Source organism: Gymnoscopelus braueri, assembly GCF_963280865.1.
Source record: "Gymnoscopelus braueri genome assembly, chromosome: 18".
NCBI classification, from domain to species: Eukaryota; Metazoa; Chordata; class Actinopteri; order Myctophiformes; family Myctophidae; genus Gymnoscopelus; species Gymnoscopelus braueri.
The window spans coordinates 44,493,439-44,781,796 of record NC_137618.1 but is presented as its reverse complement, the minus strand read 5'-3'; the positions used below and the strand labels follow the sequence as shown (position 1 = coordinate 44,781,796).

Genomic DNA, 288,358 nt, shown 5'->3' with positions numbered 1-288,358 from the left:
CATAAAGGGGGAATGGGAGAGTTGTGTGAGCACAGCGGCTACTCCTCGGTGTCACGGTTTCATGACAACTATGCACATTATGGAGCCACACACTATGCACATAAACCCCATGTAACCCTAATAAACCCATTCCCCACGCACATAATAACAAAATAATAAGTGCGGTAAAACATAAAAGACACACCCGCCCTGAGGTCTGTTGGGAAGTCTCCTCAGCCACTACCGCTACTGTATTATTATTAGTATTATTGTTATTATTATTATTTTTATTATTGATGGTAAGTCAAACAGCGCCACATATTGAGTACAAGAGCCAAGGCACAAAAGGGAAACTAATGAGACAGTTGTAGTGGCTAGTTGAGTTGTTGAGACTATTGTTAGACTCTCTTGTTTTGTTATTGCAGCTTTAAAGTTGAAAAGGGGTTTGCTGGTGTAATTTGAAAGAAAGTTACTGCAGTTGGTTGACCCCTGAAGTATGCTGTATTGACACAGTACTTTCCAATTATCTTTGGACCAGGGCTCCAGTGGTGAGCGTTGTGAGTGTTGTCAGCTTGTATATCAGCTATTTTGGCCAAATGTCCCCCCAAATATGACATGCCCAGAATAGGGACGCTATAGGTTAATTTGCCAATAGGCTCCATTCACAGCAGCCATATTGGAAAGAAATTGGGCCTCTTCTTACTTCCTTCACAGGTGTTACCAATGATACTAATGAAGGCTCTGTTCCATTCTGGTCAGGGTGCTGATATTGTGCACGTTGGCTCACTAGAAACACTCCATTTTGGTTCCCAAATGGCCCCTTATTGTGCGTGTGTAACTCTGAGAGTTATGGGGGTCCTTGAAAATAAGACAACCACTATGCCACACTAAATTGAACAGAGCCTTATAATTAGTATTATTGGTAACACCTGTGAAGGAAGTAAGGGAGGGGCCCAATTAATTCCCAATATGGCTGCTGTGCATAGAGCCAATTGGGCTTGCGGTTCTCAAGCAGTGACACCACTGCCCCTAGTGGCAGAGGCAAGAATGGCTGTAGTTCTGTACCGTCCCACGTGACCTATACGTCAAGTTATCTGTGAAATAAACAGCCTTTCCTGGGACTCTGACAGTGACCCCTTTCTGCCCCCATTTCATGGCTCCTTTTTCCCCCCTGCATGCTCTCGCGGCGGTGCCTTTACCCCGACCACTGTGACCTTGAGGAATATTACAGCCCCAGGTATCAAACATGGAAACATCCAGACATTATGTAGCAACACGAGTCTGGGGACAGAGTGAAAGTTCCCCGAGATCAAAATCTTCGCCCATGGCCAGTAGAGCAGGGGTCTTCAACGTTTTTTTCCAGGCCAAGGACCCCTTAGCTGAGAGAGAGATGGAGCAGACCCCCCCCCCCCCCACCCCTCCCCACTACCTACTGTGTACAATTGTGTTGCTTGATGAAACTTTTTCATACTGTAGATTTCGACTTGTGTAGTGTTGTGTTTGATTCATGTCAATGTGTATGTTTTTCAGTTAACTACTTAAACCCTCAATTCTTAGACAACTTGTACTTGGTCTGCTCTTTCCCCCCATTTTTTCACCAAACCTCACAAAGCTCACAACGCCTCGCAGCGCGAGGCGTTGTGAGCTTGTAGAAAGGCTATTTTCGACTAAAGTTCCCCTCAGAAAAAAGGGTTCAAGTGGTTTGTGTAAAATAAAAAAAACATTCCTATCACACAAAGATTTGATGGTCCCCTTGTAGTAACTCTGAGGACCCCCAAGGGTTCACGGACCCCCTGCAGCAGAGTAAACCAGGTCTGAACTGTTGGGTAAAAACAGGAAAACGATGTCTTCATCTACACATCCTCCTATAGGTGATCACTGTGTGAAGGATGCTCCTCTACAACCACAGTTCGATTTTTTTTTTTTTAAAGGATATACGTTGTAGTAAGACAAACAGCGAAAATAGCCATAAATAAAATGACCATCTACAAGAGGTAGCGGTGGCCTAAAAAGGTTAGATGAGCGCACTTGTTGCTGGAAGGTTGCTAGTTTGATTCCCCGGATAGGTGGGGAAGTGAATGGTCACCATCCATCCCTCCGCCTACACCGTTGAAGTGCCCTTGAGCAACGCGCTGAACCGGCAAATGTTCCAGTGGAGCTTCGCAGTGGCCATTAGTACAAGACTGTGGTTGTACATACTGTGTGTGTGTGTGTGTGTGTGTGTGTGTGTGTGTGTGTGTGTGTGTGTGTGTGTGTGTGTGTGTGTGTGTGTGTGTGTGTGTGTGTGTGTGTGTAGGGCGTTGTTACTACCCTGGGTAAATCAAGAACTATACATACATCAGTGTGACCAGAAGCTGGGATAAAACATATCCCTACTTTAGAAATTAATTATCAGGGGGGGGGGGGTATCAAAAGCAATTAAACCAACTCTGTGGTCATCTAGCTCTGGTCCATAGCGCTAGAAGGACTTCTCCTTAACGCTATGGTAGCCTACTTTTGATTCTTTCCCCTCGCACCGCGGTAGCGCAGCCTCTCGTCTATAGTAAAAATAAAAAGTACACTTTTGCAACTCACCAAAACAAAGACGGTTTTATGGTTTTATGAGTTGAAAGCATACTCTACTAAGTGGGAACACTCTGAGCCCCCCACCTCACTTCTAAAATACACTTTTTGGCCAGAAAATAAAATATTTCATCGGAAGAAAACATGTTTTTTGGTTACTCCACTGCGCCCTCTACAGATCTGGTCACTGGAATTTTCCTATTAACCAGATTCTTCCTTCCGGTGAAATATTCTCTTTTCTGGCCAAAAAGTGTACTATAGACGTGGGCTGGGGGGCTCCGAGTGTTCTCACTTAGTAAAGTAGGCTTTCAACTCCATAAAACCGTCTTTGTTTTGAGTAACAAAAGTGTATTTTTATTTTTTACTACAGACGAGAGGCTGCGCTACCGCGGTGTGCGAGGGGAAAGAATGGAAAGTACCATAGCGTTAAGGAGAACTCGTTCTAACGCTATAGACCAGAGCTAGTGGTCATCTACACATCACAAGCCATTGGCACAGCTCTTGTGGGAAAAAAACAAACTGTGGAACGACTCTTAAAATCAAAATGACACTCAGTATGTAGGGAGGAAGCCTCAGATATGGAAGGAAAGGAAATGGCTTGGGCAGGAACTGGTAGAACGCCAGGCAGCAGAAAGGATGCTAAAGCAGATATGGACAGAATTCAAAATAAGTGCATAAGTGGTTGAGAATGTGATTTCCAATGTGTTTATCTTACTTCGTGGAACTTAGGCGGTCCTGCGTGCTGTGTGCAGTTCTTCTGGGTAGGGTTTACTGTGTGTGGTCAACATAGTAGATATGGTTTAAGTGGTTAACGTGCCAGTTTTTTTTATTAATGTACTTACTATTTGCATGCATTTATTAAAGAACCACCATCTTCATAAAAGTGGTCCTCACTAATGCTGATTACAATATACTACCAGTTTTGTCTACTTGCTCTGTGTCTCAGAGGAAGGCTGTTGACAGTTCGGAAGCCTGCCTATGTCAGTGAAATCATCGGTAGGCAGGTTTGGTCATTTCAAACTACATTTCAAACATTATTTAGCATTCTAACTTTCTAGGAAGAGAAAGGCTGTAGTTTTTATTTAGCTTGAAATCCCAATTGATTGATGTCACTGCAGGCAGGTTTCATCGTGATATAAGATACATATCGTCTCTGTTGGGTTGTGGATCTGCTACTTTTGATGCTTTTGTGTGACGCTGCAGTATGATCAAGTAGGGCACTAATCTATGAAAAAAACACAAGTTAACATTTGGAGATAAGAGGTTTCTGCCCGACAACAACGATATGATGTAGTGATGCACGATATTATCGATATCAGACGATATTTCAGTAAAAATGCAATATCGGTATTGAACCGATATCCAAATAATTCCGATATTTCACAGATATTGATGCAATAATAATGAGAATAATTTGAAAATGAAAACAAAAAAAACTAAACTAAACTAAACTAAACTAAACTAAACTAATTATCGGATATCGATATCGGCCAAAATGTCAATATCGTGCATCTCTGATGTGATGGTATACCATTACTGTGAGGTACCTGGAGTTGGACACTTTATAGAAAAAGTAATCCTAAGGATTCTGATGCGTGCATCATGTCATGCCAAAGAAATAAGGCCTCTTCTTGTGTATGAAAACATGCACTTTGGTGTAGAACTGTGTTTGTATTACGGTTGGTTGCATTGGGAGACTCGTGCAGCAGTATACCACATCAATGTGAGATAAAGTCTGTTTCATCAGAGTCAGGAAAGGTTGTGCTTTCATCCTCAGCAGAGCCCTGTTGGTCATGATACCCTGACATGTTGAGTTATAAGTCCTTTCTCCGCAGGCCTGCTAGGCAGGGTTGCCAGGTCTGCTTATTATAATATCCCCACAACACAAGATTGTATTTGAAAATAGCAGATCTACAAGCTCACAACGCGTCACGATGCGACGCGTTGTGAGCTTGTAGATCTGCTATTTTCAAATAGCTGATTATGTTAAAGTGCTCATGTGGCCCATTGTCGCTTCTTTTGGGCTGGTTTTCCTAGACCTGGTTGCTTGTTTCTCTCACATAATCTGGCATCGCTGCTGCTAGGCTTTGCTCCATTTATTATATATCTCTTTGATAACTTCCAGCGTTGCCCGGAGGGCATTGTGTGCATATTTCTTTTCCACATCCTTCCTCACCTGAAATATTGAGATCACGGTTGAGGAGGAGAGGAGCCCGGGGTCCGCTAATGGTTTGTCACAAATCCGTCTGCATATATATTTAGACAATGACCTCTAAGAGACTCCAGGAAAACCATTGTCTGCTCCCTAAGCTTCACTGCACTTACATCGTTTCTCTATTTCACTAATGGGTATAGAAGCAACATTGCCAAACTAGTCCAGATTTGTAAAAGAAAAGAACGTGATAATCTTGGTGGTAGCAGTAGTGCACATTAAACAAAAATGGTTCCAAATATCACAAAAAAGCGGTTCTTTGGCTCATACTAATAGGGGAACCTCTTTTGGCCTTCTTTGTCAAATGTTACTATATTGCAGTGGTTCTCAAAGTGGGGTCCAGGGACCCCCCATGGGGTGGGGGGTGAATATCAGCTATTTTAGAAAAGCTGAAGTATAAAATAGGGTATACTTGATTAATAAACAATAATTATAGTCCAATGACATGATGTACTTAAATGGCCATTCTGCCTAATGAGTACTTTCCTTTAGCTAGTTTAAGTACATTTTAATGCTGTTTCTTTTATACATCTTCAAACACTGCTAATAGTCTGCAGAAATAAATAAATGGAAGTAGTGATTGTGAAATTTACATTATTTACAAGTGCTGTTATAGTAATATGAGTGATAAATAAGGCTGTTGTGTGTTGAGTAGCCAGATTTAGTAGTTATGACACCAGACATCATCTTTCTTTCCCGCTGCTTCTGGGTTGTCCCACCCAGATGTTGCAGCGAGAGGGCCAGATGTTGACCCAGCCCTCCTCATCCTGATTTCGCAGGATAAATTTGCATGTTGGCGTCGGCGTTACTTGACACTTACATTTTGAGCACATTTTGAGCAACAGCTTGAGATGAAATAAAGTCCATTCTTGCATCACCACTTTGGACATGCAGGTGCTCTCAGCTTTCTCTCTCCAAGCCTAATTAACCATTTAAGCCATGTTTAAAAAAAGGTTATAGTCCGACGTCTCAATAGTCAGACAAATGTTAGATTAGTGTGAGGTTAAAAAGGCACAAACCTTTTGTGCCTTTTATGCCACGAAGGCACAAAAGGCAGAGTAGATGTTAAAATGACCCACTTTTTTTTAAAGTGTAATATCCCTTTAAGTTTAGGCATAGTTTGTGTGAGGTTAGGGTTAGGCTTATAATGCGTGCCGTCGGACCAATGGCACTTCGGAACAAAGTCTCATAACGTGTCACATTGCAACGCATTGGTAGCTTTTTTTCACTATTCTTTTTGAAATGTCTTCACATGCTTTTTACATAAAAAAGTAGGCTACGTTAAAAGTGTGTGTGTGTGTGTGTGTGTGTGTGTGTGTGTGTGTGTGTGTGTGTGTGTGTGTGTGTGTGTGTGTGTGTGTGTGTGTGTGTGTGTGTGTGTGTGTGTGTGTGTGTGTGTGTGTGTGTGTGTGTGTGTGTGTGCGTGCGTGCGTGCGTGCGTGCGTGCGTGCGTGCGCAACTTGTTTTCATAGACCTGGTTCCTGATTTGTCTCGCAGAATCTGGCAACACTGCTTGTGATGGCTGACTCAGCAGCCACACATAGAGACTATAATGTATGGTAACTCTTCCTTTTGCTTTATATATTTAGTGTTTATTTTCAGTTGTTCATCATTAACCAGTTGAAATGACATAATTTATTGTTTAGTAGTTTTCCATGAGTGCATTTATGAGTTTTCTTTGAGATACCAGTTCTGTGGGAGGCTGCTGACATAAATGGACATTATGGGCTGGCCAAAGGAATTGGGATCAGCTGCTCCAGATCTGCAGCTAATCTGGACAATTGGACTGCACCACAGTCCCTCTGCACTATGGGGTGGGGCAGGGGTTCTTAGAGTGTGTGTCAATGGTAGTCTTTGTCTTTTCCCCCTTTTGTATTAACAGTGGTCTGACCCGTCCCTATATATGTCCACCTCCTGTGTCATTCTGGTTAGTTCAGTTTTCAGTTGTGTTGTTCAGTCCTGTTTTTCCTGTTTAGTTATTTTGTTTTGATTTGTTTATTTTGAGCACCTTTATTCTTTGTTAAATCATTATTTTGAAATGAAACACAAAAAGAAAAGAAAAATCACACCCTGTGTGAAGTGGGCGGTGTCTTCCTAGCTAACCACAATACTGAATGGAGTCAACCAATATATATGCTTTGATCTGAAAGAGCCACTTAGTGTCAGCATGTGTCTTGCTAGCTAATCACAATAGTGAATGGAGTCGATCAATCATGTACAAAAGATAAATACATTTATCTTTTGTAAAACACACTTTATGATGGACAAAACCATAACTTAAAAAAAACAATAATTTGGTTTTTTTTAAGTTATGGTTGCTTATATAGGGCTATGCACATGTGTCATGTGACACTGGCCAATCACATAGGGCTATGCACATGTGTCATGTGACACTGGCCAATCACAGTCCTGAATAGATTGTGATTGGCCAATCACAGCGCAGGATAATTCTACAAACTTTTAGGGCCGGTTTCACTGCCCAAGATATTTGTACATTTTTCCAAATCTCACTTATAGGGGCGGTTTCACCGCCCAAAAATAAATACAAAAAAATGAATATTATTTTAAACCAACAACCCAGTTTCCCTGTGTCTCTCCTTCCGACCAACTCGGTCCCTGACACTGCTAGTGGCTCCCCATTGGCTTAGACCTGTTGCTTATTTCTCTCGCAGAATCTGGCAACACTTGGGAGGACGAGACCGCCCGTTCAGAGTATGGGAAATTATCCCCATTGGCTTAAAAGACAGCCAATGATCAAAAACATGTCGAGAATCTGTTGAGAATCTTTTGACTAGTGGTCAGTCTCTTCTTAGACCAGCTCGCAAGCTGGTAAAAAAACATGTTTTTGCTCTGAAGCACTGATTAGCCGTTACTCTTTCTGATCTCTTTACTGCATCATTTCAAAGATCCCCTCAGCTCATCAGCAACAAATGGAACATTACGCTAATGGAAGTGATCAGACAAAGCACATGTTCAGCTCTCATGCTACTAGCTAACACGTGGGAGAGAGGACACCAATCACTGCATAACAGCCCCATCATGCTACGAGCAACACATGGGAGTAGAGGGCACCAATCACCGCATAACAGCCCCATCATGCTACGAGCAACACATGGGAGTAGAGGGCACCAATCACTGCATAACAGCCCCATCATGCTACGAGCAACACATGCGAGTAGAGGACACCAATCACTGCATAACAGCCCCATCATTGATGTCATTTTGATATTTTGTGAAAAAGTCAATACAAATTGAATGAGAAAAACAAAAGTACTGGGATTGAGTATGTTGTCCATGTCCACCATTGGCCGGTACAGTGCAGTGAAAAAGCTCCACTAGTCTTGTTTCTTCAAGGCTGTCATTCACATTTCATTGTGAATGGCAGCTCGACACCTCTAATCATAAGACCAAGCCACCCTCTTCTGCAGCCAGACCCATGTTGTCTAGGCCAGTGGTTCTCAACCTGTGGGTCAGGACCGCCAGGGGGGTCCCCACATGATTTTTGAGGGGGGGGGGGGGGAGATGACGGTAAAGTGACAATTTAAGGACCTTTAAAGATGCAGTGCAGTGACATTTTTGGTCATTTTATTTTGAAGATTCAGTCTGAAACGTTGTCTCAACCGACTCTCAACCAATCAGAAGGTCCCATCCCTTCAGGCTATGGGACGTTGGAATCTGAATGACTTCAGCCGTGCGCAACACGGTTAGTGTTTGTTTACAAGTGAGAGAGAGATGACCAGTTAAGCACGTTTGCTACTACATGGCTTATTTCTAACCTATAATGTTTTCAGATCAATATCTTAGTGTGCAGATTAAGTTTAAAATGAGTAATACATATCTGGATGTCATCTTGAATGAGATTCAAAACGGAGTAGCTCTGTAATTAAAATCAGCTGTGTTTGAAGAACGTGTAGCTATGGGAATCAAACAGAAGCATGTACTCAAGATTCATTTATATTCATGAAAGCTGCGTTATGTCATCACGCAGCATGTTTTCGTTTACAGGAAGTAATTAAGATTGGCTTTTTAGGGACTTTTGATGTAAAAATTCACAAAACATTTTTATTTTATTTTTATTATTTTGGCATCTATTGTTAGGTATGCCCATATGATGACCAAGGATATGCTCTAAAAGTGTGAAAAACATATTTTTCATTTCACTACACCTTTAACACCTTTTTAATAGGTCCCTGGGGCAAAAAAATGAATGAAATTAAAAAAGACCATTACTGCATCAAAAGTAATCAACAAGTTATACTATAAAAACCCACTGGTTCTAGGCCAGTGTTTCCCACCCTCCTTTTGCATCTTTCGCTCTCTGGGACTATGAATGCAGCGATGAGGACTGCTGGGTAAATTGAAATGTTTAGGGGCTGGTTGGGAGTTTGTGCTGATCTCAGCAGGCCTCGTGTTGGTCCGGGTACAGAGTAGCATAACAATCAGTGGTGGAAAGTAACTAAGTACATTTACTTAAGTACTGTACTTAAGTCCAATTTTGAGGTATTTGTACTTGAGTATTTCCAATTTCCAATACTTTTACTTCCACTCCACTACATCTCAGAGGCAAATATTGTACTTTTACTCCACTACAATGCTTTGAAAACTTTAGTTACTAGTTACTTTTCAGATATAAATTATTATATTATTAAACATACATTAACAACTTTAGCCCTATTTTATCTAGGCTATTTGAAAATAGCCGATCTACAAGCTCACAACGCGTCGCGATACGACGTGTTGTGAGCTTGTAGATCTGCTATTTTCAAACATTTTAGTACTTTTACTTTTGGTACTTTAAGTACATTTTGATGCCAATACTTTTGTACTTTTACTCAAGTAAAATTGTAATTCTGGATTTTTACTTGTAACAGAGTATTTCTATATTGCAGTATTTATACTTATAAGTAAAGAATTTGAGTACCTTTTCCACCACTGATAACAATCCTTATGTCGTCGCTGTCGGGTGGTCAGAAAAAAAAAGAAACCTGCTTGTCCAAAAAAAAAATACTTTTATGGACATAAAAAAAAAGAACCTGTGTTCCAATGGAATGTTATTATTAATTGAATAAAAAGCTCACGTTCATACTTTTCATTGATTAATTATGTATAAAACCCACAGACAGACTTAAATTTTGACTTCCCCCCCCCCCCCCCCCCCCAAAAAATCTGATCTTCAATCTCACAACTTTGTTGCTTTGACACGTTGTGAGCTTATAGTTGGCTACTTTTGCGTGACACCGTCATATTATGAAAAAGTAAGACCATTAAGACCTGAGGCCTTCTAAATCCTAACAGTTTTCTGATAAATCTATGTTGCTATATATCAGTGGAGCTCAAACTTTGTCATGTCAAGGACCCCCAAAAATTATTTTTATGTATTTGGCTGCCGACACCCATCTCAAAATATTTTGTTCCAGGGACCCCCCCAGAAGCAAAGATTTTAGTTTTTTTTTAAATATATTAATGAATATATTCAACGATTTGCACACATTTTCACGATTTCTCAAAAATAGCAGATCTACAAGCTCATAGCGCGGCACGTAGTGACGCGCTATGAGCTTGTAGATCTGCTATTTTTGAATAGCCAAAGTATAAATAATGATAAAAAATACAAATAAATAAAAAATGTGTAACAGAATATATAGCTAAAATCTAAAATGACAGAGAATACTTTCCCCGGTTTTAACAAAAACATCAAAAGTTCAAATATTGAGACAGCAACAGCATCCCCCCACCCACACTACAACACATCAAAGCCCCAACAACCCCCCCGAAGTGGAGCGGCGTGTACTGCATGCGTCACAACAAAGGTTGAAGCGTTGCAACTATCCATCACAGCGGGGCAGGATTACTGTATTCTGATCAGCTACATGCTGGAGGAGTGTAGAATTTCAGAGAGTGTGCGACGCGGCGTGCCGGCGTACCGCTCCATATAAAATGTATTGCCAGACATAAAAACAACATTTCGAGCTGGACATGTTTTTTTTTTTTTTTTACCAGGTGTGTGCTGTGTGTGTGTGTGTGTGTGTGTGTGTGAGGAATGGAGGACTCACCTCAACATGCATCTCGGTTGAAGTGTAGGCACATATAAAAGCTCTAAATAAGAAAAATAGCTCCCATTACGAGACGGGTGTGGTATTATATACTGTACAGTAATGCTACTGTACTGTATATGTGTATATGGCCAGGTTAGAGGCCCAGGTTAAGAACATTTCAATCTTTTTAAGTTGTAATCGGGCAATTTTTTTTCTCTGAACCAGTGGTGGACAAAGTACTCAACCCCAGTACTTGAGTCAAAGTATAGGTACTCCTCGTGAAATATTAGATATATACTGTATGCGTAGATACTCCTCTTCAAATTTGACTGCCAAATTATCACTTGATTTAAAGTACTGGAATACAAAGTACATTTTCTTTTTTAATATCAATGCATGTCTTTATAAAAAATATATATGTTTAAAAATATATATATATTTCCCTGGAAATTCTTAAAATAATATCAATAATAGTGAAAATAGAAGATTGACAAGCTCACATGACGCACGCGCACACACACACACACACACACACACACACACACACACACACACACACACACACACACAAACAAACAAACAAACAAACAAACAAACAAACAAACAAACACACAAACACACAAACACACACACACACATTAAATAGGGGTTAATTCCAGCGTGATATAATTATGAGAGTGACTCCCATTGTAAGAATGGAATGCGGAATGAGGAAGTTCCAATGTTTGGAACTACAGGAGGCAACATCCCGCTCTGCGGTGAGATCAAATTAAGCGTGACGTAACTCTCTCTTTCAATGGGTCTGGTTAATTCATACTGTAATGTTTCCCTTCCAAGAAAGGCAGTGGAGTCAAAAGTACAAGATTTGACTTTTAAATGTAATCGAGTGAAAGTGATAAGTATCCAAAAATACTAAAACTCAAGTAAAGTACGGTACTCAGGTAAATGCACTTTGCTACTGTGTCCACCACTGGCAATAGCAAACAACCCAGTCATTTGTACATGCATGACAGACGCGTAATTCAAACGTACATAATTATCAACAGTATTTTGGTTCAGCAGTGAAAACCCTAGTATTGGTTATTCTTCTTATCATGTCTTATTTTGAATTGACAACAACTGTCCATCTTGTGAATTTTACATTTGCTTTTGTGCAAAGCAAAAATAATTCTCATCTGTTTAACAGCCAAATTAACCTTTGTGTGATATCTGCATCGGCAATGTGAAAGACCGGCGCCTTTCAGAGACATTCAGAGGAGCTCCATGCAACGGCGTATTTAGTTAACACGACGGTGTCACGCGCGACTTATTGTGAGCTTGTAGATCGTCTATTTCCGGCGCACGGCACGACACGACACGACACGACACGACACGACACCCACGCGAAACTAAGTAAAACTCAGGCCTAATTATCCAGAGAAACCGGCGGCTCCTGAGCCCCTAGCTCAGGCCCACTTCTGTCTTCTGAGCAAATATGGGCACCAGATAAGCCATATGGTGTCCTTCAGATGCCAGGTTGAATGGAAACGGCACACAGCACAGACACGACTAAGATGGGGCTTGTATTTGGCATGTATTATTGTTCACATTTAAAAAATGCTATAAAAATCTATTTGGCAAAAAAAGAAGAAAGAATGCCCTGGCCGGCAACAAGCTGCGGACTTATTCTTTCGCGCGATCAAATGTTATGGTTTGATAAAGACTCTGAAAATGTGGTGACAATGGATTTCCACTGGCTCACTCCGAGGCACATGAAATAGTGAAGACACTGCATGGGCGCATGGGGAACAACGATGGCACACGAGCACTTTGGAAGCCAAGTTGGGGAGTGGGGGACTGCAGGGGGTGGGGGGGGGGGGGGGGGGGGGTTGGTGGTTAGCTTTAGTCATTAAAAAAAACCTAGAGGAAGTTGACTATATGCCCACACCTCCCTTAACCCTAGCCACCATGACTGCTATCTGTCTCTCCCCGCTCCACATGCAGAGCACTTCCTCACTGCTATCCAGACAGGCAGGCTGGCTAATTCCACTCAAGAGATCCAGCACTGCCAGTCTGCGACTTCATCAAATCCCTCCATAGTCCATTAAGAAATTGCCCATCCATGCCTACAATAGCGCTTCCTGGGGGCTAATAAGGATGATATCCGCTTTAGTGAACATTTAAATGTCGCCACGGTTACACTCGTGTATATGTTACAGGGAAAATGGCATTCCAGGGAAATTGAAAGGGGTACGCTTGTTTTCATGCCCCTCATGCAATTCTGTAGAATCAACGCTAGAGGGCAATGCAAGCCAGACATGAGCCCCACACCACACACGCACGCATGCACAAACCAGCACGCACACGCGCGCGTGTACACACACACACACACACACACACACACACACACACACACACACACACACACACACACACACACACACACACACACACACACACACACACACACACACACTCCAGGGGGCGGGCCTGGCGGGCTATGTTAGTGCAGTGAGTGGCACTTGGAGCAAACGCAGTCCCCACACAACATCATTTACGATTCTGTGCCTATCGGTACATAACTCGGACGGCGCTTAAGTCGACTAGCAGACCATCGGCAGGTCGTCGCGGGCACTCGCGCCTGGAGGCGCTCGGGCGCGACTCCTCTGCCTCAAGGTCTGCTAAGTCGGAGCGCCTTCCGTCATGGTCCAAAACTATACTTTATCAGCGAAAAAAAGTAGTCCGCGGTTGTTTGAAAAAGTAATGTCCCAAGCTGGAGTCAAACCCCGGCTCCCAGTGGTAGTGGGTGGGGAGTCCAATGATTATCGAAGTGCGCCACTGAGGCTTGTACTAGTGGTGCAAAGTAACAAAGTAGATTTACTCAAGTACAATTTTGAGGTATTCGTACTTTACTTGAGTATTTCTCTCATATTATCCATTTTATTTTCAGCGTTCCCCTAGCGTAGCTTCCTGGTTAGTATGTTGTTGTTGTGGTCGTCGTCCTCGCATCAAAGCCCCGCCTCGCAGCACCGCCCCGTGCCTATAAAACAAGCGCTCCCCTGTCAATTTCCCTGGAATGCCATTTTCCCTGTGACATATATACCTTGAATTGACCAAAGCGATTCGGTCCCTGAGAGTGGTTTTATTCATTCATTCAAAAAAAAAAAACGTATGTTTCTATATCAGTGGTTTTCAAACTTTTTCATGTCAAGGATCCCCAAAATTATATGAATTTGTCCGTGGACCCCCACCTCAAAATATTTTGTTCCAGGGACCCCCAGAAGCAAAGATTTGAGTTACTGTTTGCTTTAAAGCTTTAAAAGAAAATATATATTCAAAGATTTGCACACATTGTCACGATTTTTCAAAAATAGCAGATCTACAAGCTCGTAGCGCGGCACTCGGTGCCGCGCTATGAGCTTGTAGATCTGCTATTTTTGAATAGCCAAAGTGTAAAAGAATGCTTTTTAGCTCAACTCAAAAAGTGACACAGTTGCGTTCCTGGTCTTAATGGCTTAAAGTGCATTGTAATTCATTCCAGGTAAAGGCAGCGCTATATCCGAAGGCTGTTTTAACTAGCTCAGTGTTGGCCTTGGGGACCAATAATGGGATGTATTCCTGAGAACGTGTTTGGATGGATGGAAGTATTTGGTTTTAACAGTGATGAAATATATGTTGGTGATTTATTTAACAGAGCTTTATAAAAGTAGGTGTACTAATGATGGCCGCGTCTCGTGGAGAGAGAGGGCCAACCAACTTTAGTAGATAAAGTGCAATGGTGGGTATTATATGGGTCCCCTGTGATGAACCTTAGAGCAGATAGTGGTAGATGGCTTCTTATGCCATGGTGAAGTGGGTCGCTGCAACACCTTTTTATTACAATTTTTATCCCACAATGTTGTAACCCATTTTTCACCCATGCAGTGCCAATTGCCTGAGTTTGTAATCCTGGTCGCTACTCTCCCTCTGCCAGCCTGGGGAGAGCCCCGAACTGAGCTCATGCGTCCTTCAATGCATGCAGGAGTGAGCAGGCCGCTTCCTATCACCTGACAGGGGGGAGTTTCCCCGGTAGGACGTGGCGCGTGGAAGGAACACGTTATTCCTACCAGTTCCTTTCCCCTCCAGCAGGCTCCCTGCCTGACCAGGGGGAGGCAGTATAGAGAACAGGATTACTGCATGTTTTTTCTGTGAGGGTCCCTAGGAGACACGGGAGAACATACAAACTCCACACAGAGAGGCCCTTTCGCCGCGAGGAGAGAACACACCCCCAGCGCCCACAGTGTCCCCGGCGGGAATCGAACCCAGGACCTTCTAGCCGTGAGACGACAGCGCTATACCGACTGCGCCACCGTGCTCTGCTGCAACACCTTTAACCACATGCACCCCATAGCGTCCCCTTTTCTCGGCATGTCGTGACAGGCAAAAACAGGCAAACCTTCAGAGAGAATTGCTGATCTACAAGCTCACTATCTCACTCATGTAAAGTTGTGAGCTTGTGTGGGATAGGCTATTTTCGCTTATTTGACGTGCAAACAGAGTAGGGTTTAAGTGGTTGTTGCTGTCACGTTGTTTATACCTCATCTTGTGACGGAGCCTCCCGTTGCTCCTAGTTAAGTCGTTTTTCCTTGAAGCGATATGCCACTTTTGAAGGGCTATTTCACGTCGTCAGTTCCGTAGCACGTATCTAATGTCATTACAGCTGCACTGGGTTCAGGCTTTTTCCAAGCTGGTATCAGCTAGGAGGGGGAAAAAAAGCTGCTACTTTTACAATTATGTAGGAACTTGGAAAGTATAGATATACCTTTAAAATATCTTCAGCTGCATTTAGTTTTCTTTGCCTTATGTGTATGCAGCAAGCGTTTTGCGGGGGGTCGAGGGGCTTGAGCCCTATAGCTGCCCTTTTTGTTTCCGTGGACAAAAGTGCCCTTGCCGTGTTGCCCTGGGCCAGGTGGCATTGTGTGCCCTCAGCCAACCCCTGACACAATGCATACTGTAGTGTTTTATTTATTTTACTAAATAAACCCTGTTTTTGTCTAATATTTGTATTTCCCTGTAACCTTGGTGCACATCCTACACCTCAGAGGGGACACGCATACGGTATGCACACACACACACGCACGCACGCTAACACACACACACACACACACACACACACACACACACACACACACGCCATGTGCACACACGCTGACAGGAAATCTCAAAGGAGAGAGGAGTCAGGTTAGCTATCAACCAGAGTTTTGTTACTAAACTCAAGTCACGTTGAACAAAAGACAATAGTAGTTTCCAACAGAAACAACTGCACCATGCATTAGTAGACCACTGATTAAAAAGGCTGTATCGCGGCTCCTGTGTACTTTTTTTTTACTATGTATTTTTGGCCCAGACATGTTATTTTCAAAGGCAGACAATTGATGTCAACGAGGTCGCGATGACCTCGTTGACATTTGTGAAACCACACAGTGCAACCCTCAGTGATTGGCACACATCAGGGGATCGATCATACCGGGGAAAAATATTCTGTGACTACTTGAAAATCTAAGATAAATTGAAAAATATCTGGCACTGGGACAACACAGCCAGAAATAAGTCTGACACTGAATTGTCTCCTCAAAGTGGAGGGCGCACGCACGCACGCGCACGCACACGCGCACGCGCACGCACGCACACACACACACACACACACACACACACACACACACACACACACACACACACACACACACACACACTTGTGCCAGTTTAACCACTTGCATTCATATTTTGGGCCTGTCATTATTGAAGGATCCCTGGCTAATAAGCAAAATATGCCTTAATATATTATAATTGGCCTCTATAACAAATAAAAATCACACCCAGTGTGAAGTGGCGGTGTGGTCATCATAGTGATGGAAGCTCACTTCCAAAAAAAAATGATTTTTGGAAGTGCATAATCCTATTTATAGGTTATTAATGTCATCATGTGTCTCGCTAGCCAATCACAGTGCTGAATGAATAGAGTCAGCCAATAGAGTCAGCCAATCACAGTACAGGAAAGTGGGCCAAGTGGGCCAATCACAGTGCAGGAAACTAATACTAATGAGGTGTCCCAACCCCACTTATAGGGGTGGCTACACCGCCCAATAAAACATTAAAACACCTTAAATATTGTATTTATTTTAGAAACAGTTAATCTTTTACTCATTAGGGACAAGTAACTAGAAACTTTTCAAATAATTGTAGTGGAATAAAAGTATAATATTTGCCTCTGAGAGTGGGGTAGAAGTGAAAGTACTGAAAATTGGAAATACTCCAGTCAAGTAAAAATACCTCAACATTGTACTTAAGTACAGTACTTGAGTACATCTACTTTGTTCCTTTACACCAGGGGTCTTCAACAGGGGGTCCGGGACCCCTAGGGGTCCTCAGAAGTACTACAGGGGTCCGCCAAAATCTTTGGTGTGATGGGGAACATTAGCCGAAAATAGCCGATCTACAAGCTCACAACGCCTCGCGCTGTGAGGCGTTGTGAGCTTGTAGATCGGCTTTTTCGGAGAGTTGGTGTAAAGGGAAAAAGAGCAGACCAAGTACAGAGCCAACGTCAGGTTGACTAAATATTGAGAGTTTAAAAGGTTAACTGTCTGAAAATACACATTAACACTATGAAATCTATCAAAAAGTTTAATTTGCAACACAATTTTATACAATTGGTAGTGGGGGTCCCTGCTTCATCTTTCTCTTAGCTAAGGGGTCCTTGGGCTGAAAACATTTGAAGACCCTTGCTTTACACCACTGTCGTCAAGTAAAATGTCATAATCTTGACAGCCCTAACCATGGACTCTATCTGACCGTCAAACCCTCTCATGTGTGAAATTGCTAGTTTGCGTCGGCTATTTTTAATTAGCATGTCAAAACTGTTAATTGGCTGTAAACTGCCATAACTAATGCTACATCATGAACCATCCAGATGCATCAGGTCATCTGTGAGACATCTGCTTCCTGAACCCACAATCACATGCAGTTGTGTAAAGTAACTAAGTGCATTTACTCAAGTACTGTACTTAAGTACAATGTGTAGGTACTTTTACTTTACTGGAGTATTTCCAATTGTCAGTACTTCTACTCCACTACATCTCAGAGGCAAATATTGTACTTTTACTTCACTACAATTATTTGAAACTTTAGTTACTGTTACTTTGTAGATTTTGAATATTATTAGAAAACATACATTTCTACAAGCTCACAGTGCGTCGCGATGCAACGCATTGTGAGCTTGTAGATCTGCTATTTTCAAGATTTTTTTAAGACAATTTCCACATTCCACAAAACTTGAACGTGAAATGGGACATTCTCTATAATGAGTAGGCCTACCTTCTACTTTTGGTACTTTAAGTACATTTTTATACCAATACTTTGGTACTTTTACTCAAGTACATTTTGAGTTCCGTAGTATTTCTACATTGCAGTATTGATACTTTTACTTAGGTAAAAAAAATGTAGTATTTTTCCACCACTAATCACAACTAAACATGGAGAAGCAGCGTTCAGTTTATTAATTTTTTTGCACCACATATCTGGAACTAAAATAAATAAATACTCTTTTAAGACTTTTTTGTTTTCCGCTGCCTTGTAATTGAGTTTTTTGATTAATTTATTGGGCTGAACTTTAATTGTATTCTCTTTAAGACTAGCATCATTTTTTTCTAATCTCTTAGCTCTTCAATAAACATTTTTTCATTGTATTCAAATGTCCTTCTATGATGTTTTTATTTTAGACTTCATATTAATGCTGTTAATATTTTGTTGAAAACACTTGGGATTGTTTAAAAGTGCTAGCAGGTATACAAATATAGTTTAGTAATACAAGCATAGTTACTGCCCTTTGTGCATGTTTATTTAATGTTAGATTTATCTCTCCCTGCTCTCCCTGTCCCCATTTGCAATAATGATGTGTGTTTTTGACAAAATACTAAGGCACCAGTGTTGCCAAGTCTGTTTATATAAGCGACTTGGGGCTTGTTTTTCGGTAAATTTAAGGGTTTTAGTTTTTGGTGCTTGTTTCTAAGAGAAGTTTGCTTATTTTGGGCTTGCTTCCTAATGTTGTTTTAACTAGTGATTCTCAAACATTTTCATATCAAGGACCCCCAAATTAATATGGATTTATCCTGTGCGTGGACCCCCATCTAAAGATTGATGTAGACCCACACGATTGTTGCAGTTCATTGTTGATGGGCGTTTCCCATGAACCTGCTGTAGAGACACTGATTTCAGAGTTTTTAAGACTTAAGGCATAATTAATTAAATTTTCTCCATAAACAGGTTGTATCAAATATGAATGAATATCATAAACGATGCAGAGCCCCCCCCCCCCCCTAGATCTAGAGGCAGTGACGTCAGACTTCGGTGCTCTATAATAATAATAATAATAATAATAAAAGTATTTTAGTTAAGTATTGAAATATTGCTAGATTTTAGCTGGCTAATGGAAATCTTCCTCACAACTATTGTTAAATCAAATGAGTTGATCGTGTAAAGTCTGTCTTTCATGCAGCAGTGCAGTAATATTACAACCACAATCCTTCGATTAATTATTTGTTTCATTGACAAGTCTGTTTTCAAATAAACGGGTTACGGGTCGGCCCACTCATCACTAGTGCCTAGCATGGTTTCTTTCGCCGTCGGTGTGTGAATGAATGTGTGCATGGGTGAATGTAATGCACATTGTAAAGTGCATTTGCACTCTCTTTCTTTAAATCTGTTTACGTTTTCTATCATTATTCTATTGTTATTACCTATGCTGCTGCATTGTCTGAAGGAAGCCAAACCAAAATAAGTTTTACTCTTATGTACCTGTACACAAGATACAATAAAGTACTACCTTGAACCTTGAGCCTTGGATAAAGGCGCTATATAAATGCACCATTTACAAGCAACATTTTGAGACACATTTTTTTAACTACATAAACGTTTGTGTGCACAGGGAGACGTAGCGTGTACCAGCACATTGAACAACACACAAGCGCCACACAATGGACAACATTGCCGACATTATGTTGCGAGTGCATTTCAATCACAAATCAATCAATCAATTGTTTTTGTTATATAACTCTCAACGTTTTGTATGGAGAAGCACTAGCATAATAGAGGCACGACAATGGTCTACGTCCCGTTGTCACATGGCTGCCTCTCTCCACACATAATACGGAGATGTTTCTTCTCCTCAGAGCTACAGCTATTCACATTCTTCCGGGATACATAAAGCAACAGCTGGGGCAGAACAAAAGACCCCCCCCCCCAAAAAAACAAAACAAATAATAATTTGGGGACCACCCTGGGGGTCCCAACCCACAGTTTGGGAACCCCTGATATAACCAACATCATTGGGTCTCAAAGTGGGGTCCGGGGACCCCCAGGGGTCCTTGAGGGAGTTCCAGGGGGTCCCCAGCTAAATGATAGATAGTTAGGAACCAAATGGACCCTTATGGGTCTGTAACTCAGAGAGTTTACACATTTGTACACTCTCAGAGTTAAATTAACATAGATTTTTCAATATAAATTGGGGTCCAAGAGATGGAAATGCCATTAAATGGGGGTCCGTAGCCTACTGCATGTCATACTGGGGGTCCTTGAAATTAAAATGGTTGAAGTTCACTGCTGGAGCTGTAAAAAAAATCTTCTCTTATGGGGGTCCCTGGCATATCTTTTCAAATGGGGGTCCGCGGGCTATTAAATTTCAATTTGGGGGTCCTTGACATGAACAAGTTTGAGAACCACTGACCTACATGCTTCAAATACACAGAAAGAAGAATAAGAAGTAGAAATTGTTTTGGAAAAAAAAAACACAAAAATGAAAGCCTTTCACAGGCAGCATGCAGGGCTGTATTTAACAATGAGCGACAGGTTGATTACAGCCAGGTAATATGTATAATATATAGAAAAGTCAACAGCTCCAGCAGTAAATGACAGGTATGCATCCATGGCCATTACCACTGACTGCCCGGTGAGTCATTTCAATGGAGAGCTTTTAATACGTCCATTGATGAGAGGCGATGAGATTGGTTTCCTCCTGTGATCAACACAGCATGTGGCCAGCAGTACATTTTTAGAAAAGAAACAAATAAATGCAACAGCTAACTTCAAAGCTTTTCTGGGGAAAAAACAGTAATGGCAATATTCATAGAAATGTAGTGGAGTCAAAAATACAATATTTATCTTTGATACGTAGTGGAGTAAAAGTCATAAGTAAAAACTAAAAAGGTAAGTATGACTCCTTAAGTAAATCTACGTTGTTACTGTCCACCACTGGTCAATGGGATATTTTATGTAAAGGAATGACATTACTGGAGTTACAGGCAGAACCTGTTTAATACTTCCTATGAAAACCATATCTATAATGCACTGTAAACATACTTATGATGCATTGTAATCTACTTATAACACCGTATAATTTACTAACTGAAATATTCACAATGCTTTTTAACATTCCCTGCCGACGACGTAGATCTACGTTATCTCAGATCCAACCGTTGACCGCCAACCGTTGACCGCCAGTCTCGTAGTTTGGAAAATGCCACAAGAGGGCGCTCTAACGCAACTTAGGAATGATCCCGCGACTCTCCTAGAAGGAATCAACGGATGTGATTCATCCCAAAAAAAATTCACTTCTGTCCGCTCCAATGATGGGATTTGGAGAAAAACACTTCTAGCTCTGATTATAAATGTTTTGTTGGTGAAAACCAGCCATTTTCGACGCGCGATCGTTCTAAAATGGCCGATCGCGGTAAAAATGTTGTTCCAGTGGATAGACGGGACCCTCCACCATCCCACGGACACTTTTTGGTTACATCCGCGTGCACGTCGTGGCTTCTGCGTCGCTCAATAGATCGTCAAAACAAGTAAAAAAAAAAGCTAGCAGCAGCAAGATAAAGGGGATGCATAGCACCTGGCGGTGAATGTGTTAGCGATACAGACTTTTTGAAAATTTTGGTCAGGATCTTAATGTGTTGTAATTTCCACATTTGTAAATATATTTTCATAATTGTGAAACCACTTTTATAATGTATTCTAGTTAAATGTTATATCACTGTATAGGTGGTGATTGTGTGCTTTAGGTAAAGTGAGACATAGCCTTCAGGAATGTCATTACTTAAACCACCAGCTTGTATATCGGCTATTTTCGCTCTTTCAATACCACTTAATCACTAAGGATTAAGTGGTTAATGATACACAAAATTGTTTTCACAATAGTGTGGATTCCGTGGGTGTAAATACCATGTAGCCTAATGGTAAAAAAAAAGAAAGAAGAAAAAGGTGGTTTTGTTTTGTTATATATTGTGTTTGCTTTGGTAGGAAGAATGCAATTTGCTGTGTGTTACAGCTCTGTGTCACGGCTGTGGACATGCATTTTCTGGCAATCGTGTTTTCCCTGAATGGTTCTGAAACCCGACGTATACGTTGGAGACGGGAATCGAGACAAAGGGCCATGACAGCGGGCGGAATAGATCTGGCTGCGGGTAGGTATTATGACAAATCTCCTTCAGAATGAGAGCTTACCGTTCAATGCATCAGAGAGAGAGATTACACAGCCACTTCAAGTCTGTGTTTGATTCAAGCTGTGGAGGTTTTTGCAACACACACACACACACACACACACACACACACACACACACACACACGCGCACACACGCACAAACACACTCACGCGCGTGCAAACTTTCTCAGAAGATGAAATGCCAAACACTCGCGAGGAGAATGCAAACAGCCTTGTCTTGTTAAAAGTGTTATCATGAGTGAAAAGCGTGGCATCACAACGGTAACTAGAAGCCTATTTGGACACCTAGAGTGTTTCATCAAACTATATCTGAGTGGAGCTGTAACATTTATTTGTGTGTGTCTGTACACAGCGGTATAAACATTGTGGGCTTATGCAGACTACACCGGCACATTTGCATGTGTTCCTCCCTTCGACGAGGAGGCCTTTGTTTATTGTCGTCGGTGCCAGCTATTGCCAGAAGCTACAACACACACAAAAAAATGTGTCACAGATTGACACATTTTTATTAAAATGACGCAGTGACTATGGCTAGTTCTGTGCTGTTCTATTATATTCCAATATGTTGGGCTTTTTTTTCCCCCCTCGTGGGACCTCATTGAGTTCATTGTTTTTCTCCCAACAACAAAAATACAGGACAACACACAGGGCTCATTGTATAGTAGTTAGTGGGACAGATCTGGGTCAGTAAAAAAATATAAACTAATTCTTATAGTTGTATTATAATGAGAACAGATCAGGACGTTTTCTTCTAAAATCTCATACCAAAATCCCCTATTGCATTATGTTATACTGGCTAGAGAGTTAACTGGCCAATATATCATGAAATAATATACTATAACAAGATGTAAACTACATTAAGTACAACTATGCACAAACTGAGAGTAGAACCTAATACATAATACATTATAATAGAGAATAGGCTTAAATAGCCTAAACCTTAATATTTTTATTGCAACCACATTAAATGTAAAACCTAAATATATACTCAACAAAGCCTGTTGAAACACAGGCTCAAACATAATGCCATTATGCCTAAACATTCTAAAAGATTTGAACTCCAAAACAAGGGTTTAACCAAACAAACAACAAATATCTCTCTTACTTGAGTCACATTTCAGAATTTTAACATTGACACTGACAGCAAGTTCCATTTCCAACTTAAAGGGATTTTTCACCAAAAAAATACTTTTTTTCTCTATCGATTAGTCACCCAATGGAGAAAAAAGCAAAAACATCCAATTCAAGTCTCCATGGGGTGACTAATCGATAGGAAAAAAGTCATTTTGGAGGTGAACAATCCCTTTAACCTCACAAAGCGTATAGATACCTATACTGTAGTGCATTGGTTCTCAAAGAGTGGTCCGGGGACCCCCAGGGGTCCTTGGGGGGATACCAGGGGGTCCCCATGCAGCAAAATTTGTTAATAAAGGGTCGCAGTCATTTTAACCCCTGTATCCATATTTTATACTTTGGCTATTCAAAAATAGCAGATATACAGATATACAATGAGCTTGTAGATCGTTTGTAGATCGTTTGTAGATCGTAGATCGTGAAAAAATCGTGAACATTTTTGCTAATCTTTGAATAATGTATTTTTTAAAGTGAACATTTGTAACCCAAATATTTGCTTCTGGGGGTCCGTGGAACAAAATATTTTGAGATGGGGGTCCACGGCCAAATACATTTGGGGGTCCTTGACATCATTGCTGTATAGTGAATGAAGAAGGAATTGAATGATCATGTTTGTGAGCTCACAGTGACCGTGACCATTGACCGCCTACTTCTAATCCGTTCACCCTTGAGCCGAAGTGGACAATTGTGTCAAATATCATGAAATAGCATGACATTCCCACAAGGGGTCCCTGAGATATTCAGTGTTCTCAAGTTTGGGACGTACGTACCCGGACACGTAATGACTCTGTCCATGGCTGTCGCTAGCCTTGGGCAAAACACAAGGCAACTCAATCCAAAGTAATGTTCAGTATACAGTAACACATCAGATAAGCTTAAGTCCTCTTGCATAGGTTTCTTGTGTAAGCCACAGCAAGCTACAGGCAAAACAACACATTTAACTGGCTCTAGAGCAGGAGGGGATCAGAACAGTACAGCCACACAACAGAAAAACAAATAGCGTTATTATGCACTTGAACCCCAGCATTCCTATTCTGGGGGGGAACATTAGCCGAAAATAGCAGATCTACAAGCTCATAATGTGTTGCAACGCGGCACGTTGCGGGCTTAGATCATTTTCGATGAAAATATTTGGTTTAGAGGGAAGGATGAAGCGGATCAAGTATAGAGCCCTGCAATAGCAGACTTGTAGATCTGCTATTTTTGAGGAAAAAAAAGTTGTGAAAATATATATGGTTCTTCTATGGCAACACTCTGAAGAACAGTGCTGTAAAGTAACTAAGTACATTTACTTAAGTGCTGTACTTCAGTACAATATTGAGGTATTTTTTACTTTTGTGGAGTATTTTCAATACTTTTACTTCTACTCCACTACATCTCTGAGGAAAATGTTGTACTTTCACTCCACTACAATTATTTGAACATTTTAGTTACTAGTTACTTTGTAGATATAAATGATTACATTATAAAGCATACATTAACCACTTAACACCCTATTTTATACCTTGTAGTGAGTCAACCCGCGGCGCGGGTGGTCGAGTCAGGATTTCAGAGGCAATTATGCAGGCTGTGGGTGAGCAGGTGCGGGTCGCGGGGCGGGTGAGCCATAGATTTATATATGGGTTCGCGGGGCGGGTTGAGGCGGGTTGGGTTCCGTGGCGGGGCGGGGCGGGTCATGAAAAAACCCGACCCGCACATCACTAATACCTAGGCTATTTGAAAATAGCCGATCTACAAGCTCACAACGCGTCGCATCGCGACGCGTTGCTTGTAGATCTGCTATTTTCAAACATTTTAGTATTTTTAGTACTTTTGGTACTTTAAGTATATTTTGATGCCAATACTTTTGTACTTTTACTCAAGAAACATTTTGAACACAGGCCTTTTACTTGTAACAGAGTATTTTTATATTGTGGTGTTGCTACGTTGCTGAAAAAACAGTTCAAGAACCAAGAATCAACTTTATTGTCACATCTCAGGTTCACATGTGTAAATTAGTGGGTGAAATTAGTGCAAGCTCCATTTATTTTTCAGAGTGCTAACCGTATAGCGCTGCAATTTATTTAAATGTTGACGGTATTCATCGACCATCGCCATGATTGTTTTAATATTTTTTACCATTTCACTGTGTCTGCATGATAGATGATATTATGCTGGGTGAGGCTCACATAACATAAGGTACAGCTGGTAAAAAAAATAAAAATAAGACAAAAAAAAAAGAAGCTGAGCCAAGATGCAGGCGTAATAAGAAAACTATTGTGTTGAAATAGCCGTGCACTGAAACAAGATATATGGCTGTAACTCTAGATTCGTCCCCATGCTGGATTCTGAGTTATTCGTCTTTGTGTATTTTGTATAAAATATACATGACTTGAATCGATATGAAGTTGAAATAAAACCATACCACAAGAGCAGGAGAGAATAACCTGCCAAACGAAAGGTAAAACAACATGGCTCTATATACACACACAGGGACTGCAATCCATTCTCAGGGAGTCTATGGATGGAGTTTTTCCAGTAAGATGCAGTGAAGACATTACAATCTAGCCCTAAGGGCCTGCCCTGGACTGAATGAAGTCTGTCAGCTCTGCATGACTTGGACATCGCTTCCACAAAACTCACGTTGTTAACTTGTTAAATATTGATGCCGTTTTGCTTGCCTCTTGCCTGCGATGATAAAGGAATTCTGTCACAACAGCAATACAGATGCATGCGATGCAGGAGACACACACACACACACACACACACACACACACACACAAACTTCACATTCAGACAATAGCTTACTGTTGTGTAATATCTTCTTGCAGTTTCGTCAAAACGGCAGTATACGGGTCTTTTTAGATGGATTAATTCTGCGAAGTAATGTGAAATTACCACGGCTTTAGATTAAATTATTGCCCTGGAATGGAAGTGTTTTCCTTTCGTGGCGTTTCGGATGTGTCATCACATTTCAGAGCATAATATCCCAGACACAGCATCTCTTATAGCTGCTTTGGGGCGCCGTCCTGTGCTCTGCAATATGGTGCTCCTACATCCCAACCATCCCCATTAATCCCTGTGAGGATCAGTTTACATTAGCAGGGTATGAAAATCACTACCGAGGGGGTATATACGTGTGAAAGCTATAAAAGAAAAAAAACTGTGTTGTTGTAATCACGGAAGACCATGTGTGAAACCGGCTTTATACTTTGTTAATTGTTAGGCGCGCCAAAAATAGCAGATCGACAAGCTCACAGCTTGAGCTTGTACTGTAGATGGGCCTGTGACAATTACTACATAATTGCCTGATCGCAATTATTTGAGATAATCGTAATATCATTTTTTTGTTTAATTGTCATAATCATATACATTTTTCATATATGTTCAAACATTTTCGAAAATAATGGAAATATCAGATCAGATATCAGAAGCTCAAAATGCATCACGAGTAGCCTATACAGTAAATTGGGCATTATCCTCTGAATGTTTAAACATACTGTAAAGGCACTGGTTTTCCCGACAGTGTTGCATGATGTCCAATAATTATCGTATTTTGTATTTTTTTTCGTAATTTTTGGGATGCGCGGGTCAAAGACAACACAGGGTAAGTAAACGATAGAAATAAATTCATTTTTGGGGTGATCGAACTACGCCTTTAAGTACAGTACTTGAGTACACATACTTATTTACTCCCCACCACTGCGGATGGATATGACAATTTTACAACGTACAGTAAGTCTTGCTAATCTATGCAGAAAATGTCCCCCCCCCCCCAGCCCATCAAACCTCTGATAAGCCTGTGATAGACAGCAACTCTGAGGTTTGAGTTGAACTCACAGACCACGGCAGTGCTTTCACAAGTACAAACTATTGATCTAGGTCTACAGCAGTGGTTCTCAAACTTTGTGATTATGTATTTTGGCCACGAACCCCCATCTGAAAATATTTTGTGCCAGGGACCCCCAGAAAAGAAGATGTAGAAGAGTCAAAATTATTCAACATATTTCCATACATGTTCAAGATTAAAAAAAAAATTAAAAAAATAGCAGATGTACAAGCTCTCAGCTTGTAGATCTGCTATTTTTGACAATAGTAGACAATGTAGACAATAGACAATGTAAATAAATAAAGTGGTTAAAATGATTGTGATGCTATTGTGTTAACTACTTTTGCTGGGGACCCCCTGGTACCCCCCCCCCCCCCCCTTAAATACACTGACGTAGCATAATGTTATAATTATACACACTGATGATTTATACAACTGTTGTTTCCATGTTAATGAATTGTAACGTTACAGCTGGGCCTCGTTTATAATGATTACATGTTAGAGTCGCTCTGCTTCCACGCCGCATAATGTGCAGTGGTGTAAAGTAACTAAGTACATTTACTCAAGTACTGTACTTAAGTATAATTTTGAGGTACTTTTACTTTACCGGAGTATTTACAAATGTCCACACTTTTACTTTTTACTCCACTACATCTCAAGAGGCAAATATTGTTATACTTTTACTCCACTACACTTATTTGAAAACTTTAGTTACTAGTTACTTTGCAGATATAGATATATTACATTAGAAAACATACATTAACCACTTTAGCCCTGTTTTATACCTAGGCTATTGAAAATTAGCCTGAAAATTGCCGATCTACAAGCTCACAACGCGTCGCATCGCGACGCGTTGTGAGCGTGTAGATCTGCTATTTTCAAACATGTTTGTACTTTTACTTTTGGTACTTTAAGTATATTTTGATGCGAATACTTTGGTACTTACAAGTCAATTTTGAATTCCAGACTTTTACTTGTAACAGAGTACTTCTACATTGCAGTATTGATACTTTTACTTAAGTAAAACATTACTTTTTTCCACCACTGCAAAATGTGGTGCGTTTTCCCTCAAGTTGGTTTCTTCCAATATATATATATATATTTTTGTGAAATTACATATTTACACCTGTAATTCATTATTTTGTCTTTTGGCTGTGTATGATCGTTTTCTTTAAATAAATATGATGATTTTAAGACCCCGGTACAATGTCCCATCTGTCAACACTGATGCTCACATTCAGATAATAGTTGTTAACCTCATGCCAATTATTTTTCTTCGCACGTCTCAACCAAAGCACGTCACCGCTGTCGGGCAGAAACCTCATATCTCCATATTTCAACTTGCTGTGTTAGTTTTCTTTTTGTAAATGAATGCCCTACTTTGTCATACAACAGTGTCACACAGAATACGATCGGGACATACAAGGTTTCTGCCCGACAGCGATGATTATGAAAATTCATGAGATGGACATTTGTTGTCATTTCCAATTAAGACATGATAGAGGAATAACCAACACTTGTTTTCACTTGACTGTTGGTAATGATGTGCTTTTGGTGCATTATGTGTGGGGTCATGCATGTAGAAATGAAAGGGTCGTTGCAAAAATAGCACAATCACAACTTCTAAAATGTTAACTCTTTCACTGCCAAATATAAATAAATAAATCACCCACTGCCAGCGATTTTTGGTTTTCCTTACCTTTTCAATTAGTCACATAATGTATTTCCAGTATGACCGATCCCCCGACGGTTGCTAAACACGGAGGGTTTCACTGTGCTTCCACGAGAAAAAAAAAGTCACACAACCCCCCGTTTGCTTGTTATATATCGTTGAATATAGCATGTATCGTCATAAATGCAGGGAGAAAAAAAAGATACAGCCGTTTCCCCAAATACGCTAAGCAGGACGTTAATGGTGGTGGAGATCTTTTGATCACGTGATCTCCTGGATCTGTGTGACTTGAGGATGAAAATGGTCACTTTGTGTGTTAGAGAACAACGCCAACTGGTGGGAAATCCACTGAAAACGAAAAAAGTCGTAAAAGTCGTCTTTGGCAGTCTGGAACTTTGGAAAAAAGTTGTAAAAGTCGTCCTTGAGAGTGAATGAGTTAAAGGGCAAGACCACTTTTGTAGAGGTTTGGGTTGTGTAGTTACCTTGCCATGATGTAACTCGAAAGGTGGACAAGAAATCACAAATAATTGCTCCTTTGATTCGAAATTGATAACCCTAAATATGCTCGATGGAGCAATTATTTTTGATTTCTTGTCCACCTTTGGAGTTACATCATGGCAAGGTAACTACGCAACCCAAACCTCTGCCAAAGTGGTCTTGCCCTCTAACCTGGTCACATAGACATTACACATACTGTACAGTAGTATTACTGTATATATATATATATATATATATATATATATATATATATACAGAGCATGTAGTTCTGAGGTTGTGCGGTGTGCAGCACCACCATAGCCTGGTAAACCCTCCCTCCGGAAATCTCAATTCCATTTCATTTCAGGAGTGAGTCTGGCCTGATGCAATATTGGCTGTGCTGGAGTTGGGCGGGAGTAATACCGTTGACTGACAACCCCTTCAGCCAATGATAATTTTTCCCCTTCAGCCAATCAGCAGTTCACCAGTCTTAATGTGACGCGACGGGACTTTTGAGACAGCCATACCCAAAATGGGTTGCCTTTTTCGGGTACAATGGTGTCACTGCCCGCCCCTACCGGTTCTCTAATTATTTTTTTTTAAATAGGCTTTGTCATGATTAATTGACCACATATATGAAGTTAAACAACTAAATTCTATCCAAACGATATCTTATAAGTAAATTCCGTGCCTCAAAATAGAAGTTAGAGAGCTTTTTGAAGTAAAAAAATAGCGGAGAATTGGCCGCACAAGAAAAAGATGGCTGCCGTTCGTGTTTTGGGCTCACTCGAACTCGCCACCTGATTGGCCAACGTAAGCTGTCAATCACAGAACAATGAGCGACGACGCTGATAGGCCCGGCCGTTTGGCATACAGAGCCAATATTGCAGAAAGGCGGATCATGCCAGACTCACTCCTGAAATGAAATGGAATTGAGATTTCCGGAGGGAGGGTTTACCAGGCTAGCACCACCATGCAACAAAGTCTAAATCAAGTATAGAGAGTGTTTTCTGGTGTGTCTGCAAAAACGTGCATGCATGTGTGTTATCTAAACATATACCTGAATAGGTGGTGCGTGGGTGCATGCACATGTGCGTGTGCGTGTGTGTGTGTGTGTGTGTGTGTGTGTGTGTGTGTGTGTGTGTGCGTGCGTGCATGCGTGTCGATCGGATCTGCCTGTGCAGAACCGGATCTCCCTCGAGGAGGAAGAGGGCCGGGGGCCATGCAGGGTAGGGTACCCAGGGTTCATGCGGCAAGGCTCGGGCCATGTACTGGCCCCCCTCCCTGCTGCTGTGTCGTGGATGAATATTCATCATATTTACCCTGTGGAAGACGGAGGGTGAAATGTGATCCCCAGTCGCCTCAGCTCGGCTCCTTTCCTCCCCCCCATCCATCATGTTAGACTGCAGTCCTTCCCCCCAGGGCTGCTAACCCATTACGACCGGAAACAGGGAACGCGTCTTGTGTGTCATTTTTAGATTTCTTTGGGCTATTCAAAAATAGCAGATCTACAAGCTTGTAGCGTGGCACCGAGTGCCGCGCTACGAGCTTGTAGATCTGCTATTTTAGAAAAATCGTGAAAATTGCGTGCAAATCTTTGAATATATATATTTTTTAAAGCGAACATTTGTGTAACTCAAATCTTTGCTTTTGGGGGATTCTACAAATGTCTTCTAAATCCCAACAGTTTTTTTAAAACGTATGTTGTTATATAATCAGTGGTTCTCAAACTTTTTCATGTCAAGGACCCCCAAAATGATATGTATTTGGCGGACCCCTCCATCAAAAAATATTTTGTTCCAGGGACCCCCCACCTGAAGCAAAGATTTGAGGTTTTTTTTTTTATCAAAAAATATATATACTCAAAGATTTGCACCAATGTTCACGATTTTTCAAAAAAAGAGCAGATCTACAAGCTCATAGCGCGGCACTCGGTGCCGCGCTATGAGCTTGTATATCTTCTATTTTTTGACTAGCCCAAAGAAATCTATAAAATGAACGGTTCCCGGTCTAAGTGGGCTAAATGCAGTGAAGTGCCCTCTCAGTCCAGTCGCAGCGCCATTCAGACGGCCTCCCGCTCGCGAAATCAGCCACAAACCGCCACGAGGTTTTAGCCCCCGTGCGCTCCGAGCCTTTCACTACTTATCACTCCTTGCGAAAAATTCTGCCAAACGTTTCTTTTTTTTTTTTCGTGCGTGGGCCCAGTAGAATTCAAGGACCCGGTCTTTTTTTTGGTTAGGGGAAAGAATGAAAAAAAAAGATGAAAAAATTATCTGCAGAAGGCTCACTACCTGCTGTGGAGAGAGTCGAGTGCAAACCTCTCTATTTTTACTATAGGACCAATCTGTTCCCGCTTTGGGGACTCTATGAATTTCACAGCGAAACCCATTTCTTAGTTTCTAATCAAAAGCTTCTTCCGCGGCTGGGAGTATATGATTGCTATCGGGGTGGAAAACCACATGTGCAAAAACTGTTTTCAGAATTCAAATAGAAAAAATTTGCAGATCTACAAGAACAAAATGCGTCGCGATGCGACTCATTTTGAACTCGTAGATCTGCTATTTTTGCTACTTGTGTGTGACGTGAAGGGCATTAATTTACACAAAAAAACGTTAAAATATGGAGATAAGAGCAACAGTGTCGTCACGCTTCATGGACATCGTGGTGGCTTTGGAAGGAGCACAAATATGAAGCAGTCCTTTCTGCTTCAGATTGGTAATTAACCCATTAAGACCGGGATCACATCTGTGTCATTTTAAGATTTATTTGGCTATTAAAAAATAGCAGATATGAAGTGATATAGTAACTGATTTGAAGTATCCTCAATAAAAACAGAGTTATACATTATTTTTTTTAAATAGCAGATATACAAACTCTGATCGCCACGTTTGGTGCGTTATGAGCTTGTAGATCTGCTATTTTTGAAAAATCGTGAAAATGTGTGCAAATCTTTGAATATATAGTTTTTAAGTGAACATTTGTAACTCAAATCTTTGCTTCTGGGGATTCTACGAATGTCTTCTAAATCCTAACTGTTTTAAAAAAATAGCAGATATACAAGCTCGTAGCGTGGCACTGGGTGCTGCAGAATCCAGTCACCCTCTCTGTCCCCTCTTCAGGTAATGAGAAGACCATTGTGGAAACGGAGTCAGCAGCAGGAAATAACAAGACGGACGGAGATGCAGATCAACCATTTTCAACCTGCTGTCCCTATTTCGGGCACGTCATAGACACATAAGTGAAGATAGTAGATATACACAACGCTTTGTGATATGATACCCTGTCGGCTGTGAGCTTGTAGATCTGGTAGTCAAGTTGACTTATGTTTAATGCCATATTGGGTTTTGTAATGTAACATATGGGCAGAATCTGCGTTATTTGTGTTTGTTTATGTGCTGAAAGAGTGACAATGTAAGTCAAGTTTATTATCAATTTCTAATCAAGCGAGCAACTATTGAATAATTATAATACATCCAATTTATATAGAGCTTTTCTTTTCACTCAAAGTCGCTTTATACAAGACAAACAACACAAAAAAAAAAAAACTTTATTAATGAGAATAACTCGTTAAAAGGCTTCAAACTAAGCAAAGAAAACATTCAAATTTAAATGCTAAAAAGGGCGATTGGAAAAGGTGGGGAAATCGAATCCGAAAATGTGGGTTCGGAGGGAGGTTTTGAACAGGGCAAGGTTGGGGGCGGCTTTGATGTAAGCTAGGAGTGAGTTCCAAAGGAAGTGGGGGTCGGCAACTGAGAAAGCCCCGTCACCCCCCAGGCTTATTTCTTTGTCTTGGAGATGTCCAGAAGGTTGGCAAGGTTGGTATTGAAGACAGGTGTCTGGCCATTTGGAAGTTAACGATTGTAGCGCAATTTCTCACCGATTGAGAAAAAGCCCTCATCTCGCTCCCTATATGTGCACCCGTGCTATCATATTGGTGTGGGAGTCCTGTTAATATTGTATTTGTAAAGTATAGAACTTCAAACCTACCCACCCATTGTAAGGATGGCATTAGTAAGGATGGCAAAAAAAATGTGATTCATGATATCGCGAAAATCAAAATATGCTTAAAACTTTAAAATGCCACTTTTGTTAACCACTTGAACCCAGCGTCCCTATTCTGGGGGGAACTTTAGCCAAAAATAGCCCATCTACAAGTGAAGAGCGTACCAAATGCACTCTTTACAGGTCTGTTTTTATAGAGTATAGAGTTTAAGTGGCACTGAATTTTCAGCTTAACAAAAGCTAATTCATTGTGTATGACGGACGACAATTTCAAGATACATTTAAATTATTGTTAGCAGGTTTGTTTATCACAATAAACGATAATGACGATTACCGTCCCGTCCCTATACCACCCCAGTCCAGGCATCCGTCTTCCCTCCCAGGCATCGCCGTAGTAGTGTGACTCAGAATACATCAACCATTACATTCATCCCCCTTGTTGTAATCCTGGGTGTGATGACTCTGCTGCTCCGTCAGGCTGCCGGGGCAAAACGGGAGCTCTCTGCTCCCCAGTCCGCTGCGGTTAGTGCCTCCAATGTCAAAACACCATAATGGCACCTACACCCCATCCACTCCCGGAGGGATGCGGTGTCAGGATTTATTGGTGCTTCTGTCACCGTGGCGCCGTGTAGTCCTCCTGCTGCCATGCGAGGGTTTTAACATCAACCTGTTAGGGGTGAGCCCCCCCATCCCACGCCCACACACACCCCCACCCGTCACCAGTGGTGTAAAGTAACTAGTACATTTACTCGAGTACTGTACTTAACTACAATGTTGAGGTACTTTTACTTTACTGGAGTATTTCCAATTGTCTGTGCTTTTACTTCTACTCCATTACATCTTGGAGGCAAATATTGTACTTTTACTCCACTACAATTATTTGAAAACTTTAGTTAGTGGTTACTTTGCAGATATAAATAATTACATCATAAAACATACATTAACCACTTTAGCCCTATTTTATACCGAGGCAAGCTCACAACGCGACGCAATGCGACGCGTTGTGAGCTTGTAGATCTGCTATTTTCAAACATTTTAGTACTTTTACTTTTGGTACTTTAAGTACATACAGTACCAACACTTTTGTACTTTTATTCAGGTGAATTTTGAATTCCGGACTTTTGCTTGAGTACCAGAGTAGGACTTCTAGCCTGGTTCCAGACGAATCTGCCATTGCAAAAAATAAAATGCCCTTGGCAGATTAGGTCTGGCCCCTCTCAATAAAGATTGTATTTCTCTCCCTCCGAAGTTGTGAGGAACCAATCAGGGCCCAGAATGCAAATGTTATCACCAGAGCCATTTTTTTTATTTGCCCCTCGGAAATGCAGGTTCCACACAGAGATTCCAGACTAATATCTACGCAGTGATATTAGTCTGGCCATGCCAGGCTAGAGTACTTCTACATTGCAGTATTGATACTTTTACTTAAGTAAAACATTTGAGTACTTTTTCCACCACTGGCTAGGCACCACTTTTAAGTATTTTTTTATGCTAATACGTCTGCACTTTGACTTAAGTATGCAGGTATTGCTAGTTTTACGTAAAGCTGCACTATGTAACTTTCCTCTTCTACCCCGGATTTGAACCTGGTTTCCTGCACAAGTGCTGAATTCTTTACCCTTGAACTAATAGAGCCTGCCTGCTTGCTCAGGGGATAAATAGAATCTTGACCATCCGGTCAAACATTCGTGTCAGATCCTGTGTGTAGGTGAGACATGACCTTTGACACAACCTAAATGTCTCAATAGAAGAGCAGAGAGACAAAACACAACCACCCCAATTATATAAGTTATATTGTATTAACATGCTCTACCATACAGATTGGACAAAATGACATTTTATTCATTAAAAAGAAAGTTACATAGTGCCGCTCCATGTCGAACATCTGAGGACTTCTTCCACAACTGGTTGATGTCCATGGCAGCTGTTAACATGGTTTGGCTGTGTGGCAGTGTTGATTTTGCAGCACATTTTGATTTAGTTTTAGTCAGTCTTTTGAATGAAATTCTGTTTAGTTTTAGTCATATTTTAGTCATCTGAAATGTTTTAGTTTTAGTTGACTAAATATCCTAAGATTTTAGTCGACTAAATCTACAGTTGTTAGTCGACTAAAATGTATCTTTGGTGGCTGTGATGCCATTGAAATGGCAGATTTTCACTTGGCTGCATGCCGAAAATAGCTGATCTACAAGCTCACAACGCGTCGCGCTGCGACGCCTTGTGAGCTTGTAGATCGGCTATTTTCACTCTGTGACACCCGTGCGCACCCATGGTGACTTGCCTTAGTTCTGAATCTCTTCTCCACTAGTTCCCTCCCAAACATTTTAGTCTAGTTTTTATTTGTTGACGAAATTGTCAACATATTTAGTCTTAGTTTTTGTCATCATAGCTTAGTTTTTATTTAGTTTTTATTCAGTTTTCGTCAGTGTAAAAAGGTAGTCGATAGACATTTTTCGTCATAGTTTTAGTCGACGAAATCAACACTGCTGTGCGGTAGGCTGTGCTGTGCGGTAGGTTAGCCAATCCACCAATCCCCCCCCCCCCCCCCCCCCCCCCGCATGCAACACCACTGGGTTTTGAGGGGAGGAAAGCAGCTTTGAGCTGCAGCCTCTTTCGTGGTGTTTTATGGGAGCTCAGGCACCTGCTTCTGGGCTGTCAGAGAGAGAGAGAGAGAGAGAGAGAGAGATCATCCCTTCTGCTCTCGGTGGGGAAAGTAGACAGAGACGGAACAAATCATCTTTTTGAATTAACAACACGCTTAGAAAAACAACTTTTTTTACGGCGTGTTGGAAGTGTCGTCCTCCGCCCTGCCAAGCCCCCCCCCCCACCCATAGTGCAGGCTATTGCCAAATTTATGCACTGAAAGTAGCCGATCTATACAAGCTTGTAGCTTTGCTATTTTTGGCGTCACATACGACAAAGTATAAAACGTGCTTATCGTTCCTCCCAACCGTGGATGTTTTTTTTACACGCATGCAGCCGGCGGCCACGGTCTGATTCCCACTTTCTAATCTAGAGCAACCACACAGACCGAGCAAATGAGGGGATGCCCCGTCTGGGAGGTGACCCAGTGATCGCCCCCGCCCCGCCCCCATGCATCACTCCTGCAGAGACTGAGTGGGTGGTGGTTCAATACCCGTCAAGCGTCTGTCTGCCTCCTCTCTGCCTTGCATTGGCCTGGCCCCCTTCCAGAGCGTAGTGACGTGACGTGACGTGACAGGCCGATGGGGAGACGAGAGGAATAACTACACACACTAAAGCTCTGGCTAATGCCCCCCCGAAGCTCAACAAACAAAAAAAAAAACACTGGAGCTGCCTGTGGTGGTGAGGGGGTCCTGTGGTGAGGAGGGGGTCCTCGGCTGCTGCCTGCACAGCGTGAAAAACATCTTAGGGCAGATGAAAGAAAACACGGTTTGCAAAAATGTACATTTACAGTGTGTTTCTTTAATTTGTTTTCCTCTGGGTGTTTTTTTTTTGTTTTTGTTTTTTCTCAGTTATACAGTGGTGGAAAAAGTACTCAAATGTTTTACTTAAGTATAAGTATCAGTACTGCAGTGTAGAAGTACTCTGTTACAAGTAAAAGTCCGGAATTCAAAATTTACTTGAGTAAAAGTACGAAAGTATTGGTATCAAAATGTACTTAAAGTACCAAAAGTAAAAGTACTAAAATGTTTGAAAATAGCAGATCTACAAGCGTGTGAGCTTGTAGATCTGCTATTTTCAAACAGCCTAGGTATAAAATAGGGCTATGGTGGTTCATGTATGTTTTATAATGTATTAGTAACTAGTACTAGTAACTAAAGTTTCCGCATAATTGTAGTGTAGTAAAAAATACAATATTTGCCTCTGAGATGTAGTGGAGTAGAAGTAAAAGTATAGACAATTGGAAATACTCCAGTAAAGTAAAAGTACCTCAAAATTGTACTTAAGTACAGTACTTGAGTAAATGTACTTAGTTACTTTACACCACTGTATATATCATACAATTTCATATATGACTGGACTGATTGAATGACGGCCAATAAAACTGACAAACAGACGGATAGTGAGCAGTGGAGAAGGATAGAGCGTCTCTGTCGCGGTGGAAACCTCATATTATGTCCGAAAACTGTTACTTTTCAGGGTTCAAATTCAAAAGCAGCAAAAAAAAATTGCAGATCTACAAGCTCAAAAGCTTGTAGATGAAGTAGGGCGTTCATTTACGAGACAAAAAAAACGTAAAAAGTTAAAATACGGAGATAAGAGGTTTCTGCCGGACAGCGACGGATAGAGAGAGTAGAGGCTCATTGTCTCAATATAGGCTTCAGGCACAGCCAGTGAAGGACACTATCACACATACACACACACACACACACTCACACACACACCAGATCCCCGTGGACCCAAGGTGATACATCAGAGGAGATGAGGCGTGCCATTAAACCTGCAATAAAACCTCCTCCCCCCTTATTCAATAAGATAACCCATTCATTCTCTCCACTCGTGCCCTTCAGCGGAGTAGGGATATCAGCATGGTTCACAATGAGGGAGATCTGGCAAGGACTTCCTTTGATCAATTCCACCGGAGATAGTCGTGAAGGTTAGCCGGATTAATTAGTTGACAGCATTATGCCCGGACACACACACACACACACACACACACACACACACACACACACACACACACACACACACACACACACACACACACACACACACACACACACACACACACACACACACACACGCCACACCACGCCTGGGCCGCTCCATTCATTGAGCCAGTCATCAAGTCCAGGATCATTCTGTAATAAAACTATGATGTTGTAATAAGAGAGAGAGAGGTGTTCGTAGTGAACTCATCAGACTTCGCCATGGCCCGGTTAATTCCTTCCATTGCAGGGGACGTGTGTGTGTGTGTGTGTGTGTGTGTGTGTGTGTGTGTGTGTGTGTGTGTGTGTGTGTGTGTGTGTGTGTGTGTGTGTGTGTGTGTGTGTGTGTGTGTGTGTGTGTGTGTGTGTGTGTGTGTGTCGGAGGTGGAAAAAAGTATTCACATTTTTTACTCAAGTAAAAGTATCAATACCGCGCAATGTGAATGGGTGAAAGTACAAAAGTATTGATATCAAAATGCACTTAACGTACCAAAAGTAGAAAGTACTCATTATGCAGAACGTCCCATTTCACTGTATAAAACTAGAGGTCCTCCCGTCTAGTAGCCTGGCCCGCACATCGGAGACAGCAATCTGGGAACACATCATCAATTTTTTTATAAAATAGCCCCCCGGTGTTTTTCACTTTTGCATTTGACTCGGGGGGGGGGGGAATTAACCAGACCTATGCTCACTGAAAACCGGGGTTTGGACATGCCCTCAGCCCTCCACTTCCGGTGGTGCGCCTATGTTTTCATTCCGACTAGAAGATAACATTTCTTCCACCACGGAACACTATAGGCCGCACAGTGGCAACCAAAAAATATGACTCTTTTATGCTGAGGCTGACAAAAACTGATTTAGCTCTGTTTATAAACAATTTACTTAGGAATTATGTTCAATATGAGCGGGTGGCTTAAAAGAGCCATTTTGGCAGTCCGAGAGAGAGAGTGTCCACGGATCCATTTGGTTCCATCTGTACCCTCGTGGAGTTAAATTTAGATCGCGATGTAACGCTACCGTGCAGAGACAGACGCCGGGGAGATCATTCTCACAGACAGACAACCACAGAGACAGCAGAGCGTGTAGATGTTCATTGCAACAGCGGTGCTTGTTTCTCGCACATGATTTGGCAACACCAGAGCCCATGATGGTCCGCTGGTTTTTAACGTATGTGGCAACACCTGGAGGTGAAAACGAAGCCGAAACTCAACTTCGTATTGACAGAGAGAGCATGGTCGAGTGACCATAGTGCAGAGGCTTTCGAGCTTGTAGATCTGCTACTTTTGCTATGTTTGAATTTGAATCCTGAAAAGAAACTCTTTTAGACATATATGAGGTTTCTACTCGACAGAGACGACGTGTAACTTAGATGTACACCCGAAGAGTCCGACTAATTTATGGGTAGATATTGGCACAAAATCACAAATATAACGCATTTATACCTTATTTTTTTACAGAACATACTGTGATAAAAACGTGCTTACACACACACAAACAGTATTGTAGGCCCTAAAAGAAATCGAGTATCGGTCAGGGCTCTATTAGTCCGTTGAAGAGCCCAAACGATTTGCTGGTCTGCTGATATTGGCCTATATCCCCAAAGGTGGACTTTAACCCATCAGACGTAACCATTAGGTATAGCCTCATTTAATTGCCTGGGGCCCCCACAGCCAGGGGGTCCATGTGATGTGCCTTTTATTGCTACCTTTTTTTGGAAACAAGAGATGAGAGCCGGTTAAGCAAAGATGTCCACAACAATTCTAAACAAGTATATATATTTATACCGATTAACCCACAGCACATCTGTGTCATTTTAAGATTTCTTTGGCTATTCAAAAATAGCAGATCTACAAGCTCATAGCGCGGCACTCGGTGCCGCGCTATGAGCTTGTAGATATGCTATTTTTTCAATATTTTTTTTTAGATCGTTTTTTTTTTTAGATATAGAATATTTTTGAAAAATCTAAAACGTTCCCGGTCTTAATGGATTAAAGGGGTAGTTCACCCCCAAAATAACTTTTTTTCTATTGATACTGACCATCTGGAGCCTTGAATTCATAGATATTTTTTTGTTTTTGTCACATTCCTAAGCCAATAATTTGATTATAATAAATGTGTCCCCATTGATTCCGGTAGGAGACACAAATGCATGTGTGTCTCCTACCGGAATCAATGGGGCTAAATTTATTATAATCAAATAATAAAGGAAGGAATGCGACAAAAACAAATAAATATCCATGAATTCAAGGCTCCATGGGGTGAGTAATCAATAGAAAAAATTTCACCCCCCAAAATATTTGGGGGGTGAACTACTCCTTTAAGAGAGCATGGAAGATCTACCGAACACATCACAGGCTTGTAGCTTAGCTCGATCTGTCTGAGAACTACAAATAAACACAGCTATAGATCAAGTCAAGCAAGTTCTAATGAATCCTGAAGTAAAACACACTGGGGAAGAGGTTTAGAGGAGAAGAATAGCAATAGGTGAACCATTTGGCGTGCCATCTGGCTTTTCTTGGCCCACTCGGACGGATTGTTTGAGTCTAGAAATGGAAATTGTCTTGAGCAATTTGACCCAGTCATAGCAGAGCATCTGAGGAGTGCAGAGGCTCAGCAAGCAATTCTAAAATGAGCTCATAGTAATGCCTTTTGATGAAGTTTGCGATTGATTGATTGATTGATTGATTGATTGAATACTACGTTAGTCAGAAATGTAAACAGCACGTGGTGCAGTGAGACATTAAAGGGATAATTCACTCCTAAAATGCCTTTTTTCCCCATGGATATTATTTAGTTTTGGTCACATTCCTAAGCCAATAATTTGATGACCGGCAGCGGTTCCGGTAGGAGACACAAAGAGTCTCCTTTGTGTCTCCTACCGGAACCGCTGCCTACCGGTCCGCTGGTCATCAAATTATTGGCTTAGGAATGCGACAAAAACAAAGAAAATATCCATGAATTCAAATATCCATGGGGTGACTAATCGATAGAAAAAAAAGTCATTTTGGGGGTGAACTATCCCTTTAAGGCTAAAAGGATAACACAAAAAAGTCCAGAGGACTCGTTTCCATTGTGGTCCTATGTATTCAATTCATCAACATAGCATAAAATATTTACACAATAATACAATACAAAATAATCCAGTCTACTGACTGGACTGATATAGACATGTCACTAGTTAAAAATATAATAATACATATAGTAAAACCATTGACCCACTATGTAATCAATCTTTTCAAACCGGTATCTTTCCAAACAAAATGAAAACTGCAAAAGTAATTCCCATTTTCAAAAACGGAGATAGACATCAATTCAACAACTACAGACCAATTTCTCTACTGTCACAATTTTCGAAAATTATAGAAAAACTATTTGTTAAAAAATTAGATCAGTTTCTAGAAAAACAACCTTTTGAGCAATCATCAATATGGATTTAGAGCAAATAGGTCCACTACAATGGCGGTAATGGAACTAGTGGAGGGAATCTCAACTGCCATTGAAAATGGGGAATATACGGTGGGAGTATTCATTGATTTAAAACAAGCTTTTGACACCATAGACCACAGCCTATTATTAAATAAACTTGAGAGATACGGTGTAAGAGGGATAGCTAATTCATGGATAAAAAGTTACCTAGAGGATAGATACCAATATGTTCAAATAAATAATGAAAAATCTGGACTAGAAAAAGTCACCTTCGGCGTCCCGCAAGGTTCGGTTCTAGGTCCGAAATTATTTATACTATATATAAATGAGATTTGTAAAGTGTCACCAACATTAAATTATGTCTTGTTTGCTGATGATACAAACCTTTATTGTTCTGGGAAGAATTTGGAGCAGCTTCTGAATGCAGTGGAAGGGGAATTGAAGAAAATAAAGACATGGTTTGACATTAACAAGCTATCATTGAATTTAACTAAAACAAAGTATATAATATTTGGCACCAGGAAAATAAAAAATCAAGCTACAATTAAAATCAGTGGTATGGAAATAGAAAGAGTATTATGAAAATACGTTTTTGGGAGTAATAATAGATGATAAACTATGCTGGAAATCACATATAAATAATGTAAAAATAAAAATGTCTAAAACTATTGCAATATTACATAAAACTAAATATATCCTCTGTCAGAAATCACTGTACTTAATATATTGTTCACTCATAGTTCCATACATTACTTATTGTGTGGAGATATGGGGAAATGCATACAAAACGAATACCAACCCTATTTTTTTATTACAGAAGAGAGCCATAAGGATAATAAATAGATCAGGATATTATGAACCGACTAATAAACTCTTTATTAAGTATAATACCTTAAAATTCTATGATATAGTAGCACAGAAAACAGTTTTATTAGCATTCAAAGCACAAAAGAAACTGCTTCCAAGATGCATTCAGAATCTGTTTCAAATTAAAGAAAATCAGTACGAGTTGAGGGGTATACTTATGTTTGGAATTATTACAGCTAGAACAAATATTAAAAAGAGATGTACATCGGTTATGGCAAGAGAAATATGGAATAGTTGTGAAAATGACCTAAAGAAATGCAGTTCTATCCATAAATTCAAGAAAATGTTTAAAGATAATATAGTAGATAAATATTAAAAAAATATTATAAACCATTACATGTTATTTTTTGTAGATGAAAAGACAAATGTTGTCTTTGTCTTTGTTTTGTTTTGAGTATTGATTGATGTCTTGTTGTCTGTACAAAAAGCGGTGCGTGGTCAAAGCCAAGCGCATCATCAAGGACAAGCACCACCCAAGTCACAGACTGTTCAACCCCCTACAACGACCGCGACCGGGCAAGGGGCTCTACCGCAGTATCAAGAGTTCCACCACCAGGTTCTGGTGTAGTTTCAATCCGGCTGCTGTCAGAATGCTGAATGGGGCATAAGCCTGAATGAGGCATAGGTTCAGCAGCCTGACAACAGGCGGCGCAGACTTTTCTGGCTCTTCCTGAACACACCTGTGGATTATACCAGGGACAATGACTTGGACTTTAGCCCCCCCTCGGACACACCTGTGGACTACAACAGGTACAAATGACTTTTTGTTGCACTCCCTCATGGAGCTACTTGCGGATTATACTAGGGTCAGTCCACTCTAGGTGGACACGCACTGACCTTTTGCACCTTAATCCCTTGTATAACGCACTGACTTTTTTTTCTGTCTTTCTTTATTGTGCTCCTTTTCCTCTAAGCACCTTAACGTCCATTGTCTATCATGCACAGTATAAGTATAACATGCACAGTATACAATACATTGCTGCTATGCTCAGGCACCTTAGTTTAGTTTTTAGTTTTTTATTATCTCAGGTAATTTGTAAATATGTAGATAACTTGTCTGGCCTTCTGTTGCTCTCTTGTTTTGATCTCCTTCCCACTTTCCCCCCACCCCTCTTCTTCTCCCCCCCCCCTCTTCTTTCTATGGAAACTAACGTTGCGATGGGAACGATGTACAAAAAAGAATTTCACCAACTTTTTTACCTTGTAAACCTGTGATGTGACAATAAAACTGATTCTGATTCTGATTCTGATTCTGTTATTGTTTGTTTTATAATATCATAAGGGTAGGCATTATAAGCTACGGCTTCAGCCTACACCTTTTCGGTCCATGAATTTTATAAATTTTCTTCCTTGGAAATGTCAAATGACAAACTCTGTACATGGCTTAATGACCGAAATAAACTAATTCATTCATTCATTCATTCACATGTCATCAACAAGTACAAATGTACAAAAGAGATGGGAAAATGACATTACCTCCCCTTGTGGTCTCCTGATAGATGTTTTTTCAGTCCAATTTTGAAAGAAACCAGTGTTACACATCCTTTAATGGATGGTGTCAGGGCCTTCCACATTTTGGTGGCAGAGTAGTAGAATGAGAATTTTCCCCATGCTATTGTGGGGTGAGTAAAGAAAGGCAAATACTACTCTTGTATCATGGACTGCACTCCAGATATGAGCAAACAGTAGCAGCTGTCAGTGGTGTTAAGAGTTGCCAATGAGATCTGATAAAAAGGTGTCTCTCCATTCACAAGTACTTTGCTGGTTTCATAATGTACTCGCTGACACCACAGGGAAGGGCTTGTGTGAGTCATTGTTAGGTCAACCTACACATACAGCACATAGGTTTGGATCTTAACCCATTTACACCGGGAACGCATCTGTGTCATTTAAAATTTATTTGGCTATTCAAAAATAGCAGATCTACAAGCTCATAATGCGGCACAGAGTGAGCTTGTCGCGCTATGAACTTGTAGATCTGCTATTTTTGAAAATAAATTGTGAAAATGTGGGGGGGGTCCGTAGACGAATACAAGAAAAAAGTTTGAGAACCACATATATTATAGCGACATACGTTTTTTTGTTTTTTTTTACAGTGTGTGAGACATTTGTAGAATCCCCAGAAGCAAAGATTGAATTGCCCAAATTCTAAAATAATGGTTATAGCTAAAAATCTCAAATGACACATACAGTATATGCGTTCCCAGATTGAATGGGTTAATAACCTCGTAGGTGGTCAATCATATGACAATGTGTACACTGTATGCCTTCTACCTTCTTCACATTCCCCAAAGGTACAGTATATGCCGGCTGCCTTATGAGGTTATCATACCTGCCGTTCTACCTGTGTACTCTTTTTACTTTATATTTTTGCTCTTATCTATGATTTTCTTACTTCTATGTATTTTTACTTTGTTATATCCGGTCTAATTACGATGTATTATTATCTGTTATTGAGTATTTTATTGCCGTGTTTAACACTGTCTTTGTGGAACATGTTCCACAAACCATTTAGCTGCTTGTACCTGTATGAGTGAGTATCACATTAAACCCCATTCTCTTGATTCTCTGGTAATATCGCAGGGCATTATGTGTTCCGCTTAACCTTGTTGTTGGTATCAGTTATGACATTTCAGAAAGTACTAGGGGGTGGCAAACACATTACTGTACCACTTAAACCCTATTTGAATCTGTTTGAAAAATGTTTATTGGCCTGTATTCACATGCTCAAAAATAGGGACGCAAGGTTGATAGTGCCTAATGAATGTACTGTTGCAGACAAGAAAACACATGTCTGTAATGTGTGTCACATGTCACATGTACAGTAGATAGACAGGTGTGGCTTGATTGATCGATTGATTGACAAAAAAAAACAAGTTTGAATATGGAGATAAGAGGTTTCTGCCCGACGGCGACAATATACGTTTATCTCTCTTTAAGCACGGTACTTGAGTAAATGCTACTTTCCAACTGCCACCGCTTGCAACTTTCCACTCGGTTTAGCCTCTCAGTAACACCGCTGGGCCGTTCTTATACCGAACAACGTGAAGCTCCTGACAGTGAAAGCACCGTCAACAAGCAGATGGGAGTTTAGGGTTGACAGTGCTGAAGCAGTGTGCTAACAGCTGCCTTCAATGGGAGAAAGGCTTCCACTGCCCTGGAGGAGAGGCAGATGTTGTCTCAACAGCTGGAAGCATATTATACCAGGGAGATGCAGACGCGTGGCCTTTTCTGATTAGCGCTGTTCCAGATCAACAAAGTAAGCGAGATCCTGCAAAGTACCAAAAGTTTCAATCGAGAGACACTGAGAAAAGTATAACCGCGCGGGGGAGTCGGTAGAGTTCGATTTGCTTGGGGGGGGGGGGGTGATTGGAGACGGGGGGATCCATAATGACCACTGAGCTCAATAACAGACCGCTGTCTAATCAAAATGCTCAGAGAACCTGCTCATGTCAATCTACGGTACGCTGCTTGATTTTGTGCTCTATCCAACATGGAAGCCGTGTAAACAAACATAGCCTACAATGTCATTTACAAAACATTTGAAGCGAGAAATAGGCAATGCAGTAACCGAAAATCAATTATATTCGAACAACACTTCCTGTTGTTTTCCGAGGCGACACGTTGCACTGGACGCACTGTGACCTGGCATGAATTAAAGGAAGAGTTCACCCAAAAAATGACTTATTTTCTATCAATTACACACCCCATGAAGCCTTGATTTCATGGATTGATTTTTGTTTTTGTGGCATTCCTAAGACAATAATTTGATGACCGTGTGTATTTCCGGTAGGAGACACAAATAATCTACTTCGTGTCTCCTACCGGATACATTAGCCGGTAGGAGACGGGAATCAAATTATTAGCTTAGGAATGCGACAAAAACAAAAAATAATCCATGGATTCAAGGCTTCATAGGGTGTGCAATTGATAGAAAATAAGTCATTTTTTGGGTGAACTCCTCCTTTAATGGAATATCCTACTTTCATTACCATAAGCAAGGAAATCCTTTGTTTTGTTACTTTTGGGTCAATTTATTAATTTCTTTATTAAGTAGCCATGTTATAAGCGGGACAATTGACGGCGAGCCGGTCATTGTTCAGAAATAAGCCCCTTCAGCATGATAAAGACCCTCCGCTTCGCTTCAGGATCTAATCATCCTGTTAACCTTGCATGTTAACCACATTAACGCTGCTGCTAATACTACTTTGGGAAAATCTGTCAAAGCATTTTAAAACGTGTCTGCGATGGAACACGTGTGAGCTTGTACATGTAGATCTCCTATTTTCGCTGTTTCTCATTCAACAAAGTATATATAATATATATATATATATATATATATATAGGGCTTAGGTGGTTACAAGAAACCCTCTGCTTTTCCTTTCACAAATCGAATGCCAGGGAGATTGCAGAAAATCATTTTCAGAGCATGTTTGTTTTAATGATCAATCAATCGATTGTGTTCCGGGCTTGGATCAATGGAACTAACATAGCATACTCTTAAGATCCTATTTAGCCTTATTACAATGAAGCTTTTAAAGAAAAAATACCACAACATTCTGTAAATATATATATATATATATATATATTCATGTCATGTTATCATAAAAATCTTAGTGTTTTGCCAATTATTTGCGGGCCCACTTGCATTATCCTCACAACCCAACCTGTGGGCCCGGGTCTACATGTTGGCAATCGCTGTTAAAGGCTTTAATGCACAGCAGCCATATTGGAAAGAAATTGGGCCTTTTCTTACTTCATTCACAGGTGTTACCAATGATACTAATGAAGGCTCTGTTCCATTCTGCTCAAACAGAGTCAGGGTGCTGATATTGTTGCATGTTGGCTCACTGGAAACACTCTGCTACACCAGTGGGTCACAAAGTGTGGACCAGGGACCCTCATGGTTCCTCGAGGGGGTTCCAAATGGCCCCATTGTGGGGTGTGTAACTCTAGGAGATGTACAAATGGAACCAAATGGACCCATAAGGGTCCATTTGGTTCCATTTGTACATCTCCCAGTGTTATGGGGGTCCTTGAAATTAAAGAGGTTTGAGAACCACTGTGCTCCACTAAATGGAACAGAGCCTTCATTATAATCATTGGTAACACCTGTGAAGGAAGTATAAGGAAGAGGCCCAATTTCTTTCCAATATGGCTGCTGTGCATAGAGCCTATTAGCTGCATGTATTTCTCGCTCTACTCTCTGGACATGATGAGAGGCATGTGAGAGCAGCAGCCATGGGGGAAACCAGGATGAATGGTGCCGTCAGAGATTGGAGCCAAACAATGGGTGACAGCTAAGTGATGCAGAGGAGCTGGGTGCTGTGGGAGGTAAAGGGTGCTGCTGTCAGAGCCTTTTCGCCACACACACACACACACACACACACACACACACACACACACACACACACACACACACACGTCTCTCACCATCTGAGATGCTTCATTAATTACATATATAACAAACATGTGCTTGACATCTAGTCCAATTTGAGCGTATAGCTCTGGCTTTCTCTTTCTCTCTCTCCCAGGCTGCCTCTCACTCTCTCGGTGACAGTAGTGGCTTCAGGTGAGATATTCCTTTTTTCCATCAGTGGAGCCTCATTAAAACTTACCACAGATCAGCCAGGCTTACAGGACGGCCTGTCCGCCCCCGGTGTTGTTGTCTCTCCATTGAGCGTGTGACATCAATACGTCATTGGATACGGAGAGGGTGTGATAACATGAGTCGCTGAGGCCAAATAAGCTCACCAAGGTCAATCTTTAGTGCGCGGCCGTCGCTATTAGCCGACTCTATCGACAACCAACGCGACTGCGGGAGAGTTCACACAAGAGATCCACTGCTGTTCAGATAGAACCCTAAAGACGGCAACATGGTTGTATAACGACAGCAAAGAGGCCTAAATTTAAAAAAAATAGTGACGTAAAGTAACTAAGTGCATTTACTCGAGTACTGTACTTAAGTACAATTTTCCCGGCGGGAATCGAACCCAGGACCTTCTAGCTGTGAACTACCGACTGCGCCACCGTGCCCTTACTTTTTTCAATTATTTTACTTCTACTGAACTACATCTCAGAGGCAAATATTGTGCTTTTAATCCACTACAATGATTTGAAAACTTTAGTCACTAGTTACTTTGCAGATATAAATTATTATATTATAAAACATGCATTAACCACTTCAGCCCTATTTTATACCTAGGCTGTTTGAAAATAGCCGATCTACAAGCTCACAACGCGACACGTTGTGAGCTTGTAGATCGGCTATTTTCAAACATTTTAGTACTTTTACTTTTGGTACTTTAAGTATATTTTGATGTCAATTATTTTGTACTTTTACTCAAGTAACATTTTGAACACGGGCCTTTTACTTGTACCAGAGTATTTTTATATTGTGGTATTGCCGCTTTTACTTAAGTCAAATATCTGAGTACTTCTTCCACCACTGGCAAATAGGCCTACATAAATACATACATATAATAAAAGATTGTCCAGAAACATCACTTGTTGGAGCAAACACGTCCAGTTCAGCAGCCGGATTTTAGAATCCAGGAAATACTCAGGTTCAGCCAGTATAGCTCCTATCACAGAACCAAGGTAAATGCTGGCATCCGTTAAGGCGATCACAGCCACATCAAACTCTTTATTCATTGACTTGAATCAGAAAAGTGTGCACTGATGTCATCTCAGACAATAACAAACACTAAAACATCCCTCCTCCATTACACATATCAGGTGTTTGATAACCACATTGCAAAAAGATTTGTGTGCGTGCTTGCGTGCGTGTGTTCATGTCCGTGCGTGCACTCTCTACAGTATCTACTGTATCTGCCAATGTAAAAATCATTAAAATGCCATGCTACACTATGGCATCCACTGTAAAAAATAACATACAAAATGACATGCTATACTCTGTCGTCCATTGTAAAAAAAAAAAAAACATAAAAAAATGACATGCTATACTATGTTGTCCAAAGTAAAAACCATTAAAAAAAAATGCAATGCCACACTAATGTCAAAACAATCAAAAGAAAATGCCATGCTACACTACAGTATGTCGTCCAATGTAAAAGACATAAAAGATTGTTATGGTGACCCTAGGGTTATGTGTAGTTCCTTGTGTGTTGTCTTCCCTGTGCATGTCTCTCACCTGTGTGTGTGTGTGTGTGTGTGTGTGTGTGTGTGTGTGTGTGTGTGTTTGTGTGATTGAGTAGTGATGAGTGGCTGATTGACTAGCAGCTGGTGTGAGTGGTGCAGATGTCTCTGTGTTTGTCAGCATTTTAGATTTTTTTGGGGGCAGTGTAGGCTATAGCCTTGGTACGGCAGGGGTGGGTGGCCTATCTTTTTTCTGTCACTGGGTTGTTCATGTTTTTATTTAGTTGACTACCATCTAAATCAGTGGTTCTCAAACTTTTTCATGTCAAGGACCCCCAAAATGATATGTATGTGGCCACGGACCCCCATCTCAAAATATTTTGTTCCAGGGACCCCCCAGAAGCAAAGATTTGAGTTACAAATGTTGACTTTAAAAAATATATATTCAAAAGGTTTGCACACTTTCAAGATTAAAAAAAAAATGCAGATCTACAAGCTCATAGCGCGGCACTCGGTGCCGTGCTATGAGCTTGTATATCTGCTATTTTTGAATAGCCAAAGTATAGAAAGAAATCATTAAGTCAGACTACTATCGCCTCAAAAAATATAGCATGGGTTTAAGGACTCTAGAAAGATGTGTCCATGCGTTCGTCTTCAGTAGACTTGACTACTGTAACAGTGTCTTTACGGGTCTGTGTAAAAAATCAGACAACTGCAGTTGATTAAGATTGATTAAGAGCTCCTGCTCGACTCCTCACTAATACCAAGAAAGTGGAGCAATATCACTCCAGTTCTTAAATCCTTGCACTGCCTCCCTGTGTGTCATAGAATTGATTTCAAAATACTACTGTTGGTCTATAAAGCTTTGAGTGGTTTAGGGCCAAAATAAAAAATTGAAATCATGAACCATCCAGATCTCTCAGGTCATCTGGGAAAGGTTTGCTTTCTGTCCCTAAAACACAAAATAACCATGGGGAAGCAGCATTTAGTTTTTATGCACCACATATCTTAAACAAACTCCCGGAAAACTGCAGGTCTGCTGCCACTCGTATTTCTTATAAAACAACTAAAGACCTTTCTGTTTGCCAGTGCCTTTGATTGAGGTTATTTTGATTTTTTGTTTCCTTTGCTTGTTTTTTCTGCGTGAATCACATTGAATTGCTTTGTTGTTGAAACAAATAAAACTGCCTTGCCTTGCCTAGTTATAATTAGAAAATATTTTAGGGCCCATCCTGAGGTAATTTATCCTTGTTTGTCAATTTGATAATAAATCAAACTTTCTTTTAGATTTTAAACTGGTGTTGGTTGGCTGTGTGGGTCCATTTTGGTTCCTTTTATACACTCTCAGAGTTAAATGAACACTGAGGATTTTACTTGTGTAAATGGAACATCAGGCTTTATGCACAGCAGCCATTTTGGAGAGTAATTGGGCTCTTTTCTTGAGTTCCTTCACAGGTGCTACCAATGATACTAATGAAGGCTCTGTTCCTTTCTGGTCAAACAGAGTGCTGATATTGTGCATTTTGGCTCCCTGGAAACACTGCTACACCAGTGGGTCTCAAAGTGTGGTCCAGGGACCCTCGTGGTTCCTTGAGGGGGTTCCAAATGGCCCTTTTGAAGGTGTGTACAAATTTGTACACTCTCAGAGTTATGGGGGTCCTTGAAATGAAAAGGTTTGAGAACCACTGTGCTGCATGAAATGGAACAGAGCCTTCATTAGTATCATTTGTAGAACCTGTGAAGGAAGAAAGGAAGAGGCCCAATTTCTTTATGGCTGCTGTGCATAGAGCCTTGGAGTGCGAAAAACAAACAAACGAAAAAGGGCATCGCCATGGAAACCCTACAGTGTGTCCACCTTGAGCTCGGCCCTGGCTTATTGCCTCAGTAACAATATTACTTTTGCAAAGGGAGGAGGAGTGAAGCTAATATGAAGAGGCTAATGCGTCCATGATTAAATGACAAATCTGCCCTCCCGTCTCTGGATAATACAAAAGCAGATATCTCATATTGCCTTCATATCACCGCAAACACATCTAAGCGGCCTAAAAAGAAATGTTATTGCCTGAGACTCCCCTTTCCCTTCCCTCCCCTCCTTTCTTTTTAGTCACACAGTTCAGCTAATATAGGATTCTTTGAGAAGAAGGGCTACAGCTCAGATTGCTCATTCAGGCTCCGTTTTGAAGGAGCTCAGCAATAAAAAGAATAATTGAGATCAAAGGGGACGAACGCAGACCTTAAAAACAAACAAAATGAAAGACAGACAGACAGACAGGTGTGTGTGTGTGTGTGTGTATGTGTGTGTGTGTGTGTGTGTGTGTGTGTGTGTGTGTGTCAACATTTTGAGGTATTTTTGCTTTACTCCAGTAAAGCAAAAAGTAGTTACTAGTTACTTTCAAGATTTTGATTATTATTACAAAACATACATTAACCGCTTCAGCCCTTTGCACATTTCAGCCATTTGAAAATAGCCGATCTACAAGCTCACAATGCGTCACGATGTGATACATTGTGAGCTTGTAGATCTGCTATTTTCAAAAGATTGTTATACATTTGGAAAACTTGAAATTGAACATTCTGCATAATGAGTACTTTTACTTTTGGTACTTTTAGTACATTCTGATGCCAATACTTTTGTACTTTTACTCAAGTTACAATTTGAAATCCAGACTTTTACTTGTAACAGAGTATTTCTACAGTATATTGCAGTATTGATACTTTTACTTAAGTAATAAATGTGAGTACTTTTTCCACCACTGTGTGTGAGTGTGAGTGTGCGGTCCAAAGAGTTACCGGATCCTTGGGAAGCTGCGTTCAATATCAAAACAGCTGGCTCCGCCGCTCACGCTTTTCAATAATGATGGAGACTCTCAGACGACAACAGAGAAGGCTCAAGGGCAACATCATCAGAGGTATATTTCTTTTTTCTTTCTTTTTTTATGCATCTGCGAACTCTGAGGGTCATCCATCATCCATGGAAAAGTGAAACCCTCAGCAGCCTCTCTTGTTTCCCCCAAATGAAAAAAATAAAAATCACCACAGTGGCTGCTTATTCTCGTTGCTGTCCGGCAGAAACCTTGTATCTCCGTATTATTTCAATGTTTTTTTTATTTTTGAATTTTTGTTTCACAAATCAATCAATGACCTACTTCATCAGACAAGAGTGTCGTGCAAAAGTAGGAAAAATAATAGTACACTTTGTTGGGTTTTATAAACATGTAACCACTGAAGTATTAACAAAAGCTTGTGTGACGAAATAACTACATTGGATCAATTTTTAACCCATTAAGACCGGGGACGCATCTGTGTCATTTATTTGGCTATTCAAAAAATAGCAGATCTACAAGCTCATAGCGCGGCACCGAGTGCCGCGCTACGAGCTTGTAGATCTGCTATTTTAGAAAAATCGTGAAAATGGTGCAAATCTTTGAATATATATATTTTTAAAGCGAAGATTTGAAATTCAAATCTTTGCTTCTGGGGATCCCTGGAACAATATAATTTGAGATGGGGGTTCGCGGGCAAATACATTATCATTTTGGGGGTCCTTGTCATGAAAAAGTTTGAGCACCACTGATATAGAAACATAAGTATTTTCAGTAAACTGATTTAGAAGACATTTGTAGAATCGGTCTCAGGTGTTAATTGGTTAAACAGTTTATTTTGTTCTTTCTTTCTTTCTGAAAAGTAACGTTTTTAGACATGTACAAGGTTTTGTGCCACCAGTTACGTGCCTGTTAGGAGATCCTGAGAAAGTGTGTAATCAGAGCGGTATCACCGACTCAGGTGATCTCTGAGCCCCAAAAGGATCATTCTTTTGGAAGGCAATTTGTCCCACTGATTATTATTCTACCTTCTCATGCAAGTGTGGTAAAAGGCAGTGTTGCGTTAGAATGGATTTTTCAAATAAATGTAGAGGAGTAAAAGTACAATATTCGGATCCGAGATGTAGTGGAGTAGAAGTAAAAGTATTGGAAGCTGGAAATACTCAAGTAAAGTACAAATACCTCAAACTTGTACTTAAGTACAGTACTTGAGTAAATGTACTTAGTTACTTTACGCCACTTGGTAAAAGGACCTGATATACTTCGACGACGATAGCAGGTCGGCTATTTTCGGTGCACGACCAACTGGCACGCGACTAAGTATACAAAAGGGCTTAATACTCTGTACTGTCTATTTCAGTGTCTCTCCGAGTCCTGAGATGAGACAGAAAATCTATAACATAGCCATACCACAATACCCTGAGAGATTGTGGATGACAGTGACAATGCTTAGTAACCTGGTGGGCGATCAGATTTGTTGTGGACATTCCGGTGAACGGCTCCGCTGTTCTGCAGTGGTGGAAGAGGTACTCAGACTTTTTACTTAAGTAAAAGTAGAAACACTGCAATGTAGAAATACTGTTACAATTAAAAGACCCGTATTCAAAATGTTGAGTAAAAGTACAAGACTGAAAGAATTAATCTGTGCTGAAATGAAATATACAGAGCACAAGAGATGAAAAAGAATGTTTGGTGTGTCACTTGTGTTTTTTACACATCACGATAGATAGATGGATAGATAGATAGATCGATCCAGTATCACAGTAAAAAGACAATATCTACAGTATAGTATATTGTATATACCTAATAGTATAATAATTAGCTGACTAAAATGTGCAAAGTAACTAAAGTTGGAATGTAATTGTAGTGGAGTAAAAACAAAAGCCTCTGAGATGTAAGGAGTAGAAGTATAAAAAGATTAAAAAGTGTAAACAGTAAACACAGTAAAGTTAAAGTACCTCAAAATTGTACTTAAATATAGGGTAGGGTAAAAGAGTATTTTTTTGGTTAAAACAAAAATGTTTTTGTTGAAAGGTTAAATCACTATATTCTGAATTGCTATAGTGTTTGTCCAGTGACAGGAGTCTCCCGGTCTCTCCAGCATTTTAGTAAACAGAAAATACATTTTCAGGTAGGTGACAAAATGTCAGCCAATCAGGAGAGTATATACCACTTATCAGCTTCATTTTGATAGTGTTCCTGTTCCAATTGTGTCTGCTCATTTCTTTGTGTCATCACTTCCAATTGCACTTGTTTGATCTGTTCTCTATCCTGATTGGACAAAATTGGTATCCTGACCTGAAAATACATGTTCTGTTTAATAAAGAGCTGGAGAGGAGTCTCCTGTTACTGAACAGACACAATGGCTGCGGGTACATGGACCATCATGTATTAATTCAGAATGAATTCATTCCGAATGAACTCATTCCGAATAGAGGAATCTGATCCACTCACCTGTTTACATGGGACCTGAATAAAAGTATTCCTCGTTTACATGACCCAAAGCATTCATTCGGAATATAACTTTTGACATGCGCAAAGTGGTTCCCGCCTACGCCCGGGCATGGACCAGGGGCCACTACCCAGAGCAGAGCTTCCCCTGGTGGGCATGGGAGGAGGCAATAGCCCCCTTGTGCCTCCGCGGCGGAGGTCTGTTGGTCGTAGGCAGGCCGGGAAGCAACGCACCGACTCCTGGCCAGGCAGCGTTGTATGCGGTACAAGCCTGTGTTCCTTTGTTATCGCCGTTTTAATGCAAAATTAGCAGATCTACAAGTTCAGACCAGTTTCTTTTTTTGTATTGGTACCAGACACGGTAAAACTTAGGCTAGCCTATACTATTTGTCACATTTCTCATGTAGGTACGATGACGTCATAATGGTCATTATAATAATAAATAATAATAGGCCTACATAAACACCCGACCGCTCATGGTCATTATAATAATAAATGAGAGAGAGAGAGAGAGAGCAACACTTAGGCTACAGTCTATGAAACAAGGCACGCTCATTTATGGCTAAAGTACAAAAGTATTGGCATCAAAATACACTTAAAGTAGAAAGTATAGGCTACTCATTATGCCGAATGTCACGTTTTTCTTGTATTATTATGAAAAGGCTTTGAAACATGCTGTAACTCATTCACTGTGACGAAACCCCTCTTTCTGCGCTGAGTAGCGCACACGGGTGAATGCGGGGTCTGTCGTCCTAAAACACAATCGCCCCGGGTGAAAATCCAGCGACCATGGAGCGGCCGCGTATGGCCCGCTCAAAAGGTGCATGGGGTGGGGTGTTTTTGGACGACCGTTCCAGCTGCCCATGGAATGAATTGATGAAGTAAAACTCAAATGTTTTCGCTGCAGCTGCGCCCTAATAATGTTGTTTTCATTTATTTTTGTTCACGTATGCTATTAAAATAATGCAGCTATTGCAGTGTTGGGCCTTAACATGTGATTAAAAATGTATATGTATTTGGCCCCTCATATATAAAATAAATGTAAAATCTGATTTCAAATTGAAGCTTGCAGCTGATCAATGCGTTTCTGCGTTTACGTGTGGACAGGGATTTTTTTAAAATCTTTGTCATGTGGCCAGGGATTCTTTTTATAAACTGAGGACTAAAATACCTGTTTATAAAAAATAATATCCATATAGTGTAGCCGGCCAGCAATCCTCGGAGCGTCCGTTCTCCTGGACAAGTCTGGGCTTAACCATGACAGGCTTATTAAATGACGCTATAGAATAGAATCATTCATTTTATCCCGCAGGAGTGAGCGCTTCTCAGCACCAACCGTGGCCGAATTAGAGATTTAATAGGTCATTTTTGGACAATTCTGACAGCACTACTAAGCACGGACATGCGCAAAGGAATGCATGTATTCCAAACAGAGAGGAGCGTTCGGAATAAGGTGTTTACATGGTCAATTCCGGTTGGTATATACCGATTCAAACGGTCTATACCACCCCTCCTAACCCGAATGAAAATTCATTCGGGTCAGACTGGAATGGAATATTCTATTCCAATTGAGGTGTTTACATGAGCAAATCTATTCTGAATGAATTCATCCATTCATTCATTCCGAATAGAAGTGTATTCATTCCGAATGAAACTGTCCATGTACCCGCAGAATGAGTACTATCAGAATATAGAGCTATTTAACACTTATTTTAACCAAAGAACATCACTTACTCTACCTTTAAGTATGGTACGAGTAAATGCACAGCTACTTTCCAACCACTGCTGCTTGTTCTGTGATATTATTTGATAAAAGTAGGCAGAGAGCTACAGGACCTCAGACTATATATGATAACTGCTAGTTTGTCCGTCTGGGGAGCTTATATCCATCTAAAAATCAATGGGTTTTTGAACTAATGTGGCCATGTCTTTACGGATAACTTGCTCGTGTAAAACAATACACCAGTGAGAACATTTTAGAAGATATACTCCTCTTGGAAATACGAGGAAAATCCATTATCAAACAACAATAAATGCTCAATTATTGATCCGGAGTAATATTTCACCAGTTTTCTGTTTTTGTTTTATCTGCAATTTTTCTCTTTATCTTTCCGCTCATAAAAAATTCAGCAGGTCAATCTTTGTAATCCAACGTTTTCATTATGTGCAGATTTCATCAAGTGAATCCATTAGTGCAGTTTAACGTTACACCTGGACAAAATTACATGCTTCATGACCACAATGTTGGCTTTACATCAAGGGTTACCAAACGTTTCAGGCCCCCCAGCACCCCCCAAAATAATCAGATTTGAACTGGGGACACCCCCCACCCTGACAAGCACTTGGAATTGTAGCCATTGCATCATTGTAGCCATTGCAACCGAGTCAGTTTGACTCGGTTCCACAGATAAAAAAGCGGATCTACAAGCTCACAACGCTTGTAGATCAGGCTATTTTCACAATGTTTGCTTCTTTCTTGCATAATATTTGACAATTTGGCCAATTTTGTATTAAAAAGGTCTTAGAATCATTACATTGTCACTTTAGAAATGTGGCGATACCCTGTATACACTTCTACTGTATGTTGGTTTGTTTACTGTTGAGTGAGAAAACAATGTTGCACATTAAGCTACTCATCTGGGGAGTGGGGACCGCCCCAAAATAATGTGGGGACCCCCCTGGGGGTCCTGACCCCAAGTTTGGGAACCACTGCTTTACATCGCGTTAAAACCTGATTTATACTTTGTTGAAGCATGGCGAGCTTGTAGATCTGCTATTTTTGAAAACCGTGTAATATATATTTTTTTGCCTCTGCAATGCACTGGAAGTATGAAGTATCAATAAATGGAAATACTCCAGTAAAGTAAAAGTGCCTTGACATTGTACTTGAGTACAGTACTTGAGTAAATGTAGGCCTACTTAGTTACTTTACACCACTGCAAATGATCAAAGACGTAATTCACTTTCTGTGAAGGAAAGAGAAGGATATTTTGCCAATGTTTGGCAGCATGGGCTTTCAAAATGTTGAGTCCTCTATAATTTATCATCTAACTGTCACCGCACACCAAAAGGTTTGGAAGTGTAACGACAATTTAGGCTTTGAAGGAGTATTTGGAACCTCATGGATCAATCTTTACACATTCAGAGTTGAATTAACACTCTGGATTTGGACTGTATATCAACACATTGGCCAGAGTTCTTCCCTGGCTCAGAGTGTGTATACTGGCAGTGAGCACAAGACATTTGGCACTGAGCGGTCCAGTGGTTTGCGAGATTAGCTCCGGACACACACACACGCACACACGCACGCACGCACGCACGCACGCACGCACGCACGCACGCACACACACACACACACACACAGACTGACTGACAAACTAAATACAAATAAAAACTAATGAGAAATGCTAAAGTAATGTATAATAACCTTGAGGGGACCACAGACAGACAGACAGACAGACAGACAGACAGACAGACAGACAGACAGACAGACAGACAGATGTCGAGCCACGCCGTAAAATATGTATTTAGAACATTGGAAGAGGGGAGGGGAGAGAGTTTGAGGGAGAGGGGAGTGGATTGCCATGCCACCATTCGAAGGGGCAACCATATAGTGATGAATTTGGTGGTGGAAAAAGTACTACAATTTGTTACTTAAGTAAAATAATCAATACTGCAATGTAGAAATACTCTGTTGCAAGTAACAGTCTCGAATTAAGATATTACTTGAATAACAGTACAACAGTATTCGTATCAAAATGTACTTAAAGTACCAAAAGTTAAAATAACTCATTATGCAGAATGTCCCATTTCACAAGTTTTCAAATGTATAAAAATCTTTTGAAAATAGCAGATCTACAAGCTCACATTGTGAGCCTGTAGATCTGCTATTTTCAAATGGCTGAAATGTATATGGCTGAAGTGGTTAATGTATATTTTTGATAATAATAAAAACAATACAAAGTAACTAGTAAGTTTTCAAATAATTGTAGTAGAGTAAAAATATTGTTTTGCCTCTGAGATAGTAAAAATATTGAACATTGGAAATACTCCAGTTGAGTAAAAGTACCTCAAAATTTTACTCAAGTACAGCACTTGAGTAAATGTACTTAGTTACTTTACACCCTGGAATTTGTTGATAGGCAAATAACAGCTTCACGGGTGCATTTCGGTTGCATGCGTGTGTGTGCACTCTCCGGGTGAAATTAGCACTCGATATTTCACCGCGTATACTTGGCTGATGGACAATGCGGCCTCTGTAAGTAATGTAAGCCTGAGAATGGGCTGCAAAGGACAGGTGGGGGAGCAGCTGTTCCCACCAGGTACAGCCATCACCAAAAGCAGGCCAGATGGAGGCTCTCAACACCTTGAATAACTCTGTCTGCTGCTGCAAACCAAGAGGCCAGGGATGACAAACAATGTTATTACGCTGCGACTGTTGTGAAGATCAAATTAAATCACAGTCCCCGGCCTATCCGTGGGATTCGAGGTTGTCTCGGTGCATCATATTGCAGTTGTTATACACCTGCCTGGGTCATGGCGACGCAACGGCAGAGAAAGCACACAGGAGCATGCCATTGTCCACCATTTTGTACTAAAATACATTTAGTAAAAAATAGTCTACCTAAAAGTTCACAATGCGTCGTGAAGTGACGCATTGTGAGCTTGCAGATTCATCATCACCTTTATTTACACTTTTAATAGTTGAGGGACAAGCCTTCATTTCCAATGTAGCCGAGGTTACAAAATAGACACAATCCAAATCCATTACATCCATTACATTACATGTTACAATCAGAGTAAAACGAATTACAATTACAGAACACAAAACAAGTCAACCAAAACAAAGCAGCTCAATTAAAACAAGTGCAATCACGGTTAAAAGTGTTAAGGACCATTGCTCTGAACTGACCAAATGATGGCAAGGAGCTCAGTTCTAAAGACGAAGAGAGAGAGAGAGAGAGAGAGAGAGCGAGAGTGAGAGCGAGAGCGAGAGCGAGAGAGAGAGAGAGAGAGAGAGAGAGAGAGAGAGAGAGAGAGAGAGAGAGAGAGAGGACCAGCGGTGGACTGTTCAGGAGTATACAGGGATAATTCCCAGGTGGGCTGGTCTGTCATGGAGTTTTTTGTTTTGTTTTTGTCAGCTGTCCAGCATACAGAGTGGAGAGAGATCGGCCTATACTGTTTTGTCCATCATACTCAACAACAACAAGTACATTGATTGATTTATAGTTGCTTTTGTAAAAAATGTTGCCTGTTTCACAGCGGAAAAACCCCACTCCTGTCATTTAGCTAAAAATGGACAGTGTCTCTCATACACCTGTTGTTACCATAGACTGTATAAAAGAGATGGACAAAGTGACGCCCTGAATGAATGCTATTGGTTGTGTGGCTTGACAATCAAATCATCCCGCCCCTCCTAGAGCATACCCTACTTTATCATCAATTTAAAAATATTTTGGAGTATAATTTAGCAAAACGCATATCATTGAAAGAAGACTTTAAAGCAGCGACTGGAAGCATAATAGTCTTCAAAACCCACCCAGTTGAATGGAGATTTTTTTTCCCCTGACACCAGTAGTGGTTAAATCAGCGAACCTACAGGCCATTCATATGAACTTTTACTTCCTATATAGACTCAATTTCAAAGCAGGAAGCTGGGCCCTTATTTGTTACCCATCATTTTCTGTGACCCAGAATAGAATCTGACTGGCTGGTAGCCGTGGGTTTTGGGTTGAAGTTACTTTGTACTTACTTGATTTCAGAGGCACGTTGTGACAACAACCATGCAAGCTATATGAGGGGGGCTGTGTGAGCACATTCTGCACAATTATGCATTCAGACGCCTGCTAACCCTGTTAATGAAAGCATTCATGCTGAAATGAAACACCCTGAGCACAAGGGATGAAAATAACATAAGGTGAGCCGCTTATTATTATTTATTTTTTCCACATCAGAAGTGGGCCAGTCAAGGCATTAACCAATTAAGACCGGAACGCATCTGTGTAACCACTTTAACCATTATCTTATACTTTGGCTATTCAAAAATATCAGATATACAAGCTCACAGCGCGGCACAGAGTGCCGCGCTACGAGCTTGTAGATCTGCTATTTTAGAAAAATGGTGAACATTAACATTGTGCACATGAACATTTGTGCAAATCTTTGAATATATATATTTTTTAAAGATAACATTTTTATTCAAATCTTTGCTTCTGGGGGGTCCCTGGAACAAAATATTTTCAGATGGGGGTCCGCGGCCAAATACATATAATTTTGGGGGTCCTTGACATGAAAAAGTTTGAGAACCACTGATATTATAGCAATGTTTTAAATAAAACAACTGTTAGGATTTAGAAGATATTTGTAGAATCCCCAGAAGCAAAGATTTAAAATAATATATATTCAAAGATTTGCACAAATGTTCACAATTTTTCTAAAATCGTTGATCTACAAGCTCAGAGCTTGTATATCTGCTATTTTTGAATTGCCAAAGAAATCTGAAAATGACACACAGATACTTTTCCGGTCTTAACGTGTTAAATACCAGGGCCGGATTTCTGTTCAAAGTCCGGCCTTGACAAGGAACAACACAAGCAAAGGTACATCAGGACTAGAATCTCTTATTTCATATTTCTTTGCTTCCTCGGAGTCATTCTGGTCCTGCATTCTGAAGCACACCGAAGCTCTGATTTGTGCTCCAAGGATGCTCCGAGGGATCTCTGAGGAGCTATGAGCAAGGATATCCGAACGCCGTGCTTTCCTGGCGCTAACGCCTCGATGTTAATTACTCCGCCCCTACATCTGGTAAACTTGAACGACATGGCAGAGAAACGGTGTACAGTTAAATCCCATTTTTAATGCTTTTTGATGTAGCCCAACATTTATTTTCATCCACAGCCCGTTTTGTTACAATTTATCATTAATAAACAGCACCCTCCTAACGTGTGTAACATAGGCGCCGATAGAGTGGGGCTTCGGGACCAAAGCCCCCACGCTCAACTGGTCAGCCCCCTCATGAATGTCAAATAGCAGCTCTGAAGGTGCAAATATGTGCCCACGAGAGAGCCGCAACGTGCCGTTAACACCTATAGAACAATAGCGCAGACAAGAGTGCTAAAGGAGATTGCCAGAGGAATTTTACAACCCCCACCCTTGCAACAGTGACCCACCAGTGGTCCGGGGAGCACATGGGGCTCCCCAGCAAAGTTGTTAACATAGCATCACAATCATTGCGAACGCGGAAGTGGCCCAAGTGGAGCTTACTATGAAACCGTGCTCGGGTTGTGTGTGTCTCCGTCTGTCTGTGGCGCTGCCTGTGTGCAGCCGCGCCCCCATGTCACTCACGCTCTCATTGGCTGCTGACAGATCTCAGAGTGGAGCTTACTATGAAACCAACCCGATCGCCCCCCAAACACGGTGAAATAGCACGGATTGACAAACGGCAATTCCGTGCATAGATGACTAGGAACTCCGAAACTCTCTGCATAGGAGAACCATACCGCCCCCCCCCCCCCCCCCATTAACTTCAATACGAGGCGGAGGCAGTGACTTTCTCTCTACGCTCTCCCCATCACGGTGAAATAACACAGATTACAAGTCCGTAAATTACCAACATAACAATTTTAAAAAGACAAAAACAAAAATAGGGCTGCGTTGATACTTGTTGTATCCACTTAGCTTTGGATGGGTAGAGTATGTTGTTAATGTTGTCTTATGGTCATTTAATCAATTAATTAATTAAGTAGAATGACGCATGCTTCGCTTGGCCCGCTATGGGGTGGGGGGGCTTGTGGAGATATGTGTGTGTGTGTGTGTGTGTGTGTGCATGGCAGAGACGCTGTTACTAATACCCACAGAGTAGCCTACTGAGTGACATGCTTATTGTATCATGAAGAAGACATAAGCCATGATTTTGTGAATTTAACCTTATTGCACCTATAATAAATATGTGTGTCCTTGTATGCTCTCTGTGTGTGTGTGTGTGTGTGTGTGTGTGTGTGTGTGTGTGTGTGTGTGTGTGTGTGTGTGTGTGTGTGTGTGCGTGCGTGCGTGCGTGCGTGCGTGCGTGCGTGCGTGCGTGCGTGCGTGCGTGCGTGCGTGCGTGTGTCTAGTTTCACAATTGACAGCTACGTGGGGGGACGTAGAAGTGAAACTTTGGCAGGGCAAATTAAACTGTAACAGGACGAACAGAATATAATGACAGCTACGCTGGCAGCAGATCCAGCTGAAATCAGTAATGGACATTGCTTGACATGCTTCACATGCCTCCTTCCTCGCATGGTTTCCTGCATCTCTCCATGCGTCCCTCAGTGGGAGGGATTAAGATCTAAGGAAAAAGACCGAAGTGAGGGATTTACGGGTGGTCCACCGCCACACTGCTGGAACCCTGCTTTTTCTCTATCTCCTCATCCCACCATCACACTCTCAACTCTCACAGCTATTCCTGGTACCTGTAAAGCTCTTTTAACCCGTTCAGTCCGGGAACGCATCTGTGTGTCATTTTAAGATTTATTTGGCTATTCAAAAATAGCAGATCTACAAGCTCGTAACATGGCACCGAGTACTGCGCTATGAGCTTGTAGGCCTAGTTGTGCTATTTAAAAATACATTTTGATGTGATGAAAAAGAAATGTCTTGATGAAATGTTTAACAAATCTTTGAATATGTATTTTTTTAAAACATTTTTAACTCAAATCTTTGCTTCTGGGGGTCCCTGGAACAAAATATTTTGAGATGGGGGTAGGCGGCCAAACACATATAATTGTGGGGGTCCTTGACATGGAAAAGTTGGAGCACCAGAGGGAGAGAGGGAGAGGGAATGACTCAGGCCGACAGCGTATAGCCTCGCCCACGCCCCCCAGAGTGCAAGACAATGCATCTGTGATTACATTATGCACACCCTGAATGTGGCTGAACCTCCGAGAAACAGCGTCCATCTCATCCATCAGGTGTTGGCTTGGACTCTGCAGGGAATGCGGAGAAAAAAAAGGTCGGGATGTTAAAGAATGAACACCCACTGGGTTTGCTCAACACACTCACGCATATTGTGACTTGTTGGGGGACAAAGTGTGAACAAACCGTCAAACGTTTGATCACATCTGGTGCCGTCCCCGAGCGAGCCGTCAGGCGAGCGAGTCGCCCCAACCGACGAAAATAAAGGACCAGTCTGATCAAGCTGCAACATGACCAGTCTCCTCCTTCAACTGATCTAAGCTGTGATCAACAGGATTTTCACATTTTTAAAAAGATGCTGGCAACCTTGTCTCAAGCCTGGTTTTTAACTTCAGCAGCACAGTCAAAGGGGTGACCAACCATAGAGAATGGGAAAGAAATGTACGCTAGTAACCCACCATCCTCAATAAGTGCCTGAGCCCTATGAATCTTCATGGTGGGTTGAGGATCAATAGCCAGAACCTTAGCACGCACCGGTCGTACCTGCTGTTGCCCTTCCACCTTTCCCAGCAATGTTACAAATGCCCTCGCAAACTCACACTTGTTAATAGATAAGACGAGGATATCTGAGTCATACCAACAGTGAATGGATGCCATCCATTATGCTGCTCTCATGTGTCACTGTACGCCAGTGGTGGAAAAAGTATCAATACTGCAATGTAGAAATACTATGTTACAAGTAAAAGTCCGGAATTCTAAAATTACTTGAGGAAAAGTACAAAAGTATTGGTATCAAAATATACTTAAAGTACAAAAAGTAAAAGTACTAAAATGTTTGAAAATAGCAGATCTACAAGCTCAAAACCTGTCGCGATGCGACACGTAGCCTAGGTATAAAATAGTGCTAAAGTGGTTAATATCTGTTTTATAATGTAATAATTTATATCTGCAAAGTAACTAGTAACTAAAGTTTTCAAATAATTGTAGTGGAGTAAAAGTACAATATTTGCCTCTGAGATGTAGTGGAGTAGAAATAGAAAAAGTAAAAATACTGAAAATTGGAAATACTCAATAAAAGTAAAAATACCTCAAAATTGTACTTAAGTACAGTACTTGAGTAAATGTACTTCGTTACTTTGCACCACTGCTGTACACCGCCATTTTATCCAGACAGACAGCACATGCAGCCCTCCAAAAATCTGCAGTCACCCGGTTCATTAAGTGCTGTAAAGTTGCTGGAGCGTTATGCAGACAAAAAAACTTACGACATTGTGAGAAAAACAACCCAAGTGTGAAGAAGGCAGAGATCTCTTTGGTGTGTGTGTCGTGTCGGTGGGACCTGCCAATATATCCCCTAAGCAAACCGCACGTGCTAATGCATTTGGCAGAACCCACCTGATCCACACAACCCTCCATCCTAGGCAGTGGGAATGAGTCTTGTCACGACAAATGTGAGTTTTGTCACATGATTAACCTTTCAATAATGTGTGCAGAACATAATGCGATGTGTCTGGAGGGATTGCAAGCCCCTTATCTTATTAAACCATTAAGACCGGGAGAGCATCTGTGTCATTTTAGATTTGAGCTAAAAAAGCATTATTTTATACTTTGGCTATTCAAACATAGCAGATATACAAACAAGCTCGTAGCGCGTCACTTTGTATCGTGCTACGAGCTTGTAGATCTGCTATTTTTGAAAAATCGTGAACATTTTGTGCAAATCTTTCAATAAATATATTTAAAGCGAAAGATTTTAACTCAAATATTCGCTTCTGGGGGTCCCTGGAACAAAATATTTTGAGATGGGGGTCAGCGGCCAAATACATATCATTTTGGGGGTCCTTGACATGAAAAAGTTTGAGAGCCACTGATATTATAGCAACATACGTTTTTTCAGAAAACTGTTGATTTAGAGGACATCTAGAATCTGCCTCAGCTCTTAATGGGTTAAGTACTGAACATCAGCATGCGGCAGCGGAACGTGATAAAACTGTTGGCGGGTGGGCTGCACCTCCACAGAATCAATGTTGTGCCGCAATAAATGAGCAAAGTTTTTTTTTTTGGAAAACAAAGAAGGAACATCCAGCAAACCCTCCAACTCTGCACCATAACAGTTCTCAAATCAAATCCGCATTTCAGAATTATTAAGGCACGGTTGTAAAGACACAATCAGTCATATCTCCCTCAGAACCAGGTGCCGTCACAGGATCAGATGAGGAAAGAAGCAACATCTTGACTGTGGCCAACAGTTACCTCCATGACTGCATCTCCACTGGCCCTTGTCAAATGAGATTCAGAACCTTTCAATAAGTTTACATGACAAAGTTGTATAAACCATTGGTTCTCAAAGTAGGGTTCGGGTGATCCCCAGTTAGTTAGTTAATAAAGCGTCACAATACCTTCAACCACTTTATCCATATGTTATACTTTGGCTATTCAAAAATAGCAGATATACAAGCTCATAGCGCGGCACCGAGTGCCGCGCTATAAGCTTGTAGATCTGCTATTTTTGAAAAATCTCGAAAATGTGGACAAATCTTTTATTTTTTAAAGGCGAACATTTTGAACTAAAATCTTTGCTTCTGGGTGTCCCTGGCACGACACATTTTCAGGTGGGGGTCCGCGGCCAAATACATTGGGGGGGGTCCTTGGCACGAAAACAGTTTGAGAACCACTGGTATAAACCCAAGGGTATCAGTTCAAAAGAAAAGAGTGGGTTCAATGAGCTTGGCCAGAATGCACATTCTGTACAGTTGGGGTCAGACCGGTCAGTATCTCAGTGAAAACAGTCGGAAAAACAAAAACATCTGGATCCTTTTAATTGAACTTGGGCAACAATCCATCCATGCCAGATGTAGAAGGCCCTGTGCACTTCCTAGCAGAGCTATAGCTATCCAAGTCTGCATCTCTGGCTTCAGATAGCTTGCCCTCTGCAGTCAACCCTCACGTGTTCATCATGTCCATGCGCCAACTTTGCTTCCTGTAATTTCTGAGAAAGATTACACTATTGAGTCTGAAACGCCACAAACTCCCTCCACTGTCTCTGCTGCAGTTCTATCCTTTCTGTTGATCAAAGGTTAAACCAGGGATACTATATAAGACCCAGAGGGTACCCTATATGGAGCTGCAACCTGACTGTTCTTCTTGCTTGAAGAAATTTACTACGATGTATGGCCTTCCCGATCAACTCAACCTGTCAAGCATCTCTAACGTCCTGTTTCTTGCTCTGGACTTCATCAACTCCGGCTCAATATCACGATGCTCAACAACTTTCCACTCAAGTCAATTGTATTTATATGGCCTACTGTAGTGCCTAATCACAACTAAAGTTACCTCATGATGACACTTAACATATTGAGCCGGTCAAGACTCTACTCTTTCATTTACAGAGACCCAACTTGATTTGATTTTTGATTGGATTATATTAAGGATCCCCATTAGCTGGTGCCATAGCAACCAGTAGTCTTCCTGGGGTCCACACAAGAAATACATACAAAAACAATTAGTACAGTTCCAAATACAAAATTATTAAATGTCAGTACTCAACACACAATACATAATGAAACTAACACATATGATAGCTGAAATTACATGTGAGCAAAGAAACAGGAAAAAAAAGAACAAACAAAAATACTTAAAAGTGTTACAATTTAAGATTATTTTTAAAAGTATATTTACTGTAAATGCAGCAGAGGTTTCGAGGTTATTCCAAAGAGTCAATGATCTATAAATAAAAGATCTCCTCAAAGCGTCAAACTGTTCCCCTATGACCAAGCACTTGGTGACGGCGGCAAGGAAAACTAATTCTGTCTCAGCCGGGGAGTCTTTAGAGACTTATTGGGGCAGCTGATAAGGAATTGCAATAATCCAGCCTGGAGGTAACAAACGTGTGGACAGTTTTTTTCCTGCATCTTTTTTTTAGATAGGATGCTCTTGATTTTTTAAATGTTAGGTGAAAAACGTCCTTGATATTAGTTTTATATGAGAGTTAAAGGACAGCCCTGCATCAAACTCAAGTTTCCCCCTGACTAGCATTACATTACTAGTCTTCAGTGAGCCCACATGCAACTCTCCCACCAAGCAACTACAGATTCTGTGAGAGAAATAAGCAACATGTCTATGAACACAAGCCCAAAACAAGCCGCATGAGCACTCTAACCCTACAGTATATGCATTAGCTATTTGAAAATAGACGATCATCTACAAGCTCACAACTCATTGTGATGCGACGTGTTGTGAGCTTATAGATCTGCTATTTTCAATGAAACATTTTTTAAAGATTAGGAATATTTTTTAATCCAAAGCTTGTAGATCGGCTATTTTCAAAGAGCCGACGGTTTAAAGTGCTTGTGTGGCCTAGTAGCTTCTTTTGGGCTTGTTTTCCTAGACCTGGTTGCTTATTTCTCTCGCAAAAACTGGCAACGCTGAGTGGTGCCCCCACGTTCAATGCACCAAAAGTAACAACCAACAAGATGGAGTCTAATGACGCCATGGCTCCTATGGGGATCTCAGGCTTCATCAGTCAACTATGATGGTTCTCAAACTAATTTCAAAGACCCCCCATAACTCTGAGAGCGTACAAATGCATCCAAATGGATCAGCAAGGGTCCTTTGGAACCCCACCAAGGAACCCTGAAGGTCCCTGGACCCCACTTTGAGAACCACTGTATCTGACTCCAGTGGTGTAAAGTAACTAAGTACATTTACTCAAGTACTGTACTTAATTAAGTACAATGTTGAGGTATTTTGACTTTACTGGAGTATTTCCAATTTTCAGTGCTTTTACTTACTACTACTCCACTACATCTCAGAGGCAAATAGTGTACCTTTACTCCACTGCAATTATTTGAAAACTTTAGTTACTGGTTACTTTGTAGATGTCAGGAATCCTCTCTACACCTGCCCTGTTCACTCCCCCTTGCATTCCTAGTAATCAGTTATTAGCCTATCCTTTGCTAATTGTCTACTCCTCACAGGTTGCTACTCACCTGCTGTCTGTTTCTCTAATTAGTTTGAGGGTATATATTTCAGTGAGCTTCGACATTATCATTTGTCAGATTGTCTTAGTAATGCCTGTTTTCTGTTCCAGCCTGAACCACTGACCTTTTACCCGTTTGCTCCTGGACTGAGAAATTGAGCGCCTGTTTTTGGATTTAATCTTTTGCCTTGCCCGTGCCTGCCTTGTTTGCTGTTTTGATGACATACCTCTGGTATTGACTTTTGTTATGTTTTATGGGAATTTAAGTAAAGACTGAGTTAACTTCATTCTGCCTCTTGCCTGCTGTTTTCTGAATTTGAGTCCTTCTGAATACTCTGACAGTAGATTTGGATTATTATTACAAAACCTACATTACCCACTTCAGCCCTATCTATATATATTTTGGCCATTTGAAAATGGCTGATCTACAAGCTCACAATGCGTCGCGATGATGCAGCATGGAGACCAAAAAGACCAGAAAGTAACTAAGTATATTTACCCGGACTTTCACTTGTAACAGAGTATTTCTACATTGCAGTATTGATACTTTTTTACTTAAGTAAAACATCTGAGTACTTTTTCCACCACTGTTTGACTCCTTATGTGGGCAAGATTTCAGCCCGATCTGACTGCCATTCACTTCCATTATACAATTACAGATTGTATAATAAATTACATATTTCTTAAACATTTTCCTTTTTTCTAAATGTGAAACATGTACTTCCTTGGCCTACTGGCACAAGAAATGTGACACTGAACGGCCCAGCAGTTTGCGAGATTAGCCCCGGACAAACAAACAGCAAAACAAGCAAACAGACAGCCAGACGGACAGACCCATTTGTAGACATCTTGCTGAACAAAGTCCCATTTGTTACACTTGCCTGGCTCATGGCAATGCAACAAAAGGCAGACCACACATAACATGGCATACATTAAAGAAAGGTATGTATTATAGGAAAAATAATGAGTTAGCAGAAAATAATAGGTTTCAGTGTAATTGTCCTCCTAAAGTAAAATGTAGAGCATTATGGAACATGTAATGGAAAAGCTACTGAAAACAAAACAAACACGGCAGCTGCAGACCAAGGTAGAGAGAGCCCCGAATGCATACATGGGCAACTGGCGGCCCCCACCTTCACTTAATGCGGCCCGAAGGTTAATATCGGAATACTGATTATTATTGATTTCAGCTGTTACAGTTCCAAACATGCAAACATGACCTGCTTTAATTACTTAAGTCTATATTTGTAGCTTAAACATTCTATTGTCTTTTTAATGTCCAATGAAATTGTATTTAACCCTTGCATTATGTTAGAAATTTGCATCCACTTGTGGTGTTAGCGGGTCAAATTTGACCCGTGATTTAAATCAGCCCAAAATACTCAACAAATATGTGTTTTGTTTTTTTTTTCCTCCCACCTCATAGCTGACTTGTAATGCATTCATATCCATGTAAACACGTTTTAAAATATTATTTTGGGTTAGGGCGAGGGTTTCATCTTTCAATATATCTTGTTTTCTATTATAAAAATTTTAAAATTAACTTATTACATTTCCTATAATGAAGGCAATGGATAATGATCTTATCTAGCTATAATAGAATAATTAAGAATAATAATTAGAACACACTTCCAAAAAAAAAATACACTAGTGGTGTTAGGGTCCGAAATGACCCGTATACCATTTATTTTTCATAAACTTTATTTTACTCCTGATAGCAAATGCTAATTGGGGACAAGTCTCTCTCACTCTCAAACACGTAAACATTGAATATTGACAATTTGGGGGGAATTGAGCCAAACTTCTCTGCCGGGTAATTTCGGACCCTAACACCACAAGTGTCACTTTTTTTATAGAGACCATCAGAATTAATTAAAATTATGATGAATAATTTTGTTGCGTTAAAATGGCTATTTCTGAGGATATCATGAAGCCTCGTTCCAATAAAGAAATGTAAAGGGTACTTTTTACCTATTTAAACTTGAAAACGGGTCAAAAATGACCCGAACACAATGGAAGGGTTAACTTCATAAAGTTAACATAAGTATAACTAAATGCATTTGAAATTAAATAAAAATGTAACTTTTCAGGATTCCATTTAAAAAATAACAAAGAAATGATCAGGATTCCAATTAAAAAATGGCAAAAATAGCAGATCTACAAGCTCAAAACGCGTCGCGCTGCGAAGCGCTTTGGGCTTGTAGATCGTCTATTTTTGCTACTTTTGTGTGGCAAAGAATGGCAAAGAACAAAAAGAGTTGAAATACAGAGATAAGAGGTATCTGCCCGACAATATGCAGTGTGGCCCTCTGGAGTGAGTGTGGAAATATAGTGGCCCTCTCCATCATCAAAGTTGCATCACCCCTGCCCTAATGTATGCTTCATGAGAGAGAGAGAGAGAGAGAGAGAGAGAGAGAGAGAGAGAGAGAGAGAGAGAGAGAGAGAGAGAGAGAGAGAGAGAGAGAGAGAGAGAGAGAGAGAGAGAGAGAGAGAGAGAGAGAGAGAGAGAGAGAGAGAGAGAGAGAGAGAGGACCAGGGGTGGACTGTTTTACCACGGTTCTCCGTTTACTACTCACTATGGGATATCAGCGCGATGAGACAGAGCAACACACACGCTCCCGACGCCAATACTGATTGGCTAAGGGTATGTCACGAGTCCGGAAGACCCGGGAGTATAAAGCTCCCTCGTGACGTAGGCTCTTCCTCTTTTCTCCACTCTGCATGCGAATGCGCAGAAATTCACACACAAGAAAGCAAGGAAATTTCAACTATAACCCAAAGCGGGAATAAGGATTATATCCCCACGGGAAAATCCTTGCAAATAAGTTTTCTCCCGGAACTTATTATTAAGTATTTATTTATTTACCTATCCTCTCAGTTTTCCTTATTTCTTGGTCTGTTCTGGAAAAGCCGGTTAGCTGAAAAAGCTGGTTAGCTGCTAACACCGGTTAGCAGCTACTAGCTCATTCATTCATTCAGTGGCTAGGCTAATACTAGCAGCTACTAGGCTACGCTACTGGCTAGGCCTTAGCCTGTTGTTTTCCCAGACCAAGGACCAAGATGGAACCACCGAGGAGTTGCGGGTTCGCGGAATGCGACCCCCTCATCGCCGCAGACGACCCCCACCGCGTCTTCATCCACTGCTTGGGGGTCGATCACGCGTTCTGCGCCAGGACCCACCCGGGTGAGACAGATGCGTGCCCTAACTGCACGAGGTTAACCGTTTCTCAACTTGACGCTCGGCTCGTCAGGGCTAGGACCCTGGTCGGCTGGACTAGACGAGATAACGGTGAGACCTCCACCGCCACCGGACCGGGGACCCCAGTCGGGCAGCACGAGCGGCCCCCCGGCTCATGGGACCCCCACCGGTGCCGATGCCAAGACTAGAGCGTCAAGCGTCCACGACGCTGACGCCACCTCCCACCGCTGCTGCTGCGATGGGGGCTTGTCCCCACCGCAGCATGCTAGCAGCGGCCCTCCCTCCCCCCCTGCCAGCGAGGAGTCGATGGCTCTTCACAATGACGACATGGCGGAGGACGGGGAAGATTTCCTGGAGCTCCCGTCGTACCGGGACACCCAGGAGGTGTCCACGACGAGCCCCGGACGGGGAGAACCTCCCGCAGCCACCGAGGAAGAGATCCTCGAACCTGTGGCGGCTGGTTTCAACGAATGGCTAGCCTCACGAAGCAACAGGTTGTTAGCAGCGCTGTTTCTAGCTTAGCTTGCTAGGACAACACCAGCTCGTTAGCCTCTTCAGAGCCGGCGTCTGTACCACGAAGAACGAGGCTACAATCGGGTGCTTTGAGACACATAAAGGGTTTTCATAAGAGTATGTTGAACTGTTTATGCTGTTTCCGTGTTTTATTCTGTTCCATTAAAATTTCCCAAAATACACAAGCACACTTCCAGCCCCGGTCAGGAGGTCACGACGCTAGGGGTCCCTGGGGGTCCCCGGGCGTCGATGCCCTCCTCTATAAGCCCATTGTGCCTATCAGGCCTGCTTTCACAGCATGATAGACAGTAATGGGATACTTCTCTGCCTGTTTTCAACAACTGTCGGGGTGCATCGATGCATAGGGATCACTAGGTGGTCCCCGTGTTGATAACCACCCCTTATAAGCCCAAAGCGCTTGGAAAGTCCCTTGGTGACTTTCCAAACGCTGCTGGGATGAATACTGTGCATGCTATGAACAAGACAAAGGTAATAAACCCATTGCTAATTCTATACGCCAGTGTACATGGGTCACGCCAGAATTTTCCAATTCTACCATCCATCCGGCAGAGGGCGCCAGAGGCCCACTGTGGGAAGGAAGGTTTGCAAGATGGCGGCGCGGGTCGAAGGTCACCCCAATATTTACAACCTGCCAAGCACCGTGTCACGCCAGCCTCTGGAGGGCGACAGAGTGCTTCCTTCGGTGGAGGTGGCTCCGTCGCTTCCTTTAGCCAGGCCAAGAAGCCTAGACAAGATGGCGACGGACTTTGTAAACACCAAGGGAGCAGCGTGGAATGCTTCCGTACTCAGTCACGTGACCCCCACGCTTGCACGGGCCCTGTGGGTTAGGTGCCGACGTCACCTGTTTCCATGGAAACGGATGTCAACGTCTCTTCACTCCTGGTGAGTTAACCGTGACTATTACTAGCTATGGTATGCTAGGTTAGCATAGCCTCCAGTCAGACTGCTGTTGTTTCACTTAGTGGCTGACTAGCCTCACTAACATCGACACAGTTAAAGAGCAGTGTTGTTTTGGTGCAGTGCTTAGACAGTCCCCTAAAACAACACGTGGTGACCATAGCTCTCCTTCGTTCTTGGTTAGCCAAACAACTAACTAGGCTAAGCTTACAGGCTAAGCTAGTTAGCCCTTTGTCTACACTACCACGATGGAGGCTCAGGTTCACTGGGTGCCTTGAGACAAACATAAAGGGTTTTCATAAGAGTATGTTAAACTGTTTATGTTGTTTTACACTGTCTTTGTGCTTTATTTTGTTGCATTAAAAATGTACTAAAATACACAAGCACATTATCCAGCCCCGGCCAGGAGGTCACGAAGCTAGGGGTCCCAGGGGGTCCCTGGGCGTCGAAGGCCTCCTCTATGAGCCCATAGAGTCAGGCTGATGTTGTTTCACTTAGCGGCTGACTAGCCTCACTAACATCGACACAGTTAAAGAGCAGTGTTGTTTTGGTGCAGCGCTTAGCCAGTCCCCTAAAACAACGCTGCGGTGGGCATAGCTCTCCTTCGTTCTTGGTTAGCCAAACAACTACAGGTAGCAGCTAAAGGCTAAAAGCGTCCTGTAGCTAGGCTAGACTAGACCAGGCTAAGCTTACAAACTAAGCTAGTTAGCCCTTTGTCTACACTACCACGATGGAGGCTCAGGTTCATTGAGTGCTTTGAGACACACATAAAGGGTTTTCATAAGAGTATGTTAAACTTTTTATGTTGTTTTACACTGTCTCTGTGCTTTATTTTGTTCCTTTGAAAATGTCTTAAAATACACAAGCACGTAATCCAGCCCCGGTCAGGAGGTCATGACGCTAGGGGTCCCAGGGGGTCCCTGGGCGTCGATGGCCTCCTCTATGAGCCCTTTGTGCCTGACAGGCCTGTTTCACAGCATGGCAGACACTAACGGTCTCTAATGGACGCCACAGTACGAGTCCGCTGGACCGCGTGGCGACGTCATCGGTCCCCGTGGAAATGTGCACGTTGCCCACGGGACTGATAACAGCAGCGCCTCCTCCCGACTCGCTCGCTCGGTGAGCAGCTTTTGGGAGGGTTGCAATCCGAATCTGTTTTTATCCCAGTACATCAGCGTTGCACTGTGTTTTACTGGTTAAGCTCAGTACGGCAGTGACACACTGTGGTTGTACTGGCCAGGCTCCCCTGAACAACAACAACACATTGTGGTTGAACTGGTGTGTTTTCCACATGCCTTGTGTTACTTCCTATGTCAGACGAGTGTGTCTCTCTCAGGCGGAAGATAAAAGCAGCCATGACTCTAAGAGAGAAGGTTCTCTCTCTCTCTCTTGAGCATGAGCGTTACCAGAGAAATATCTACGAATCAGAACCGACTGGGTTTCTGTTCAAAGCTTTTTCTGGTGAGAAAAAGGGGGGGGGGGGGGGGGGCGTACGGCCCTTTCTGAATCTGAAGGGCCTCAACAAGTATCCATTTCTTTGTTGACGACCGTAAAAGCTGTTGCAAAACGGTACATCAGGGGCACTGATGGGCGGGCATCAACCTCTAGGTTGCTTGCCTCCACGTTCCAGTCTGGCCTCCACACAGAGAATTCCTGCACTTCGGCTACAAAGGGGAGTGTACACGGTTTTTCCCTTTGGTATGTCATTGAGCCTGTGAGTGCTCGTGCAGTGTACCAATGCGGCCATAGCTCCACTGCGGCGACAGGGGATCGGTCTGTCGACTTAACTTCGACGACTGGTTAATTGCTGGCTCAGAGGAGGAGGTGGCACGGCCGTGGCCCTCTCCCACCTGACGTCGCTATGTTCACAATCAACGTCCAGAAGAGCGTTCTGGTTCCATCTCAGCGGACCACCTTCTGGGGGATCTCGCTGGACTCGAACACGCTCAGAACGCGGCTGTCCAAGGGCAGGTTAGACAGCGTCTTAGCTTGTGTGAGGTCTTTTCGCGTAGGGCGTCAAGTCACTTACAAACTAGGCATGCAGGCGGTGAGTCTCATGGCTTCAGTCATTCACTTAATCCGCTTGGGCAGGTTCTACATGAGACCTGTATAGAGGTGGCAGCGGGCTCTTCGGATCCCACTCACCTCAGGCTTTCAGCTAGTGGTGGTGTTTCCAGGATGTCGTGGAGACACTCGGATCGTGGTCGCAGGTGGCTTTTCTGTCCCAAGGGGTCAGTATAGGCGCTGTGATATCACAGAAGGTCATCACCACGGACGCCAGCCTCACGGGGTTTTTCCTCGCTCTCAAACAGTTCGGTGCTCGGTTTCCGGGTTGTTCTGTCTCGATCAGAACATACAACACCGCGACCATGTGCTATGTCAACAAGCAGGAAGGTTTGGCCTCCCTGGTGTTGGACGGATTGGCGTGCGAGATGGCGCTGTGATGCGACTCACGTCTCGCGTCCATTCAGGCGTTCCAGGTGCCGAGCCTCCTGAACGAACTGCTTTATGCTTTCCCACCAATAGAGCTGATCCTCCCCATGTGGGGGAGGGTCAGGCTCCGAGGGTTGTTGATGTTGCTGGTGGCCCCAGCATGGGACACGTAGAGGTCAGGAGATAACTCCTCTCCTTCACGACGTGCCTTGGGCCCTCCTTGTCGGCAGGGACTTGCTGCGGCAGGGAGGGGGGACGCCCTCAGGACCTAGACCTATGGGTCTGGCCCGTGAGAGGGTGAATTTGAGCTCGTGTGGCCTTCCCCCTGACGTGATGGCTACCATCCAGGGCGCAAGGGCCGTGTCCACGAGGAATGCTTACGAGGTCAGATGGGGGTTGGAACAGTCACCAGTGGTGGTGGCTTTCCAGGCCTCGATGTGTAGCATTCTTACTTTCTGCAGAGAAGGCTAGATCGGGATTTATCCTTCTCAACAGTGAAGGTGTTTTGGGGCGGCCATTTCGCTTGCCACGAAGTTTCGATGGCAAGACGGTGGGCCAGCACCCCTTGGTGCGCCGGTTTTGTGCGGCGCCAGGAGAGCCAGGCCGGGTAACAGGCCACTGTTCCCAGCCTGGGATCTGACGGTTGTGCTGGAGGCACTATGCTGTCCATCGTTCGAGCCTTTTGAGTCTGTGGATCTGAGGATCTTTAGTCTCAAAACGGTCCTCTTGGTGGCCCTGTCTACGGCTAAACGGGTCAGTGACATGCATGCACTCTTGATGAGTCCGGAGTGCATGAATTGTTTTAACAATGACAGGAGGGTTTTGCTTAAACCTAACCTGACGTTCGTTACCAGGACCGGGGTGGCCCCGGATCCGGGTGAGTTGGTAGCCTTCCATCCGCCTCCCTTCGTTTCGGCGGAGGATAGGCGGTTGCATTGTTCTGTCCAGTGAGAGTTGAAGCTCTATTGTCAGAAGACAGCGGCCAATCGCTCATCGACGTAGCTCTTTGTCTCTTTTGGGCCTTGGGGTTCAGAGGAAGGCGGTCAATAAGGCAACGTTTTCTAGATGGATCCGAGATGCCATTAGGTTGGCTTATGTGAGTAGTGGTGCCCCTGTCGGAGGGTCTGAGGGCTCACTCTACTAGAGGCATGGCTACATCCTGGGCTCTCTACAGGGGAGCTTCGATCCAGGAGATCTGTGCAGCCGCAAAATGGGTCGTCCCAATCGACTTTTGCGGTTTTCTACAGCCTGGACGTGGCGGCGTCATCCTTGGCGCGCGCGGTCCTAGGCGTAGCGGCTGCCTCCAGACCAGTGGAGGGAGGGGAGTAGGCTTGGGGCTTTCTCCCTATTTCTCGACTTCCTCTGGGGTTTCCGTGGGACCAGCTGGGCTGGCTCCCAGGAGATGGGGCCCTGTTCCTCATATTGAGTTATGAGGCAGGCTTGTGTCTGCCTGTTAGTAAATAGGCGGACTCTGGAGTCTGTCAGGGCCTAGCTTGATTATCTATCCCGCATCCCAGCCCGGTGGGTTGGGGGCGCCCATGGGGCCATAGGTCACGTCCAGGGGGGACGTGACCTAGGAGCTGAGGGACGTGCGGGGTTGTCAGGGTTGTGTGGCTCATTACCTCAAGGGGGGTTTATGAATCCCATAGTGAGTAGTAAACGGAGAACCGTGGTAAAACTAGAGGTTACGAATGTAACCCCGGTTTTAGTAGGTTCGGAGTTTACTACTCACCAGACACCCCTTTCTGTGCGCATTTGGCATGCAGAGAGGAGAATGTTAAGAGGAAGAGCCTACGTCACGAGGGAGCTTTATACTCCCGGGTCTTCCGGACTCGTGACATACCCTTAGCCAATCAGTATTGGCGTCGGGAGTGTGTGTGTTGCTCTGTCTCATCGCCTGAGGGCGCTGATATCCCATAGTGAGTAGTAAACTCCGAACCTACTAAAACCGGGGTTACATTCGTAACCTCTAGTTCAGGAGTATACAGTGATAATTCCCGGTGGACTGGTCTGTCATAGAGGTTTTTCTTTTGTTTTTGTCAGCTGTCCAGCGTACAGAGTGGAGAGAGATCGGCCAACTGTTCTGTCTATCATACTCAACAAGTAAATTGATTTATTGTTGCTTTTGTAAAATCTCTTGGTAAAACGGTATGAGTCATTTAGCTACAGATGGACAGTCTCTCTCTTTGTGGCAGTGGTGGAAAAAGTACTCACATCTTACTTAAGTAAAAGTATCAATACTGCAATGTAGAAATACTCTGTTACGAGTAAAAGTAAAAGTCAAGAATTTAAAAAAAAAAATAGTAAAAGTACAAAAGTATTGGTATCTAAATGTGCTTAAAATACCAAAAGTAGAAGTACTCATTATGCAGAATGGTATACAAATCTTTTGAAAATAGCAGATCTACAAGCTATTTAGCTATTTTTTTATATGTAAATAAAGTTTTCAAATGGATGTAGTGGAGTAGAAGTACAATATTTGCCTCTGAGATGTAGTGGAGTACAAGTAAAAGTACAGAAAATTGGAAATACTCCAGTGAAATAAAAAATACCTCAACATTGTACTTAAGTACAGTACTTGAGTAATTGTACTTAGTTTCTTTATACCACTGGAAAATGGTATGAGTCATTCAGCTAAAAAGTCTCTCTCTTTGTGGAACATATCGTTCATAGCATAATTGCCTTAAAGTAATTTTTGGGTCAAATTGACATTTCTGCACAACTCTACTATCCTAACAACAGAGAGGGGAGAGAGGACCAACAAGGACCAAGCACCAGCAGAACCAAGTGAGGGGTTAGTGAGCGTGACACTATCACAGTGTTGGTCTTTCACAGTGGTGGAAAAAGTACTCAAATGTTTTACTTAAGTAAAAGTATCAATACTGCAATTTAGAAGTACTCTGTTACAAGTAAAAGTCCGGAATTAAACATTTACTTGAGTAAAAGTACAAAAGTATTGGTATCACAATGTACTTAAAGTACCAAAACTAAAAGTACTCACATGTTTGAAAACAGCAGATCTGCAAGCTCACAACGCGCCGCGATGCGACACGTTGTGAGCTTGTAGATCTGCTATTTTCAAATAGTAGGTATACAATAGGGCTGAAGTGGTTAATGTATGTTTTATAATGTAATATATTTATATCTGCAAAGTAACTAGTAACTAAAGTTTTCAAATATTTGTAGTGGAGTAAAAGTACAATATTTGCCTCTGAGATGTAGTGGAGTAGAAGTAAAAGTATAGAAAATCGGAGATATTTAAAGTAAAGTAAAAGTACCTCAAAATTGTACATAAGTACAGTAGGCTACTTGAGTAAATGTACTTAGTTACTTTCCACCACTGGTCTTTCATTACCATGGTGGAGTAATATACAATCTGTTATTATCATGGACGCAGAGCAAATACTTCACACATAATGTGACAGTATCTGTATTTCTGTTTTTTGACACACTTCAAGTTTCAAGGTGTTTTAGTATCGTGCTCATACTGCAGGCAACAGGTGCAGAAGACTGAATTATTGTAGGCTGCTTTGAGCTTTCTCAACAGTATATGGATGAAAATCTACAGTACGTATAAGTAAAATAAGTCAAATAAAAGCAAAACAGCAGTGAAAATAACATATACTGTAGCAGCGAATGGAATTAAAATAGCGCGCACACACACACACACACACACACACACACACACACACACACACACACACACACACACACACACACACACACACACACACACATACACACTCACATACACACTCACACACGCACGTATATACAAACTGTCTCCGCTCTATCTATAAAATATCTCGAGACAGCGTTGTGATATTCGGCACTATAATAAAATTGAATTGAACCGAATTGAATTGGTTGTCTTGGATGAGATTCACTTTTTATTTGTAAAACACTCAATTTCCCCACTATACCCTCTCAACGCTGTGAGAAAATTATTTCACATTTGTCATTGGCCTGCTGGGGAATAATATGGTGGTGAATGTATAGGCATATCGGTGTCAAACATGGCCCTGTAATTTAATAGGTCTTTGGTGTTAGGCCTCATATCTTGACATATGTAATCTATGTGTAATTCATGTTCCTTAACCCATTCATTCCAGGAACGCATCTTTGTCATTTTTGAAAAATGTATTGTAAAAATGTGTTCAAATCTTTGAATATATATACACTTTTAAAATAAAAAAATTATAGGATTTAGAAGACATTGTAGAATCCCCAGAAGCAAAGATTTGAGTTAAAAATGTTCGCTTTAAAAAAATATATATATATTCAAAGATTTGCACACATTTTCACGAAAAATAAATAGCAGATCTAGCTTGTAGCACGGCACTCGGTGCCACGCTACAAGCTTGTATATCTGCTATTTTTTTAATAGCCAAAGTATAAAAGAATGCTTAAAGTGGTTACACAGATGTGTTCCCGGTTCTAATGGCTTAAGATTGTATTGCTGTAACTGTTCCTTGTGTATACCGGGGTTCCATTGCCGGGGAGACCTTGGTCTCAATGGCTTTCCCTGTAACACAAAGGTTTCAATCAATCAAGAGCGGAACCCTGCAGGGCAATACATCACCATCTCATATATACCTCCACGTTCCACATATTATTATTAGAAAGATGAATGCTGTATATATGTATGTACTATGCTAATAGCATCTTCGGGCTGATCCAGGAATGGGCCATAGAGAGGGCTGCGCGTGTGGACGGTTTGTCCATGTCTATGTGCTGTGCTGTAAATCACTTACAGTGTCATGAATTAAATCAAATCAAATGGGTCATTCAAGTCAAACAGGTCTTCACCGGGGCTCTTCAGAGAAACTGCAGGTGGGCCGCCAAAGCTTTGTGTGATAGGGACTATATGTTTATATTTTTACATTAATCACTTGAACCCTCGCATCCCTATATTCTGGGGGGAACATTAGCCGAAATAGCAGATCTACAACTGTCAAACAGAGTCAGGGGGCTGATATTGTGCATGTTGGCTCACTGGAAACACTCTGCTACACCAGTGGGTCTCAAAGTGTGGTCCAGGGACCCTCATGGTTCCTTGAGGGTGTTCCAAATGGCCCCTTATGGGTGTGTAACTCTGAGAGTGTACAAATGGATTCAACTTTTCAGGATTCAAATTCAAAAGCATCAAAAGAAGCAGATTTACAAGCTCAAAACAAGCGTTTCGAGCTTGTAGATCTGCTACTTTTGATACTTTTGTGTAACGCTGTAGTATGATCAAGTAGGGCGTTAATTTACCAAAAAAAAACACAACGTTTAAATTATGGAGATGAGCAGTTTCTCCCTGACAGCAGCGATATATAATATTGTTGCTGTCAGGCAGAAACCAGCTATCTCCATTTTGATGTTTTTGCATTTTATTTTCCATAAATCAGTGCTATTGATCACCTTTTACGTCTGTGTGTTGGTAAAACAAATATTGAACCAATGAAAAGTATTAAAAACCGCTTCTGACAAAACCAGCTAACTCCATTGGATCCTCAAACTTTCTCCAAAACCAGCTAACTCCACCAAAGGGGGGTGGAGTTAGCTGGTTTTGCTGACTCCAGGCTGGGTCCTTTTGACCTCCAACCTCATTGTTAGCTGGTTTCTGCCCGACAGCAGAGAAGCTTATCCAACTGAGGGACAATGAAGCAGTACTGTGCCTGAAGCTGGATAATGAGGGCAGTGATGAATGCCGGGGTATAATTTGTTCATCATGTATGAACCCTTAAAGACGAGCTGAAATGCCATGGTATTCTGAAAGTATTTAATTTCCATATCTGGATTTATTTCCTCGTGAAGCAGGATATGGAGGCGGGGTCAAAGCGTTGAGCGGTCACAGCAATAGAGGAACCGAAGTCCTGACGTCACTCGCTCGTCCCTTGGGTCGCGGAAGTTTTTCTCTATGGAGAATAACATTGGGTCACCTTAGAATCGTCTCATATAAGAATTGTGGTCCAAAAATAAACAAATTGTCCCGGCGCTATTGTCAGGGAGGTGGCTCTGTATCGTCGGTCGCTCGTATTTGATACGGTCTGTTTTTGGCGAAAGTTGTATTATTTCGGCGGCGGTAACATTAGCGATTTATCACCGCCAGTTGATGCTTCATGTCCATATGAGTCAAACGGGTTATTTGTTTATTTTTTAAACACAGTTCTTATATGACGTGATATTAGAATACACCTGGTAGAACTAGTAGAAACCCTGGAAGCATACCCAGCTTTTTTATGAATTGAATAAATGATGGGACCATAATGTATTGAACGCATATCATGATAAATGAAAAAAAAAAAAACGTTAAACTAGTGATTGAAAATGTATTCATGTATTTATTTTTAAGTATTTATGAAAATGTTTAGCACAGTAATAAAATGAAGTGTAAAGTCCGGCCAAAACCTCATTCACTTGAATGGAGTGTAAATGCTTCTGCAGCCTGTAGGAGGGGAAATAGCGACATCTGCTGGGCCATTAATGGGAACTCCACTCCTTGCCGCCTGGTTGAACTGCGTGTCCAACCTCCAGAGACAGACATGCATTATCTGCACATCTTTTAGCCACCTCTAGTTAACATGAATTGTCATACAAATAACTGCGAAACACGTATGAACATTTTCCAACATGGGACACATTTATGATGATTATGCAAAATCATTTTGATTATCTCTAATTGCGATCAGGCAAGTAATAATTGTGACAGCCCTACCTATAAGCAGGGCTCAGCCTCAGGCATGGAAGCTACTGGCCTGGAGGTCACCTTAAAATATGAAACCTGGCAGTGCTGCTGAATCAAGATTCTGTTTATGAGTTGCCTATTTTTTCCACCTCAAATGTGTACAGAAACATAATTTTAGTGCACTGATTGCTTTAAAATGAGATTGGCTGTGATGCTGCCGGTCACCATGTTTGTTTACTGCATACAGCATACAGCAATGCCCTCTGGTGTCTCGTCTGTCGCTAAATTAATCTTAGCTCTCTCTGTTTGGAACTCTGACTGACAGGAGGTGGATTTATAGGTTGACTGATGTATGGGATGCGTCATATTTTGTTTCACAGGACAAGATTGCATTTTTTTATATAGAAATTCAAGAGAAATTGAATTTTTAAATCACACTTTTTTAATAGGTCCCCAAAATCACCATGGATGCTGTATTCTCTAAAAAGTCTATCTAAACACAGTTTTAATTTTTTTTTTTTTATTTGATTTTTTTATGTTTTTCAGCGAGACTTTAACAAATGATTAAATATCCTATGATCAACAACATTACTGTGAGTGCTATGCCCTGGTGAAAAAAAATAACAAAGATCATCAACAACAACAACAGTTAAAACAGTATAGGATTTCCTGACAGTGTGGGGAGGGAGTTGGCTGAAAAGATGCAGGTGCTGCTGGCGGCCAGCCTCGCCATTACGCATATCTCTGCTGTTCGGCCGGAACCAGCTAAATCCAAAATGGTAATTGTTCAGGAAATGAAAAACAAAATATCAATTTTTCAGAAAATGAAGAAAACCTTATATTTTTAAAACAAAGCAATACTGCCTCATCAAACTTGGTATTGTGACTTTATATATTATCAGATACTTGCATGTGTCATTATATTATCACCACTTTACCCAAATCCAGTGCAAGTGGAGTTAGGAGGTTTTGTCCATCATTGATAAGAACAGCTGGCAATGGATCTCAAAGCTCACAACACATCACAACGCATTGTGAGCTTGGAGATCAGCTATTTATGGTGAGCGCCATCCTCATATACTATAGATCAAGCTGAATTCTGTACTTAAACAACTTTTATTTTAACATGCATTGTAAACAACCATGGATCTAACTGTTACCACTGTTGTTCTTCTACAGTTGAGTGCAACAAACAATTCTGCCTCAATACTCAATCATGTATTTAACAAAAGCGATCATGGCACACCAACAATAAATAAATGGCATATAAATACAAAATACATTCATGAAAAATAGAATCTGTCAAATCTGTAGCCTACTGCACTAACAATAACAACCACAGTTGAATTTACCTATCATATACCTATCAACATTTTATTATCACACTGTTGTGTGTTGCGTGTGTGTGGTGGGTGTTTCTTAGTGCTTTAGATTGTCATAAAAGCTGTGAAAGTCTTTTGGCATGATCTCCTTGAGCTCTTGGAGATGTTTGAAACAAACTCCTGCACACACTCATTCTCTGTCCATTAACATTTAAAAAGAAAACACGAGCAGATGACCTTTGTGAAGACACCCTTCTCCTCTTTACTGGGGTGACATCTATCAAACCTTGCACATACATTCTCTTCTCTTCCCAGTTTATGTTCTCCCAAAAGCATTGAAAAATCTTCTCCCTGTCTGCCTCATACAGAGCAGAGCTTCTCGAGAGCCTGAGAGGAGGGGGGAGTTGTTTGTTTTTGACGGACAGTTTGAGGGTCCAATGGAGTTAGGAGTTTTCGTCAGAGGCGCTTTTTAATACTTTTCATATGTTATTATTAAAAAAAAAATTACACAGATGTAGAGGGGGTTCAATAGCGTTGATTTATGAAAAAAAAAAAATATGGAGTTAGCTGGTCCCGGCTGGACACTGACGATATGTTCTGTGAGCAGAAGGTCAGTGTTTTCCGCTCTGCATGGTAAATGGGACTTGCCTATATGGCTTGGACTGGTACCTTGGTTTATGAGCTCTTGCAGTGATGAATGCCACATAATATACCTTATTATAAACATTATACCTTATAAAGTAAATGACCTACCTTACTTATAACACTCCATAACAATGGGTCGGGACCATGGGTCACGAGTCAATATCCCTTTTTTCCGTTTCCTACAATGTTCTAATTATTTCAAAAGATTTTCAAAAACAAAAAAAGATCTATCAAAAATGTTCAGATTTTTTTTTTAATTTCTAAAATATTTCAAAGGAAATTCATATCAAAGAAATTGCAGATTTTCTTTTCTAAATTAGTGAAAATAGCCGATCTACAAACTCACAATGTGTGGTAATGTGACACATTGTGAGCTTGCCGATCAGCTATTTTCACTAGTTTGGTTCCCGAGAAGATATCACATTTCTCTTTTGGGTCTCGAGCTAAAAACAACAGAGCTCAGCCTCCGTATGCCAGCCTGCATCTAATACAAATTAGCCTACACAGGAGACTGCGGTGCTCCGCTGCCTATAGTCCGGTCGCCTGCAGGCAATGCACATGGACTGAAGCAAATGGAAGGCAGCTAAATGTGTAAAAACACAACACAATCTCCACACACCTTCTGTCTTGTTCCAAATGATGCAAAAATAATATTCAGCTCCTAGTGGGACAGCATGCATGCAACAGTGGTCTAAAAAGCCCAGCAAAAAAAAAATCATAATTGAAAAGTTGGAAATTGACAAAAAATAGCAGATCGACAACTCACAAGGTGACACAACGCATCACATTGTGAGCTTGTCGATCAGCTATTTTCAGCATAAGATTTCCCCACAATAATAGAAAACAGAAAACACACAAGTATAGAGCCTTGGGGGGACTCTGCTCGACCATAATTATGGGGCATAAGTGGTTATAAGACTCCTCCGACTCATCATGCCACAGATTCAGAGTGGCTAATATAGTGTTGCACACAGGCAGGCAGACCGGGGAGCTGTCCACTGTCTCGGTACTGAAACAGGCAGCCCCCTGTCTGTTTCAGTACCGAGACAGTGGACAGTGCCCACTGTCTCGGTTCTGAAACAGACCGGGGAGCTGTCCACTTTCTCGGTCCTGAAACACACCTGGGAGCTGTCCACTGTCTCGGTGCTGAAACACACCGGGGAGCTGTCCACTGCCTCGGTGCTGAAATTGCGGTGCTGCTGCAACGATTCTGTTAAAACGTCTTCTTTCGTCTTGTCAGTCGACCCGCGCGTGCTTTGTAGCCTAATGCACAACTTAGATTAGATGCCACCTAGGAGAAGACAAAAACACACACCAACAGGATGTGTGAATGGAAAGTATAGGAGGACTGAGCAGGCAGAGAGAGAGAGAAAGAAAGAGAGAGAGAGAGAGAGAGAGAGAGAGAGAGAGAGAGAGAGAGAGAGAGAGAGAGAGAGAGAGAGAGAGAGAGAGAGAGCGAGAGAGAGAGAGAGAGAGAGAGAGAGAGAGAGGAGAGAGAGAGAGAGAGAGAGAGAGAAAGAGAGAGAGAGAGAGAGAGAGAGAGAGAGAGAGAGAGAGAGAGAGAGAGAGAGAACAGAAACAGACTGCTGAGAGCGCAGTGACAAGCAGCCGTGCCTCTTATGCTTGTTTAGAGGTGAGTGTAGATCTAGTGGATCCAGGTGGAATACGTTTTTCTCCGCACAAAGACCATAAGGATCTATAGAGATCACCCTGGATCTCCTGGTCAGTGGCGGACCAGCACCAAGGTGGAAATGTCATCTTTTGTCATCTGGCTCTTCATCCTGCACGGTGTCTTAAGGACTGCGTTATCAGCCAGTCACTGTAAGTAGAAGAATACTTTATCCTCATCAATATATCTATATAATATATATAATATAATATATATATTATATATATATATACACACACATAATATCAATAGTTTATCCTCATCCTGCACGGTGTCTTAGTTAAGGACTGCGCTACCAGCCAGTCAGTGTGTAAGTAGAGGAATACTTTATCTCTGCATTCACATTTTTGTTATGTCTCGGCATTCCGTGTAGCCTACAAGCAGGCCTATAGCCGTGATCGACTTACATCTGTATGAACGCACGTCTCCGTATGGGGTGGAGAAATGTGATCCACGAAATACTAAACATTAAGGTGGAGGGATTTATTTAAGCGATGTTATAGACACATGTCAGGTGGTGGTGAAGCATAACGCATGGCGCACAGGCAGACACATAATGTGCCATTGTGTGTGTCCGCTGGTCAGTTTCTTTATTCAACCCTATCGCAATACATGTGGGTGATTTTTTTTACGTGATACTTGAGATTCTTATCGAAATGTCGTTGGATGAACTGTATATAGGCTAATGTCTATAACCTCAAAATATACCCAAAAAAAGGAAAAACATCGGGTCTGAAAGCTGCTGGATTCAACATACATTCAACACATTTTAAATATATTAAAAATGTATACAAAGATTATTGCTTATTGATATCATCGTAAGGCATTAAGATTGACATCACGTTGTGCAAAGTGAAGTTGAAGTGGCCACCTTGTAAGCTATGGTTATTTACAGTCTGCATACATAGGATATTAGGCTATAGCCTATTATGTGCGATGCTTCGGGTTTTGGGGTGTGTGTGTGTGTGTGTGTGTGTGTGTGTGTGTGTGTGTGTGTGTGTGTGTGTGTGTGTGTGTGTGTGTGTGTGTGTGTGTGTGTGTGTGTGTGTGTGTGTGTGTGTGTGTGTGTGTGTGTGTGTCATCGGGGTGCTTTCAAGCGCGTCATGGACGGAAAAATGCAACGGATCATTAAATACAGTCGCAATAAGGTTCCATAATACGCAATGTGCCATGTTCATGCAACATAACAATCTGCCCTTGATTATATCGTTGTTCTTTCTCATAGGAAGACATAAACATTACATTTTTGCATTAATTTCAGTTTAGTGATGGCATGAAGGAATTCTGGCGTAACTTAAAGTAGCGGCGTTTCTTTACGAGCAATCTACTGTGTTTTATATGCTATTTGCTGCTACCTCCCTTAAGGTAATAGCCCTCTGACCGCTGCCTCTGCCATATAGTGCGTAATTGCAAAGAATTACTTTTTCAGCCCGGCGCTTTGGTGTCTGTTTAAGTAGTGACTTGTTACACTTTTCCTTGGCAACACCTAATGTCGTAATTCGGTCCGTGGCAGCCGAATGTCTCCCTTTGGAGAGAGTACAGTAATTGTTTTTGCGTGTGCTGGCCAGCCGAGTGGTGGAAAAAGCACTCAATGTGTTTACTCGCGTAAAAGTAGCCTATCAATACTGAAATATAGAAATTATCTTTGAAGTAAAAATCCGGAATTCAAAATGTACTTGAGTATTACGTACAAAAGTATTGGCATCGACATAGGCCACTTAAAGTACCAAAAGTAAAAGTACTCATTATGCATAATGTACCATTTCAAGTTTTTATATGTAGGCCATTAATATTTTGAAAATAGCATATCTACAATAAGCTCACAATGCATCACGATGCCAGCATTGTGAGCTTGTAGATCGACTATATCAAATGGCCGAAATGTATAGGGCTGAAGTGGGTAATGTATGTTTTGTAATAATAATCAAAATCTACAAAGTAACTACTGTAGTAACTAACGTTTTGAAATAATTGTAGTGGAGTAAAAGTACAATATCTGCCTCTGAGATGTAGTGGAGTAGAAGTAAAAGTTTTGAAAATTATACTCAAGTAAAGTAAAGTGTTGCCAGATTTTGCGAGAGAAATAAGCAACCAGGTCTAGGAAAACAAGCCCAAAAGAAGCTACTAGGCCACATGATCACTTTAAACCGTCTGCTCTTTGAAAATAGCCGATCTACAAGCTCACAAGATTTCGTGGATTCAAAAATATTCCTAAATTTTAACTTTTTTTCAAGATTTGTCTTTGAAAATAGCAGATCTACAAGCTCACAACACGTCGCATCGCGATCTACACGCGTTGTGTAGATCGGCTATTTTCAAATAGCTAATGTATGGGGTTAGAGTGCTCATGTGGCTTCTCTTGGGCTTGTTTTCATAGACTGGTTGCTTATTTCTCTCGCAGAATCTGGCAACGCTGGGGGGTGGAGGGGGGGCTAGCAGGGTGAGAAACACAAAGTGTGTTTGTGCAGCACAGTCAGAAGCCATGCTCGCTGCTTAGATCACACTAGTCTAGCCAAATCAAGCGACTTCTAGCTTTTCTCTCAAACCACAGCACAGGCAGCCACAGTATAATCCACTCAACAAATTCAGTTTGATTCAATGGCGGGGGGGAGGGGGGTGGGGGGGCTACTCGTGGGAGTATATAGGCTTCTTCTGAGCGAGGATTCCTTCAAGCTGCAACCTTTCCATCTCTTTTTTTCATTTTTTTGTATCTGTCACTGATAAAAGATTATTCTTTGAACAGGGGGAATATTTTCCATCATCACAAATGTGGGTGTAACCTCCCTGTGCTGTAGAGTAGGCTATAGAAGACAGCAGGGGGTGCCTGGGCATTGGCTATGATCTTTTCCCCCAGTTTTCTTTTTGTTCAGAAGGTTCAAGACCTTCGAGAGCAGGCATTCTTCCAATAGCGTTTTTTTCTTTATCTGATTCCTTAGCAGTGTCATCTGAGAGGCCTCAGTTATGTGAAAAGGTCTAGACTTTGGTACACAGATAGAGCCCACACAGGCATAGGGCTGCATTGATACCACTTTTTTCGATGCTTGGATATCGATTCTAAGCACTGCGATATTTTTTTATGGGGTGGGCAGACTATTCCCCTTAGCAATTCTTTTTATTTTAATGTTTTTTTTCTCCCTTTCTGAAACAGTAGATGGCAAGGAGACAGAATGACGGCGACATTGCAGGGCGAGTGCTCGGTGGGATTGGATCGCTGACTCGCTGTCCAGTATAGGAACACGTGGGGGTGCAGGGGTGTGGGACCCCTGGTGGTCCCCCCCCCTGAAGGGTCCCTGAGGGGGTTCCAGGGTCCTAGCTAAATGAGGAATAGTTGAAACACTCAAGCCCTATTTATCTTTTTTCAAAAATAGACGATCTTTAAGTAGTAGGGGTGTAACAATACATTTTAACAGCGATACGATACGCATCACGATACATGGTTGACGATACATGGAACATATTGGTTCATTCGTGGAGATACGATACGATTCAATGATTTAAAGTCGATACAGTAACAATTTAGCAAAACTAATTAATCTGTGTGAAACGTGTGGATAGTGCAGGTTTTCTAAGGGAAATTAATTATTATGGATATAAATAAGTAAACACAGTGATTCTCTGGCAAATATATGGACATTGTATTTGAACACATATGGACAAACCCGCACCTTGACATGAACATAGAGATTACACACATTTATCCATAAACCAAGTGTAGTGATATGGAATGGAAAAGTAATTAAACCCCTCTTTCTCTTTTTTCTTCTTAAAATTGCTAAATACAACACACAAGTACTTAGTATCGATAAAATCGATTATTTGCTTTGCAGAACGATTCGATACGATTATTTGCATTGCAAAACGATTCGATATGATACAAAGTCAAACGATATACGATATTTTGCTGTTTGCATATCGATATAGAAGATCGTTGAAAATTCAAAACGATTTTTCGATGCAGTTACACCTCTATTAAAGAGGTGGTGCCATGGTTTTGCACTTTTTCAGTTTTTCATGTGTCTATGAGGTTGATAGAACTTCATTAAGCCCCCTGGTGGTGTTTTTATGGTGATTTATGTCTTCTCTGACTATTTTGAGTTTCTTCCTGGAGGCTGAAACCTTGAGGGTCAAACGTGCCAATAGAAAAACAGCCATTTAATGACACAGTAAAATTATACCCTCCCCCTCATTATCATAACACAACAGGTGTGGGCATGAGGAGGAGGAGGGACTAGGACAGGTGGGTGGTGCTAAGGTGGTGGAGGAGGTGCTAAGGTGAGAACCAGGTAAACATAAAAACATAATTTTAACACTTTCTGTACACTTTTTGGAAAAAATCTTCCTCCTAGTATAACCATAATACCTGATGATTATGTTTTAGGGGGGGGGGGGGGGGGGATCACTGAAAATCACTGCACCCCGTCTTTAAGTAGCCTATTTTCAAATGAGTGACCAATCTTCTCACATCTTCTGTTATGGGGGTGCCTCTGACAAATTATTAGTTAACCACTTAACCACATCGACCCCAGCATCCCTATTCTGGGAGCGAACATTTGGGGGAAATAGCAGAACTTGTAGATCGGCTATTTTTGGTAAGGACATTAAGGTCTAGAGTGAAAATAGGAGCGGACCTAGACGTAAGTCCTATATATATACTGACATTTGTGAGTGTGTAGATCTGCTTTTTGCTCTGCTTCACCTACAATGATAAACGCCCAAAATAGGGACGGACGGCAGGTTGAAAGTGGTTAAACCCCATATGGTTGTCCCTCAGGGCTCTGTACTAGTTTCTTTTCAGTTATTGTGGGGAAGGCTTTCGCTGAAAATATCAGATCGACAAGCTCACAGCGCGTCGCGCTGCGACGCGTTGTGAGCTTGTCGATCTACTATTTCCAGCGAAAGCTTTCCCTACAACATTGATGCTTTGTTTTAAGAGGTTTAATATTACACCATCACTGGAGACTGCCCTTTAAGCATTGCATTGATACACAGTAAAGAGTCGATCCGTGATGTTGGGCCATTGGTTTTGGGGTTCCTGGATGAAAATAATCCAGATAAAATATACAGTAAATTGTCTTGTGACTATGCATGGCTGTTGCCATGTAATTCCTGTATATTGTGTGAATCTGATCTAGTTCTGTATAAATGCATGCCTATTTTGGGCATGTCATTATTGCGTAGGTTATGTAGGTGGCAATTGTCCCAAAAAAAACAACAACCCCATCAAAAAGCAAAAAAGCAGATTTACAACGTCACAAAAGACATCACATCGCAAGCGTTCAGCTATTTTTGCCATTGTTTTTGAATATACGGTTCATAATATAAAGCCTAGAAACAGCTATTTGCATTCAGCTTATTCATTATATCATTCAGATTATGTCCAATTTCAAGACGGGGCTAATCATAGATTTACAAGATCACAAGACATCACATCGCAAGCTTGTAGATCGGATATTTCTCGCCATTTTTTAAAATTGGGTTTATATAATATGAAGCCTAGAAACAGCTATTGGCATTCAAGCGTATTCATTATATTATTCAGATTATGTCAAAATGTCAAGACAGGGCTAATCATAGCCCATCACTCCACTTCTAGCGGCATCAAATGATCACGGCGGACACACACACACACACAATCCAAACAATGATACAGCAGGATCAGTGGTGGAAAAAGTACTCAAATGTTTTACTTAAGTAAAAGTATCAATACCGCAAGATCGTAGATCTTGTAGATCGTCTATTTTCAAATAGCCTAGGTATGAAATAGGGCTAAAGTGGTTAATGCATGTTTTATAATATAATAATGTATATCTGCAAAGTAACTAGTAACTAAAGTTTTCAAATAATTGTAGTGGAGTAAAAGTGCAATATTTGCCTCTGAGATGTAGTGGAGTACAAGTAAAAGTACTGAAAATTGGAAATACTCCGGTAAAGTAGTACTTAAAACTCAAAAATTGTACTTAAAGGGATACTTCACTCTCGGGCCGGGGACACATTTAAAAAAAATATTAAAAATAAATGAAAAAAGTTATGGAAAATTCATGGCCCCCTCACGACACGCAGTGTCCTACTAATGTGTGAGGGGGCCATGAATTTTCCATAACTTTTTTCATTTATTTTTAATATTTTTTTTAAATGTGTCCCCGGCCCGAGAGTGAAGTATCCCTTTAAGTACCGTACTTGAGTAAATGCACTTAGTTACTTTACACCACTGAGCAGGATGCTCCTAGAGGTCAAGCAGCACACACCAGCTCCTGGTACCTTAGAGACACAGGAGGAGGCGCAGGGAGCATACTGTACATCTGTCATGGCCAGTGTTTTTTGGCCCGTGTGTCAGGTGACACAGATAATGGCAGCCCGTACCCTCCCCAATGGAGGACACTGTCCTTGTGTGCTGCTCTCTTAAGAAAGAGAGGCAGGAGGAAATGGCTGGGAATGTTAAAGAGGTCGTGCCATGGTTTTGCACTTTTTCTGTTTTTCATGTGTCTATGAGGTTGATAGAACTTCATTAAGCCCCCTGGTAGTGTTTTTATGGTATTTTTATGTCATCTCTGACTATTTTGAGTTTCTTCTTGGAAGCTGAAACCTTGAGGGTCAAACGTGCCAATCGAAAAACAGCACTTTAATGACACAGTAAAATTATACCCTCCCCCTCATTATCATAACACAACAGGTTTGGGCATGAGGAGGAGGAGGGACTAGGACAGGTGGGTGGCACTAAGGTGGTGGAGGAGGTGCTAAGGTGAGAACCAGGTATACTTAATGAACTGGAGGCGTGTCCACATAAAAACATAATTTTAACACTTTCTGTACACTTTTTTGAAAAAAATCTTCATCCTAGTATGACCATAATACCTGATGATTATGTTTTACGGGTGGGGGGAATCACTGAAAATCACGGCACCCCGTCTTTAACTCACATCGCATCACAGTGTCAGTGGTGGAAGAAGTACTCAAGATGTTTTACTTAAGTGAAAGTAGCAATACCACAGTGTAGAAATGCTCTGTTACAAGTAAAAGGCCTGTGTTCAAAATGTTACTTGAGTAAAAGTACAAAAGTATTGGCATCAAAATATCCTTAAAGTACCAAAAGTAAAAGTACAAAATGTTTGAAAATAGCAGATCTACAAGCTCACAACGCGTCGTAGATCTGCTATTTTCAAATAGCCTATGTATAAAATAGGGTGACTAATGTATGTTTTATAATATAATGATGTATATCTGCAAAGTAACTAGTAATTAAAGTTTTCACATAATTGTAGCGGATTAAAAGTACAATATTTGCCTCTGAGATGTAATGGAGTAGAAGTAAAAGTATTGAACATTGAAAATACCCCAGTAAAGAAAAAACAACTCAAAATTGTACTTAAGTACTGTACTTGAGAAAATGTACTTAGTTACTTTACACCATTGCTAACTGTAACTAGACTTTGTGTTGTAAATCAGCAGTGCCATACTTGTTCAGCTACAAAATGTGATTACTTTGGGTTCCCTCGCAAAATGGAGAAGACATTGTGTTTAGACACTATTATATAATGGTTACAGGCTACGTTTAAATGTGGAGTCGTTATTTCCATCTCCAGCGCCTTTGTTTTAAGATGTGTTCCTGTGTGTGTGTGTGTGTGTGTGTGTGCGTGTGCGTGTGCGTGTGCGTGTGCGTGTGCGTGCGCGCGTGTAATGCAATCATACACATTGTGCAATCAAGCAACGCCAGTGTGCTTATTTCGCTTTATAAATAGAAAATATAATCTTTAAAAATCGTGTGGAACATTAAGAAATAGGACTCTATCTACGTCAGGAGGAGCACAATGTGTGCCTGTCTGAATGAGGCCAGTCGGATTAAAAGAACTATAGCCTTGTTTTATGGATCATTTATTTCACAAGTTTGGGGGCTGTTGTCGCGGCGCGCTGCACACCCAACTTTGCATATTACATCTCCTGAGCCAGTAGGCCCTGGTATTGTGTGAAATCACTTCCAGTGCTCACAGATTAGACAAGTTAGTTAAATCGATATGGTCGTCTTGGTAGTAGGCCAGGGAGTGGTTTCAGGCTTTTTTTCACAGCGATTATCACCGGGGATGATAAGAAGTTGAAGTACTACTGAGTAAAAGGGATTATTTATTGGAGCCTACTTTAATCCATTAAGACCGGGAACGCATCTGTGTGTCACTTTTAGATTTATTTGGCTCTTCAAAAATAGCAGATCTGCAAGCTCATAGCGTGGCTCTATGCCACGCTATGAGCTTGTAGATCTGCTTTTTTTTCGGGAAAATGTGTGCAAATAATTTGAATACATATATTTAACGAACATTTTGTAACTCAAATCTTTGTTTTTGGGGGTCCCTGGAACAAAATATTTTACAAATGTTCGGTTTAAAAATATATATATATTCAAAGATTTGCACAAATGTTCACGATTCTTCAAAAAATTGCAGATCTACAAGATCTACGAGCTTGTTGATCTGCTATTTTTCAATAGCCCAAAGAAATCTGAAAACGACACACAGATGCGTTCCCGGTCCCAATGGGTTAAGATACCGTGCAACATCATGTACTCGGAACCCGGGTGACAAGCGGATCTGCATAAATCAAAGTCACACACATTTGCATCTTGGTGAATTCTCCGTGGCTTTCACATAAGCGTGGCGACACATTTAACAGACGGGGCCCCCGGTACACGGGGCCAACCTCATTTCATATTCTAAATACATCCCCCCTCCCTTAAACTCTGTAGGGGATTGGGAACTTTTGACCGGAGCATTAGTGTGATAAAGTCTTTACTTCAACTTTTTTTTATGAGGTCAAGCATCTGAGGCGTTTAAAATGAAGAACCCCCGCCGAGCAGCCGGGGCCAGTGAATGTGAAGGTTGCCTTAGGCAGAGCCACAGCATGGGGGCCTTCCATTATAAAACCTCATCCACAACCGCCGCACCTTTGACACGCCATCGTCTCCCCCCAGAGTCGCACTCATGCCGTATTGCTCCACATCCCTGTCAATTCTGAGGGGGGGGGGGGGGAACGAGGGGGCCTTGACAACCCACACAATGTCAAAAGGGATTTCCGATTGCACTCGCACGTCGCCCCGTCTGCAACAAACACCAAAGGAATACACGCTCAAACGCACACGCATAGACTCACAAGAGCAGGTGCACGCAAGCACGTGCGCGTACACGCATGCACGTGTGCGCACACGCACACGCACACGCACACGCACGCACGCACGCACGCACACACACACACACACACACACACACACACACACACACACACACACACACACACACACACACACACACACACACACACACACACACCAGTGTTGCCAGACTTTGCGAGAGAAATAAGCAACCAGGTCTATGAAAACGAGCCCAAAAGAAGCGACTAGGCCACATGAGCACTTTAAATATATATACATTGGCTATTAGATCAGATATGTAGATCTGCTATCTTCAACATGACAACGTGACAAATGTGGAATATTTCTGAAAACATTTTAACAACACAAATCTAGTACAAAAATATTTTCAGATGGGGATCTGCGGACAAATACATATTAATTTGGGGGGTGGGGGGGGTCCTTGAAATGAAAATAATTGAGAACCACTGGTTTAAACAAAATTTAGGAAGCAAGCCCAAATAAGCAACTACACGTTAGAAACAAGCCCCAAAAAACACAACCCGCAATTAACCAATATTTACAAGCAACTTTACAGAAAAACAAGGCCAAAGTCGCTTATAATAATCAGACATGGCAACACTGACACACACACACACACATACACACACACACACACACACACACACACACACACACACACACACACACACACACACACACACGCACACGCACACGCACACGCACACACACACGCACGTGCACACGTCAAAAAAGCCTGTCAGATATGGCCGGCCAACCTTTGAAGTCCTATAAAATGTAAATGAACATGTCTTTAGAGAGAGAGGGGCCGGACATTGAGCAGCTTGGACACATTTTTGACGACGTGCTGCCGCTGCCGCTGCCGCTGGCAGTTAAAGTGACCTTGAGAGGTGAGAGGAGAGGAGACAATGCCGCGGGGCATGTGACTATAATTCTCTTCGACCCCCCCCCCCCCCCCCCCCCCCCGCCCCCTCCCCATGCTGAAATATATTCCAAAGTGTCTCCGCAGGAGTAATTCAGACCAACCGAATTGACAGGCTCAGCCAGGAGGGATAAATTAAGTAAGTTTAGAGAGGGAGAGAGATACTTTGAGTTGGCCCGTGGCTGCATGGACCCCATCTCCTGGACTGATGAGATCAATTAAGTCGCGAAGGGGTTGTCTAGGAGGACAGAGTGTCAGCGTTAATTTATTTATAGAGACATGCTGTGGAGGTATTTGTTAATTACAAATGCTATAGCTCCTTATCAGGCCAACCTTTAAAAAAAAAACTCATCTTTTGACCCCGATGCTGAGGAGGACAATGTGATAGCGGGGGCTTATCGGCGATCTGCATCACGATGGTGTGCATGGCCCGCGGCAAGGCCCCGCCGCGCTGTGCCAGGAGCTAGAGATAATGCAGATTATGATATGCCCCCGGTGAGACTCAGGGGGCACCCAAATGTTTGCTTTGGCAAGAAGAGAAGCTTATAGGACAGGGCAGCGATTATAGTTGGCAAATGAAGAGCGAGAGCTGGCTTTTATACTTTTATCTAAATCCCATTCAAACAAAAAGTGTTCTGGACTTAAATCCTGCCTTCACGGTCCTCCTATCCACGCTCCATTCACTCCAGACTGTGCAAGATTAGTTTTTATTTGTTTAGTTTTTTTAATATATTTGAGTCAATGGGCGTTGGAACCAAATCTTATAGTGTGTATAGTTTCAATGTAGGCTGATGATAGGTTCTTGGTTTACGTATGTATTAGTTATTATTAGATTATTGGTTTACTTATGTATTACTTTATTATTAGATTACTATTTTTATGCATTTGATGTATTATTGATGTATTATGATGTATTATCTTGTGTCCTTGCTTACTGTAAATCGTTCTGGATTAAGAGCGTCTGCTAAATGCCTAAACTGTAAACTGTAAACTGTAAAACATAGTGGGCCCTATTTTCACCAGTGCCTTACCCATTATCCCTAAACGTCTTTGCCATTTAAAAAAAATAGTTAAATTAGCCGATCTACATCGACACGTTGTGAGCTTGTAGATTGGCTATTTGAACTATTTGAAAATGTTTTTAAAAATAGTTTTTTAAAAAATGGCAAAGACGTTTAGGGATAATGGTTATGGCTCTGGGGAAAATAGGGCCCAGATTGTCGGGCAGAAAACGTGTGTAAAAAAAAAAAAAAAAACAGAACCTCTGATCCAATGTAGTTATTACTTGGTCACAAGCTCCCATTAATACTTTTGGTTAAATATTTATAAAAATCAAAAAAAATTCCAGCAAAAATTGCTTCACCACGTGTCACTATGCGCTATATAGATCGTCTGTTTTTTTCTACTTTTGCACGACACTCTTGAACGGCAAAGTAGGGCATTAATTTACGAAGAAAACAATAAAGTTGAAATATGGAGGTACGAGGTTCCCGAAGTATGTTTTACAGAACTTGGTACAGTATAGTGCAGACAGCCCACTTTCATTTGTCAACAGTGGCTCTTTTAAATAAATGTATAGTCATTGTAGCCTGGTTCCAAATCATAGACCCCGCCCACTCTCTGAGTGGACTGCCCCTCTGGTGTTGAAATGTGAACCTAGGATATATTCTGTACAAAAAGTACCGTCCAATGAGAGTCGGAGGTGGGGGTGTGTCTAACGACAAGCCAATCAGCGAATATCTGTTGAAGCAAGCTGTGCGACGACGTCAGATGTAGGCGGATCCATGGATCTCTTGTGATTGGTTTAGGGATATTCGAATCCCCTCCCCCTTGTAAACGCTGACACTGGAGCCCAGTTCAGACTGAAGCTCCACGCAGCTTCAGGCTGATAATCAGGCTATAACCGCGAGGTTCCCAGTTATATCCCAGGCTCCCTCAGAGTTGGTGTCGAAGTGTCCTTGAGCAAGACGCTGAACCCCTAATTGCTCCCGATGAGCAGGTTGGTGCCTAGCATGGTTTCCTCCGCCATCGTTGTATGAATGTGTGAGTGAATGGGTGAATGTAATGCACAATCTATGTAAAGCGCTTTGAGAAAAAAGTGCTATATAAATGCACCATTTACCATATAATCACTGCCTTTGGCTCTGGGGGGGTTAAACCGTATCTTCCTACAATTTACAATTCAGGCGTTTGGCAGACACTCATATCTGTCGGGTGGAAACCTCATTATGTCCAAACTGTTACTTTTCAGTATTCAAATTCCAAAACAGAAAAAGTAGCAGATCTACAAGCTCAAACCGCGCCGCTTCGAGCTTGTAGATCTGCTACTTTTGATGCTTTTGTGTGACACTGTAGTATGATCAAGTAGGGCGTTAATACATTTAACTATGGAAAATGTGGCACTGTTGTATGATGACATTTACAGGAAAAAAAATGTACAGGAAACATTTACAGGGGGAAAAAACACAAAACAACAAAGAAAAAATCACAACAAAAGTTGAAATATGGAGATACAAGGTTTCTGCCCGACAGATACGAAGTGTGAGATCAGAGTAAATGGGACGAACCTTCGTCAACAAACAACTGGCTAAACGTTCACAGAAATAGAGAGAGCAAAGAAAAACCATTTAGCGCTTCAAAGAAAGCAGGATACCAGGAAAAACAAGAAACATCAAACTAGCATCTGTCTTGAAACGACATGCTATGTAAATATAATTGTAAACAACAAAACATGTGTTTAACATGATTGTGTATGCGTTGCATGAAAAGACCTTTGAGGCTGGAGCACGCGTTGTTAGCGTTGATTTAACTCTGAGAGGGTACAAACGTAACCAGATGAGGGTCCATGTGGTATTTACATTGCAGTCGTTTGAGAGTTACGTAAGTTAAGTGTTTGTACCAGTGGTGGAAAAAGTACTCACATTTTTTAGTTAAGTAAAAGTATCAATACTGCAATGTAGAAATACTCTGTTACAAGTAAAAGTCCGGTAATCATGTGACACTGCCACATAAATCTGTGAAATAATGTATTTCCTGTCCAGGTATGATGAGTATTGAAAGAAAACGATTCACAAGAAACTTAACATACTTGGTGATAATCTGGGAATATATTGGTTAAAATATGGTCGAATATTTAACACCTAAATGTAGTGTACGGAATTTTGTTTTTGTTTTGTGTAAGTTGATTATGGCCATTATGATTCACTTTCTGTTGACATGGTTCCCTCATAGGGGGAGCTGTGGGGAAAAAGCAGCACATGTAGCAAAAGTTCCACAGGAAGTGAGGTATCAGGAACAGCTATAAAAGTACATGAAGTGAGGCGGCCGAGGGTTCCATTTTAGGTATTAAAAAAGAGGGTTTGGTGGTGTTTGAGAAAGCGACTCTTGTAAGCCTAAACTAAACCAAAATCAGGAATTGATAGACCACTGTAGTGTAGTGGTGCCAGAGAACTTTGGGATCTGGATGGAGAGAAGTTCGGTCGAGGAACATTTCTGAGGGTTTATCTTTGAAGCCAGTCAGAGCTTTTGGACAAAGGAACCCATGTGGCCTCCTGACTTAAGGTTGGTTGAGGAATATACTGTTCTATGCAATGCATTGCCTTTTTATTTGATGACTTTGAGGATTACTTGATTTTCGTAAAATAGAAGATCGACAATATATGTTGGATTACTTATGGATTACTATACTCATACTATATACACTATCACAATTGTTGGAGGAATTTTTTGCCATAACGACAAAAATTGGGGTGAAAAAAACACAAAAAGTTAGAATATGGAGATTTTTCTGCCCGACAGCAACGAAAGAATATCAGATATGCGTTAATATGAGCCTGTTCAGGGGCAATTGATGGAGTCCTGCAGGAACTAAACAGGAACATGATAATTAGTAGTAGTAACAGTAGTGGGGTGATGTTGGGTGTATGAACATTGTATTGTGTGTGTTAGTTGTGTTCTAGTCTGGATGTGTGCTCCAGTGCTTGCACTCTTCTGGGGAGGGTTTCATCATCGCACGTGATGAAATATGATCCTGACAGAGACACTGGTACTTATAAATAAATACATAAATTAATATTTAAATAAATAAATAAATATATAAGTATAGATACATAGATAGATAAATAGATAGATAAACAGATAGATAAACAGATAGATAAACAGATAGATAAATAGGTAAACAAATAGATAAATAGCTAGATAAATAGATAAACAAATGGACACATAGATAAATAAATAAATAGGAAATTAGAAAAATAGATAGATAAATTGATAAATAGAAAAAGGCAGTTCCTGGAATGTTAATAGGTGGTTTGAGGTTGCTATGGTGTTGGTGGGGCAAAACAGGTGGTAGATGCAATATCTGGTTACTAGGGCAATGTCAGTAAAGGGCTCTCTAATTCACTACTTTTTTTCAAAGTGGGGGTCCGGATCCTTGAGGGGGGCCCCCGTCAAAATGTGTTGATAGAGCATCAAAATCAGTTTAGTCTCTTTAAGCCTACTGTACATTCATTTTCAAATAACCGATCTTCAAGCTCACATCGCGACACGTTTGTGAGCTTGGAACACTTTTTTTTTCACACTGTCTGTGTCTCATAGAAGGGCGGTGAACACTTCAGAAACCAGCCTACCAGTGACATCATCGCTAGGGAGGTTTTCTTTTTCAAACAGTATTTCACATACATTTACATTTTTACACGCTAACTTTCTAGGAATAAAAAGCCTGCAGTTTCTATTAGCTTGTATTCCCCATCGATGATGTCACTGGTAGGCAGGTTTCTGAACTGTCCACAGCCCTCCTCTGAGACACAGACTGAGTAGACAAAAATGGCACCATATTATAATGAGCATTAGCGAGGAGCAATTATATGAAGACGGGTTGAAAATGGGTGAAGTCGTCCTTTAAGTGAACTATGTCAGAGACGGTGGTGTGCTTTAGATTCATTTCCTGTGTGTGTGTGTGTGTGTGTGTGTGTGTGTGTGTGAGAGACATGGGTGCCCACCATTGGAGGACAGTAACACATTGCATTTAGGCCTATACTTGAGTAGTACTTTAGTAAAAATGTTTGTGTATCTGTAATTTCCTGGAGTATTTGTATTTTTGGAATGCGTTTGACTTTCACTCCACGTAAAGGGGTGACTTTCCTGCATAATGGGTGTATACAGTTACTGAAGCTCACACCCCCGCATGGCAGCATCTTCATCTGATGGAGTATCGCTGAAATGTTCATCTATTTATCTCAACTGTGCAGCAGAACGCTAGCGTGCATTAAATGGTTCATTTCTTTTTTACTTCTGTCGGAAAAGAGAGAGAGAGAGAGAGTGAGAGAAAAAAACGTAGGGTTGGGTATTTCCTGTCTTTAACCCATTAAGACCGGGAACGCGTTTGTGTAATTTTTGGATAAAAAATAGCAGATATACAAGCTCTGCTGCTATTTTTGGAAACATCGTGAACATTTGTGCAAAATTTTGGATATGATTTTTTAAAGCGAACATTTGTCACTCAAATCTTTGCTTCTCAGGATTTATACAAATGTCTTCTAAATCCTAACAGTTTTTTTAGTTTTTCGCTATAATATCAGTGGTTCTCAAACTTCTTTCATGTCAAGGACCCCCAAAATGATATGTATTTGGCCGCGGACCCCCATCTCAAAATATTTTGTTCCAGGGACCCCCAGAAGCAAAGATTTGAGGTGGAAATGTGAGGTGAAAAAAATAATATATATGGTCAAAGATTTGCACACATTTTCACGATTTTTCAAAAAATAGCAGATCTACAAGTTCGTAGCGCGGCACTCGGTGCCACGCTACGAGCTTGTAGATCTGCTATTTTTGAATAGCCCAAGACATCTAAAAATGACACAGATGCGTTCCTGGTCTTAATGACTTAATCTTGGAGGTAAAACCTGAGCACTCCTAAGATTGATGTTGATGTGTGGTGGAATGGTTCTCTCTTTTACACCCGCCGCCCGCGCATGGTGTGAATTAATGTGCTTGTTCCGCTTTCCTTTCGTCTGTGTAAGACTAGGGGCGGGAGAGCCGAGCTCTATCCTCGTTTTCCTCCGTCCCTCATGAAATTAGAGAGCCGAGCAAAGCGAGCGTGTAACCCTAGAACTGCTTTCTAGGGTGTGAAAATACATGCTAGATTGTTCAAGGCTGAAGCTATCAAATCAGCCGCCGCGCTAACTGGTAGCGCATGAAGCCCGATACATCCTGTGGAAAACCCAACAAGCGCTCTGTACTCGCCGTTTGTCTGCCTCTAGCATCTGCTGTCTATTACATGAAAATTAGAAATTAGTGCAAATATAAAGCTTTAAAAAATTGCCTGACGAATGGCCCTGGATCAGTTGAAATAAACATGGTGAAAATAAATAAAAATAAGAATTATGTAAGATCAACAAAACACGAAAGTAATACTTTCGTGTTTTGTTGATCTTACATAATTCTTATTTTTATTTATTTTCACCATGTTTATTAAAGTATTAATAATTATTGAACAACACGCGATACAAAGACCATTGGTTCTCAAAGTGGGGTCCGGGGACCCCCAGGGGTCCTTGGGGGGATTCCAGGGGGTCCCCAGCAAAATGTGTTAATATCGCGTCACAATATTTTTAACCACTTTAACCTTTTATACTTTGGCTCTTCAAAAATAGCAGATCTACAAGCTCATAGCGTGGCACCGAGTGCAGCGCTACGAGCTTGTAGATCTGCTATTTTTGAATAGCCAAAGTATAAAATAATGGTTAAAGAATAAGTGGTTAGTAAAATAAGTAAAAATTCAGAGTGCCACTGAATATAGGAGTGTCTGTGTTCATCCAGTCAGATCAGGACGTTATGCTGAAACGTAGTCTCATTATTCTGTGATTAATGACTGCGTGGGTCAGCTCAGGTCGCGGCGGCGAGGCTTGTTTTCGTCTTATTTTGTAAAAACTTGCAGCTTTCGTGTCACGACCTTTTGGGGATTTTAAATTGGGGTAATTAAGGGGGAAGAAAATAGTCCCTTTTTATTCAAACCGCAGCAGTGTGTGATTAGTTGTTGGACTTTATACTTTAAACTGGGTTAAAGAAGAGGGCTTGCCAGAATATTAATCCCATTATTTGACGATGGAGGACACACACACGCATGCACGCACCTGTAGAGCAGTGGTTTCTCAAAGTGGGGTCTGGGGGCCCCCTGGGGTCTTTGAGAGGGTTCCAGCGGGTCCCCAAATTAGCTACTATAGCATAAAAAGATATACTTCTTTGCTATACTTGTAGATCTGATATTTTTGAAGATTTTTGTTTTAAACTCTTGCCAAATTATGAAAATCTTGGAATAGTTTTCAAAACCAAAATCTTCTCTTAATGGTGAAGATCAACAAGCTCACAATGAGTCACGTTGCATCGCGTTGCATTGTGATTGTGTTGCCTTAAAATTGTCTGTATATTTTTCACTTGAAGTAATTTGATGCTACAAGTTTCTATTTCTGTTTATAGCAGAAAAGCTTGCAACTATTTTATTGTGAAGGTGTGTACCAGTGAATTTTATTTTGAAAACTCTTTGTCTATATTGAGAGTCACTTCCTGTCAGTATCATCTGATGCAGCAATGCACAGAGAAGACAGACCCATTCAGAGCTGTGAGCCTTAAAACCAAGCCCCCAGAGTTGCTGAGAAACATTGAAGCTGCCACCCCAGTGGCCAAAGCTGGAACTGCAGGCGGGTAGAAATACATGCACGCGCAAAACATACTGAGAGATATTTATATTTATACATATAAATATGTAAACATATTATACATACATACATATGCATTTACATATAAATATGCATCTCGAGTGTATTTAATAAATATCTCGCGTTCAATCCTTGACACACGGGCTGCCCGTAGAACGCAAAAAGGACACTAGTGCGCATGCTCATAACTCTTTGTGTGATCAAAAACGACTCAATAATTCTACTTCCGGCAGGTGCTTCAAAACGCCACTGAGCACATTCATTGAAATGATAGCTGGGGGCGGGGCAATCCGCCCTCTAGTTATATTATACCTCTATGCTTAAAACCCATCTAACCCACCTGGAAGCATTTTAGACGCAATATCGTAAATTGTGTTACTGATTTTATGATGATAACTTTCTGTGACCACTTTGTGACGTTTTTGTACTTGTTTATTTGGAATTTGGGAAAGTTAATTCTTGAACCATGTTTACTGCTGTCTGCAGAGCATAGTAAGTAGCCTAGTGCACAGGTGTATGTCATCTTGCTAATGACGTGTGTCTGTGATCTTGCTACTCACCTGGTTTCTTCTTACTCTGATTGTAGTTGACAATGCTGTCAATTAAGAACTCAGACACTGAACGTTTGTATTGTTTTATTATTTTACAGTTTTCACCATCATGTCTTTGAAGAAGTGCAACAGCAAATGGTCAAATCTTGCTTTGACTTTCTTCATTGGCTGCGGTTTAACTTTGTGTTAAGTGACGGTTCCATACACTGCATGAGAACACTACAGTGATATTTTCTATCTACACTAGTGATAAGATTTTGAAAAAGTGTGTGTGTGTGTGTGTGTGTGTGTGTGTGTGTGTGTGTGTGTGTGTGTGTGTGTGTGTGTGTGTGTGTGTGTGTGTGTGTGTGTGTGTGTGTGTGTGTGTGTGTGTGTGTGTGTGTGTGTGAATTTTGGTTCATGGCATCATCATGGCTATTCATATCGTCTCTGTCAGGTGGCAACCTCATCCAAAACCTCTGTCCAAAACTTTTCAGGATTCAAATTCAAAAATATAGGTTTCTGCCCGACAGCAACGATTTGCTTTCCCTCCCTAACCGTTGACCACAACTCTGACCACTACGTGTCTGTTGTCTGACCGTAACCCATATTCAACTGTGACCTTAGCCTTAAATACATTTAACTAGTGATGAGACACACTTTCTCCTTATTTTGTAGGACATCACAACATAGTAAACACACACACACACACACACACACACACACACACACACACACACACACACACACACACACACACACACACACACACGCGCATACACAACACAACACACGCATACACACACACACAAACGCACTTTAGAAATATGATCTGGGGCAGATCATCGGTAGGAATGATTTCCCCTTGGTCTCTGTGGTATAAATGAAAATCTATCTGACAAATGTGGCGCCAAAGGAGACTTCAGCGTTTACAGTGCAGGATAATAGATGACATGCTGATGGTGACCGTATAGGGTGGCGCTCTCGTTTATTTCTGCTTCTAGCCCAGTGTTTCTGGGGTTACGTGTACCCCTAGAGGTACGCAGAGGTACTACATGGGGTACTCGAGAGAAACTGTAAAATACCAAAAGTAAAGGTACTAAAATGTTTGAAAATAGCAGATCTACAAGCTTACAACGCATCGCGATGCCAGCTTGTAGATCGGCTATTTTCAAATAGCCTAGGTATGAAATAGGGCTAAAGTGGTTAATGTATGTTTTATAATAAGATAATTTATATCTGAAAAGTAACTAGTAACTAAAGTTTTCAAATAATTGTAGTGGAGTAAAAGTACAATATTTGGATCCAAGATGTAGTTAAAAAAAATATGATTATTTTTGGGGGTCGCGGCCTTGCTGCTTTATGCGTTGTTCGTCACAAACTACCTCCACGGGGCCAGCCCGTGCATCCAGCTCATGTTGGTCGGTCCAAACGTAATTGTTTATAGTGGGACCGCCGCGTTTTTGGAAACACCAGCAGCTTAGGCGTTTCACTGGGCATTTTTGCCTTGCGCTCGCGCGCCGTGCACGCAAGGTGCTTTTCCCTAACTGCCGAAAGCTAAAATGTTTTCAACTCGGACGCCTGTAAGCACTTTTAGGCGAGCTCCGTTTTCAGCCGAGAAACAATGCCCAGTGTATTACAGGGCAACAGTATACCAGAGTTGGCCACGTGCAGTATGGTGGACAAAGTAGGCCTATTCACATTTGTTACTTAAGTAAAAGTATCAATACTGCAATGTAGAAATACTCTGTTACAAGTAAAAGTCCGGGAATTCAAAATGTACTTGAGTAAAAGGACAAAAGTATTGGTATCAAAATGTACTTAAAGTACCAAAAGTAAAAGTACTCATTATGTAGAATGTCCCATTTCAAGTTTTCAAATGTATAACAATCTTTTGAAAATAGCAGCTCTACAAGCTCACAATGTGTCGCGATGCGACGCATTGTGAGCTTGTAGATCTGCTATTTTCAAATGGCCGAAATGTTTATAGGGTTGAAGTGGTTAATGTGTTTTGTAATAATAATCAAAATCTACAAAGTAACTAGTAACTAAAGTTTTCAAATAATTGTAGTGGAGTAAAAGTACAATATTTGCCTCTGAGATGTAGTGGAGTAGAAGTAAAAGTGTTGGAAATTGGAAATACTCTAGTAAAGTACAATTACCCCTAAATTGTACTCAAGTACAGCACTTGAGTAAATGTACTTAGTTACTTTACACCACTACCCCTCTCAACACTTGCCTGTGTTGAAATAGCGTCCAGCTGAACAGTGCTCTACAATCACAAGAAATCTACAGCATGTATCCGCAAACACGTTGCAATTCTGCAACTTTTTCTTCCCCTCCCGCCTGAATACAGAAACGTACCCTCGCTTATGTGTTATTATGAGTTTCATGACTCTTGGGCTCCTAAACCTCATCCAACGAATTACGAGAGTAAGCAATATGTTATTGATTCCTGAAAAACATAAATTTTTCGGATACTTTTCTTTCTTCTCCTCCTCCTGTGCAGTGACAGAGATGGATCGTTGTAGGTACGGTATAGAATTCTACGACGGTAGCCTATTGTTATTGCTCTGCTCAGTTTAACCCAGACGGGAACACTTAGATTTTAGTCATATTTTATTCTTTGGCTATTCAAAAATAGCAGATATACAAGCTCATAGCGCGGCACTCGGATCTGCTATTTTTGAAAAGAATCGTGAAAATGTGTGCAACTCTTTGAATATAGGCTATATAAAAAAATGTAAGCAAACATTTTTAACTAACATTTTTGCTCCTTGGGGTCCCCATGGAACAAAACATTTTGAGATGGGGGGGGGGGGACCAAATACATATCATTTTGGGGGTCCTTGACATGAAACATTTTTGTTCCAGGGACCCCCAGAAGCAAGGATTTGAGTTAAAAATGTTGTTTAAAAAACATATATTCAAAGATTCAAAAATGTTCACCCAAAAAAAAAACTGATCTACAAGCTTGTAGCGCGGCACTCGGTGCCGCGCTAGGAGCTTGTAGATCAGATTTTTTTTTTAATAGCCAAAGTATAAAATAATGGTTATAGGCTATGGCTAAAAAAAAAAATGACACAGATGCGTTCCCGGTCTGAATGGGTTAAAATAATCTGGAACAAAGCTATAGCTTACTGTATGCTGAGATGATTCACTTAGTATGATTGATAATGCTCTATATATAAATCCTAACCACTTGAACCCCAGTATCCCTATTCTGGGGGGCATTCGCCAAAGATATCGGATCTACATGCTCCCACAAAATCGCAAAATGCAACGCGTTGTGTGAGCTTGCAGATCGGCTATTTTTGGCAAAGAGATTTGGTGTAGATGGAAAAAGATCTGCTATTTTCAAACATTTTAGTACTTTTACTTTTGGTACTTTAAGTGCATTTTGATGCCAATACTTTTGTACTTTTACTCAAGTACATTTTGAATTCTGGACTTTTACTTGTAACAGAGTATTTCTATATGGCAGTATTGGTACTTTTACTTAAGTAAAGAATTTGAGTACTTTTTCCACCACTGATGGAGATACAAGGGTTCTGCCCGACAGCAACGATATGTTTTGTCAACATATATACTCGTGCAGTTAATAGAACGTATTCAAGTCCTTTTCACTCTGAGAGTATAGAGGCCACAGTACTACACCTTTTACAGTACATAATACTTGATAGGTTTCATCAGTCCTAAAGGACAAAAGTCACTGCGTCGTACATGGGATTAAGGTGTAAAATGTCAGCGCGCATCGATCGCATAATCCACATAAGGTAGACTGACACTGGTATAATCCGCAAGTAGGTCCATGAAAGGGAAAAAGTTCAAGTCACTTGTCCCTGGTGTAATCCACAGGCTAGGTCCAAGGAAGAGCAAAGGTCTGAGACCAGCCTGACGACACCGCCTGTCACCAGGCTGTCACAAGTACATTTACTTAAGTACTGTACTTAAGTACAATTTTGAGGTACTTTTACTTTACTGGAGTATTTCCAATTTTCTGTACTTTTACTTCTACTCCACTACATCTCAGAGGCAAACATTGTACTTTTTTTTTTGTACTACAATTATTTGAAAACTTTAGTTACTTTGCAATTATCAATTATTATATTATAAAACATACATTAACCACTTTAGCCCTGTTTTATACATAGGCTATTTGAAAATAGCCGATCTACAAGCTCACAACGCGTCGCAACGCGTTGTGAGCTTGTAGATCTGCTATTTTCACACATTTTTGTACTTTTACTTTTGGTACTTTATGTACATTTTGATACCAATACTTTTGTACTTTTACCCGAGTACATTTTTAATTCCGGACTTTTACTTGTAACAGAGTACTTCTACATTGCAGTATTTATACTTTTACTTAAGTGCCTTTTTTTTACTTAAGTGCCTTTTATTTAAGTGCCTTGCCTGACGGCAGCCAGGTGGAAGCTGTTCATGAACCTGGTAGTGCTGCTCTTGATACCGCGGAGGGCACCCCTTGCCCGGCCGCGGTCGTTGTAGGGGGTTGAAGAGTTGTGAGATGTGAGCTTGTAGATCGATTATTTGTATTTATTTTGTGTGACACTGTAGTATGACAAAGTAAGGTATGAATTTACGAACAAAGACAAAACAAAACAAAAACATACAAAGTTGGAATATGGAGATGCAAGGTGTCTGCCTGACAGATGTGTATTTTAAAGTGAGATTGCCGTGCTCCTCTCAAAGCCTCACATTCTGTTTGAAACTCCATCAAACACACTCCAGCAGAAGATGACACACATCCACATTTATCTGAAGATCAAAAAATAATAATCATAGAGCTGGAGTTTATTTAGAGCTTTGTTCATTTAGTGAAAACCTTTAATTTTGTCTCGCATTCCGGATTCTATATTATTATTATTTTTTATTATTTGATGAATTGAAGTAAAGGAGGTCAATCTTATCAAGAGCAAAACTATATTTAAAGTATACACTCTGCAGTACTTAGGCCTCCCAGTTGATTTGGAGTCCATACATGTTTTGATTATAGTTTTGCCCTGGCCTCCTAGTCCTATTTAGTTCAATTAATCAAACAAACATTTGAATATTGGATACTGATCCGGCTACTCCTCGGATTGGGGCCCATGACCCACCTTTCTCCCACCCATTTTGCCAGCCTAGGCTGGCTCAGGGTGGAAGACAGGGTTAAACAACTAAAAATGGGACTGGCCTTCAAAATTGTAAATGCAAATTTGCCCGATATGCCCCCTATTCCCGCATATCTGAGTAAATACCTCCAAAAGGTTAGCGACACCCACAGTCATAATACCAGAGGGAGCGTTAACAACAATTTGGTACCACCCACCCATAAATCAAACATGGGCAAATTCTCCTTCTACAGCACTGCCACCCAGGATTGGAATAGTCTAACTCCATCCCTCAAAAAATGCAGTTCGCTGGGCTCATTTAAAAGAGCCTTAAAAAAATCACCTTTCAGGAGGCCAAAAGAGGAGGTAGTACCATTTTCCCGTTAGATAGCAGACCCTCCCCCCCCCTGTTCTTGTACATATATATATATATTTGTTTTTTCCCCCCTCTTTTTTATTTTTTTGTTGTTGTACATAGTGTTTTTATTTTTATTATTATTTTTGCTGTTTATTTTGTTATGATATTTGAACTGTGGTGCCACTATATATGCCTATGAATTGAATACCAAGGCCCTCATTGGAAACACGTCCGCAAGGACTTTTATGAACGGACCTGTTAGACAAAGTATTTTAAATGTAACTGTGCTGTTTTACATTTTTGCCTAATAAAATATTCAATCAATCAATTCAATCAATCAAAGGATCAGGAATGCTACAAAAGACAACAACAACAACAAATATATCTCCATGAATCAAGGCTTCATGGGGTGAGTAATTGATAGAAAGAAAAGTATTTTGGGGGGTGAACTCCCCCTTTTAATAACTGCCAGCCACTCGGCCAGATTCCTTGGGGATAAAAAAAAATAATAATGTTTCATTGTTAGCATGAAATTATACCTGAAAGTTATTAACTGTCTACTGTACTGTATGTATTTGATGACAATTTAATCAGACATCAAAAAGTGACTCCTTTACCCTCCTTCAAACTGTTAATATTAAGTATTCAATCAATCAAAAACAAAATCACATTTTTTGATTCAATCGAATGAGAGGGACCTTGCTCCAAATGTTGACAACAACAATAATGCAAAGTGACAAAATAAATGATCTGTGGTTTTGACCTTTTAAAGATTGTTTTTGTGTGTTTAGTCAGTCAGTGGATACATAAATCAAGCAAGCAATGACTCAATCAATCATTCAGCAGTGAGTCTGTCACTAATTCATTGAATTCATCATGAATCTAATCAAATCCTCCAAAGATGTGAGCTTGTAGATCTGCTATCTTCACTACTTTTGTGCGACAAAACATACAAATGTAACTACATTTACTCAAGTACACAGTACTTACGTAGAGTTTTGAGGTATTTTGGGGCGGTGAAACCGCCCCTATAAGTGAGGTTTGGATATTTGTACAACAAATCCTGCGCTGTGATTGGCCAAAAATGTACAAAAATGTACCCCGCCTAACCCTGCACCATGATTGGCCAATCACAGTCTATTCAGGACTGTGATTGGCCAGTGTCACATGACACATGTGCATAGCCCTATATAAGAAACCATAACTTAAAAAAAACATACATTTGTTTTTTTTAAGTTATGGTTTCTTCCATCATAAAGAGTGTTTCAATAAATGTATTTATCTTTTGTACATGATTGGTTGACTCCATTCAGTATTGTGATTAGCTAGCAAGACACCGCCCACTTCACACAGGGTGTGATTTTTTACTTTACTGGAGTATTAACAATTTTCAGTACTTTTACTTCTACTCCACTACATCTCTGAGGCAAATATTGTACTTTTACTCCATTACAATAATTTGAAAACTTAAGTTACTAGTTACTTTGTAGATTTAGATTATTATTACAAAACATACATTAACCACTTCATATACATTTTGGCTATTTGAAAATAGCCAATCTACAAGCTCGCAATGCGTCGCAATGCGACACATTGTGAGCTTGTAGATCTGCTATTTTCAAAAGATCTTTATACATTTGAAAACTTGTGAAACAGGACATTCTGTATAATTAATATTTTATACTTTTGGTACTTTAAGTACATTTTGATACCAATACTTTTGTACTTTTACTCAAGTACATTTTGAATTCCTGACTTTCACTTCTAACAGGGTATTTCTACATTGCAGTATTGATACTTTTACTTGAGTACAACATTTGAGTACTTTTTCCACCACTGATGGAGATGCAAGGTTTCTGCCCGACAACGATATGTGTCAACATACATGCTTGTGCAGTTAATAGAACGTATTCAAGTCCTTTTCACTCTGAGAGTATAGAGGCCACAGTACTACACCTTTTACAGTACATACTTGATAGGTTTCATCAGTCCTAAAGGTCTTTGAATCAACATCCTTCATCCTCGGAGACATCGCCTAATGTATTTCAAAGAGATTTTTTTCCCCCCGTTGCCCTTTGAGAAGGAAAAAACGAGTGTTGTTGACTTACAGTCTCATTGACTTTTCCTTTTATTTTTTTTATTTTTTGTCGCTTATAGATGTGGAAGTAACAAACAAAGTAAAATAAAAAGGTTTTTCAAAAGGCCACAGATACAAACAAAAAAAGAAAAAAGTCCCAGATGGAAGCCCTTTCCAATCCACTGCAGACTACAATAGTTTAGCACCGTGGTTCCCAACTCCTGTCCTCAGATACAGTCCTCCTGGTTTTCTGTCCCACTACTAGATCTAAGTAAAAAAAGGACACCAGGTCAATCCAATTAAATTGGTTTGTAGGATGTAAAAAAAACTGTACAGTCGGTATAGTTTTACTGCATTCAACATACTGTATTTACTGTGGCATTATAACCACTGGCTCACAAAGTAGCAAAACAGCAGCAATGCATTTACAGATGCTCTTCTTAAAGGAGCACATCACCCATTTTCAACCTTTATCCTCATTTAACTGGTCCTCACTAATGCTCATCATGAGATGGCACTAGCTGTAGTATACAACCCTCGTAGACGTATTTATGATTCTGACGTCTTCAATCTACGAGAGTTGTAGGGTTCACGCCCCATGGAGACCTGGACTTTCTGCACTATGCCCCGTAGACACTCCAAACATGTACAAATGTGAAAATAAAGGTGCTTACCCCCAAGCCCCAAATGTTAACCTTTCAATAAATAAGTGTTTTAATGCCGTCTGTGGCCGAACGCCATTTTTTCACCCTCGTTTACTTCCTGTTTACATGTAGTGTAATTCCGGGTTCCACCGGATGCGCCCCGTCACTACCCGTCACTACCGCCCATTGGGAACTTCCGACAGAATCGGCCACAGACGGCATTAAAACACTTATTTATTGAAAGATATGGATTATTACATTAAACTACTACCCCGTAGAACCCCATAGAGCCAAATGGACCCTAACGGGTCCATTTGGTTCCATTTGTACACTCTCAGAGTTAAATGAACACTAATGATGATGATACAGTGTAGATTAAGACCAGTTATATGACGATAGGTTGAAAAAAAATGGGTGAAGTGCTCCTCATCATTTGAGTGATCATCATCAAAACAAACATTCTCTGAAAATGAATGCGGCCCACCCATTTGACCACTTGGATCAGATGGGTGGGCCGGGCGCATTTTCAAGTGGGCCAGAAAAGGCCAGAAAAGGTTGAGTAACCACTGCACAACTGGCTGTTATTCAGCACCACGGAGAGAGCGACACAAAAACACATTCAGCTTCTCTCAAAGTGTCAACCAGTGTTCTTCACACTTGTTGACACTTGAATATGCTCTCTGCACAGCAGCCATATTGGAAATAAATTGGGCCTCTTCCTTACTTCCTTCACAAGTTTTACCAATGATACTAATGAAGGCTTTGTTCCATTTAGTGTAGCACAGTGGTTCTCAAACCTCTTAATTTCAAGGACCCCCGTAACTCTGAAAGTGTACAAATGGAACCCATTTGGTTCCATTTGTACACTTTCAGAGTTACACACCTTTTTAAAGTGCCATTTGGAACCCCCTCAAGGAACCATGAGAGTCCCTGGACCACACTTTGAGACCCACATGTAGCAGAGTGTTTCCAGTGAGCCAACATGCATAATATCAGCACCCTGACTCTGTTTGACCAGAATGGAACAGAGCCTTCATTAGTATCATTGGTAACACCTGTGAAGGAAGTAAGAAAAGGCCCAATTTCTCTGCAAAATGGCTGCTATGCATAGAGCCTATTGCTGTTGTGTCTAATGACTCTGCTTTGCTGTCCTCTATGCTGTTGTCTTTAATGACTCTGCTTTGCTGTCCTCTATGCTGTTGTCTTTAATGACTCTGCTTTGCTGTCTTCTATGCATCGATCGTTATTGAGTTGCAGTCAGACCGTAAAACAACCATGAACCATGTTTTCTTTATCCTTCTTTCCCATATTTTTCAGAGGAGAATGGCGACATAATTTCAGTGGGTTGTTCATCATGCATGCCTGCCAGCTTTTAAAGTCATTGTTTGATCTTGTATACATTTTGATTAAATAATTGCTTTACTGCATGTAGATTTGATGAGAGCATAATTAAAAGACCTACTAAAATGACTACTAAATAGTGCTACTACTATTCAGTGGTGGAAAAAGTACTCAAATGTTCTACTTAAGTAAAAGTATCAATACTGCAATGTAGAAGTACTCTGTTACAAGTAAAAGTCTGCAATTCAAAATTTACTTCGGTAAAAGTACAAAAGTATTGGTATCAAAATGTACTTAAAGTGCAACGCGTTGTGATCTTGTAGATCGGCTATTTTCAAATAGCCGAGGTATAAAATAGGGCTAAAGTGGTTAATGTATGTTTTATAATGTAATAATTAATACCTGCAAAGTAACTAGTACAGTAACTAAAGTTTTCAAATAATTGTAGTGGAGTAAAAGTACAATATTTGCCTCTGAGATGTAGTGGAGTAGAAGTAAAAGTACTGAGAATTGGAAATACTCCAGTAAAGTAAAAAATACCAAAAAATTGTACTTAAGTACAGTACTTGAGTAAAAGTACTTAGCGTATACCGGTAGAACACACCACTGGACTAGGCTATTAAACAGCCAATACCGTAAGAATACACTACACCTGCAGTATTGTGTTAGATTAGATAGCGTACCGTACTGTAAAATGTCATACATGCCTATACTTATGACAACATCCTTTCACCTTGCTGGAGCACATTTACATGCTGCTTGCGGCACCGTGGCAGCTCAGACAGTTAGTGCACGGACCGATAGCTCCGTGCGAGCCCTGAGGGCCCAGAGAGTTCGAATCCAACTCCTGTCTTAAATTCGCACGTCTCTCTCCTCTCCCTGCCCTTGGTTGTCTCTCTCTCTTACATTGTCCTGTCTGAAGAATAAACTCATTACGTGTCAAACAGTAAGTAACAAAAACTAAAACGTGGCTTGCAGTAAGTATATCGTCTCTGTCGGGTGGAAACCTCATATGTCCAAAACTGTGATTTTTCAGGATTCAAACCCATTTCATTTCATGATTCATTAAAAAACAGAAAAAGCAGCAGATCTACAAGCTCAAACCCCATTGTTTTGCAGAGTTCGCACCTTATTTCGAGCTTGTAGATCTGCTACTTTTGCTTCTTTTGTCTGAAGTAGGGCGTTAATTTCCGAAAAAAAAACATAACGAGTTATAATATGGAGATAAGAGGTTTCTGCCTGAGGTTTCTGCAACGATATCCGGGAGGCCATCGTGCCAATGCTAATGTTTCGGCTGATTAAGTGCGATTAGAAAGAAAATGACTTCATTTTCTCCGCGTTCCTCTTAATTGTGTTGTTACATGTGAGGGGGATTAGGGAGGGCACCTAGTTTCACTCTTAACGGTTTAAGCGTGGCCAATTTGGCTGGTTTTATTTGGGTGATTTACGGAGACGTTTGTGGCCCGCATGTCCATTAGACATTCTGCCCAGCGCCTAGCCTGCCTGCAGCCTCTCTGTGCCCTCCAGTCAGGGTTTGGTTCATTAACAGAGTCCATATTGAGCGTAGTATCCCAGGGAAACCCTGCTGGTATCTTCCAAAGAGCAGACAGTCTCAGGAAACTGAAGAAAAACTGCTTGATTTCCCCTGTGTTGACTGTGCATTTCTCCACATTTGGCATTTGTCATTTGTCATTTTCAGTTGGGTGGACAAAAGCTCCAGGGCTCGCGAAGAAAGTTACCAACAAAAAAGGGGGGAACGATGTGAATGGTTAAACGCACTTTAAACATAGAAACACATCGGGGAGAGCTAGATTCAGGGCAGATGAATTGCATTTTTTTAGATCACATCGGCTTGCATCTACAGTAGCTATTTGTAAATTGAGTGTTGGGATATATAGGGCAGTTGTTTTTGTAGATTGTTTTCTTTCAAAAATAGAATGGGGAAAAAGCCTTGGAATTGTAAATACTTTCTCTTGACTTGAGGCTACAGCTGTACAAGCTACTGAAACTATACCACACACACCATGTAAAATTACAATTTTATTTTAGTGCTAACAAACCTTGACTATTGTGGAATTGGAAAACAGTGCTCAGATAAATAAAAAATAGATAAATAAGAATGCTAAAATGCAAAAATGTATACCAATAAATTCAAATTGGCAATTGGTCTAAATCTTTTACAAATCTAGCCTGCACTAAGTCTACAAATTCATATTTCCATATTTCGTCTCTGCAATTTCATCAGAAACGTCATCCGGGTCAATATCTTTTGATGAATTATCTGATGAAAAGGAGAGCAAGCAGGGACCCTGCTACATGTTGTATAACGTTTTGTTGCAGAGTAAACTTTTTCATAATATTTCTTAGCTTCATAGACTTGTTTGACACACAATCTTTTCTATTAATATTTTGGATTTATGTTGATGTGTATTTTCAGAAATTCAACCTTTCAAATCCTCAATATTTAGTCAACTTGACCGCTGGCTCTGTAGGTCTGCTCTTTTTCCCTCTACACCAACTCTCCAAAAATAGCAGATCTACAAGCTCACTCCGCCTTGCAGCACGAGGCGTTGTGGAGCTTGTAGATCTGCTATTTCCGGCTAATGTCCTCCATCACACAAATATTTGGCGGACCGCCTGTAGTTACTCCGAGGACCCCCTAAAGGGTTAGGGTTCTTGGACCCCCCATTAAAGACCCCTGAGTTAATGTATAAGAGTGCATACCGAGTTAAAGTAATCCTCCTGAAACAGTATTTGGCTAAACATGATGTTCCACTAATGCTCACTTTGAATCCACTGTGAGAATCCACCTGCTAATCTGCCTGGCTGTCATGGCGGTTCTAAGGTATTAGGAATAGGATGTATAGGATTTGAACCTTTCTCCAGCATTCGTTGCTCCCCCCCTTAAAGGGGAATACCACTCATTTTCAACATTGAACTATGTCTTTAATACACCTTAGAGCTGTTGTGTGGAAATAAGAAAAAAGCCCCCCGCCCCCTCAGCCAAAAGTACACCTTGCCTATGCCATAGACGGAGATCTCCGTCATTTCCGCCATTGACGGAGATCTCCGTCAAATTCGGTTTTCTTTTTTATTCCACAAGAGGGCGCTCTAACACAACTTAGGAATGATCCCAAAAACCCCCCCCGTCAATTCCGTCCACTCTGTTGTTTTATTTGTAGAAAAACACACCTAGTTCGGATTTCGACTTTATTCGGTGAAAACAAGCCTTATTCAACGGGCGATAGCAACAAAATGGCCGATCGCGGTAAAAAAAAAAATGTTCCGGGGGATGGAGGATACCCTCCCCCACACCCCAGACACTCTTTGTTTACATCTGCGTGCACAACGTGACTCCCACGGCACTCCAAAGATCGTCAATATAAAGGTAAAAAGAAAAAACGCTGGCAGCAGCGGAGAATTAATGAAATAATACCTGGCAGTGAATGTGTTAATGCAGTGTTTTCAAATTGGTATCCCAGTAAAATTCATTTTCTGTTTTCTGAAGACCTGTAGAGACAGGGAGAGACCCCTGTTACCGAACAAACACTCGATAGCAACCATTGCCAACAGAATATAGAGCTATTTAACACTTATTTAAAAAGAAAAAATCACTTACACCACCTTATAAGTGGTGAAAATTACAGTTGACTCACACAGCCAAACTGTTTACTAACTACAGTTTATGCTAATAGCGGGGAAAAGGTCAAAATGCACACATTTTGCAAGTCATTTTGAAACGGAGAGTGCAGCCTTTGATTGGTGAACTCTCTTGTTATTATGAAGCCCCTTTCGGGGCGGGCACGGCACGGCACGGTGAAAGCACTCCATTACATGGCCGTGGTTGTCGTGTGCAGCGTGCACTATACAGCAGCGGCAGCCTTTAAAGCGCTGACTGCAGGGAAATGTAATTATGCGACCACCGACCATTAGGGCTGACTCACTGGCTGCCGCTGCAGTGGGGGCCTAATCTCCCCCCCCCCCCAGTAAGACCTGAGTCTTACTTGTGTACACACTGTAAGGCCCACTGATCACTCGCACCGTCGCACGCATGCACACACATATTGTTGCTATCTCCATAATATATACATATTTGTGTGTTTTTTTTGTAAATTAATGCCGTACAGCCCCACACAAAAGTAGCAAAAGAAGCAGATCTGTAAGCTCGAAACGTGACGCGAAGCGACGTGTTTTGAGCTTGTAGATCTGCTACTTTTGCTATTGTTTTATTTGCATCCTGAAAAGTCACAGTTATGGACATATGAGGTTTCCACCCAACAGAGACGATATGTACGTCAAATTTTTTTTTGGGGGGCGGGGGGGCATTTTAACCATTTTCTCCCCAATGTAGTGGTTATGCCAATTAATTTCCGACCCAGTATGTCGTCACTGTCTGCTGTTGTATCCTACTGACTCACCTGTCAGTGAGGAGCCCCCACCGGGAGGACGTAGAGCCTTCGTCCTACTCCTTCCGCCCAACACTCACCTGCTAACAGCCCGTTTAGGAGTATGTGCAGTGACTAATATCACCCTCCTCCCCGCCCGGCTTCCCTCCCCCGAACACGGGCCAATTGTGTTCGTGTAGAAACTCGACAAAGCTGGCTGCACCACGGTGGATTCGAACCCACAACCTCTTTTTAACCCTTTAATTAAAGCCAAAAATGTCAACGCTTGAAGATCGGCTATGTTTTAATTAACCCTATAACGCCTAAAACTAACCTCTAAACCTAACCCTGTCCTGGAGTTGGGCTAGCCTGGGACCACACGAATCTGCCTGTGCAAAAAAAAAGTGCCCTCTGTGATTTGGGTCTGGCACCGCTCCATCGTGAATCCATTTCCTGCTCCAGAAGTCTGGGGTGACCAATCAGGGCCCAGTATTCATATATGGGAGACTGTAATTGGTAGTTAGTTGTAGGTCTAACCAATTGCGTCCAGAGCCATTGTTTTGATACCGCCCCCTTGGAAAAAAACGTCCTCATAGAGGCACCAGACTCATATCCACGCAGTGATATAGTATGGCTACGTGATGCCTAACTCTGTTTTGTTTGTTTTTCGACCATAAAACTACCATTTCCCTTCCAGGAAACCATTACCTAGCACGAAAATGGTCCTCAAAATGTATTTTTTCCTCAAATTCTATTATACTTGCAGGCACATTTGTCCGACTGTAAAAGCACACACACACACACACACACACACACACACACACACACACACACACACACACACACACACACACACACACACACACACACACACACACACACACACACACACAAGAGAGAAGAGAAAGATGTGGAATAAAATGAGAATGGTGAGTTTATAAAGGGTGAAGATGCTGCCTGTTCTGTATGCTCACAACAATGAAGAAGCCCCGGCTCTAGATCAGAATCCCTTCAGAGCACGATGCCAGCATTGGTTGCAGCTTGCGTAATGTTTCATTGGCAGATATTTCACTTCCACTCTCTATTTCGGTCTTCGGAAAGAAACATTAGAACAAGAAAAAAATTAGAAGAAAAAGGTTCTGGGCTCAAATCCACCGTTTTGCATCCGGCTTTGTCGAGCGTCTATGCGAACACAATTGGCCCGTGTTCGGGGGAGGGAAGCCGGGCGGGGAAGGAGGGTGATTTTGCACGTACTCCTACAGGCTGGGTCGGCACCTGTCAGCAGGGAGTGTTGGGCGGGAGGAGTAGTCCTCCTGGTGGGGGCTCCTCACTGGCAGGTGAGTCAGTTGGATGCAACAGCAGTGACAACACAGAAATGTGTGTGGGGAGGAATCAATTGGCATAACGAGTCAACAACGGAAAAAAAGGGGAAACAATTCTTTTCATGTCATAGAGCCCCAAATTGATATGAATTTGGCCACAGATCCCTTTCGAAAAGATTTTGTGCCAAAGACCCCATAAAAGATGTATGTTGTTAAAATGTTAGATTGTAGACATTTAGATTGTGTCAAAGGTCATGTCTCACCCAGACACAGGATCTGACACATATTTGTACCCGATGGTACAAGATTCAATTTATCCCCTGAGCAAGCAGGCAGGCACTAATGGCTCAATGGTAAAACATTAAAAAAGTAGCACTTGCACAGGAAACCGGGTAGCAAGCAAACCAACCAGGCATTCTATCTTGCTATCGTTTTATACTTTTGTTTACGAGTGGATGTCAGTGGCAGACAGACGACTATTAAACATTCTAGATGAAAGTTTTAGACCAGAGTGACGCAAATGACTTGGGAGTGGACGCCGTCCAAAACAAAATGCCTCTCTCTCTCGCACTGAGAGGAATTAATTAAACGCTGATTGACAGAGCAGAGCGATAATTGTAATTAATCCGGTGCCAGTTACCATTATGTGACTCACATCCACACGCTTCAGAGTGGCTCCTCTAAATGCCCATCGAATAATCCTCTAATACCCACTATTCTATCTGTTATCATGTGCAATGATATCTACCGTATACCTGTAGCGAAACCTGTGCAATATTAACACTATATCTTTGTGCTTTCTCAACCTTCTTGCCCGTTAAGGAAACCCAATCTCAAGGCACACAGTGTTGTCATCATATTGCTGTCGGGTAGAAACCTCTTATCTCCATATTTTAACCTTTTGTGTAAATGAATTACTTGATCATACTACAGTGTCACACGAAAGCATCAAAAGTATAGCAGATCTGCAAGCTTGAAACGCAACGCGATTCACGCAAAGCAACGCATTTTGAGCTTGTCGATCTGCTCCTTTTGCTATTTTTTTAATTAGAATCCTGAAAAGTGACAACAAGTTTCCCCCTGGTAGAGACAATATGTATTTTTGGAATACATCTTACCACATTATATTCAGAGATACTTACAACAAACACGCATGCGCTCGTACACACACACACACACACACACACACACGCACGCACGCATGCGGCATGCACACACGCACGCACGCACGCACGCACATGCACACTTCTGAGGGGCCAATAAGCAGGATTAGCCAAATCAAATCTTATTGATGTGAATTCAAAAATAATTATAAATTACATAACGTGCGATAACAGTTAGGCCTCCTAATACCAATATGAAAGATATGCAATGTCATTAACGGCTGTATTCATTACATTACTTTTTCATTAATATTGGATACTGACAGAGACCTCATTTCTATTTTATATTTCAGTGAGTTAAAATGTTTTTTTTCCCAATTCTAAGTTTGTGTTATGTTGTTAGTTTTGGTTAGCGGTGCAATGACATGATTGGTTTCCAAAGCAGTAAGCGTGAGTTAGTTGCAGCTGTTGTTGTTCTAGCTAAAACCTTGCATGATACTGGCCATGATACTGACATGATACTTGCCATGATACTGACATGATACTGACATGATACTGACCATGATACTGACATGATACTGACCATGATACTGACATGATACTGACATGATACTGACATGATACTGACATGATACTGACCATGATACTGACATGATACTGACCATGATACTGACCATGATACTGACATGATACTGACATGATACTGACCATGATACTGGCCATGATACTGACATGATACTGGCCATGATACTGGCCATGATACTGACATGATACTGACATGATACTGGCCATGATACTGACCATGATACTGACCATGATACTGACATGATACTGACCATGATACTGACATGATACTGACCATGATACTGACATGATACTGACCATGATACTGACATGATACTGACATGATACCGACCATGTTAACGACCATGATACCGACCATGATACTGACATGATACTGACCATGATACTGACATGATACTGACATGATACTGACCAGATACTGACCATGATACTGACATGATACTGACCAGATACTGACCATGATACTGACATGATACTGACATGATACTGACATGATACTGACCATGATACTGACCATGACAATGACCAGATACTGACCAGATACTGACCATGATACTGACCATGATACTGACCATGATACTGACATGATACTGACCATGATACTGACCATGATACTGACCATGATACTGACCATGATACTGACATGATGCTGATCGATAGAATAATTGCTAAGAAGATAATTAATAGTTTTAGCCATGCATGACCTTTCTCATTATATACCGCATCGTGTCTAGTAGTGCTCACATTACTCATGCTGCTCACCTGGTGTGACCCAGTACTAATATATTCCTACTTTTACCTTTATACTGTTTTTTTATATCATACTGCGCAGGATGGAAGTGAGGGAGGTTCCAGCCACACTCAGTACTCTCATTGTCCCCGGCAGGCAGGATGAGACACACGGGCTTACATCTCACTGACCTGTTAATCTGCTCCTGTATGTTGGAAGCGCCGTAATCTCACACGGATGGGTTGTTTTGAAGTGTAAGTGTGTGTGTGTGTGTGTGTGTGTGTGTGTGTGTGTGTGTGTGTGTGTGTGTGTGTGTGTGTGTGTGTGTGTGTGTGTGTGTGTGTGTGTGTGTGTGTGTGTGTGTGTGTGTGTGTGTGTGTGTGTGTGTGTGTGTGTGTGTGTGTGTGTGTGTGTGTGTGTTAGGGCATTAACGAATAGTGATTTATGGTATTCGAATTATTTTTTTTAATTATTATTATTATTTTTTTCAATGGCATTGATGACTCGACTCAAGGAATGCGAGTTGACGTCACACCAGAGCTCACAGCTGCGTGTCTGCTCTTTTTTTTTCTTTTTCGAATAATCGAATAGTGGTTTGATAGTCGAATAGTCGGTTTGATATTCGAATATTCGAATATTCGACTATTCTGTGAATGCCCTAGTGTGTGTGTGTGTGTGTGTGTGTGTGTGTGTGTGTGTGTGTGTGTGTGTGTGTGTGTGTGTGTGTGTGTTGTATTACTATGCTTATGACTGCAGATGTGCCCACAAGTATAGTAGAATTTGAGAAATAGTCATTGTGAGGACCATTTTCCTGGTCCTCACAAGACAAATGGTTGATTTATTGTTTAAAAAAAAGATTGTTTTACAATCAGCAAAAGATTCAGGTTGTTGTTGGTTAGGATTAGACAGGTAGAGGTTAGAGGTTACGTTTCATTCAATTTCTAATTAGAACATAATGTAGGGATAATTGAGTATAATTAGGGTATAACTGTGTTTGTTTCTGTCTAATAAAAACATGTTATTTCTAATAACAAACACATTATTTGTAATTACGCCTTATTAGGTCTAATTAGGTGTATCGTCAATGGTGCTGCGACCGAAAATATTTAGGCGATAATTAAAAACCTTCTATTCCAGTAATTCAAACTTGTATATTAGTCAATGTCAGTTGCACATAGAGTTGATTTTTTTTACCTTCAAAATGAGACCATGCCCATGCATTTATTCCAAAATGGTTCAAGAACAACAATCAATTTACTTTGGGTATGCTGTGTATAGGCGTTTTCAGCAAATTATACAGGATTGTTAATACACACCGGTGTTGTGCACCGGAAATAGCTGATCTACAAGCTCACCTATTTTTGTCTTTAGAGTTAGGGTTAGAAATTGTATTCTAAAAAGCTCCATCCTAAAAATGACGATGTCCTTACAAGCACAGTAATACAAACGTGCGTGTGTGTTTACACGGTATGCTTCCGCGCATGCGTGTCCACGCGTACTTCTGGCGTAGTCGATGTACCGTGTGGCATCCCGTCTGTGTCTACAGCAGGGGTCTTCAACGTCTTTCAGACCAAGGACCCCTTAGCTGAGAGAAAGATGAAGCAGGGACCCCCCACTACATTATTGTATAGCAGTGGTTCTCAAACTTTTTCATGAGAAGGACCCCCAACTTCACACTTATTAGCCCGCGGACCCCCATTTCAAAAGATATGCCAGGGACCCCATAAGAGAAGATTTCTACGGCTCTAGCAGTGATTCTCAACCATTTTAATTTCAAGGACCCCCAGTTTGACATGCATTAGGCTACGGACCCCCATTTAATGGCATGTCCATCTGAGAGTTTACGAATGGAACCAAATGGACCCGTTCCATTCGTACACTCTCAGAGTTACAGACCCATAAGGGTCCATTTGGTTCCTATATCCATCATTTAGATGGGGACCCCCTGGAACTCCCTCAAGGACCCCTGGGGGTCCCCGGATCCTACTTTGAGAACCAACGTTGTGTTGCAGAATTGCAAATATAGCCGCAACGCCTATTTGAGCTTGTAGATCGTCTATTTTGGGCTAAAATCCTCCTAAGAAGAGGGATGCTATACAAAGATTCAACGGCCCACCTGTAGTAACTCTGAGGACCACCTAGGGGTCCCGTGTGGTGAAATGTGTCGTACTTGGGTTTTTGCAGAATGGGAAAAAAATTTAGACTCAGGTCGTAACTTTGTTAGAGTAATAGAATAGTTTATTGTAAAAAGTTACAGGTCAATCTGGCTTGCTGTTACATGGTGTGACCGGTGCGAGGGACAGGGGTTACAGGGCGGGGGTCTATTGTTCTACATAGATTTTATATGCAGACTAAACATGTGTTTCTATGTACTTGCATTTATTGTATTCATGTTGGTACAGATGTGTGTGCGTGATATAGGCGTATGCGTATGTGAGTGAGTGTGTGGGTAGTACTGTATGTTGAAACCTATCCATATATGGAAATGGAACTGAACTGCATGTGCGTGCGTGGACAGTGCAAGTCTGTGCGTGTACTGTATGTGCGTGTAGGATGAGCATGTGGGTGTGTGTATGTTCGCACTGTATGTGGGGGTGTACATGTTGGATAAAGTGTGTGTGTGTGTGTGTGTGTGTGTGTGTGTGTGTGTGTGTGTGTGTGTGTGATATACAACACCCGCACCCCCTGTTGAAGACCCCTGGTCTACAGCAGTGGTTCCCAACCAGTGGTCCGGGGACCACCGGTGGTCCTTGAGGAGTTTCCAGGTGGTCCCCAGCTAAATGATGGTTTGTAATGAGTTTGTAACCAAATGGACCCTTATAGATCTCTTGAGAGTGTAAAATGAAACCACATTTGGTTTAATTTTACGCTCTCAAGAGTTAAATTATTGTTAAACATCTGCCTTTATAATAATGGACCTTGATATGAAAAAGGTTGAAAACCACTGGTCTACAGCATACAATGATTTAACCATTTGAGGCCAGGGAACTGGTACGTCACTGAAAAAAGGATTTCTATCGTTCCACTCATTTCAATCATTCCACTATCTTTCAGGTGTGCATCATCTTGAGCTGTGTTTCACGCTTGAGAAAGCAGGTAACAGGCTAATGAAAGCCCTGGAGCAACGTGTTCATATAGCAGAGAAAATCTATCTCCGTATATGATGGATGTAATTATAGTTTGATTGCATTTATCAGTGTAAAAATGATAATAAACGTCCCACTGATATGGTTAACGGATCTGCAAATCATCACCTTTCTACCGTTCAGTGGTGGAAAGTAAATTTACTCTGTACTTAAGTACCGTACTTAAAGTACATTTCAGAGGTACTGTGTGTGTGTGTGTGTGTGTGTGTGTGTGTGTGTGTGTGTGTGTGTGTGTGTGTGTGTGTGTGTGTGTGTGTGTGTGTGTGTGTGTGTGTGTGTGTGTGTGTGTGTGTGTGTGTGTGTGTGTGTGTATTGTTTTTTAACTCCATTAAGTTATTTTAATTTCTTTGCAGATTTAGAATATTATTACTAAACATACTGTACATCACCCAATTAAGCTATTTTCTACTTTGGATATTCAAAAATAACTGATCCAGTGAGCTGGTAGATCTGCTATCAATCAGCAAGCTCAAAAACGTTTCTTGCTCATAGATCTATTCCTTTGATTTTTTTGTGATCAAGTAGAGCGTTAATTAACGAAAAAACACACACAGTTAAAGTATGGAAATAGGAGGTTTCTGCCTTTTAGCGACAATATATATTTTCTCTCCTGGTTGTTGTGTAAAGAAAGTATGTTGACTGATTGACACGAGAACAAGACAACTGCTCTTTGAAACTGATGGAAACAAATCATCTACAGCAGGCAACAAGCAGTGTAGGAAAAAGTACTCAAATGTTTTACTTAAGTAAAAGTACCAATGCTGTAATATAGAAGTACTCTGTTACAAGTGAAAGTCCATCATTCAACATTTACTTGAGTAAAAGTACAAAAGTATTGGCATCAAAATATACCAAAAGTAAAGTACAAAAATATTTGAAAATAGCAGATCTACAAGCTCACAACACGTCGCGATGTGATGCGTTGTGAGCTTGTAGATCTGCTATTTTCAAATAGCCTACTGTATGTATAAAATAGGGCTAAAGTGGTTAATGTATGTTTTATAATATAATAATTTATATCTGAAAAGTAACACGTGACTAAAGCTTTATAAATAATTGTAGTGGAGTAAAAGTACAATATTTGCCTCTGAGATGTAGTGGAGTAGAAGTAAAAGTATTGGAAATACTCAAGTAAAGTACAAATACCTCACAATTTTACTCAAGTACAGTGCTTACAGTAAGTAAATGTACTCAGTTACTTTCCACCACTGGCAACAAGTCCCTGAAACCTGATGCTGCGGTCGTTTCATTCCAGTCACTGACAGATTGATGAAAGAACTATCCAGGCTTTTCTTCTTTCTTTCTTTCTTCTCTCTCTTTGCTGATGGTATCAAAGCGTCAACATAAAGACACAGATGTAAATGATAGCTCACAATGGACGGGATGTCAGTCAGAGGACGGCGCGCTGCAGGCAGCTGAGGGACAGTTCATAGAGTCCCTGTCAGCGAGGAACGTCAATAAATATGTTATGTAATGTATGTGAATTACACTTTATTTGATCAAAGAATTGTATCAGTTTACAGAAACTGACATGTGTTGTCCTGTATCGGTGTTGCATTTATTATACATAATATTGTTGCTGTCGGGCAGAAACCTCTCATCTCCATATTTTAACATTTTGTGTTTCTTTTGTAAATTAACACCCTACCTGATCATTCAGAGTCACAAAAAAGCATCAAAACAAGCTCAAACCGCACCGCAGCTCTTGGACATAATGAGGTTTGCACCCGACAGAGACGATATATATAATAATTACAACATACCAATTACTTTTCTACTTTGTAATCATCAGATAAAGTATTTACCACCCACAAATACTGCTCTTACTGTGCCTGGCAGGGCTAATACAGTGGAAGAAGAGACCGACAGTCGTAGATCACTGAACTCTTAAAAATCATCTCATTTTCACGTCGCTGTAGCCTACGATGAATTGGGAGTTTGTTAGCCTCGCGTAGCCAGACTTTTTTCCAAGGGGGCGGGATCAAAACAATGGCTCTCGACGCAATTGGATAGACCAACATCCAACTACCAATTACAGTCTCCCATATATGAATACTGGGCCCTGATTGGTCACCCCAGACTTCGGGAGCAGGAAATGGATTCAGAACGGAGCGGTGGCCAGACCCAAATCGCCGAGGGCAATTTTTTTCTGCACTGGCAGATTCGTCTGGTCTCAGGCTAGGAGTTTGTAGATGTTCAATAATTTTTATCATTCTTTTGAATTCTCTTCCGCCTACATATGCATATATTTAAGTTTTTGTGTTTTTTTTGTGTAAATTAACGCCATACTTGATCATACTAAAGCGTCACACAAAAGTATCAAAAGCAGCAGATCCACAAGCTCGAAACGCGGCTTGATCTTGCAGATTTGCCACTTGTGCTCAGTGGTGGAAAGTGACTACGTAAATGTACTCAAGTACTGTACTGAAGTAAAATTTTGAGGTATTTGTACTTTACTTGAGTATTTTCAATTTCCAATACTTTTACGTCTACTCCACTACATCTCAGAGGCAAATATTGCACTTTTACTCCACTACAATTATTTGAAAACTTTAGTTACTTGTTACTTTGCAGATATAAATCATTATATTATAAAACATACGTTAACCACTTTAGCCCTATTTTATACTTAGGCTATTTGAAAATAGCCGATCTACAAGCTCACAACGCGTCGCCATGCGACACGTTGTGAGCTTGTAGATCTGCTATTTTCAAACATTTTGGTACTTTTACTTTTGGTACTTTAAGTATATTTTGAAACCAATACCTTTGTACTTCTACTCAAGTACATTTTGAATTCCGGACTTTCACTTTTCACAACAGAGTATTTCTGCATTGCAGTTAATTAATGCTTATACTTAAGTAAAACATTTGAGTACTTTTTCCACCACTGCTTGCATGTGCTGTTTTTGAATTTGAATCCTGAAAAGTAACAGTGTTGGACACGGTTTCCAACCGACAGAGACTATTATACAGTATAAGTGGATAGCTTGTCAGCTGCAGGCTGATGAGCGGTGCGTGTCAGTTTATCACTGTTCATCATTGTGTGTGGATTTTCTTTGTAAATGCCAGCCAGGTCTCGCTGACACAGTGAATCATTCATCCAAATGTCATCAAAGCAGTGTCTGTGTTTTCATCCAAACACAGTCACATGTCACGCACGCACGCACGCACGCACGCACGCACGCACGCACGCACGCACGCACGCACGCACGCACGCACACACGCATGCACGCACGCACGCACGCAGGCAGGCAGGCAGGCAGGCAGGCGCACACACACACACACACACACACACACACACACACACACACACACACACAGAGCTTGGGAGTGATCCACATGCCCATGATAGAACACAGACCATCCTAAACCCCCATGACGGTCAATTATGTTCTCTGAGGAAAGCTGACAACACTTCAAACAGCACTATCACAAGTCCCTATGACTCCTATTTGTTTTATTTCTTTCCCCACTGGTAAGGTGCACTTGCTCAAAATAGAGTTGCCATAATTGTCCCTTGAAATAAGTTGGGGAATCGTCCCTTATTTGCAAACTAAAATGTGTGTCCCTTATTATCAGTGGTGGAAAGTAACTAAGCACATTTACTTAAGTATTTCAAATTTCCAATATTTTTTACTTCTACTCCACTACATCTCGGATCCAAATATTGTACTTTTACTCGACTACAATTATTTGAAAACTTTAGTTACTAGTTACTTTGTAGATTATTATTATTATTACAAAACATACATTAACCACTTCAGGCCTACTGTACATACATTTTGGCCTTTTGAAAATGTTGGTCATTTGCAGTTCAATTTTTCCAATGGCTACCACTGTAAAATTAGAAGTCAAAAATTCACTGAAGGCGAACCCTTTTCAAATATGAGGTTCATTTTTTGACGCCTCCGAGACCAGACTTGCGTATCATCCAAAGGTGAAACATGTATTTCATACTATACACTACACTGGGTTACTGCATCTCTGGTCTATTATAATAATATCTTGAATTCATATAGCACCTTTCATGAATAAAGCAAGTGGTTCATAACCTTTTTTCCTCAGAGCCCCTCCTTCTTACATCTGACACAACCGAGGCCCCCCACACGTGCACACAAGTGCACATACACACATGCGCACGCGCACACACACACACACACACACACACACACACACACACACACACACACACACACAACAACAAGGTATTATGTTCAAACAAGGTAGGAGGAAGAAAGAACAGCATAAAGAGGCATCAATAACATACTGTAGGTACTGTAATATATATATATGCTCACCCTAACATCTTCCAATTAGCAGGTATACTGTATTGTGTGTGTGTGTGTGTGTGTGTGTGCGTGTGCGTGTGTGTGCGTGTGCGTGTGCGCGTGTGTGCGCGCACGCACGCACGCACGCACGTCCAGATTGATGACCGATCATCAGTAGAAATGTTCTGGGACTTACATTTAGTCATATTGTCTCAAGGTCATCATTTTCAGTCGAGCAATGTGGAGAAAATGATACAAAAATGCAATATTCTACAGCATTTCAATGAAGCAGAGTAATTTAAACTAAGCTTGACATTTGGCCTGCCTGAACAATGACTCATCCATTTAATTGTACCAAACACTTTACAGTACCTAGAGTCTAGACGCATATTTGCCTCTCAGGAGGAGCAAAAGTAAAGTAAACTAAACGAAATCATATTTCACTCGATACAAAATGGAAGGCTTTACGTTAAACAAGCATATAGTGCTTGTTTAACTACTACTAAGCTTATAGTTGCGTCACAGACGCGAAAATAAGCTTTTAGATTTGTAGCTTGTAGCCTATTTTCGGTGAGTGACACGCTTCCATAGAATCCAAATGACTGAAATCTCTCTCTCTCTCTCTCTCTCGCACATGCACGCACACACACACACACACACACACACACACACACACACACACACACACACACACACACACACACACACACACACACACACAGTGCTGACGTCAGGCATATCCATATTTGGCCATTATTAAAGGGACACTTCTCCCCCAAAACATTTTTTTTCAATGGATTAGTCACCCCATGGAGACTTGAATTCATGGATATATTTTTTGTTTTTTGTCTCATTCCTAAGACAATAATTTGATGACCGGCAGCGGTTCCGGTAGGAGACACAACGACTCGTTGTGTCTCCTACCGGAACCGCTGCCTACCGGTCCGCTGGTCATCAAATTATTGTCTTAGAAATTAGACAAAAACTAAAAAATATCCATGAATTCAAGTCTCCATGGGGTGACTAATCCATTGAAACAAAGTTTTTTTTGGGTGAAGTGTCCCTTTAAGGAACACATGCTTCCTCATTCACTTGAACACTGCTTCTCAATGCTGCTACCAGTAGGCTACACACACATACAGTATAATGCTGTTTCTGCTGCAAAGCTTATAGTCTCCAACACCCCAGCCTCCATCTTTCTAGTTAAAGAGTCTTGCCTGCGGCTCAACAGTTGAAAATAAATGAAATGTTGAGCTCTCAAGCTCTGTGGCTCCTCAAGTTGAACTGAGTTCAATGTGTGACGCATTGTGAGCTTGTAGGTCTACTATTTTCAAAAGAGAGTACTTTCTACTTTAGGTACTTCAAGTACATTTTTTGATACCAATGCTTTGGTACTTTTACTCAAGTAAATTTAGAATTCCGGACTTTTACTTGTAACAGAGTATTTCTACATTGCAGTATTGATACTTTTACTAAAGTAAACAAAACTTGAGTACTTTTTCCACCACTGCTTATTATTATTGAACTGACTAAGGGACACAGTTTGTTCCTTATTTAGCCAAGCAGCGAGGTAAATCAGGGAACGCAATGCAGAAACACCCATGGGTGCACGAGCGGGACTAAGCAACACATTGAACTCAGTTGAACTTGAGGAGCCACAGAGCTTGAGAGCTCAACATTTCATTTATTTTCAACTGTTGAGCCGCAGGCAAGACTCTTTAACTAGAAAGATGGAGGCTGGGGTGTTGGAGACTATAAGCTTTGCAGCAGAAACAGCATTATACTGTATGTGTGTGTAGCCTACTGGTAGCAGAGAAGCAGTGTTCAAGCAATCTGGGAACCCATCGCCAACTGAAAATGAAAAACAGCGCCCTCTGCTGTTTGTTCTATGTCTGTTGGCTCTGGGCGGAAGAAAACGTAGAGCCAGAGCGCAAAGGAAACCGGTGTTTTGTATGCCTTCAACGCGTCACTTCCGGTTGGTGCGACTATGTTTTCATTCCCACTAACAATATTTCTACACGGAACACTAACACCACTTCTCCCAGAGAACATCGATCGTTTTGGTTATAAGCCCACTTGTTTCTATGATGAAAGAGTTAAAATGTGAATATCTTTCCGTGGTTTTGTCTGCTCCGCGGACGTTATTGTTAAATTAGTTTCGGTTTGTTTCGAGGGGGAAAGATCGACGGACACGTGAATCCCGCCCACTACATTTGATTGGGTAAAGCGCGGCCCGCTTCCTGATCTGAAGGCACGCCCATGCGCACTTGTTATGACGAACCTCCCCGACAGATTCCAACGCAGTGCAGAATCTGTTCTTGAGAGATTAGTGTTCAAGTGAATGAGGAAGCATGTGTTCCTTCATTTTGTGCGTGCGTGTGTGTGTGTGTGTGTGTGTGTGTGTGTGTGTGTGTGTGTGTGTGTGTGTGTGTGTGTGTGTGTGTGTGTGTGTGTGTGTGTGTGTGTGTGTGTGTGTGTGTGTGTGTGTGTGTGTGTGTGTGTGTGTGTGTGTGTGTGTGTGTGTGTGTGTGTGTGTGTGTGTGTGTGTGTGTGTTTTCAGTCATTTGGATTCTACGGAAGCGTGTCACTCACCGAAAATAGGCTACAAGCTACAAATCTAAAAGCTTATTTTCGCGTATGTGACGCAACGATAAGCTTGTAGTTAAACAAGCACTGGTAAACGTAAAGCCTTCCATTTTGTATCGAGTGAAATATGATTTAGTTTACTTTACTTTTGCTCCTCTCGTAAAATCTCCTGAGAGGCAAATATGCGTCTAGACTCTAGGTGTAAAGTGTTTGGTACAATTAAATGGATGAGTCATTGTTCAGGCAGGCCAAATGTCAAGCTTAGTTTAAAGTACTCTGCTTCATTGAAATGCTGTAGAATATTGAATTTTGGTATAATTTTTTCCACATTGCTCGACTGAAAATGATGACCTTGAGACAATATGACTAAATGTAAGTCTGTTTTTGTCCCAGAACATTTCTACTGATGATCGGTCATCAATCTGGACATGCGTGTGCACTCGCGCACACACACACACACACACACACACACACACATACACACATACACACACACACACACACACACACACACACACACACACACACACACACACACACACACACACACACACACACACACACACACACACTCTGTACATGAACTATACAGTATACCTGCTAATTGGAAGATGTTAGGGTGAGCGTATATATATATATATATATATATATATATATATTACAGTACCTACAGTATGTTATTGATGCCTCTTTATGCAACTTCCTCCTACCATGTTTGAACATTATACCTTGTTGTTGTGTGTGTGTGTGCGTGCGTGCGTGCGCATGCGTGTGTATGTGCGCTTGTGTGCACGTGTGGGGGGCCTCGGTTTTGTCAGATGTAAGAAGGAGGGGCTCAGAGGAAAAAAGGTTATGAACCACTTGCTTTATTCATGAAAGGTGCTATATGAATTCAAGATATTATTATAATAGACCAGAGATGCAGTAACCCAGTGTAGTGTATAGTATGAAATACATGTTTCACCTTTGGATGATACGCAAGTCTGGTCTCGGAGGCGTCAAAAAATGAACCTCATATTTGAAAAGGGTTCGCCTTCAGTGAATTTTTGACTTCTAATTTTACAGTGGTAGCCATTGGAAAAATAGAACTGCAAGAGTTCAGGGAAAGGTGCTGCACCATTTCTGCCTCCACCACGCAAGTGGAATTCTGTGGTATAAGGATAAGGATAATTCCTTTTAACAGTTCGTTCATGAAAGTCCTTGCGGTCTTGTTTCCAATGAGAACCTGTGAGCAATTAGGGGTTAAGAGTCTTGCTCAGGGACAAATTTCATTTCATCGACACATATGCTGGCCTGGCCTGGAATCGAACCTGGGGCAACCAGGGCCTCTGGCTCCCTCGGTGGGCTCACTAACCACTCAGCTATGGCCTCCCCATGGTACAATGAAAAGTGAAAATAGCTGATCTATAAGCTCACAAGACGTGATGCAATGCATTGTAAATCTACTATTTTTGCTTTGACATTTTTGTCATGGGCCAATGCTTTATTTCTTTGGTTGATTTTATTTGGCCTATTTAGGGCTAGTTACCATTGACAGTAGAGCAGTGGTTCTCAAACTTTTTCATGTCAAGGACCCCCAAAATTATATGTATTTGGCCGCGGACCCCCATCTCAAAATATTTTGTTCCAGGGACCCCTAGAAGCAAAGATTTGAGTTACAAATGTTTGCTTTAAAACTATAAAGATTTGTACAAATGTTCAAGATTTTTCAAAAAAAGCAGATCTACAAGCTCATAGCGCGGCACTCTGCACTATAAATGGCCATACATAGAAGTGGATGTGATCAATAAATATTGCAGTATAGCTGTATAACCACGCTGCTGTTCAAGACCCATACAGAAGGACGACAGCAGACAGCTCATTATGATTAGAGTTTCTAAGCAAGTGTCACTTTGCTGAAAGAGTCGGTGTGACAAAGTGTAACAGTGACCTTACGTCCAGTCAATGCCTCAGAGGTACAGTACTAGGGCAGAAAGGGCTGGCAGCTTCATTACTGACAATGACGCTGCCAGCTCACTGGAGCTTTTCCAAAATCACTTTGTCCAAAACTCTGACTGACAAGTGCAGGCACTGGTCCATATGGTGCTGGAGCCTCTCCACGGCTATAGTCCCGGAAGACCTACACGATTTACTGTAACATACGAGGGCATTGGTTCTCAAAGTGGGTTCCGGGGACCCCCAGGGGTCCTTGAGGGAGTTCCATGGGGTCCCCAGCTAAATTATGGATAGTTAGGAACCAAATGGACCCTTATGGGTTTGTAACTCTGAGTGTACAAATGGACTCTAACGGGTCCATTTGGTTCCATTTGTACACTCTCAGAGTTACATTAACATTCATTGTACAATACAAAATGGGGTCCCAGAGATAGAAATGCCATTAAATGGGGGTCCTTAGCCTCTAATGCGTGTCAAACTGGGGGTCCTTGAAATTAAAATGGTTGAGAATCACTGCTAGAGTCGTAAAAATCTTCTCTTATTATGGGGGTCCCTGGCATATGTTTTCAAATGGGGGTCCGCGGGGTAAAACAAATGGAATTATGGGTAACAGAGGAATAAACGAATGGCCTGCAGTGACGGTAATGACCAGCAGAGGCTGCTAAAAATCGTTATTTGTGGACCTGCATTGTATAACTTTAAAGTCCTCATCATCATCATAATTTTCCAATGAGAATCGATTTTTGAAACAAAAATCGGTTTGAATCGTGACCCAGATAATCTGATTTGAATTGAATCGTGAGATGGCAGAAGACACACAGCCCTAGTACATACTGTACGTTTCCAGTTCCAGGCCCCCATTATTCAGACTGGCAGCGCTTTGGTTACTGGAGCAGGTAGAAGCTATGAATATTTAAATGAGATTTCAAGGTGAAAGTTATCAGGAATGTCTGTATTGAACATTGAATATACTGTACATTGGATGCTCATGAATGAAATTGTATGCCTATGCTATCTTGAAGATGGCTAACTACTTTAGCTATCATCAACCATATGGCATCATGGCTTAAAAATTACTTTTTGGTCGCAGTGGTGTTCCCAACATCAAAAACATATAGGAGCACCATACTGTACGTAATTTACTGTGTGTGTGTGTGTGTGTGTGTGTGTGTGTGTGTGTGTGTGTGTGTATGCGTGTACATAAATATATAATATTAATACTTGAATAACACCAAATGAATAGGCTCTATGCACAGCAGCCATATTATCACTTCCTTACTTAGGTGTTACCAATGATACTAATGAAGGCTCTGTTCCATTTAGTGTAGCACACTGTATTTCTCAGACCTTTTAATTTCCACGACCCCCATAACGCCGAGAGTATACAAATGGAACCAAAATTTGTACACTCTCAGAGTTACACACCCGTAAGGGGACATTTGGAACCCCCTCAAGGAACCATGAGGGTCCCTGGACCCCAATTTTAGACCCACTGGTGTAGCAGAGTGTTTCCAGTGAGCCAACATGCACAATATCAGCACCCTGACTCTGTTTGACCAGAATGGAACAGAGCCTTCATTAGTATCATTGGCAACACCCGTGAATTTCTTCACAATATGGCTGCTGTGCATAGATAGATAGAGTCTATTCCCACATTTCCTCGCTAAAGTCAATTATACAGTACGGTACATGAAAGGACCTTGTGAATGTATGAAATATAATGAAACAGAGAATGTGTGAATAGAGAAACATATAGAGTTAGTGCACGCATGTCTGTCAGAAAGAAAGAGTCAGAAATATAAAAACGTGACTGTGTGATGAAGTGCCGTGATGAAGCATGAATAAAACATGCAGATGAACAGAAGTTCTGTGGAAGCTTCAGAAGGCGATCACCTCACTTGTGAGAGTGTCAAGTCCATTACACCTGGCAGCAGCCTTGAAGCGTATTACACAAACAACTGACACAATGGATCAGTGCCTGAAGGATGGAGCACTGTGTGTACAGAAAACGTTCAGATGCTCGAAGAGACAGAAGTTTTAGTAAAGGCTAGAGCCTGACGACACTCAGCCTGAATTTCCATTTCACTTCGTTCATTCATCATTCAGTCTGAAAGTGCTCACACACTGCAGCCGGTTTCTGGAGATGAGCCGTGCCGGGGAGGGAGCTCATGACCAGCATTGCCAAATTTTACGAGAGAAATAAGCAACCCAGGTCTATGAAAACATAGACCTGGTTGCTTATTTCTTATTTTGTCGTTGGACAAATACATATTAATTTGGGTGGTCCTTGATATGAAAATGTTTGAGAACCACTGGTTTAAACGACATTTAGGAAGCAAGACCAAATAAGCAAACTACACTTTAGAAACAAGCCCAAACAAACTAATACGCAGATCAGGGAACACTGGCGGTGCCGAGGAGGGAGTCCTCACGACTCTTAATCGATTAGTTAATCCCCTGTTTTCTTTCAAATGTTTTTGAACATTTTCTCCTATAATGACATTTGGATGCCAGGTTGATAGGGGTTAAAGCTGCCATGCAGCTTTTCTTGTCAGGCACAACATTTACCAAAATCTATAGTTTTATTAAAGGTAGGCTAAGTGATTTACTTTGGTTGAAATAAGTGTTAAATAGCTCTATTTTCTGGTAGTACTCATTGCTATAGAGAGTTTTTTTCAGTAAAAGGAGTCTCCCATGTCTCTCCAGCTCTTTATTAAACAGAAAATGCATTTTCAGTGCTCTCTCCTGATTGGCTTAAATTGTGTGACCTACCTGAAAATGTACATAATATTCTGTTTACTAAAGAGCTGGAGAGACCCCTGTGACCGAACAAACGCTCTGTAGCAATGATTACTATCAGAATATTGTCTGTAGCAATGATTACTATCAGCATATAGTACTTTAACCTTTAAAAAAATGTGTGTGTGTGTGTGTGTGTGTGTGTGTGTGTGTGTGTGTGTGTGTGTGTGTGTGTGTGTGTGTGTGTGTGTGTGTGTGTGTGTGTGTGTGTGTGTGTGTGTGTGTGTGTGTGTGTGTGTGTGTGTGTGTGTGTGTGTATTTACAGTATATCACTTACTTTAATTATTTTTAATTCACAGGGGTTATAAACCAGTTGATCCAACACCCCTGTCTAAGGCAGTCTTGTATAGGATTTAATAATAATTCCCCGACCACTGCTTCGCTCGAGTCTAAGCACCTTTTTTTTAACCTGTTGCCTGACGTTTGGTGTTTCGTTTTGATTTGTTTTCACTTGAACACAGCAATAACACTGAGATTTGTGCTCATAAATCTGCCCGGCCTGTGAAGTATTTTCTCTCTAATATTTGGAGGAAACACACACACACTATGAGATAGCTTATCCCATTCAATCCGGGAACACTCTGTTATTTTAGATTTCTTTGGCTATTCAAAAATAGCCAAAGAAATAGCATGGCACTTGGTGCCGCGCTATGAGCTTGTAGATCTGCTATTTTTGAAAAATCATGAACATTTGTGCAAATCTTTGAATATATTTTCTACAAAATTTGTAGAAAATATATTCAAAGATTTGCACAAATTGTCATGATTTTTCAAAAATAGCATGTCTTCTAAATCTTAACAGTTTTTTGAAAAAAACTTGTATCGCTATATCAGTGGTTCTCAAACGTTTTCATGTCAAGGACCCCCAAAATATGTATTTGGCCACGGACCCCCATCTCAAAATATTTTGTTCCAGTGACCCCCCAGAAGCAAAGATTTGAGTTAAAACTTTTTGCTTTAGAACATATATATTCAAAGATTTGCACAAATGTTCACGATGAAAACAAAAAAAAAGCAGATCTACAAGTTCTTGTAGCTTGTATATCTGCTATTTTTGAATAGCCAAATAACTCTTAAAATGACAGAGATGCTTCCCCGGATTGAATGGGTTATTTCTGTCTTATACCGCAAGCAGCAGGAATCCTTTCACCTTCTGCAAGCTCTCTTTCATCATCTGCCTCTTCTCTCAGCTGTCACTCTTGACAGGGTCTGTGTGGAAATCGATTCATAAAACCCCCAGCCATCTTCTTTTCCTTTTTTTTATGTTAGGCTCATTGAGAAGATTCTGAAAGGTTAATTAGCTGAATAATCCGCTTAGGGCTTGGAAACGTAACCAGGGGCCCCTCTGGGGAGAGCGCCAGTAAGACCACCACGCAGGGGCCATGCAGGGGCCCCGTCTTCTTCTATGTGGTATTTAGCCCTATAGTTGCAACCGGTGAAGGCATGGCCCACGTGGGAGGACGATGAACACGGGAGGATTTCCGCCCTGAGAGTGGCTGCTGCCACATGCTGTTTGCACATAGCGATTAATCCATTAAGACCGGGAACGTGGTCTGTGTCATTATAAGATTTCTTTGGCTATTAAAAAAATAGCAGATATACAAGCTCATAGCGCGGCACTCGGTGCCACGCTATGAGCTTGTAGATCTGCTATTTTTGAAAAATCCTGAAAATGTGTGCAAATCATTGAATATATATATTTTTTTAAAGTGAACATTTTTAACTCAACTCTTTGCTTCTGGGGGGTCCCTGGAACAAAACATTTTGAGATGGGGGTCCGCGGCCAAATGCATTATAATTTTGATGGTCCTTGACATGAAAAAGTTTGAGAACCACTGATATAGAAACATATAATATATTAGTTTTTAACTGTTAGGATTTAGAAGACATTTGTTGAATCCCCAGAAGCAAAGATTTGAGTACAAATGTTCGCTTTAAAAACATGTATATATTCAAAGATTTCCACACATTTTCCTGATTAAAAAAAAAATAGCCGATCTACAAGCTCGGCTATGAGCTTGAAGATCTACTATTTTTTAATAGCCTAAAATCTAAAATGACACAGATGCATTCCCGGTCTTAATGGGTTAATCCATGCGCATATTAATGCGTGCACACGGGTGAAAGTAGATGCCAGGGCCTCTGCTTTTCACCTGCTGGTTGGCCCCATGGGGGAGTGAGGGAGAGAGGAAGAGGGGAAGGGAACCAGGTCAGTGACAGGTCCCAGACAGAGTGCAGTCTGGGGCCATCGTCTTATCCAGCTGACGAGGGGAGAAAGTGTCGCCCAGCAAATCCCTGTGTAGTGGAGATGAGACGAAAGCTCCACTAATGAGGGAAAGGGAGAGACAGGGGAGGCACAAACAGCCAAGCGGGAGAGGTAGAGAGAGAGAGCTAGAAAAAAACAAAATGAAGCACGGCAGGCACAAGAAATGCACAGTGAGCGGGTGCCAAGACAGGAGGCAGGCTAATGTTGTTCAGTTTGATTTAATCAAAATGTTCCATTCGGGGTCACTTGGAATGTAATAGTGAATCATTTTTATGCCAGTTCAAACACAGTCTAAGCCATGTAAATGAGCATCTTGAGGAATTGTTGTTCGTTAGCCGAGCAGAGGCTGACTAGGCTTAAGAGTTGATATTGCTGCTAGCTTGTTACCTGTAAGAGGGAAAGGGAATACGCACATTTTGACAAAAGTTTGCAAAGCACACACAATCGAAAGATGAAATCCCAGGTAGAAGAACACATTAAAATAGAAACGTACAGTCCTCACGTTGGATCGTACCCCCACAGTTATTTAATTTATTGGATTAGCACCCGAGGTGACGTTTTGAGCGTCTTAGCTCTGTCTGAGGAAGAGCTAAGACGCCACCACCTTGGTGCTAATCCAATAAATTAACCATGGGAGCACGATCCAGTGTACAAGCTCTATAGTTCTATAATAAGCACATTTTGTACGTACAGTACCTAGAATTAATCCTCTTCATTTACCACGTCCTTTAAGTATTAGGAGCATTAGCAGCTACTGGACAGTTAAAGGACCACTTCACCCATTTTCAACCTTATCTTCATATAATTGGTCCTCACTAATGCTCATTATAATAATGGAACCATTTTTGTCTACTCGCTCTGTGTCTCATAGGAGGTCTGTGGACAGTTGAGAAACCTACCAGTGACATCATCGTTAGGCAGGTTAGGCCTATATATGTTTTATTTATATTTTAGTTAACGCAAGAACAATGGCTTCCATTATAGTATGCTACCCATGCTTCCAGGAATAGAAAGCCTGCAGTTTCTATATTAGCTTGGGTTCCCCATCGATGGTGTCACTGGTCTGAGACACAGACGGGGTAGGATTTTTTTCTTTTTTTTACCATATATGAGCATTAGTGAGGACCAATTATATGAAGATAGGTTGAAAATCGCAGCAATTATTAGGGGCTGCTAACACCAACCTTCCAATTGACCACTCTACCCTTGCAAGCACCAATGTACACTTTAATAATAATAATAATAATACATTATAGAGCGCTTTTATGGTACTCAAAATCCTTCACTCAAATGAAACAAAGAAATCTTTCTTTCCTGTATTCATGTACCCAAGAATTATTCTTGTGAGCTGGTAGATTGTCTATTTTTGCTATTAATTTTTACAGCAAAGTACAATGAATAGCAAAGTCTCTGTCGGGTGGATATATGTCCAAAACTGTTACTTTTCAGGATTCACATTCAAAAGTAGCAGATCTACAAGCTCAAAACGTGTCGCGTCGCGATTCAAGCTTGCATTATCTGCTCCTTTTTTAAAGATTTTGGGGCTTTTATGCCTTTATTTGAAAGGACAGTAGGCTGACAGGAAATGGGGAGAGAGATGGACAGTATGGGACTTAAGTGGTTAATGGATCTGTCATCATCATTAAGCTGCATTTTCACAGCAGACCTGTCTGGAGCTTATTTTTTTTTCACATTTAGTTCAGAATGATAATCTGTAAACATTTATTCTGTGTGAAGGCTTAATGAATTGTTGATGGATCTCATTATTATTATTATTTTTTATACCAGCTTCACGTGGCATCTCAAACTCTTTAGTTTATACAGCACTAGTAATCACATCCATGTTTGCAGGATCCACTCTGGGGAAGCTGTAGGAGTCAAGCTTAGATGCGGCAAAAACAAAAACAAATAAAAAAAAAACCTGTCAAATGCAAAAACAAAAAAAAAACATGTTGCTAGGAGACAAGACAAAATATCCCCTGGAGCATAGCATAGCTGTAATGGAGCGTTCCTTCATGGATGTTCCCCACAGCCTATTGTCATTGGTTCATAGTTTTGGTATTTGTAGTGTGCCCCCCCCCCCTGCCCCCATCCAGTTATTATTACACTGGCCCAGGGCGCAGTCCTAAGAAAGAGAAAAGAAATATATAGGACAAGACAAAGAAAACTAGACTAGGACAACAAGAACCCAGTCAGACTGTCAGTCAGTCAATCAGTCACAACAGGAGGGAGTAGAGGCTAAACCATAGACTGTATAAAAGAGATGGACAAAGTCACACCCACAGACTCTACAGACCGTAAATGAAGCCTATTTTTCAACGATTTCAAATCCGCCATATTTAATATATACAAAAAAGCAACCGGAAATCAATCGCTAAATGAATGCTATTGGTTGTGTAGCTTGTCAATCAAAACATCCCGTCCCTCCTAGAGCATACCCTACTTTATCATCAATTTTTAAATAAATTGGACCATTATTTACCAAAACGCATATCATGATGATTGAAAGAATACTTTAAACTAGCGACTGGAAGCATATAGTATTTATGACAATGTTTATTAAGGTAAGAAAATCAAGTCTAAAGTTCGTCAAAAACCCACCCACTTGCATTGAGAGAAATTATTTCTGACACCAGCAGGGGTAAAACAGCGAAACTACAGGACATTCATTTGAACTGTCACTTGAACTCACTTCCTACAGTATATAGACTCAATTTCAGAACAGGAAGCTGCACCCTTGGGCTAAATACACACACACACACACACACACACACACACACACACACACCCCCACACACACACACCCCCACACACACACACACACACACACACACACACACACACACACACACACACACACACACACACACACACACACACACACACACACACACACACACACACACACACACACAGGGGGTCCGGGACCCGTAGGCGGTCCTCAGTGTTGCTACAGGGGGTCTGCCAAATATTTTTGTGAACATTGGCCGAAAATTGAAGACCCCTGATCTACAGTGAAAAGGAGGGTCTTAAGCATGTTTTTAAAAGCCCCTAGGGTCCTCAAAGGGATTTTGTTCCACAACTTTGGTGCCAACACAGCAAAGGCACGGCCACCTGTCCTTACTTTGCTGACCCAGGGTCCTGTATGTTCCCAGAGATCTATCATAATGTTCCCCAGTTAATTTGCCAGTTTGTTTACTTTACATTGTAGGCCACTAACATTAGCTAGCCTAGATAAATGTTCCCCAAACAATGTGTCTGGACCCATTTTCGCATCGTGCCGCGTTGTGAGCTTGCAGTTCGGCCTTTGTCGCTATTTTATAATGCTTAAGTGGTAGCCTGTATTTTTGTACGTTTGGGAGACGGACTGTACACCAAATGTATCTTTTGGGTCTCAAGCTGAAAAGTTTGGGAATCCCTGGCCTAGTTGCACATGTCGTTGTCAAGCACTGTACAAAAGGTCAGTGAATATTGCCCTCAAACTATATTTGTTCATTAATTTATGTTGCATATCATATTTTCAGTATGCTTGGTTCATGTCAGTAGCATTTTGCAGTCAGGCAACTTCATTGGCTGCCTAATTTATGTAACACTTCGTGGTAAGACCCACAAGCCAGGTGTGGCCAATTAGTGCCTGCTGCTGGCATAATGTTGCATCATTCTTCTAAGGGCTCGTACACACTGCAGGAGATTTGGTCCGAGATTGCTGTCGCCGACATTTTTTGGCGCTCGCCGACAAAACCTCCCGATCTGACGCAGATCGGCCTTTGATCTGCGAGATAATGCTCGCTCTGTGTGAAAGGTTCCGCGAGACGATGTGGCCGCGATTATCCGCTCTGCGACGGCTTTCCGACCGTTTTCAGATAACTACCATGTTAGATATTCAGCTCTGTCCCAGACAGGAGATCGGACAGTATCATACATTATGAAAGGGTCTGCGAGGAGATCCACGCTACAGCCAATGAGAGCACATTACAGCCACCGTGGCCAGGGGAGCGTCGCTGGATCTGACCACAACAAACAGTCCCTACCGCAATATTACCGTCCAGACCTGTATTAAGTTAACATTATAAAACAAAATGAGAGAATGAGCGGTGGGCTGTTTATTTTAGAGGAATTGTACAGAGAGAGAGAGAGAGAGAGAGAGAGAGAGAGAGAGAGAGAGAGAGAGAGACAGACAGACAGACAGACAGACAGACAGACAGACAGACAGACAGACAGACAGAGAGTGAGAGCAAGAGCGAGCTCTGTGTGTGTGTGTGTGTGTGTGTGTGTGTGTGCGCAGCATGTGCTCGCTGTTATGAACAGCGTTGCCAGATGTTGCGAGAGAAATAAGCAACCAGGTCTATGAAAACATGCCCAAGAAAAGGCCACTTGAGCACTTTAAACCTATTTACAAATACATTGGATATTTGAAAATAGCCGATCTACAAGCTCACAACGCGTCGCAGCTATTTTCAAATAAAAATCTTGAGAACATTTTGGAATATTTTCCAAATCCACACAAATCTTGTATATATTAAACAACATTAGGAAACAAGGCCAAATAAGCAACTACACAAATAAGCCCAAAAAATGCACCCCGCAACAACCAATATTTACAAGCAACTCTACAGAAAAACAAGCCCAAAGTCGCTTATAATAAGCGGACATGGCAACGCTGTCACTGACGGCTTCTGCGCACTTGAGTGCGAGAGAGAGAGAGAGATAGAGAGGGAGAGAGAGAGAGAGAGAGAGAGAGAAAGAGCGAGAGAGGGGGGAGAGGGAGAGAGGCATATCACGGGATACGTCGATTAAAATGAATTGGAATAAACTCAAATGTATGTATTGGGTCTGACTCTGGAGATAGCATTCTAGTGAACTATCCTACAGTGTGTCAGCCCTTGTCGGGGATCAATCCTGTTGTGAAGACCACAACGATATTATGACAGCCGATTTCAAGAAATAAACTCCTGCAGTGTGTAATGCTTAACGATCAGATAACCCCCCGAGCACTTTAAGGTCCTGCAATGTGTACCTGCCTTTAGTCCACTGTGAGAGAAGCTGAACATCTGATCTTATTGTCAGAGGAGTTTGTGTTTGTTTTTCCCCATAAACGTTCTGTTTTTTTAGTGTGCGTACAACTAAATGTGAGTACCTTTGTTTGTAATGCTGTATTATTTGTACTGTTAATTGAATTTGCTGCTAACAGACTTTTTGTCTGTAGCCTATATAGACAATTAATTCGCCTTTGATATGTGCTACAAATGTTTGTTGTATTTAATCACTTTGCTATTTTGATTGTCCTATGCAAATGTTGTTTGAATGTTGCCTTATATTAATATTTCATGTAGGTGTCTGATCATTCAAACCTGTTAATTAATTAGTCATATTTGTGAATGCCCTTTATTTCCTTTGACATTTTAGAACTTTGTTCTGACTGGACATTTTGTGGAGGTTGCCAAGGGTTGTGCAATCAGCTCTTCAGTATAATGAATATTCAGTACAATTCTTGTCTAGCACTATGTGCCATTTGGAAACGGATGATAACCTATTCCGTCCACCAACTCAGACAGCTCGCTTGTTGACACGTCAGCAGGCCATCAACTGCAGGGTTCAGAGACTCACTCATTTGCCGAGTGGCTCCTGCTCTTCTCAGGCAAGCTGTCGGCGCGCCTGCCTTGTGTGATACAGTGAGCTTAAAGCTTGGAGGGTTGTTTCCGACCCAAAAATCACCCCGATTATCTTGTAGTGTGAGTCCAGCTTAAGTCCTGGTTTGGCCGGGATTATGCCGGTTTCAAGCTGGGTGTGCAAACTGCCAAGTCCCGACAAATATCTGTAGAACACTCAAATGTCGGTTTTCAAAATGTACTACCAAATTGTCCCGTTTTTGGAGTCTTTGTGCAATATCCTGGGTCCAGGATTTCAAATTTGAATAAGGAGCGTTAGTGAGGACGAATTATATGACGATAAACTTGAAAATGGGTGTATGGTCCTTTAAGTAAAAATCAGAGACAGAGTAGATTACCTCTCCCACCACTGGCACAGTGCATGATACTGTGTTGAACTGCACAATAAAGACCTTATTGCTTCAAGAACCACATGCACCTTCAACTGTGCACCACCATTGAGCCTGTGACAGACCGCCATAATTTCATGTCCATAACACAAAGTAGGCAATGCATTTCTATTTCTAATTCCACGCTACATAGCACCTACTTTCCTTCATACAGAGTGCCTTCTGTCAGCTCGCGCAAGGCACATACCGAGTGTATAGAATACCCAGAGAAAGGGAAGTAAAAAAGGTCACACCTAAGCAATTATTTGCTCTCACAAATGCTTCCAATTAAATATTGAGGTCACACAGATTACATTTCGGGGAGCATAATTACAGTATGTGGCCAAAACTGTCGCAATGTTGAGTTCTGCCAGTTTAGTTATACATTAGCTAATGGCCAGGGTCAGGGAGAGAGAAACCCCCGACATAATTTCTCCAGGTACAGTATATGTCGGGCAGAAAACCTTGTATCTCCATCTTTCAACTATTTTTTTGTATTTTTTATTAATGCCCTACTTCAGCATACAAGAGTGTTGCACAAAACTAGTGACAATAGCCGATCTGTAAGCTCGCAACACGTCGTGATGTGTAACCACTTTACAGTAAGCCCTATTTGTATGGGTGCAACGATCATTCATCTGTTGCGTCGATGCATCAATGTCAATTCTAACGATCCAACTGTGAGCGTCATTATGTAAACAGCAACTTGTTCTTCTAGTGTGTGAATTGTATCAATCTGAAATGAATCGTTTTGCAGTGCGAAGAATCAGTTGCATAGATACTGAGAGCTTGTACCATTTATTCAGCATGACAAATGCTGGTTATGTGGGTGTATTTTTCACACTTATAAATGGTAAAATTCCAACTTTACTCCCTTTTATTCTCCCAGCATGTCTGCCCACTTAGCCTTAAAGCACAAGGACAGAGATATTTACAAACCAGTTGTCATTATCTTTTCCATGGATCTGACGCCCCACATCTTCGTTCTCTATACAGTGCACTCCATAGGAGTAGCTAACGTTGTGAACGTGAGTTGTATTGTAATATTAAAGATAAGAATAACAATGTTAATACGCATGATGCTGTGTCGCACCCACACACAGATACCGACTTAAAAGGGAGCCGTTTTTGAATAGAGGATTCTGTTATTAAATTGATAATTTTAATGTTCCACCTTTGGCGTCTGGGTAAAACCAAGAATATTCAGAAATACAAGAGGTCACATTTGTCTTTCACCCTAAATGATTGTCCATGCTGCTGGTACTGATTTTATTGAGCTCCATGCTATGATGCAACTCCCTCCTTAAAGATGATAAGAGCTCATTTAGTCAAATAATGGTATTTTATTAAACTCTCAGTAAGAGAATCATAATCACCATTATTGTCACATCACAGGTTTACAGGTGTAAAACAGTTCTGGGTCAGGTTCTCATAGCTTCATTTGATTGGCTATTTCTATGTTGTTGCTTTCTGTGTAACGTACCAGCCTCACTGAGACAAATTCCTCATCGTCTCGGCGGGTGGAAACCTCATTATGTCCAAAACTGTTACTTTTCAGGATTCAAATGCGGCTTCGCGCCGCATTTTGAGCTGGCAGATCTGCTACTTTTTATGCTTTTGTGTGACGTTGTAGTATAATCAAGTAGGGCGTTAATTCCCGAAAAAACTGAAAGTTAGAATATGGAGTTAAGAGGTTTTTGCCCAACGGCAACGATTTGTTTAAACCTACCTGGCAATAAAATAAGTCAGATTATGAAGTCATGATTTGTCTGGTTAATTGTCATAAATGGGGAGGCGTTGAAATGGAGAAATGTGTTATGGATAGCGGCCGACTTTTCATATCAAGGTTCATTATTTATTCGGCTTTTGAGCCACAGACCACCATTTGATGAGATTTAGCCTCTCAGACCCACAAGACTTTGAATATTTTATTATCGTTGGATACGATTTTGTCCACAATTCCATGCTGTATTGATGCTGGTACCATTAGCAGAGATAACAGGGAAACGTTGATCAAAATAACAATTCTTTAATTAAGTCATGCAGATGTTTAACAATAATTTTACTCTTGAGAGCATAAAATGAAACCAAATGGACCCGTAAGGGTCCATTTGGTTACCAACTCTCCATCATTTAGCTGGGGACCACCTGGAACCCCCTCAAGGACCACTGGTGGTCCCCGGACCACTGGTTGAGAACCACTGGTCTAAAGAGCCAAATTGTTCCACGTTTACCCCCACTCTTTTGTAAACCACACATATACCAAGTCATTTGTTTTGATGTGTTCAATAGAACTACTCCCTCAGCAACATTAAAGTGTGATAAGTGATGCACTCACTGAATGTGCTGTGATTCAAAAGAATGAAAATATCAAATGCCATTCCTGACGTCTGTTCTCTTTCAGTTAAATTCTGGTGCGTGCGGTATGGTGTGCATGTGTGCCTGGTAAAGTTGGGCCTCTGTTTTATGAGGGCAGCATTCCAATGACTGGCTAAGTTCCAGTCAAATTCATTGTAGTTTCACACCTGAGGCTGAGCAGTTGGAATGACATTGTCATGCATCAGAATGATGAATAAATTCTTTAGTTTTTTCACCCGCTCTCATGTCCTTTTCACCCGCTCTCATGTCTTTGTGAGTTTGGCTGTGGGTGGGAACATCTGCATTCTTTGTTTGTTTTGTTTGTGTTGTCTGATCTTTTCTGTTAAAATGATAATAATTGAATGAACGCTGTGGCTTCTTGTGGATCTGGTGAGGATCCGGTGAGGCTTGAAAGGTCACTTCCATATTGGTGGACACCCAAAAAAATAGCAGATCTACAAGCTCACTTTTGAGCTTGTAGATCGGCTATTTTCATAATTGTATGCTTTATTTTACAATTTGGCCAATATTCGACCTGTATTTAGGGTATACACGAATCCACGGAGCGCTGCCCTGGGCGCAGCCATTGCTGCGGTGTCAACGCTCCGCGGACGCGACACCGCAGCAATGGCCGCCTACAGGCAGCGCGTCTGTGGATTCGTCTATAGTTTGTTGATTACTTTTGATGCAGAAATGTTTTTTTTTTTGTTTTTTTCTAAAAGTCCTTAAATTGTCACTTTACTCTCATCTGGGGACCCCCAAAAATATTCTGTGTCAAAAAATATTTTGAAAACCGCCAAAAAAAATATATAAAAAATTTAAAATATATTATATTTATTAAAACAATATGTATTAAATATAGTATGGCATAATTATTATTATTATTATTTTTTTTTACACTGAATCAAATGTTTCATGGTCAGGATTCACCGGGAGCCTGGATGGCTTGGTTCCAGGCTTAAAATAATTCATATAAATATTTTCGGAAATCTATATGGGTTAGAAACGAGTCCACCCACATAGAACACAGTATGAGAGTACATACTGTACGTACTGCTAAATTCCTACTAGCTGCTAAAAAGGAAAAAATAACTAGAGCATGAACGGGAAATTAAATGTGTGTAATTAATGCCAAGTAAATTCATTTACACGTACCTGGGATTTGTCCTTTGCCACCCTGACCATTAGGAGCAGTGGGCACTGGGCAGCTATTTTCCAGGGACCAGTATAAGCTCTAAGGCCAGGCAGTGCCTTTTGGTCAAGGGCATTGGCTGGCTATAGGAGCGTACCAAACATGCATGTCTTTTGGTGGAAGCAAAACACAGGGTCCATTTCTTCCTCCAGCATGTGAACCGTGTGGTTTCAAAAGGGTCCCTGCAGAGTCAAACTTTCCCAACCCGGAAGAAGGGGTAAATAGGGAGTATGCGCTGGGTGAGCAACTCCAGTGAATCTCTTATGAGAACAGTGGTTCTCAGTGGTTTTCATAAGTGGGACCCCCAGGGGTCCTTGACGAGCTATACGGGTCTGTAACTCTTACAGTGTAACTGTAGATTGGGGTCCCAGAGGTGAAACTCTATAGGGGTCCTTGAAGTTAAAACGTCTGAGAATCACTGCTCCAGAACGCTGTTATCTATGCCGCTATTAAATTAGTCTGGCTTTCATATCTGTCACTACAATACATAAAACAAGTGAACAGATTATATAGAGGGTGTGTTGAGAGCCTATTATAACCACTTCAAGATGAGCCAAGATTAAAGACATTTATTGTTAGGCAGTGGTGGGAAAAAGTACTCAAATGTTTTACTTAAGTAAAAGTATCAATACTACAATGTAGAAGTAGGCTACTCTGTCACAAGAAAAAGTCTGGAATTCAATTAATGAGTAAATATACTTAGTTACTTTACACCACTGGTAACTACAATACATAAAACAATTGAACAGATTATATGGAGGGTGTGTTGAGAGCTTATTATAACCACTTCAAGATGATCCAAGATTAAAGACATTTATTGTTACAGAGTAAGTACACAAGTACAAGTAAAAGTCTTTGTTTTTGGTTCCATGATTGAAGCAGCAATAAAAACAATAAAAAAAGATGAAAATGTTCAACTATAGGTTGTTGGGAAAACAACTGCATCATGCGCCATGCTTCTCAAAGTGGGGTCCGGGGACCCCCAGGGGTCCTTGGAGGGGTCCCAGGGGGTCCCCAGCAAAAGTAGTTAATGTAGCATCACAATAATTTTTAACCACTTTATCCATTCATACATAAAGTTGGCTATTCAAAAATAGCAGATCTACAAGCTCACAACTGTGAGTTTGTATATCTGCTATTTTTGAAAATGTTTGGACATTTTTTAAACATAAATCTTCTCTTCTGGAGGGTCCTTGGCACAAAACATTTTCAGATGGGGGTCATCTGTGGCCAAATACATATCATTTTGGGGGTCCTTGACATGAAGAAGTTTTGAGAACTACTGCTGTAGTCTGTCCATTTAGATGTGTATACACATCTGATGGACATGATTACAAGGATGCATTCAAAAACGCATGAATGTGATATTCAGCCAGCTCAGCGGATTTACAGTACCTCTCATGTAGTGTCTACGTTCTGTTTGTGCGCTAGCCAATGGTGTAAAGTAACTAAGTACATTTACTCCAGTACTGTACTTATGTACAATTTTGAGGTATTTTTTTTTACTTTACTGGAGTATTTTCAATTTTCAATACTTTTACTTCTACTCCACTCTATCTCAGAGGCAAATATTGTACTTTTACTCCACTGCAATTATTTGAAAACTGCAGTTACTAGTTATTTTGTAGATATACATTATTATATTATAAAGCATACATTAACCACTTTAGCCCTATTTTATACATAGGCTATTTGAAAATAGCCGATCTACAAGCTCAGAACGCGTTGCTTCGCGACGCGTTGTGAGCTTGTAGATCTGCTTTTTTCAAACATTTTTGTACTTTTACTTTTGGTACTTTAAGTATTATTTTTATGCCAATACTTTTGCACATTTTACTCAAGTAACATTTTGAACACAGGCCTTTTACTTGTAACAGAGTATTTTTATATTGCGGTATTGCTACTTTTACATGAGTAAAAATATCAGAGTACTTTTTCCACAACTGGCCCTAGCAGAAGAGCTGCTGAACATCCCATAATAATAATAACGGACAAAAACAGCACATCCTGATCCTCCCCTATAGTTTCCTCCATACTTCCTCCATACTGTGACACAAGCTAAAAAAAAGTGAGTCGACTCTGTTCGATTGTCACTCGATGCCACCCTGATTTTGTTGTGCCAGCACCAACGTGGTGCGGTCGGGTGACAATGGAACGTTGGTGACATTGTAACGATTTCCGTCGGGCCATCATCAGATGGCCGGACTATACCACTATTTGGCCTTATCCAGTGGTGGAAAAAGTACTCAAATGTTTTACTTAAGTAAAAGTATCAATACTGCAATGTTGAAATACTCTGTTTCAAGTAAAAGTACGGAATTCTAAATTTACTTGAGTAAAAGTACAAAAGTATTGGTATCAAAATGTACTTAAAGTACCAAAAGTAAAAGTGCTCATTATGCAGAATGTCCCATTTCAAGTTTTCAAATGTATACAAATCTTTTTAAAATAGCAGCTCACAATGCATCGCGATGCGACGCATTGTGAGCTTGTAGATCTGCTATTTTAAAAAGGCAGAATTGTATATAGGGCTGAAGTGGTTAATGTATTTTTTTGTGATAATAATAAAAATCTACAAAGTACTAAAGATTTCAAATAAATGTAGTGAAGTAAAAGTACAACATTTGGATCTGAGATGTAGTGGAGTAGAAGTAAGTATTGGAAATTGGAAATACTCAAGTAAGTACAAATAACTCAGCATTGTACTTAAGTACAGTACTTAAGTAAATGTAGTTTCCACCACTGGCCTTATCACGCAATGAACGTACCAACGTTGTTGATCGATGAAACTCTATTCAAGTGAATATTGGACAGTCAGGAACATTCTTCATAGTTCATTAAGTCTTCTGTGTCAGCCTATAATTGTTTCTATCATTGTTTATTTATTGTTTGTTATACCATTTGCACTTTTCTGGCAGATTCATTAGTCTCAAATTAAATTATAATAAGTTGTTAGATTTTGTTTTTTACTGTACAGCATATAATATTACGTTGTTTATTGCTGTCATTTGCACTTTTACTGTATCTACTCGCTGGTGTCATTATTTATTCATTCTCTGTAATGGCCTAATTTATTTGATTCATTGCTTTTGTGGTGAAAAGGGATATCTGTATCTGTTATGTAGAATTTGCAATGTTTTGTCTTGATGTTGATTTCTTAACATCACAACGTTGTTCCCAACATTAAACTAAACATTTAGTGGATGAAGTTGATGTGGAATATCGTTTCTGTCGGGTAGAAACCTCATATGTCCAGAAATGTCACTTTTCAGGATTAAAATTCAAAAGTAGCAGCTAGAGAGACTTTTCTACACCAATGTGTCTGTCCAAGTACCACTGAGTGACTCTGAGTGTGTACAAATGGAACCAAATGGACCCTTACCCTACGGTTTGGAATTTGGTTCCATTTGTACACTCTCAGAGTTATAGGGTTCCTTGCAATTAAAAAAGGTTGAGAACCACTGTGCTACACTAAATGGAACAGAGCCTTAATCAGCACAATTGGTAAGACCTGTTAAGGAAGTAAGGAAACTAATATGGCTGCTGTGCATAGAGCCTGAGTAGCTGATTGACTACCAGCTGGTGTGAGTGGTGACTGAATGTGAGTGGTTGACTATTAGGTGGAATAAGGCTGGTGATTGGCTCGTGTGTTGGTGGACTCCACTATAAAGCTCCAGTTTCATAAAAATCATCACACCCGTCCTGTTTGCTAGTGTTTTAGCTCTGCCAGTGTTAACATGGGTTAGTTAGTGTACAGCCTTGGTAGTGTATAAGGGTAGGGGTGGGTGACCTTTATCTTTTTGTTTATTTTTTCATGTTTTTCTTTTGTTAGATTTGGTAAGATCCATGTAGGCTACTTTCATTTTTGTTATGTGGCCCTTAGGGCAGGAGGAGCCTATCTCCTGTTGCTGTAGCTTAGAGGCAGCTTGATGTACAAGTACCTCCCCTGGACGTCACGCTATATGTCGCAGGGACTTACCCCCCAATACAACCCTTGATGCTGATAGTGCCAAGGAGGGAAGCATTGGGTCCCATTTTTATAGTCTTTGGTTGATAAAGGTATGCATAGGCCTAAAGATAAAGTTTGCAGTTGACCGCTTTTTCCCCCCTCCCCATTGTAGTCGTTGTGCCAATTATTTCCTCCTCACTCACATTTCTGTGTGTTGCTGTCACTGCTGTGATCTAACCTGTCAGTGAGGAGCCCCCACCGGGAGGACGTAGAGCCTTCGTCCTTACTCCGCCTGCCCAACACTCCCTGCTGACGGGTGCCTCCCTATCCACACGTTTCCGAGGGCGTTGTGGGCATCACTTCCTGTCGATTTGATCAGGTATCAGCATATCAAATCGACAGGAAGTGATGCCCACAACGCCCTAGGAAACTTGTGGATAGCCTTTAGGATTACATGTCAGCAACACTTATCACCCGCCCTGCCTGGCTTCCCTCCCCTGAACACGGGCTAATTGTGTTCGTATAGACACACAACAATTCCAATGTTTTTTTTATTTTTATATTGGGATTTTATTATGTCCCTATACCATTGTTTTCAAACTATACAATAAATCACTGTCTTTTGGATTTTAAACTGGTGGCTGCGTTTGGGGACTGGGAAGGAGGAAGTCCATTCCTGTATGTTAACACCTGGTGACCCCTAAGCTGGGTTCGAACATAAGACACAAAGAACTAAACATGACCCTAGGGATCTTCAACGTTTTTTGGGCCAAGGACCCCTTAGCTGAGCGATGAAGCAAGGACCCCCCACACATATTGTATAAAATTGTGTTGCATAAATTAAACTTCTTTATAGATTTCTTAGACGGCTTCATAGACTTGCTTGACAGCACTGTCGTCAGTGTATTATCAGAAATGCTAAACTCTTTATAAACTTGACCTTAGGCTCTTTACTTGGTCTGCTCATTTTCTGCTCATTTTCCCCGAAAATAGCCGATCTACAAGTATTGTGAGCTTGTAGATCTGCTATTTTCGGTTAATTTTCCCCTCATAATATAGGGATGCTAGGGTTCAAGTGGTGAAAGTAAATCAAATAAAAAGTTCCTATCACAGAAATATTTGGAGACTTCCCTGTAGTAACTCTGAGGACCCCCTGTTGAAGACCCCTGAACAAGGGTCATAAAACCATGAAAAAACACTTTTTGTGTTTGTGGTGTTCATCTCCCTCTCCCTATACTGTGAATTGACAGTGTGTGTCTGAGAAAGGGCCAGAAACAATGAACTGAAAGAAGAAACAGCTAAATTCATCAGTTCAATTAGGAGCTGTGATGAAATTTAACACAGCCAGCTGTAATGGCTTTCCCTTGATTTGTTTTTTTGTATTTGTTTCACACCGTTCTAAATCAATTATCAATAGATTTACAGAACCAGAAAGGGCAAAAACAAAACCACAAAAAGAAGAAAATAAACAACTCTTTTATCTGGGCTAGCTGGCGATTGTTTGTTGATTTTCTCTAAACTGAAAATGACTCTGTCCCGAACAATGGTGGATTAAAGTGACAGCTTTCCTCCATCGGACCAAAGCGCTGTGTCTTCGTTCAAACCCTTCATACTCAGTTTGCAGTCGGTCATTTGAAGGGCTTCAATTGTGCATAAAGTGACTCCACAGCCCTTTAAGGACAGCTAGGCCCCCTAGAGAAATCTGCAGCATGGTGCAAAATGAGTTTAATTATATGAATGTGCCATTTGGCTCCACATGAAGAAAGCTCTCTATTGATATGCGCGAGCTGAGCTGCGATCTGTAGCATGTACAGTATGATAGATGGCTCGGGGTGAATAGCATTTTCAAAGGGCTATTCTTTTAACTTTTCCTCTTGGACAGAGAACAGAAGGGGCTTGAAGAACATGAATGTGACCGATTGTGAAGTCCTCGATTAGATACAGCCCACACTGCATGAAAGGCAACAGAGCTGGATAAAAGAAAAATAGAGAAAAGAATAGAAAAAAAAATGTGTATATACAGTATTTCATCCGCACAACTTTGATACCCCCCTTTCAGGTTTACCCATTCTTTCAGGCGTCTGTCTTCCCCCAGCTTGCCTTTTTATCTTAACCCTTTAAGACCGGGAACGCATCTGTGTGTCATTTTTAGATTTCTTTGGCTATTCAAAAATAGCAGATCTACAAGCTCATAGCGTGGCACCGAGTGCCGCGCTATGAGCTTGTAGATCTGCAATTTTATTTAAATCATGAAAAGATATTAGATTTTTTTTCTTTTTTTTTTGGCGGACATTTGTAACTCAAATATTTACTTCTGGGGGTTCCTGGAACAAAATATTTTACAAATGTTTGCTTAAAAAAATATATAATGCAAGATTTTGCCACGGAAGAAATCAAAAAATGACACACAGATGTGATCCCCGTCTTAATGGGTTAAGACTTTTTAATGAAGAAGCCCTTTCATATTTTTTTGCATGCTTTCCTATGCGGCGCCATTTATCAAGGTAACTGGGAAGTTGTTTATCTTTGTCGTAATAGCCGGGGCCGTCCGTCATTCTCCGGAGACAGCTGCGAGACACACTTGAGGAGTTCATTCGCGATGGTAGTCGAGTCGACCGAACCGAGCGGATGAATGAATAATGTGTTTAGATGTGCAATCATAATGGGCCTGTCACTTCTCCTGTCTCCCCAGATAACTGCGATGGCCCCTTGGCATCCGTGCTGCCCGAGGCCTCCTTCCAGAGCTCGTCTCAGTCCTCGGCCGGCAACGCCGCCCGATTCGCCAAGCTCAACAGGAGAGACGGTGAGCAGAGAGAACAAAGCCCTGATTTACATGTACACGGGGAAATGAAAGGTGCCAACTGGAACCGGAACTGGTTCTTCAGAGTGATGCCATAGAATCTTTTTTTTTTTCTTTAATCTTTAACCGCTTAAGCCCTCTAGTCTTAATGAAACGGACCGGAGTTTCAACCCTACTTGGATCGCTTTTTTCCCCCCGTCTACAGCAAATCGCTTTGCCTAAAATAGCAGATCTCGAAGCTGTAGTCAGCTGTTGTCAGCTTGTAGATCTGCTATTTTTGGTGAATGTTCACCCCAGAATAGGCATACTGGGTGTCAAGAGGTTAACTTAACCACTTAAACCCTACATACTTTATCGGGCCGTTTTCTTCCAGGGCTCTATACTCGATCCACTCCTTTTTCCCCTCTACACCAAATAACTTGCTCGAAAATAGCTGGTCTACAAGAGCTTGTAGATCTGCTGTTTTTCGACAAATGCTTATTAACTCATTCATGCGTGCCAACTAAATAAAAAAATCATTGCGTATTGTGCCAGCGATTTTTCGATTTTCCTACCTTTTTCAAGTAGTCACAGAATATTTATCTCCAGTATGATCGATCCCCTTATGGTTGCTAATCACTGAGGGCTTCACTGTGTGGTTTCACAAATGTCAACGAGGTCATCGTGACCTCGTTGACATTTCTGGTCTGCCTTTGAAAATAACATGTCTGGACCAAAAATACATAGTACAAAAAAAAGTACAGTACACAGGAGCCGAGCTACAGCCTTTTTAAGTAATAAGTTAACCAAGAAGTGAATGGAGCAGCACATCTTCGGATCACGATATCTTGGGTTCTTAACGTTTTTTTTTTTTTTTTTTAAAAGAGACATCAAAAGACATCATTGGCACAGAATGAGTTAAGACATGCCCAAAATAGGGACAATTGGGTTGTTAAAAGGTGCTTCAAAGAACAATTTAAGGTTCCTCAAAGAAACAAAAGGTGATCTGGAACAATATGAGGAACACGAAGAACCATCATTTGCCTGTGTGTAGATGTGTGTCAGGGTTGTGCGTAATTTAGTATGCATCAAGCATAGCTGTCATCCTTCCTGTCATCACTTGGTATCATTGCCCAAGGTCATAGTGGTTTATTCTGATGTACAAGCTGTAAAACACCAGGAGTTGGATACATGAGGGAATATTATTGCCACGCGGCTTTAGCGTTGACATTTAATCTTGGTTCACCGTTTTTTATTTTGAAATGCACGTACGGTAGCTGCCTTCTGGGGTGTGCATGTGTTCACTGCTCACCGACCACGCTGTCAAAATGGATCTTTATTGATAATTGCAAAGAGGCTAAAATTACCTTCTTTTTGGTTTTTTTTATAAAGGAACACGCACACACTCACGCATGCATGCATGAAGACACACACATACGCATGCACGCACAAACACACGCACACACAAACACCTATTATCATTATTGATCTCCTGGCAATTTAGAAGTAATATTTTCTGACTCCTGAAGGGAAAACTTTGCAAGAAGGATCATTACTGAATTCTAAACCACTTTGGGTGTGCAGGAGTCTATTTTCCTGTCAGGCCATGATTTATGTTATTATTGTTGTGAATTCCCTGTACTGCTATAGAATAAGTTTGTGTTTTTCTTTTATAGAATAATAATGATTGTATATGTATATGTATATGTATATGTATATGTATATGTACAGTATATATATATATATATATATATATATATATATATATATATATATATATATACACACACACACACATACTGTATCATTTTGAGTTTTGAGCTTGTGGATCTACTACTTTTGATGTAACGCTGTAGCATGATCAAGTAGGCTGTTAATTCACGAAAAAAACACAGTTTTGAGATAAGAGGTTCCTGTCCAACTGCGTGTGCGTGTGTGTGTGTGTATATGTGTGTGTGTGTATAAATATATATGCAATCAGACACACCCCATTAGCATTGGTTGGGTGAAGCCTCAACATTAGGACCTGTCACCATTTAAACGGGCCATTGACTTAGTCCCTATAGCTCATGTCCATCTGCATTAGCCCATGTCCATTATGAATTACTCTATATTTGCTATTGTCATATGAATAGCTGCCCTATTCCACCTACATTTTCCACTGAAATGAAATGACAAATAGTAGTGGGCATTTTGTGTGTATTCATGTATGCTTACTGTATGCTAAACCAAACTGTGGTCCCCATGTCACTAACAGTGGTGTGTCACTATCGTGTGTGTGTGTGTGTGTGTGTGCACACACACGGCCACATTTTCACGATTGATGTCTGTGTTAAGCTCGACCGATACCGTGAGACAAGAATACTGGTTTAAGGAGTTTATTCAATCCAAAAGGTTACGTTGGGGGAAGGGTCTGTCGAGAGCGTGAGGGGAGATCCTGGGGAAGGTGGGAGGGTTTGTAAATCCAGGACTGAGGAGTGTGGGTGAAGCTGGGCGACACTGGGTTTGTGGAGGAGGGAGCTTGCTGGAATAAAACAAGAGGAGAACAGGGCTATAGCTCCGAAAATTCTCCAAGGAACTCCAGAAATACTGTTTTAAACAGCCAGCTAAACTGACCACAGTAGTCAATGATCAATCATTTTTGGCATGGTGTTAGGTATGGGCATAAGGTTTTCAAAAACCATCGCAAACGAGTTGGGTTCGCCCCCTAGTGGTCTGTTTGCAATAACTTCAATATTAAATTAGGTATGGTTGAAATATGGTATGGTTGAACTATTTTGTTATTCTGTTACTATTGAGGATGCTAAATAGCATACTAAAGATTTAGGAACATCTGACTTCTGGAAAGGCATAATTTTCAAGATGGCGTCCGCGATGGTTGCTGGAAGCTTAAAATCTCATTCATTACTCAACCTAGAAAGGTGTTTTTTGTGTCTAACCCTAGGTTTCAGGGCCCAAGGACTGTGACTAAATGAGTACAATTCAAGCCAATTTGGAAAGAAACCAGTGACTCACATCCTGTAATGGATGTTGTCAGGACATTCCACATTTTGGTGGCAGAGTAACTCTGAGAATGTCCCCATGTTTGTTCTAAATGTGGGTGGTATACCAGATCATGGTCGCTCCCTCTAGTGTTGTGGCTGTGGGTGTCACTCACTTTGGAGGAGTAGTTAGACAGGTATGAGGTTGGCAATGTGGAACAGCTGTGTTGATTAGAATCATTCACACCTGAGATGGCTGCTGGCTAAGACAGATGCCCGGCCCTGGCTCCATGATGTGGTGCAGAGGAGGGACTATAGGAACGTGTGACACAACAGTCTGATTGGATTACTTTGGTCGAAGCATAGCCTCGCGTGGCCAGACTATATCACTGAAAAAAATCGCAGAGGGCAATTTTTTTTTGCACTGGCAGATTTGTCTGGTCCCAGGCTATATGTTGTCGGGCAGAAACCTCTTATCTCCATTTTTAACTTTTTGTGTTTTTTTCGTGAAATTAACTCCCTACTTGATCATACTGCAGCGTCACACACAAGCATTTTGTATTTGAATCCTGAAAAGTAACTGATAAGACCGGTTTATAACATCTGTGTACAGATATATATATATTATATAATGTGTGTATATAAGTTCTTTCTTTGATTGTATTCATTTAATTGATTTCCTGCAATGTATTAAATCAATGTGTAATATGCAACTGTCTAAAGGCAGCCTTATCTGTAAACGCACTCACATAGGACACTTAAACTGATCCAGTCAGTAATTTTCCACACCAAGCAGACCAATGTAAGAGACGCCCTTTTTCCTAATACAGTGCTTTGCGGAAGGAAGTAACGATCAGTGTGATCTTGGACCATGTGAAGTGAGGTACATGTGTCGTTACACTCCTCGCGAGTAAAAGAGATCTCACGTGTCATCTTTATTGGAGTGTGATCAACAGCAAGGGGGTTTATGGTTATTGATCGATAAACCTAACAGTAACAGTTCTCGATATAATGAGGTTTCCACTTTGACAGAGACGATATGTGAGAAGAAAAAAATGCTGGTATCCTTTACGCAATTTAGAATGACTTCAGTCTATAACTGAATCAATCACATGACATGATTTGATTGACGAAATTGAATTTCTCAGATCAATGATGTTACACGTTTTTTTTTTATGAACAGTTATTGATGAGTGATTATGAAACTGGATATTTACACACAATTGTAAGTCTTGTAAATTGGGGGCCTTGTGATTGCATTTGGCAGACTATAGAAAAACTGTTCAGTTTTCCCAGCCATTGCTCATTGTAGCTGGTGTTGAATGTAATACAGTGGCATGAGACTGAAAAGGTGATGCAAACAAAGGGGGAAAAATAAATACTGACTAGTGTTTATAAAGACTAAAGTGTTCAGGAGGAAATTGTTTCTCCAAAGAAATTACACCCCTGCCAAGTTCTCTGAGACAGCTGTGCCTGAAAGAACAAGAGCCAAAAAAAATTACCCAGAGAAAATCCACTTTGAGAACCTTTGGGTTAGGTCAGTGGTTCTCAACCAGTGGTCCGGGGACCACCAGAGGTCCTTGAGGGGGTTCCAGGTGATCCCCTGCTAAATGATGGAGAGTTGGTAGCCAAATGGACCCTTATAGATCTTTTACTCTTGAGTGTAAAATGAAACCTCTGACCCTGTAAGGGTCCATTTGGTTTAATTTTACGCTCAAGAGTAAAATTATTGTTAAACATCTGCAGTACTTAATTAAAGAATTGTTATTTTGATCGTTTGCCTGTTATCTCTCCTATGGTTCCAACATCAATACAGCATGGAATTGTGGACAAAATCTTATCCAACGATAACAAAATAAAATAATAAAGGTCTAAATCTCATCAAACCACGGTCTGTGACTCAAATGGCGAATAAATAATGGACCTTGATATGAAAAGCCCCCGCTACAAAGCAAGATTGGTGTTTAAGGATAAAAAGGAGTTAGAATAGAGCTCCGGAGGCAGGAGGCCTCCAGTTAAGTACCCACTCCAACAAAAATCATGTTTTTGTTTTGGTTAATGGGTTTTTGAAGCTTAACCATGAAATCCCTGGTTGTTCGTTGCACTCTGAATATCGCTAAAGCATTACTTTGTTGTGGTTGTTGTTGTTGTTTTTTAGTACCATAATCTGTTTTTTAGATGAGCACTCACCGAAAAAGAGGTTTCAGCTCCTAAAACACATTAACCACTCAAACAACTCTAAGAAAATATGCATGGTTTTGTAGTGTAGCTATAATGTAATGTTTTTCATTTTCTCTAATAGCAGCAATGAATGAGAGTGCTTGTTGGATGGACACCGTATCACATAGACGTTTAATATATGATTGTATGCCCCCACTGGTTTATAGCTGAAATAATAACACATAAAACATCTGGAGTGTCCCAGAAGACCTTGCCCCCTTCCATAACCTCCTTGACCACTAGTATTTACTCTCCCTGAATTACACTCATAAATATTGGATTGTTTGAAATGGAGCTCAGAATATTAACAAGTACCTGAGATTAGAGTCTCCACAATATAGCAGGCTGTCATTGGCATGTCTATTTTCGCAATGTCTCATTGCAAAACAATAACAACGGTATGTAAAGCTTTTTGGAAGAAAAGGCAAGAAATTACTAAAGTCTAATTCATAGTTTGTCAAATTACCGACATCGTTTGACAAAAACAATGTATTTCCAACTGAAACTCAATTTTCTGTCATACAACACGGTTGTTCAACAAGAATAAATGTTTCTTACAAGGTAGGGTAAGTGATTTTCTTTGGTTAAACAGCTCTATATTCTGATAGTACTCATTGCTATAGAGTGTTTGTTCAGTAACAGGAGTCTCCATGTCTCGCCAGCTCTTAATTATACAGAAAATGTATTTTCAGGTCGGAATACCAATGTTATCCAATCAGGATAGAGAACTCAGTCAGGATACAGCATAAACAAGTGAAATTGGAAGTTATGACACAAAGAAATGAGCAGAAAAAATTGGAACACAATAAACATTAAGCTGATGAATGGGAACCCTCTCCTGATTGGCTGACATTTTGCAACCCACCTGAAAATGTATGTTCTGTTTATTAAAGTACTGCAGTGTTACTGAACAAACACTCCATACAGTAGCAATGATTATTACCAGAATATGTGCTTTAACCGTTTAACAAAATCTGTCACCAAAACAAATATCACTTACCCTAATTAAGTAAGACAATGTTGATGATGCATTGTAGTAGTAGCAAAGAGTGAGGTCGCAATGCAGGTCACAATAGTAATAGTTGCAGTACTATTATTAAACTGTTGATAGTAGATGACTGGCACAAATCATCATATCGCTTCAAAAATGGAAATTCTTCTTAGCTTTCTGTCAATATTTCTTTTTTTTTCAGATAGTCATTTAAATACAGCTGCCATATGTTTTGGCACCGAACTCTCTCCTCCTTGCGCAACTCGATCATTCAACAAAACTTTTCTTAGATTCTTCTCACTGTTTTGTTCTTGAGGAAAAGAGCCGATGAAAAATAAATGTGGGCTTCATGAAAACATGCGGAGGCAACTTGACTTTGTAGCTCACAGAGGGAACCAGATGATGAAAGCCAGCTGTTCCTCAGTTAGCCCGTTAAAACCGGAAAAAGCACCTGTGTCGTTTTAGATAATGTCTGCGTCGGCAATTCAAAAAATAGCAGATACACAAGCTCACAGCACGTCACTTCGTGCCGCGCTGCAAGCTTGTACATCTGCTATTTTTAAAAAAAAATGAAAAAATCTTGAAAGTGTGAGAACTGCTGATTTATAGAAGGCATTTGTAGAATAGCTCCCTCAGGTGTTAATGGGTTAGATGCATGTTGTTGATGTTGATTTGCATAAGTAGACGCCCCTGTCAACACCTACGGCGTGCACACTTCGGGTTATGTGCTAATACAGTAAATGGCAAAGATCTGTTTCAAGCTCTGAAATGGAAGTTTTATTCCAGTGTCAGACTGAAGAAAAGTGTTAAGTACAGTTAGTGGAGGGGAAAATAAGAAATGGCAAGAACTTTTCTACTGTCAACACTGACAGCAGAAATACACACCCACCACTCATGAAAACGCATGTTGCAAGGTGTTATTGTGCAGCTTGTAGATCGGCTATTTTCACCAAACGTTCGCCCCGGAATAGGGAAGCCAGGGATCACATGTTATGTGGTTGGATTTGGTAATGGCGCATAGCAGTGGTGGCCATTTTGTGTTGGCACAGATAGAAAACCCATTCATTTTTTTACATTCTGTGTAAAAATACATATTTTTGGAAATCTCTATGGAAAAAAAAATGCTGGTTTTCTATCTGTGGCATAGCCTTCATCAAGGTAATTTATGATAAACATGGGGGTATATAGTGTTTTTTTGTTGATATCATGAGAGACTATTTTGCTTTGTGCACTTATTCCAGCCTACTGCATACAGTAGCTGTACTTCTGGACCAGAAGGTAAATAAGTAAGTAGCCTTGGGAACCAATGGTTCCAGAACCATGTGGCCCATAGGTCCAGGAGCCTATCTCCTGTTTCCGTAGCGTGAGGCAGCTTGATGTACAAGTACACCACCTGGATATGACGCTACTACTGTATGTCACATGATGTACAAGTGCACGCAATGGACATGACTCTAGTATGTCGCACGGACTTCTTCCCCTGATCCGACCCTTGATGCTGAGTGCCAATAATTTGTATAGTCTTTGGCAGTGCCAGTTTATTTTTATTTTTATATATATATATAAAAAAACAATTGCCAATATATGGCAAGTATATGCAGAATATATGCTGCATATATGCCATATTCAGGCTCATATATGTGCATGTATGTGGATTTATAGGAAATATAGTTATGTATCATATATATCTCTGCTATCCGGCAGCAACCAGCTAACTCCAAAATGTATTTTTTTCAGGAAATGACAAAAACTAAACAAAGTGGAGTTAGGAGGTTTTGTTCATCATTGATAAGAACAGCTAAATGAACCTCCAAGCTCACAATTAGGTTGCAGGTCAAAAGGGGGTGGAGCCTGGAGTCAGCAAAACCAGCTAACTCCACCCCCCTTTGATGGAGTCAGCTGGTTTAGCAGAAAGTTTGAGGATCCAATGGAGTAAGCTGGTTTTGTCAGAAGCACTTTATAGTACTTTTCATTGGTTCAATATTTTTGGGCGGTGAAACCGCCCCTATAAGTGAGATTTGGAAAAATGTACATTTTCCTGCGCTGTGATCTGGGCCCAGGAAATTAGTAGAATTATCCTGCGCTGTGATTGGCCAATCACAGTCTATTCAGGACTGTGATTGGCCAGTGTCACATGACACATGTGCATAGCCCTATATAAGCAACCATAACTTGAAAAAAACCAAAAATTTGTTTTTTTCAAGTTATGGTTTCGTCCATCATAAAGAGTGTTTCAATAAATGTATTTATCTTTTGTACATGATTGGTTGACTCCATTCAGTATTGTGATTAGCTAGCAAGACACCGCCCACTTCACACAGGGTGTGATTTTTTTAATACACACAGTTGTAAAGGGTGTTCAATAGCACTGATTTATGGAAAAAAAATGCAAAAGCGGAAACATTTAGTTAGCTGGTTTCTGCCGGACAGAAACGATATGTGCATGTATGTGGATATTGGAAATATAATTATGTATCATATATAGCTTATATATGTCCACCTTTATGCCACATATGTAGAGACATGTATGCAGGTAGCCAATTTCAAATATGTCACATATATGATAAACATATATGTTGTAAAACATGTTCATTTCCATCAGTACCTATTCTCTTAAGACAACCTTCGTATCACTAGCCTGGCGTAGACAGACTAAATCGCAGAGTGCAATTTTTTTTTTCACTCGCAGATTCGTCTGGTCCCAGGCTATCGTATCACCAGTGTTTGCCGTTGCCCTGTGGCCTTCTGAAATGTCAATGCAAAAGGCCTATCACACAAAGTACCGTATATACAGTAGGGTGTGGTGCAGTGGTGTAAAGTAACTAAGTACATTTACTCAAGTACTGTACTTAAGTACACTTTTGAGGATTTGTTTTACTATACTTGAGCATTTCCCATTTTCTGTACTTCTACTCCACTACATCTCAGAGGCAAATATTGTACTTTTAATCCACTACAATTATTCTAAAAGTTACTTTTCATATATAGATTATGATATTATGAAACATACATTAACCACTTTAGCCCTATTTTATACTGAGGCTCTTTGAAAATGCGTCGCATCGCGACGTGTTGTGAGCTTGTGGAGCTGCTGTTTTAAAAAATGTTAGTACTTTTACTTTTGGTACTTTAAGTACATTTTGATGCCAATACTTTAGCACATTTACTCAAGTACATTTTGAATTCTGGACTTTTATTTGTACTTAAGTAAAGTATTTGAGTACTTTTTCCACCACTGGTGTGGTGGCGGTGTTGGATTTGTATTAAAGATTTGGTGTAATTATTTTAGCTACAGTCACGCCCTTATACATGCAAAATAGGGGAAGGGAATCAACTTCACTTGAGTGTGTTAGGAGCAAACAAAGGCGTTTCTTGCTTGTATTTGGCTCCTTTCTCTCACTGGTGGGAACTTGAAAAACTAATATTTGAAGGTCCCGTCTTAATTTTTTCAAAAGATGGTCATTGTTGCCGGTCCCTACACTACAATAATGTAATCATAGTCTAGGACAGAAAAATACATTACACAATCCGTCTCACAGAGAGAATGCTGATACCTGTGTTGCACCTCCGAGACAATGGCGGACACTGTAGATTTACAAGTTCGCAATGCTGCCTCTTTTGGAATGACCTCGGCGATCATTTTCAATCACTGAAATTCCAGGGTCTTTGTTGACCGTTAATTTATGCCATGCATTATACATAATAATTAATAACAAGCAAAATGAAGCAGATTACAGTCGGCTCCCATCATCTCCTCATTATATTTGTTATAACTAATTTATGAATGTGCTTCCACCCAACATCCCTCTGGAGTCGTGGTCATGGACAAACCTACAGATACTGTGTGTGTGTGTGTGTGTGTGTGTGTGTGTGTGTGTGTGTGTGTGTGTGTGTGTGTGTGTGTGTGTGTGTGTGTGTGTGTGTGTGTGTGTGTGTGTGTGTGTGTGTGTGTGTGTGTGTGTGTGTGTGTGTGTGTGTGTGTGTGTTAGTCAAGGGCCTCTAAATGTCTCAACAGTGCCGGGTTTGGGTCCATGAGCTATAGTGGTGAAAGAAGTACTCTGCTTTTATTTTATTTTATATACAACTAGATAAAGTGCTCCTCGGAGCACAGGTCTCCGCCAGGTCAGGTACGTTATTCTGGCCTCCTGGTGGCGCTATAATAGGCCAATGTGAAAAGGGTGGCATTTCTTCCTCGGCCACGGCAATCGGACACTGCATTCATGCTTTGAGGCATTTTGTTCCGAAAATGTGTTTTGCTAAATTAGACCTGCTCGTGGCGATATAACAGGCCAATGTGAAAAGGGTGGCATTTCTTCCTCGGCCTAGAGGGAATGTGCGTGTGAAATTTCACAGAAATCGCAAGCTGCGTTCATGATTTGAGGCCTTTTGTTCAAAACGGACCAATCCTGCAATCCTGATCAACACGGACAGATCCGTGTTGATCACATGACTATAGAGATACTGTGTACCGATTTGCATTATGTTTAGATAAAATCTGTAGGAGTAATATAAAAAAATGGGTTTTGCACAAATTGGCCTCCTGGTGGCGCTATAACAGGCCAATATGAAATCTGAATTGGCATCCAGGGAGTGTGTGTGCACAGTTTCGCAGCGACCGGGCCAACGGTGCCGGAGATTAGCTGGTAACGGACGGACAGGACACACGGACGGACGGACAGACATGGTGCAAAACATACTCTCTCGCCATGCCTTTCGGCCTGGCGGAGACAATAAAAGTCTCAATACCACACTATAAAACATACTCTGTTACAAGAAAATTACCTGTTTTCAAAATGTTACTTAAAATTGCAAAAGTATTGGCATCAAAATATACTTACAGTGCCAGAGTAAAAGTACAGAAAGTTGTCATTTTGTCAAACGGCATACATAATAAAGCGGATAGGCTCACTGTACAATGCGATACATTTTGAGCTTGTAGATCGGCTAAATGTAGTCGACAAAAAATAAATACATTAAATACTCAAGTAAAGTAAAAAACACCTCAAAATACCTCAATAATATACATGGATATTTTCCTGTTTTTTTTTGTTTGTCTTACTGTCTTAAGGTGTTTCACTGTAAGTCTTGAACATTTTTAAAAGCTAGATAAGATATAAATCACAAAAAAAAACACCTAAATTGTACAGCGCTTGAGTAAACGTACTCATAGTTTCCTTCCACCACTGCCTGCTTGCTTATTAAAACGTCTCAACAGTGCAACAGTGCATCGGGGCCACGGCTCTTCTCAGGGGATCTCCAGTGGGAAATAATAATTCTTACTTTGGCCAATAAGCAGCCTCGCCAAGGACACAGGGTTATCCCGACTAGGTCAGGGGAAATCCAGCCTCGCGATTGGCCCAGGCAGTTCGTTCGTTCGTCGGCCCCGAGCGAGAAAAAAAAAGAAACGGGACGGGGAAAAATTGTGTATTCAGCAAATGCTATGCAAGTCATGTACGTGCCCTGTCACTCAAAACAAACGTCTGTAGTCTGTTTAATTTAACCCATTAAGACTGGGAACGCAGCTGTGTGGCATTTAAAAAAAAATTGTTGGCTATTCAAAAATGTCAGATACAAGCTCATAGCGCGGCACCGAGTGCCGCGCTATGAGCTTGTAGATCTGCTGTATTTTTTTTTCATCGTGAAAATATGTGCAAATCTTTGAATAATATACATTTTTCTAAGCGAACATTTTTAGCTCAAATCTTTGCTTATACAGTTTTTTGAAAAAACATATTTGCTATAATATCAGTGGTTCTCAAAAATGACATGGCCGTGGACCCCCATCTCAAAATATTTTGTTCCAGGGACCCCCAGAAGTTGTAACAGAGTAAAAAAAAATCTCTTTAAAAAATAGATTAAAAAAAAGATTTGCACACATTTTCACGATATTTAAAAAAAATTGCAGATCTACAAGCTTGTAGATCTGCTATTTTTGAATAGCCCAAAGAAATCTAAAAAATTACACACAGACGCGTTCCCGGTCTTAAAGGGTTAAACCGTGGTCAACCTTCACCGTGTGCGCTGGTTACAAACACTATTACCCCGGGCTCCCCAGGGGGGGAGATCCGTAAACGATGCTTCCTCTCTCGACACACACACACACACCGAGGAATCCTAAGGTTTGATATTCCACGCTCATCTTGCTCCCATGGTGTTGTTTCCCCCCCCCCCCCCAGTTCCTCCACACAGCCAGGCTGAGTAATGAACCTCTCTGCCAGAGCTGACCTGTTTCTTCTTAGCTTGATAGCTAGGGGGAGCCCAAGGGGTGGGGGAGGAAGGGGGGGGGGGCAACTTCAACTCATCTTATGGAGCTCACGACGTCTAACAGTATCTCCACACACGCTTTAATCCATTAAGACCGGGAACGCATCTGTGTCGTTTTAAGATTTATTTTGCTATTCAAAAATAGCAGATATACAAGCGCCGTGCTATGAGCTTGTAGATCTGCAATTGTTTTGAAAAATCGTGGGAAAATTGTGCAAATCTTTGAATATATAATGTGTTTTAAAGCGAACATTTTTAACTCGTGCTTCTGGGGGGTCCCTGGAAGAACATATTTTGAGATGGGGGGGTTCGCGGCCAAATACATATCATTTTGGGTGGTCCTTGACATGGAAAAGTTTGAGCACCACTGATATAGCAACATATACTGTTAGGATTTAGAAAACATTTTTAGATCTGTATTTGGCCGTGGACCCCCATCTCAACATGTTTTGTTCCAGGGACCCCCATGAAGCAAAGATTTAAGTTACAAATGTTAGCTTTAAAAATATAATATATATATATTCAAAGATTTGCACAAACTTTCACAATATTAAAAAAATAGCAGATCTACAAGCTCCGAGTGCCGCGCTATGATATGATAGCTTTGATATGATAGCTTTGATATGATAGCTTTGTATATCTGCTATTTTTTTAATAGCCAAATAAATCTAAAATGACGCAGATGCTTTTACGGATTGAATGGGTTAATCATGTCGCTGAATTCATAACAATGCCGCCGCCGCCGCACAAGTAGGCTGAGGACAAACTAGGCTGCGTCGTGCGCGCCGCGCATGGATGGCGAGGTGAGAAAAGTCTCCGCATCCGCTGGACATAAATTTAGAAAACCCAGACATACAGAATATGCGGGGGGACCCAGATAATTATTCCTGGCCTCTTCTATGAAATACCCACAGCTGCGGATGCATCATGCAACCTGTTTGCAACCGTTTCCTTTTGTTTTAAAGCCGTCGGGGTCTCGGAAACGAGCCCCGTAGCACGGCGGTTCCCAACCTTTGGGCCGAGACCCCATGTGGTGGGCCATGAGGATATTGCAAGTGGGCAACCCAAATAATTGACAAAACATTTAAAGGAGTAGTTCACACAAAATCAATTGCACACCCCATGAAGCCTTGAATTCATGGAGATGTTTTTTTTTTTTTTTTTTGCATATTCCTGAGCCAATAATTTGATGACCGGTGGCTGGTCAGTGGCTGGTCAGTAGGAGACTTTTTCAGCCAAGTCATTTTATATACAATCATCTAGATCAGTGGTTCTCAAACTTTTTCATGTCAAGGACCCCCAAATTGACACTTATTAGCCCGCGGACACCCATTTGAAAAGATAAGCCAGGAACCCCCATAAGAGAAGATGTTTACGGCGCTAGCAGTGATTCTCAACCATTTTAATTTCAAGGACCCCCAGTTTGACATTCATTAGGATACGGACCCCCATTTAATGGCATTTCTATCTCTGGGACCCCAATTCGTATTGTAAAATCAATGTTAATTTAACTCTGAGAGTGTACTAATGGAACCAAATGGACCCGTTAAGACACTCTCAGAGTTACAGACCCATAACGGTCCATTTGGTTCCTAGCCATCATTTAGCTGGGGACCCCCTGGAACCCCCTCAAGTACCCCTGGGGGTCCCCGGACCCCACTTTGAGAACCAATGGTCTAGATCCACAGTCATTGACTATATTCACACAGCGCCCATTTTGCTCTCACGTCATATTTGCGGGTGGGGAAGAAATCTCACCCGGGGTGCCATTATTTTCATTAACTTAATAGCAAAATGGCCGCCGTGTGAATATGGAGAATAGACCAGTGTATTCCAGTTGACATTTCCCATGCATGACACTTTTGCACAGAACAATATACTGTCAGGCTTATATTCGTTTTACATCTCGCTTGGCCTGGTCTTTAAAGTGAATGGAAAAAAGGGGGCATTTTCCACTCCATTTCTTTTTCGCTCTGCTTCAGAGATAAACCCCAAAAGTTTGAAATCCAGAGCAATAAATCAATAGATCATAGATGAAGCAATCTCCTCCCATGGGCTGATCATCACTGTAGCTACAGTGCGATGGGAGAGGGCATAGACTGTGCAGAACTAAATTACTTTTCACTGTCAGTTTTTTTGGTGGGGGATATAAGTCTCCGACGTGCTCTTGCTTGACTTTATTGAAGAAGAAAAAAGAAATCCTTGAAATTAGTCGAGTCTAAATGTGTCTGTGTGAAGACACTGGGGCCTGCCTCGTCCTCAGCAGTACTTTAATATGTCACGTTGCTGTAAAAGTGACTGCAATACCAAAGCCCGACCCATATGCCAGATTTTTGGGGGTTTCAATGTCAATCCTGATTTTGGAGAGTCCTAGACCACTGATTACCAATTGGTTTTTTTTACCGATATTTTGTGCTAATGTTGCTTAATGTTGTAATCAAATTGAATGTGATGTGATTAATGTTTCTATTTGAGAAAATGTTACATGTATTTATCTATCTGATTAAATACTCAATAAAAATGTACACACAAACTTTTTTTATTTAACCACTCAAGCCCTATTCAAACATCTTCAAAAATAGCCATTCTACAAGCTCACAACATGTCACAACGACACATGAGAGCTTGTAGATCTGTTCATTTATAAACTTTTTCAACTATAATGACCGAATGCCCGAAATGGGTATGCCAGGTTGAAAGTGGTAAAATATTGGGACAATGGGTCGATACCGACCGAAAATGTCAAAAATAATGGCAGATATATCGTCAAACCCGGGCTCCTATGCAGTACTACCTGTAATACATTATAATGCCTTTTTTATGTTTGAGCTTATTATGTAATGTCTATTGTCTAAACTAATTATCTGAGTCACAGTGCAGCTACAGTGCAAGTATATTAGAGAATACTACACACTTCTAGTGCACGCACGCACGCACGCACGCACGCACGCACGCCGCACGCACGCACGCTCGCACACGGCAAGAACAGTTGCCATTTACCATCTGTTCAGGGCTGCGTGTGTATTGTGTGTTCATGCTGAGTTTCCCGATACAGCAGGTATACGTGGTTCCTGGAGGAACCTCCTGAGTCATGTTGTTTCCAGGGTGGGAGTTGCTGGGGGGGCATTACAGGGATGTCATTTGAGGTTCCAGGCAAGTCCCCAGAACCACGGTAGAACAGTGAAGCTGCCGTCGCCTGGTGGTCAAATCTGGGATTGCAGTGCTTCCGCATTTAAAGCGCTGCTGCGCATGTTTCTATACCGTTTGAAACCCTAGTGTGCCTGCTCGGTGATTTGAGCACCACATTTTGGTGTTCTTCCGGGTGCCTCGTGTGCTGGTGAGCAACTTTCATTGAAATTAATAGCTGGGGGCGGGGCTGTCCGCTCTCTAGACATATAACTCTATGGTTCCAGGGGATGACAATTGCCACCCACCAACTTTCACATTTGACCTAAAAAAAACATATTTCATATTCATATTTCTTCCACCTGAATGTTTTTTCTTTTTCAGATGAATGTAATCTGATTTTAGATTGACACTTATAGACATTCTTTCTGTAACCATACATTCATTAATCACTTTTAAAATGGCCCTCCTATTTTGGGGATGCCATTACAAGGCAATTTAAATGTTGTTCTTTTTCTTTTTATAGCCGATTTACAAGCTTACAACACATCAGTTTGTGAGCTTATAGATCTGCCATGTCCTCTATTTGTCGTACTAGAAGTATAGGACATAGCCTAACCCAGTAGTATGCAGATCTGTAATGTGTAGGGCCATTATAATATGGAATATGTTACCAAGCACCCAGCCAAGGCTAGCTTTAGGAAAAACACAATCAATAACACTAACGTTAATGAATTGTGTTGACTGTGTTGGCTGTAGAGTGGAAAGAGGAAAGCCCTCTGGAGCTGGGGAAAACCCACCTTTTAAACCTCCCTCCAGAAGTTCTGGAACTAATCAGCTCCCTCCAACAACACTCACTCACTCACTCAAACAATCAAGCACACCTGCAGGCCCCCTTCACACACACACACACACACACACACACACACACACACACACACACACACACACACACACACACACACACACACACACACACACACACACACACACACAACAAACAAACCTACACAGAAGATTTAAAAGCACACACAAGCATAAAATGACCTTACGACCTCAGGGTCGTAACATGTTTGTTGTGTGTGGACTCTAGGGATAGTAGCTGCTATCAGAGGTGTAAAGTAACTAAGCACATTTACTCAAGTACTGTACTTAAGTACAATTTTGAGGTATATTTACTTTACTTTAGGATTTCCGATTTTAAGTAGCCTACTTTTATTCTACTCCACTACATCTTAGAGACAAATATTGCACTTTTATTCCACTACAATTATTTGACACTTCAGCCCTATATACATTTCGGCCATTTGAAAATAGCCGATCTACAAGCTCACAATGCGTCGCGATTGAGCTTGTAGATCGGCTATTTTCAAAAGATTTGAGAACTTGCGAAATGGGACATTCTTCATAATGAGTATTTTTACTTTTGTAGTTTAAGTATATTTTGATACCAACACTTTGTACTTTTACCCAAGTAAATTTTGAATTCCAGACTTTTACTTGTAACTGAGTATTTCTACATTACGGTATTGAATACTTTTTCCACCACTGGCTGCTATACGTTTTGGTGGCAGCTAATGGGGCTCCGAATAAAGAAATTAAAGTGGTTAAGAAAGAGCACCCCCCCCCCCCTCCCTCCTGTTGTTGTTGTTGTTGTCTCCGCCAGAGGTGGAGAGTATGTTTTCGTTCTTGTCCTTCCGTGTGTCCCCCCGTCTCAGCCAAGCTAACATTGGTCAAGCTTCGCGTGACACGTGACAATATTGTTGTCACCAATGCTCTGATTGGCTAGCGAGACACATGATGACATAGAAACCTATAAATAGGTGTGTCACTTCCAAAAATAGACCATATTTTTTGAAGTGAGCTTCCATCAGCCAAGCTAACATTGGTCAAGTGACACGTGACAATATGTAATATAAATAGGTAAGACAGGATTAATCAGGAACAGTACTGGCGGAGACCTGTGCTCCAAGGAGCACATTTTCTAGTTGTTATTGTTGTTGTTCAAAATCTAACCCTGGTTGTTTGCGTCTCTCTCCCATCAGGAGCGGGCGGCTGGTCTCCGATGCTGACCGACACACAGCCCTGGCTGCAACTGGACCTCAGGGACAGGGTGGAGGTGACGGCCGTGGCCACACAGGGGCGCTACGACAGCTCGGACTGGGTCAGCAGCTTCCGGCTGCTCTACAGCGACACGGGCCGGGCCTGGAAACAACACCGACAGGAGGACGGAGTAGGGGTGAGTCATCTGTTCTGTTTGACCGTTCCTGTCATACAGTCGCTGTCGGGACAGAAACCTCTTATCTCCACATTCAAACTTTTTGTGGTGTTGTTTTTTTAGCAGATCTACAAGATCGAAACGTGGCGCGAAGCGACGCGTTTCATTACATTACATTACAGTCATTTAGCAGACGCTTTATCCAAAGCGACTTACAATAAGTGCATTCAACATAGGTAGGGAACGAAACTACTAATCACCAGAAGTCTTAAGTGCATTTTCTGCAAAAACAAGCAACCAAGAGTATACCTAGCGCTCAGGTAAAAGTGCAATATATCAGCTACCTACTTTCTTATAAATACACTAACTATATACAGCACTGATACTCTGAAGCAAGCAAAGTACAGCTAAGCAACCTGATAATACAAGAAAATATATACTCAGACTATAGGTGAGTCAGGCAGTTACAGAGTTCCTCCAGGAGATTGAATAACACACTGAAGAAACTTTGGCTGAACAGACTTTAAATACACCTTGAGAATCTGGAGGCCCCTCCCCTACTATCAACAAGGCTATTGGGCTGGTTCAGGTGAAAGTCCCTCTGATAGGGCAATCAGATGACACCTCACAATATAGCTGTTATGCTTTTAAACACATTACTTTTAAACACACTAACTATATATACAGCACTGATACTCTGAAGCAAGCAAGGTACAGCTAAGCAACCTGATAATACAAGAAAATATATACTCAGACTATAGGTGAGTCAGGCAGTTACAGAGTTCCTCCAGGAGATTGAATAAAACACCGCGTTTCGAGCTTGTAGATCTGCTACTTTTGAGGCTTTGGTGCTCGAGCACTGAAGCCCTATTGAAATTGTAAAGATTCTTCTCCTTCTTCCCACAAATTAATCGTGTTTTTGAGGGCCTTAACATACTCAACAAGTTGCCTTTTTTTAAATCCTGAAAAGTAACAGTTTTGGACATATGAGGTTTGCACCCGACAGACGATATGGTTGATTTTTTTTACCCAATGCTCAAAAATGCTAGAACTTGCTGTTCAGGAGTTGTTTATCGGTTGTTCAGTGGCTCTCAAACATTTTTCATGTCAAGAACACGCTTATAGATAGGCTATTCAGCCTAAGTATAAAATATGGTTAAAGTGTTTAAACTGAGTTTGACCCCCTGGAACCCCTTCAAGGACGGAACCGGTTGTTTTATTTATATTTTTATTACAGTAGTTGCCTTTTCTTCAATAGATACTCTAAATCTGTATTGAAACCCACAAGGGAAATTCAGTTGTCATGGCAGCCGTGCACTGCAGTATGAAAACCTTGGACACAAATGTGCCCAAAACACGAACGCCTGGGTTGGTGCGGTTAACACACATTTTTAATCAAATTGGTAACATTGAGATATCATCAAACGAAAATATCAGACAGTCTTTCATTTAATCCCTAAAGGAAATGCATGCATTTAATTCAGTCTGATCCCTGCTGGATATGTTATACCAGAAGGGATAAAACATACCCCCACCAGCGATTTAAAAATAAAACGAAGCATAATGACCAGAGGGTGCAGTGGTGGAAGAAGTACTCAGATATTTTACTTAAGTAAAAGTAGCAATACCACAGTGTAGAAAAAAAATACTCTGTTACAAGTAAAAGGCCCGTGTTCAAAATGTTACTTGAGTAAAAGTACCAAGGTATTGGCATCAAAATATACTTAAAGTACCAAAAGTAAAATTGCTGAAATGTTTGAAAATAGCAGATCTACGAGCTTGTAGATCGTCTATTTTCAAATAGCCCATGTATAAAATATGGCTAAAGTGGTTAATGTATGTTTTATAATATAATTATTTGCCATAATCTGCAAAGTAACTAGTAACTAAAGTTTTCAAATAATTGTAGTGGAGTAAAAGTACAATATTTGTCTCTGAGATGTAGTGGAGTAGAAGTAAAAGTATTGAATATTGGAAATACTCCGGTAAAATAGAAAATACCAAAACATTGTACTTCAGTAACAGCACACTAATGTACTTAGTTACTTAAAGTTTATACCACTGAGCGGGGGATATCAAAAGCAAAAGCATGCCCACCCCCCCCCCCCCCCCCCAACTGTGCAATATGGCTAGCCTTCTCGTGTCAACTTCATCTTGCCTTTTTTTTCTCTTCCCTCATCTGTCATTTCCAAAATGGTATTACAGTTACTGCTGTGGTGGGCAGGATCGCCCTAATCCATGTCATGAGACATCCTGACGTTGGTTATGTTACATCATAACGTCGCTGTCGAGGGCAGAAACCTCTTATCTCCATATTTTAACTTTGTGTTTTTTTTTCATAAATCAACGCCCTACTTTGATCATAGTACAACATCACACAAAAGTATCAAAAGTAGCAGATCTACAAGCTCGAAACGCGGCGCGAAACGCGGCGCGAAGCGACGCGTTTCGAGCTGGTAGATCTGCTACTTTTGATGCTTTTGAATTTGAATCCTGAAAAGTAACAGTTTTTGCGCCTGGTTTCGACCCGACAGAGACTATAAAATAACCAATGTCAAAACGTCTTATGATAACGGACAGATGGTATTTAGGTGTGTATCCTTCAAGCTTCAGTGGGCTAAATCTTAGCTGTGAAGCGTTGGCCTAGCTGCGGAAGCAGATCTGAATCACTTTCACACACTCTCACACTATAGAATGACATTGGCTAAATAAGACCTCTGGCCAAAAATACCATGAGTCAGCGCCTGCGGGGCCTCGTGTTGGCTCAGCAGCCAGCCAGTGGTGGAAGAAGTACTCTGATTTCTTTTTTTACTTAAGTAAAAGTAGCAATATTAAAAAAGAAATGCTCTGTTACAAGTGAAAGGACTGTATTCAAAAAAGTTACTTGAGTAAAAGTACAAAAGTATCGGCATCAAAATATGCTTATAATACCGAAGTACACATTTCTCAAACTTTTTAGAAAATAGCCGATCCACAAGCTCATGAATTGTGAGCTTGTTTTTGAATAGTTAAGTATATAATAGGGCTTAATTGGTTAACTCTTTGACTGCCAGAAATAAAACTTTGCCAAGCCACTGCCAGCTGTTTTCACTAACCTTTGAAAAATCATGGAATATTTATATCCAGTATGATCGATCCCCCGATCGCTTTAAAAGGCGTATCTGAGTCTCGTAGAATGGGGGGGGGGGTGAGTGCGCGCCACGATCATCCGTTCCATAGCTGTGGGCAGTTGAATGTTGGTTGTTTTCGCCAAATCGAATAACAAGGAAGTGAACGGGCTGTTTTTTTGTGCAATCATGTGATTTGCTGCTGCTCTGCTCCTCTGGGAGTCAAATGGTGACTCCCAGGTTAGCGAACAGCGCCATCTAGTGGAAAACCACTGAAAACACGAAATCTCGTCATTGTCCTGCAGGCTGCACCGTTGCAAAATATGACGTGAAATCTCATCATAGGCAGTCAAAGAGTTTGATGTTTTTTATTAATATGGAAGGGCCGCGTGCATTTTCAGAGCCTGTTTGATTGAATGGTCAATAAATGAATTATGTAACTATGTGTCTTTATCACAGAGCAGAATGTTTGGGTGGGTCTGGCTTGGTTGTGGAGCTACAGTAGATGGCCACTGGCACAAAGGACTGTTGCTTTGTTTTGTGTCTGGGACATTGAGTCCAGATATGGATTAATAGTACATGTTTTATGCTATGTGAATTATATACATATTTCATTTTGACAGTATTCTGTTCATGAGCCTGTTGTCCTGTCCCCTGTCTCTTATTTGTTTGTGCATACTGAAGCAATATATGTACACTCTGCACAAAGCCCCTGCATATTAATACATATCTGCTGTGTATGTATAGCCTGCACTGTAAACCTACTGTATTCGGTATGGCTAATTTAACAATTTTTGCTTCTAAACCATGTCTTTATGTTTTATGTTTTCTTTCTCTGTACTTATTTCCCCCTTTGATTTTCTGCATCTGTAAAGTACAGGTCACTGAAATGATTACATGAAAAAAAAGAAAAAAAAAGCTCAAGTATAGTAAAGAGAAAAATTAAGTACATTACTCAAGTAAATGTACTTCATTTACCGCCCACCACTGGGAGTTGCTAATAATACAATACTGCAGAATGAATCAAGTGCTTCTTCAACTGCTTTGGCCACTGTTTTTCACAGATAGAGAGTGAATTTTATTTGAAGTGGGACACTTTAACTCTCGTCAAGTTGCTGACGCCGACATTCATTTCAGTAAAATGTGTGGTGTGAAGCATTACCCTTAGTTCTGGCTGTGTTTACATAATTAAAATACGAGCACATAAAACTCATTCATTGGCGCTAAATCATCCCTTTGTAATCCATGAATGTCATGGCTTTTGGATCCTATCTCCCGGACAAGTGTAGAGTTTACATTCCATAGCCTGAGGAGACCGTCAGTGGTGGAAAGTAACAAAGTACATTTAATTACTGTAAGTACTGTACTTAAGTACAATTTTGAGGAATTTGTACTTTACTTGATTATTTCCAATTTCCAGTACTTTTACTTCTACTCCATGCATCTCGGATCCAAATATTTTACTTTTACTCCACTACAATTATTTGAAAACTTTAGTTTCTAGTTTACTAGTTACTTTTCAGAAATAAATTATTATATTATGAAACATACATTAACCACTTCAGCCCTATTTTATACCTAGGCTATTTGAAAACAGCCGATATACAAGCTTGAGCTTGTAGATCTGCCATTTTCAAACATTTCAGTACTTTTACTTTTGGTACTTTAAGTACATTTTGATGCCAATACTTTTGTACTTTTACTCAAGTAAATTTTGAATTCTGGACTTTTATTTGTAAGGGCATGGTCCCAACGCACTTTTATTTTACCTCTGGGGCGGAATCTGCCAATGCTTTGTCAATGCGAATGCGTGGATTCTTGGAAAAAATCCGCAAGACCATGAATCCACACATTTGCATTGACAAAGCATTGGCAGATTCCGCCCCAGAGGTAAAATAAAAGAGCGGTGGGGCCGTGCCCTAAGGGCGCGCTCTCACCAAAAGTTGGCTGGCCGCTGTTAAACGCAGGTTGTGCGCGGCCACAGTTTTTTGCAGCCAGCGGATTCTAAAAAACGGGAGTGACGCGCCTGTCACTCACTTTCAGGACCCTCCCCATTGCCCGCACCGCCTGCTGCCTTGAGCACCATGGTGCTTCCTGAGTCTTGGGACGGTCCGCCTTCGACTCACCCGATTGGACAGAGGGAGAAAATCAGCTCCTGCCTCCAGCAGTTTTATGCTTCCAATGAACAAGTCGCGTAGAGCAGATAAACGCAAGGTCTGCGCGACAAGCGGAAAAATCCGCTCTTGCGTGAATCCACGCATTTACATTGACAAAGCATTGGCAGATTCTGCCCCAGAGGTAAAATAAAAGTGCGGTGAGAGCGCGCCCTAACAGAGTATTTCTATATTGTAGCATTGGTATTTTTTCTTAAGTAAAGAATTTGAGTACTTTATCCACCACTGGAGACCGTATCGGCTGCAGTATCCAATAACTTAAACCCATTTTATAGGGCTGTCACAATCATGACATTTTTCTTGATGATTAATTATCACACAAACAATTGCAATTAACAATTTAATTGATCGTTTGGCATTGAACATTGGTACGTAATACACATTCTGCAGTTTTTGGAAACATTTTCTAAAATGTATGATTTTATGATTTTTTTTTTTCAACGTGGAAATGATTGCGATTATCTCACTTATTTGGCAATTAGGTAATAATTGTGACAGGCATACACATTTCAATGTCACACAGAAAAAGAAAGCATCCGCAAAAGATCCACTTGATGCTCCAGGCACCCTGGGGAGTCTCTCCCCTCTCCCTCTCTCTCCCTTACGGGTATCAAACGTAATCAACAAACTATACTATAGAAACTGGTCAAACATTGGCCAAATTGTCAAATAATATAAGAAAGAGGGGGAAAAACATATTAATAGCCGAGCTTGTAGATCGCTATTTTCACAATGTTTATTGGTGGAACCGAAAATGTTAAATGCTTGTCAGGGTGTGTGTGGGGGGGGGGGGGGGGCGTTGCGGTCCCCTGTCCCCTGTTCAAATGTGATTATTTTGGGGGGTCCCCAGTTCAAATATGATTATTTGGGGGGGGGGGGGGGGGGGTCGTGGCCTGTAAAGGTTGAGAACCACTGATCTTAACCACATGAATCCCTATTGGCAGTTATTTGGCGAAGAGATTTGGAGGAGACGGGGAAAAAAGCGGTCGAAGTACAGAGCCAACTGTGTTTCAACTCAGGTCTACATGGTTTAAGTGGTAAAAAATATATCAAAAACAAATTCCTGCTTTGGTTTCCAGTACAGGAAGACTATTATCTTCCCAGGCCTTATCCCCAGCAAAAAATGCACTTAGGGACTTACAGCTCATTCAGAATGCTACTGTACTGCCAGAGTTCTAACAAACGGCAAGCAAGCTGAACATAATTACACCGTTTCTCCGGGTCTTTGCATAGGCTGCCAGCGTGTCATCGTACAATTGATTTAAAAATACAGTGTTTTTTGTTTTTGTTTTTGTCTACAAATCACTTAAACACAAAAATGTCTCTTGTGCATGCTGCTAGGCCAAGGAAATAAATCACTCAATATCCTTCACATAATGTGTGTGTGTGTGTGTGTGTGTGTGTGTGTGTGTGTGTGTGTGTGTGTGTGTGTGTGTGTGTGTGTGTGTGTGTGTGTGTGTGTGTGTGTGTGTGTGTGTGTGTGTGTGTGTGTGTGTGTGTGTGTGTGTGTGTGTGTGTGTGTGTGTGTGTGTGTGTGCGCCAATGGTTCCCAAACTGGGGGTCAGGATCATAGATATATATAAAGGCTAGATGACTCACCCGCGCTACTGGCCAATGGAGTGCGACGTTGCCACATGGCGGCTATCTTGAAACAGTCATTCATAACATTATGTCTATGGTGCATATACTTTAAAATAACCATAGCGTGCTCAATTTTCATCCGATTTTCAAACGGTTTGGTGTGTTGTAAACACCAAAGATGTAGTTATGATACTGCATACTTAAAATTATATATAAAAAAAAACATGATTATAATTATAAGAATGCAGTATCATAACTACATCTTTGGTGTTTACAACACACCAAACCGTTTGAAAATCGGATGAAAATTGAGCACGCTATGGTTATTTCAAAGTATATGCACCATAGACATAATGTTATGAATGACTGTTTCAAGATGGCCGCGGTTGAGCTACGCTTGCGCCGCCCCCTTGAGCCATCTAGCCTTTATATATATCTATGGTCAGGATCCCCAGAGGATTAGCTTAATGTGCAACATTGCCTTCTCACTCAACGGTAAACAAACCAACATACTGTATACAGGGTATCTGCACATTTCTAAAGTGACAATTTAAGGACTTTTAAGACATTTTTAATACCTCTATAATGACCATGACTACGTCAAAAGTAACCAACAACTTATACTACAAAAATGGTCAAGCATTGGCCAAAATTATGAAAATAGCTGATATACAAGCTCACAACGCCTCGCATCGCGAGGTGTTGTGAGCCACATAAACCCATTTTAAATTGTGCCAGGGTGGGACCCCATTCACGATTTGTCTTGTATGTTTGTCCTGATAAAACTGATTTTGATGCTATATTAACTCATTTTGCCCGGGACCCCCTGGAACCCCCTCAAGGACCCCTGAGACACCACTTTGAGAACCACTCGTGCAGAGAATGTACATACTGTACTGTACCTTGATAGACAGAGGAGAGAACACAGTTAATCAGGGTGGTGGTAATTTTGAATCAGAGTTTGACATTGCAGTGCAATTAAGGACATAGTTTTACAAGCATTGCATTGGTTTGAATGATGACTAGCAGAACATACAGCACATTCTGGGGCTTTCGCAGTGCAGACCACAGCAGTCACACATTACAATTAGCTGTACATGTGACGGTTGCATGGATGATAATTACAGTCATTTCCATTCCTCTGCAAAGGAACGCACAGCCACGGGCAACGGGTTTCAATAGGAGATACATACACACTATAGGAGTCTATGGAACCTAGCTATAATTGTAGAAAGAAATGATGAATGGTACATGTCCATGAAATAAATTAACTCCCATCTGCAAGAAAAGGCTATAAAAATTTCTGATTTAAAATTGTCTGGCGCAGGTGTTAAGACATCATGACTGGGCGAACAAAGCCATTGAAACCTGAACATTTCGAAGCGTTCGCTCGTCTAAGGCCCCCTAATTGCTTGTCCAGTTTTCAAAAGAAAAGAAAAAAAACATATCAAATGGCCGTTTTCAAGTGCTAATCAATAATACATATAATTCACGTTCAAAAATTAAAGCCTATCTCGCTCGGATGGCTCGTCTCTGGGACATATGAATTCAACCTCTCTCTCTATTAACCCATTAAGACCGGTAACGCATACTTCGATTTTTTGTTTTGCTATAACCATTATTTTTATACTTACAAAATACTTCAAAAATAGCAGATCTACAAACTCATAGCGCAGCATACGAGCTTGTAGATCTGCAATTGTTTTCCTTTTTTATCGTGAAAATGTGTGCAAATCTTTGAATAAATATATTTTTTAAAGCAAACATTTTTAACTCAAATCTTTGCTTCTGGGGATTCTACAAATGTCTTCTAAATACTAACAGGTTTTTTGTAACCTGCTATAATATCAGTGGTTCTCAAAAGAATGTCAATGACCAACCAAAATTTTTCCGCAGACCCCCCCCCATCTCAAAATGACCCCAGAAGCAAAGATTTGCGTTAAAAATGTATATATATATAATTCAAAGATGTGCTAAAATTTTCAAGATTTTTCAAAAATAGCAGATCTACAAGCTCATAGCATGGCACCGAGTGCCGCGCCATGAGCTTGTAGATCTGCTATTTGTGAATAGCCCAAATAAATCTTAAAATGAGACAGATGCGTTCCCGCGGGTCTTAATGGGTTAAACCTACTGTATCTGCTCGGCCTGCTCGAGGGGCTTTCACTCCTTTCACTGTGAGACTGTGTCCTTGATAAGGAGAAGAGAATGTCACCCATTCAAGCCATTGTGCTAAAAAAGGTTTCACAGGGTTCGCCCTCGTCGTAATTCTCCGTGAACGGTGTCACCGAGTCTTTTGATGTCGGCACAAAGGTACTTTTTCTGGGGGGGAATAAAAGAAAAGGAAAAATATGTCGTTCTCAAGCAGAAGTTCCTAGGGCGTTGTTTGCGTCACTTCCTGTCGATTTGATATGCTGATACCTGATCAAATCGACAGGAAGTGATGCCCACGACGCCCTAGGAAACTTGTGGATAGAAATACAAATACTTACAAGTACAAGTCCGGAGTTCAAAATGTTCTTGAGTAAAAGTATTGTCATGAACGTGTACTTAAAGTACCAAAAGTAAAAGTACTCATTACGCAGAATGTCCCATTTCAAGGTTTCAAATGTATAAACATCTTTTGAAAATAGCCGATCTACAAGCTCACAATGAGTCGCATCGCGACACATTGTGAGCTTGTAGATCGGCTATTTTCAATTGGCTGAAATATATATATAGGGCTAATGTGGTTTATGTATGTTTTATAATAATAATCAAAATCAACAAAGTAACTAGTAACTAAATATTTTAAATAATTGTATTGGAGTAAAAGTACAAAATTTGCCTCTGAGATGTAGTGGAGTAGCCTACAAGTAAAAGTACTGGAAATTGGAAATACTCAAGTAAAGTACAAATACCTCAACATTTTACTTAAGTACAGTACTTGAGTAAATGTACTTAAGTTACTTTCCACCACTGGCTGCAACGGCGGCAGTTGCCTTTCTGTGTGTGGGCCGCAGACAGTGCTGGGTGTTAAGCATTTTGTCTCGCTTCCAAAAGGAACAGAATGACTAATTCGATGTGGAGCGCTCGCCCAGCTATACGAGGCTCTCTCCTTACCTCTCGCTGACCTCGCCAAAAAACGTCCAGTCAGATAGTTTTCTCCCTCCGTCCACTACATTCGTCATTCATCCATCCCCCGGACCGGCTCCCTCGGCCTCCATTAAGCCCCGATTTATGCTTCGCTGTTGCGCGCCGGCGCGCCCGCCATCCTCGGCTCTCTCTCTCTCGGCCTTCCGTTCGGATCGAAAAAAAGCAGATCTATAAGCTCGCAACGTGTCGTATCCGCGACACGTTACAAGCTTAAAGATCGGCGATTTACGGTTCTGCGACACCGTCCGTACGACGGAGCATAAACAAAGGCATTACACGGAAGGAAGCGCAGCCAAGCCCCCAGAGGTGATCAATATATAGTCTATTACCCATTGCGAGATTGGGTGGCTTTAGAGCATCGTTCCCCGCTGGTCAATGGCGGACGTCCGCGGTGCAGGGTCTTAATTGATGAAGAAAACCCTGACTCATTTGGTTCGTTCAGGCAAATAACTTGAAGGTGTTGAATTTTTAATTGACCATGGATCTTCGGAGGGACTGAATCCATTCTATCCCCCCTTCTCGCCGTTCGCCGTTGGCCTTCGATGGGGGGCTTGTCTGATGCATGGTCGGATAAACCGATTGCATTCAGAAGCGGACACCTTATTTACGTTCCACTGCATCCACGGACTTGGAAGAGGGGGAGAGAAAAAAACAGCCAAGAAAGAAACAAACAGCCTATCAGCTTTGAAACCATGGCTCCACTGGTTCACTTAACCCATTAAGACCGGGAACGCGCTATGAGCTTGTAGATCATGCTATTTTCGAAAATTCGTGAAAATCCGTGGCAAAATCTTGGATTATATATTTTTTAAAGCGAACATTTGTAAAATATTTAGTTCCAGGAACATCCAGAAGCAAGTTACAAATGTCTGTCAAAAAAATAAACAAATTAAAATATTTGCACAACTTTTCATGATTTTTCAAAAATAGCAGATCTACATGCTCATAGTGCGGCACTCGGTGCCACGCTATGAGCTTGTATATCTGCTATGTTTGAATAGCCAAAGAAATCTTAGAATGACACAGATGCGTTCCCGGTCTTAAAGAGTTAATTGATTCAGTTAGAATAACCCTATATATATCGCATGATTGCGTTATGCCTGGCTGTCTCCTTACAGTATTGCATTAACATGAAATCATTTATGTTATATGCTATTGCCGTTGGGGGTTTCATTAAACATGAAACAAAATAATAATAAAACTAATAACACGGACGTTTGCTCTTTTAATTTCACAGAGCTCTCACTGTGGGTTCCGTTTTGTTGTGGTATAGGCCTATTTGTACAGTAGGCCTAACGGTGCGTTTTAACAGCGGGCGATTCAGGATAGTATTTTCCGGAAGTGCATTATATGTCTATGAGAGCCGGCAACTACTGGCGATAGGGCGAAGTGGGTGGGGGGGCGATGAAAAGATGGATTTTCTTTATCTTTTGGACGATGTCGCCGGCGATCGCCCGAGAGTCGCCCGCTGTTAACGTTTGTCTCCTGTGTTTTTAACCAGTGGTGGACGGTAACTAAGTACATTTACTTTAGTACTCGTATTAGTTTTTTCAGATGAGTTTCACTCCAACCCACAATTTTTATTTATTTGTACTTTACTGGAGCATTACCAATTTTCAGTACTTTTACTTCTACTCCACTAAATCTCAGAGGCAAATATTGTACTTTTACTCCACTACAATTATTTGAAAACTTTAGTTACTTTGCAGATATAAATTATTATATTATAAAACACCCATTTACCACTTAAGTCCTATTTTTTCCCTAGGCTATTTGAAAATAGCCGATCTACAAGCTTGCGACGCGTTGTGAGCTTGTAGATCTGCTATTTTCAAACATTTTAATACTTTTACTTTTGTTACTTTAAGTATATTTTGATAACAATACTTTTGTACTTTTACTCAAGTAAATTGAATTCTGGACTTTCACTTGCAAAAGAGTATTTCTACATTGCAGCATTGGTACTTTTACCTAGGTAAAGAATTTGAGTACTTTTTTCCACCACTGTGCATCTCTGGGTTGACATGATGGCACAGGACAGCTGATGGACTTGTTGGATGATGCGGGGGCAAAACTCTTATCATCTGGTCTGTCTCTCTCTCTCCTCACGACACTTCGTCTCTGAAAGTTATTGTCCCAGGTGCTCTGCCGTGTTTTCCCCCTCATTGAGCAGAGTAAATAATAGATCTCCCCCTCGCTCTGATGTTTGCCTATGAGCCGCTGTAGCGTAAAATCAGAGGCGGCGGAATAAAAGAAAGAAGCTCCGCCGCGTTTGCCCCGTGGGAGAGTTTTGCTTGTCTTATAGCCTCCGCCGTTAAGCCTCTATGGTGTTCAGGTGCACTCCCTTCTTTTCGTTGCCGTCGGAGCAAGAAACCTCCCATCTCCATTATTCTAACTTTTTGTGTGTTTCGTGTTTTTTCTCTGTCATTTTAGATTTCTTTGGCTATTCAAAAAATAGCAGATATTCAAGCTCATAGCGCGGCACAGAGTGCCACGCTACGAGCTTCTAGATCTGCTATTTTAGAACATTTGTGAAAATGTGTGCAAATCTTTGAATATATATTTTTTCAAGCAAACATTTGTAATTGTCAAATGTCTCAACAAATGTCTTCATTTTTCTGAAAGAACTATTGTTGCTATATCACTGGTGCTCAAACCTTAATTCTCTTGTCAAGGACCCCCCAAATTATATTTCTTTTTGGCCGCCTATACCCATCAAAATATGTTGTTCCAGGGACCCCCCCCCCCCCCCCCCCCCCAGAAGCAAAGATTTGAGTTAAAAATTATGTTAAAAAAAAATGTATGTATTCAAAGATTTGCAGAAATGTTCAAGATCTTTAAAAAAAATTGCAGATCTACAAGCTCGTAGCAACAAAAGCAGAAGTGCAAAGCTCTTGAATTTGAATCCTGAAAAGTAACAGTTTTGGACATATGAGGTTTCCCCCCGACAGAGACGTTTTGACACGTACCCAAGTCCGCCTTGGCTCCAGGGACCATGCAAAGTCCTCCTTCTGCTTCCAGAGAAGGCCTGGGGATGGGAAAATGTCTTTGCCAAACAAAGATTAGATTAGACCATTCTGTCTGTCCAAAATATACTGAAAGTACCAAAAGTAGAAGTACTCATTATGCGGAATATCCAATTTCAAGCTTTCAAAATGTATACAAATAGGGATGACGTGGTTAATGCATGTTTTGTAACAATAATCCAAATCTACCAGGTAACTAAAGTTTTCAAATAATTGTAGTAAGTATAACAGTATATAATTTGCCTCTTAGATGTAGTGGAGTTGAAGTAAAAGTATTGAAAATTGAAAATACTCAAGTAAAGTAAAAGTTCCTCAGATTTATACTCGAGTACATTACTTAACTAGACGCGTCGCAATTCTGGGAAATTGCAAAGTGTGGTTGTGCCGACGCCGGTCACGGGTCGCTGCCGCCGGGACTCGAGGGATACGCCCGGAGGAATACCGTCGGAGGCCGTGCGACGTGCCATTCGGTGCCAATCGGATCCCACTTTCGTGACACGTGCCGTTTTATTTGAGGAAATAGGCCCCTCCCACTAAAGAAATAGGCCCCTCCCATAAATGTAATGGGGCAATTACGTTGTCACTTCACTCCTGAGATCACTCGCGTTTCATTCTGAGAGGATTGATCCCCCCAAAAATCATGTTTTTGCATCGAATGGTTACGTTTTGCGCATTTGTGGCGCCCCCTATGGATCAAAGTGGAAATGCTTTTGGGGATTTGTTGAGTAAACAACCCTCGACATGTGATTCAAATTTGGGATCGATTGGTTCGTGATTTTTGACGTTTTTGGTAAAACGGGCCCCTCCCACTAACTTTGGAAGCCAATTACGGACAGGTTTATCGCATGGGTCCATAGATCACGTGTACCGATTTTTGTGAGATTTGGAAAAAATCTGTAGGAAAAGGTGCAAAAAGTGTGTTTTGAAGAAAATTCTAAAAACATTTATCCTGACGCAAATTGGCGTGGCTTTTATAGCGCCACCGTGTGGCCAAATGATATAATTATTTTTTTAATAATTTCGCACTAAATTATGAACCTCCCCTCCATTTCTTGTAACTAGCCCCAAAAAAATACTTGAATTTGAGTTTTTTCATTTTTCCATGAAAGTGGATGGAGAAATTTAATGCACTAATAAATCAATATCAATTAAACGTATCTCTTAGCAAAGTACAAGCCTGGGATTCCCGATGAAGCCGGTCAATTTGACATGGCACGAAATTGGGAGAAAAAAAAAATGTGGGAGGAGTAGCACGGCAAAATAAAGTTTATCTAGAATAAAGAATAAAGTAGGTAGAGTACTATAGTCTGGTTGCCCTATCAGGGCAACCACACTAATTACTTTCCACCACTGGAAGAGAGAGGGGTAGTCGGGTAGAATGAGAACAAAGGGAAAGAAAACGGGTTCAATATGAAGGATTTCCCTTTTCTTTTTTTTGCGACAGTGATCAGCCGTGTGCCTGGACCAGTCCCCTGTGTGCCTCGCAGTGGTGTAAAGTAACTAAGTACATTAACTTAAGTACTGTCCTTAAGTACAATTCTGAGGTACTTTTACATTACTGGAGTATCTCCAATTGTCAATACTTTTACTTCTACTCCACTACATCTCAGAGGCAAATATTGTACTTTTACTCCACTACAATGATTTGAAAACTTTAGTTACTAGTTACTTTGTAGATATAATCTTTTACATTATAAAACATACATTAACCACTTTAGCCCTATTTTATACCTAGGCTATTTGAAAATAGCGGATCTACAAGCTAACAACGCGTCGTGAGCTTGTAGATCTGCCATTTTCAAACTTATTTGTACTTTAACTTTTGGTACTTTAAGTACATTTTGATACCAATACTTTTTTTTACTTTTACTCAAGTACATTTTGAATTTCGGACTTTTACTTGTAACAGAGTACTTCGACATTGCAGTATTGATACTTTTACTTTAGTAAAAACCACTGGTGCCTCGCCGTGTGCATCGGAGCATCGGTGCCAAAGCGTTATAACTGTGAGTCATGTGAGAATCCACATGCTCTCAACCACGGGGATATAAATAGCGACAAGGCGCGCGATCAGCTGATGTAAGTGTTGATGAGGACACTGCTCACCATCACCAGAGAGGAAGGCGTAAAGGAAGCCTTAAAGGAGGAGTTCACCCAAAAAAAATTGTCTTAGGAATGCCACAAAAACAAAAATAAATCCATGAAATCAAGGCTTCATGGGGTGTGTAATTGATAGAAAATAAGTAATTTTTTGGGTGAACTCCTCCTTTAAAAGGGTCCCAAGCTAATATTAGCCTTATTTAGCCTTAACCCTTTAAGACCCTCAGAAAAGCAAAGACTTGAGTTACAAATGTACAAAAAAAAATACATAGACAAAGATTTGCCCACATTTTCACGATAAAAATAAATAAATAGCAGATCTACAAGCTCGTAGCGCGGTGCCGCGCTACGAGCTTGTAGATCTGCTATTTTTGAATAGCCAAAAGAAATCTAAAATGACACGGATGCGCTCCCGGTCTTACAGGGTTAATACATTATAATTGTGACATCATCAACGTGCGACGGGAGTGGTCCCTATTGAGTGAAACTATTTATAAAATACGGTGTTTTAATTTTTTAATTGTAGTTATAGAGGGCAATTATAATTATAAGGCTTATTAGCCAGGGATCTTTTTAATGAACGTGCAACGAAGGGGCCACTCAGCAGTCGATACAAGGATAAAAGAATAGTGTTTATCGTCTCTTTTGGGTGGAAATCTCATACATCCTCAAAACAGTTACTTTTCAGTATTCAAATTCAAAGATGGCAGATCCACAAGCTTGAAATGCATCGCTTTGCGCCACGTTTTGAGCTTGTGAATCTGTTACAATCTGTATATTGCTTAAATATTTAGCGTTTAATTAAATAATTACAGTCAATGAAAAGCTCTCCTGTAAAATTCTGAACACTTCACTCATACGCCCTTTGCGCTCCAGCCTCCAAGCCCTCGATAAGAGGTTTCCCACATAACAACAAGGATAACCGTTTTTTTAATAACAAGGGGCATCCCGGGACATGGCATCATGGCTGGGTTTGAGATGAAATAGACTGGGTAGTACTGTATAGGTCACATGAGATTATGGAATATGATGCCGTGTTATAAAAAGCCAGGAAGCTTCGGGGGCCATGATGTAACTGTTTCTCTTAGATTAAATGTTAATACAGTGTATGGATTTGTGATGTTTTTCAGTTGTAGCGCCAAGGGTCTTCTCATCTATAAGAAATTATGCTTGAGACCTGGTGGTATCATCTGGGTAAAAGGTTATGCTGTCGAACCATATTCATAATATGCATATTATATTATATTGTCGCTGTCGGGCAGAAACCGGTGTATCTCCATATTTCAACTTTTTCTGTTTGTTTTCGTATAGAATAAAATAAAATGACCAGTTTTTTGGTCATTAGACCTTCTTCAGTCAATTCTGTTTCTTAGTTTTTTGAAAATTAAACGTGTTTAACCCATTAAGACCTGGAACGCATCTGTGTCGCATCTTTTTTTGAGCTAAAAAGCTATTTTTGAAAAATCAAGAAAATGTGTGCAAATTAATATATTTATATTCTTTTCAAGCGTACATTTTTAACTCAAATCTTTGCTTCTGGGGGGTCCCTGGAACAGAATATTTTGAGATGGGGGTCTGTGGCCAAATACATATCATATCACCTTGACATTGAAGGTTTGAGAACCACTGATATAGAAACATATTTTTTTCAGAAAACTGTTAGCTAGGCTTTAGAAGACATAAGTAAGAATCGGCCTCAGTAATGGGTGTGGGTTTTACACCCAATGAACACTATCAACAAGAGCTTGTGACTAAACAATAACTACATTGGATTCATTGGAACACAGGTTTTATCTTTTTTTCTTCTTCTGAAAAGTAACAGTTTGGGATCTTCACTTTGTTTCACTCTGGTTTCCACCTGACTGTGACTGTGATATTCATTAGGTCCAGTTGATGTACACATTAAGTTTTACTTAAGTAAAAGTATCAATACCCTATTGTAGAAATAGTACAAGTTCGGTATTCAACATTTACTTGAGTAAAAGTACAAAGGTATTGGCATCACACTTAAAGTACCAAAAGTAAAAGTACTCATTATGCATAAGGTCTCATTTCGTTTTTTCAAATATATGAAATTCCTAGCAGATCTACAAGCTCACAACACGTTGCAGAGCGACACATTGTGAGATTGTGAGCTTGTAGATCGCCTATTTTCAAATTGCCAAAGTATATAAAATAAGTGGTTTTGTAATAATAATCAAAATATACAAAGTAACTAGTAACTAAAGTTTTCAGATAATTATATTGGAGTAAAAGTACAATATATTTACCTTTTGAGATGTAGTGGAGTAAAAGTATTCAATATTGGAAATACTCCAGTAAAGTAAAAAAAAAAAGACCTAAAAATTGTACAGTACTTGAGTACATGTACTTAGATACTTTCGCCCACTGATTAGGTCAGCTCTCTGTGGAGATATTTCGCTGAGGTTGCATCATAATCGGCGCTATACACTTAAATGGCCGTTCGTTCCAGAATTGAATAGACGAACAGATAAAAGGTTGAATTTGATTCAGTCTCATATCAGAGATTGTTTTAAAACCCTGCGTGTGTGTGTGTATGTGTGAGATGTGTGTCAGATTACATTGCAACAACAATGGAAAATCACGCTGTGCCATGTGCTGCAGTGAAGTCCTTTATCTACATCTTTAAGGCATTGCATTTCAAGCACCGCCGCTAATGACTTCAGGCCATAAATGAAACATATAATTTGTTTTGCCCGTGCGACTTGAGTGTATGCATGCTCCTATCAAAGCAAATTAATATAATGCAATAATATTATTATACAGCGAACCGTTCCACATTAGCTGGTCCACATTAAATGTTCTGCATTAACTTTGGGTGTGCATGTGTGTGTGTGCGTGCGTGTGTCCGTGCGCACACACCTGTATTACTATACTAGTGAGGGGCCAAAATGTCCCCACAAGTATAGTAGAATTTGATAAATGGACATTGTGAGGATCAGGGGGACCGCTGGACGCGTTGTGAGCTTGTAGATCGGCTATTTTCGGCTTTAGGGTTACAGGGTTAAAAACGTCGAAAACTACATTGAAAATGACATTCGTAATGTCGCCGTACTAAAACGGTGATGTCCTCACAAGTATACCGTAGTAATACAAACATGAGTGCGCGGCGTGCGTTCGTGCAATGCATGCGTGTGCGCGTGCACATACCGTACATAGATAGTTCATCACAGCAAAGGCACCACAGTCTTTTTTTTTTTTTACATTAACTCGAGCACTGCAATATAAATCACAATTTACTTTTTTTTTGCGATCCAAGGTCGTTGCAAACTTTTGGACAAAAAACCCTCTGTGTCCTTCAAGGCCGATTATCATCAGTAAAATGAGCCGACATTAAAGTTGCATTGCACTTTTACCTCCGTGCCTTTCGAGGTGCACTTAAGGTAACCGTAGCTAGTAGAATGCATTAGGCTTTACGCGTCTTATACCGAAGCTTTCCTCTCTCTCTCCTTGCTGGTTGTGTCAGCAGAAGTTTGCTGTGTGTGGGTGGGTGTGTGTGTGTGTGTGTGTGTGTGTGTGTGTGTGTGTGTGGGGCGCACGCACACTTGTGGGTGGGTGGGGGTGGGTTTGAATGGGGCGAGCGAACTGCCCAGAACAATGTCTCCATCTGTCAGTCTTCACTGCTTTTTTATGTGAAGGCTGCCATCATAACCGATGTTCCTTTTCTCGGGCTGTCTTTGTCTGTAACGCGTACCGACACGGACGTACATGCGTAAGTGTTATCGTCGCCGCCGGCTGGAAAGCTCGTATGTCCAGTACCGTTCCTTAAAAAAAAACAAAAAAATGGAAAATAGCCGGTCGACAAGCTCACAATGCCTCGTGAGCTTGTAGATCTGCTATTTTCACTACTTTTGTGCCGACGGTTCTTGTACGATGAAGTAGGGGTTGTCGTCTAACGCATTGGTTCTCTAAGTGGGGTCCGGGGACCCCCAGGGGTACTCGAGGGAGTTCCCGGGCCCCGGGGTAAATGATAGATAGTTAGGAACCAAATGGACCCTTATGGGTCTGTAACTCTGAGAGTGTACAAATGGAACCAGTTCCATTTCTACACTCTCAGAGTTAAATTAACATTGATTTTACAATATAAATTGGGGTCCCAGAGATAGAAATGCCATTACATGGGGGTCCGTAGCTCTAACGCATGTCAAACTGGGGGTCCTTGAAATTAAAACGGTCAAGAATCACTACTAGAGCCGTAAGAATCTTCTCTCATGGAGGTCCCTGCCTGGCATAATATCTTTTCAAATGAGGGGTCCGTGGGCTAATAAGTGTGAAGTTGGGGGTCCTTGACATGAAAAAGTTTGAGAACCACTGATGTAAACAATAAAAGAAACATAAAAAAGTTTTTAAAAAATTGAGATTCAGCAGCAACGATTATGCTCAAATGTATTTCTTTCTGTCTGTCTGTCTTTGTCAATGCAGAAGTTTGTGGGGAACATGAATTGGGAGGGCGTGGTCCAGAACAGACTGACCCCCTCGCTGAGGACCCGCTTCCTGCGCTTCGTTCCGCTGGACTGGAACCCCAGTGGCTGGCTGGGCCTCAGGGTGGAGGTGTACGGATGCTCCTACAGTGAGTCAAGCCTCCTCGCCGAGGAGGCCTACTTTGTGTTTTTAATGATTTGATTGACTTTATTAGCAGGTGTGCTAACAGTACAGGCAGTGGTGCAAAAAGTACTCGTACTACTAGTAGTACTAGTAGTTTAACTTAAGTAAAAGTATCAAAACCTATCGTCATATAATTCGTACTAATGCTCATTATAATATGGTACCATTTGAGTGAATAATAATAATAACTAGTCCATGCCCGGGGATGTGGGCACTGAAAGTATTTGCAGACTGAGTTATGTATGGAAGGCGCGTGTTCCTATGACTCGATCTCTGCCTAGCTCCGACAGTTACAACACACACACACGCACACGCACACGCACAAGCACACACACACACACACACACACACACACACACACACACACACACACACACACACACACGTGTGAGGTGCAGCTCCACTCGTTGTGATTCACAGAGAGACGTTTTTCTCTGACGCCCCGTAGCTAAATCTACCCAGGGACTGGCCAATGGTTTGGACCGAGAGTATATCCGGGGCTGCAGTGGTGGAAAAAGTACTCACATTTTTTACTTAAGTAAAAGTATCAATACTGCAAAATGGAAATACTCTGTTACAATTGAATGTCCGGAATTAAAAATGTGCTTGAGTAAAAGTACAAAAGTATTGGCATCAAAATGTACTAAAAGTACTCATTATGCAGAATGTCCCATTCAAATGTATAAAAATCTTTTGAAAATAGCTGATCTACAAGCTCACAATGCGTCTCATCGCGGCGCATTTTGAGCTTGTAGATCGGCTATTATCAAATGGCCGAAATGTAGGGCTGAAGTGGCTAATCTCTGTTTTGTAATAGGGGAGAACGGGGTAAGATGAACCTCTGGGTAAGTTGAACCACCCCCTGTATCTTTAAAACTATACACATGAGTTGTCATTATGACCTTAAAATCAGGACACACCCATCATTTCCACCTGGCTGTGAAGTTGAGAGACACATGGGCAAAGTGATAAGCATATTTCTAAACAAAAAAGTGTTTTTTGCTGGTCAAAGTTATTTTTTTTTACTTTTCTGGTATAAGGATTTTTATTTTTAAGCAAATATACCCAGGTCTAAACTTATATATCATGCATGTTGGTGATATTCCAATGTATAAAACCATGTGAATCATTTAGCTAAAGTTTAGCCTGAAGCATTAAGCTAGCCAGGTTAGGTCAAATGGTGGCCATGGGGCAAGATGAACCAAATGCCTTGGGGTAAATTGAGCCAATTTTCCTAATATTAATCACTATTCATATTTTGTATTATGCCTTTGCTTCTCAAATTATGCTGTATGACCTTTCATTTGGATGAATACACTCATTTAAGAGAAGTTTTCAATGTTGTATTAACAATTGCAAATATTAAAAGGTTCTGAATAACAAACTTTATTTAATTGGTTTTATATTGTTTAAATACCATTAAGAAAATAAATAAGACTATTTGCAAAAGGGAAATGTGTTATTAAATTATTGTTGATACGTGAATACATTATTTGTTCAAGTTTAAACTTGAAAATGCAAAATATCATATGGGTAATTTACCCCTTGACTAGGATCAACTTACCCCTTACCTGGGGCAAGTTGAACCACATTTTTTTTTTAGAACCCATATTTTTACAACCATTTTTCATAGATGCACACTCATTATTTCAATTGATAGAAGACTTCTTGAAGTTTTAGTAGATGTTTAGATTTTACTTCCATCTCATGTTTCCTTGCCTAGAGGTCAACATAAGTAAAAAGTGGTTCATCTTACCCCGTTCTCCCCTAATAATCAAAAATTTACAAATTAACTAGTAACTTAAGTTTTCAAATAAATGCAGTGGAGTAAAAGTACAATATTTGGATCCGAGATGTAGTGGAGTAGAAGTAAAGGTATTGGAAATTGGAAATACTTAAGTAAAGTACAAGTACCAACATTTTTTACTTAAGTACAGTACCTAAGTAAATGTATTTAGTTACTTTCCACCACTCGGGCTGTAACCATGACTACGCCAGATCCCATAGGCCGAACTCGGAATCTCTGGTGTTTACGCAAACAATGCTAATAAACAGCTTACATTTTGGGAACGAGAAAAACAAGGCGTCGCGGTTGTGTGCATACGCTAATGGTCAATGGCCGCAGGCAGTTTCAGATCAATTGCTCAAGCCACTGGAACAGACAGGTTATGAGTAACTGACTGAAAGAGGTTTCCTTATTATATTATAGGATAATAATGAAAAAGTACAGTACTCAAGTAAATGTACTTCATTACTGTCCACTACTGGTGTATATACTGTAGGGGTCGGGGCAGTGAGCACCATGGCAAGGCTTACCGGCAGTCTTAGTGCCCCAGAATGCACTTTTGTCATCATGTGGTTTTGGCCGTCTCCCAACAATGTTATCCGTCCCGGCAATGCGGGGCATTAGCGTTGTGCAGCTTCATCTACTAAAATCCTAATGCATAATTTAAATCACCGATTCTCAAAGTGGGGTCCGGGGGCCGCATAGGGGTCCGTGATGGGGTTCCAGGGGGTCCCCATGCTCTCTGCTTTTGATAAAACCTACCAAATAATACAGTAAAGCCTCTAGCCGTGAAACCCCTGAGTCTATGGAGCCAGGGAAGGCTGGCATTTGGTTGCTTATGAATGCTACTTTTGATGTGTATGGAACTTAAAGTGCTATATAGTTAAACTACTTAAACCATTGGTTCTCAAAGTGGAGTCCCGGGACCCCCAGGGGTCCTTGAGGGAGTTCCAGCGGGTCCCCACTCCCCAGATAAATGATAGATGGTTAGGAACCAAATTGACCCTTATGGGTCTGTAACTCAGAGAGTGTACAAATGGAACCAAATGGACCCTAACGGGTACATTTGGTTCCATTTGTACACTCTCAGAGTTGAATTAGCATTAATTTGACTATATAAATTGGCGTCCCAGAGATAGAAATGCCATTAAATGGGGGTCCGTAGCCTAATGCATGTCAAACTGGGGGTCCTTTAAATTAAAATGGTTGAGAATCACTGCTAGAGCCGAACAAATCTTTTCTTATCGGGGTCCCTGGCATATTTTTTCAAATGGGGGTCCGCAGGCTATAAGTGTCAATTTAGGGGTCCTCGACTTGAAAAAGTTTGAGAACCACTGACTTAAACCTTTTATATTTCGTTGACCAGGGTCCCCCAGGGGTCTGAACCTCTCCCCCTCCATCCACCCGGCCCCTCTACGCTAAAGCTCTTGGCCGAAAATAGGCAATCTACAAGCTCACGCAACACATCACAGGGCTTGTAGGTATCACATTTTCGGTTCACCCCAGAATAGTATAGGTTTTATACTTTAAAAAATATCCAAACAATAGGTGATCTACAAGCTCACAACGTGACACATTGTGAACTTATAAATCAGCTATTCTCCGAATGTCTCTTTTTTTTTTAACACTTTTTCGTTTATAAAGGAATGCCCAAAATAGGGTTGTTAAGTTAAATGTTCTGAACATGTTTACATTATTACAGCCATATACCGCGTACATGGCCAACAGTAGCTACTTACTGTAGAGATGGTAGAAAGTGGATCAGAGACACTGTATATCTTTTAATGACCTACTTTCATACATCTTCAGTCTTTAGTTTAGCTCCTCTCACAGTAACGGCGTAGCGGGCGCACAGTCGGTGCATTGTTCGAAATGTGCTAATTCGGGCTATAAAGCCAACAGTTATGCTAATTATATATAACCTCTCAATTTTTCATTGATCCTGCTTGGGTTATATGCATGCTTGTAAATCATTTAAAAGACGTATAAAACTCAACAGTTCCGCGCGCAACGATTATGACCCCATTAAGACTTTCCCGCCGTCTTTTTCTTTTTTTTTCTCTTTTACTTCTAAGTGCTCCTTTATCATTTTTTGACGTATCAAAATGGTAATGTGTGTGTGTGTGGGCCCCCCCGGGGTGAGGATGGTAGGGGGTTGGCGGGTGGCGGTGGGGGGGGGGGGGGCTTCCTCTTTTGCCTACTCTTTTTCTTTTTTTTTTGCACAGGAGGAAAAGACACTCAGGAGTTTCATTTTGTGCGGCGGGTTGAAAATAAGGGGCCAAATCATGCAGCATTTATTAGCAGAGCACACATTCATCCAACATTAATACAGGAGTAGGCATGCTGTGGAACGGCTTGGCGGTTATAAAACTGCTCGCTCAGGGATAATTATAACTGTCTTTCACAGCGCGGTAATTCACTGAGCTCATCCAGTTAGCGAGCGCTTCACAATGTGTGGCGGAGTGCGTCGTCCTGGCTGGCGTCAACTCAACCCCCCTCTCCTTTCCCCTCTCCCCATCCCGCCCACCCGCTCTTTATTTTATTTAGTAGCACCTAGGAGGGGAGCCTGCGTCCCTCTCAAGTCGCGGCAGGCTGTCATTGTCTGTCTCTATTAAGCTGCTGGCATTGTGTGTGCTCAGCAGTTGATGTTTTTTTTTTTTTTTCAAGCACAATAACCTCCGGAGCCTGCCCCAGTGATATTAACATCCCACCGCCATCGCTACCGTCCCGTTCTAGGTGCCAATCTCTACAGAGGTGGCCTCTAACATCCACTGCTTAATGAAAAGATAAAGGAATGAGGGGCGAGGAAATGCGCTGAGAAAGTGTTTGCCGTTAAAAAGGCGTGTCAGAAGGGCTGAGACTCGCTGTAGAGGGGTGCTGCGCCATAGGGAAATATATACGCCAACATCACACATCATGATCATAAAAACAATTATCCGTTAAGCTGTTAACACTATCCCATTACTGTAAAGGCTTCATTTCTACGCTTGTGAGCGTGGTGTTGTGCAGGTACAGCAGGGTTTGGTTTGTTTATTATGGTTTGTTTAAAGGAGCGCTCCACCCATGTTCTACCATATCTTCATATAATTGGTCCTTAGTAATGCTTACTATAAGATGGCACGGCACAACTTCTGTCTAATCACTCGTGCGTCTCATTGGTGGGTTGTGGACAGTTCAGGAACCTGCCTACCAATGACCTCATCGATGGGAATTCCAAGCTAATAGAAACGACAGCCTTTCCTGGGAAGTTAGCGCGCTGAAATATAAGCCGTTTGTTCTAACCTCGATACAGGAAAAAAATAAAACTATATTCAAACTGTGTGTGTGTGTGTGTGTGTGTGTGTGTGTGTGTGTGTGTGTGTGTGTGTGTGTGTGTGTGTGTGGTCCTTTAGAAAACTAAACAAAAACAAAAATTACGCTATGCCCGGCATACTTCTTCATACGATAAATAGCAAAAAACTAGCCGTTCTACAAGCTTGTATTGTGAGCTTGTGGATCTGGTAGTTTCGCTATTGTTGGACGAATAAATACAATGTTGAAATTCTGACAAAATATGGATACCGGCCATAAAATTCAATGACCAGAGGACGCGACATCAAAGGTAGAGGCATGGGGACCACCTGCAGTGGTGGAAAAAGTACTCAAATGTTTTACTTAAGTAAAAGTATCAATACTGCAATGTAGAAGTACTCTGTTACAAGTAAAAGTCCGGAATTAAACATTTACTTGAGTAAAAGTACAAAAGTATTGGCATCAAAATGTACTTAATGTACTAAAAGTACTAAATGTTTGAAAATAGCTTGTATATCGGCTATTTTCAAATAGCCTAGGTATAAAATAGCGCTAAAGTGGTTAATGTATGTTTTATAATGTAATAATTCATACTTGCAAAGTAACTATTAACTAAAGTTTTCAAATAACTATAGTGGAGTAAAAGTACTATATCTGCCTCTGAGACTGTGGAGTAGAAGTAAAAGTACTGAAAATTGGAAATACTCCAGTAAAGTAAATGTACCTCAAAATTGTACTTAAGTACAGTACTTAGTTACTTTACACCACTGCCTGGAACCTTGTAGATCTGCTATGTTTGAATAGCCAACATATAAATGGATAAAGTGGTTAAAATGATTGTGACGCTATGTTAACTCATTTTGCAAGGGGACCCCCTGGAGCCTTCGCAAGGACCCCTGGGGGTCCCCGGACCCCACTTTGCAAACCACTGCTATAAGCTATGTGCAAGGCAAGTGCATTGGTACAGCTCATTTCAACTCGAGGCAACTCAAAGAGCTTTTACACACAACATTAAAGGAGCATTTCACCCCTGGAAGAACTTGCAGTCACTCAATGTTAATAATATATATATTAATTATCTATTATAATATAGTAGATAACAGTAGCAAAATTTCAAATTTGCACCCTATGGCCAGAAAAATATAGAAGTCTTGACTTTGACTGGATGACTGGGGTTTGGCTGCATTACTACAATAACCACAATGCTTTGGGGCACTGCCCTTCCTTGAGGGGAGGAGGCTGCGTGGGGGCGTGGTCTACATTGTAACTTTCCCCTCCCAGTTCTCACTACAACAACATCAACAAACACATACAGCACATTGGCCAGCGTTGCCATGTCTGCTTATTATAAGCGGCTGGTTTCTAAAATGTAGTTGATATTTGGGCTCGTTTCCAAATGTTTTGATTGTTGTTTAAACCAGTGGTTCTCAAACATGTTCATGTACTTTTCCACGGACCCTCATCTGTGCACTGCGCGCCAACATATTTGCCAGGGAGACCCTACCAAAAATGTGTTGTTAAAATGTTTAAAAAATATTCCACATTTTGCACTTTTTTCCCCTCAAGATTTTTTGGAAAATAGCAGATCTATACAAGCTCACACTGCGTCACATCGTTACGTGTTGTGAGCTTGTAGATCGGCAATTTTCAAATAACCCATGTCTAGGTTTCAAGTGCTCTTGGCACAGGTATTTTCTTTTGGGCTTGTTTTCATATACCTGGTTGCTTATTTCTCTCACAAGATCTGGCAACACTGAATGCTTTAGAATGATGAATGTTACGTTCCAACTTTTCCGACTTTTTTGTCTACCTTTGGATCACAAAACAGACATCGAAGCCATGTTCTTTCTTGGACCACGTGAAATCTGCCTCTGTTGAACCAGTACAGTTGGACCAGTAGGCCTACCCATTGCAAGTTTGCTATATACCAGGATGTCAGTATCATCATCACCGTGTCTTTGTTGCGCCAGCAAGGTGAAACTATAGTCTTGGCTGCTGTTGTATTGTGTTCTGTATTGATTTGATTGTATCTTATAGTAAACTAAATATATCATTTATAAATTAGCATAGTAACACTAAACGTGTGTGTCTGTGTGCGCGCACGCGTGTGCATCAATTTTTTTTCCTACATTCCATCCCACCATGTAGACAGTCCGGTGCTGGTGACGTGACGTCCATCTTCTACTTGGGAGTCGGGACATCCATGGATATGCAGCATAGTCAACAATATAATAATAAAACAAAACGTTTCATACTCATGTCATGTGTGACTCCTTATCTCTGAGAGCATAATGTTTCACTGTCATTTCCAGGGTCTATTTCTTGGACTAAACTTATAGAAAACATGGGCATTACTTTAGAATGACATGCTAATGTTCAAATACTCTTGTCATACACAGCCTAATCGTTTTTTTTCTCTTTTTTCAAATGAGACCGTTTCATGCTTTCAATTGGTGTATAATGGATAATATTAGATTTTACTATAGCCTATTGTATCTAAGACTAGTAAAGTTGAATCCAATGTGCTGGGGTCCCCAGAAAAATTATGATTACATGTAGAAGTAAATACTAACAGAATGTACAAGAGTTTTTCACTATTATATCTGTAATGCTTACAGTCATGTAATTATGTACCATTCTGCCAAATGAAAGACCATCTCCTATCATGAAACAGTTCAAAAGAACCCAATATAGAATTGGGTGTAAATACATTTTGTCATTATAAATGCTTACACAATGTAGAATATACCAATGAGTAGAGCAAGCAGTGTGTAAATGTAACCGTTTTATTTAGAAGAAAAAAAATATGGCTGTAGTGTCCCAGGTCTTCATCTGCAGTTCCTTCATTTTTGCAGGCTGATGACAACTTTCTGTCCTGTCATTGGAAAGAACACATTAGATTAGATTTAGTTACATGGATATCATCCGACGTGATACCTAATTTATTCTTAGTTGCATGCGCACCAAAAATAGCATACCTACAAGCTCACAAAGTGTCGAGTCCGCGACGCGTTGTGAGCTTGTAGATCTGCTATTTTCGGGACCTGACGTCGTCATGTACTGAGTAGCTCTGAAACATATCAGTCATGGCGGAGCTTCAACCTGGTGTTTGCACTTTCTACATGTACAGACCTTACATCTACATAAACGTTCATATTTCAAATATAAAGTGCTGACCTCATGCCACGGATGTTACAATTTGAATCAGGTGGGTCTTAAGTACCAGTATCTTCCGTATTGTTTAATAAAAAGCATTTTAATCCAATCGGTGGCCATTTTCTCCTTATGCTTTCAATTACGCGACCCTATCGGTTGGGATGTATATTGCACTCTGATACATTATACATCTAAGAGAAAATGGCCACCATTCGGATTTAAATGTTTTTTTATTGAAAAATACGGAAGATACGGGTACTTAGACCCATCCGATTCCAATTGTAACATCTGTGGCCACGGGGTAAGAACTTTATATTTGAAATATGAACGTTTATGTAGATGAAAGGGTTGTGAATGGAGAAAGTGCCAAAACGAGGTTGAAGATCCGCCATGACAGTCATGTTCCCAAAAAAAAGACATGGGGTTCCGTGGCTACAGGCAACAAGTCAACAATAACAAACGTTCCGTTCACGCCACAGCTCCACAAGCTAGTTTAGTCTACCCGAGGGATACAACATGAGATTATAGTGATAGTGGCAACTTTACAGCATGTTTACTTACTCGAGAGACAAGCGTCCACCGTCCACGGTCCGTGTACATTCTGTCAGTTCCACTAGGAAACATCCCCGACGGTTGTTGCTCCTCACTGTCCGCATAGCTGCGTGTGGGTCCGGGTACTATAGTATAACTCTGATATGTTTGCAGACGCCATGATAGTACATGTTTCCTCCGAGGTGGAAAGACTGGTGATGCGAGGTTAGTACATGTGAGGTAGCTAATGGGAGTGGTCGAGTGGGGAAAGAAGGTTGAACAATGTTACGGTGACACCTTCGGGGCCGGTCCTTTGAGCTATGGGGGTTGGTTTGGATTTGAACTACACCTGTAGTCACCTGCAGTCATGTAGTGCGGACATAAGGTGAGAAGCTGCGGAAAACGTAATTTGACGCTATGGGCAGCAAAATCGGCGAAGTGTCCCTTTAAGCATTAAGACATCAAGACAGCCACATAAACAGATTTAAATATAATGGCTACAGTTAAAAAACAGTAAATATAAAACAGAAAAATAAGACGGTAAAAATTACAGTGCAGAAGAATGATGAAAACAAAGGTCAATAGCATCATCAGGTCCTCTGCTGTAAGTAGGCGGCTGTGAATACAGAAGTAGACATTATGTCCTCTCTATATTCTACTGTACATCCATGCATTGTACAGTATAGTGTCTATATTCTACTGTATATCCATGCATTGTACAGTTTAATGTCTATATTCTACTGTATATCATGCATTGTACAGTATAATGTCTATATTCTGCTGTACATCCATGCATTGTACAGAATAATGTCTATATTCTGCTGTATATCATGCATTGTACAGTATAATGTCTATATTCTACTGTATATCATGCATTGTACAGTATAATGTCTATATTCTGCTGTACATCCATGCATTGTACAGTATAATGTCTATATTCTGCTGTATATCATGCATTGTACAGTTTAATGTCTATATTCTACTGTATATCATGCATTGTACAGTATTGTGTCTATATTCTGCTGTATATCCATGCATTGTACAGTATAATGCCTATATGCTGCTGTATATCCATGCATTGTACAGTATGTTTATATTCTACTGTATAGCCATGTATTGTACAGTATAATGTCTATATTCTGCTGTATATCCATGCTTTTTACAGTATAATGTCTATATTATACTGTACATCCATGCATTGTACAGTAAAACGTCTATATTCTGCTGTATATTCATGTATTGTACAGTATAATGTCTATATTCTGCTGTATATCCATGCTTTTTACAGTATAATGTCTATTATTGTGTCCAAATAAAGAAGGGATATTTTGATGCTCATTCTTTGCTATATCCTTTGATACCGTTTCATATAAACACCAACAATTCCCTCAAACATGTCAGGTTTTTCCTCTTTTCTTGCTGTCTTCATAGTGTAGCGAGCCCCCCCCCCCCCTCTCTCTCTCTCTCTCTCTCTCTCTCTCTCTCTCTCTCTCTCCCCCCCCCACGTCACCGTCCCTCAACTCTGCACCGCTCTGCATTAAAATAGCAGGTGTAAGTTGGAGATTGCATTATTTATTCAGACAGTCCAACCTACACTGCTGAAACCCTTCAGAAAATATAATGTATTCAAGCTAGAGAAAAAAAATAAAGCAGAATTTCTACATTGCCTCTCTGGTGTAGCACACTACTGTGTCTAGGTTTTTTTTTTTCTTCTATTTTTTTCGTAGTTCGTATTTTTTTTATCCACCTCTGCCAATCAGAAGTTTGAGTTAACCCATTAAGACCGGGAACGCATTTGTGTCATTTTAAGATGTCTTTGGCTATACAAAAATAGCAGATCTACAAGTCTGCTACAAACTTGTAGATCTGCAATTTTTTTAAAGATTTGTGCAAATCTTTGAATATATTTATTTTTTAAAACGAACATTTTTAACTCCTGTTACAACTCCTGGGTCCCTGGAACAAAATATTTTGAGATGGGGGTCCACGGCCAAATAAATTTAATTTGAGAACCACTGATATTGTAGCAACATACGTTTTTTCAAAAAACTGTTAAGATTTAGAAGACATTTGTAGAATCCCCCAGAAGCAAAGATTTGAGTTACAAATGTTTGCTTTAGAAATATATTCAAAGGCCATGATTTTCCCCAAAAATAGCAATATACAAGCTCATGGCGCGGCACCGAGTGCCGCGCTATGAGCTTGTATATCTGCAATTTTTCAATAGCCCAAAGAAATCTAAGCATGACGGAGATGCGTTCCCGGCTTCAATGGGTTAAAAACTCATTTTGCCTCAGAGAAATTGGAGAGGGCACTTCATCTCCAGTCAGGGGATGTGACAAAAAGAAACAGAAAAAAAAAAACATTAAATGCCAGACTCCGTGATGGTTGAGCATCCGATGCGCACATTACCAAGGAGAGTCTTCGGGGAATAAAATGCATCCATTTTCTACGGTGGTGGAAGAAGTACTCAGATTTCGAAGTAAAAGTGTCAATACAGCAATATAAAAAAAAAATCCGTTACGAGTACAAGTAAAACAATTGACTTGAATAAAAATGCAAAAGTATTGGCATCACAATATACTTACAGTATAAAGTTTAAGTACTGAAATGTTTAAAATCTTGGCAATTTTTTTGTTGTTGAAAAAAGCAGATCTGCAAGCTTGTAGATCGGCTATTTTCAAATAGACAATGTATAAAATAGAGCTCAATCAGTTATTGTGTATGTTGTGTAATAATAATAATTGTAAATCTACAAAGTAACTAGTAAAGTAAAGTTGTCAAATAATTGTAGTGGAGTAAAAAGTACCTCTGTTGCTTCTGAGATGCACTGGAGCAGTGCACTGGAGCAGTTGCTTTCGGGGCAGAAACCTCTTATCTCCATATTTTAACTTTTTTGTGTTTTTTCGTAAATTAACGCCCTACTTGATCATACTACAGCGTCACGGATCTGCTACTTTTGATGCTTTTGAATTTGAATCCTGAAAAGTAACAGCTTTGGACATATGAGGTTTCCACCCGACAGAGACGATGTAGTATTAAAAAAATCTGAAACGCTTCCAGCAAACTAAAAGTGCTTTATCTCTCTCTCTCTCTTTCCCAGAGTCGTACGTGGCAGACTTTGACGGCAGGAGCTCTCTGCTGTACCGGTTCAACCAGAAGTCCATGTCCACGGTGAAGGACGTGATCTCTCTGCGCTTCAAGAGCCGCCAGGCCGAGGGGGTCCTGCTGCACGGGGAGGGGCAGAGGGGGGATTACATCACTCTGGAGCTGCACCGCGCCAAGCTGGCTCTCTACCTCAACCTGGGTGAGAGGCTGGGGGGGGGTTTCTACCTCAACCTGGGTGAGAGGCTGGGGGGGGGTTTCTACCTCAACCTGGGTGAGAGGCTGGGGGGGGGGTCTCTACCTCAACCTGGGTGAGAGGCTGGGGGGGGGTCTCTACCTCAACCTGGGTGAGAGGCTGGGGGGGGGGTCTACCTCAACCTGGGTGAGAGGCTGGGGGGGGGTCTACCTCAACCTGGGTGAGAGGCTGGGGGGGGGTCTCTACCTCAACCTGGGTGAGAGGCTGGGGGGGGGGGGGGGGGTCTACCTCAACCTGGGTGAGAGGCTGGGGGGGGTCTCTACCTCAACCTGGGTGAGAGGCTGGGGGGGGGGGGGGTCTACCTCAACCTGGGTGAGAGGCTGGGGGGGGTCTCTACCTCAACCTGGGTGAGAGGCTGGGGGGGGTCTCTACCTCAACCTGGGTGAGAGGCTGGGGGGGGGTCTCTACCTCAACCTGGGTGAGAGGCTGGGGGGGGGGTCTACCTCAACCTGGGTGAGAGGCTGGGGGGGGGTCTACCTCAACCTGGGTGAGAGGCTGGGGGGGGGTCTCTACCTCAACCTGGGTGAGAGGCTGGGGGGGGGCTCTACCTCAACCTGGGTGAGAGGCTGGGGGGGGGGTCTACCTCAACCTGGGTGAGAGACTGGGGGGGCTTTCAGTGTGTAGTGCAGACTCAGGTCTTGAGAGCTGCAGTGTCTGTGGATATCTTTAACTCTTTGACTGCCAGAAATAAAACATAATTTGCTAAACCACTGCCAGCGATTTTTGAGTGTTTTCACTAAAAAATCATAGAATATTCATCTCCAGAGTGATCGATCCCCCAATCGCTTCAAAATACATTATCCGAGTCTTGTAGAACCGGGCGCAGGGAAAGCGTGCTGCCGCGATCATCCGTTCCATAGTTGTGGGCAGTTGAATGTAGGCTGTTTTCACCAAAAAAGCATCAGAAACAGAGAAAAGGCCATTCTTCCAAATCCAATAACAAGTGAACGGGCTGTTTTTTTGTGATCATGTGACCAGTGTTGTGCCTGAACGCGTTCAATGAACGATCGTTCATGAACTCGTTCATATTTTGGGCGAACGTGAACTGAACGTACTGTATATCCGCTAGATGAACGTTATTGTGAACGCGTTCATTCTGGCGTTTGTGAACGGCGTTCTCTCACAGTATAACTTCGTTCAAGAGTGTCCCAAATGTCCATGGTTACATCTACAGCTACAAATGAATGGTGGTCTGTAGCTTTGTAGCTGAAAGTATGAAGGCAGCATTAGTTAAGTATCAATCTGGAAACACATTCGGTATTTTTTTCTTTTCAGTTTTTTGGCTCTGGGGGCACCACCTCCTTTTTTGTGTAGAAATAGGAACTTGGTTTGGCTCCTCCCCTTCCATAGTCCACTTCCTCCCGGGTGCTTCTGTGTTTATTCCTACTAAAAACAACTACAGTACATGTTTAGGGCAGTGGCGCTGACCAGTGGAAAAAGTACTTAAATGTTTTACAAAGTAAAAGTATCAATTGCGGTACAGAGGACACGGTTGTCACACTGGTCCACTTCATTACAAAACACCTAGATAAGTCTAATAAGAATCATGCAAGGGTGCTGTTCTTAGACTTCTCTTCAGCCTTCAATACAGTCTGATATTCTGGTGTCAAAGATGGTACAGTTGGAACTGAATCCATACTTAATTCACTGGTATGCTTCCTTCCTTACTAACAGAGTACAGAGGGTGAAAGTGAACAAAACCCTCTCCTCAGCATTAACTACTAATGTTGGTGCTCCCCAGTAGCCTCGCGTGGCCAGACAATATCACACGACACACTGCGTGGATATTAGTCTGGTCCCTATCAACGATAGATTTTTTTCCAAGGGGCGGTTACAAAAAGATCCAAACGGACTCTATTGGTTAGACCTAAACCAATCAGAGCAGTGCTTCCTTGTTCACAAACTAATCAGAGCAGTGCTTCCTTGTACGTCATTGCTCCAAATAAGGTGATAAGCCCGCCCACATTTGGATACTGGGCCCTGGTTGGCTCCACACCACTGCGGAGGGAGAGAAATGGAATCTCTATGGAGGGGGGCCAGACCTAATCTGCCGAGAGCTAAAGTGCGATGCGATTTTGCAAAGGCAGATTCGGCTGGAAACAGGCTAGCTCCCCAGGGTTGTGTAAGCTCAGCTGTACTTTTCACCCTTTATACTGACAGCTGTCGTACTGAGGAATGTCTGTCTGAATGTCGCACTGACAAACCAGACCAATACATTCTAAAGTACTCTGATGATACAGTCTTGATTTCTCTTTTGGATAGTTCCAGTGATCCTGGACTGCACCAACACTGAGTAAATAAGGTGGTGGAGTGGAGTGATAACAACGCTCTTATCATTAACACAAAAAAGACAGAAGAGATTGTTTTTGGTGCTCCACTAGAGATACACAGATCCCCCATTACTATTCATAGTGAACAGATCAACCAGGTATGTTCGTATACATACCTAGGAGTAGTAATAGACCACCTTTTGTCATGGAAAGACCAGATTGAATCAGTGGGTAAGAAAACAAAACAAAGAGTCTATTTCCTTCGCCGTCTGAGATCTTTTGGTGCTAGTAGACAGATTCTTCTTTTGTTTTTCACTTCTGTTATTATGAGTGTTCTGCAGTACTGTAGTACCACCTGGTATGGATGTCTGTCTGTAGCTTTAAAATCACAACTGCTGCAGCAAGTGAACATTTGTTCAAAGATTGTTGGACAACCACTTCAGAGGCTCTATACATCTACGACTAATAACAGTATGATAAGGTTGGCAAGGAATATCACTTCAAACACTAGCCATGCTTTGTATGGAGAATATAGGTTGCTGCCTTCAGGAAGGAGATACGGTGGTCCTACATACAATAAGGTCAAACTGAAGAGGTCCTTTGTCCATCAAACGACATTGAGGCTTAATCAGGAGTTATAGGCCAGGGGTAGGCTGAGTGGCGGACATTGCTCTTGTCTTTGCTTGTCTTTATGTATGTATTTTTGTTGTTTTCTTGTGTCATGTCAAATGTGTGTACTGTTATATGTTGCATACATGGCTGTTGGGTCGCAAGACAAATTTCAGTGCAAACTGACAATAAAGTATTATCGTATCGTATCGTATGAGGTTGGTCAGAGTGGTTACTGTGTTGTTGTTGTTGTTGTTGTTGTTGTTGTGTTGTGTTGCAGATGACACCAGGCTGAGGTTCAGCAGTGGCCGTGTGGCCGTCACACTGGGCAGTCTTCTAGATGACCAGCACTGGCACTCTGTCCTGGTGGAGCGCTTCAACAAGCAGGTCAACCTCACGGTGGACTCTCACACGCAGCACTTCCGCACCAAGGGAGAGGGAGACTCCCTGGATGTGGACTACGAGGTGGGTTCCATCACACACAACGACAAAAAGAACAAGACATGGAATAAAGAAGAGTCTTACCGACGGGGCTGGATATCGCCTCTGTCGGGTGGAAACCTCATATGTCCAAAACCAGGGGTGGAAAAAGTGCTTAAATGTTTTACTTAAGTAAAAGTATCAATACTGCAATGTAGAAGTTTACAAGTAAAAGTCCGGAATTCAAAATTTACTTGAGTTAAAGTACAAAAGTTAACTGGTTCATCTATGTCATTTTAAGTAGTACAAAAGTGTTGGATTTACAAGCTCCCAACGCATCGCAATGTGGCACGTTGTGAGCTTGTAGATCTGCTATTGTCAAATAGCCTAGGTATAAAAAAGGACTAAAGTGGTTAATGTTTTATAATGTAATCATTTATATCTGCAAAGTAACCAGTAACTAAAGTTTTCAAATAATTGTAGTGGAGTAAAAGTAAAAGTCGCTTGTAGATCTGCTACTTTTGATGCGTTTGTGTGACGCTGTAGTATGATCAAGTAGGGCGTTAAATAACGAAAAAAAAAACGCAAGAGGTTTCCACCCGACAGCAACGATATGCAGGATATGGATATATAGGGGATGGGGGGGTTCATGCCTACTGATTTTGATATCTCTCTCCCCTCTCGTCATTAATTTTTAATCATAAATATTTTATCCCTGCTGCTTCTTAGGCTGAATTAAATAGATACATCTCCTTTTAATACGATCAAGTCATAATCATTGCTTCAAGATTCAACGGGGTGCTTGCTGAAGTAAAATAACAAGCCAAAAGAACTTCAAATATGAATGTATTCCTCGCAGCAGTCTAACCGAGGGGAGCATAAATCATGTTTAAACAAAATTTGACCCGTCTGACACAACCGTATTTAGCCGTATATGGATGTAGTGTTGTTCAGTAATTGGGGAGGGGAGAAAAAAAAGGTTTTTGAAATGGAGGTTCAGTTGAAAATGTTACTTATTCCCTGGCATGCATTTCTTTATTCTCTGTGTTTCTTGGGGACAGGAAGGGGGGGTGGAGGGGTGACCTGGATTTTAAACATCAACAAAAGAAAGAGTTGATCATGAGAAAATACTACTGGGGAAAAAAAATATGTGTTTCATTAAAATGCATGTTGGGCCCGTTGTTCCCGCCGGCGCTTAGCGGCGAGTGCAATGAGCATTCGGTATCGTCCCCCCCGACGCAGCCGTTAAATTCATAGCTTGAGCACGGGTTGTCTAGATCAGTAGTTCTCTAACTTTGTCGTGCCAAGGACCCCCGAATTGATATTTGGCCGCAGACCCCCATCTGAAAATGTTTTGTGCCAGGGACCCCCAGAAGAGAAGATTTGTGTTAAAAAATAAATATATATATATATATATATATATATATATATATATATATATATATATATTACACACATTTCTTTTTTTTTACATATTTTTTTATCCCACAATTTTGTAACCCTTTTCCACCCGGTGCCAATTATCTAAGTGATCTTGGGCGCTACACTCCCCCCGCCAGCCTAGGGAGCCCAGAGCCGAGCTCATGTCTCCTTCAGTGCACGAGAGCCAATTGACCACCTTGTCACCTGACAAGGGGGAGTTTCCCCGGTAGGACGTAGAACGTGGAAGGAACACGTTATTCCAACCAGTTCCCCTCCCCTCCATCAGGCGCCCCGGCTGTCATGGGGGAGGCAATGTAGCAACCAGAATTACTACATGTTTTTGTGAGGGTATTAACTACCCTGAGAGACACAGGGAGAGCATGCAAACTCCACACAGAAAGGCCCTTTTGCCAACCACACCTAGGGTATGGGCACTGATGACGCAGAGGAGCCAGCGTCCCCGGCGGCAATCAAACCCAGGACCTTCTAGCTCTGAGGTGACAGCGCTACCGACTGCGCCACCGTGCCCCTCATTACACAAATTTCTAATGTTTCAATTTTTCTTTTTTTAAATAGCAGATGTACAAGCTCGCAGCGAGGCACAAAGTGACGAACCGCTGGTCCACGCCCGCATTTCTGTATTATAATTATGAAGTCATTCATACAGCCTTTTGTACCCTTTGTTCATTTCTTCAAAGCTGAGCTTCGGGGGCATCCCTCTGCCTGGCAAGCCTGGCACCTTCCTCAGGAAGAACTTCCACGGCTGCATCGAGAACCTCTACTACAACGGCATCAACATCATAGACCTGGCCAAGAGACGCAAGCCACAGATATACAGCGTGGTGAGGACTTGTTCTTGTCATTATAACTCGCTATATCTACCAGTGTTAATTTCGTCGCCTAAAAAAACTATGATGAAAAATGTTTGTCGACCACCTTTTTTCACTGATGAAAACGAAATAAAAACTAAGCTATGATGACTAGTGGAGAAGAGATCCAGTACAACTAAAAAGGCAAGTCATTTTATGTTTGGTTGCACTCGTTTACACAAGGTGTAAAATCAGCCATCAAGGCCTGACAAAATACGTTTTTTTCCGACAAAATCCACTGTAGATTTAGTCGACTAAAATCTTTTGATATTTAGTTGACTAAAAGTAGACTACAACTTTTCAAAATATGACAAAACCTTATTTTATTTTTTTTATGACTAAACTAAATCAAAATTTGCTGTAAAAAATTAACACTGCTATCTACTGTATGCGACGACTGCACCCTTTAGCTCCATCCCTGCTAACGATACAGTTGGCTTAGGCGGCGCATCCTGTAAAACTAGTGAAAAAAGTCTTAACAAGAGCTCATGACTAAATAATAACTACATCGGCTCCACCAGAACACAGGTTATTTTCTTTGTTTTTTTCCCCATTTCCTGAAAAGTAACTGTTTTGGACATTTACAAGGTTGCCTTCCGGCCGACAGTGCCATTATGCAAGAGAGGCTTTGTGCGAGCAAGCAATGGCGAGGGGGGGGGGGGGGGTGCGGGGCGTGTTAATGACACCTAACTTTTCTAAATCAAATCATCCACGAGAGTTGTTGCATAACAGCGTTGAAGGACCTCAAACAGAGAAAAGGGGGAGAGAGGTCCTTGGCTGAGAAGCACTTAAAGGGGGCTGAGAAAGTGCGGATTGTCTTTGTTCTTACTTTGGAAGGAGGTCAGCCCTTGGTTGAATGGGGGTGCGATGTACCCACTGATCCATTCAGTGCAGGTTATTATTACCTCCTGCCGCTATAGCCCGGAGGTAAATTTCATTATTGAAGGTAGAGAGGGGGCCCCCCTTCCGACCCGTTTGTCAAGGTCTTGTGCTGCTTTAAATGACACCATCCTCGCGAATACCCAACCCCGGGGAAAGGGCTTCCGGCTCGCTGGGCTCACGCCAAGCTAAAGAACACCAGCGGAGCCGAGCGCTTCACAAAACCGTTTCACACACACACACACCGCCTCCGTCCCGACAACGCTCTCTCTCTCTCTCCAACACACAAAGCTAGCATTAGCATGAATAAGTTACGCGAGTATAACGCGATAGGAGTGGATCGTAGCCAGCCACGTAGAATTCATCCCGAGTCACTGTTTCTCACAACATCTTGTCCAAGGGTCACGGGAGAGTGTATGAATGGATCCAAATGGACCCTTACTGATCTGTAACTCTTATAGTGTATACGAATGGAACCAAATTGACCCTTACAGGGTCTGTAACTCTAATAGTGGAACCAAAAGGATCCGTACATGTCTTTAACTCTCAGAGTTAAATTAACACGGAGGATTTTACAGTGACAGATTGGGGTCCCAAAGATGGTTTCGCGGCCTAATGCACCTTGTCTGTCGGGTGGAAACCTCATTATACATCCAAAACTGTTACTTCTCAGGATTCAAATTCAAAAATAGCAGATTGACAAGCTCAAAATATGTTGCTTCGCAACATTGTTTCGAGCTTGCAGATCTGCTACTTTTGGATACTTTTGTGTGACGCTGTAGTATGAAGGACCCCTAAATTGGTATGCATTTGGCCGCGGACCCCTATCGGAAAATGTTGTGCCAGGGACCCCCAGTCCAGAAGCAAAGATTTGAGTTAAAAATGCTATGTTAACTGATTTAGCTGGGGACCCCCTGGTACCCAGCCCTCAAAGGACCACTGGTGGTCCCCGGACCACTGGTTGAGAACCACTGACGTAGGCCGTTACATTACGAGTAAAAAAAAATACACAAAAAGTAAAAATATGGAGATAAGAGGTTTCTGCCCGACAGCAACGATATCAAACTGGGGTTTTCAGTATTTCACTGAAACTTGAAATCATGTATCAGTGCTCTAAGTCACATTGAGCTTTTTTACCCGAGGAGATTCCCCCATGGAGGGTTTTCTCCAAGGCCGCGATGCGTCTGGCTGTCTTTGCCACTCTTTTGTCTGGGTTTTTAGATCGATGGCATGATGTTCAATCCTCCGCACTGCGCTGACCTTTCCCTGTGTACAGGAACCCGTGTCCTCTGTACTCACTCTTCCTGTCCCTAGGAAGTCCACAGTGCCATGTGCCACTGACATTTAACCCACGATCCCCCTGTGGAGTGACAACCTTGCAACCCGCACACACATATACCCAGTGGTGGAAAGTAACTAAGTACATACTTAAGTACAGTACTTAAGTACAATTTTGAGGTATTTGTACTTTACTTGAGTATCTCCAATATCCAATACTTTTACTTCTACTCCACTACATCTCAGAGACAAATATTGTACTTTTACTCCACTACAATTATTTGGGACCTTTAGTTACTAGTTACTTTGTAGATTTGGATTATTATTACAAAACATACATTACCCACTTCAGCCCTATATACATTTAAGCCATTTGAAAATAGACGATCTACAAGCTCACAGTGCGTCGCGATGCGACGCATTGTGAGCTTGTAGATCCCCCCCCCCCCCCGACTGTGGAATGCCCTCTCTGCCCACCTGAGAGCACCACAGATTGTTTTAAGAGAGGACTAAAGACCTACCTTTTTAACAGAGCTTCTTCTTTTTTTGCTACACTGGTTTTACCTCTAGGCTTTATGCCCTCATGTTTTAAATGTTTTGTTTCTGTTTCTTAGATCTTGTATAGTGGTGTGATGGTTTTTCTGCCACTGCTTATTGTAGTACTTTGAGATTTACACAAATGCAAAGTGCATTATAAATAAAATACATTTGTATTATTATTATTACTTAATTGTAATTTCCTAGGTATTTTGTTTTTCTTTACTGGAGTATTTCCAATATTCAGTACTTTTACTTCTACTCCACCGCATCTCAGAGGCAAATATTGTACTTTTTATTCCACTATAATTATTTGACAGCTTTGTCGATTTAAATTAGTATTACAAAACATACATTAACCTCTTAAGCCTCATGTAAGTATAAATCAACCCTAACAACAACCCTAACCTCTAAACCTAATCTCTAAATGACAAATCCTAACCCCAACCCAAATCTTTTCCTAAGGGCCTAACCTCCCCAAATATATAATATACTCCCCGAATTCTACTATATACTTGTATAGGACATTTGGCCCGTACAAGAATAGTAATACAAGTACACACACACACACACACACACACACACACACACACACACACACACACACACACACACACACACACACACACACACACACACACACACACACACACACACACACACACACACATGTGCACGTGCACACGCACACATTTACTGTACTAGATACTCACACAGACACAAGCTTCCCTCGACTGGGCTTTTTGATACTAAATGCTCTCTCTCTCTCTCTCTCTCTCACTCTCTCTGTCTCTCTGTCTCTCTCTCTCTGCCTCTCTCTCTGCCTTTCCCTTACTCCCCCTGCTCCCCCCCCCTCCCCCCCTGCTCCCCCCCCCCCCCCCTGCTCCATCTCAGTCCTGAGGAAAAAAGGAGGCCAAGTTGAAGGGATTTTCAGTCAAGGGTAGCCATTTCAGATGTGACATCACATTCTTAATTAACCTCGTTGTAAATATTGTTGATCTTGATTGGGGCAAGGTGACCGTGTTCCCTCTCTCTCTCATTCTCTCTCTCTCTCTCTCTCTCTCTCTCTCTCTCTCTCTCTCTCTCTCTCTCTCTCTCTCTCTCTCTCTCTCTCTGTGTCTCCAGGGCAACGTGACCTTCTCGTGCTCGGACCCCCAGCTGGTGGCCTCCACCTTCCTGAGCTCCAGCAGCAGCTTCCTGTCGCTCCCGGCGACCACCACGACGACGGCCACGGCGACGGCAGCCGGCACGGCGGGCTTCTCCGTGCGTTTCCAGTTCCGTACGTGGAACCCAGACGGCCTGCTGCTCTCCGCCCGGCTGGCCCCGGAGCCCCAGAGACTGGAGCTGCAGATCAGCAGCAGCCGGATACGCCTGACCCTGCACACCTCCACCCAGCACAAGTCTGAGGTCTCCACCGGTGAGGGGCCAGGCCACACACACACACACACAGGGTACCGTGTTTAGTGGGGAATAAATGGCTGTACAAATGCAACGGCTAAGAATAGATGAGACCCTTTTTTTTTTTTTTAACCCATTCTATCCGGAAACGCATCTGTGTCATGTTATGATTTCTTTGGTTGTTCAAAAAAATTGCAGATTTACAAGCTCATAGAGCTTCTGCAAATGTTTTTTTTTTCGTGGAAAATGTGTGCAATTCTTTGAATGTATATATTTTTTCCTTTGTAACTCAAATCTTTGCTTCTTTTTTTTTTTTTTTTACTTATGTTGCTCTTAAATCAGTGGTTCTCAAGTCACGTCAAGGACCCCCAAAATTATATGTATTTGTCCACGGACCCCCCCCCCCCCCCCCCGCCTCCCCCATCTCAAAGATCTTGTTCCAGGGACCCCCAGAAGCAAAGATTAGAGTTAAAATGTAGATATATATATTCAAAGATTTGCACACATTTTCACATTTTATTTTACCCAAAAAATTGCAGATCTACAAGCTCGCCATGCCCCGCGTTGTTGTGGGCTATTTTATCTTCTTTTTTTCTTTGGGTTGAGATAGTGAAAATGGTTAAGTCTGTGGGTTTTTATAAATATTGAACCAATACAATATAAATCACAACTACATTGGATCCATTGGAACCCAGGTTATTTTTTTCCATTTCCTGAAAAGTAACGTTTTTTGGACGTTTTCAACCAGACAGCGAGGGTTTATCTCTGACTGTGATAACAGCTCTGTTAGCGTGCGTTCCTGTATCCCAGTATAACGGAGCTGACAGCTCATAATAAACAAGCACTAGAATACAAATAAAGAAATAATGAAAACGGGGATGCCTTGGCAGCTTAAAAAAAGGCAATTAATTTCTACATTACAGCGTTTGAATATCATGATCGAGTTTGCTCAAAGATTCAACTGCAGGAATTTATTTGATTATTCTTGTAGGTTTTGGACTGGGGTGTTTGGAGAAGGAAAATAACAAGCTAAAATAAAACTAAGATAGGCCTATAAATGTATTCCTTTAAGCAGTCTACTTAGGGGAGCATAAATCATGTTTAAACATCATTTGACCTGGCTGACACAGTGGTTTGGGTTGGATTAGGCTTATGGATGTACTGTGTTGCTCACATATAATTGGCACCAAAAATGTCGAAAATGGAACTTCTTTCCTGGCATGCATTTTTTGTCCGGGGTTTGTTTCTCAGGGACAGTGCATATTAATCCATTAAGACCATGCAGGGAAAGGCATCTGTGTCATTTTGAGATTTCTTTGGCTATTATATTATATTATATTATATATTATATTATTTTTTTGGATGTACAAGCTCATAGCGCGGCCGCGCTATGATCTGCATTGTTTTTGAAAAATCGTGAAAATGTTTTATATTTTTTCTCAAATCTCAAATCTTTGCTTCTGGGGGGTCCCTGGAACAAAAATATTTTCAGATGGGGGGTCCGCGGCCAAATACATATAATTTTGGGGGTCCTTGACATGAAAAAGTTTGAGCACCGCTGATATATAGCAACATACGTTTTTTTTTTTTTTTTTACTAATAGGATTTAGAAGACATTTGTAGAATCCCCAGAAGCAAAGATTTGAGTTACAAATGTTCACTTTAAAAATATATATAATAGCAGATCTGCAAGCTCATAGCGTGGCACAGAGTGCCGCGCTATGAGCTTGTATATCTGCTATTTTTTTAATAGCTAAAGCCATAGCCTGAAAATGACACAGATGTGTTCCCGGTCTTAATGGGTTAATAAACATTATTGTAAAATATGCCGGAATTAACCCAGAGGCTAGTCTTCATCCCTAGTCCCCGGCCAGGTGTACAGCTGGCCGGGGACTATGGATGAAGAATGGCCTGGGTTATTCACTGATAGTTACAGATCACTGGTGCCCAGTGGTGGAAAATGGACTCCAATTTGTGCACTTACAGTAAGTAAAAGTCACAATAATACCACAATCTAGAAATATGCTGTTACAAGTAAAAGTACTATGATGTACAAAGTATCGGTACCAAAATATTATTGCATTATTGAAAAAGTGAATGCAAATGTATTACATTATTCATGACCATTTTCCAAACGCGTTGTGAGCTTTTAGATCTGCTATTTTCAAACATTTTAGTACTTTTACTTTTGGTACTTTAATTATATTTTGATACCAATACTTTTGTACTTTTACTCAAGTAAATTTAGATTTCCGGACTTTTACTTGTAAAAGAGTACTTCTACACTGCAGTATTTATACTTTCACTTAAGTAAAACATTTGAGTATTTTTTCCACCACTGTATACCACTAGTGGTGCCCATTATCATCACCAGCACTTTGTGGCAAAGAGTAATGCTCACTGTACATGTCGACTCTGCCCACATTTCCCCATGAATAAATGGCGTCTAATCTCCCATTTAAGCGTTTGACAAACATTTTCTTTTTCTCCTGTTATTAACCCATTCAATCCGGGAACGCATCTATGTCATTTTGGATTTTTTTGCTATAACCATTATTTTTATACTTTGGCTATTCAAAAATAGCAGATCTACAAGCTCATAGCGCGGCACAGAGTGCCGCGCTATGAGCTTGTAGATCTGCTATTTTTGAAAAATCGTGAACATTAAATGTGCAAGTCTTTGAATAATTTTTAACTCAAATCTTTGCTTCTGGGGGGTCCCTGGAACAACATATTTTGATGGGGATCGGCGGCCAAAAACACATAATTTTGGGGGGTCCTTGACAAGAAAACGTTTGAGCACCACTGATATAGCAACAACAGTTATTCAGAAAATGTAAGACTTTTGACAGTTACAAATGTTTGCTTTAAAAATATAAACATTCAGATTTACCAAAAAAAAAATCTACAAGCTCATAACACGGCACTCAGTGCAGCGCAATGAGCTCGTATATCTGCTATTTTTTGAATAGCCAAATAAATCTAAAATGACAGAGATGTGTTCCCGGATTGAATGGGTTAATGGTACAACATGCTTATGTGTGTCCGCATTAGCAGCCGAGCAGTGTCACTCAACTGGGAATTTTAGCTACAGTTCCCCCCTAAAAAAAAAAGAAAAAGATACTACATTTCTTTTTTGGCTTTGTCCATTTTGGGCCTTTCATACACGGATGAATAATACATGCAGTATGGATTTAGTCAATTTCACCCCCCCTCCTCCTCGCTTAGCGAGCCTGTTGTTCTAGAGTGGAGTCAGTGAGATCCCGTGGGGGCTGATCATATCCTGCAACAAAGTCCAGATGTGATTTTTAGAACAAACGGAGGTCACCCTCCATCTGTTGCACACCACCGGAGCTTCTCTCTCTTTCCATCTCTCTCTCTCTCTCTCTCGCTCTCTCTCTCTGGCTCTCTGTTTAGCAGCAGGTGCTGCTTTTTGTCTGTTTGTTTCCACACACAATAAAACTGTCTGAATTCCAGCATCCGGTTTAACCCATTAAGACCGGGAACGCATTTTTGTAATTTTTACGATTTTTGGGGGCTAGATCTACAAGGGGCAGATCTACAAGTTCGTAGCGCGGCACTCTGTGCCGTGCTACGAGCTTGTATATCTGCTATTTTTGAAAAATCGTGAAAATGTGTGCAAATCTTTGAATATATATATTTTTAAAGTGAACATTTTTAACTAAAATCTTTGCTTCTGGGGGGGTCCCCGGAACAAAATATTTTGAGATGGGGGTCCGCGGCCAAATACATATAATTTTGGGTGGTTCTTGACATGAAAAAGTTTGAGAACCACTGATATTATGGCAACATAAGTAAAAAATAATTAAAAAATAAAAGATTTAGAAGACATTTGTAGAATCCCAAATAAGCAAAGATTTGAGTTACAAATGTACACTTTAAAAATATATATTCAAAGATTTGCACATAATTATTTTCACAGATTTTCAAAAATAGCAGATCTAAAAGCTCATAGCGCAGCACTCGGTACCAGCGCTATAAGCTTGTATATCTGTTATTTTTGAATAGCCCAAAGAAATCGAAAAAATTACAGAGATGCGTTCCCGGTCTTAATGGTTTAATTGTGCCGAATGGGTAATTCTCTCTCCCATGCTTGGAAAGATGCTTTCGTTCACCCCTCTAGCAGATGGTGCACGCGCTGGGGGTGAGTGGGGGGGGGGGGGGGGGGGCGGGGTGTAGACAAACTGCAGACAGGCACAGCTTGGATGACCTTGACTGTTAAGACCTGCTAGACAAAAAAAAAAAAGCGAGAGAGAGAGAGAGCTAAAACAAAGAATATACCTTGGAGGTTTCCTGTCAGGGTTTGGCTCAGGAAGAACAAACAGCATTTAGAGGGCTGATGGATTAGTTGCTTTTTTGTTTGATAATGGCACCGGAAAGGATATTAAATCTCTACGGTCAACGCGGTTTGACAACTGTAAATGCAGCTAAAGCCTTATAGCTCTCTAGTCTTACAAAGTGCAATACTCATTTTTAATATAACAGTTAATGGACAGAAGGAGTGTACAGAATGCAGTGGTGGAAAGTAACTAAGTACAATTACTTAAGTACTGTAGGCTACTTAAGTACAATTTTGAGGTATTTGTACTTCACTTGAGTATTTCCAATTTCCAATACTTTTACTTCTACTCCACTACATCTCAGAGGCAAATATTGTACTTTTACTCCACTACAATTATTTGAAAACTTTAGTTACTTGTTACTTTGCAGATATACTTTATTACATTATACAACATACATTAACCACTTTAAGCCCTATTTTATACATAGGCTATTTGAAAATAGCAGATCTACAATCTTGCAGATCGTCTATTTTCAAACATTTTAGTACTTTTGGTACTTTAAGTATATTTTGATGCCAATACTTTTGTACTTTTACTCAAGTAACATTTTGAACACATGCCTTTTACTTGTAACAGAGTACTTCTACATTGCAGTATTGATACTTTTAAAACATTTGAGTACTTTTCCCACCACTGGTCATTTTATACTTTGGCTAACGGAGGTATGGAGGTTTTGCCCTTTCTAGTGAATGGTCATGAGAGAGAGAGAGATGTTGAGAGTTGTTTGTTCCTCCTGGAATTAACTTTTCACTATAACTTCACTGCTGACAGAATGGACTTGAAGCTCTGCTGGGCTGAATGAGTGTGAAAACAATGCGTCTGTCCAATGGCTGACCAGCAATCACAGTAGCCGAACGAGTTTGGGTGTAGTCACAACATATTGTTGTCTGTAGCCAGCAGAACCGCACAAACGTCGGCTGTTCTGATATAGTATGCATTGGGCTTAACTGGTACAGTGGGGCCCTGACCAACTTTTGGTTATATTTAATTTAATTACATTTTTACACTTATTTTATAAGTTAGGCCCAAATACATATCGTTGATCTCCATATTTTAACTTTTTGTGTTTTTTCGTAAATGAATGCCATACTTTATCATACTACAGCATCACACAAAAGCATCAAAAGTAGCAGATCTACAAATGTGCCGCAATTCGACGCGCTTTGAGCTTGAGGATCTGCTAATTTTGCTATTTTTGGATATAATAGGTTTCCACCCGACAGAGACGATATAATATAATATGACATTCAACGTCTAATATTTCTACAATGTTTAGGTGCCCACTCGACCTGTATCCATGCTTCACTACATAACCTGAAAAATCTGTCCCCCACCAGGACACAGAGTAAACGATGGCCTCTGGCATTCAGTGAACCTTGACACGCGCAACTTTCAAATTACCTTGACCCTGGATAACGAGCCAGCATCCACCATTGAACTTGGACAGCGACTGGACACAGAGGACATCATCTACTTTGGAGGTCAGTATACACTACACTACACTACCACACAGTTACAACAGCCTCCATTCACTGGTTTTTACATGTAACCATATCGCGCTCCAGTGTGTCTTTTATGGCATTCACAACTAGTAACTGAATTTTAATAGTTATCGACAACTAACATCAGTGAAAGTAAGGGTATCAATACTGCATTGTAGAAATACGCTTTTACAAGTAAAGGTCTGGGGAAAAAAAAAACTTGCGTAAAAGTACAAAAGTATTGGCGTTAAAATGTACTTAAAGTGAATTTACTTTGAAGTGTCATGTCTGCTGTTTGAGCGCCCCACAGCCCACACTGAAGGTACAACATCACAACGCAAAGCGACGCGACGGAAAACAGAAATATATTACTATAGAGCCCTGAGGGACTCCACTCAACCATATGGGGTTTAAAGGGATAGTTCATCCCCAAAATGACTTTTTTTCCTATCGATTAGTCACCCCATGGAGACTTGTATTCATGGATATTTTTTTTGTTTTTGTCACATTCCTAAGCCAATAATTTGCCAAATGTTAAATAGAAGAAATTAGACGAGTGGTTTCTTCTGTGTGTTGACTTTTATTTGTGCCGCATCAGGTTCCGTTTGCTGTCTCATTGTGCGGCTGGGTTCTGTTCCGCCCAGCTATTGCCTCGCCTTCAGCAGTAGCAGGACAGCATAAGCTCATTACCGCTATGTTACGGCTACCTCACGCACAATGGATACAATAATTCAAGTTAATTGAATTGGAAGTGAACATAACGCAAATGCAAATGACATTGACTAGATAATTCTCTTCAATCAAGTGGCATTATCTTGAAACGCAGAGAGTGGGCTGTCTCGTTTCAATATGTTGTCATTTGTTTCAAGAATACTTTCGCTGCAAGTGAAACTCTCACGAACCAAATCAAATTATCGTGCCCTCTTATCGTGCCCCCGCTAGCAAAGTATTTTTTTAAAGTAAATAAGCCAAAAGGTTATCATGGTGCAGTAAATTAAGTGCAAATTCCAAGCAGAGATTTCACCGGAACATACTCACTTTATCTGCATCGTTGTGCGTTTAAATTTCCGAGTGCCGCCTAAGCAGAGATTTACTTAATATCTCTGTGCAAACGTTAGCATCCCTGAACTTGCAATGTAAATCTCACATCTTCTGATGGCTGGCATTTTACTAAGCTGCTTTTATAGACTTCAACCTGCATAATGGAGTCTTGGTAGTTTTTTTATTATGGTCTCACCGTATACGTATACGTCTGGTGGTGGCTGGTTAGGCAGTGCATGCTTGTCACACAGAAATGTTTTGCTTATACTGTTTAGATAATTGTCATATTCAAAGTGTAAAAAAGGCCTTGAGTGGTTAATGCATGTGTTGTAAATTGTATTACAAAACATATTACATGTTTACTACTTATAATTACATATGATCTAAATCAGCAAAATAACTAGTAACTGAAGTTTTCAAATAACTGTAGTGGAGTCAAAATTACAATATTTGCCTCTGACATGTAGTGGAGTAGAACTATATAGTATTGAAAAATTGACATACTCAAGTAAAGTAAAATATAACATCAAAGTGTAATTATAGTAAGTAATTACAGTAAGTACAGTGGGTTAATCCAGCCGAAGCTGTTATGGTTTACAATTTACAATTACAATTTAGCCATTTAGCAGACACTCTTAATCCAGAGTAACTTACAGTAAGCGAGGTAAACACGAGGCAATACATCAAATGCATAGACAAGACATAGTAATCAGTAATAAGTCTAAAAGATATAATATGGGGGAAAAAAACATCTTAGGATCCCAGGTCAACAAATGAATCAGGCATCTGTCTACATAACATGCTATCTAAATGACATTTAAACCATAGCAAAAGCCTGCAAGGTCGTCAAAAGGCTAGGTTTACAGATGTGTTTGTGTTTGACCAGGTTGTCCATCGTCCCCGGTCGTCTCTTACTGTAAGAACCCAACGATGGCCTTCCAGGGCTGCATGCGCCTCTTGTTCATCAACAGCCAGCCAATCAGCTTCAACCATGTGCAGCAAGGTCTGCTGGGAAACTACAACCAGCTCCAGTTTGACACGTGTGGCATCCATGACAGGTAGGACAACCGTGTCGGGTCTAGCAAAATTATGTGATATAACATCACAGTCAGTTTAACCACTTTGACACTATTTAAACTTAAGCTATTCACAAATGGCAGATACACAAGCGCACAACGCTTATATATATTTTTGGGGTCCCTGGCACAAAATCTTTTCAGATGGGGGTCCACGGCCAAATACATTTTGGGGTCTTTGACATGAAAAGGTTTGAGAACGACTGGATTAGAAAGACACACACACGCACGCGCATACACACACACACACACATACACACACACGCACGCACGCACGCACGCACGCACGCACGCACGCACGCACGCACGCACGCACGCACGCACGCACGCACGCACGCACGCACGCACGCACGCACGCACGCACGCACGCACGCACGCACGCACGCACGCACGCACACCCACATACACACACACTCCCACAGCATACAGCTCCCATCAAGAAGATTGCACTCAATGCAATGAAGTGACGCCTGCAGCAACACGCTCACAGCCTGACAGGGAGCTATAGTTGGCTGGAGGCGTCACGTTATTGCTCTGAGTGGGATGCTCTTGAAGGGAGACGTTTTGTGCGTGTGTGCGTGTGCGCGTGTGTGCGTGTGTGTGTGGTCTTCTTCTATTCAAATATGTCAAATTTGAGGAAGCCAGTTTTTGTCTAAAAACTTGTACAGCTTTTTCACCTTTCAAATTCTGGCCAGAGTGACTGGTCATCTTAACACATTCACTGCCAGAATTAATTAATTAAGTCAGCCAGTGCCATCGTTTTTACTAATCTTTCGAGACCCACAGGATATTTTTTTCTATGACGATATAAACACCAGATGTCTCGGGGGGGAAAGACGAGACATCCACGATCTTCCGTTCTTTAGTTATCGGCAGTTGAATATAGCTTGTTTACGCCAAAAACGCAATCTGGGAAAATCATTCTGAGATTTTTTCTTTTATATAAATCCTATAACATTAGACCGGACCGGCTAGTTTTTTTTTAAGATCACATGATATCCGGATGTACTCTTCTTCAGGAGTCCTAGGATCACTCACAGGTTGAGGAAGAGTGCCCTCTATCGTAATCACTGAAAACACCAAATGATGTCTATAGACGTCAATGGCTGTGAAGCGTTGAATTTTAAATGACATTGGCACGTAATGAGTTAATAAACTTGTTTGGACCCCCCCTCTCCCTCTCTCTCTCTCAGGACAATTATTTGTCGACTTGTTTTACACAGATGTTTTTAATCCAGTCCAAAAGACTGGATAAATATACCCCTGATTATATTTTAACCAGTTAATTCTTCCATTTGCTTGATTAACAATGAATCTAGTGCATGATTATTATCAATTCAGAGATACAGTAATCATCTGAAAGTATTACATACATTAAATTGTGTATACTGTATGCACGGCTAAATTTATCTCGGTGCAAAAATGTACTCTCAGAGTAAAGGTCCTTACACACCGGGGCGATTTTTTCATGCGAATAATACGTTTTTTTTAAAAACCTTATAAAGTCAATGCAAGCTTCCACACCAGTTTCGCGGAGCGAAAAAAGCGTCTTTTAATTATTCGGAACGAGTCCGAATTTTGCGTATATTCGCATATTCGCCGGTGTAACCGCCTTAACATTGACACTCAGGATAATACTGCGTGGTCTATTTGGGTACGAGCCACGGGAGAAATGAAAATGTCATATCATCATGGCACCTCACCTCGTCCCAATAAAAACGTCAGTTTCATGTGAGGACTTACCCTTTTCACCGACATGACATACACATTGAAAACAATAATCACAGACTGCTCATGCAATTTCAGAACACTCTTATAGAACACCGTTCATTTCCCATCCTTAGTGATGCTGAAGTGTTGGAAGCAAGGGGTATAGGTAATCACTCACGGTCACTCAAATGGATTGGCTCTGACCTTTTTCTATTTAACGTTATCTGATTATTTTGTTGAATGTGAAGCAGTAATCACTGAGATAAACACAGTGGTGGAAAAAGTTCTCAAATTATTTACTTAAGTAAAAGTACCAATACTGCAATATAGAAATACTCTGTTACAAGTAAAAGTCAAGAATTCAAAATGTACTTGAGTAAAAGTACAAAAGTATTGGCATCAAAACGTACTTAATGTACCAAAAGGAAAAGTACGGAAATGTTTGAAAATAGCAGATCTACAAGCTCACAACGCGTCGCGATGCGACGCGTTGTGAGCTTGTAGATCGGCTATTTTCAAATAGCCTAGGTATAAAATAAGGCTAAAGTGGTTAATGTATGTTTCATAATATCATAATTTATATCTGAAAAGTAACTAGTAACTAAAGTTTTCAAATAATTGTAGTGGAGTAAAAGTACAATATTTGCCTCTGAGATGTAGTGGAGTAGAAGCAAAAGTACAGAAAATTGGAAATACTCCAGTAAAGTGAAAAATCCTCAAAAGTGTACTCAAGTACAGTACTTGAGTAAATGTACTTAGTTACTTTACACCACTGTCTGCACTACATCATCTCCTGCGGCTCTCACCCCCATAGTGCAGTGTTTCCCAACCTGGGGTCCAGGTTGACCACCCCAAACAGGCCAAAAGACAATGTAACGCCCGGGATTCGAACCCTGATCTCCCACATTGAAAGCCAACATCTTTCATCTTGAGCTTCTGGATCTGTTTTGCTATTTTTGAATCCTGAAAAGTAACAGTTTTGGACTGGTTTCCACCCGACAGAGACGATTATGTATCTCCCTGCTCTTGATGGTTAATGATGGTTGTCTAAATGTGCTGAGCAGGGAGAAGAAATGCAGCAGAGCCTGCACGGCAAGATAAAATAGAGAAAAAATAGTTATCTGACTGATTTTTAAGTTTTGAAAGTAGCAAAAAAATTGCCAATCTAGGTTGGCTATTAATCTAGGTGATACAGGCTCACAGCTTATTGATAGGCTATTTTTTTGCTATTGGTCAATAAGAAGTGTGTGGGGTGGGGCAACGCTGTCTCACCAAAAAAAGTCATATTTTGACTTTTTGGGACAGCTTTGACCAAACGTCAACATGTGACGTGAAGAGGGGGCAAAAAAAAAGTCACATGACTTTTGGGGAATATATGATTTACAATTCTGTGCCTATCGTGATATAACTCGTAAGGCGCTGAGTCGGCTCAAAGTGGACTTCGCAACGCTCGGCGACTCGCGCGCTCTAGCTCGCTCGGCGGTGCCTCCCGTGGCCCAAGTCCGCTTGAGACGGCACGCGGTCGGATCGTCAAAAATGCTGAGAACTGGACTTCCGCGTTGCTATGTTGCTATAATGCGGGAAGTCGTGAAAAGTCAACATGTGCCTTTTTTGCCCCTCTTCAGGTCACATGTTGACGTTTGGTCACAAGCCTTTTGGGGAGTGTGCGGGGGGGGGGGGGGGGGGGGCAAGGAAAAAAAGCTTGAATGGGAACCCCTGCCAGTGTTGTACGCTTGGTAATCCTCATACTGCATGACTTGAGTCATGTATCGGGTGTTAGCCAATTCCACACTAAGCTTGAGGTCCCCCCACCTGGAGAATTACAACTCGGTGACTGCAGGGTCCCTTCTTTCACTGCTAAAATAAAGCAGCCAGCTCAAATAACCCATTAAGTCCTGTTTGCCAATTCTACAAATGTCTTTCTGAAAAACGAATGTTGCTATTCAGTGGTTCTCAAACTTTTTTCGTGTCAAGGACCCCCAAAATTGTATGTATTTGGCCGCAGACCCCCATCTCCTAACATTTTGTTCTGGGGAACCCCAGAAGCAAAGATTTGAGTAAAACAATGTTTGCTTAAAGACATCTATATTCAAAGATTTGTCAAACATTTTCACGATTTTTCAAAAATAGCAGATCGACAAGCTCATGGTGCGGGACGAAGTGAAGCGCTTTGAGCTTGTAGATCTGCTATTTTCTAATTGCCAACCAAAGTGCTATATACATATATATAGATATATATAGCAAAAATAAAAAATGACTTCCTAAGCTCTGCAATTCTTCTTTCTTTTTTTATTTGGGGAAAGACATTCCTCACACATTTTAAGTAGAGCCAGATTATCTTTGTCACATCTTTACCTTGGATCACAAACAAAAGGTAGAAATTAACTTGCCTATATGTTTGTTTAGTTGTATAGTTGCATTCACAGGTTGACTGTTCTGTTTGTAGCTGTTGTTGTGAAACAGCCAAATTGTGCTTTTGAATATCATGTCTCTCTTCCGTGCAAAATGCAACTGGCAGTAGATCTATGTGGCATTGTACTAGATTTCTGAAAATGACAAATTCCTGAGACATTTGTGAAGTTATCCCTAAACCTAGCTCTAATATAAATAAGTATATGAAAATATTGCTATAGACTCGCAATGGTTAAAAAAATATATATATATATTTTTTTGGTTTATTGAAAGCATGACTGTGTTCAGATACATTTATTGTGTTCTGGCTTTTAGCATATTTTTTTAGCTTAGGAAGTCAAAGATATGCTTTCCTGGTTTTAATGTGATAAAGCAGCTACCCACTTTACTGAATGTAGTCAATAGCAGCACTCAACCACTAAAGTTACTGAACAGCAGAACTTGGCACTTATTCTATAACTCCTAAAAACCAATGGCGGGGGAGGAGGAGGGAAGTGAAGGAAGGGCAGTAATTGTCTCATGCAAAAAGTCTTCTGAAATAATACCAATTTTTTTTTCCTGGAGGACTTATTTCCTTAACACACTGTTCAACCGTTGAAACTTCATTGGCCACTTTATTGGGAGTTGGCGGGTGGAACATTTTCCACAAAAAGCCCCATTTTCTCTGTGAATACGAATCGTGTAGGAATAATTAAATCACCGACTGAAATATTGCCTGTTGAACAGCTGAGTGCTGTCTTTTACTGAAGCGTTTAACCCATTACAACCGGGAACGCATCTGTGTAACCATTATTTTATACTTTGGCTATTCAAAAATAGCAGTTTTTTTTTATTGTGGAAATTTGTGTATTTTTAAAGCCAACATTTTTAACTAAAATATTTTACTTCTGGGGATTCTACGAATGTCTTTTAAATCCTAACAGTTTATTTATTTTGTTTAACTTATGTTGTTATAATATCAGTGGTTCTCAAACTTATTTCATGTCAAGGACCACCCAAAATTATATATTTTTGTCCACAGACCCCTATCTCAAAATATTTTGTTCCAGGGACCCCCAGAAGCATAGATTTGAGTTAAAAAATGCATGCATATATTCAAAGATTTGCACACATTGTCACGATTATTTTTCAAAAATAGCAGATCTACAAGCTCATATATCTGCTATTTTTGAATAGCCAAATAAATCTAAAAATGACACGGACGCGTTACCAGATTGAATGGGTTAACAGCTGAATCAGTGTCAGAATGACTTATGTTGTCGGTGCATTAGCGCCACTGAAAGATGCTCTGCCATCGTTGGGTCTGGGCCTGCAACAAAAGCACTTAAAATGAAGAACAATGGCGCTAGAGGTCTATGATTTGTGCAGGTCATCCAGAAACCTTTAAAGGTGGCACTCACACAGTCAAAGGTTCTTTTCAAAGTCAGTAAGGCGTTTTTTACTTCTGCTCTTTGTCTAAAGGTCAGTAAAAGGAACCTATGTAGACACATTTAGCTATAAATTCCATGTATATGGATACTATAAACCTTCTTAACCTGGGCTGATGAGCATGCACCTTGTGTCTAAAGCTCATATAATGTGTATGTCCTTATGTCTTGCTGACAATGGTGTAAAGTAACTAAGTACATTTACTCAAGTACTGTACTTAAGTACAATTTTGAGTTACTTTTACTTTACTGTAGTATTTCCAATTGTCAGTATACTTTTACTTCTACTCCACTACATCTCAGAGGCAAATATTGTAATTTTACTCCACTACAATTATTTGAAAACTTTAGTTACTAGTTACTTTTGTATATACATTTATAATGTAAATTATTATATTATAAAACATACTTTAGCCCTGTTTTATACCTAGGCTATTTGAAAATAGCCGATCTACAAGCTCACAAAGCTTGTAGATCTGCTATTTTCAAACATGTTAGTACTTTTACATTTGGTACTTTAAGTACATTTGTATACCAATACTTTGTACTTTTACTATTTTTGAGAACCACAGTTCTAAACCACTGTTTAGAACAATCCTAAGAGTTTTCTGAAAAGAACCTATGTCGCTATACGTATACATAATTTTATAGCTAAAATGTTTCCCCCGGTTTTAATGGGTCAAACATGTCCCGCTCTTGCAGATGTCTTCCTAACCTGTGTGAACACGGAGGCCAGTGTTCCCAGGCCTGGGCAACGTTCTACTGTGACTGCTCAGGGACGGGATACTCCGGAGCCACCTGTCACAACTGTGAGTTCATCATATCCCCTGCATTTCTTCGCTGTTCGGGCAGAAACCTCGTATCTCCATGTTTTTCCTAAAATAATTCCCTATACCGCATCATACAAGAGTGTAGCACGAAAGTAGGGAGCTTGTAGGTCGGCTACGTTCACTACATTTTAATATACAGTACATCCAAAATGTTCATTTTTCAGGAAATGAAAAAAACTAAACAGAAATGAAGTCAGGAGGTTTTGTTCATCGTTGATAAGAACAGCTGAATGGACCTCCAAGCTCACAATGAGGTTGGAGGTCAAAAGGGGGTGGAGCCTGGAGTCAGCAAAACCAGCTAACTCCACCCCCCTTTGCTGGACTTAGCTGGTTTAGCAGAAGGTTTGAGGATCCAATGGAGTTAGCTGGTTTTGTCAGAAGCGCTTTTTAATACTTTTCATTGGTTCAATATTTGTTTTACCAACACACAGACGTAAAGGGTGTTCAATGGCCCTGATTTGTGAAAAAAAATGCAAAAGCGGAAAAATTGAGTTAGCTGGTTCCTGCCGGACAGCAACGATATATTGTGTACAAAATGGATACAATTATTGTTTCTGAGTCAGTCCACCCTGAGTGTGCATAGAGGACATATGGACACTAATGATGACAAACAACAACTGTGCATGATTATTGTTGCTGTCGGGCAGAAACCTTCATATTCTAACGTTTTAATTAATCAACGCCCTACTTGATCATCCTACAGTGTCACACAAAAGCATCAAAAGTAGCAGATCCACAAGCTTGAAACTTTTGAGCTTGTAGATCTGCTACTTGCTATTTTTGAATTGTAATCCTGAAAAGTTTTTTGACATGAGGTTTCCATGCACCCGACAGCAGCCATATGTCATCGTCACTGTCGGAGCATAAAACATGTGTTCAGTGTTCACAAGTCAGTTCTCCAGTGTCATACCTGTCAATGGAACCAGCTGGATTCACTTATTGTTTAAAGGAATGGTTCATAATATCGCTCAAGCTCAGAAATGTATTTTGGCCCTCAACCATTCAAAGCTTTATTTTGTCAGTGGTGTAAAGTAACTAAGTACATTTACTCAAGTACTGTAACTTAAGTACAATTTTGAGGTACTTTTACTTTACTGGAGTATTTCCAATTGTCTATACTTTTACTTCTACTCCACTACATCTCAGAGACAAATATTGTGCTTTTACTCTACTGCAATTATTTGAAAACTTTAGTTACTTGCCGATCTACAAGCTCACAACGCGTCGCATCGCGACGCGTTGTGAACTTGTAGATCTGCTATTTTCAAGCGTTTTAGTACATTTACTTTAAGTGCATTTTGATACCAATACTTTTGTACTTTTACTCAAGTAAATTTAGAATTCCGGACTTTTACTTGTAACAGAGTACTTCTACACTGCAGTATAGATACTTTTACTTAAGTAAAACATTTGAGTACTTTTTCCACCACTGCCAACAGTAGTATTTTGAAATCAACTCTTTGACACACATTGTAAGGATTTAAGAACTGGAGTGATTTGCTCTGTTTTCCTGGTAAATTAGTAAGGACTCGAGCAGCAGCGTTGTGAATCAGCTGCAGTCATCTTAACCGTTGTTTCTCTCTCTGTGTGTGTGCAGCCATCTACGAGTCGTCCTGCGAGGCCTACCGGCTGACGGGCAGCTCCTCGGGCTACTTCTCCATTGACCCTGATGGGAGCGGCCCCCTGGGGCCCACGCGGGTGTACTGCAACATGACGGGTGAGATCAGCGCCCGTCCATCACCACCTGTCGTGCTCATATCCCATAATATTGTTTCCGTACTCTTTCTCATGGGGTTAATCGTGATCTATGAACTGGAGCTATGTTTCTGATTGCATTACGTTCTTCTGCTGTAGATAATCCCAATGCGCACGGTGTATTCGTAACAGATGTATAGCAAGTCTCTATGCACGCTCTCTACTTGTGCTCTGCACATGTCGGGGGGAATGCAGAGGCGTAATTTCAGAAAAAAACTCAAACAAAACAGAAACTAGAGGGTGGCTATAATGGCGACTTCAACTTAACCCCTTAAACCCCAGCATCCTTATTCTGCATGGGAAGACTTTCGCAGACAAGCTTACAACGTAGCTTGTCGATTGGCTATTTTCTGCAAATGCTTTCCCCACGATAACAGAAAACAGAAAAAAAGTATAGAGCCACTACAATTATTTGAAAACTTTAGTTACTAGTTACTTTGCAGATATAAGTTATTACATTATAATAAAACATACATGAACCACTTTATCCTAATTTTATACCTAGGCTATTTGAAAATAGCCGATCTATGACGCGTTGTGAGCTTTTAGATCTGCTATTTTCAAACATTTTAGTACTTTTACTGTTGGTGCTTAAATACATTTTGATACCAATACTTTTGTACTTTTACTCAAGTCAATTTTGAATTCCGGACATTTACTTGTAACTTTTTCCACCACTGTTGCAGACGATAAAACACATCTGTCTATATACAGTATTTGTGTCACATGCGACATGTAGATGGATTGAGATGCACTCAGTGCCGATCTAAAATCAGATTAATCAGGCATAATAACTGAATTAGAGAAATATGCTAGGGGGTGGCATTTGGCATTGATTGATTGAATGCTTTATTAACAGTTTGCAAAGACAAGCACATGGAGGGAAGTACAGTTCAATGCAAGGTTAAGATGATTTTAAACCCAAGAAAGCACTATGGCTTGTTTCCATTGGGGTCCTTTGTACTCAATTCACCGGAAAAATGGCATCTCCTGGGATCCCAAACAATGCCCCTGGGTAAATGTGCCAACCGGCAATCCCCCTCCTCATGTGGGAGGCAATGACATTAGAAAACTAGTTATATCGTCTCCGTCGGGTGGAAACCTCATATATCCAGAACTCTTACTTTTCAGGATTTAAATTCTAAAGAATCAAAAGTAGCAGATCTACAAGCTCGAAACGCGCCGCTTCGCACCGCGTTTCGAGCTTGTAGATCTGCTACTTTTGATGCTTTTGTGTGACACTGTAGTTGTAGTATGATCAAGTATGGCGTTAATTTACGAAAAAAAACACAAAAGGTTCATAATATGCAGATAAGAGGTTTCTGCCTGACAGCAGTGGTGGAATGTAACCAAGTACTGTACTTAAGTACAAGTTGAGGTATTTGTATTTTACTTGAGTATTTCCAATTTCCAATACTTTTACTTCTACTCCACTACATCTCAGAGGCAAATATTGTACCTGTACTCCACTACATTTATTTGAAAACTTTAGTTACTTTTCAGATATAAATGATTACATTATAAAACATACATTAACCACTTTAGCCCTATTTTATAAGCTTGTAGATGTGCTATTGTCAAACATTTTAGTACTTTTACTTTTGGTACTTGTACTTTTACTCAAGTACATTTTTAATTCCGGACTTTTACTTGTAACAGTACTTCTACATTGCAGTATCGATACTTTTAATTAAGTAAAACATTTGAGTACTTTTTCCACCACTGGGAAACGGCATCCTGATCACTGTTAACTTCTAATAGTGACACTGACAGAGTGGATAGCAATTAAGTGAGAATTTAGCACTAATACCTCCTGGGATTGATTATATGCCCCCTGTTCTAATCAACCCCCGGCCCACCCAACCCCACCCCCACCCCACCCCTCAGCCACAAGAAGAAGAAAAGAGATCTCATTTTGTTGAGCCTCGTCAGCCTGTGTCTGCTTATGCGAGCCTCTTATGAGCCTCATCAGTTTGCGGTGATAAATATCAGTAATAATGTCGGAGGAGTAAAGGAGGCAATCCAAAAGGCACAATGTGTCACAGCGCTGTGACCCTGCCAATGCTTCAGAGCTGTCTTTCATAAGGGATGGTGTGATGTAGATCAGTGGTTCTCAAACTTTTTTTTTTAATTTCAAGGACCTCCATAACTCTGAGGGGAAAATAGAACCACTCCCACTCACTTTGCCAGCCTAGGTTGGCTCAGGGTAGAAGACGGGGTTAAACAACTAAAATGGGATCGGTCTTCGAAATTGAAAATGCTAGCAAATGTTAGCAACGATCTGGTACCACCCACTCATAAAACAAACATGGGCAAATTCTCCTTCTACAGCACTGCCACCCAGGTTTGGAATAGTCTAACCCCATCCCTCAAAAAAATGCAGTTTGCTGGGCTCATTTAAATCAGCCCTGAAAATTCACCTTTCAGGAGGCCAAAAAAGAGGTAGTATCATTTTCCCGTTAGTTGATTTACATTTGTTGTTTTAAATGTTTTGCCTAATAAAATATTCAATCAATCAAAAACCAAATGGACCCATATTGTTGAAAAAGAGAGGAATAGATCCAAGCACTCAAAGAGAGATGCATCTCACACGTGTTCTGACATTATTTATAGTGTTTGTTTGTCAGTCTCATACTTGCCCCGATGAAGACCAGTTCTGGTCAAAACATGTTGGCCTTTTTTTTTTTTTGCGCTTGGATCTGTCTTCTTTTTCGTCGATCCTAGAAGCACCAATCTACAAGTTTATAACAACATTTTTATCTCCTTTTACCACCTGGTTGCTCTCTCTCTCTCTCTCTCTCTCTCTCTCTCTCTCTCTCTCTCTCTCTCTCTCTCTCTCTCATATTATTGTTGAGTGTGCATAGAGCAAGGACGTATAACTTCTAATACATGATTATCATTGGATTATTATTAGAAGCGGGTGAAATTAGTTTTTCTGTGCAACCTCCATCGTTCGTAGGGGTGGGGGGGGGGCAGAAGGGGGAGCGCAAGGACAAAACCTACTGTAGGAAAGAAACGGGTCAAAGATATGTACATTAAAAAAACTAGCAATTCAGGGAGATATCATTCACTAAAGAAAGTTATGGCATGCATCTTTAAAGTGTAATTTATGTGGTCGTGTGTGTGTTTGTGTGTAGATGACAAGGTGTGGACAGTGCTGACACACAACAGCACGGCTCCAGTGAAGGTCCATGGATCTTCTGTCCAGAAGCCCTACGTTATGAGGTTCAACTACAGTGCCTCGCCAGAGCAGCTGCGCGCCGTCGTCACCGGCTCCGAGCAGTGTCAACAGGAAGTGGTCTACAGCTGCAGGAAGTCCCGCCTCTTCAACACCTGGGGCGAGTGTTGACATAGGCTACCCTATAATTTCAATTATTATTATTATTTCAAAGACTGCCATTTTGATATGTATTAGGCCAGCGGTTCTCAAACGTTTTAAGGACCCCCATAACTCTTGAGTGTACAAATCCATTTGGTTTGGTTTTGCCTCTGTCGGGTGGAAATAGGCCTATGTCTAAAACTGTTACTTTTCTGGATTAAAATTTAGCAAATAGCAAGAGTAGCAGATCTACAAGCTCAAAAAGTCACTTTCGAGCTTGTAGATCTATTACTTTTTATACTTTTGTGTGATGCTGGTTTATGATCAAGTAGGGCGTTAATTTAGGAAGAAAAAAAAACTCTGAAAGTTCAAATATGGAGATACAAGGTTTCTGCCCGACAACAACGATTTGTACACTCTTAGAGTCACAGACCTTTATTACACGGCTTGGTTGAACGCTTGATTCTGATTGGTCAGTCATTGAATTCAGCGGTCTGTCATTCAATAATGACCGCCGCTATCAATAACAGACACACTGCAGACACAGTCGATCAATCTGCGGCGCTTGGTTGTCGTCGTATTCCCCGAGGCAGCCATGTAAACAAACATGTGCGTCATTTTACAGCAATAAACAGTCCATTCCAATGAGGTTTTTGAAAACATCTGAACACTCATCCACTTATGAAAAATAGATGTTTCCAAATCTCTTGGAGGGGGAACGCCATGTCACTGATGTGGATAATAATAAACATGTTGGTTATGACTAAGAGACAGGATCGTTAGAAGAAAAGAAAAGAGAAAAAAAAACATTCTTCTATTTTCGGCCTCACCAGATATGAAATATAATTGCTTTCATTGTTTACTTGACTGCTTTATTAACTGCCAGACAGCTCTGCCACAGACTTAAAGGGTTTACTTATTTATATTCTTTCTTCTTTAAACATAAATGGAGTTTCTTTTTCTGGCCAATATGGGGAAGACCCCCCCCCCCCCCCGCCCCCCACCAACAAACACACAGATTCATTGCACCCACAGACAGACTGATTTTTCAGTTCTGGACAAGCGCTGGTCTGACCAAAACACGCACGCACGCAAACAGTGGTATATGACAGTATCCAAAGTGTAGTTAGACACATTTCTCAGTAGATTTATTTCAACAGTAAATTCCCTCATTCAAAAACACCCAGTAAGACATGCTATTCACTGGGTAATGCATGTGCCCATAGTTACCCATGTATCCCTCATTTCACCCAGTGACGGAAGTCGGATTCAAACTCAGGTCCTTGCAACTCACAGGGGCATGTGTGGTCCGTGCACTAACTGGCTGAGCCAGCAGGCACCACCCTGAAACTTTCACATGGACAAAGAAAGTCCTTATAAGCTTCAGTCTCCATCCTTGTAAAGGTCTAGTCATTACTGAGTGTGGCATGCAGCGTTTACATGAAAGTTTGGACACGGAACGTATAGTGCCGTTTAACCACATGAACCCCTATTCTGTGGGCGAACATTCAGCGAAAATAGTAGATCAGCGACTGCTGAAGGAGCGCTAAAACAGTGAAACAGTGAAAGCCCCCGGTTGACAAAACGGTCCAGGGGGGCCCTTTTGATCTGAAAACCCATGCGGAAAAAGGTGTGTGTACGCCACTGAGTATGATGATCGGCTTATAACAGCTATTAGATTACTTCTTCCACCATTTCAAGCTGCCTTCTCTCATCACTGCACCCCTCCCCCCCCCCCCCCCCACACACACACACACACACACACACACACACACACACACACACACACACACACACACACACACAAATGACAAATATAAAATGCATCCCAATTCGTCATATAGACATCCGCCGAACAATAAGCCTTGTTGTGCTGGAAAACAAAGGCCAGTTTGTAATACGTGCAATAAACTGCTGCACACCGGATCGGGGAAGCTCTCTCTCCCTCCACTATAAATTGTCCTTCAAATGAAAGTAACAGCGACAATCACTGACAGAGCAATACATTTTTCCCGGAATATGAGAGGAATTGTCCTTTTTATGAATTATTATCCCCGACTCACATCCCAACAGCACGACCTTGATATTTTGAAATGTAGTGTACACTTTTGGGGATGCTTTCATTTAGTGTACACACTTTGTAATGAATGGCAATAAATCATTCACTTGCTCTTCATTAATGTCAGGATCGGTTGGAGACGGGAAATAATTATAGATTTGGGTTTCCTGGGAGGAAGGCCAGGTTAATAATTCAAGAACACGGAGGCCCCGTAAAGCGGCATAGATCTGCGTCTCAAATTGACAAGTAAGTGGTTGCTGCTGTCTTGTTTTTCCAGTGAAGTTAAAGTCATCTCGGGGAAATTGGCTATGCTACGTGCTTAAACACGGGGAAATTGGATTATGTGTTTACTGTAAGCGAGGGGGACGGCTAACATAACGCAAAGCCTTTGTGCCAGGAAGGGCTCATCTATGGATAATTATCTTTGCAAAACAAAACAAAATAGTTTGACCTCAAACATCGTAGGCAGGGGGAAAAAACTGCTTTCTACCGGAATATATTTGATACACACTTGGAGTCAGTGCTGCAGGTTTGCTATTCACAACTTTTGTTTTTGTTGTTTTGTAGCTTTTTACACCTTTTTCATGTTATGCCATTTAACCCCCCCCCCCCACCCCCCTCCCCACACACACACACACACACACACACACACACACACACACACACACATTTGTGCGTTGTCACTGCTGTTGCATCCTACAAAGTTACAGTAATGGAGTAAAACATCAAATATTTACGTCTGAGATGTAGTGGAGTAGAATAATGTAGTATAATGTATACAAAAAGAAGGACATAAGTACAGTACTTGAGTAAAATGTGCTAAGTTACTTACTTTGCACCACTGGGGGAGGAGCTTAGAGGCGTCTTGCTGCTGAGGTTCCTAAAAAAACACAGCTGTGAAACGAGGGCCACTTTACACCTGCTGAAGCTAATGAGGCCTGGCTGACTGACATGGCTAAGGGCCTCCCTGACAAACAACCCATGCCTCGGGAACGGCAGCGGACGCCTCACTACATTTCTTTGATCACACTATACCCATGGCACTGTTCTAGCGGTGACATCCCCTCTGACTCCACCTGCTGCTGGCTGTGGTGGGTTTGTGGTTTGTTTTGGTTGCTTCCTGGTTGCGTTTTGTCTAGCAGGTGTGGATCGTCAGCACTTTCACCTGGGCCCGCTGCACCCTATAGCAAAGATATTAAATTATTAAAGATACGCCATCCCAATTGGAGCTAACCTCACTCCGTCAAATGGAAGAAGCTTGCGACACACATTTTGTTTCACAGCGTACTTGCATCTGAGACTTCGGGCGCAGAATCGATGACAGACGGAGTTTCATTTTTTCAAGATACTAGGCAGGTGATTGGATGATCCCGCCCCTAGCAGCCGCTGATTGGTTCGTATGCGCAGCGGTTCGGGCAGCTTTACTCTGTGAGCAATCCCAGACCCTCCTTCCTGAAACCAAATGCAATGCAATGCATGAGATTTCCGGAGGGAGGGGGTGTTTACCAGGCTAAATTGGAGCCACTATAGAGGCAAACTGGTTCATAAATCCGACAAATGGTCTCCTAAGTGGGCGCCGGCTGATCTCGCGAACGTCCTATGTTTACTGGTGCTAGCGACCCGACACACTCTCCATCCCGGAGTAACCCTTCGTGGTGCCCGGTGGTACGACCCGTTTCACTTCCCGCCATTTGGTGCCCCCCTCCCAAGGTTGGTGTCCTGTGCTGCAGCACCTAAAGCCCTTGCATTAAGCCTGCTGATTTTGAGGTGGGGGGGGGGGGGGTCCGCGGGGGGGTCCGCAGACAAAAACATATCATTTTGGGGGTCCTTGACATGTTTGAGAACCACTGATATTATAGCAACATAAGTTGTAATGCGATTAACTGCTGTTAGAGACAGTACTCCTCTGTCCTTTTGGATGGACCAGGTTGTAATGTGGTGGGTGGACCAGGTTGTAATGTGATGGGTGGACCAGGTTGTACTGTGGTGGGTGGACCAGGTTGTAATGTGATGGGTGGACCAGGTTGTAATGTGATGGGTGGACCAGGTTGTACTGTGGTGGGTGGACCAGGTTGTAATGTGATGGGTGGACCAGGTTGTAATGTGATGGGTGGACCAGGTTGTAATGTGATGGGTGGACCAGGTTGTAATGTGATGGGTGGACCAGGTTGTAATGTGATGGGTGGACCAGGTTGTAATGTGATGGGTGGACCAGGTTGTAATGTGATGGGTGGAACAGGTTGTAATGTGGTGGTTGTAATGTGGTGGGTGGACCAGGTTGTAATGTGATGGGTGGACCATGTTATAATGTGGTGGGTGGACCAGGTTGTACTGTGGTGGGTGGACCAGGTTGTAATGTGATGGGTGGACCAGGTTGTAATGTTGTGGGTGGACCAGGTTGTAATGTGATTAACTGTTGTTACAGACGGTACTCCTCTGTCGTGGTGGGTGGACCAGGGAGGAGAGAGGAGGACTTACTGGGGAGGATTCCTGCCTGGAGTTCAGCAGTGCTCCTGCAGCCTGGAAGAGAACTGCATGGATATGAACTACTTCTGCAACTGTGACGCCGACACTAATACATGGTATGTATGATACATGGCACAGACATGACATTGACATGACATGACATTTGACCTCTTCACACTCTTCATTTTTTCCTGAAAAGCCTCCCCCTCCCCCTTTGTTGTGCCTGATTTGCCTAGTGTGAAAAGAGGCCAATTTGCACCTGTCACCATTTCACACTTGGCAAATCCCCCCCTTTCTCAGTGACAATGCTTGGGAAATTCACTGAAGTGCCAATGGCAGGGTCTCTGAAACTTTGGAATGTCACATCTGTATTTGTACACATAATATGTACATATGTATGTATATTATACATATGTATGTACACATATACATGGTATGTATCGCCTATTTCAGTACCTTTTGGGCTGAAGATATTCTTTCAGATCGCCTGTTATAGCGCCACCAGGAGGCCGATTTTTGCTAAAACATTTTGTTTTATATTACTCCTACAGATTGTGTCCAAACATCTCACAAATCGGTACACATTATCTCTATAGTCATGTGATTAAGGCGGATCTGTCCGATCTTTCATATTCCATTCTGATTGGCTAAGATTGGCTTCCAAAGTTTGCACGAGTGGCTCGTTTTGAACAAAATGCCTCAAATCTTGAACGCAGTGTGCGATTGCATGACAATTGCATGCACATTCCCACTAGGCCGAGGAATAAATGCCACACCTCTCACATTGCCCTGTGATAGTGCCAGCAGCAGGAACATTTTTGCAAAACTATTTCTTTTCGACACAATGCCTCAAATCGGTCCGATTGTTGTGAAAGGCTGGGGAAGAAATGGCACCCTTTTCACATTGGCCTATTATAGCGCCACCAGGAGGCCACAATAACCTCCGAGAAGCTTTTTATTGTTGTAAGTGTGGGTCTAGAGGAGACACCAAATATAGCTTTTGGGTCTCAAGTTGAAAAGGTTTTCAGGAACCCCTATAGAGGACATGCAGATTACTGACCATGTGACCTTTGTCCCGGGACCGCCAGTGGTCCTTGAGGGGGTTCCAAGTGGTCCCCAGCTAAATGATGGAGAGTTGGTAACCAAATGGACCCTTATAGATCTTTAACTCTTCAAAGCGTAAAATGAAACCAAATAAGAGTTACATTATTATCTGCATTACTCAATGAAATAATTGATATTTTGATAAATGTCTGCCTATTATCTCTCCTATGGTACCAACATCAATACAGCTGGAAGTGTGGACAAAATCTTATCCAACGATAACAAAATATTTTAAGTCTTGGGTCTGAGAGTCTAAATCTCATCAAACGGTGGTCCGTGGCTCAAATGCAGAATAAATAACCTTGATATGAAAAAGGTTGAAAACCACTATATTAGACGACAAAACTCCACTCCTTCTAGATTTGAGCACCATGCTGGCCAAAGCGTCAAATCCTGCCCAAGTCTATATTTTCTATTAAAGCTCCATTCCCCTGAATCACACACTGCTACTGCTTTCTGAGGTTAATACATCTATGATTAAGTTCTGATCTGCCTGAATGGAGTTATATTACAACATTGCTGCATTTAAAAGTGGTGTGGATCAAGGCTAGTACAATGACACTAGATAATACAAAATATGAAACTCACAACTCACCTTTAAAAGACCCGATCAAAGACAAGGCCACCTCATTTCTGCTCACCCAACCGGCAACGAGTCATTTTAGGCATTGATACTTTTAAACGCCTTTAGGGCATTCTGCCCCTGAACATTTTCATGTCAAGAACCCCAAATTAATATGTACCACATACCCCTGTTTGAAACAATGTTGTGCAAGCGATCGACCCCATATGGGACTGAGTTACTAGGGCCCCAGATAGGGGGGCCCTCAAATGTTTTTTGTGTGCATAAATACTCCAGTATGTATCTATGTTTTTGATACATACCCACTACAGATTCCTGCATTAACACAGCAACGATATTTATCATTTGGGTCTATGGCTGACTCTGTGGCTCTAGTCTTGCCACAGTGCCCAAAGTGGGCTCGCGGAAGGTGCCGCTGGGGCCGCGCATTGGCAACCAGAAAAAAAAGTATTTTATCAAGAAAAAAAAAGGGGGAAAAAAGTCTCAACCAACGTGAAGGGGACTGTGATGAATGCAATTAGTGTTCATTGAGTACACCCTTGCAGTAGCCTAGTCATGATTGGTATATTATCCATTCTTGACCAGCTGTACCTACTTTGTTGATTAACACAGTAAATGGCAGAAGCCAAAGAGAACTGTGTGTCTTGTGTGAGTTCATGACAGGGACAGCCACTCCAACACTGACAAAAATCCAACTGATTTTAGCTGTTCATCGAATAATCGAAAAGATATTCGCCAGGGCTGTCCGATTTTCGAATTTGATCATGGTCAGTTTCTGGCATCCCTACTATCCCTAGTCCAGATATTTCAGACATTGGGTCGTATATCGGCATAATCCTTAATGACCGAAGAGAATCGGATGATTCTTATCTCGGGTTCTTTGGGTTTGAAGTCGGTCCACAGATACTCCGGAGACAAAACCTTGGTGGGTTTCTGGATCGACCATACTGTAGGTACCTGTTGAAGTGGCTCTCTTCTTGCCACAGTGCCTCTATTCCCTGCTGGGCGTCCAGCTCAAAGTTGTGGCTGCACGTTGACACCAGATGATGGACGTAAGCCAGTTCCCCCCCAAATACCGCGGCCTGGTAGTAGTAGTCACCTTCGTAAGGGGCCATATACGCCTTTGAGGCTGGCCGATGTTCGTAAGTAAACACACTGCGCTCGGTGGTGTAGAGCCATGGGTGTATTGCGGCGACCAGTTGCCCCAGAGTCTCGCTTCCCCAGCGACCATGGAACTTTGAGTCAACGTCGAAACAGAAGATGTAGTCAGCGTGGTCACGTAGCTCCGTTTCTATTAAATCCTGGATATGTTTCATCCTGCCAGCTGAAATCTCTTGCCATCGGTTCGACGCCGGCACGGACCTGACGAACCGCTCTCGCCCGGCACCTATCTTGACGGAAGGGACCTCGTCCGTCCGTCCGTCCGTCCGGCCGGTCTGTATACACGTAGTAACAGACGTTGAAACCGACGAAGAAGTGGTGTTCCGCCGTCTCTAGAAAGTCCCTCAAGAACCGCGTGTACTTCCCGACGGCGAAGACGGTCATCAAGGTTGATGTTGCGGGGTTCGTAGATGGCGTCTAACAGCATGGGGTCGAAGGTCTGATCCCATACGATTGGAGCCATCCACGGAGTCACCGGTACGATGTCAGTACGCCGGTAGTCAGGATGTTGGGTTGATTGAATCGCCGGTTTGAATGATTCAAACCGGCGGTGTGCACGCCGGGGCACGCCAGATTGCATTTATATTCCATGGATAGCAGCACTGAAGCTAGACACATAATGAATACAGTACCACCAAGGGTCAGCACCACTTGCAAGGGCCAGCGTTTTTTACAAAATAGATTTCCCCCCTTGGTGTGGTTTGGTTAGCCCTTCCTTCCTTCCTTCCTTCCTTCTACCTACCTTTTGAGATATCTGGGTTGTTGTAAGACCAAATATCCTGACTCGTACGGAAGGTGGAGTCTCTCCAAGAGCTGGTCGGTTGAATGCGAAGTCGAATTGAAGTCGTATCTTGCCAAAGGACTGGAGTGAGGTAAATACTGCTTGCATCTGGTTGTGATAATAACAGCGAAGCCCGTTTTTCGATATCACCAAATCTCAGCTGTTTACTAGCGTTTTTGTGTTCGCTTGCTCCCAGGTTGCCAAATCATGTGCACATATCCCCCCACGGGTATGGTCTAGTAGTAATAAATCAATGAACAGGTGTTGATAGGTGCGCTGATTGCTGCTGAAGCTCTTAACACGAGCACACAGCAAACTAGACTGGACCACACTGGACACAGCACTGCTCAAGCAGCACGTGAATAAATTATAGGGTAGGCTAGGCTTTTATTGAACAACGCGGTCACAGATTTATTTTGTTGAGAGACAATGTTCAAAGGAAGCGCTGCAGCATCGTTGATCTAAACTAAAGCAAAATAGGAATAGTCTACTTCAGAATCAAGTTAGAACACACAGTTGTTTACAAAATTGTTTTAAAAGCAATGGTTCAAAATGAAACAATGTATTGTTGTATTTTGAACCTATCCTCCTAATAGTTGGCTTTCCACTTGTAAATCTCTCTCATTGTCTCTTTTCCTGCAATATATGTTTTTAAGCCTGTTTTAAATTTTGGACAAATTAGCTCATTTTACATTGAGGTGCCCACTCTTAATTGTATCCTTATATTGATGCTCAATTGTGAATAAGAGTGAAAAGTGTTCCAGGCACGCACGCACGCACGCACGCAACGCACGCACGCACGCACGCACAGTACAGTAAGTACATTTTTGAGGCATTTTTACTTTACTGGAGTATTTCCAATTTTCAATACTTTTACTTCTACTCCACTACATCTCAAATATTATACTTTTACTCCACTACATTTATTTGAAAACTTTAGTTACTAGTTACTTTGTAGATTTTGATTATTATTACAAAACATACATTACCCACTTCAGCCACTTCTTGCAACAGAGTACTTCTACATTGCAGTATTGACACTTTTACTTAAGTAGAAAATGTGAGTACTTTTTCCACCACTGACACACACACACACACACACACACACACACACAACACACACACACACACACACACACACACACACACACACACACACACACACACACACACACACACACACACACACACACACACACACACACACACACACACACACACCGACGCATGGCGCGGCCGACCGACCGACCTCTTATCTTACCGGCTCTTCCATCACTATCTCTGATGGGATCAAAATAGCATAGCAGCGCCGACATTGATATGTATTATTGTCCACTTCTTTTCCAATTTCCTCCCCAGATTGGATGCTGCAGCACTCCGTCACACGTCGCACTAGATTTCCAAAGTGCTGCGTCCAGACGAGAGAGAGAGAGAGAGAGAGTAGAGTAGAACGTTTCCTGATTGTTTCAATCTCCCATCAGTCTTCTACTTTCTCCTCCATCTTTTATTACAGGGCTAATGACACTGGAGTCCTGTCCTACAAGGATCACTTACCGGTGACTCAGATTGTGATTGGAGACACCAACCGAACGGGCTCCCAGGCCGTGTACCGCATCGGCCCGCTGCGTTGTTATGGAGACAGTAGGTGAACTGTTAAAAAAACGCTTTTCGCAGACACGCTCGCTGCATTAATGTGTTTTGCTGACAAAACTCCCTCGTTGAACCCTGTTTTCTGAAAAGTCTGAAAATTCGACTCCTCATCCTCCATGGCCATGGCCTATCACTTCTAGCTTGTTGCCCTCTTTTTTTCAAGCGGTGCTAGCCTGCTTCTACATCTGACTTTGTGTGTTTGTATTAGGGGTGGGACAATATATCGATATCGCGATATATCGCGATACTTTCTCCCGCGATAACTAATCGATATACTGCCGAAAAATATACTGTCGATTTTTTTTTTTAAGTTTGTGATACGTTGTTTTTCCTACTCTGTATTTGTGTAATGATGATTTTGAACTGTTTGGTGCTATTTTATGTGTTTATGAATTGAATACAAGGACTATTGTGATATATCGTTGGTGAAATTTCATGCAATATATCGTGATATCGCAATATATCGATATTTTCAGATATCGTGATTTATCGTTGGTGAAATTTCTTGCAATATATATTGAATATCGTGATATCGCAATATATCGAATATCGTCGAATATCGTGATATATATTGTTATCGTGGGCCTAATATCGTGATATATATCGTAACGTGAGGTACCCATATCGTCCCACCCCTAGTTTGTATGTCTGTCTGTTTGTGTACGCTGCAACTGATCACACCACAAAATTGCAACTTTGGGGAGGGGGGGGGTGCATTTTCAGAGCATGTTTACTCTAATAATCAATCAGTCGATTGTGTTACAATACAACTAACGTAGTATACTTCCTCTAGTCTCTTCCTAAGGCCAAAATATCAGCCTTTCACGTAAGATATAGTCTACGTTATCTAATTCTAATACATACTGTACCAGGATGAACCCTACTGATGTTGGTGACCCTCCATGGCTTTTCCTCTAGTGCCACCCTTCAGCCTTGTTCCTGCTGAGCGTAATTATACTCAAGCACCTAATTTATTCTCCATCTTAGAATGGCGTCGTGCACCACATATAGCAGATCTAATAAGCTCGTGAGATTGTAGCTCGGCTTTCAGCGCACGGCACTGTCATACGGAACAGTATAACTACAGCCTAATGGCCCTATTTTGAGGCAGGTAGATTGGCGTGCAGGTAGGTGCGTAGCCTGCATTGACAATTTCCGGAGTTGAATTGGTTTGTTTTTTTCGGTGCGTGTCTGCTGCCCGTCTGCTTGGACCAGGGCTACAGGCATCTAGCGAGGCGTATTGCTATTTTTGGCTCACTTTAGTTGGCAGAGATGCACACAGATAGACGTCTGCAAAATCACACCAGCCTGCTTCATGTTATGCTCGTCTGCAGGGTTGGATTTTTTAGGGCAGTGGTTCTCAATCTTTTTCATGTCAAGGACCCCCAAATTGATATATATATATTTGTCCGCGGACCCCCATCTGAAAATGTTTTGTGCCAGGGACCACCCAGAAGAGAAGATTTGTGTTAAAAAAAAACACTGAAAACACTATCAAGATTTTTCGCTTAAAGTTCCAAAAATAGCAGATGTACAAGCTTGCACCGCGGCACGAAGTGTTGTGCTTGTATATGGTTTCCGCCCGACAACAGTGATGTCTGCAAGTGTGTAGAAAGCTTTTAGATCTGTTATTTTCATTATTCATCGCCAGTGGTGGAAAAAGTACTCAAATTCAAAATGAAAAGTACCAATACTGCAATATAGAAATACTCTGTTACAAGTAAAAGTCCAGAATTCAAAATTTGCTTTAGTAAAAGTAAAAAAGTATTGGCATCAAAATGTACCAAAAGTAAGTACCAAAAGTAAATGTACAAAAATATTTGAAAATAGCAGATCTACAAGCTTGTAGATGCTTGTTGATGTGAGCTTGTAGATCGGCTATTTTCAAATAGCCTATGTATAAAATAGGGCTAAAGTGGTTAACACATTCACCGCCAAAGTTTTTTCATAATAAAATCACCCACTGCCAGGATTTAGATCATTTTTTTCTAGAAACAATGTGAATTAATTTTAATTTTATTTTTTAACATTGAAGTGAACGGATTTTTTTTTTTTTTTTTTTTTTTTATTAATTAATTTGTTAGGGTTAGGGTTATAAATGTATACTAAGAAATTAGAGATTTTTTTTAGGAATTCAAAAACAGAATAAAAAAAAAAAATTAAAAGGGGAGAAATCTCCCCTTTGGCGGTTGAGACCATTGACTGAAAAGGGGAGAATTCTCCCCTTTGGCGGTGAGTGTGTTGTTAATGTATGTTTTATAATGTAACTAGTAACTAAAGTTTTCAAATAATTGTAGTGGAGTAAAAGTACTGTCGTATATTTGAGGCATTATAGCCCTGAAAGTTGATATTATATATAAGATAGTATCATGTGCTCCTGTTTGGAATTTACCACAGTACAATATTTGAACCCGAGATGTAGTTGGAGTAGAAGTAAAAGTATTTGAAATTGGAAATACTCAAGTAAAGTACAAATACCTCAAAATTGTACTTAAACGGACTACACCATGAATTTTAACTTTTTCTACTTTTTTGTGTGTTTTTGGTCTCCCCTACCTCTCTTCTATCACCAAAAAATACCCCAGTTTGAACACTCAGGCTTTCACAGCAAATCTGGGGTTTTCTGTAAATTGGTCTCAAAACAGGCCACACTGATTTGCACCCTGACGTGACGTCACGTCAGGGTGCAATATCTCCCGTTTTTCAGTTGGTTCCAACAAAAAACTAATTGTATTTTTATTATTTTTTTTTTTTAAAAACTTTTTCCACACAGAACCAGGAGATAACATGCATACAAACTGTCTCAATAGCGCCCCGTGCCAAACAGAACAATGTGGTATTGCAGGTGAAAGTGCTTTATAAGCCAGAGAGAAGTTAGGTGGAATGAGTATATCTGAGGCTTGATTTAGGCTCAAACCTTTTGAAAAACGTTTGAGGGACATAAACAATATGATATTACTTTCTTTTTTTTTATTCATGGTGTAGATCCTTTAAGTACAGTACTTAAGTAAATGTACTTAGTTACTTTCCACCACTGTTCACCCGCACAACTAAGTGTATGGGGCTTGAGTTGATAATAACTTGCATCAATGGAAACAAGCGTAGTGATGCAAGGAAGGGCAGCAGAATACTCCCAGCCAAGTAGCGAAATGGGTTGGATTATAGGCTGAATATATTATCAGTGTAGCAGGAGGATTCAATCATGAGACCGATCTAATGATCACTTTTCATCACCTTTAAGAGCGGTGTGCTGTACTCAGCAGCCCTGGGCTATGCTGGTAATTTCCACAGTGTCATGAAAGAAAAGCCTTGGGAATTACATTTCTCCCAAAAGCAAAATGATGTCCTTGTGCGGGACATGCAGATTCATCAAACACCTCAAGCAGACCGCCAAGGGCAGATTATTAAAAAAATAATAATAATAAATGTAGTTACCGCAATACTTGTGACACCGGTCCTATATTATGTGAAGCGTTGCTCAGTGCAAAGCCCAGTTCATAATGACCTCCTATTATTTGACAACACAATGCGTTGTGAGCTTGTAGATCTGCTATCTTAGCTCTGCTAAATTTGCGAAGAGATTTGGTGTAGAGGGGGGGTAAAAGAGCAGTGCCAACTTATAGGTCTGTTTTACAAAGTATAGAGTGTCTTAACTCTTTGACTGCGGACGACGCGATAACGCGTCAAGTGCTACTTTGTCCAGTTGGCCGTCGACGCGCTCGACGCGCTGGACGCGCGTTCATTGTTTAATCTCTGATTGCGCTATGCTGCTTAATATTCAATGTTATTCTCGAGTTCCACTTACTTCACGGACATCTGCATCCGGTTTCATGACCTGGATTCCGTTTCCGGTTTTTGATTCTTTTCCCCAGTCATTTTCGTCCAAAATAGGTAAATAAACGGTCTTTCACACGGTATGACGGACAAACGGACAGTTTCTCTTCTATAATCTATGGTCTGGGTGACGATCAGTCATCGCCGTCGTATATCACAACGTAATTTTCGCCGATCAAAACAATGGGGGGGACGTCACATCCGTTTTCATGTTTTTCCTTGTCTAATCTATGAAGAAGGGTGAGAGAGACCCAACGACATGATCAAAGCTGTCATGTGCTGCGCTCTAGTGGCGGATTTGTGCTGGGTCTTTACATTATGTGTCCTTAAATTATTTTCATGAGAAAAATTCAAAATATAAAAATAAAAAAACACGAAAATTGCTGGCACTGGGGGAGTACTTTATGAAAATACTCTGGCAGTCAAAGAGTTAAGTGGTTAAGACACTATGAACTGTTTTACCTCCATCTTCCCCGTTCTGTCAATTTGTTCAAACACTCTGTATCCCATTTTACGACATTCCATTTTGTTCTCTCTCCATTGCTTTGTGGAATGTCTGCTTTGAGCCAAGAGACCTAGCTGTCACCTTGCTTATCCCATTCAATCCGGGAACGTGTCATTTTAGATTTTTAGCTTTAACCATTATTTTGTACTTTGGGATATTCGAAAATAGCAGATATACAAGCTTATAGCAGCACTATGAGCTTGTATATATGAAGAGAAAAAAATTAAAAAGCTTGAACATTTTTGCAAACTTTTTTTTTAAAGCGATCTTTGCTTCTGGGCGATAATATTCCTCTAAATCCTACAGTTTTTTTTTTAATGTCAAGGACCCCCACAATTATATGTATTTGTCCGTGGACCCCCCCATCTCAAAATATTTTATACAGAAGCAAAGATTTGAGTGAAAAAAAATATATATATTCAAAGATTTGCACACATTTTCACGATAAAAAAAAATGAGCAGATCTACAAGCTCATAGCGCGGCACTCGGTGCCGCACTATGAGCTTGTAGATCTGCTGTTTTTGAATAGCCAAAGACATCTAAAATGACACAGATGCGTTCCCGGATTGAATGGGTTATCAGGGGACCCATCTGAAACTGGCTTCCTTTTGACTTTGAAATGCACTTTATTGAGCCTGGCTTTAGACACAACACGCTATCACATTAAAAAAACCTTTTTTTAATGCTCAAAGTCCACTCTGATGTTTCACAGTCTGTCAGGCAGCTTCTGATGGACTTTGGATTTTTTTTTGCCTTTTGTTCTTTTTGCTCAGTTGTTCTTCTGTCGGTGTCAATATGCTTTGAGGGAAAATCCACACACAGACTGCTTTCATGCTTTCAACTTTTTCATACAGTCTACATGGAATGGATCCTCTCTTACCAATCCACACTCCATTTCCCCTTTAAAGGTTTCATGACATCATATTTCTATTGTTTTTATTTTTTAGGGGTTTTCTGACCTCAATTACACCCCAAAAAACTGAACTTTGAACATTCAGTGGATTTTCTGTGGTCTGGGTTTTTCCGAATAATTAGGCTCAGAAAAGTGCTGTGATTGGCCCGTGGACTTTGATGTCACAGTCCATTAATCCCGCCCCCTCTCCTCCCCGCCCCTCCCCTCCCCTATCCTTCTCCTTTGGGGGGGGCGGAGCAGAGGCGATGATTGACAGGCAAAATCCCTCAACAGTGACACTCTCAGGCAAATAGTATTTTTTTTTCATTACAGCTGAAAAGCCCTCAGAACACAGAGAGAAACAAACCTGCCATGGCTCACTGAAGTGGATTTTTCAGTTAAAACCTTTTATACACATTTGAAGGACCATGATAAAGACTTTGAATGTTTTGTAAACCAGCATGTCATGAAACCTTTAACCACTAAAAACCCTCTCTACTTAGTAAAATAATACTTGGCTTCTGCCATGAAGATCACAGGGCATGAGGTAGCACAACATTTTAAACATGTTGCACAAAAATCATAGCTAACTGCCACATGTAACATCATTGTGATTAACATTGTTTTTAAAATAAATACTAGATATACAAGCTTCCAAGAAAACAAGGTCGGGAACCACTGACTTAGTTGACCAGGGTTGGTTCTGGACTTGATCCACTCTTTTTTCCCCTCTCTACATGTCGTTGCTGTCGAGCAGAAACCTCTTATCTCCATATTCTCACTTTTAGTGTTTTTTCGTAAATTAACACTAAACTATCCTCGCGCCTCATTTTGAGCTTGTAGATCTGCTACTCTTGCTACTTTTGAATCCTGAAAAGTAACAGTTTTGAACATGAGGTTTCCACCCGACAGAGACTATAAGTAGCCGGTCTACTGCTTGTATATCAGGGTTTACATAGGGAATAAAAAATACACAGAACAACATACAATTACTAAAAACCAAGCTGACCTTATACACTTGTTTTCTTTGTACATTAAAACATGGTTATAATGTACCTGTCATAACCTGGTGTGTTTCAGAGTGGATCTGGAACGCTGCCTCCTTCTACCAGGAGTCGTCCTACCTGCACTTCCCCACCCTGCAGGCTGAGCTGGGCTCTGACATCTCCTTCTACTTCAAGACCAGCTCCCCCTCAGGAGTGTTCCTGGAGAACCTGGGCCTCAAGGACTTCATCAGAGTGGAGCTCAGCTGTGAGTGCATATGTTACAGGGAAAATGGCATTCCAGGGAAATTGAAAGGGGTACGCTTGTTTTCATGCCCCTCATGCAATTCTGTAGAATCAACGCTAGAGGGCAATGCAAGCCAGACATGAGCCCCACACCACACACGCACGCATGCATAAACCAGCACGCACACACGCATGCGCACACGCGCGCGTGTACACACACACACACACACACACACACACACACACACTCCAGGGGGCGGGCCTGGCGGGCTATGTTAGTGCAGTGAGTGGCACTTGGGGCAAACGCAGTCCCCACACAACATCATTTACGATTCTGTGCCTATCGGTACATAACTCGGACGGCGCTTAAGTCGACTAGCAGACCATCGGCAGGTCGTCGCGGGCACTCGCGCCTGGAGGCGCTCGGGCGCGACTCCTCTGCCTCAAGGTCTGCTAAGTCGGAGCGCCTACCGTCATGGTCCAAAACTATACTTTATCAGCGAAAAAAAAGTAGTCCGCGGTTGTTTGAAAAAGTAATGTCCCAAGCTGGAGTCAAACCCCGGCTCCCAGTGGTAGTGGGTGGGGAGTCCAATGATTATCGAAGTGCGCCACTGAGGCTTGTACTAGTGGTGCAAAGTAACAAAGTAGATTTACTCAAGTACAATTTTGAGGTATTCGTACTTTACTTGAGTATTTCTCTCATATTATCCATTTTATTTTCAGCGTTCGCCTAGCGTAGCTTCCTGGTTAGTATGTTGTTGTTGTGGTCGTCGTCCTCGCATCAAAGCCCCGCCTCGCAGCACCGCCCCGTGCCTATAAAACAAGCGCTCCCCTGTCAATTTCCCTGGAATGCCATTTTCCCTGTGACACATACACTAATCTGCAGGTGTACCAAGGGGCTAGCATCCGGCTTGTAAATTGAGGCTATATAGGAAGAGACAGTTTTATATGAATGGCCTGTAGTCTCTGTTTCACCGCTGTTTCACCCCTGCTGGTGTCGGAAGCAATTAGGCTCCATTCAAGCAGATGGGTTTTTGCCGATCTTTATACTTGTTTTTATTATAAACATTGTCATAAATACTATAGGCTTCCAGTCGCTAGTTTAAAGTCTTCTTTCAATCACCATGATATGCGTTTTGGTAAGTTATGGTCCCATTTATTTAAAAATGTATGATAAACGTAGGGTATGCTGTAGTAGTGGCTTCCTTGTGATGATTTTGATTGACAAGCTACACAACCAATTGCATTAATTCCCACCCCTCCACTCTGATCCCAACCAATAGCATAAATTTCCAAGATTTTTTTTTGGACCGAATATAGAAAGATGGCGGATTTGAAATCGCTGAAAAATAGGCTTCATTGACGGTCTGTAGAAACCAGGGAAGTGACGATTTCCGTATCTTTTTTTATAGTCTATGAGCCGTACGTACATGATTTTTGAGGAGAACCATGCATGGACAATATGGGTTTGTACAGAGACTGGGTCCAGTAACGGCATGGCGTCACACGGATCTCAGACTTCACGTAACTATTCTCTCACTATTATGAGAATACAAGAATGCTCGCCCCAAAGCATGCTCACCCCAGTCAAATCCGGGGACCTCGGAATGGTCGGCCCCACCAGGTATTTCTGGCCACCAGAACCTACTCGGCATTTTGACGTCTCGGGGGTACCGAGACTAGGGGTGGGGGGAGGAGATGATTTGCAATTCGACGTAACTCTAACGGTGCTGAGTTGGCTGAAGCGTTCGGCACGGCGATTGTGGGGCGATTGTGTTTTGGGGCGAGCGTTCCGGTTAGCTTTAGGATGCCAGTCGTCTATGATGTATGACACTTGACTCCATTATGTGGGCAAAGATTTCAGCCTGATTTGACTGACTGACATTCACTTCCTACAGAGGGCATGGCACTGAAAGAGTCTAGCCGAAGATGCCATCCGTTCCCGAAATTGGGCAAATCCGAGCCCCTTTGACTTCAATCATGAGTGAAAAGTTCAAGTTAAATATCTAAAAAAACTAGAACATATGTGAACAAAGATTAATGGGGTTCTATGTTAGCCTAGCTAGCGGCCGCGTGTACAAGAAATGAGTGGTTTGCGAGATTAGCTCCAGCCAGACAGACAGACAGCCCCTTAATAGACGGCTATAGGACTGGAGCACTTCAGTTTGCTTCAAGGCTTTGAATAAGTTGCAAAGCAAACATACCAAGCATAAAGGTTTGGACACAGCGTGTCGTCTCGAGAGTCTGTCATTTGATTACGATGAAAGCCTCGAAGCACATGGAGTGCTCCAGGCAGCTGGGTAACAGGCACTCAGAGGAGGCCCATAGAACTGGCTTTAATCCATTAAGACCGGGAACGCATCTGTGTCACTTTAAGATTTCTTTGGCTATAAAAAAAATAGCAGATCTACAAGCTCACAGCGCGGCACTGCCGCGCTGTGAGCTTGTAGATCTGCTATTTTCGAGGGGAAAACATTTGGAAAATGTGTGCAAATCTTTGAATATATATATACAATATATTTACTTCTGGGGGGTCCCTGAGGTCCCTGGGGGTCCCTGAAACACAATATTTTGAGATGGGGGGGGGGGGGGTCTGCCGACAAATGCATAACATTTTGGGTGGTCCTTCACATGAAAAAAGTTCCAGAACCACTGATATTATATAGCAGCACTATTAGGATTTAGAAGACATTTGTAGAATCCCCAGAAGCAAATATTTGAGTTAAAAATGTCCGCTTTAAAACATATATATATATACTCATAAGATTTGCACACATTTTCACAATTTTTCAACAATTTGCAGCTCTACAAGCTCGTAGCTACGAGCTTGTATATCTGCTATTTTTGAATAGCCCAGATTAAATGGGTTAATAACGTGTCCTTTCTGAGAGCACCGGCCTCCGTCTGGCGAGCGGCTGAAGCTCAGGAGACAAATGTATTTAATACAACTTAAACCGGGGGTCCTTCAACGTTTTCTCAGGCCAAGGACCCCTTAGCATGAGAGAGAGATGAAGCAGAGACCCCTTTCATATACAGCTGTGTGCAGATTAAACTTTTTCCACATATTTCATAGATATCTTCATAGACTTGTTTAACAGCACTATCATCAGTGTTGTGTAAATTAATGGGTTCTTTTTTGTTTGTTTATTTGCACAGTAGGCTATCTTTTCTAATAATATATGTTGGATTTATGTTAATGTGTATGTTCAGACATTTAACCACTTAAACCCTCAATAGTGAGTAAACTTGACCGTTGACTCTATACTTGATCTGCTCTTTTTTTTCCCTCTACAACAAACCTCTTTGCCGAAAATAGACGATCTACGAGCTCACAATGCCTCGTAGATCGGCTATGTTTGGTTAATGTTCCCCCTAAAATAGGGGTGCTGTAACCCCCCCCCCCCCCCCCCCCAAATAAGGACGCTAGGTTTCATATCTTTAACTCGAGGGGCTAGCATCCGGCTTGTAAATTGAGGCTATATAGGAAGTGTGACAGTTCATATGAATGGCCTGTAGTCTTGCTGTTTCACCGCTGTTACACCCCTGCTGGTTGCAGAAGCAATTAGGCTCTATTCAAGCGGATGGGTTTTTGGCTGAACTTTACACTTGATTTTATTACCTTAATAAACATTGTCATAAATACTATATATATGCTTCCTGTCGCTAGTTTAAAGTCTTCTTTCAATCACCATGGTAAATTATGGTCCCATTTATTTTTAAATTCATGATAAAGTAGGGTTTCTAGGGTTTCTACTGGTTCTGACCCGCCCTCGCTGCGGTTGCAGCCAATAGCATTGATTTCGTTAGCATTTCGGGACCGGATATAGAAAGATGGCGGATTTGAAAAAATAGACTTATAATTTACAGTCAGTACAAACCATGGGCGTAACGCTGCCCATATTTTTTTACGGTCTATGCTTTAACTTCATATACTGTAGGGAGGAACACTTTTCAAAAACCCTGTGGACTGCTGAAATATAATAACAACAAAAAGCCCAACAGTGCAGTGTCTGTCATCGTGTGATGGATGGCTCTGTCCCTTCACTGACTGTCATCTTCTGTGACCCCCCACAACCACCCTACTCAACCCCCCCCCCCAGCTCCCTCGGTGGTGACCTTCTCCTTTGACGTGGGGAACGGACCGGTGGTCCTGGCCGTCAAGTCCCACGTGCCGCTGAACGACAGGCAGTGGCACTACGTGCGGGCGGAACGCAACGTGAAGGAGGCCTCGCTGCAGGTGGACCAGCTGCCCCTGCGCTTCCTGGACGCTCCGTCCGACGGACACCTCCGCCTGAGGCTCAACAGCCAGCTGTTTGTGGGTAAGGTCCTTTAGCTGGCCTCTGGGCATTCCTCAGGTTTCATGATATGCTGGTTTACAAAACATTAAAAGACTTTATCATGGTCCTTCAGATGTGTATTAAAAGGTTTTAACTGAAAACTCCACTGCAGTGAGCCATGGCAGTTTTGTTTCTCTCTGTGTTCTGAGGCCTTTTCAGCTGCAATGGGGAAAAAAAAACGATTTGCCTGCGGGTGTTGCTGTTGGGATTTTGCCTGTCAATCATCGCCACAGTCCACTAATCCTAAACCACAATTTATCCTGCGAGGACCAGAAAAAATGGTCCTCACACTAAATGTTTGTTTCTCAAATTCTACTATACTTGTGGGGTCACGAGCAGTGGTGGTAAAAGTACTCACCTTCTTTACTTAAGTAAAAGTATCAATACTGCAATATATAAATACTCTGTTACAAGTCAAAGTCGGGAATTTAAAATGTACTTGAGTAAAAGTACAAAAGTATTGGTATCAAAATGGACTTAAAGTACCAAAAGTAAAAGTAATCATTGTGCAGAATGATCCTTTTTTTCAAGTTCAAAATGTATAAAAATTATTTAGAAAATAGCCGATCTACAAGCTCACAATGCGTCGCAATGCGACACATTGTGAGCTTGTAGATCTGCAAATGGGTTAAATATATATAGGGCTGAAGTAGGGCAGAATCAACAAAGTAATGAGTAACTAAAGTTTTCATATAATTGTAGAGGAGTAAAAGTACAATATTTTCCTCTGAGATGTAGTGGAGTAGAAGTAAAAGTAATGAAAATTGGAAATACTCCAGTAAAGTAAAAAATACCTCAAAATTGTACTTAAGTAGCCTACAGTACTTCTTAGTTACTTTACACCCCTGTTTGGCAGTCACAGGTATAGTAACAAAGTATCACACGCGAGCGCACACACAAACACACACGCACACACACGCACACACAATGCCACACTGCATGGCGGCTACTGCACTCACCCCCATGGGGCCATGGCAAGATTTACAGTGGCCTCAGATACACCGTGGGTCACAGTATGACTAATAATGCTATTAAAATCTTTTTTTCTTTCTTCTTTTTATCCCATATTCATTTTCATTATACAGTAACTTTCTGGTTATGCCAAGGAATTACACAGTCGAACGGGTTCAGAAAATTCCCCTCCGTGATAAGGCCTGGCAGAGATGGAGTCTTTGGGGGCCATAAATTCTGATTTGTCATTCTTGTGGCTCAGGCTGTTACTGCGGGCTGTAATGGGCTCCAAAGGTCATCTCCGTACTTTATCCTAATAGATATTCCACCATATTTGCATACTTAGTCTTAATGAGGCCTCACACACTCGAGTGCTTTTCCAGAGTCGCCTTAAAGATGCTTACCGGGAATTAAATGAAGGCCCTTGTGTCGTAAATCCTCATCAGCCTCTCTGGGAATTATGATTATAAAGTAGTAATAGTTGGTGGAGTGGAGGGCGGTATAACGGGCATTATGGGGTGACTAATGGCCGATCCCCATGCGGCGGAAGAGGTGATACTGTTTTCTTTCGAAAATAGCAGATCTACAAGCCCACAAGCTTGTAGATTGTCTGTTTTCAAATAGACAAACAGTGGTGGAAGAAGTACTCGCATTTTCTCTCTGTTAAGTAATTGTCCGGTATTCAAAATGTAAATTACTTAAGTATTCGCATTAAAATATACTTAAGTACTGAACGTAAAAGTACTCATTTTGCAGAATGTCCCATTTCACAAGTTTCCAAAATGAATAAAAATGCTTTGAAAATAGCCTAAGTATGCATATGGCTGAAGTGGTTAATGTATGTTTTGTAATAATAATCAAAACCTAAAAAGTAACTAGTAACTAAAATGTTATAATAATTGTAGTGGAGTAAAAGTACAATATTTGCCTCTGAGATGTAGTGGAGTAGAAGTAAAAGTACAGAAAATTGGAAACACTCCACTAAAGTAAAAATACCTCAAAATTGTACTTAAGTACAGTACTTAAGTAAATTTACGTAGTTACTTTCCACCACTGTTGATCTCCCTCTCTCTCTCTCTCTCTCTCTCTCTCTCTCTCTCTCTCTCTCTCTCTCTCTCTCTCTCTCTCTCTCTCTCTCTCTCTCCCCCACTCCCTCTCTCTCTCTCAGGGGGAACGGCGTCCAGGCAGAGAGGCTTCCTGGGCTGCCTCAGAACTCTGACCATCGGCGGCGTGACCTTTAACCTAGAGGAGCGGGCCAAGATGACCCCCGGAGTGAGCTCCGGTTGCCCCGGTTACTGCAGTGGCTCCAGCAGCCTGTGTTACAACAGAGGGAGGTGCATCGAGAAGAACAGCGGCTTCGTCTGTGACTGCTCCCAGTCTGCCTACGGGGGACCCTCCTGTAAAGAAGGTGGGTTGATGACTGACTGAAAACAGCAGATCTACAAGCTCACAATCAGTGGTGGAAAAAGTACTCAAATGTTTTACTTAAGTAAAAGTATCAATACTATAATGTAGAAGTACTTTGTTACAAGTAACAGTCCGGAATTAAAAATGGACTTGAGTAAAAGTACAAAAGTATTGGTATCAAAATGTACTTAAAGTACCAAAAGTAAAAGTACTGAAATGTTTGAAAATAGCAGATTTACAAGCTCACAAGCTTGTAGATCGGCTATTTTCAAATAGCCTAGGTATAAAATAGGGCTATAATGTATGTTTCATAATATCATAATTTATATCTGAAAAGTAACTAGTAACTAAAATTTTTCAAATAATTGTAGTGGAGTAAAATTACAATATTTGCCTCGGAGATGTAGTGGAGTAGAAGTAAAAGTATTGGAAATTGGAAATACTCAATTAAAGTACAAATACCTCAAAATTGAGTAAATGTACTTAGTTACTTTACGCCACTGCTCAAAATGCATCACGGTCTGATTCGTTGCTGAGCTTGTAGATCTGTTGTTTGCACTATAATAATAATACAAAAAAAGAAGCCAGGTTTCTGGGAATATGTGCCTCCCCGACACACATTCCGAGTTATATATTATATTTTTTAGTTCTGCCTCTACGCCAAATGAAGCGTACCTGTGAGGTGTGAGTGGGATTGCAATGTTGTGTAAGCAAAGCTAATCGATATTTAAAATAGAATGGTATCCCTGCGGCGTGGGGGAGAAGGTGTTAGGATGTGTGGAGCCCCCGAGGGAAGACAGTTGCCAATGAAATTGCAGGAGAAAAAAAGGTCAATTTGATCTCAAGTCTGCTTGTCTCAGACCAGCCCGTCTGGCATCGCCAACCATGTCTCTTTCAGACCAGCCCGTCTGGCATCGCCAACCATGCCACATTCAAATCACCTTTTTCCCCCCATTCTGATGCTCCATTTGAACAGCAGCAGATCACCATGACCATGTGTGCATGCTTACATGCGTTGACCTTTGCGTTAAGGAGCTCAAGTGTACCTGATACAGTGGCCCGTGAGTGTATGTTTACAATATCGTTGCTGTCGGGCAGAAAATCCATATTCTAACTTTTATTTTAATTTTTCTTAGTACATCAACGACCTACTTGATCATACTACGGTGTCACACAAAAGCACCAAAAGTATTTTATTCAGGGTTTCCGCCCGACAACGACAAAGAGTTGCACATCGTCTCTGTCGGGAATTCAGGATTCAAATAAAAACATAGCAAAAGTAACAGATCTACAAGCTCATCTGCTACTTTGGCAGATCTACAAGATCTGCTACTTTGGCTGTTTTTTTAATTTGAATCCTGAAAAATAATAGTTTTGGACATCAGGGGCGTAGCCACGGGTGGGCATAGGTAGGCCTGGGCCCACCCATTTGGTTTTTCTGCCCGCCCAAAAAAAAATAATATATATATTGTTTTATTTTTTTAAAATATTATATTCAGCCATTTGGATAACAGTGTATATATAGGTATCCGAAATCCGTCACAAACCCGCAAAAAAGTATCAAAAAACGCTAAAAACCACGCACGCGCACAGTCTGGGCGCACACCCGCTACTGGCCCTAGGCCCAGCCTATGCTAGCGTTCTGGCTACGCCACTGTTGGACATTATGAGATTTCCACCCGACAGAGACGACGATTATGCAAGGGATAATGTACATTCTTGAGAGCAATGTTTAGTTGTAAATGACATGGTGTGTTTGTTTACATGGCTGTCATGTTGGATACAGCATAAAAATCAAGCAGCACAGGTTGATATGAGCAGGTGCTCTGCGTCTTAATTATCATTATCCAGAAATAACACACCGCTAGATTCAGTGATTGACCAATCAGAATCGAGCGTTCAACCGAGCTGTGTAATAAGTATGTTTATGCCATCATGTATGGGGAGTTTATTCGGAGGGTTGAGATGAAATTGAGCTGCATTTCAAAGTCATTAGTCAGACGATACACGGTTTAAATTAATTGGGGGCTCTTTAAAAAGAAACCATAGCATTTTACACACACTATACATACAGTACATAATGTATATTGAGCTATTGATGATAACGAGTCCTCGCCTCGGCGCTGCTGTATATTGCTGTGCTACAGTACATGCTTCAGATGTTGACGGGGAAGTTCTGTAGCCATATTTTCACTCTCTCCACAGCCTTGTACTTTTGTGAGGCGGAGTATTTGCACCTGAATAAAACGCCCTTGATGTATTCACTTCGAATTGAATGCTGTCCCTGCATTTATTTATTTTTTTTTCCCAGCTGAAAGCCCCTGAAAGTACAGTATTTCTATGGCGAGCAACTTAAAAGTGAAGACTACCCCGTCTTCAAACGAGTAAATATAGCGTCGCTGTCGGGGAAAGAAACCTCTTATCTCCATATTCTAACTTTTTGTGTTTTTTCGTAAATTAACGCTCGACTTGATCGTTCCGTCGCTGTCGTCGCGGAAACCTTGTCCGACATATCCGTATCTCAACTTTTTATGTTTTTTCGTCGTTTAATGTCCTACTTTGTCATACAAAAATGTCAAGCTCAAGTGGTTGAGAAGAGCCGATCTACAAGCTCACAATGTGTCGCGGCGTGTCGTGAGATGTGCTTTTTCCACTATTTCAGAAATATTTCCATTCAATTTCCTGAAAAGTAACTGTTCTTTTGGACATACAAGCAGTGGTGTAAAGTAACTGAGTACATTTACTCAAGTACTGTACTTAAGTATACTTTTGAGGTACTTTTGATTTACTTGAGTATTTCCAATTGTCTATACTTTTACTTCTACTCCACTGCATCTCAGAGGCAGATATAGTACTTTTACTCCACTACAATTATTTGAAAACTTTAGTTACTAGTTACTTTGCAGATATAAATTATGATATTATGAAACATACATTAACTACTTTAGCCCTATTTTATACCTAGGCTATTAAAATAAAATAGCCAATCTACAAGCTCACAACGCGTAGCATCGCGACGCGTTGTGAGCTTGTAGACATGCTATTTTCAAACATTTTAGTACGGACTTTTACTTCTAACGGAGTATTTCTATATTGCTGTATTGATACTTTTACTTAAGTAAAATATCTGACTACTTTTTCCACCACTGCGTGTCGTGAGATGTGCTTTTTCCACTATTTCAGAAAAATGTCCATGTCATTTCCTGAAAAGTTACGGTTCTTCTGGACATACAAGGTTTATCCACCCGACAGCGACAATTATAAAATATGGAGAATCTTCACCCTGTTCCGTCTATGTTGAGGGCTTTTTATATACAAAAAAAAAATATCCCTCCCTCCGTCTGTCTGTGTGCATGTGTGGGCGAGATGTTCTCACATTCTCTTCCCACATAGAAGTCAAGACTTGTTACGAAACTTGGTACGGAAATCGCACCGGAGCGCTCCGCTCAGATAGCCCGGGCGCTCAGGCAGAGGCAGGCGGCAGCGTATAATTATTCAATATATTCAAGTGAATACATTTTAGGACCGAGCCGAACGGAACGGGGGAAGTAGTGTTGTGCTCGCTTTGCTAGCGTCAGGTAGGTTGCTGCTCTAATATTCCGGCTAGCTCCCCGGAACGGAGGTGTCAGGATAATTGATATTCCACCATGGCTGTATGCCAGTCGACGGGGCCTCCGATGTGTGGAGCTGATCAAAGTTGAGAGAGAGAGAGAGAGGGAAAGGGGGAGGGGGAGAGGGAGAGAGAGGGAGAGGGAGAGAGGCAGATGACAGGTTTTTAGCTGCATGGTCTGCTGCCTCTGGCTTGTCTGGGAGGATCAAACGCTCACACCCAAAATATGTATTCTGTTGTAGACTTATATCATTATATTGTAGCAAAATATCACAAAATGTATATTTATTCATTTTTTTCAGATTTTATTTCTTTCTTATCTTTATTTATTTTATATTATATGCATACAGATTTATCCATGTACCATTCTGTATGACAAAAAAAACCTAAAACATTGGGAAGACGAGACATGTTAGAGCGTCTTATCACAGCAGGCCAACATTTAAAATACATGAGTTTCAACCTTATCTTATATCTTTGCTGTCTAACTTCTGGTGTTTTTTTTGTAAATGAACTTCCTACTTGATTATACTACAGCGTCGCTCAAAAGTGGCAGATCCCCAAAAAATTGAGCTGGTAGATCTGCTACTTTTGCTACTTTTGAATGTGAATCCTGAACAGCAGTTCAGCTCAGGTGGCGCTGTCAGTGGTAAAGTAGCTTCCCACCACCACGGAGTCAGTGTTGGGCGGGAGGAGTAGGATGGATTGGAGGCTCTATACAACCTCACGGTGGGGGCTCCTCACTGGCAGGTGAGTCAGTAGGATACAACAGTGACAACTAACGTTGTCAACGGGACTGAAAACTAAGGTCCGGCCCTTACTGGGCCCTAACTGGGCCAGCTCGAACAGGGCCCTAACATAATTTTAGGCCCGAAAACCCGAAGTGCTTAATTTCCTCAAAGTCACGCATCCAACACGCTTTGAACTGAGCAGATTGGACCTTCCGTTCCAGAGATAATGGCCGAAACATCTTGAAAACGCCACTTTCGCCGATTTTCGATGTTTGAGTTCTGGCCATTTTCGACAGTTTTATTTAACACAGGCTAGGAAGGTCGGACGGCGACGAATAGATACCTGAGTAAAGCTGCGTTCAACGAGTCCACTCCGTCGGCCGCTAGGGACAGTTGAAATATTTTTTTTGGTGGTAATAGATTTCTTATTTTTCCCTTTTTTCCCCTTTTTTTTTCACGGAACCCGGGGCTCGGCCCGGCCCGACCAATTAGCATACATTTTCGGCCCGGCCTGAAAACGTCGGGTTGGGTTGGGTCGGGTTCGGGCAGAATTTGAGAACTCTAGTGGCAACACACAAATGTGTGTGGGGAAGAAATAATTGGCATAACGAGTAAATTGGGAGAAAAATCCATGTAGCTTCCCTTATATCTCCTTTTCCTAACCTAACAACACAGGGAAAAGAAAAAGATAATAATGCAGTTTCCACCCCCCCCCCCCCCCCCCCCTCTTTCTGTCTTTATTTCCTCCTCCTGCTGCGGTTGCACCACAGAGGTGTCAGTGTCCTTCGACAGAGAGTCCTCGGTGACCTACACCTTCCAGGAGCCCTTCTCGGTGATGCAGAACAGAAGCTCTCAGGCCTCCAGCGTGTCCAGAGACAGCAGCAGAGCCAGAGAGAACATGGCCTTCAGTTTCCTCACCTCCCAGAGTCCCTCCATGCTGCTGACTATCAGCACCTTCAGCCAGCAGTACATCGCTGTCATCCTGGCCAGGAACGGTACGCCATGTTTTATCAAAGAGCTGGAGAGACGGGGAGACCTCCTGTTTCTGAACAAACCCTATAGATCAGTGGTTCTCAACCAGTGGTCCCCCTGGTGGGGCCAACCAGTGGGACCCCCTGGTATCCCCCCCCCCCCCCCCCAAGGACCACCAGCGGTCCTTGGGGGGGGGGGGGGGGGGATACCAGGGGGTCCCCAGCAAAATGAGTTAACATAGCGTCACAATCATTTTAACCACTTAGCTTTGGCTATTCAAAAATAGCAGATCTACAAGCTCATTGCGCGGCACCGAGTGCCGCGCTATGAGCTTGCAGATCTGCTATTTTTGAAAAATCTTGAAAATGTGTGCATATATCTTTGAATATATTTTTTGAAGCAATTTTTTTACTCAAATCTTTGCTTCTGGAGGTCCCTGGCACAAAAGAATATTTCAGATGGGGGTCCGCGGCCAAATGTATATCAATTTAGGGGTCCTTGGCATGAAAAGGGTTGAAAACCACTGCTACAGTATAGATAGATAGATAGATAGATCGATACCTTTATTGATCCCACGGGGGGAAATCAGTCGCCCAGAGGCAGCACAGCAGTTAAGAGTTACAGGTAAAGAGTAAGGAATAAGGAAAGAAAGTACTGTCGTATACAGCAACACAAGGCAAGAGAAAGAAAACAAGAAGCGCCGTCAAAACAGAACAACAGTATACAATAGTATATACAGTACCTGTGCATACACTATGCAGGAAAAACAAACACTGCATTAAAGGGGAATTGTGGACCAGGGTTTTCTTACCTTTTCTATGATGTTACGATATCTTAGGATGAATGGTACAGTAGAAAAAAATCATTACTCCTTCCCGGGTCCGCCACGGCTTAAAACGTGCGCCAATAGGCCTTGCGCTAGATTGCGTATTTTAATAGCTTTTTTTTTGTTTGTTTTTTTCTGAGATCTAACGTTCATGTGTCAAGTGACGGAACACAGAAAAAGAAAGAAAAAAAGTTTCGCTAGACGAGATTGAAACATTGAGATTTCAATCCATTGAGATTTCAATCTCGTCTAGCGAGACTTACGTTTTTTTTTTCCCGGTTGCATAGTGTTCTGTCACTATGAACGTCAGTAACCAAAAGTAAAAGTACTAAAATGTTTGAAAATAGCAGATCCACAACACGTCGTGAGCTTGTAGATCAGCCATTTTCAAATAGCCTAGGTATAAAATAGGGCTAAAGTGGTTTATGTATGTTTTATAATGTAATAATGTATATCTGCAAAGTAACTAGTAACTAAAGTTTTCAAATAATTGTAGTGGAGTAAAAGTACAATATTTGCTTCTGAGATATAGTGGAGTAGAAGCAAAAGTATAGACAATTGGAAATACTCCAGTAAAATAAAAGTACCTCAAAATTGTACAGTACTTGAGTAAATGTACTTAGTTACTTTACACCACTGATTACTAAGGCGCGTCACTCGCTCCCCCTCTGAAACAGCCTTTATGCAGAGAAACAAGCACAAGGTTACAGTGTCTCACCGTATCCCGTCCTAAAAACAAATAAAGTGTCCATTACAGTCAGTGCAATGCTTTTCCAGCGCTTTGCAGGAAAGCAACAACACAAGGTTACTATTGCAGTTATTACTATCAGAATATAGTGCTTTAACCTTTTAACATTTTTTTTTTACTTACACTGTCTACCTTTTAACCGAGACGTGCATTAAGTACTGGGAGCTTTATGGTAGGTGTGGCGCTTCACCTCAGCAATCTTACAGCATGTCCCAGGGGTCTGGCACATTGTAACGGCCTCGTTGCTCGGCTGAACAATAAGCCAATCCGACCTACTTACCTAAAGGAGCATTTTTTTGGCCTTTTTTCCATCATAATTTCCATATACAGTCTGGGCCCTCACTAATGCTCACAATGGTAGAGTGCAATTCCTGTCTACTCGGTACTCACTCTGTGTCATCGGTGGTCATTTCAAACAAGATTTCAATGTTTATTTGATTGATTATTGATGCAAGAACAATGGCTTCTATTCCACAGTGCACTACAATTTACAATTCATGTTTGGAAAACCAAATAGACCTCCTTACAGGTCTGTTACTCTGAGAGCGTGCAAATGGAACCAAATTGACCCTTATGGGTTTGTACACTTCAGAGTTAAAGTAATACTGACGAGTGCCGCGCTATGAGCTTGTAGATCTGCTATTTTTGAAAAATTGAGAAAATGTGTGGAAATTAATATATTTATTATAGCGAACATTTTTAACTCAAATCTTTGCTTCTGGGGGGTCCCTGGAACAACATATTTTGAGCTGGGGGTCCGCGGCCAAATAAATATCATTTTGGGGGTCCTTGACATGAAAAAGTTTCAGAACCACTGATATAGAAACATACGTTTTTCAGAAAACAGTTAGGATTTAGAAGACGTTTGTAAACCTGTGATGTGACAATAAAACTGATTCTGATTCTGATTCTGATAGAATCGGCTTCAGGTCTTAATGGGTTAAATGAAAAAGGAAGCCTCACCCAAGTTCAAACTGGGCAATTACCTATGAAAAGTGTATGAGTACTATAAGGTGCATCCAAGGTGGTGATCAGGTTGGCTAACTCAGTGGTTCTCTAAGTGGGGTCCAAGGGGTTCCAGGGGGTCCCCAGCAAAATGAGTTAACCAATTAAGACCTGAAGCCGATTCTATAAATGTCTTCTAAATCCCAACAGTATTCTGAAAAAAAATATGTTTCTATATCAGTGGTTCTCAAACTTTTCCATGTCAAGGACCCCCAAAATGATGTATTTGGCCACCGACCCCCATCTCAAAATATTTTGTTCCAGGGACCCCCAGAAAGCAAAGATTTGAGTTAAGAATGTTCGCTTTAAAACAATATATATTCAAAGATTTGCCCACTTTCACGATTTTTCAAAAATAGCAGATCTACAAGCTCATAGCTTGTAGATCTGCTATTTTTTAGTAGCCAAAGTGTAAAATAATGCTTTTTAGCTCAAATCAAAAAGTGACACAGATGCGTTCCAGGTCTTTTTTTTCTTCTTTTTGTTTTAATATTTTATTTTTCGTTTTAATTTTTCACAAAGTATACATACAACCCCCCCACATCCCTCCCCCCTCCCCACATACAAACCCACATACATAAAGGACAGCACAGATACAAAATAATCAAAACATAATCAAAAATAAAGGTACAAAAAAGAAAGAAAAGAACATCAAGAAGAGACAAATCTGTTGTAAAAACATTAAGTAGCTTCGAGAAATAATAGATCTAGACCGAGATAGCTGTAGATAACAACCTATTCCATCTCTGATACAGGTTGAGGTAGGGACAAGGTTTCCATATAGTCCAAATAAGGTTGCCAAATCTTCAAAAAAGTGTCAAACCCTTTTCTTAAACTATAAGTAATCTTCTCAAGAGGGACACAACTGTTCATTTCTGAGAACCATCTCGCAATGTCGAGGGGGGAGTCAGACTTCCATGTTATTGCAATACACTTCCTAGCCACTCCAAGTGCCACCTCTATAAATTTAATTGTGTGTTTTCTTAGTTTTGCACTGATAGCAGTGAAGTTGCCTAAGAGGCAAACTTCAGGGTCTGCGTTCCAGGTCTTAATGGGTTAAAACAGGATCACAATCATTTTAACCACTTTATCCAAATTGTATACGTTGGCTATTGAAAAATAGCAGATATACAAGCTCACAGCGTGTCACTTTGTGCCACTCTGCGAGTTTCTACATCTGCTATTTTTTACATTTTTTTTTATCTTAAAAAATATTCCCTGGCACCAAACGTTATCAAAGAACCACTGGGCTATACTAACTGACATGGTGTGGTGTTGCATTGTGGGTGTTTTCTTTATCCAGGGAGTCTACAGATCTGGTATCGGCTCCACGTGGACAGGAGGCCGGACGTGTTCAGCCCCGCCCCCGGCAGCCTGGCGGACGGGCGGCTCCACCGTGTCAGAATCCACCGAGAGGGACGAGACGTGTACGTCCAGGTGAGCGCCGCCAATAGAAATTATGAATTTGATCAAAATCGGACAGAAACCGCTTATCTCCATACTTGTGTTTTTTCCGTAAATGAAGGCCCTACTTGATCGTACCACAGCGTCACACAAAATCATCAAAAGTAGCAGATCTACAAGCTCGAAACCAAGCTTGTAGATCTGCTACTTTTGCAAATTTTTTATTTGAATCCTATTCTAAGTTTTGGACTTCAAATACACACCCCATGAAGCCTTGAATTCATGGAGTTTGTTTTACTTTTTGTCGCATTCCTGAGCCAATAATTGAAAATGAGTACACAATGGGCCTTCCAAAGTGTTCTTCACAGCCTCTAGTCTCAACAGGGTGTTTTCATTGTCGTCCATCTAGATTGACAAGGACACGGACCTCAGGTACAGCCTGTCATCCGACGCAGAGTTAATCTCAATCAAATCGCTGACTTTGGGGAAAGTCACAGGTGAGCCACCGACGGGCATGAGGCATGAGGAGGAGGAGGAGGACATTTTTGGTTGACGTGCTCGGAGATGATGAAATGACGTACAGCTGCGTTCAAGGACCCCCCCCCCCCCCCCCTCTGCTGCTTGTAATGGTGAAAATAAAACGGGGGCCATGGTTCTTAAGGCTTTGATAAAGAGGCCGCCTTTGTAATCCATTACCATTGAATGCTAGCCGTAGGGAAAGAGGCACTTAAACGACCTTCGATATCATAAAATGCAATGTCAAATATTACGGTAAGGAATTTGTCTAGTAGACATTATGTCTCATGTCACGCTCACATAAAGCCGTATTAATACTCACTCTGTGACACGTTGTGAGCTTGCCCACGTTTGATTGATTGATTGAATACTTCATTAGACAAAAAAAAAATAACGGCACGGGCGGGTTGAGACTACGGTTTCCATCTGACCACATCTATAAACCAAATCCTCTTTGGCCTTCCTCTTCTCCTCTCGCCTGGCAGCTCCATCTTCAGCATCCTTCTCCCAATGTACCCCTCATCCCTCCTCTGTCCAAACCATCTCAACCTTTTAGTTTTTAATTTGACCCCTTTAGCCTATAGGGTCCCATCATGTAATTGTTTGATTGCCTTTGCTGTTTTTATGTCATGTTTTTAAACCCTGCAGCACAGGGGTCTTCATCAGGGGGTCCTCATAGTTACTACAGGGGGGGCCGCGAAATCTTCGTGTGATGGGATGTTTTGAACCCTAGCATCCCTATTCAGAGGAGAACTTCAGCCAAAACTAGAAGATCTACAAGCTCACAGCGCCTCGCACTGCAAGGCGCTGTGAGCTTGTAGATTTTTGGCAAAGAGGTATACTGTAGCTGTAGAGGTAAAAAAAAAGGGGAGACCAAGTAAAAAAAAAAAAAAGTTTAATCTGAAACACAATTTTATACAATATAGAGGGGGTCCCTGCTTCATTATGCATTGTAATTATGTATTTTTCATGTTTTTATATTTGTATGCATCTTATATGGACCCCAGGAAGACGGATCCATTCAATAAACAATAAACAATCTCTCTCTCAGCTAGGGGGTCCTTGGCCTGAAAAACTAAAAGACCCCTGCTGTAGCACTTTGAGATTTGAAAAAATGTAAAGTGCGTTGTAAATAAAAATGCATTATTTTTATTAACCTTGCTTCTCTTGTTTTAGCCCCAAACACGACACAAGCGTTCTCAATTAACTTTAACTGAGGCTTAAAGGCGGGGTGGCAAGTGAGAATGCTTTTGCCAGGAAATTGCTTCTGCCATCATCATACTCTGATTCTGTTTTTGAACATATTGTATATTATGCACCACAAATTTTGAGTGCGGTAGACGCTGCATGATCACTTTACCCATTAATCAGGAAGCTAAATGAAACTCTTAAATGAATCATGCCTCATTTGTTGAACACAGAAAACGCACAATAGCTCAGGGAATGAGCGAATCTATGCTAATTGACAACATGATTTGCATTTCAAAAGCAAACGGTTTTAATTTTAGCACTGAGGTAGCGTAGGCAGATCTCTGGGTTGAATGGTGAAGTCACGGATAAAGAAAGTTTGCAGCCGTTTTAGGTTTGATGAAGGTCACATACATTATAGAACTTTGTGAAGTATCACTTACTGTCATTCAGCCTAAACTGTCATCCTCCCGAGATGTCGAACGGATGCAGACAGTATTAAAACAGCAATTTCTTACAAAGAAAAATAAAGATGCCAAGTGGAACGGAAACTGGTTCTTCAGAGTGATGCCATATAGAAGAACAATGTTTTGGTTCCAGAAAGAACATTTCAGACCCAAGGTTTCTTTAAGGAACCGTGCAGTATTTTAACTCATTCACTGCCAAGGACGACTATTTTGACGACTGTTTTTTTTGGGGGGGTGTTTCCACTAGATGGCGCTCTTCCTTAACACATGAGTGACCATTTCATCGCCAGATGGACGCAGAACCAGGAGATCACGTGATCCCAAGATTTACTGCTCCATTAGACTGCCCTAGCCGTCTGTCTCATATCTGGCATAGAGGGGCGGGTTCAAAATCCCTGGAGAAAAATTGGGGGGGTCGGATCCCATTGGTTCATCAATCTGTCCGTCAGCCCCCGCTATTCTGTGACTCCTTGAAAAAAAATCTTAACCACTTAAACCCTATGTACTGTATAATAACAGATCTAAAGTAAAAGCTCAGAATCTTGTAGATCTGCTATCGGCGAATGTTCGCATAATTAAGACATGCCCAAGATTGGGCTAGGATTCAAGTGGGTAAAGGTGCCTCAAAGAACCATCAAAAAAAAGTATTAATTATTATTAAACCAAATAGATGTGTCTTTCTGCAGGAAAACAGAAAAACTGATAGAGGAAACAAATTATTTATATATATATATATATATATATATATATATATATATATATATATATATATATATCCTAGTTATCCTTTAAAATATGGAGATAGGAGGTTTCTGCCCGACAGCAACGATATTCAGTGAAAATCATGAGTGCTGAACCACATGGAAGCCTGAATACAGTACCTGTATATTTGCCAAATCAGGTCCATTATAATAAGCACTTCAGTATAGAGGCCCAATTCCCTTTAGACTCCGTCTCTCTCTAAGCTCCATGCATCCGCCACAGCACAGCGCTGTGTGCTAATTTTAACTCTTAGCAAAGCAGCACAAACAGCCACCATCACTTACAGTGTACTCTATGTACTCTCTAAAGGATCAAAGGAGAGACATTTACCTTCTTGACTGGGTTATGTCTCCTAGGGATCTATTAAACAAAAATAAATGCCGGGCCCGACAAAAAAAGACTGCTCGTAAACACGGTGGCGACGGCTACATGTGTTTTTTTGGGGGGGAGGGGGAGGTTTGGGTTGTTGGAACTCCCTCTAAATTACCCCCGGTGGGAAGATGATGGTAATTATAGTTTTCCTACCCAATTAGATAAGGGATTTGAAAATATAATATCATGCAGCTGAGTTTGACCTTTATGTCGGTTTAAAATGTAAGGCATGTAGTCCGTTAGGAACCAACGTTATTATAGTTTAGTTTATTTGTTTTAATTTCAATTTTTGTTTTGACTTTCTTTTCAATTTCAGTTAGTTTCTGAAATTAATTTTTTTGGTGGATTTGCTAGTTTATTTTAGTTAAGTTTAAATCCAGTATTGATGTAGTACGAATCCTTTCTTATAAAGATGTGTTCTTGTTTTAGTTGATTATGTATTTTACTAGAGGTTCGGGCAGCTTCACGGCCCTCACATCCAGTAGCCTGATCTAGCTATCAAGCTATACAGTACTATTATTACAATTATTATGGGCATGCACATGGCTACATAACACGATGCAACAACAGAGGACGCACTTGCAGACTTTTAGTTATGTGTGGGCAAGGTGTGTTTTCCTATGAGTGGATAGGGTTGCCAACATTCAGAAATGGAAAAACGGGAACGCCGATTATGGTACGTTTTTGTTGTTGTTTTTTGGTACTTTATTTCGGTTTTAGGGTTAGGTTAGGGTTGTGTTATTTAATTCTTTTGGGGGAGCCAGCCCCCCAAACCCCTGAAATACATAGAAATCTATGAAATTTATATTAAAATAGCCAGCCCCCCAAACTCCTGAAGTGCATAGAAATCTATGAAATTTATATTAAAAAAGCCAGCCCCCCAAACCCCTAAAATACATAGAAATCTAAGACATTTATATTAAAAAAGCCAGCCCCCCAAACCCCTGAAATACATAGAAATCTATGCATTTTGGAACAGTTACTATAACAGTTTCTAACCTGCTGCTGCAGCCGCGGGGGGAGGAGGAGGAGGAGAGGAGACAGCTCATTCTTTAATTCAGTTTGGGGCCAGGCACGTTGGCTGTTATGCTGTTGTAGCTCAGTCCGTGTCTAACTAACTATAAGCTAGTTAGTATGATATACCGTAACCTCACATGCGGCAACTTATTTTCGGTAGAGCAATGCCAATGTTAGATGCACGTGCACCTTTATTTTATTTCGTCCGCTTGAACCAGCGCACATTTTCCCACATACACAATGAGAAAAGTCTCACACAGGCAGACACGAGAGAACGCACACTGAGCCTGCCCTGTCAACAGAGCGGCACCCCCAGGGTCCTAGCGCCCTTCGCATACAGCACACAAACACATAGGCAGGCAGACGCACAGATTTTTTAAATTATTATATGCATCTTCCCTTTACCGGGACAAGTGAAGTCCTGTACGGGACGCGCCTCTTTTGGTCAAAATACGGGGCGTCCCGGCTAATACGGGACGGTTGACAACCCTATGAGTGGATGTCTGCCTGGTGACAGTTACAACGCGGTGCTGTCCGGGGATGTGCCTTCTCTCCCAGCTAAGCTATGTGTGCTAATAACAACAGCGTGTCTCTGCATGCACACAGTTTGATATCAACTGCGTTATACTCCAGACCTGTGGGAGGCAGCAAAGTGCCGTAAGGCATCCAGTGTGGCGGAAAGTACATGAAGGATAGAATAGTTTGTTACTTAGGCAATATGGGCCGAATAAGGAATACAAATGTATACTGAACAATTAAAAGTACACTATGCAAAGGCTATATGATAACATTTTAGACTAAATGTGTCTGAAATTGGACACGTGTTCTGCGAGAACATAGCTACAACGTTGACACAAAGAAGGCTTACAATGACGGGAATGTATTCACCTGTTTCCTAGCCTGGGAAGCGAAGCTTTTCGGGTCCATGATCCGGTCGGGAGCGGAAGTAGCCCTACGTCACCAGGCGCGTCATCAGGCGACCGGATCGTGACAATCCGGAAAGACGTCACCCCAAAATAGGTCCGTCCTAATAAAATCCTTGATGCGGCGTAGATTAGCTTATTTTTTAAATATAAATGTGATTTTACTTTCCGGAGACTATTTAGCGTCTGTATTATCCGTATTATCCCACAGGGAAATTCTATTCCATTTAAATAGGGATTGGGGAACCAAAACAAAGCGGCGCAAAACCGGATCGCGACAATCCGGAAAGAGGATTCTTTTTTCTTTTCTTTTTTTCAATAGGCGTGGCCTAGACCGGATCACACGGGTCTTTAGTAACGCATACCAGGCTTTCCTCCGAGGTGGAAAGACTGGTGATGCGAGGTTACCTGTTTCCTAGGCTGTGTGTTTTCCACTTCCTGTCGATTTCATTGGATATCATTGGTCATCTGACCAGTTTCATTGGATTTCATTGGATCAAATCAACAGGAAGTGGAGAACACACAGCCGAGGAAACAGGTGAATTAATAGATGTGAAAACACCTATTTTAAGTTTTATTTTGTTACGTTTTTAATTTAACATGTCTTTTTTTGTGTGTGTTGTTGCCCCCTGCATCCTGTCCCCCAAATCAGTGGTTGATTCCCAAACCTTTTAGCTCAAGACCCAAAAAAGAAATGTTTGCCCGGGCCGGGACCCAAACTAGTGAAAATAACAGATCTACAAGCTTGTAGATCTCTTATGTTCACGACTTCTAAAACTTCTTGTATCATGGAAATTATTAGATTTTTTTTTTCTTATTTTATTTATTAAATACTTTTGTTTTTTGGGGTTTGAACTTTTTTAAATCTTTTGAAATGATATAGCCTATATATTCTTTTTAAATATATTGAAATATATTCTTTCTTTCTTTCTTGCTTTCTTGCTTTCTTGCTTTCTTTCTTTCTTGCTTTCTTGCTTTCTTGCTTTCTTTCTTTCTTGCTTTCTTTCGTCCGTCCGTCCGTCCGTCCGTCCGTCCGTCCGTCCGTCCCTCCCTTCTTCCCTAGGCATGGATGTGGTTGATGAGGAGGTGAAGCAGGCGGGCTCCAGAGGTTTCATTGGCTGCTTGTCGTCGGTCCAGTTCAATCACGTGGCTCCCCTGAAAGCGGCACTGTTGAATCGAGGAAGCTCATTGGTCAGCATCCGCGGCCAACTGGTGGAGTCAAACTGTGGTGTGCTGGCAGACTCCAAAATATCAAGTGAGCAGATAATGTTCAGCTTCATTCTGTATAGGCTCTGTATTGTTGAATTTGAAGGTTGAGAATTGATGTCTGTCACCCAAGTACCTGTCAAAAAGTGTCATATTTGTTTAATACCAAGGACTCCCTGGATTGAGCCACAGGCACCCATTCCTTCATGATTTTTTTTTGTAATCTCTGACTCCAATCAAGCTTGTAGATCGCCTATTTTTGCACGATGGAAGAGGAAAAGCAAGTGGTGTACTAGTTGCTTTCAACTTTACAGTATGTTAGCTCTCAGAAGTTCCATTCACCGACATTAATGTAAGCGACATTTAAAAATTTAGAAACCGATGGATTACTGTCGAAAATCACAACACAGTCAAAGCATGAGGGCCTGATTCTGACAAAGTAACGCAGTGTCCACTCCAATACCAGTACATTGTTGGATAAATATTATTTACATGAATTGTCGGCAGTGGAGAGTCATTCCCACATTGCCCTCCTTAGCAAGTGAGTCAAGTGACTGTTCCCATATTAGATGAATGCAACACAGTGGTTCTCATGTCAAGGACCCCCAAATGTATATGTATGGCCATAGACCCTCACCTTTGAGAAGGTTTGTGTTGTTAAAACGTATCAAAATTACTCAAAATCTTTCCAGATTTGTATTTGTTTTTACCCACTCTTTCAGTGCCACAAGACGTCAAATACGTCATGAGGCCTGACGCCCCGTGTGCCACAAGACGTCAAATACGTCATGAAAAAAAAAATGTTCAGAACCCAAGATATGATGATTTGAAGATTTGCTGCTCCATTCACTTCTTGTTTAACTTTTTACTGAAAAAGGCTGTATCTCGGCTCCTAAGCACATTTTTTTTTACAATTAATTTTGGTTGTGGCACTCAGAACCAAAATTCCAGACCTGGGGCAGATTCTACAAATGTTTTTTTAATGTTGCTATAATATCAGTGGTTCTCACACTTTTTCATGTCAAGGGCCACCCAAAATAATTTGTATTTGGCCGCGGATCCCCAATCTCAAAATATTTTAGAAGCAAAGATTTTGAGTAAAGAATGTTTGCTTTAAAAATAGATATATATTCAAAGATTTGCACACATTTTCAAGATGTTTCAAAAATAGCAGATCTACAAGCTCATAGCGCGGCACTCTGTGCCGCGCTATGAGCTTGTAGATCTGCTATTTTTGAATAGCCAAAGTATGAAATAATGGTTTAAGTGGTTACAAAGATGCGTTCCCGGTTTTAATGGGTTAATAGCCAAAGTATGAAATAGTGTTAAAGTGGTTACATAGATTTTAATGCTATACATTAATTAACTCTTTGCTGGTGACTCCCTGGAACCCCCTCAAGGACCCCTGGGGGTCCCCAGACTCAGTGACCCAGACTCAGTGACCCAGTGCAAGTGTTGATCGTAAGCGGACGAGACTAGGAATTTGGGGGATGATCAAATATGTATTTGGGACGAACAGAGACATTACATAATCCATCTGCTGGCTAGCAGACTGGCTAATTTAAATCTGTACTCTGTTTGCAGATCTCTCTCTCTCTTGCTCGCTCTCTGTCTGTCTCTCTCTCTCTCTCTCTCTCTCTCTCTCTCTCTCTCTCTCTCTCTCTCTCTCTCTCTCTCTCTCTCTCTCGCCCACTCCCTATGCACATAATGCACTGAAAGGAGTTAGGCTACTTGTATAACTGCCATAGATGGACACTCCATCTCAATGCATGTAAAAATATAGTAGCTATAGTGGGTTTTTATTAACGCCCTTGATCATACTACAGCGTCACACAAAAGTAGCAGATCCACAAGCTCGAGCTTTTTGAGCTTGTAGATCTGTCACTTTTGAGGCTTTTGATTTTGAGTCCTGAAAATGAACAGTTTTGGACATATGAGGTTTCCACCCGACAGAGACCATATATATATATTGTTTTCCATCTAATCTCTTAGTTCCGCCCACGTTGCTCTTAGGAAGCATGTTGTTGATTGAATAGTTTAGTGCTGGTCGTAGGCAGCTCCTCTGTGCCTCACTGCCACACTCATTCTCTATCGCTAAATCCCTCTGGTAGATAAAGCACTCATTCACAGTGCTCGAGTCAAAGTATAGATACTCCTGGTCAAATATTATTCAACTACAAGAGAAAGTTGCTCTGTAAAATTTGTACTTGAGTTAAAGGTAGGTTAACTGATTTATTGTTATATTTTTTTAAAGGTTGAAAGCATTATATTCTGCTCATTGCTATAGAGTGTTTGTTCAGTAACAGGAGTCTCTCCAGCTCTTATAAAATATATTTTCAGGTAGGTGACACAATTTCAGCCAATCAAGAGAGAGTAACCATTTAACAGATACATTGTTATAGTGTTCCAGTTCCAATTTTGTCTGCTCAATTCTTTTGAGACTCCTGTTACTGAACAAACACTCTCTATCAATGAGTACTATCAGAATATAGAGCTATTTAACACTTATTTCAACCAAAGAAAATGACTTAGCCTACCTTTAAGCATTTTTTTTGTTTATTTCTTAAACCTTTTCAATATCAACAACTCGATTAACCACTTAAGCGTTATTTCATTCTTTGCCGCAAACATTTTTGAAAAGCGGCGATCTACAAGCTCACAACGTGTTGCGATGTGATGCGTTGTGAGCGGTCGGCTATTTTCACTATTTTCTAAAATGTTTGGAATCTTTTCGCCTATAATGACGTGCCCAGAGTGAGGCTTGATTATTTATCGATTATTTTATTAAATCATCGATAATGTTTTTATAATCCATTAAATCGATTGGTTTGATTAACCGATGCACACGCCTATTTGTTTTGACCCCAAAATGGATGCATGCCATTTTAGGTAATGAAGCCCTTTCTGCTGCTCCGATCATTGAGATCTCGAAGTGTGTGTATTTTCCATCCCGTTTGTCAGTGGTAAACAAATGTGATTGATGAACTAATCCATTTCTTGTGCTATCACTCTCCACCGTCTCCTCCACGATGTGCTGCCGGATTGTTCAGAGACGGCAGTTGACAGAGGCAAGGAGCCATTAAGAAATGCTTCACAAAGCAACTCGGCAGTAATTGGAGGTGAGATCTTTCTTTTTCTTTCTCTCTCTTCCGGATATACCCCCAGTTGTTATAGTGCTCAATTGTCAAAGTCAGTCTCCTGTGAAATGAGCCCCAGCTATCTGCCGTTGCCTCTTGCCGCCGACATTTCAGTCGAATAACGTGTCTGTCAAGACGGGATAACGCACTACAATTTAGGCTCTTCTGTGGCAGAGAGCTGGCCTTCTAAGTAATTATATTATGGTGAGGGGTATTGTTTGCACTGTAAAGTAAAACAAAAGTTTCGTAGAATGACTTTCAGTCATATATCATTGTATTGTACAGGGATTGAATGGATTGATGGAAGGAAAAACAGCAGACCAAATGAATTTCCGAAGTACGTTTTTTTTGTTTGTTTTTTTCAAGCAATGAGCATTAACCTGGACCCCCATCTGGAGGTTTTGTGCCAGGGACCCCCAGAAGAGAAGATTTATGTTTTTTTTAATATATATTCAAAAGTTTCCAACATTTGGGATATTAAAAAAAATAAAAATAGCAGATGTACAAGCTTGTAGATCTGATATTTTTGAATAGCCCACATATGGATAAAGTGGTTCAAATGATTGTGATGCCACATTAACTACTTTTGCTGGGGACCCCCTGGACCCCACTTTAAGAATCAATGACATGGACAACTGTGTACTGTTACACATGGTTGGATTTGCTGGGGGGGGGGGGGGGGCAAACTCTGGGCAAATGTGTCAATATCTGTCAAATTCTTAACTTTACAAAATTTTAAAAATAGCACAAAAGAAAGTACAATCTTTTGTCAAATGAAATGCTAGTGTCCTGTAAGTCCATATGGGCTGGGCTTCCTTTGGAAGCATGACACTTTAATAAAGAAAAATCATCAATCATCATCATCTACAGCATGTCACCTTGCAATGCGTTCTGAGCTTGGAGACCAGCTATTTTTGCTACTTTTGTGTGCACTGTAGTACATTTACGAGAAAAAAAGTTGAACTATGGAGATACAAGGTTTCTGCCCGACAGCAAGGAAGAGCAGCTAGTAGGTTATTCTTTCTCACAATAATCCATTATAACCCTGTGCCGTACACAAAGTATTTCCTTTGCTTGATTACAGAGTCCAATATCAGTGCAAGGACAACAGATTTTCTCCTCAGGTGTAATAGATTCCTCCCAGAGCAAACCTCTTTAGCACCTCCACCACACCCCCGGGGGAAGGCTGGGGGTTTGAACTCCATCCGTCCTTCTGTCCATCCCACATCTCGCCAGGACGGGAGGATAATTATCCTTGCTGTCGGGCAGAAAACTTGTATCTCAATTTTTAAACGTTTTACGTATTTTTGTGTGTGGCTTAATTCCCTACTTTGTCATACAAAAGTGTCATGCAAAAATAGCAGATCTACAAACTCGGAATGTGTTGCAAACGTGTCGATCGGCTATACCGTTGCTATTTTATCTGTGGGTTTTATAAATATTTAACCATTTCCACCTAGTGGCTACCACTTTTCTTCCCTATATGCATATGAAAGTATATTACTGTGTAACTTATATACCCTGACACGACATATTTTCAAATGGGGGGGGGGGGGGGGGGTCCTTGACATGAAAACATTTGATTAACCGCTGACCTAATAGCACCGCTGCATGTGATCTGCCTGTGCGTGCGTGCGTGTGTGTGTGTGTGTGTGTCTGTGCAAGTGTGCACGTGTGTGATTATTATACATTAATCAGTTCAGCCCTATGTACATCAGTTCAGCCCTATATACATTTCGGGCCATTTGAGAATTGCCGATCTACATGCTCACAATGCGTCGCGATGCAACGCATTGTGAGCTTGTAGATCATCTATTTTCAAAAGATTTTTCGACATTTTACGATGTCATGCTTGCAGATCTGCTACTTTTGAGGCTTTTGTGTGACGCTGTAGTATGATCAAGTAGGGCGTTAATTTACGAAAAAACACAAATTATTAGAATATTATGGAGATAAGAGGTTTCTGTATCTTGATCCTTTACCTTGCCTGCCTGGACACACTTTGTGTTTAAACACATGTTCCGCTGCCTACAGTACATGAACTATCGCCACGTCTTTTATTTATTAACCCACTTTGCATTGTGCGTGTGTGTCCCTCTCTGGCTCCCATGTTCCAGGTGTGGTCACCGCGGTGGTCCTCAGCGCTCTGTGCGTGCTGGCGGTGGTCTGTGGCTTCCTGTACCAGCAGCGGCGGCGGGGGGTCGCCCAGCGGAGGGACATGAGCGAGAAGGAGGAGCACCGACACAGCCTGGAGACGGCCTACCGGGCCGAGCTGCACCTGCAGCACCACAGCGCTGCAGTCAGGGACAACATGAAGGAGTACTACATATGACACAAACAACAACTCAACCGACCACGACCAACACGGACGCAGCCTTTCTCTAGCCATCGCTTACCTCTCTCTCTCTCTTCTGTTTTCTGTCCAGCTGTCTGCTACGACCCCACAGGACTTAAAGGTTCCTCTTCTAGCGGGCCTTTAACCTCCACCGAGGTTAGGACGGATTATAGGACCGTCGGTCTCCGAATAGAAAAGAAAAAAACTTGTGGGAGCGAGCGCCCACCACCCCTCCCCCTCCGTCTATCCCCGTACCCCATTACGCGTGTAGATATACACTGTAGGACAGGTATTTTAGCTGATGATGATGCTGATGTTGGTCCGTCTGTCTGTCTGTCCGCCTATAGCCAAGCGCTGGGGAAAAACACAAAAAGGAGAAGGGAGACAGTGCCATTTAGAGAGCGAGATGTATGGGTGCAGTGCAACGGATATGCCCTTCGGGAACACTAAAGGACACCCTGGGCCGGGTTTGGGCATCGCTAATGGATGAAAAAAAACGTCTAAAACGGTCCCTCAGGTTTCTTTGGCAGAGAGAGAGGAGATGTGGGACAGTGTGGATATCATGGGATGTGTGTGTGGAGCAGGGTACAACGAGGACCAGGTGGAACTCTACAAATCACTATATACTGTAAAGGCATGAAAGAAAGCCATCGGAGAAAAGACAGCACTAGAACCACATATCCGACAACACGAACGACAAAAAGGGAATTTAAAGCGAATCTTCGAAGCCTCATGGACCCCCGGCCTTTTGAAGTCAATTTGGCCAACGACATCAATGCAAAGCATCTATAACGGCAATCCTCGAAGAAGCGATCCTTTCTCCTCCCCCTCTCCCCAACCGTACTATTCTCACAGGAAGGCAACGATTAAGGCAATTCAGGGTCTCAAGATGTTCTGTGTCGGTGCATAGAGAGGCGTGCTGTTGGGCCTAAACGTTACAGTAGTCGAAAAACTTTAGAAGATAATACTGTATTTTGTCAAGACAGCACCACCGGATTTGCCTGTAATATTTGACTTGGGTATATATCTTCTGTTAAGCCATTGGCGTCTTTTCAGACTGCAAAGGCTGGATTTTTCCACAGCCGGAGTGCGTTTAAAAATAGCCTAGTAAACCCGTACCACAGTAGCATCTGCTGTCTGTCCCCTCTTAGCAGAGAGACTTTCTCATCAAAATCCCACTCGAGTGACTCCCGGTCAGGCGCTCCTAAGCATGTTCAAAGAGCTAGCATAAACGAAAGTTTTTACTGTATTTTGTCCTGTTATTATCTCTCTAGTTTTCTCCTTGTTTTTTTCCCGTCGCGGTCGGGCAGAAACCTTGTATCTCCATATTTTCTTTTTTTCAATTTCTTCGTCCACTTAATGCCCTACTTCGTCGAACAAGAGTGTAAAGCCAAAGTAGTGGAAAATAGCCGATCTACAAGCTCTCAACGCGTCGCGATGCGGCGCGTTGTGAGCTTGTAGATCGACTATTTTCACTATTTTCTGAAAACGTTGCCTCTTTTATTTGAAAAGCAACGGGGTTTTTTTGGACATACAAGGGTTCCACCCGATAGCGACGATTTGTTTCTCTTCCCTCTTCAGAAAGTGCGTTCCAACCCTTGACTTGACATTAGGTATATTTCTGGGTTGTTTTGCATTGTGTTCTTTTTATGTTTCACAAGGCTCCCAGTTTTGCAGATAAATCGATGATAGACGGCGTGTTAGACAAATGCTTTATGGATTTTTTTATCTCATTTTTTTCCCCCTCCTCACAGTAAAAGTAGAAGATCAGGGGCGGCAGAGTGAAAACATATGACTATGTCTAATCTGCAAATAAATGTTGGGAGAGAACTTATTTGCAAGCATAGAGATGACGCCATTCGAGCATTCATTCATCGTGCACAAATGACCCAATTAAACTGTAATTAATTACAGATGAGATTAGCTAGCTAACACCTCGTAGACAACCCTGTTTTTAATAACATTTTGAATCAGAACACACAAAATGTACTGACATTTGATAAACGGGGAAATGAAATGTGTTTGGGTAAATAAGCTTTCTGCCAATAGTCAGTGTTGTAAGATTGGGCTCATCGTTATGCAGAGCGTTTTCCTCATCAACCAACTGTTAACAAGCACTCAATCACAAAGTAGAAATTGACAAAAGTATTGTCTGAGAACTTGTTTTCTTTCCAATTAAAGTGTCCTTGACAGCAAGTTATAAATAACTTTTTTTGTACTCATGTTGATATCGTGGTTATTTAAACGGGCCGTTTTTGTACGGCTATAATTGTACAAGTATACTATGAATATATGTTTAATAAAATCAGACATTCTTTTTGGAGAAAAAAACAAACTATGTTTTTTCCCTTTCTCTTTGACTCTCTTTTTGTCTAGATGTATCTCACTCATTCTCTCTTCATGCACTGCTTTGTGACAGAATAATTTTGTTAACCACTTTATTTTTATGACATGCCCTGTTTTGGGCATGTCATTATAGGCCTTAGATCTACAAGCTGAAAATGGGTCGCATTACGACTTGTTTTGAGCTTGTTGATCGGCTATTTTCACTATTCGGCCAACCTACAATGGAATTTGTATGCATGAATATGGGATAGATGTTTTTCTAATGTTATTAACATCTAGTGTAAATATTAACCGATTGATGTTATTAATGCAAGACAAAGGGTCACGTACTACAGTATGAATAGTGGTGGAAAGTAACCAAGCATGTACCCAAGTATTGTACTTATAAGTACACTTTCGAGGTATTTTTAACTTTACTGGAGAATTTTTTATTTTCAATACTTTTACTTCTACTCCACTACATCTCAGAGGCAAATATTGTACTTTTTACTCCACTACAGTTATTTGAAAACTTTAGTTATGTTAGTCACTAGTTACTTTGTAGATTTGAAAAATTATTACAAAACATACATTAACCACTTCAGCCCTATTTAAACTTTGGCTATTTGAAAATAGCAGATCTGCAAGCTCAGCTATTTTCACAATAATTTATTTGATTACCAGACTTTTACTTAACAAAGTATGTCTACATTGTGGTATTGATACCTTTACTTAAATAAACAGCGTGAGTACACTAAGTATGAAACCTACTAAATGAGTACAACAATTGGAGCATATACCACGCGGGTGGCTGGGCTCAGGAGGTAGAGCAGGTCGTCCAATGATCCGTGAGTCGGCGGTTCGAATCCCGGCTCCTCCTGACCACATGTCGAAGTGTCCCTGGGCAAGACACTGAACCCTACATTGCCTCCAATGATTCGGTCGGCGCTCGCTTGCCACCATTGGTGTGTGAATGTGGGAAGAGTGGGGACGCTGGCGTCGACTGTTCGCCGCTCCACCTCCCAATGTCCCCCACCTGTATGAATGAATGAACTATTGTAAAGCGCTTTGAGCACTTGGAAAAGCGCTATAAAAATGCAATTCATTATCATTATTATCACAGTCGGTGTCACTCAGCATGGAAATGGTAAACGCACAACAAAATGGAATCTGGCCCAATTAATCCATTTAGACCGGGAACGCATGTGTGTCATTTTATGATTTATTTGGCTATTCAGAAAATAGCAGATATACAAGCTCATAGCACGGCACCGAGTACCGTGCTATGAGCTTGTAGATTTGTAGTTTTGTCATTTTTCTTTTAATCGTGAAAATGTGTGCAAATCTTTGAATATACTTTTTTTTTTTTTAAGTGAACATTGTTTAACTCAAATATGTGCTTCTGGGGATTCTACAAATGTCTTCTTAATCCGTACATAACAGTTTTTTGAAAAAAAAACACATGTTGCTATATAATCAGTGGTTCTCAAACTTGTCAAGGACCACCCAAAATGATATGTATTTGGCCACATAAATATGTGGCCCCCCATCTAAAAATATTTTGTTCCAGGGACCTCCCCAGAAACAAAGATTTGAGATTTGCAAAAATGTTAACGATTTTTTTTTTTTTCCGCAAATCTACAAGCTCGTAGCGCGGCACTCGGTGCCGCGCTATGAGCTTGTAGATCTGCTATTTTTGAATAGGCAAATAAATCTTAAAATAACACAGATGCGTTCCCGGTCTTGACGGCTTAAATCACACAAGGCAGGGTATTAAATTGCTACGAGCCCGAACTGCAGGGTCTGGAAAATTGCATCGTGTATGTTAATTAATTGTGCTTTACTGCTGTATTTGATCCTGACGAGGTTAGCCAAATGCGTGCACCTATACAGCCTACAGGAAGCGCTCGTTCATCCAATTAAGCATCTAATTAAAATAAATACATTCATTCTCCCTTTGCTCATATGTTGACTTGTGCCTCGTTGGGGGAGTGCGTTGTACAGTGCGTTCTTTATTATAATTTACTGTACTTGGTGTGTGTGTGTGTGTGTGTGTGTGTGTGTGTGTGTGTGTGTGTGTGTGTCAGTCTCTGCTGGATCCAGTGAGTTGATTTTGCCACATTATTTTTAATGGCACCATTACTGGCGGTGCTTGTTTGCTGAAGGTGGAAATAGATATCTTATGCCTCCAATCAAAATGTATTGCCTTTTTGTCAACAACACTTTGTACACTGTGCTGCCCGACAGCAAAACATTAGCGTTACAAGCAAAAAACAACAACACCAAGATAGTATGTATGCAAATGTAGTGCAATGACAGGACAAGTTCAAATTGCTTGCCGGTTGCCACCATGATGACTGACTTGTGAGAAGGCGTTCTCATCATAACAGATTCCCATTTGTGTGCGTCAAGTATTTGTGGACTCATCTGTTTTGTGAACTTGTCTGTAATGTGTTTTTCATTCTCACATTATGTGCTCTCCCAGGGGGCTTGGGGGGTGATTGCACAACACTTTTGAGACGCCTCTGACTGTGTCTCTACAGCAGTTAAATGGCCAAGAGTTTATTCTTCTTTTTCTTTTTTACCCAAACTTCGGAACAACTCTCACCTTCATCATCCTTATAGCCCTCATCTATAAAAAAATCACTCCGTCCGCTACAATGTTATTATGTTTATAAAAACGCATTTCTTTTCCCAGATTGCGTTTTTGGTGAAAACAAGCTATAATCAACTGCCGATAACTACAGAATGGACGATCGCGGTTACACTGTTTTTTGTTCTGGTGGAAAGAAGAGAGACTCGTCTTTCCACTGAGACATTGTTTGTTTACGTCCGCGTTGAAAACTAAATTATGTGGAACGTCAAAATAAGGTAAAACCACTGGCAGTGGTGGATTAATTAATTAATTAATACCTGGTAATGAATCAGGCTGGGCAAGACCTGGACTGTTGGTTGTCTAGGCGGAAATGGTTGCATTTGGCGGAAGTAAATGCCCAAGGAAATGACGTTGATGCTTTACAAATCTGTTAACATTCTCCGTGAATGAAATGAGCATGTTTGGTCAAAAAAGATAGTTTCCGGGGGAAACACGTACAACGGAAATCCTGTCCACTCAGGACTTCCGAAACACTCGCTGGTTTAGGTCGTGACCAGGCTCTTCTCTTCGAGTGAGGCTGGGAACGAGGCTAGCAATGAATGTGTTAAACACGATTTAGGGAACAAGCCCAAATAAGCAACTACACTTTAAAAACAAGCCCAAAAAAAAAACCTGCAACCCGCAACAACCAATATTTACAAGCAACTTTACAGAAAAACAATCCCAGAGTCGTTTAAAATAAGCAGACGTGGCAACTCTGGGTTGTGTGCCAAAAATAGCTGATCCACAATCTTCACGATTCAAACAAATGACTGATACGTGTACTACTATACACCGCGGCAGGTTCCAGCCGGAAGACGAAGGCCTTCAGTTCAGCATCAAGCAACGCTGCACACAAGCAGATCGTTGTGAGATGCCTTTTGTCTCAGTGGAGATGTGTTAGAGCTGTGGAGTATATGGGACACATCTATTTCTGGCCTGCATGTGGAACTGTGCTGTCCTCGTCCAACCGCACCACCCTCATGTAGCTGAAACAGACACATGAACACAATACGACCAACCCTAAACTTCACTCGGCAGCCTGAACACTCCACCTGGCTTGTTGTGTATATATCGCTGTTGTCGGGGGAGAAACCTCTTATCTCCATATTTATATTTTTTGTGTTTTTTTCCCCCGTAAATTAACGGCCTACTTCATCATACTAGAGCGACACAAAAAAGCATCAAAAGTAGCAGATCTACAAGCTCGGAACGCGGTGCGAAGATCTGTTTATTATGGACAGAGACGAAATAATACAAATAATTATAGTAAAACAAGAAAAACAAAGACAACTGCAAAAATAATGATAAAATAAAGCACAGCCCATCAATAAGAAAGTTAAATGCTAAATAAAGTGCCTTAAACATGCTATAGGTTGCTGTCGTGCAGAAACCTCTTATCTCCTCTTATCTTTAACTGTTGGTGTTTTTTCGTAAATTAACGCCCTACTTGATCACACTACAGCGTCACACAAAAGTATCAAAAGTACAAGCTCGAAACGTGGCCCTTTCGCGCCGCGTTTCAAGCTTGCAGATCTGCTATTTTTGCTATTTTTGATTTTGAATCCTGAAAAGTAACGGTTTAGGACATATGAGGTTTCAAGAGACGATAGGCTTATAGAGCGTCGCAGTTCCCGCCCACTTCCTGTTTTTTTTGGTGCCGGAAGAAAAAACTCAATGCATTTTTCCATTGACATTTCCAAAAATATTTATATCTATTAATTTAAGCCTCGAATCAAGCCATCATGACATGACATGAATCATGACCATAAACGTTTGATTCTGTGATTTTTTTTTTGTTGAAAACGGCAAAACAAAGGGTATTTATTAAATATAGTATATCATATAATTAAATATAAAATTAAAAAAAATCACAGAAAAAAACGTTTTATGGTCATGATTCATGTCATCTCGTGATGGCTTGATTCGAGGCTTAAATTAATAGATATAAATATTTTTGGAAATGTCAATGGAAAAATGCATTGAGTTTTTTCTTCCGGCACCAAAAAAAACAGGAAGTGGGCGGGAACTGCGACGCTCTATTGAAGACAGCTGTAACGTCATTCATGGTCATGCATATCGTCTCTGTCGGGTGGAAACCTTGTATGTCCAAAACCGTTACTTTTCAGGAAATTAAAAAAGAAAAAAAAGCATATCTATTTTTTTAAATTATATATATATATATATATATATATATATATATATATATATATATATATATATATATATTATACATATATATATATGCCTTTATTTGAATACAGTGCACTGGCGACTGACAAGAAACAGGGAGAGACTCGCCGGAAAGGTCGTCGGGCATTAATGCCTATAAATGTGCCTTAACCACTTGGTTAACAAGATTGGTTTAGTCCTATAAAACCCACATATACACACTTAACCACTTTCACTTTCACTTCAAACTAAATCCAAAAATCTTTAAAAATGCTGATCGGCTGTTTTTTACTATTTTTGTATAATGCCGTAGTATGGCGAAGTAGGGCATTAAATTACGGAAAAAAACATAATAAAAAAGAAATGAAATATGGAGATATGAGGTTTCGGCCCGACAGCAACTGCTGCAGTCGTACAGGATTCAAGGGCTCGTGAAGGAACATAAAACAACAGGGAGCCTGTGATGTAGGCCGGCCCTAACCCGTTGAGAGCTTTGTAAACAAGTAGAAGGACTATAAAATTGACTCTGGAAGACACAGGGAGCCGTGTACTCCATCTCAGACTGGAGTGATGTGTTCTCTCTCGCTTTGCTTCTCTTTCAGCAGTCTAGCAGCAGAGTTCTGAATAAGCTTTTAACCTTTGAATGGACTTTTTAGAATGAATTGGATCGTCAACATCTTGTACTGTTAGGAATGATGGCCATACCTTTTAGTAATATTTCACCCCCCCTGTCATGGAATTCTGGATCAATCAGTAATAGGCTCTATGCAGAGCAGCCATATTGTGAAGAAATTCACAGGTGTTGCCAATGATACTAATAAAGGCTCTGTTCCAAACAAAGTCAGGGTGCTGATGTTGTGCACGTTGGCTCACTGGAAACACTCTGCTACACAAGAGGGTCTCAAAGTTATGGTGGTCGTGGAAATTAAAACGTCTGAGAACCACTGTGCTACTCTAAATGGAACAGAGCCTTTATTAGTATCATTGGTAACACCTGCAGGAAGTGATAGGCCTACTATGGCTGCTGTGCATAGAGTCTATTGCTGAGGCAAGAGGGAGTCGTAGACAATATTAAAGGTTGTTGCTTTCCATGATATCATGGGAGAAGTACAGTTGTTACAATTTACTATTTAGGCATTTTTGCAGACACTCTTAATCCAGAGCGACTCAGTAAGCAAGGTCAACACAAGGTAATACATCAAATGCATAGAGATAGTAATCTAGGATCATATAGGTAAATCAAGAACCATCATCAGACCGAGGACCAATCATCGGTCTAAACCAGTGGCTCTCAAACTTTTTCATGTCAAGGACCCCCAAAATGATATGTATTTGGCCATCTCAAATGTTTAGTTCCAGGGACCCCCAGAAAGCAAAGATTTGAGTTAAAAATGTTTGCTTAAAATAATATAAATAGTCAAAGGTTTGCACAAAGGTTCACGATTTAAAAAACATTGCAGATCTACAAACTCATAGCACGGCACTCTGTGCCGCGCTATGAGCTTGTACATCTGCTATTTTTGAATAGCCAAAGTATAAAAGGTTAAAATGACTGTGATGCTATATTAACACGTTTTGCCGGGGACCCCCTGTAACCCCCCCAAGGACCCCTGGGGGTCCCCGGACCCCACTTTGAGAACCAATGGTCTAAAGTAAACGTTATGATATAATATGTACATTGAAACTATACAAACTAATAGGATGCATCTGTCTAAATAACATGCTATCTAAATTACATTTTAACCTTTTGCATAAGACCGCAAGGTCGTCAAGGCTGTTATAGGCAAGTACTACGGGCTAAGGTGGAGTCTGATGAGGTGAGTCTTCAGGTTACGACCCTGCTGGTCCCGAGGTCATGTTACTGTATGTATGTGGGGATATGCCGTGACCTTGCTTTACCCCTGTGTAGGGTGGGGTGTGTGCTTCCTGCTGTATGTCTGTGGGTGCTGTGCTGCAGGTGTGTTTTGCTGGCTGAGTGAGTGCATGATTGAGGTGGAAGGTGACGCCTGGGAGATGATTATTGTTTGCAGGCTACCGGGGAGGGGTATAAGAGGCCGGTGGTTATACCATCCAGCTCTTGTGTTCTCTCCTCTCCTCTCCCAGCCAGACCGTCAGCGACCCACACCATTTGTTTGCTCATGTAGTGTATAGTGCAACGATATTGAACTATATCTACAGCCAGGGTTTGGTTAGGGGTGGGCAGTGGTGGAAAAAGTACAATTTATTTTTTACTAAAGTAAAAGTAATACATACTGCAATGTAAAGATACTCTGTTACAAGTAAAAGTCTGGAATAAAAAAAACTATACTTGAGTAAAAGTACAAAAGTATTTGTTTTAAAATGTACTTAAAGTACCAAAAGTAGAAAGTACTCATTTAGCAAAATGTCCCGTTTCACAAGTTTTCAAATGTATAAACATCTTTGGAAAATAGCAGATCTACAAGCTCACAATGTGTCGCGATGCGACGCATTGTGAGCTTGTAGATCGGCTAATTTCAAATGGCCGAAATGTATTGAGGGCTGAAGTGGTTAATGTTAATGTTATGTTTTGTAATAATAATCAAAATATACAAAGTATAACTAGTAACTAAAGTTTTCAAATAAATGTAGTGGAGTAAAAGTACAATATTTAGATCCGAGATCTAGTGGAGTAGAAGTAAAATTATTGGAAATTGGAAATACTCAAGTAAAGTACAAATACCTAAAAAATTGACTTAAGTACAGTACTTAAGTAAACGTACTTAGTTACTTTGCACCACTGGGGGTGGTTATATTATTTATTTTGGACTCAAATCTTTCTCCTGTTTCATTAGCGCTGAAACCTGACTGAAATGTCTAGACTGTTGTCCTTCAGAAAGTTGTTTATTTGGTTCAAAACAAACTTTCCATGCAAAGTATTTTGCATAGAAAGTGAAGGTTTGATAATGGCTATGTAATTACTTAGAACTCCACAATCTAAATTGCTGTTTCACAACAGCAGTTTTGAAGAGATCAAGAGAAACAAAAATAACTCCCATTTCCAGGGATGTATTCATATGTATGACTATATTT

At 41.2% G+C, this 288,358-nt stretch overlaps 1 protein-coding gene and 1 pseudogene across 2 annotated transcripts; one reads left to right on the top strand and one right to left on the bottom strand.

The window, feature by feature from the left end:
* Positions 1-86,009: 86,009 nt before the first annotated feature.
* LOC308073383 (contactin-associated protein-like 5) lies at positions 86,010-278,172 on the top strand (the record flags this gene model as incomplete). Its single annotated transcript, XM_080412254.1, has 24 exons — positions 86,010-86,079; positions 155,139-155,249; positions 172,853-173,046; positions 192,592-192,739; positions 204,642-204,881; positions 208,059-208,243; positions 210,319-210,462; positions 214,309-214,600; positions 220,283-220,426; positions 222,354-222,525; positions 228,795-228,901; positions 230,520-230,639; positions 233,815-234,015; positions 238,481-238,637; positions 243,664-243,791; positions 250,113-250,283; positions 254,362-254,580; positions 256,718-256,957; positions 262,068-262,292; positions 266,152-266,285; positions 266,662-266,749; positions 272,561-272,752; positions 275,754-275,822; positions 277,958-278,172. 24 exons carry the CDS (start codon positions 86,010-86,012, stop codon positions 278,170-278,172), a joined length of 3,966 nt encoding a protein of 1,321 aa, XP_080268380.1.
* Positions 241,016-241,949, bottom strand: LOC308105801 (globoside alpha-1,3-N-acetylgalactosaminyltransferase 1-like; annotated as a pseudogene). The gene has a single exon. The product of its transcript is annotated as a globoside alpha-1,3-N-acetylgalactosaminyltransferase 1-like (transcript).
* Positions 278,173-288,358: the final 10,186 nt, after the last annotated feature.